This window comes from Rhineura floridana, chromosome 3 (genome assembly GCF_030035675.1).
Source record: "Rhineura floridana isolate rRhiFlo1 chromosome 3, rRhiFlo1.hap2, whole genome shotgun sequence".
Taxonomy (NCBI): domain Eukaryota; kingdom Metazoa; phylum Chordata; class Lepidosauria; order Squamata; family Rhineuridae; genus Rhineura; species Rhineura floridana.
Window position 1 is genome coordinate 160764199 of NC_084482.1, and position 243393 is coordinate 161007591.

Below are 243393 nucleotides of genomic sequence, written 5' to 3' on the forward strand. Positions count from 1 at the left end.
AACATGAGCATCGAGAACTGGGAAGTCTTGGCCCATGAACGTCTCAATTGGAGGTCGGCTATTATCAAAGGTCCTGTGGACATCAAAGAAGCATGAATACAGGGAGAACGGGACAAACGAGCTAAGCGGAAGGCACATCAAACAAATTCTCATCGCAACCATCTTCCATCTGGAAACCTATGACCTCACTGTGAGAGGCTGTGTGGATCCAGAATTGGCCTCCACAGTCACTTACGGACTCACTGTTAAAGACCTTATCTTGGAAGACAATCTTACTCGGCCACGAGTGATCGCCAATGAATGAGATGGACCAATAGTTTGATTCAGTATAAGGCATCTTCCTAGGTGTATGACACCCAAAATCAGATGCCTAACAGAAGGGCCGACTCTGATAACTTTTGAGCAGATATTCTCACCTTCACCAATTACCCTGTAGAAGCAAGCTCAATGTATGAGCTGCTCAAACCTGTACAAGGAGTGGAGCTTCTCAAGAACACATGTGCCAACCAGATTCATCCTTACTGGAATATTTTCTGTAGAATATCAGGGAATGCTACACAAAGGCTTCAACTGTTATAGTGGTAGATATACAGGGTAACACAGAAGCAGAGGTTTTTTAAATCAACCAATTGACCAACTAGCAAACTGGGAATTAAAGTTTGGGCACAGATGAATGCTTTCTTCTTTCTAAAGTAGCTGTGTGCCAGAACAGAGTGGAATCCATGTAACAGTCCATAAGAACATAAGAACATAAGAAGAGCCTGCTGGATCAGGCCAGTGGCCCATCTAGTCCAGCATCCTGTTCTCACAGTGGCCAACCAGGTGCCTGGGGGAAGCCCGCAAGCAGGACCCGAGTGCAAGAACACTCTCCCCTCCTGAGGCTTCCGGCAACTGGTTTTCAGAAGCATGCTGCCTCTGACTAGGGTGGCACAGCACAGCCATCACGGCTAGTAGCCGTTGATAGCCCTGTCCTCCATGAATTTGTCTAATCTTCTTTTAAAGCCGTCCAAGCTGGTGGCCATTACTGCATCTTGTGGGAGCAAATTCCATAGTTTAACTATGCGCTGAGTAAAGAAGTACTTCCTTTTGACTGTCCTGAATCTTCCAACATTCAGCTTCTTTGAATGTCCACGAGTTCTAGTATTATGAGAGAGGGAGAAGAACTTTTCTCTATCCACTTTCTCAATGCCATGCATAATTTTATACACTTCTATCATGTCTCCTCTGACCCGCCTTTTCTCTAAACTAAAAAGCCCCAAATGCTGCAACCTTTCCTCGTAAGGGAGTCGCTCCATCCCCTTGATCATTCTGGTTGCCCTCTTCTGAACCTTTTCCAACTCTATAATATCCTTTTTGAGATGAGGCGACCAGAACTGTACACAGTATTCCAAATGCGGCCGCACCATAGATTTATACAACGGCATGATGATATCGGCTGTTTTATTTTCAATACCTTTCCTAATTATCGCTAGCATGGAATTTGCCTTTTTCACAGCTGCCGCACACTGGGTCGACATTTTCATCGTGCTGTCCACTACAACCGCGAGGTCTCTCTCCTGGTCGGTCACTGCCAGTTCAGACCCCATGAGCGTATATGTGAAATTCAGATTTTTTGCTCCAATATGCATAATTTTACACTTGTTTATATTGAATTGCATGTGCCATTTTTCCGCCCATTCACTCAGTTTGGAGAGATCTTTTTGGAGCTCTTCACAATCCCTTTTTGTTTTAACAACCCTGAACAATTTAGTGTCGTCAGCAAACTTGGCCACTTCACGGCTCACTCCTAATTCTAGGTCATTAATGAACAAGTTGAAAAGTACAGGTCCCAATACCGATCCTTGAGGGACTCCACTTTCTACAGCCCTCCATTGGGAGAACAATTGGGAGAACAGCCTTTGACTCTTACATTCAACAGGTTTCTTTCTGTCTGTGGTATGTATAATCACTCTTCTTGAAATCTTTTTCAGTTGCAACAGGGTTGGAATCTTACCCTCCTGCCTGGCTTTCAGTCCCAAGGCTTTAATAAACCTGGAGGCTGTGATATGAAAGATATTGAATTTCAGCTCCTGTGAGCCCTAGACAGCATGGCTAATGGTCAGAGATGATGAGGGCTATAGTTCAAAACATCTAGAGGGCCACAAGGTCCTCACACCTGCTTTAAAGGAATAATAACTGTGCTGTGTATATGTTCTGATACTAAGCTTGATCCAGTCTCACTTCTACTTTTCTAAAGATCAGATGTGGAGCCCAAAATAGACATGATTCTTAGAAAAAATATTGTCACTTTAAAAAAAATCAGCTATGGATTTCCCTCCCCTTAAATATTAGACAGGCACTATCTCTGTTATCTTTTCAGCGCATACTGAAGACCTTCCTCTTTCAACAAGCCTTTTAAGTAGATACCTTATCCCAGTCTGCATCTATGTTGGAATTGCTTTTTAAGATGTTTTTAAAGTTTTTTTTTTAAAAGTTGTTTTTAAGATATTTTATTTTTAAGATTTTAAAGATGTTTTTAGTGTTTTGTTCTGTTTGCCACCCTGGTCTCTTTCTGGGAGGAAGGGCAGGATAGAAATTTAATAAATTATAATAAGAACCCAATTTAGAGGGTGAAAATCAGAGACTCTCTGTTGTCTGAAGACTTCTACACATGAAACAACTAATTCGTAAATTCTTAATTCTCTTTTTTAAAACCTTCCTTTTCTCTCTCTTTTTTAAAATCTTCCTGAAGACTCTATTTAAATAAAAGAGCAAAGGTCCCTCTCAGGAATGAACATAGTAGTAGCCAAATTCAGGTAAATGGTTCTTAAGGAACTGTGTCAGAAATTCAAGGGCTCTCAAATATATGTCATGGGGCCCAATGATATAATGTATGTCTGTATACAGGACAGATAGTTTATGCCAGCATATTTGCATATAAGATGGCTGTTTGCCATTTTAAGTAATTTGTGTTTCCCACCACTTAGAGCACCATTTTTTAATATATATACTTCTTTACATACGCTACAGAGGTGTGTCTGGCATCTTCATTGTGTGCTGTATACTGAAGACTTACCTCTTTATCCTGGCCTTTGACAGTTAAGGTATTTTGTTTTTGGGGACACACCTCCTTTGCTGAATGTATGCTGTTCAGTTCATTTGGAATGGTTTTACTTGTTTTATAATTGTAACAGTTTTTATAATTGTATATTACATTGTTGTACGTTGCCCTTGGATCTTATGGTGAAGGATGGAGAAATCTTCTAAGCCAATAAATAAATGACATTTATGTACATTTCTGCTTTTCTTCATTAAGTGAATTTAACAAACTAAGATGTTGTAATGCCAGAGATTAATGTGAAGTTTTCTCCTTTGTCATTGGTAAGCTTAATCTGATGTAAATGAATGGACTTTCAGAAAGTTCAGAAACTGTTTCTTAGGGTAGAGACACATTTGCAGTTTTGCTGGCTTCCATGTGTCTCCATCCCCATTTTCTGAATGCTGGAGACATGTTACTAGTAAAACTCCATCCCCTTTTATTCCAAAACCTTGGAAGTTGCAGCTCCAAGGCGTTTTTTGCACAGACTTCCAAACTGATTGGCCATCAACCCCATTGCCACTCCAGGTGCGTCCAATGAAAATGCTTTGCTGTAGGCTCAGGCAGACAGTGATTGGCCCAACGCTTTGCTGTGGGCGGTCCTAATCAGCAGTGGGAAAGGAGATGTGTCTCGCCATGGGCAGATTCATTTTGAAATGCAGCCAGAGAAAACGGTCTGGCTGCTTTTGAAGCAACTAGTGTATCTGCAGCAATAGTAAGGATTCAATTGAATAAGAAACACTTGAAAGGATGAAGCCAGGATGGGGGTGGGGGGAGGAAGGGCTACTCTATGTGCTCTTTTGCCAGCCATGAACTCCCACAGGTGATTAGGAGGAGCAGGAATAAAGCAAGAAGCAGGGCATGCACATTGTCTTGTAAGCAGGAGCCTGGAGAAGAAGCCATGTTGAGAATGAAGATGCCACTCCATTGACAGTGGCTGGCAGGAGGCCCACCTAACTAGAAGAACTGGACAGAGGGGCACATATGCTCAGTCCAGTCCCCGCCCCCCATTTCTTTATAATCCACAAACAACTAAAAACATGACACTAAAATCAGATAACAGTAGATAAAAATGGCAGCTAGTTAAACATATAATTAAATTAGAAACACAGATTAAAAGCCCTAGCAGCAGAGTAAAACAAACCAAATCAGCTCAGTGTACTGTGTCTGTATATGAAATCTGTTTTTTCAAAAGAGGTTTTTACCTGTTGGTAGACGAGTATCAGTGTGTAGGCTAGACAAGCCTACCTGTGCATAGGGAGCTCCAAGATCTGAATGCAGCCACTGAAATATCATTACCAGGAACATCATTAGAGGTGCAGTGCCTGAGATGAAGGATAGATTCTTATCTGTATCCGATACTGTGGCCTCATCACTTTGCCCCATGGAGTTCATGAAGGAGCACTGAAAACTCCCATGCCCCTGATATGCCCAGTTATTTATTATTGCATTTATTATCCCCCTTTCCCCCCAGGACCTCAAAGTGGCACACAGTTCATCACACATGCCCAATTTTATCCTCACAACAACCTTGTGTGGTAGGTTGGGCTGAGAGAGAGTAACTGGCCCAACCTCACCCAGTGAGCTTCAGGGCTGAGTGGGGATTCAAACGCTGCTCTCCCTGGTCCTAGCATGAAACAATATTTGAGCCCCACTTATGGATCTCCATAAACCATCTTTGATTTCATTACTGTGATACTACAGTGCAATAGAAACCTAGGAACTGGCTTTTAAATACATCCTGTAAAGAAAATTCAGCTATTTGAAGATGTTTACCACCCCCAAATTATTGATGCCCAGCATATGGGAAAATAAAATACACTGCACTTCCTCTGAATGAATGGCTCAATAAGCTGTAGCATGCAGCCCAAATGATCAGGATCTCCATTTTCATACAAATGAGACAGAATATAATGAGAGCTAATATAGTTTATTTACTATTGAACCCCTTTAACACATTCAGACTGGAGAGACATAATTAAAATCATTTTTATTTATGTTTATTATGCTCCACGAATCTTCTATTCTAATGTTCTTATGTTATTTTCTTATAATTTTACATTATTATTATTATTATTTGTATACTGTGTCTGTATATCAAAATGGGGAAGGGAAAACTAACATTAGCATTTGGTGTGCATAATGAATGCAAAATGAGCTCCACTGAAGTCCTATGAAAAGTTTAGATGGGCTTTGAAGCAGAATAATTTGCAGCCAAACAAAAAGCATCAGCAAGTCAAGAGCTTTAAGTTACTTCTTTGGGTGACAGGCATAGGCAACCAATTTATTTGGTTACTGATGCAGAGAGACTAGAATATATGGTTGGGTGGAAAGCATCACAAAAAAGCAAAAAAAAAATAGGGGAGATCAAACGTATATTAGATATTCTCTGTGGACAAAAGCCATTGGAAACAGAATTAATTTTGTTTCTTTTATGAAACAAATGCATTTAGGAGGCAGCTTCAAAGCTAAGTAATCAGGGTGAAATGTAATCATAAGAGAGACCTGCTTCTTATGATTCTGCAGGGACTGATACATTTGGAGATTATAGATGAAAGGCAGGGAGAGGGAACGTGTGGCATACTCCATTTGTTTTTAGAGGGAAGTTGTCCTTGAAGCTCAAAGATGAAGTAAAGATAGGGTGAATAGAGATGGTAAAGGTTTTGGAGAACTTATCTATTCAGGGGCAGTCCAAGACATTTTTTTTTGTCTGAGATGAAAGTCAAGATGGAGCCCTCCTTCACACTAACTGACTTGGTAGCTGAATCTTACTTCAACACCTTCCGTCACACCTGAGGGCAGCATCCAACGACCACTTCACATCCCATAATGAAATGACCATATAGAAAGAGTTTCCACAAAGGAATTTGTGGGAAATGTGAGCACATACTGTTAACATTAAGTGATTATACACTGAGTTTACAGAAAATGGAAAAGTGTACCATAAGAAGTCACAGTGGGAGATCACTGACTGGTTCTCCTGCTGGTTTTTGGTTTAATAACAGCTCTGTGGGTTAAATGTGATTGGGACAGCAGCACTGAGGAGGTGGGTTTAGACCATCCTAAGACAAAGTGTAATATGAGACCCCTCCTATTCAACATACAGAAGACAACTGGATTGGCAGTGACTCTTCAGCACCAGTGTTGGGACAGCATTCCCCATTGTCAAGTTTAGTTTGGCTCTTAGCTCATGCACAATCACCATACATTACATTCTACCCATTTAACCCACATCTTAAGAACAGAAGACTGAGGAGACACAATAGCACTCTTCAAGCACTTGAAAGGCTGTCACACACAGAAGGGCCAGGATCTGCATCATCCCAGAGTGCAGGATGTGGAATAATGGGCTCCAGTTACAGAAAGCCAGATTTTGGTTGAACAACAGGAAAAATGTCATAACTATTAGAGAAGTATGACAATGGAACCAATTACCTAGGAAGGTGGTGGGCTCTCCAATACTGGAGGCATTCAAGAGGCAGCTGGATGGCCACCTGTCAGGTATGCTTTAATTTGGATTCCTGCATTGAGCAGGGGATTGGACTCTATGGCCATATAGGCCCCTTTCAACTCTACTATTCTATTATTCTATGATCCTTCATCTGGTAAATACTCCACATGAATGACATTGTCAGAATCACAGAATGACAGGAACTACTGGAGGAATCGCATGTCCCTGTGGTCATGGCAAGTTGACATATAGTAATGTGGCAAAATGTTGAAACATGGGCAAGTTAATGCTGTAGAGGAAGGAATGGCATGACCACTTCATTGCACATATAAACTCCATAATCAACCCACATGGAGTCATCAGCAAAAAACATGACAAACAGCCTTAACCCACATAAATAATTGCTGTTCCATTTCTCAAGGTTACCTGTTTCAGAACATTGTCATGGGGTATATGCAATGCTGTTCTCCCAGCTATGGTCATCAGATGAATCACTTATTCTGAAAATTGTCCTGGACTTGAGCAGCTCTGTTGATTTTTATTGGTACTTTATGGAGAATACTGTGGTGTCAATGGCCTGAGCACTGACTTGCAGCTTGATTACTGAAAGTATTTCGATTAAAGCTGATTGCCATCTCTTTGATCAAAAGGACTGTGATGGGCTGGATTTTCTATCTTCTTTTTGTCATGTCTTTAAACTTGGGTAAGAGAAGCTTTCCAATGACTTTTTCTGGCCAAATTATGAACTTCTTCTCCATTCTCTTTCTGTTTGACCTGTGTGCTGATTTTGGCACTGCAAATCACATCTCTTTCCTTGATTCCTTCTCCTCTCTGGGCTTCTGAGATGCTTAATTCTCTACAATTGTCTACAATGAGCTGGTTTATAAGTGGCTTACATAACAGGGGCCATGTTGAACAACCTATTAAAAAGAAAGAAAGGAGAACATCAGTGTTCAGCAAACAATTTCTTCATTACAGCCCATATTCCAGTTGTAAAATAGAAGCTAAATTAACTGTGAACCACTGGCTTTGAGGTGCTTCACAAATCTTAGTGACTGACAATAAAAATCACTTATTATAAAAGACTCTTGGAAAATAAATAATCTATACTGCTGGTAAACTAGGAACCCTTCTTGATGCAGTAAACCTAAACTGACTCTCCCACTAGCTAGATCTGTATGATGTGGAGCCATATATATTAGTGGGTTTTTTTAAACCCTGTCTCCAAAAATGGAGTTTAGTCTAGTTTGCTGTGGTTCCTCAAGCTTTCCTGCTAGGGTAGGGCTGAAAACATGGTTTCTACAGGCTTAGCACCACTACAATTTAGCTCCTGAGTTATAGGTTATTACAGGATTTGGCTCTTAGCACACAGTGCCCTTACTGTGCCCTTATTAGTTTGATCTGATGTTTCAATTAAATAATGAAATAAATGAGTGTTACTTACCCTCTCATCGCTCAGGTGCTTAACTTACCTTGAAACATTGTCACTGAGGCAGAGCTGTTTTGCCACCTGGGGCTCCCTGTAGTTCATGCAGCATGGCAGCATATGACAAGTTTATAGCTCACATGACTGTGTAGAAAATTATGAGAATATTTGGTTAGCATTTGCTAAAAAAAACCCTCAAAAAACAGAGGGGAATTTTTGAGACTATTATGAAGATAGCCCTTTGTACTCTCTATAGTTATTTTGCCTCTCTTCCTATGGCCTGTAGACATTCTCCCTAGCCCCTACACCCCTAATTTCCATTGGCCTTTTCTATTGCAAAGTTCAAATTATGCAACTCCCTCCCTAGAGAACTGTGGCTGGCTCCCTCTCTTCTAAGCTTCACGCAATCTGCTAAGACCTTTTTATTCCACCCACCTTCTAATATAGTTTACTTGTTTTTATCTTTCTGCTGTTCACTTGATACTTGTGCTCTTATTATCTTTTTATCTTATCTTTTTCTTTCTCTTCTTCTTCTTCTCCTCCTCCTCTTATTATTACTTATCTTAATATTATTATCTTATCATGTCATATTAATAGTAATATGATACTATTAGTAATTTTTGGAATGTTAAAATTATTATATACATATTGTTTGAAGGTGTTCAGGAATTCTGTACGCCACTTTTAAATGGTTCATTTTCTAAAAAAAGCAGGGTAGATTTTTTTAAAAAGAGTAAAAATGAAGAATGAACAAACTATTGTCCCTTTCCATCTGATTCTTCTCCAGTGGTCCTTGACAAAATAATTTACATCAGGCAAATTCCCAGATTTTACAACTGGAATAAATTAGAAAAATATAGTAAATGTATGCAGATGTGAGATACTGGCTTTCTTCAGCTTTTGCTGTCTCTCAAAGATGGTGCAATGCTGAATTTGCTTCAAGTGTGGGTGCTAAAAAATCCAGTTTTCCCCTTCTCTGTTTTCCATGATTATGTTATTGTTCATTTCTACTTTGTGGACAGAACAGAGAGAGTTTCATTTTGGGCATTTTATTCTCCAAATCTTTATCAAGCTTTCAAGTTGCAGCCATTAGGGATGGCTTTCAAAGAACTGACAGGGAAAATCTGAAATGGCGAAACCATGTCAAGACTGATGTAGTGTGTTTTTATCTCTTTTCCTTTCGCCATGTGCAGCGGTTGCCTTTAATGCTTTGCTTTGTGCTTTGTCAGCACTGTGACATTTTAGTTCTCCCACATAATCAGTATCCCCAGGGTCTTTGCTCTGGCTCCAATTTTCACACTCTATAAGTGCAGCATAATTACAGCAGAATCAACAGAGGGCAACACAATCAAAATACCAATATGGCATTTTGCCTCCTTTCTTTCTACCTCTTCCCATACCGAAATCAAAGCACTACTGTTATTTGTCACTCACCATGGAACACCAGTGTGTTCTATATGTTTTCTATCCCCTTACAATTGTGCATAGTAGTAGAGACATTCTGAAACCCTCCTTCCAGCTAGCCAGACAAAAGAGGCTATGCTAGGTATTTAGACTGTTGAGTTCCACTGAATTCCCCTGGGATTTCATTCTGTCAGCTATGATGACAGCACAAGCGCTGTTCTATTAATACCCAGTGCAGCAGAGATTGCACAGAAAACCTACTTTTGTCTTCAGTGATGTTCCTTGGGTCTCTGTTCACCAAGTCTGTTTCTTTGGGGTGAAAACCCTTTATTGTCTTCTTTTCAAATCCTCTTTGCTTTTCTGACACATTTCCTACTAGTGGAGCTTTACAAATGGCTTCAAAAACTCCAGATTTTTCACAGTTTAAGGGATTTTTTAAAAAAAAAATAGAGCTCTGTGGTCTTTTTTAGCACCAACTTTGGATACAGCTGCCTCATCTAAGTCCATCAAGACCATCTGTCAAATTTGCCTGTATAGCAAATCTCCTAGCTAAAGGATGCAATCTAAACCCCGACTGTACATATCAGCCAGGTTGGGAGATGTGGGCAGGGAAATTGCTGTGCCAGCCTGAAGCTGACATAGCAATCAGGCCTGAAGTCATCTGATGGTGGTAAGACCAGCTTGGGATCCCACTGATCCTGGGCTGGCTCAACCCCTCCATTCTCCAACCCCATCCCATTTTGGGGCTTTCCGCTGGCTACTGCCAGCAGGGATCCTAACAGCAACACTTCCGCCAAGCAGCCTGTTCAGCAGTCACTCCAGAGACAGGCAGAGACCAAAAGGACACCTCTGCCCAATCCACAATGTCTCCCTCCAGTCCAGCACAAAGGGGTTTGGATTGTACCCTCAGCTAAGATTTCTGGAGGCAGTATGCTTCTGAATGCCAGTTGCTGGATGCCACAAAAGGGGAGTGTAATCTTGCACTCAGGTCCTGTTTGTGGACTTCCCATAGGCATCTGGTTGGCCACTGTGACAACAGGATGCTGAACTAGATGGGCCACTGGCCTGATCCAGCAGACTCTTTATATGTTCTTATTACTGATGCAGTGGCCTAGGAGAAAAAAATCCTGCTTTTTCATCGTTTTCTTTCATATATTTTGTACTATTTTATTACTTTGAACCGATCTGTTAGGACAGGATTCAGAACGGGTGCAGCACTGGGGGACTGGAGAAGACCTGCCCTGGGAGTGAGTACTTGAGCATCTGGGTGCTTGCTTGGTCACTCCTTTGGGTTGCTGTCTCTCGAGACAGCTGAGGTTCCTGGTAAATGCTGCAAAGACTGGGACTGCCTGCCTGGCCCCGAATCCAGAGAGAGGCTGCAGTCCATCTTGCAGCTTCTTGCATTAGCTCCTGGCTGGGTCAGGGAGCATAAAAGCGTATCTGCCCTTGGATGGCAGGTCTGCCTCCAGCGGAGTTGCCACTGAAGGGTGTCATCCTTTGGGGAGCCCCTTAGGGAGTCCTGAGGGCGAGGGTGCTATCCCCTGCTATGTTTTTTTTAAAAAAGAGGAGATTTGTAGTGGGAAGGGCATATGGCATATGCATAGTTCCTGTGCAGGGTGAGAGCCTGTGCAGTGAACTGAATGATAGGAGAAAGTTGCCAGATGCCTTCAGAGTGAGAGTCTGCAACTGGCAGAAGGCTGGCCCTCCCTGGCTGTGAGACAAGGGGGGGGTAGATGTGCCCCGTGTGAAAGATTTTGAGTGGGTATGACTGTTCTCAGTGGCGTCACTAGGGTTGGTGTCACCCAGTGTGGTAACTCATGGTGTCACCCCCATGGACCTCCTCCTGTACCAGACCATACAGAATCCTTAGTAATGAGACCCTGGACGACTAAGCCCCTGCAGGGGAGTAACCCCTGCTGAAGTCAAGAGGACTTGAGCCTATGTTTACGGTACACGGTTTTTAGGCGTTAGTAGGGAGGTATAAGAGTATCCAAAATACCTCACCTACTGAACAGGGCAGTTCACCACAGATGCTCTTGGAGGTCACTGATTCATAGGGTCGCCTTAAGTCATAATCGACTTGAAGGTAGACTTCCGGGAAGGGTGACTTCGCTTGTGCCTGCTTTTGGGACGGGCTCCCGCCTCAAAAGAAGCTTATTCAGATATAAATCAGTCAGAACATTTTTTTTTTTTGACTGATGAAATTTCTCCCGGGCAGGGAGAAACGTAGAGATCAACCTCAAAAGCCTGTTTTTGTTGGGAGGACTGGATTTCATTAATTTATGAGATAAGGTCCAGCCAACAATGCCGGACGGACTTTCTAACAAGCTCTATCTGCTTAAGCGATACGTTTATCTTTTCTTTAAAGAGAGAACGGACTAACAGGCAAGCACCCTTCTTTCTATTATTTTTTTTTACTTGGTTTAAATTGTTACAGCAAAAGGAGATTTGTCAGATTGATCGGCTTTGGACAACTTCTGGGTGAGATATAACTCTTTTCTGTTATTCACGAAATTAACAGCTTATCTCTGTTTCTGTCGCAAAAAGCTGTCCTGGAAGTGCATTCTAAAGATAATAAACAGAAGAGGGATTTCTATTCCTGATTTCTACTCCGAGGAATATTATGTTGTCTGGGACTATTCTCTTTTTGGTCTATTTTATTTTGACGAATCTGCTTCTTCACAACACCACTAACTGTTTTGATGCTGGGAACTAAATTTGTTTTGCATTCTTGAACATAGAGAGATAAGGCAGGTTGCTCTGTTTATACTGTGATGTCATCAAGCCTGGAATATTAACCCAATTGTTGCTGAAATAAGAAGTGGTTCTTCTTTATTTTTGTTTTGCTTTGTTTTCGTGGTTTTAAAAATGGCAATCAAGAAAGTGGCTGAGAATCTGGAAGTAACTATGTTTCAGAAAATAATGGATGAGATTGAGATAACGAAACAAACCCTGCGACAGGGCAGTAAGGAGCTGAAAATTGAACTGAGCAAAATGACGCAGGAGCTTAAAGAAATAGGGGATCCTGTGAGAGAGGAGAATGAGATCAGAGATGAGAAAAGAAAAAATAAAGGGAAGATACAAGCCCTGGAGATTGGAACAAATGTGGAATTGGAAAAAGATCTGGAGTTTATGGATTTTAGAAATAAAATCTACTGTTTGGAATTTAACGTTATCTCTGAAGAAATTAATGAAGATATTAGAGATAAAGTTATCAATGGCTTGGATAATCTTCTGGACTGGAATGACGTGATGGAGCTTCATATAGAGAAAATCTATGGAATTAACTGCAGCCATGTGACAATGGAAAAACTCTTAAGAGATGAGCCAGTGCATTTTGTAAAAAAGAAGAACACAGATATGACTTTACAACAGTATTTCAGCAACTTATTTAGAATGGATGGCAAGAAAATATTTGGGATAGAGGAAATTCCCATCAGACTCTTATTATATGACTATGGTTACAACAGCAAGATTATTATGGAATACTGATAATGGAAGATTGGACACTGAAATTACTGGACTTAACAGGACTATTGAAGATGGAAGATGGAACTAATAGGGATAATGGAATAATGGCTATTGAAATTATTGGACCTAACAGATTCTGATGAGATGGATTAACCGAAATGTTTATTTGGACTATGGTTATGACAATAAGATTATTATAATTATTAACGAGATGGATTAATTGACATGTTTATTTGGAGAAAAATTGATAGATATATTTCTTAAAGAATTGAAACCTCTCTTTGACTTTTTGTGGAAAGAATAAAGTAATGTTTATGAGATTTGATGATTAATTAAGATAACTACTGGAGGAAAGTGATTTTATAATATGATTTAAGAGACAGGATTGTTATATATTGTAGACCTATAACTGATTTGATATGTGACAAATGGGAAGTCAACATTTTATTTTTTTTGTTTAATCATTTTTGTTTTGTTTTGTTTTTTGTCTTTGAATGTTTTATGATTTTGTTTTCTATGTTTTATGAAAATTTGAATAAAAATTATTGTAAAAAAAAAATAATCGACTTGAAGGTACATAACAACAAGGTGAGGTATCCGATCAAATTTGGCCCACCAGGGCTTCCGTCGCAGCTGCCAGGAAAGGCATGGCGGGACCGGCTGTGGCGCATAGATTGAATGGTTGAGTAGATCGACGCACGTGGCCAACTTCCGGGTTCTGTACGCCCTTCTCCCTTTCTCCGGATGGAAATGAGAATTGGCCCTAAGTGAAGGGAAACCCCCCCCATGGTTTTACGGTCGCTTTTCGGGCTCCACCCAGAAAGATAAAGGGCAGCTGCAAGGACGAGCCCATGCTCTTCCAAAAGGCGTTTATTTATTTATTAAATTTATTAGTCGCCCATCTGGCTGGTTGTCCAGCCACTCTGGGCGTACAAGATAAAAAACAATACATTAAAACGTTAAAATTTAAAACCATAACAGTAAAAACCTAACCCACCCCAAAAGCCTGCCTGAACAGCCAGGTCTTCAAGGCCCGGCGGAAGCTCATCATAGAAGGGGCATGGCGGAGATCATTTGGGAGAGAGTTCCACAGGGTGGGGGCCACTATTGAAAAAGCCCTCTCTCTAGTCCTCACCAGTCTAACTGTTTTAACCGGTGGGATCAAGAGAAGGTCTTCTGAGGCTGATCTTGTTGAGCGGCATCCCTGACGATGCTGGAGGCGCTCCTTCAGATAGACTGGGCTAAAACCGTGTAGGGTTTTAAAGGTCAAAACCAACACCTTGAATTGGGCCCGGTAAACAACCGGTAGCCAGTGCAACTCCTTCAGCACTGGAGTGATGTGATCTTGCCGGCGGCTGCCTTTAATCAGACAAGCCGCCGCATTCTGTACCAGTTGCAGCTTCCAGACCGTTTTCAAGGGTAACCCCACGTAGAGCGCATTACAGTAGTAGGGTTAATAATGCAAGCAAAGAAATGCATTCTGAGCAGCAAGCGAGTATGTGAAACACGTTTTAATGGAAGCCACACAGACTTTGCATGCAACTGGGCACCTGCTGTGGCCTGGGAGAGGCTCTGAGGGGGCAATTCAAGGCGATCAGCGTCTGCTACAATCTGAGGGGTGTGTTTTGCATGGGCAGAGTGGAGCTTGAACCTCTTACCCACCTTCCCTTGCGCACGATTGGGGCGAGGAGGGGGCGCGAGCCGAGGCAGGGTCAGCTTGGCCCTTTTAAAGGTCCGCGAGGGGGGCAAAGGCAAAGCTCCTCATCAGGATGCAGTGGGGGGCAGGTAAGGCGGCGGGGGCCCGTGTCCCCCCACGCTAACTGCCTCTCCATTCCCCACACACATCGAGTCCCGCTTAGTTGCCGCAGCACAGAGTTTCTCCTAGTGGATGGCTGCCTGCCATTTGGCAAGCATGGCAGCCCGGCTAAGGCCTGGCATGGCTTCTCTCCCCCACGCCGCCTGCCCCCTTCCTTACCTCCTCGCTGCAGGTTCTCTGGGTGCTGTCGGCGGTCAGCCCTTGCCGGAGAGCCTGGAAGAGAGGAGCCGACGCCCCTGCCTCAACTGTCGAGCCAGACTCAGACTCGCCCGCCTGCCCTCCTCTCCCCGCCCCCCTCAGCCACATGTCGGCTGCATGACCTCCTCGGGGGGCCCCCACAAAAAGGGGGCGGGGACTAGCCCCCCAGGCCCAGGGGATGTCTTCCCTAGTGGGTGGGGGGCTCGCTTCCCAGTGCCTAGGGGCGGCTCTGGGTGTCATCCCCCTCTGATGGTGTCACCCGGTGCGGTCCGCACCCCCCTAGTGACGCCACTGACTGTTCCCAGTTCTCTCAGAGGCCTACTGGGATAATTGGCTCAGGTAGGTTTTGTTGGTGGGCTTTTGTTGTATCCATATCAGGTGTTTAGGAGAAGTCATAGTAAGGAAGGACAAGGTTGATGCTACCCCAATTTCAGTGATCACGGGTAGAGGGAGGTATAGCCATGGGGAGGTGGTGAACTACCATAGAAGATGAGGGCAAGTCTATGCCTTGCTCCTTGCTCCTCGCTCCCACTCATCTCATGGATGGATTCCTCATTGCTCATCTGCTGTTCCCACTGGCCTGTGTGTGCTGTTGTTTAACACCAGTTCAGTACACAGTAAGACCACACTCATCCATGATTTAATCATGGATGAAGGTGCCAATTTGGTGTGCATTACCAAGACCTGAGTAGGTGAGCTGGGAGGAGTTGATCTGACCCAGCTTTGCCCACCTGGATACTTGGTGCAACACCAGCACAGGCTTCAGGGATGAGGAGGAGGGTTGCTGTGGTCTATAGAACTTCCATCTCTGTCACCAGGAAACCACTCTGTCTTGGAGCTGGCTGTGAGGGCCTGAACCTGGTGTTGGGCCAAGGAGACAGTAAACTAGGGTTGCTGCTAGTGTACCATCTACCTTGCTGCCCAGCAGATTCTCTGATGGAGCTGGCGGAGGTATTAGAAGAGCCCACAACAATAGTCCTGTGTGATATCAATGTCCATGCTGAGGCTGCATCTAGTGTTCTGGCTTGGTACTTTATGGCCTCCATGACGACCATGGGGCTGTCTCAAGTTGTCACTGGCTCAATGTATAGGGCAGGGCACACCCTTGACTTGGGAATTGCTCCAGATGGAGGGAGGGGTGTTCTGGAGATGGGAGGTGGATGTCATCCCATTATTATCACTTCCTGGTGAAGTTTAGACTTACAGCTCTGATCTCCCCTGCAGGAGGGATTAAGATCCTCTGCCCCCAGAGACTAATGGAATCCACTGGATTCCTGAATGCCCTGGGGGAGTTCCCAGTAGATAGAGCAGGTGACCCTGTTGAAGCCTTTGTCACACTGTGGAATAATGAGACACATTGGGCTCTTAACATGGTTACCCCTCAGCGCCCTCTTTGGCACTGTGAAGCCCAGTTTTCCACCTTGGTGTACTACCAGTGAACTAAGGACAATGAAACAGGCTGGATGATTGCTAGAGTGCAAGTAGTGAAAGAAGTGCTATGAGGCTGATTGGGCACAATTAAAACATCATAATCGTGCTTACTGTGTAGTGGTGAGGGCAGCGAAGAAGGTCCACTTCTCTGCCACTATTGCATCCTCAATTAGCCATCCAGTAGAGCGTTTCCATATTGTCTGGGGTCTGTTGACATCAACTCCAGGAAATGGAGTTTTAGACCCTTGACACCCACTGTGGCTTGTTCAGAGCTTGGAAAAGTTACTTTTTTGAACTACAACTTCCATCAGCCCCAGCCAGCATGGCCACTGGATTGGGCTGATGGGAGTTGTAGTTCAAAAAAGTAACTTTTCAAAGCTCTGGGCTTGTTTGCAAGGCACTTTGAGGGTAAATTTGCTCGCCTCCATAGCAATCTTGATGCCCCATCCACATCTACTGTAGTCCCCAGTGAGGTGTCCAGTGCTGATCTTAGGATCAGTTTCAGTTGATGCAGCCTGATGGCATGGACGGGTTGCTTGCAATGATACCCTGAAAGACATGGTGATCCGACCACTCCTGAAAAATTCCACCCTGGACCCACTGGTTTGTGACAACTACTGCCCGGGCACAAATACCCTCTTTTTAGGAAGGTGATTGAGAGGGTTATGGTGCAGCAATTGCAAGTACTCTTGGATGCAACAGATTATCTTGACACATTCCAGTCTGAGTTCAGGCCTGGTTATGGGACTGAATTGTCCTTGGTCGCCCTGATCAATGACCTTTATCGGGAGAAGGACAGGGGGAGTGCGACTCTGTTATTCTTACTTGATCTCTCAGCAGCTTTTGATACCATTGACCATGGTAGCCTTCTGGGTCGACTGGGTGAGATGGGTATTGGAGGCCCTGTTTTATAGTGGTTCTCATCCTATCTCCAGGGTTGTTTTCAGAGAATAGCATTGGGTGATTGTCTTTCAGCCCCCTGGCAGTTGTGCTGTGGGGTGCTGTAGGATAGTATCTTGTCCCCAATGCTGTTTAAATCTATATGAAGCCCTTGGGAGCAGTCATCAGGAGATTTGCGGGTGAGGTGTCAGCAGAATGCTGATGATACCCAGCTGTATTGCTCTGTAACATCTGAAGTGGAATAGGCTATGCAAGCCCTGGACCGCTGCCTGGGTTTGGTGGTGAGCTGGATGAAGACCAATAAATTGAGTCTGAATCCCAGCAAGATGGAAGCGCTGTGGGTTGATAGTTCCATCTCTGTTATCTTTTTGGTGCCTATTGAAGACCTTCCTCTTTCAACAAGCCTTTTAATTTGAGACCTTATCCCAGTCTGTGTCTGTGTTGGAACTGCTTTTTAAGATGTTCTAAAAGATTTTTTTTAAATATGTTTTGTTTTAAAGTTTTTAAAGTTGTTTTGTTTTAATATGTTTTTAAAGATGTTTTGTTTTAATATATTTTAAAGTCTGTTTTTATGATGTTTTAGAGTGTTTTTAAGTGTTTTTGTTTACCGCCCTGGGCTCTTACTGGGAGGAAGGGTGGGATAAAAAATTACTAAATAAATAAACAAACAAACAAATAAATACTAAAATAAACAAATAGATATGAGTCACATTCTTTAAGGCACTGTTATATATTGAAGATCTATTAATGAAAAACCTTTTGTTTTAACATGTGTTAAAGACTTTCCATGTGCAGTCAAGCTCCAAAATGCCAGGATATTGAGGCTGTTAAGAACCGCACCCAAATCAGACACATTATTCAGACAATTATGCTATGTTTAGTACAAGCTTCACCAGTACATTGGAGCTGGATGGCTGTCGGTGGCAGAAAGGAAAAATATAGTTATTAGAGAGCAATGCTGTGCACACAGGGCCGGAGGCAGGGGACGGCCAGGTTGGACCCTGGCTGAAGGCCACTATGGACCAGAGGGGCCCCTGAGAGGCCTCTCCTTAGCGTGGGAGGGTTGTACTCCCGTTCTGTGATCTGCATCAGTGTCAGGTCCCGACACTGCTGCGGATCGCAGAGAGGGAGCTCCCAAGCATCTCCCCCCTAATACACTCAGTGTGGGGCACACATGCCTCACCAACCTCTATTGCTCCTGTAAATGACATCTGCTCTGTGTGCGCACGCCTGCCATCAACCAAGATGGTGGCGGAGGCTTCCCTAAGGGGCTGATGCCCCCACCACCATCTTGGTTGATGGCAGGCATGTGCGCGCAGTGCACACATGCCTGCTATCAACTAAGGTGGAAGCAGAGGCTTTCCTAAGGGGCTCATGCCATCGCCATCTTGGTTGATGACAAGCATGCTCGCATAGTGCGCACATCATTTACAGGAGTGATAGAGGTAAATGGGACATGTGGGGGGGGGTTGTTAGCCCTGAACAGCCTGTATGGAGGGGTTGCCCTCGGGTGTTGTGGGCCTGGGGTAGGCTGGTTCCCAAGGGCCCTGGCATGCCTGGTGCCAGCCCTGTGTGTACACACCATACATTTAAAGCACTCCCCCCAAGAATCCTGGGAACTGTAGTTTACCCTTCACAGAGCCACAATTCCCAGCACCCTTAACAAACTACAGTTCCCAGAGATCTTTGGGGGCAGGAAAACTAGCTTTAAATGTATGGTGTGTATATAGCCTTAGCACCTAAGCACCTTCTCACATATCATCCATCCCGGGTCCTGAGGTTGGCAGGGTGGGGCTCTTCTTGCTACCCCACTGGTAAACTGCCGGCTGGATAGTGATGCTGCTGTGCCCCCTCTTGACGGTGGAATACCCGGATAGAGACCCTGATGGGTTTTCACCATCATGTAAAACCATTCTTATTCTCTCAGGTATTTGGGTCAATTAGCAAAGGCATTCTTTGTTTTAAGAATTCTCAGACTCTGTTGTTTTCTGATTCGCTTTTAATTATTGTTTTGATAGGTGCATATATTTTTGTCATTGTTTTATGATACTTTCAAAACCACCCCGAGGATCAATATGTGTGATGAAGGGCAGTCTATAAATATGGAAAATTAATAAAAATAAATAAATAATTGGTGCTGAAGAAAAGTAGGTTATCTGAAGGCAAGGGCAGAATCCATAAATAGTCCCAGGTTTGGTTTTGTTTTTAAACCACACACATGAAATAGCAGAACATATTCTGTAAAGACTTGGTAGAAAATCAAAGAGGTAGGCTTCTTGATTTTTATCACTAGGTTTCCCAGTAAATAAAAGCTTAGGCAAAGAAAACTGTAATAGAAGGAAGTCCCAAATCAGTAGGCCTGCACTTATTTCACAACAGTCCTTAGAAAACTAGCCACAGCAAGCATTCTACCTAATTAAACACCAAATAAAGATTATTCTAATTGTTCTCTTTGCTGCTTGATGTAAACTGCCATCATGGCAGGTTTTTGAACATCAAGGAAGGAGATGGGGGGAGGAAGCAACAATTGGTTCTAATGTTAAATTGAATAATCAGCACCCTTTTGAGAGAAAACACTTTATAAGCTAAGACATGGGCAAAAGTTTCTGACTTCACACATGCTTTCAGCTTATCTTATGAAGAGCCATTTTGTCATGTGAATTTATGGCATGACTTCTCTGAGTGGAGAAATGCAATGGTTCACTTGGTTGCCATGGTTCCAAATGTACAGAGGCAGGTCCTTGGGAAAATGGGAGCTCCTCCTCGATACTCAGTATCAAAGAAATGTACTCTTCTGTTTGTTATGGTTATACTATACTATTCCTCATGCTATGTAATGCTCTGGGCCCATGTGGGGCTCCCTCCTTTAGCTTCCGCTCAGCATACATACAGGGTGAGATGTGCAAGCCATAGAAAGACAGAAGGACAAAAGGAGAGAAAGACCTCAAAGGGTTACTTCTGCTTCAGCAGCAACAATGGTCCCATCTGCACTACACATTTAAAGCAGTGTCATACCACTATAGACAGTCATGGTTTCCAGGGCCAGTACTAGAGGGTGGCAAGAATGGGCCCTGGCCGAGGGCCCCTGTGGCCCAGAGGGGCCCCAAGGGTATCCTGAAGGGCCTCTCCTTAGGATGGTAGGGTAGCATTCCCATTCCACAATCCATGGCAATGTCAGCTCCCAACCCTGCCACAGATTACAGAGAGGGAGCTCCCAGGCACCGCCCATACAACCGCACAGACCTGCAACACCCATCTGCATGTCCCATCTACCACTCCCGTTGCTGTGAATGCTGTGCACGCTGCATGAGCATACCTGCCATCAACCAAGATAGCAACGGAGGCTTCCCTAAGGGACTGATCCTCCTGCCACCATCTTGGGTGATGGCAGGCATTGCATGCACACAGCTCACATGCATGCTATCAGCGAAGATGGCAGCAGATGCATCAGCCCCTTAGGAAAGTCCCTGCTGCCATCTTGGTTGATGGCACACGTGTGTGCAGCTCATCCAGTGTTCACAGCAGTGGGAGAGGTAGGTGGTTCATGCGGGCGGGCATCATGGACCCGGGGCAGGCTGGTGCCCAAGAGCCCAGTCATGCCTGGTGCTGGCCCTGATGGTTTCCCCCAAAGACTCTTGGGAACTGTAATTTGTTAAGGATGCTGAAAGTGGTTAGGAGACCCCTATTCCCTTCACAGAGCTATGATGCCCAGAGTGGTTTAACAGTCCAACCCTTTCCCCAGGGAACTCTGGGAACTGTAGATCTTTCAGGGGAATACGGTTAACAAACTAGAGTTCCCAGGATTCTTTGGAGGGGGGAGCCATGACTATTTAAAGTAGCCTGATTCTGCTTCAAATGTATAGTGCAGATGGCGCTTTCAAATGGCAGCTTAATATTCTAAATGAATAATTCCGTTATTTCAAACAGGTCATTGACAATATGTTTTGTTTTTTTAAAAAAACAATGTTATCACATTTAAATACAGAAAAACATGGGCTGGTATTTTGATGCTATAATGTGGTGTCGGATGCTGCAAAAAAACTTGCATGCATAAACAGCACTGGTCCCACGAAAAACACCTCTCAGGAATCACTCTGAGTCAAATTAACACATGACATTAAGTCTGTAGCAGACAGCTTTATCTGTTTGTCCCCACACTTAGTATTAATTTAAGTGTGGGGGCAACTATAATCAGGAATGCAGCACACATGGAGAGATGGAATAACTCTTCCCCTGTTGCGATCCTGAATAAAGATGTTCCCTGTGCAGCAGTTATCTTTAGGAAATAATTTCCATTGGCCCCATATTGTGCATACCTATTTTGCCTACTGGGGCCTCACAAAGACATGAATGGCTTGAGAATGTGATGCACTGCATACGTGATCTGGGTCACACTGAAGCATGTAGTGTGTTTACATCTGAACAAATACTAGGCAAATGTGAGGGAAGCAGTTGCAGATATGGGTCAGGCTGCTAATGTTGTAGAGATAATATTCAGAATTGGTGCATCTGCAGTTTGAAAGTCCACAATGGTTGCATTTTGATGGCAGCACTTGTGGTGTCATGAGTTATTAGTATTTACACTTTTGGTTTCAGCAGCTCATGGGGTCATAGCATAACTGTTACTTAGAAACAACTATGCAACTGTATTAATGCAACCAAACATTTTATTTAGAATTCCATCTAAGGAGATATCTTAGGTTACTGGAACAGCAAGTTTCTGCCTCGGATGGAGAAGGGAATCACTTGGAAAGGGTAATCTAGTCCTATATGGCAGGCAATAATTTTGGCTCCAGTAATCCATGAGGGTGGCTGGTTAGGATGAATAGCTTTAATAATTTGTTGTCCCAGAAGGAAGATTAGCTGCTTTGGGGGGACTGCTTTTGGGTATCTTTTTCCCCTGGGTTGTTCTTTCCACAGTGTCAAAGGTGCTGAGAACAGACAGGCTGCATTCAGACAACACTTTATTCTGTTTTCAGAACATTTCCTTACCTGTTAATTTTTGCATTTTATGTAATCTTTCACATGACATAAAAGCAACTTCCGGAAATCTAGTGGAATCAAGTTCGGCATTCATTTCCATGTTAATTGCTTCCAGAAAAAAACCCATTTGCAACTCCATTAACCTGGAAAATCATCGGTTTGGCGCTTTATTTTTCCTGTGATTTTCTTGAGATCACACCACTACTGCTCACGTAATGAAATTTGGAGCAGTATTCCAGCATACAGAGGTGTACATGAGCATAAAGGGTGGGTGGGGCAGCATGTCCAATGATGTCCATTGCTATGTCACACCATACCCACAGGTATGAATGAAATTTAGTGCGATATGGCAGTATATTGATGGGGGGGGGGAAGCACAGTTCGACAACACAACAGGTCCTGCAGTGTGAAAGAAACATTAGAAATCAGGACAGAAACACTAGCATGATAATCAGGAAAAATAACACAATAAACATGCTCCAGATGCAGCTACTCAACAGGACCAAATTGTTGGGTTGCGCAAGTGACCCACAGCGAGAGAGGGGGCTGGCTCCAGCCTGATCTCATGAAAGCGCCATGGCTCTCGTGAGGTCCCACAGGATCTTGTGAGGGGGCAGTACTACAGCCTTGTAAAAGGCCTGGTGCTGCACCATCTCACCCTCTTTTTCGACTCACTTGCTGAGTCAGAAATGCTAACATTATATCAGGAAAAATAATGCAATAAACGTCATGGCTCAGTGCAGCCACAGTAGTTTCATTCCAGTATTCTCTTTCTCCTGGTCCTATTAATTGAGATGTCAACTGAATGAGCCAGTAATGATTTCTTTGGTTTAATCAAAGATCTGGCAATTTTTGATGTAACAGCAGATTAGAGGGGGGTGAGAAAAAGAAATGTTAGAGAAACAGCTTTTGCTTGGAGCTGCTATGTTCACATGCTGCGTTGGGTGCCTTTGGCTGTGTTTGTTTTGCCTCAGAGGAATCATCTGCTGAAAGGAGCAACCTCATGTGTAAGGTAGGTCAGTACTCACAAATTGGATTGGAAGAACTGTTGAGATCCCCAGTGCTAATATATAACTGACACTGTGAAGTTGTCACAGTTAACATCTTTTTGAGTTAGTGCTTCACATGTTAGATTGCTTGGGAAGAACATGAAAGCTCCTCTGAGTGAAATTGTGGTCCAGTGGCATGCGTGAACCACTTCTCAGTTAGTAGGCAAAAGATTATCACTTCATCATGCATAGACTATAAAGCTGGCTTCCTCTTTGAGTGCCAGTTTGACATACTGATTGAGCCGGCCCTTGACACATTTGTTCCCTGTGTTGGTCACAACATCCTCAGTGAAACCACAGTAGGGACTGATGATAGGGATTTATTGATTGGTGATGGAGAAGGAGGAAAAATAACTATGCTTTTCAGTGTACCTCTAGTGATGCTTGGATTGCTCAAAGTACAGCCTTTAGTAGTCTAGCAAATATCTGGCTTTTTGTAACAACTAGGGATGGGTGCATCTGTCATTTTATGTTTCCATCAGTTTCTCATTTTTCCTAGTCTAAAGTTCAGTTCTCCACATTTTCCCATCAGTTTATGATTTTTAAAAAAAGGTTCTTACAATTCATCAGCATTTCAGTGTGCATTTCTCCTAATATACATGTTTATAGTTAATCTTCCCTATTATAATGCATTTTGTATGTTATTGTCACTAATGTATGTATTTTTATGCACACTTTCCCCTAACATATGTATTTTTTGTACACGTTATTTATATGGAGAACTGTATTGCAAAATTCAGAGAGGTCCAAATTTTGAAGGATAGCTATATTTCAATTTGTGAATTGTTCTGGGAAGTGGGGATGAATTGAATTTCTCTTCCATCCCTTGGAACACATTTTTTTTACATCACAATGCTCAGGAGTTTGATTACGGATCTAAAGTCTGCTGAAATTCAGTTCTAAACACCAACCTCCCCCTTTCATGGTGGTTATCTAGCCTTTTCACTTTCTTCAGTATAAAGCATGTATCTCTTGGAAATAATCTATCTATCTATCTATCTGTCTATCTATCTATCTATCATCTATCTATCTATCTATCTATCTATCTATCTATCTATCTATCTATCTATCTATCTATCTATCTATCTATCGGGGGTTAATCTACTGGGGTTACTGTACATACATACATACATACAGTAACCCTAGAGGGAAGAAGGGCCATAGCCCAGTGATATAGTATCTGCCTTGCATGCAGAAGGTTCCAGGTTCAATCCCCAGCATCTTCAGGGAGAGCTTATAGAGATTCCTGTATGAAACACCAGAGAGCCACTGCTAGTCAGGGTAGACTATTCTGAGCTAGGTGGGCCGATGATCTGATTCAGGATAAGGCAGCTTCCTATGTTCCTATACATTGTGATGTATGAGCTCAGAGTGTAAGGCTTCCAAATGAAATGGAAAACTGTGTAAGAGCCTCATCTGTGACAGCATCAGCCATCTGCAGGTTTGTGCTCTTCGACTCACTTGAAAACTTGCCATCTGAAATCTCCCAAGTTCCTACACTGGTCTCTATTTGCTATTTTGTTTCACAAATCAGAGCTCCTGCTTCCAGCTTTAAGGCCGCAATCCTAAACACAAGTACCACAAGAGTAAGCCCCATTGAACATAGTGTGGGCCACTTCTGAGTAAACATGCACATGATTTCACAGTAAATCAAAATCAAGACTTTTGTAATTCTATCCATAGTTACTCATGAGTTTCCATGGGGTGATTAAATCTGAATTATTTTGACAACCTTTTTCTTTATGACATCCTGAGAGTGTTGTGTTTGGGCTAAGATTAGTCAAGCATGTGAGGGGCCAAAGGAGCCAAATACGAAACTGGTGGTGATTAATGGGGGTGGGGGAAGATTCCCTAAGGATATTCTATACATACCCACTGAACGCAACGGGTGGTATTCAATGCTACTCCTACTCAGAGGAGACCCATTGAAGTTGATAGACATACCTAACTTAGATTAATTAATTTCAACAGGTTTACTCTGAGTAAGACTAAGTTGAACAAAACCCAGTAGTATTTACTTCCAAGTTGACATGCATAAGGCTGTGCTGTGAGCCATCTAGTCAGCAGCTGAAGATTCATTTGTAATTAGAAATTCTGCTTTAGACACCTACCAGTGCAACCCTATATATGTCCTATATATAACTCAGATATAAGTCCCATTGACTTCATTGGGGTATACATGCAGGTAAGCGGGTACAGGATTGCAACCAATGGTGAGTTGTATTTTGTTATGATTGCACAAACAGTGGCTAACAATATGAAAGATCCACTAGAATAGAAAGAGCCTAAGTGTGTTGTGTTCCCTGGGAGGAACCAGGAACTAGTTAAGGGAAACACGCACTTCCTCTGGCCCAAAGGAAGAGACCACTGATGGATTGAGGAAGCATTGTAAAACCTTTATTTGAATACAACTGTAGTTACTTTATGAAGCAGAGTTTATTTGATGCTCTAAGCAATCTCATAGTTTTGGCAGTATCACAAAATATGCATAAGGTGATAATGACTGTTACCTATCCCACTGTTTATTTCCTTCAAACAAGGCTAATATTGTGGAAATTGCACATGTAGCTAGCTACCTACTGGCTCATGTTTCCCCAGTGACCTTGGTGTTGAACGAGTTACCAACTCCTGGTGAGGTGTCTCCCCACCTCTGGAGATGGCTTTGGAGCACATACCGTACATCTGCAATCTGTAGTCACCTCATGAATTAATTACTTAGCTACCATCGATTAGCTTGATGAACTATGATAAAAAAACACAGGCATGTTATTTGCTAACAGCACATTCTCAAAACATGTGGCCATCCAGATAATGTGATACTTTATTTGCAGAGTTGTAGCAGAGACATTCTGCTAAAATGACCCTGTGTATAATGTACTTCCTGAATTTTATTATTTTCTTTATGACACTTGCTACAATAAAAAAGCATGGTAAATACACTTGTGCTTCGCATTAATATTTACACTAGCCCAGGATAAGGAAAAGATAATGTGAAGTCAACATACACTACCTATTGCATTGAAAACATTGGCTAGGTGTTGGGTAACTGTCAAATTAATGGCACAATATTCAACAGAAGATGAGAATATATATTCAAAGGGCTGCTTTATTTGATATGGCCCCGAACCGTAAGATGCTGCTGCTATTTATTGCCTGCCCTTCTCCAGTAGGTCTCTGGATGGGTTACAGATATTTAAAATACAGTATTACAGTACAGAACGCAAAACACATTACATTCACAGAAATACGGTGGGCTCTGAAAACATACATATCAAGTGCAAAGGCTAGTGTAAAGAGGTGCATCTTTAGCATTTGCCCAAAACTGTACAGTGAAGGTGCCAGAAACGATACACCTCAGTAGGTGTATAACACCTGTTCTGGCTCACCTGCACTGGCTACCAATATGCTTCCGGGCCAGATTCAAAGTGTTGGTATTAACCTATAAAGCCCTATACGACGCGGGACCACGATACCTGTCGGAACGCCTCTCCTGATACGAACCGGCCCGTACACTACGTTCTACTCCGAAGGCCCTCCTCCGGGTTCCGACTCACAGAGAGGCCCAGAGGGTGATGACAAGATCTAGGGCCTTCTCAGTGGTGGCCCCCGAACTCTGGAACAGTCTCCCTGAGGAGGTGCGCTTGGCGCCGACATTGTTATCCTTTCGGCGCCAAGTTAAAACCTTCCTCTTTTCTGAGGCATTCTCATTTTAATTTTAATTTTAATTTAATTTTAATTTAAGCTAACTTAATTTTAAATTTGTTGTAATTGATTTTAGATTGTTTTATTTTTATATGTCCTTGTTGTATCATACTGTGTATTTTATTGCATTTCTTTTGTTCACAGCCCAGAGGGCTATTGCTAGTCGGGCGGTATAAAAGTCTAATAAATAAATAAATAAATAAATAAATAAATAAATAAATAATAATAGGGAGGGAATTCCACAACTGCCACAGAGAATGCCCTCTGCAGGTCCACCATCCCCCAAACTTCTGAATGTGGCGGAACTACCAAGAAGGCCCTCGCTGCCGATCATAACACCCAAAAGGGTCTGTATGGAAGGAGACAATCTCTCAGATATTTGGGGCTTAAATTGTTTAGGCCTGTAAACACTAACATGAGCACCTTGAATTGGGCCTGGAAATGAAGTGGCAACTAATGCAGTAGGGATTATATGAATTCTAAAAGCAACCTCAGCCAGTAATCTGACTGCTATTTTTTGGACCAGCTGAAGTTTCCGAGACATCTTCAACAGCAGGCCCACATAGAGCGCATTGCAATATACACCTTACTTGACTGCAGAACTACATTGCAAAATTCAGAGACGTGTAAATATTGATGGAAGGCTGGGTTTCAGTTGTCATACTGTTTTGGAAAGTGAGAATTATGTAGCTTCATCTTTAAATGTGATCTGAATCAAATTTCTCCCCTATCCCTACTCACGGGTCAGATATGGCCCTCTGCCTTATTGTATAGCCCCCTACATCCCCACATCATCAGACACATCTTCTCAGTCTGCTGAATTGACTGTATTTCTTACATTTCCTCTCTGCCAATCTTCACCAATCAGAGCTTACTCCCCCTTCCCTCTCAAATCAGAGCTGAATCCTTCGCTCAGCTTCCTTCCCCATGGCATCATCAGATTTGTCATCATGTAATGGAGAGTGAGTGGGACAGAAAGGGCCACTGTGTCCCAATCTGACATTTCCTCCTCAGTCTTGCTGGCTTCTTCATCTTGCTTTGGGTGGGTGCATGGGTGGGAGTCTTTGCATGGCCATGTGCAGCAGCCTGGGTTTCTCTGACCCCCTCCCCCCCAGCCATCTGCACGTCCTATATTCCAGATTTTCTAGGATTAAGGGGAGTGCAATCTGGGATGCTACATGGGAGAGCCCCCCACCTCTGTGAATGATTGCGTAAGGCACTTTTCCCAATGCACTGCTCCATCTAATCAGTCCTGAAAAAGGGCCTTCTTTGTCGGCCCCAGCTGGGCTAATTTCTCTGATTTCCTTCCAGAAACATCTCTCCACCATCCCTGTTTGGGCTTCCCAGGGAACATTTTGTGAGTACAACAATATGCAAGAAGGTCCCCTCCCTTTACACATTCATTTGGTGTGTGCAGATGTCAAGGAGAAGGAGTGTGCAACATCAGGGGCAGAAATATTTGGTGTGGCCCTGCTCCTTGTTTGCATGTGAACTATTGTTCCTTGCTCCCATGTGAACATGGGAATCTTTAATGCCCAAATAGGGCAAAAGGGGGGGGGAAGGGTGTGGTCAAAGAGAAAGAGAAAGAAAAGGATCTCCTTCCAGTCTTTTGGCTCTGGTTCCACCAGCAGAATGTAGCCTCCAACTACTTTCCCTCAAGGGAATGCACCTCCCTTGACTTGCAAAAGGTAGCTCATCCCTTCCCTATATTTTCTTTGCCTGCTGTCATTCTGTTATGGTTGCCTGATTGCTGCATTCTTCACTGAATGTTAGTGGGAACTTCAGCTCAGGGAGATAAACAGTGAGTGGTATTCTGATACGTTTGGACTTGTCAGGTCAAGTCAAAATCCAGCCCGCATTTGGTTCAACAAATTGAAAGAAACATCAATGAGGAATATGGCTGACCTTTGTAACACCAGGCCTTCTCAGGTTCATCTGAATCTGAGTATCCCAGCAAGCACCTCTGGTGCTCCCCACTTGCCAAGACTGACTAAGCCAAACCATCCTTGTGAGGGAGCTGGTAGACTGCCACCACCCTTTAGTCAATTCCCACCGTGAGTCAAGGAAAAAATCCAAAGTGTCACTAGACTTGCAGGGAGTCCAAGGGACAACAGCCAAACTGCACACTCACTGCTTTGGTGCCCCAAACCAAACCCAATTCAGTAGCTAGTAGCTTTGTTGTCAAGGTACAGGATTGAGAGTCACACTGTTTCCAAGGAACACATACCAAGTAAATACGAGGTAGTTTATTAATAAAAATAAGTGCACATAAGAACGAGCAGCAAAACAATTCCTTTAAGCCAAACACTCCAATAAGCCTTAGGCATGGGCAACGCCCATATAAGAAAATAGTGAGAAAGTTCAAACACATACATAAAACAACAAAATGTAGCTAACCTAAGCTGCATATGTATGTTTTGTATTTTTAAATCTATGTAATCCGCCTCGGGACCCACATTCCAAGTGAGTGGCAGACAATAAAAATATTTTTTTTATTATTTATTATTATACAGTTGGAATTTTATACAGACTGGTACAATGGCTCAGGCAAAGGCTGGCCCTAAAACAAATGGTTGTAGATGGCTTTAAAAGAGGGTTAGACAATTTTTGGAGGATATGCCTATCAACGGCTACTAGCCAAGATGGCTAGGTTCTACATCCATTGTAGGAGGCAATATGCCTTCGAATGCCAATTGCTGGGAATTACGAGTGGAGAAAGTGCTGCTGCCCTCAGGTCCCACTTGTGGGCTTCCCATAGGCATTTGGCTGGTCACTGTGAGAACAGGATGCTGGACTAAATGGACCATTGGTCTGATCCAGCAGACCCTTCTTATGTTCTTTTGGCTATTAAAGCAGACTGAAAAGGCTTTCCTTGTTCACTGGGCATCTGCTTCATAGCTACAGCACAGGATTTAATAAGGAAGGAGGACCCTAATGGTAAAAGGAAGCAAGAAATGGCCAGAGCCGACAAAAAGAAAGTATGTCCCCACCCAACAGACAAAAAAATCAGTCAGATTGGGAACTGAACATAGAATTTCACAAAATAGGACATTATAAACTTGCTGTATAAAACAACTTGATATCATAACGAGTATGAACAAATTAAAACTGACGTAACTTTTAAATACCCATTTTTTTAAAAATCAAATCAACCTGCCCCTGTCTAACTCCCTGCCCCTGCAACTGCCATCCCATGAGCTGCCAATTCACTCTGCCTAATGTTAGGGCCAGCCCTGAGAACAGGCAAAGATCGTGACTAGGCATGGACCCAGATTTGAGAAGCAAATGGTTCAAGGGCAATGACAGAAACCTGGAGGCCAGGGCTCCTTGGCCAGTAAGATGGAAGGGCCATCGCTCAGTGGTAGACCATTTACTTTGCATGCAGAAGAGCCCAGGTTTGATCCCTGGCATCTCCAGGTAGCACTGGGAAATGACCCCGTCTGCTGCCAGTCAGTATAGGCAATACTGATTTAGATGAACTAATGATCTGAGTCATTATGAGGTGGTTTCCTATGTTCATATGGCTGTGAAGGGGCTGAGAAGTCCAGATGGTCAAGATCCAATAATCTTTGTAACCGTTTCTATTTGTGTATCTTTGTACAGTTGCCACCTTCAAATATGTAAAATGCATGATTAGTTAGATCCCACTTTCTTTGTCAAAATTCTGCTTTCTCTCATTTTCCTTCTGCAGCAGCCCCAGAAAGAGACAGGTTATTTTATTATATCTATGGTCTATGCTGAAACAATCTCTGCTATCTTTTTGGCGCCTTTTGAAGACTTTCCTCTTCCAACAAGCCTTTTAAGTTGAGACCTATCCCAGTCTGCGTCTGTGTTAGAATTGCTTTTAATGTCTTTTAATATCTTTAACCCTTTTTTAAAAAGATGTTTTTAAAGTTTTTTTAAAATGTTTTTAACGTTGTTTCATTTTAATGTATTTTAAGGTCTTTTTATGATGTTTTAAGATGTTTTTGGTGTTTCTGTTTACCACCCTGGGCTCCTGCTGGAAGGAAGGGCGGGGTATAAATCAAATTATGAATAAATAAAACAATAAGAATACTTTTGTCTTGCAATAGGAAAACTGATTTTGTTTGTATTCTCCAATTCATAGTCATAGTACCTTCATTAAGGTTGCAACTATATGCACTTTACTATATGCAAGAAGCCTTGCTGAAGTCAGCGGCACTTACTTCTTTAAAAGTGTATGTAGGATTCAGGCTGCAGAGCTAACTGGTCACACTAGTTATAACATGAAAAGCATTCTGTCTCCTCAACCTGATGAGATGCTGATTTGGAGGTATAAAAATCTTTATATTGTTAAATGAGGTTATTTCACCTCATTTGTTTCACCTGTAGTTGTTTCTGGCATGGTAAATTGATTGTGTGAATACATTTATATCCCATATCTCCAAAACTACCCAAGGCAGCTTACAAGACAGCTTACAAATAAGCGTACAATATATAGTAAGTTAAATACTATATGACTGTATGTTTGGATGTAGAGGATCCTGTTGGTGCATACGGAGTGACTAATTTAGAATTGTTAGGTTTCGAAATTCTTAGAGACATAAGTAAGGTTCCACCGTTGTCATATTTAATTGATCTGGAATAATTACCACCACCTGGTTCCACAATCAGAAGACCTACTAATGCAGATTTGAACCCTAAATTTACCCTTGAACCCTACATTCAGATCTCGCCACAGTAACACATGCCTTAGTTACATCCAGTTTGGATTATTACAGTGCACTCTACGTACAGCTACCTTTGCAAGTAAATTCAAATGGTCCAGAATGTTGCAGCAAAGATGTTAGTGGGCACACTTGCCCAGTGGATCATATTACATCTAATCTGCAACAGTTCACTGGTTGCCAGTTTGTTTCAGGCAAAATTAAAAGTGTTGTTGATCGCCTTTAAAGTTATAAATGGGAGAAAACCATCTCTTTCAGTCCTAGCTTGCCCGCTGCCTGATCGGTATGGGAGGGCTGTCTCCATGTTGGTTGAGATGAGAAATAGGATCTTCTCAATCAGTTGCCGTGCTTAGATTGTGAAATACCTTACCCCATGATGTTCATTTGCTCCCTCTCATCTTTAATGCTGAGGAGTTTAAAACTGTCCTGTTCCGGCAAAGGCAAGCAAAGAGCCTCCTTTTATAATATTTTTATCTGTTGAGCCTTCTTTCTTTTGTGGGATGGTTTTTGGTTTTTAATTGTTGTAGGACACCCTAAGCAAGGGCTGGGGAACCTCAGACACAGGGGCCGAAAGTGGCCCTCTAGGCCTCCCTGTCTGGCCCTACAACTCTCCCAAGGCCATATGCCTTTCTGTCTCTGCTTCAGCCCAAACGGTTTTTGCCTGGCTGGAATGTGCCCTTGCACTTGAATAATGCTTCTTGCTTGTGTGGATGGCGGCTAGAGAGGAGTGTTCTGAGTGTGTGTAGAAATTCACCTGCTGCACAAAGGGAACATTTGCATTTGTTGCTCTGCCGATTTATGCCTCTTGCCCTGGCCACTACTGGAATGTGGCCCTTGGAAGGTTGCCCAGAAGGGGATGCAGCCCTTGTGCTGAAAAGGTTCCTTACGCCTGCCCCAAGAAGTACAAAAACTTTGGAAGGGTAGGGAATATATTTTCTAAACAAGTCAATAAATAATGGCTTTGGCAGTGCCAGTTGCTTCTGTTTTCTTTTATCATTGTTACATTTCTCTCTCTCTCTCTTTCTTTCTCTCTCTCTTTGGGTAAAGAAAAGGGGGATAGAATTGTTTTAATAAACAAATTCATGAAATATACTGGATAGGCTAACACATGGAAGCCTCAGCAAGCGAGAGTGACACACAATGGTTGCAATTCCCATGCCAACAGCCCAATACGAAACATGTCTATGTGGAAAAAAGGGGCACTGGGTTCATTGTGACTTATTTCCTAGTAAAATATGGTTGCTAGGAAATGCCTACATCTTGGTTTTATTTATTTATTCAGATCTTCTTGTACTAATATTCTAATTTTCTATCATGCTTTAGACATCTGCATTATCCCATAAAACATACTTGGTATAAAAACCTCCTATAAATCCCCCATTTTGCGCAAACTTCTTCGAATCAGGAACATATTTCAGAGGCAACAATTAACCGCAGGTGGCATATTTGTTGATACAGGCAGAAGCTGATTAGCTGGCTGCTTATTCTATAAAGGCAAATAATGACAGACTTTATTTAGCAAATCATAATGAACAGAATAATGAAGCTCAAATATCTAGTTATAAAATAGTTTTCTAACACATGCTGAGATGACAGCTAGCTGGTATTTAAAACCACAACATTTAATCACAAAGGCAGCTATATTTTCAGACACTAGCAGTACAGGGCTTTTGCCACTTGGTGGTACTTTCATCATGATTTTCTTTTAAATCAAATCAAAATATTTCACTAGGTCTCCAGGGACCAATCACATCTTTACAAAGTTCTAAAGCACTTTTTTCCTTTTCTTTTGTCCCCCCCAAGATATTTTTATTTCATTTTTGCTGTACAATTTTATTATTATTATTATTGCTATTACTACGACTACCACTACTACTACTTATATACAGCTTATAACAAGTGACCTCAAAGTGGTTTACATACAAATAAGTCACATTATTACAAATTGGCCACATTATTACAAAATACAAATCAGACCACAGTTAACATAATTAAATATTGACAAACATCTAAAATATAAAACCATAATGTATCAATATCAATAACAAAACTATGAATCAATACTCCAAAACAATCTAACCCAAACCATAAAGAGCTAGAGGAAGTGCTACATTTCCATCGAACAGTAAACTCCCAACAACTATGACGTCATTCATGCCTCCAGAAGGCCGTACCAAAAACTGAAGCACCCCTAACATACCAGAGCCATTTAGGTCATCTTCTCCTCTGTCTCCATATGCCTCCTGCCTGGAGTGACAAAACACTACTATCCTCTCTGTCTTCTGCTCCAGCTGCTCACCTTCTGCTGAGAGCTGCTCACGCCTTTGTCAGGCACAAACTTAAGTACTACACCTGGGTAGGCAAAAAACATAGTCTTCAGCCAAGGAGTCCAGCTGCACCTTCTTTCATCCAAGCACAAACCAGTCCCACCTTCCAGAAGCTTTTCTCAGGCACAATATAGAATGGTATACAACACAGAACAAAACAACAAAAATAGGGGCATTGGCCATATTGTACTGTTCAAGGAAGCAAAGTTTTGTTAATGATTCTTATTCAATAATTGCTCTCTTTTTCTTTTTTTAGGGTTATCTTATACAGTCTTTCCAGAGACATGTGTGTGGAGAGTCATTGCCAGTTATGTTCTTTTTGTTCCCCATATGCAATAAAGCTGAACCAAGTTGCCTGGAATTTATTCACAGTAGTGCCATATACCATATTTGTTGTACCATTCTGATTTCAGAGTGTCACCTAACTTCTTCCACCTTCTGGCAACTGTCACTCTGATTGCGACTGACACATTTTTTCCCAAGATCCTTCTTATGTTCTTTTGGCTATTAAAGCAGACTGAAAAGGCTTTCCTTGTTCACTGGGCATCTGCTTCATAGCTACAGCACAGGATTTAATAAGGAAGGAGGACCCTAATGGTAAAAGGTACATATGGGTGTAAGTGGTCCCTCGGGTACATTGGTCCAAGGCCGTTTAGGGCTTTAAAGGTCAGAACCAGCACTTTGAATTGGGCCTGGAAACAAATTGGGAGCCAGTGGAGTCCATAAAGCACAGGGGTGATATGCTCCCTGTGCCATGCCTCCAGTTAACATTTTGGCTGCTGTATTTTGAACCAAATGTAATTTCTGAACCTTTTTCAAAGGCAGCCCCACATAGAGTGTGCTACAGTAATCAAGCCTCAATGTCACCAATGCATGTGTCACTGTGGCCAAGTCAACTGCTTCCAGGGACGGATGCAGCTGGTAGACCAGTTTGAGTTGGCAAAAGCACTCCTGGCTACCGCAGCCACCTGATATTCAAGCAGCAGGGCAGGATCCAGGAGGACTCCCAAACTGCGGACCTGTTCCTTGAAGGTGAGTGCAACCCCATCCAGAATAGGTTGCAACCCCGTCCCTGAAGCAGTTTTCCCCTTGACCAGTAACACTTCTGTCTTGTCTGGATTAAGTATATATATATATATATATATATATATATACACACATACAAACAAAATTGTGATTAACCAAACAGAGGTTTTTATTATATTAACAAAACGTTTCAGCTTCCGCCTTCATCTGTTTGTTGCTTTCAAAACTGTCTTATATATATATATCTAAAGCTATATATGTAACTCCCTGAACAACTTAGGACCAGGTTGCCAAAAATACTTACTGTCCAGGTACAGACTTGTAAGATCACTTAGATCATTCTGGAAAATTTTATTTGTTGTACTGCACCAGACAGAATATCATAGGGTGGTGACCAAAAAAGAGGTATTTTCTGCTGTTTCATCTTTACTGTAGAATGCCCGTCCCTCTGCCATATGTGAAGCAGCAACCATCAATTGCTTCAGATGTCTTGTAAAGACCTTTCTCCTCCCCTCCCCCGGCTTTTTCTGACCTGTGTGACTGGATCAGACAAAAAAATCAGTCAGATTGGGAACTGAACATAGAATTTCACAAAATAGGACAATATAAACTTGCTATATAAAACAACTTGATATCATAACGAGTATGAACAAATTAAAACTGATGTAACTTTTAAATAACCATTTTTAACCCACTTTTGCTTATTCCTCTCCCTCACCTTCTTTCTTTTCTACAGTATTTATATTCCTGCCATTTCTGAAGATATCACCCTTTCTAAAAAAGGAAATTCTAAATGCGCAATGGCAAGCAATTCCAACAAGGAAAAAAGGGGAGAAACAGCAGAAGAAGCCAATGTGGATTCACAAAAAGCTTAGAGATAACCTGAAAACAAAAAAGGACACATACAGGAAGTGGAAAGAAGGCCAGGCCACAAAGGAAGAGTACAGGCATGTATCACGGAATTGCAGGGATGGTGTCAGGAAGGCTAAAGCTGAGAATGAGCTGAGGCTAGCGAGGGATGCTAAAAGCAACAAAAAAGCTTTCTTCAGGTATGTCCATAGTAAAAGACAGAGAAAAGAAATGGTGGCACAGCTACTCAATGAGGATAGCAAAATGATAACAGATGACAAAGAAAAGGCAGAAGTGCTCAGTTCCTACTTTGGCTTGGTCTTCTCCCCAAAAAGGGTCTATGACCCTCCCAGGAAACATGAAGTAGAAGGGGCAGGATTGGAGTTGAGATTGATAGACAAATGGTCAAGGAATACCAAATCACTTTGAATGAGTTCAAATCGGCAGGGCCTGATAAACTGCATCCTAGAGTATTGAAGGAACTGGCTGAAGAACTCTCAGAACCGCTGTCTATTATCTTTGCAAAATCATGGAGGACCGGTGAAGTGCCAGATGACTGGAGGAGAGCTAATGTTGTCCCTATCTTCAGAAAGGGCAAGAAGGAGGAACCGGGGAACTACAGACCAGTCAGCCTAACATCAAACCCTGGAAAAACTCTGGAGCAGATTATAAAGCAGTCAATCTGTAAGCACCTTGAAAGCAATGCAGTGATTACTAGGAGCCAACAGATTTATGAAGAACAAATCCTGCTAAACTAATCTTATCTCATTTTTTTATTGGGTAACCTCCCTTGTAGACTGTGGGAATGCTGTGGACATAATATATCTCGACTTCAGCAAAGCTTTTGACAAAGTGCCCCATGACATTCTGATTAGCAAGCTAGCTAAATGTGGGCTGGATGGAACAGCTATTGGGTGGATCCACAGTTGGCTCCAGAATCGTACTCAGAGAGTGCTTATCAATGGTTCTGTCTCAAACTGGGCAGAAGTAACGAGTGGGATACCACAGGGCTCGGTCCTGGGCCCAGTGCTCTTCAACATTTTTATTAACGACTTGGATGAGGAGGTACAGAGCATGCTTAGCAAATTTGCAGATGATACAAAATTGGGGTCATAGCTAATACCATGGAAGACAGAAACAAAATTCAAAGGGACCTTGATAGGCTGGAGCATTGGGCTGAAAACAACAGAATGAAATTCAACAGGGATAAATGCAAAGTTCTACACTTAGGAAAAAGAAACCAAAAGCACAGTTATAAGATGGGGGATACTTGGCTCAGCAGTACCACATGTGAGAAGGATCTTGGAATTGTCATTGATCACAAGCTGAATATGAGTCAACAGTGGGATGTGGCTGCAAAAAAGGTAAATGCTATATTAGGCTGCATTAACAGAAGTATAGTTTCCAAATCGGGTGAAGTACTAGTTCCCCTCCATTCAGCACTGGTTAGGCCTCATCTTGAATATTGCGTCCAGTTCTGGTCTCCGCACTTCAAGAAGGATGCAGACAAATTGGAACAGGTTCAGAGGAGGGCAACAAAGATGATCAGGGGACTGGAAACAAAGCCCTATGAGGAGAGACTGAAAGAACTGGGCATGTTTAGCCTGGAGAAGAGAAGAGTGAGGGGAGATATGATAGCACTCTTCAAGTACATGAAAGGTTGTCACATAAAGGAGGGCCGGGATCTCTTCTCGATCGTCCCAGAGTGCAGGACACGGAATAATGGGCTCAAGTTGCAGGAAGCCAGATTTCGACTGGACATCAGGAAAAACTTCCTAACTGTTAGAACCATACAACAATGGAACCAATTACCTAGAAAGGTAGTGGGCTCTCTGACACTGGAGGCATTCAAGAGGCAGCTGGACAGCCATCTGTCGGGAATGCTATGATTTGGGTTCCTGCATTGAGCAGGGGGTTGGATTTGATGGCCTTATAGGCCCCTTCCAACTCTACTATTCTATGATTCTATGATTCTAAGAGGGAAAAGTGTTTCTTCCAATCCAAATGAACACTTATCAAAGTTCTATTTAAGCTGCAAAGTGGGCACCCCAATACAGTGCAGGGAAGTCGGTATGGTTGGTTGCTGCTGCCCCCAAACTGGGTTTATTGAGGTATTAGCGTGGGAAGTCTCCATCATTGTGCCTTTTTAAACAAAACAACAAGGTTGCATTTTACATTGTCATACAATATCCAGTTTCTTTCTCACAAAAACCCCTGCATAGAATCAGGGTTGGGGCCAGATTTTTATTTTCCCACACTCCTGTGCCCCAACTTTGACAGGTGGGAGAGACCACCCACCTGCCAACCATCTGACACCATAATCATGACAGGTGGGTTGTCTTGCCCACCCGACAAAGTTGGCTCAGTGGGATGGGGGAGATAGTGACTGACCCAGCAGGAATGAATCAACTGATGCGCAGATAATTCAACCCTACTTTCTGCAGGGATTGGATGCTTGAGCAGCCGATCCTGCCACTTCTGTGCCTGCTATACACCTGACATCACAAGTGGGATAGGTGGCATGGTTTGGGGGAAACAGCCTTGCAAGCCAAATGGGGAGGCAGGGCAAGCCAAATTTGGTCCAGAGGCTGGGGGTTCCCCACTCCTCTCTCTATGCTTTATATTGGGTGGGAAACCTCTGTCCCTCCTGATGTTGGACTTCCAATGCTCAATCCACCATATCCAGCATGATCAATGGCCAAGTATGATGGGAGCTGGGGTCTAGCAGCATCTGGATGGATACGGGTTTCCCATTCCTGTATTACTGAATGTGTATATGGACCTCTGTGGATTCTAAGGTTTCCCTGTTTTTCTGTCATGATGAGGACGATGTTCAGTTCACACAACTGGATGTGTATCTATATAGATGGAAAATTTCCATCTATAGGAAGATATTGCACACAATGTGCACAGGATGAATTTGAAATAAATAGTGAAAACTGACTAGAAGCCATCTTTGTATGTGTGCTTCTGTCACACACCACGTTCTTCAACTACTTGATTTAATTCAGGGCTTAGGTCTGACAAGCTCTTTTAAAAAGGCCTTTTTTCCCTGAGGTCAAAAAGATGCACACAAAATAGGCTGTTGTAGGTTTCTTGGGTTGTAAACTGCCATCTAGTGGTGCGAAGGAGTTGTTCTCCCTGCACTACTTGGCAAAGCTACATTTAAAACGGGAATTAACTGGAGCATAAAGTTTATAAACTTTTTTTCTCTGCTTGAAAAGGTGATATTCAAGATGAGAAGAGGAGGCTTGGCATAAAAGGTTTAAAATACTGTGTGACTGAGATTCAAAGCTCTCTAGGTTTGAGTGGATGTGGCTGCTTCTACTCATAGGGAGCTGCTTGGAGGAGTGCAAATTAATTACTCTTGTCATCCTCAGGTTTTCTCTGCCTTTCAGATAATAACATTTGCCCTAATCCAGTTAAAGCTACTTATGGCAAAGTCTACAATCCTGCATAAAATCCCATAGAACCAAGTGGAAGTTTTATGTAAGAATGCATGGGACTGAGCCATCCATTTCACTGGAAGAAAAACTGATTTGGAGTATGTATCAATGGGATTTGTTAGCAGTGGCAAATGTAGGTCTCATTGTATTCAGTCAGATTTAGACTGCAATCCTTTACCCATGTATCTGGGAATAAGCCCTACTGGGCTCAATGACTCTTATTTTTGAGAAGACAATTGTGCATTGTGCTGTAAGTCTTGATTCAGGAAAGCCGATTTTAGCAAGCTCAGGGAAATAATGGGTAGGATCCCGTGGCTAGATAGACTAAAGAAAAAAGGAGCCCAAGAAGCATGGGAGTTCATGAAGAACGTATTACAAAAAGCGCAATCGCAAACAATTCCAAAGAGGAAGAAAAAAGGAAGACATCAGAAAAAGCCAATGTGGCTACACGGAAGACTGGTGGAGGAGGTAAAAATAAAAAAGAGCATGTATAAAGAATGGAAGGAAGGACGTATCACCAAGGAAGAGTACCGACAAGCGGCTCGGGCTTGCAGGAATAGCGTAAGGAAAGCTAAAACCCAGAATGAGCTGAGGCTGGCGAGGGAAGCGAGGAACAACAAAAAGGGGTTTTTCAGATATGTTCAAAGCAAGAGAAAGACCAAGGAAACGGTGGGACTGCTGCTCAATGAGGATGGCAAAATGTTGACAGATAACAAGGAAAAGGCAGAACTGCTCAACACCTATTTTGCCTCCGTTTTCTCCCAAAAACGGAACAGTGTGCAACCTTGCATCAGTAGCAATCTCAGTAAGGGGTCGGGACTGCAGTTCGAGATTGATAAGGAGATAGTCAGGAAATACCTAGTTAACCTAAATGAGTTCAAATCTCCAGGGCCTGATGAACTGCATCCCAGAGTATTGAAGGAACTTGCGGATGTACTCTCGGAACCTCTTGCCATCATCTTTGAGAAATCCTGGAGAACGGGAGAGGTGCCGGAGGATTGGAGACGGGCAAATGTCGTCCCGCTCTTTTAAAAGGGTAAAAAAGAGGATCCGGGGAATTACAGGCCGGTCAGTCTGACTTCAATACCGGGAAAGATATTAGAACGGATACTAAAAGAGTCCATTGGCAACTATCTAGATGACAATGCTGTGATTAGAAGGAGCCAGCATGGGTTTGTCAAGAAAAAATCCTGTCAAACTAATCTCATCTCTTTTTTTGATCGGGTCACTAGCTTAGTAGATGGTGGAAATGCTGTAGATGTCATCTATCTAGATTTCAGCAAAGCGTTTGACAAAGTACCCCACGACCTTTTGATTAGCAAACTAGTCAAATGCGGACTAGATGGAAATACTGTCAGGTGGATTCACAACTGGCTGGGAAACCGTACTCAAAGAGTGGTCGTCGGTGGCTCTGCTTCGGACTGGAAGGAGGTTTCGAGTGGAGTGCCACAGGGTTCTGTCCTGGGGCCGATACTCTTCAACTTTTTTATCAATGACTTAGATGATGGGGTGGAGGGAAGCCTTATGAAGTTTGCGGATGATACGAAACTGGGAGGGATAGCTAACACAATGGAAGACAGGAATAAAATCCAAAGGGACCTGGATAGACTAGAAAATTGGGCTGAAATTAATAAAATGACATTCAATAAAGACAAATGCAGGATTCTGCATTTAGGCCACAAAAACAAAATGCACGGGTACAGGATGGGAAATACCCGGCTTAGCAGTAGTGCGTGTGAGAAGGACCTTGGAATTGTAGTGGATCGCAAGTTGAACATGACCCAGCAGTGTGATGCTGCGGCAAAAAAGGCAAATGCGGTTTTGGGCTGCATAAACAGAGCTATAGTTTCCAGGTCGAGGGAAGTAATAGTCTCACTATATTCTGTCAGGCCTCATCTGGAATACTGCGTTCAGTTCTGGGCACCTCATTTTAAGAAAGATATAGACAAGTTAGAGCGGGTTCAGAAGAGGGCGACGAGGATGATAGCCAGTATGGAGAACAAGTCTTATGAGGAAAGGTTGAAGGCACTTCCGGGAAGGGTTGCTTTGCCTGTGCTGCCTCTGAGTCGAGCTCTCGTCTCAGAAGAAGCTTTTTCAGCTTTAAAATCAGTCAGAACGCTCTTTTTGACTGGTAAAGATTTTCTCCCGGGCAGGGAGAAACGTAGAGATTAACCACAAAGCCTGTTTTTGTGGGGAGGACTGGATTTCATTTATTTATGAGAGAAGGTTCAAACTGCAATGCCGGACGGACTTTCATCAAGCTCTAGCTGATTACAGTGACACGTTTATCTTTTCTTTAAAGAAAAATGGACTCTAACAGGCAAACAAGCATCCTTCTTTCTATTTTCTTTTTTCACTTGGTTTAAATTGGTGCAGCAAAAAAGAGATTTGTCAATGAATCAGCTGTGAAGAACTTCTAGGTGAGTTATGGCTTTTCTCTTTCACTCACGAAATTAAGGAGGAAAGAAATCGAAAAAGCTTATCTTTGTTTTTATCGCAAAAAGCTGTCCTGGAGGTGCATTCTAAAGATACCAATGGAAGAGGGATTTCTATTTCGAGGAGGGGGAAAAAAATTTTTTTTAGTCTATTTCATTTTGACGAATCTGCTTGTTCACGACGCCACTAATTGTTTTGATGTTGGGAACTAAGTTTGTTTTGTATTCCTGAACACATAGAGATAAGGCAGGCTGTACTGTCTACACCGATATCAGCAAGCCTGGAATATTAACCCAATTGTGGCTGAAATAATTTTTGTTTCTGTGGTTTTAAGAATGGCAACCAGGAAAGTGATTGAGACCATGGAAGAAATTATGTTTCAGAAAATAATGGGTGAGATTGAGATAACGAAACAAACCCTGAGACAGGGTAGACAGGAGATGAAAATTGAATTTAACAAAATGACGCAGGAGCTTAAAGAAATAGTGGATTCTGTGAGAGAGGAGTTTGATGGGACTAGAGATGAGAAAAGAAAAATTAAAGGGAAGCTACAAGCCCTGGAGATTGGAACAAATGTGAAATTGGAAAAAGATTTGGAGTTTATGGATGTTAGAAATAAAGTTTACTGTTTGGAATTCAACGTCTCTGAAGAAATTAATGAAGATTTTGGTGGTAAAGTTATCAATGTCTTGGATAATTTTCTGGACTGGAATGATGTGATGGAGCTTGACATAGAAAAAATCTATGGAGTTGGCTACAGATATGTGACAGTGGAGAAACTCTTAAGAGATGAGCCAGTGCATTTTGTAAAAAAGAAGAACAGAGATATGACTTTGCAGCAATATTTCAGCAACATATTCAGAATTCTTGACTGGAATGATGTGATGGGGCTTGACATAGAAAAAATTTATGGAATTAACTACAAATATGTGACAGAGCAGAGATGCACCCAGAGCAGAGATGTGACTTTACAACAATATTTCAGCAACATATTCAGAATTGATGGCAAGGACATATTTGTGATGGGGGAAATTCCCATCAGACTCTTGTTATATGACTATGGCTATGACAGCAAGATCATCATAGGATACTGATAATGGATGAATGGATACTGAAACCACTGGATTTAACAGGACTGTTGAAGATGGAAGATGGAATTAATATTGATAATGGAAGAATGGTTATGGAAATTATTGGACCTAACAGATTTGACGAGATGGATTAATTGATATGTTTATTTGGACTATGGCTATGACAACAAGATTATTATGGGATACTGATAATGGAAGAATGGCTACTGAAATTACTGGACTTAACAGGATTATTGAAGATGGAAGATGGAATTAATATAGATAATGGAAGAATGGCTATTGAAATTATTGGGCCTAACAGATTTGAATCAGATGGATTAAGTGACATGTTTATTTGGAGAAAAATTGAAAGATATATCTCTCAAGGAATTGAAACCTCTCTTTGACTTTTTGTGGAAAGAATAAAGTAATGTTTCTGAGATTTGATGATTAATTAAGATAACTACTGGAGGAAAGTGATTTTATAATATAATTTTAGAGATAGGATTGTTATATATTGTAGACCTATAACTGATCTGCGACAAATCGGAAGTCAACATTTTATTTTATTGTTTAATTGTTTTTGTTTTGTTTTGTTTTTTGTCTTTGAAAATTTGAATAAAAATTAATGATAAAAAAAAAGGAAAGGTTGAAGGAACTTGGCATGTTCAGTCTGGTGAAGAGAAGGCTGAGGGGTGACATGATTACACTCTTTAAGTACCTGAAGGGCTGTCACATAGAGGAGGGTACAGATTTGTTCTCTGCTGCCCCAGAGGGTAGGACTAGGTCTAATGGTTTTAAGTTGCAGGAGCGTAGATTCAGATTGGACATTAGAAGGAACTTCTTGACAGTAAGGGCAGTTCAGCAGTGGAACTGACTGCCTAGGGAGGTGGTGGGATCCCCTTCACTGGATGTCTTCAAGCAGAGGCTGGACAGCTATCTGCAGGAGATGCTCTAGCTGTGGATTTCCTGCTGTGAGCAGGGGGTTGGACTCGATGGCCTACAAGGCCCCTTCCAACTCTATGATTCTATGATTCTATGATTTAACTTTTCCTAGACTGAGGCCATTCTCAGTAGTAGAATAATCAGCCTGGAGGTTAAACCTGCCTTTGCAGCAGGAAAACCAAAGTGACCACCATTAGCAAGTAATGCTGGTGTAAAGAAATAACACATTAATGTCAGAATTATTAGTACATCATCTTCTACTAACATAATACTATATATTCAGAGCATTTTTCTGCATATAAACTGATCACACAGCAATATCCATATGATATTTACAGTGTGGAAACAAAATATATTACATGTTTAATTTTTATGTACTACAGTTGCAGAACACAGTCCCAGTTATGAAAATGCAACCTGCATTTAAACTCATGACAAGATCGTCAATACCAACAAAGCAGAGTGAATGAGACATGCAAGGCGATAGACTCTGGCTACAGGGCTATATGCCCTTATCTGGGAGTAAGACCAGGTGAACTGAGTGGGACTTATGTCTGAGGACATATGAAGAGGACTAAGCTGTCAGCGTGTCCCACACCAAAATGCCGCTATTCTTGGAAGAATGCAGCTATCAGCTGGCAAGTTCCACTGATTCAGCTATGGGCTATTGAATATTGTAAGCTATGGGGAATCATGCTGCACTTCGTAATATTTTTTGCAATGCTTCAGGCAAACAGGTGATAATGGGCGACAGCATAAGCAGTCTAAAACTGGGCAAATGTGATTTGTACTCCATTTCATTGTAGACCTTATCCTTGTGCAGCAATATTCATATGATCAAAATACAGTGTGAAAACAAGATATATCACTAATAGGCAAAAAAACTTGCAGTTTAAGAACGTACCTATAGCCCACAGATATTTCTATCAAACTTTAAAAAGCAGGGAAATGGGGCAGCTATAGTGAATGCACCAGAGGAGTAGGAGACCTGACCTCTCTGAGATATTGTACTGCCCTACAAATTTGTCAAAATGCAAACACCATTTGGGTTGGTCTTTCACAGTCCAATCCACTTCCTGTGTAGCTTGCAAGAATTTGGGGACACCTTGTTCATTGCATGGCTGTTTGTTTCTTGCCCAATAGTGGTAGAAGGGAATTCACATACTGGGAAGTGTCACTGCAATTGTTCTTCTCAAGCTGCTTTCTGTGAAGGTAGATAAAGCCATGCGTGTTCTCTCTAAATTATTATTCAATGTAATTGGGTTGGCTGTCAAAGTGAGTTTATAGCAGCCCACAGGGTAGACAGAAAAGGGTAGAGAACCTTCTTACATTTAATTTAACTTCAATTTAACAGGGCAGAATGTGAAAAATCCATGCTGGCTATAGTATACAGCCACTATTGTGGCTGTATAATTATGTAGGTGTTGTTAGTTACACTTGCTAGGGTGAAGTGAAACAAATGATCCTCATTCCCATGCTCAAAATGATGATCCACACAAGCCCTGTGGCATAAAATCCTAGCTCGGTCCTATATATCAGCTCTATCTCTCGTTTAAGTCCTCACCAAAGTTGGCTGTGGATACCATGTCCAAGTGCCTGGAATCCATAAGTGGATGGATGGGAAGGAATAGGCTGAAGCTGAACCCCGATAAGACCGAGGTGTTGCTCGTGGGAGACAAGAGAAGATTAGGAGATATAGACCTGGTGTTTGATGGTGTAAGATTACCCCTGAAAGACCAGGTCCGCAGCCTTGGGGTCATTTTAGACTCCCAGCTGTCCATGGAGGCTCAGATTTCGGCAGTGAGCCGGGCGGCTTGGTACCAACTACATCTGATACGAAGGCTGCAACCCTACCTTCCTGTTCATCTGCTCCCACGGGTGATACATGCCCTGGTCTCCTCTCGCTTAGACTACTGTAATGCGCTCTACGTGGGGCTACCCTTGAAAACGGTCCAGAAATTACAATTGGTACAAAATGCGGCGGTACGGCTGATTAAGAACAGCTGTCGTCGTGATCACATCACTCCGGTGTTAGTAGATCTACACTGGTTGCCAATTGTTTACCGGGCCCAATTCAAGGTGTTGGTCTTGACCTTTAAAGCCCTATATGGTTTCGGCCCAGTTTATCTGAAGGAGCGCCTCCAGCATCACCAATTATGCCGCCTGACAAGATCAGCCACACAAGACCTTCTCTCAGTTCCACCAACTAAAACAGCAAGGTTGGTACGGACCAGAGAGAGGGCATTTTCAGTTGTGGCCCCCACACTCTGGAATTCCCTCCCGTTTGATCTTCGTCATGCCCCCTCCTTAATTGGTTTCCGCCGGGCCTTGAAGACCTGGGTATTCAGGCAGGCCTATGGGATTTCTGGGATGGGTTAGTTGTTAACGTGTTATTAACTGGAAGAGTGGGTTAGATGATGATGGTCTTATCTATTTTATATTGTATTTTATTGTATTAATGTACGTTGCGTAGAGTGGCCGTTAACTCGGCCAGATAGGCGACTCAGAAATAAAATTTTATTTATTTTTTATTATTATACATGTCTACTCAGAAGCAGAGCTTGGAAAAGTTACTTTTTTGAACTACAACTCCCATCAGCCCAATCCAGTGGCCATGGTAGCTGGGGCTGATGGGAGCTGTAGTTCAAAAAAGTAACTTTTCCAAGCTCTGCTCAGAAGTAAGTTCTATTGAGTGCAGTGGGACTTAAATGAGGTTAGGATTGCAGCCTATACAAGTGAACAGAGAAACCCTTCAGGGGCATCCATAGTTAATCCTGAGCGCTCCCATCTAACATCTCCATAACACTAGGCTCCTTTCTTCCTACAATGGCCTTCTGGTGATGGGCTAGCCTGAGGGCACTTAAACCCTTCTTGCCAGAAGGGTTCTTGCCCTACCTAGGCTCTATCTTTTAATTAATTTATCTTAATTTCCAGTCAGAGAAATGATTTTATTTGAATTGTATGCTCCAAGCAACTGTGGTTGATGCTTAGTGTATCATGCTCAATGACATCACTAGGGCCCACCCCTGTGACATCACTATGACCTGCCCCCATAACATCACTAGGGCCCATCCCTGAAATCTCAGGGTTTGGGATGCAACCAAAATTAGGAGGAAGAAAAACTTACCTCAACTTTCTCCATACTATGCATAGTTTCATAAATCTTGCTCACTCTGTTTATATATTAAAAAGCCCCAATGCTATCACCTTTCCTTGCAGAGAGTTGCTCCAGTTGCCTGATCACTTTAGCTACCCTTTCCTACATCCTTTCCAGTTCGATAGTATCCTTTCTGAGGTGTGGTGACCAGAAATGGACACACTATCCAAGTGCAGTTCCACCATAGATTTATTTTATTTTATTTAACCAATAATTGTTAGAAATTGTGAGAAACCTCAGAGAAGTTTACAAAAAAAATTAAAATTATCAATAAAAAGTTAAAAACAAGTGATTTTTAAAAAATGATTAAAATAACAGTTGACTAACAAGATATTAAAATGCATCAGCATCTATGTGTCTAGATATGCTTGCCTAAACAAAAACGTTTGAAGCAGGTGCTGAAAAGAGGACAGCAAAGGTGCCTGCCTGATGTCAACAGATTTGCTAATGGCATTGTGCTATTGGCCCTTTTACTTCTGATCCTTTTACTAATGATCCCTAAGAGGGCAAGAAACTGTCGGCACAATCCTATACATATCTACTTAGAAGTTCCATGTAGTTCAAAAAGGTATGTCATGCATACCTTTTTTCTAAACTAAAAGGCACAAAATGCTGCAACCTTTCCTCACACAGGAGTTGCGCCATCCCTTTTCTGAATCTTTTCCAAATCTACAATATCTTTTCTGAGATAGACCAGAACTGTACACAGTATTTCAAATGCGGTCATATTATAGATTGGTTTAAAGGGATTTATTCTCAGTTTAGCAGTAGTGTAGTTGCAAATTCAGCGCAGGGTCCCTTCATGATAGTCACAGCCACACCCCCTCCCCATCCCCTTTTGCTGCTGGGTTGAGAATGAGATCCTTGTTAATGCCTTTTCACATAACAACAGACATCTCTTGGAGCCAATCAACATGACAAGGGAGAGTGTTAGCTACTGAAAAGAGTCTTCTCAGAGGCTGACTCACTTTCTTTCACTCTGATTGGTTCCAATGAGCAGGAAAGGACAAGGAAGCATGTTAGAAGATAATCCTCTTTCATGTTGATTGGCTTGAAGGATGCTGAAGGCATAGGGACCCTTCTGGGACCCTGCACCCAAAGAAGTAAGGCGTCTAAGATCCCCTGAGACCCTGGACGACTACATCCCTGCAGTCTAGTCAACAGTATTTATTTATTATTTATTTATTAGATTTGTTAGTCGCCCAACTGGCTGGTTGCCCAGTTACTCTCAGCAACATATGGAAAAAGCATATAAATACATTAAAACAGTAAAATCTCAACCAAGAATAATAAAAACCTAACCCTCCCCAAAGGCCTGCCTAAAAAGCCAGGTCTTCAAGGCCCGGCGGAAGTTCATCATAGCGGGGGCATGGCGGAGATAATTTGGGAGGGAATTCCACAAAGTGGGGGCCACAATTGAAAAGGCTCTCTCCGTAGTCCTCACCAGTCTAGCTGTTTAAATTGGTGGGATAGAGAGAAGGCCTTTTCAGGCTGACTGGTTAAACCGCATCCCTGATAAGGCTGGAGGCATTCCCTCAGATAGACTGGGCCGAAACCGTGTAGGGTTTTAAAAGTCAGAACCAATACCTTGAATTGGGCCCGGTAAACAACCGGCAACCAGTGCAACTCCTTTAATACTGGAGTGATGTGATCTCGCTGGCGGCTGCCCTTAATTAGGCGAGCCGCCGCATTCTGTACCAGTTGCAGCCTCCGGACCGTTCTCCTGGGTAACCCCACGTAGAGCACATTACAGTAGTCTAGGCGAGAGAAGACAAGGGCATGTACTACCGATGGGAGCAGATGGTTGGGAAGGTAGGGGCGCAGCCTCCGTATCAGATGGAGTTGATACAGCGCCGCCCAGCTCACCACTGAGACCTGAGCCTCCATGGACAGCTGGGAGTCAAGAATGACCCCCAGGATGCGGACCTGGTCTTTCAGGGGCAACCAAACCCCATTGAGCACCAGGTCAACATCGCCCAACCTTCCTTTGTCACCCATGAGCAGTACCTCAGTTTTGTCATGATTCAGCTTCAGCCTGTTCCTTCCCATCCAGTCAGTCACTGATTCCAGGCAATTGGACATGGTTTCTACCGCCAACCTCGGTGAAGACTTAAATGAAAGATAGAGCTGTGTGTCATCCACATATTGGTGACACCACAGCCCAAATCTTCTGATGATAGCCCCCAGCAGCTTTAGATAGATGTTAAACAGCATCAGGGCAAGAATAGAGCCCTGTGGCACCCCACAAGTGAGAGGCCAAGGGTCCAACATCTCATCCCCCAATGCCACTCTCTGGTGCCTGCCAGAGAGGAAAGAACGGAACCACTGCAATACAGTGCCCCCTATACCTAACCTCTCCAGGGGGTCCAGAAGGATATCGTGATCAACTGTATCAAAGGCCGCAGAGAGATCAAGGAGGACAAGGAAGGTGCATTCACCCCTATCCAATGTCCTCCTCATATCATCCACAAAGGCGACCAAGGCCGTTTCGGTCCCATGTCCAGGTCTAAAGCCTGATTGAAATGGTTCTAAATAAGCCATTTCCTCCAAATGCGCTTGTAACTGCTTCACCACCACCCACTAAACCGCCTTGCCAGGAATGGCAGATTCGAGACTGGGCAAAAGTTGTTCAAATCTTGGGGATCCAAAGAGGGCTTTTTAAAAAATTGGTTTAATTACTGCCTTCTTGAGGGCTGAAGGCATTACTCCCTCTTCCTGGGACGTATTTACCACTATCTTGATCCCCTCGCCCAATCTATCCTTGCAGCTCAGAATGAGCCACGATGGGCAGGGATCAAGTGAGCAAGTGGTTGGTTTTAAGGTTGAAAGCATCTTGTCCACTTCGTTAGAAGGAAGAAGCTGGAACCAATCCCACACCACTAGGGCACCATTGGCCATCTCTTGCTCGCTCACTGCGATCATGTTACACAAAATGGCATTCTTGATACGATCGATTTTATCCACAAAGTGCTTCGCAAATTCATCACAGGAGGCCTTAACCTGTTCCATTGGTCCCAGAACAACCGGACCGATCAAACTAAGTACCACTTGGAACAGCCTCCTGGGACAGCACTCTGCAGATGCAATACAGGCAGCATAAAAATCCCTTTTTGCTGCCTTTATCGCCGCATGGTAGATTGCTGCCACCACTCTAACCCGTGTCCGATCGTCATCAGAGTGAGATTTCCGCCACCAGTGCTCTAGCCATCTCATCTCCTGCCTCAGAATTCGCAGACGTGGGGTATACCATGGTTCTGTCTGAGCTCTATTCAGGGGGAGAGGGCGTTTCAGAGCCACCCCATCCAATGCCCTGGTAACTGCAGCATTCCACCCCTCCACCAAGGTCTCAATCGAGTGGCCATGTACATGCTCTAAAGAATCCCCAAGTGCCCTCAGGAATCCATCTGGATTCATGAGACGCCTGGGGCAAATCATCCTAATGGATTCTCTACCCCCACAGAGGGCCTGTGTCAGCAAAAGGTACACCCTCACTAAATAATGATCTGATCATGATACGGGGGTGAAGGATGTATCCCCAATTTTCAGACCATTCCCCTCCTCTCCCGAGACAAACACAAGGTCGAGTGCATGGCCAGCTACATGAGTGGGCCCCATTGAAATAGGATGTAACTCCCAGGAAGCCATGGTTTCCATAAAATCCCGAGGCGCCCCTGTGAGGATGGCCTCTGAATGTACATTAAAGTCCCCCACTACCAATAAGTTTGGGGGCTGTACCCAAATATCTGAGGCCACCTCTAGCACCTCAGCCAGGGAGTCCATCTTGCAGCGGGGTGGCCGGTACACAAGCAGAATTCCCAGACTGCCCTGAGGGCCCAACCTCCAGTACATGCAATCAGCAACGTTGGTCTCACGGAGAGGGGGCCTAGTGAAAACCAGGGACCTATGGTAAATAACTGCCACTCCCCCTCCCCGACTGACAACCCTCGGCTGGTGTGCATACAAGAACCCAGCCGGACACATCGCTGCGAGGATAGGGGCAGCAGCCTCATCCAGCCAGGTTTCCGTAATACATGCCAGATCCACACTCTCATCCAGTATCATGTCATGGATGAGAGATATTTTTTGGGCAACAGATCTAGCATTGCACAGCAGCAATCTAAGGTCAGAATGTGGAGTCAAGCATCCCCCAGCCGTCTTACAGTTCTGGACAGGCCCGGAATAGGCAACAGATGTAATGCATCTCTCCCTCGTTTCTCTTACCTGACAAGGTCAAAATGTAGTCAAAATGGTGCCCTCCAGATGTTGTTGGACTAACTCCCATCCTGACCATTGGCATTACTGGGTGGAGCTGATGAGAATTTGTTTTATTATTATTATTTTATTTATGTCCCACCCTTCTTCACAGCAGGAGCCCAGGGAGGCAAACAAAAGCAGTAAAAACATTTTAAAACATTATAAAAACAGACCTTAAAATACATTAAAACATTCTTTAAAAAAGCTTTAAAAACATATTAAATAAAAAGGGTTAAAAACATATTGTTTAGAAAAAAATGTTTTTAAAAAAAACATATTAAAAGCAAGAGTTGTAGGCCAACATCACCTGGAGGGCACCATGTTGGCTATCCCTTAGTTTGTATAGAACTGCAGCCTGAATGGCCCATGCAGAATCAGTTTAGAAGCACAGCAGAACTTTACAGCACACAAACTTGCATCACAAGCAGCCGTGGAAGCCAAAATGAAGGGAGGCAAATGCAGTGAGCACCACCTCTGTGGATGTTGCTTTGGTTTCGCAGGGAACTTTCATTAATGTATTTCTCACAGGGCACCTGTGCAATTCTGTCACATCAGCCAGTTTGACAATGACTGAAATCCACCCTTTCTTTCTCCTGAAATTGCTGGTTCACTTTCTATTGTTGTGCCCCCAATCTCCAAGCAGTGAGATTTCAGGGGGCCCTGCGCCCCTCCAGGGTTTGGTTGACTTTGGGAAGAAGGTCAGCGGAGACTGCAGTGTCTTTATGAAATATGGTTTATTTAGTTACACACGTTCCAACCTGAGCTCAAGGATGGAGGGGGTTCAATGTATCAGCAGTCCAATACCCAGCTCTTCTATCTGGGTTGCAGGAGGCACCCCAAAGGCCATGGTGCAGAGAGCCAGTCTCTCTCTGCCTTCCAGTTCCCAGCAATTCTCTAGACACACTCGCACACAAAAACTCTCCTGGGCTCCAGGAGGGGGGGGAAGGAGGTTCTCCTGAACAGTTTCAATGACAAAAGGATCTCCCTGGCCCATTCACCGTTGCTAGGCAACTGATTGGCCCATTATCTTACCTTTGGTTAACAAAGCAGATTAATCTGGCTAGCAGAGCCAGCCCCCAGGATTAGGACTCCAAATCAGAGGCTGGAAAGATGACCCACAGGAATCATCCATCCCAACCCCCATGCTCATAACACTATTTAGAACAAATTTCTAGGCCACATTCTCTACAACCCACTCCTCACATTGCCACATTGCCCTCTTTCTGCACAAGGTCATTAGAAATTATATGCTTAAATCAGGTGTGGGAAAACTCTGGTCCTCCAGCTATTGAACTACAACAACCATCATCCCTGGCCATTGGTCATGCTTGCAGGGGCTGATGGGAGTTGTAGATCAGCAACATCTGGGGAGCAAAATATTCCTCACAACTATTCAATTATTGATAAAGTGACAGAGAAACAAAAAAGAGGTAACCCTAGAGTCTCATCAGTTGTCTGTGATATCTACATAAAAATCCTTTCCGTACATAGGGAAACAAATGGGTGTTCAAAACACTTCCTAAGTTCTATGTTCAAAACCTATGGGGAGGATAAGATGGGGATCCATAAAGCAGAACCATTTGCCCACTCCTCTCCTTTGAATTAAGAGCTCAAAACTTCAACACTCCCAAGAACGATGGCTAACAATCATAGGCTGCATCCTTAAGGCATTATTACCATCTTGGAGGAAGCCCCATTGAACAGTGGGACTAAGCTTCCCAAAACTCATGCCCGTGATTGGACTGTAAACAATGATGTGGTATTTCAGCGTTGCTAGGTTGTTGCAGAGGCAGGAATGCAAATACAAATGTTTATTCACTAATAGGCAAAAAAACCCTTGCAGTTTAAGAACGTACCTATAGCCAACAGATATTTCTATCAAACTTTAAAAAGCAGGGAAATTGGGCAGCTATAGTGAACGCACCAGGGGAGTAGGAGACCTGACCTCCTCTCTGAGATATTGCACTGCTGTACAAATTTGTCAAAATGCAAACACTATTTGGGTTGGTCTTTCACAGTCCAATCCACTTCCATTATTAGCCAAGCCAAACAGCTGTTAGTCTGGCTTTTAGAAAGCTGGGAGTTGGTTCTTATACCAATGTTACATTTCTTAAATTAATTAAAAATCAGCCAGGCATTTTTTAAACCTTTAAACTGCAGAAGATGAAGGTCAGAGTATGGGGCAAGGTCAGTAATAGGATTACAGGTGAGCTGTGAACATGGCTGATTTTAAATTAATTTCAACAAATTATGAGACAGAAAAATGTCCAGCAGGGGTCTGGATTTTTTCTCTCAATTTTTACACTTTGAACGATAGATTATCTCCAAGTGTTTTGCATATCACCATGAAGACTTAACAGGGTTGTTAAGCAAGTGTTTCTTAGTTCAGGACTATAAGTGTTGTAAGATTTTGTTTTGAAATTAGCATATGAGAAGCAGCAGAATGGCATGGGGGTATTTTCAGTTTAACAGGGCAGAATGTAAAAATTCCATGCTTGCTATAGTGGACTGCCTTCAAGTTGATTCCAAGTTATGGCAACCCTATGAAGAGGATTTTCATAGAATCATAGAGTTGGAAGGGGCCTTGTAGGCCATCGAGTCCAACCCCCTGCTCTGAATCCACGCTTCTGCAACTTAAAACCATTAGACCTAGTCCTACCCTCTGGGGCAGCAGAGAATAAATCTGTACCCTCCTCTATGTGACAGCCCTTCAGGTACTTAAACAGTGCAATCATGTCACCCCTCAGCCTCCTCTTCACCAGACTGAACATGCCAAGTTCCTTCAACCTTTCCTCATAAGACTTGTTCTCCATACCGGCTATCATCCTTGTCACCCTCTCCTGAACCCGCTCTAACTTGTCTATATCTTTCTTAAAATGAGGCACCCAGAACTGAATGCAGTATTCCAGATGAGGCCTGACCAATGCAGAATATAGTGGGACTATTACTTCCCTCAACCTGGAAACTATAGCTCTGTTTATGCAGCCCAAAACCGCATTTGCCTTTTTTGCCGCAGCATCACACTGCTGGGTCATGTTCAACTTGCGATCCACTACAATTCCAAGGTCCTTCTCACACGCACTACTGCTAAGCCGGGTATTTCCCATCCTGTACCCGTGCATTTTGTTTTTGTGGCCTAAATGCAGAATCCTGCATTTGTCTTTATTGAATGTCATTTTATTAATTTCAGCCCAATTTTCTAGTCTATCCAGGTCCCTTTGGATTTTATTCCTGTCTTCCATTGTGTTAGCTATCCCTCCCAGTTTCGTATCATCCGCAAACTTCATAAGGCTTCCCTCCACCCCATCATCTAAGTCATTGATAAAAATGTTGAAGAGTATCGGCCCCAGGACAGAACCCTGTGGCACTCCACTCGAAACCTCCTTCCAGTCCGAAGCAGAGCCACCGACGACCACTCTTTGAGTACGGTTTCCCAACCAGTTGTGAATCCACCTGACAGTATTTCCATCTAGTCCGCATTTGACTAGTTTGCTAATCAAAAGGTCGTGGGGTACTTTGTCAAACGCTTTGCTGAAATCTAGATAGATGACATCTACAGCATTTCCACCATCTACTAAGCTAGTGACCCGATCAAAAAAAGAGATGAGATTAGTTTGACAGGATTTTTTCTTGACAAACCCATGCTGGCTCCTTCTAATCACAGCATTGTCATCTAGATAGTTGCCAATGGACTCTTTTAGTATCCGTTCTAATATCTTTCCCGGTATTGAAATCAGACTGACCGGCCTGTAATTCCCCGGATCTTCTTTTTTACCCTTTTAAAAGAGCGGGACGACGTTTGCCCGTCTCCAATCCTCCGGCACCTCTCCCGTTCTCCAGGATTTCTCAAAGATGATGGCAAGAGGTTCCGAGAGTACATCCGCAAGTTCCTTCAATACTCTGGGATGCAGTTCATCAGGTCCTGGAGATTTGAACTCACTTTAGGTTAACTAGGTATTTCCTGACTATCTCCTTATCAATCTCGAACTGCAGTCCCGACCCCTTACTGAGATTGCTACTGATGCAAGGTTGCACACTGTTCTGTTTTGGGGAGAAAACGAAGGCAAAATAGGTGTTGAGCAGTTCTGCTTTTTCCTCGTTATCTGTCAACATTTTGCCATCCTCATTGAGCAGCAGTCCCACCGTTTCCTTGGTCTTTCTCTTGCTTTGAACATATCTGAAAAACCCCTTTTTGTTGTTCCTCGCTTCCCTCGCCAGCCTCAGCTCATTCTGGGTTTTAGCTTTCCTTACGCTATTCCTGCAAGCCCGAGCCGCTTGTCGGTACTCTTCCTTGGTGATACGTCCTTCCTTCCATTCTTTATACATGCTCTTTTTTACTTTTACCTCCTCCACCAGTCTTCCGTGTAGCCACATTGGCTTTTTCCGATGTCTTCCATTTTTCTTCCTCTTTGGAATTGTTTGCGATTGCGCCTTTTGTAATACGTTCTTCATGAACTCCCACGCTTCTTGGGCTCCTTTTTTCTTTAGTCTATCTAGCCACGGGATCCTACCCATCATTTCCCTGAGCTTGCTAAAATCGGCTTTCCTGAAATCCAAGGTCCATGTTTGACTATATTCTTCTTTGGCTTTCCCCAGAATCCCGAATTCCAGCATTACGTGGTCACTTTCCCCCAAGGTCCCGACCGCTTTAATTCCTGTGACCAATTCGTCCATGTTAGTTAAGATCAGGTCCAGGATTGGCTATATTCCAATCATGGGAGTCATCCCACCAAGTTTCTGTTATCCCTATGAAGTCATATTTGCCTTGATGCACTAAGACTTCAAGCTCCCTTGCTTGTTTCCCAAGGAAGCAGTGTTCAGAGGGGGTTTACCACTGCCTTCCTTTGAGGCTGAGAGGTGGTGACTGGCCCAAGGTCACCCAGTGAGCTTCATGGCTGTGTGGGGATTTGAACCCTAGTCTCCCAGGCCCTAGTCCAACACCTTAACCACTACACCACACTGGCTACAGCCACTATTGTGGCTGTTATTTACACTTGGTGGGGTGAAACAAATGATCCCCATTCCCATGCTCAAAACGATGATCCACCAAGCTCTGTGACATAAATCCTAGCCCAGTCCGATAATGTCTACTCAGAAGTAAGCTCCACTGAGTGCAATGGGATTTAAGATTGCAGCCTATACAAGTAAACAGAGAAAACTCTGCTGTACAATCGGGCAGTGATTCCGGCTAGTTTTGCAGAAGCAAAGTAACAGATTATGCCCCAGACCTTTGCCTTTTTTTGCTCTGTGTTTGACTTCCAAACGTCATATGCATGCCTACTCAGAAAAACGCCCCACTGAGTTCAATGGGACTTACTCCCTGTAAGCGTGCGCAGGATTGCACTCTAAGGGAAGCCTTCGCAAGCCAGGAAGTTCTGGGAGGGGCCTTGAAGCCTTGCAGGGGCTGGATATTGCGTAATCGAAAGAGAAAGTAGACCGAGAGAGAAAATCGAAGGTTGCCTTTAGAGCAGCGTTTGTTAGCACCGTCGAGGAGATTTTTCGCAGCAGCCATGGCGGAAGGGAGTCGGTGAGAGTCTTGTTAATCATTTCTTTGTCTTGGCAGGATCGTATCTCTCGCTATCTCACTGCGCTCCCCCACCCCTTTGCAGAGGGGCTGCCGCCTGCATCTCAGTGCCAAGGAGAACGGAGTCCCGACTCCCTTCGTCTTTCCAGGCTGAGCGCTGTGATCTCGCCACGCGGCCCCTAGGCCAAGCCGGTCAGGCGGGCTCCCTTCTCCAACGCTTGGGAGGTGTGCGGGGGAGGAGACCGGATGACCCTCTCCTAGGAACCCCGCCAGGGGGAGAAACCGGCCAGAACGGGCTGAAGACCCCCTGGCCCTGATGCTAGCTCATTGGCCACGCTGCCTGGAAGAGGTTCGCCAGGGTTTCGGAGAGGGCAAGATGGTCTCCGAGACTTGCCTGGGAATCCCGGGATTGGCCCTGGAACCTTTTGTATGGGAATGGTGCGCTCTGCCTTCCACTGAGCCTCTCAACTCGGAGATGGAGAGTCTGTGGTCTTTCAAGTGTCCAACGTGAGAATAGAGGAAGAGCCCCTTTGCCTGCAAGAGGAGTCCTGCTGGGTCAGAGCAAAGGCCAGCCAGATGCCCCTGGGAAGCCCGTTAGCAGGACCCGAGGGCCATCGCAGTCTCCCCGCTTGAGAGTGTTCTGAAAAACTCACAAGCGTGCTGCTACTTTGTGACATTTTGGTTAGCCACAATCAGTGCTTTTGGGTGTGCGTGTAAAAAATGAGGAACATATCTTGATAAAAGTGCCCTGGGTGCCAATGCAAAATAGCTGCCATGGGCAGCAAACAAAAGAGGTGCCAATACTCCATACCCGGGAATCCCTGTCCCACAAAAAAGCCGGGTCATAATAATGGCATTACTGTTAGACTGACAGGCTGTGGCCCCCAAGCTTTGGAATACCCTACCGCAAGAAGCCCGCTCCGCTCCCTCCCTGATGGTTTTCCTCAGACTTCTGAAAACGATCTTGTTCTAGACAGCCTTTGGGAGGGACTGAAGTAGAGCCTGACACTGATTTTATGCCTTCTGTGTTAATTTTTACCTCAGTAGTCCCTTCAGTACCACTCCTTATATAGGCATGTATGTGTGTGTATATGTATATATATTATTTTATGTAATAGCATTTTATGTATTTTAATTTATTTTAATGTTTTTGTGATTTTTATTGTGTACAATTTTATTATGTACATGCTCGATTTTATTGTAAGCTGCCCTGAGTGCCCTATTATAGGGTAGAAGGGTGGGATAGAAATATTTTAAATAAATAAATAAAATACTGTGCTATAGCTTTTGATTTTTTTCAAATAGTCAAAAATGGCTATCTGCATTTTTTTAAAAATTACTTTGTGGTTACAAAAATGGTCATTTGAAGCCAGCCTTGATAACATAGAAAATGTTGAGCATCTGCTTCTTTAGATCACCTTCTGAGAATGTTAAATTCATGTCCACAGCTGCCCAGTCTTAGGTCCCTAGTTTGTAAAGCCATAGATTTGTCCTGCCCTTCTACTGTATGTAAACTCATCTTCTCATTTGGTTGAAGGGCCGGTAATAAATCTAAATAATTATAATTATAATAAATGTGTATCAGTTAATGTGCTTAACATTCTTTTTCACTTTCTCCTGTCAGAGAACCAACTCATCAGCCATATGGAACTGTTGATCAGATACCTTCTCAGTGGACATCTGGTATGAAAATCAAGTCATTATTGGCAATAATTATCTCTAGATTGAGCGTGATAACATTACTTAACATTGGTTCAATGCAGATGTTACACTAAACCATAGTTTAGCAGAGGTTGCTAATGTGAGTGGGGGTGCCAGTATGTCCACCAGTACCTCCTATGGTACCCACAAAAGGGGTTTTGATAAATGTCCACAATGGATTAGAACCTTTTGCTCTTACTGCTTAGTTCTTGTTTGCATTGGCTCTGCCTCTTCTACACCCCCCCCCCGGGTGGGAACCATTTTGTGATTGGTGCCCATGACACTTTCTCAAAATTCCAAATGTACCCACTGGCCCAAAAAGGTTGCCAATCCCTGAGCATGATGTGAACAACCTGGTCTGAGGATGTGGACAAGGTGCTTGCAGCCTGTTTTTTCCACAGTATGGTTCCTTGACCCCGTTCATCATGACTAAATTGGACTAGCTGAGCGGGGTTGGCCAGGTTGTTTCAGGGAATGATTAATGTGTTTTTGTATGGGATCGGGGTTGGGTAACTGGCCCCTTGAAGGAGGTGGCAGTGTGGATGCTCCTAAGGAGGTTTGCTAGCTTTGGCCCCTTTTGGACAGAGATGACTTGGCCGTGGTACTCCATGCTTTGATAACTTCCAGATTGGATTATTGCACTGCTCTGTATGTGGGGCTTCTCTTGAAGATGAGTCGGAAACTTCAGTTGGTCCACAATGCAGCGGCCAGATTACTGGTGGGGATACCCTGTAGATCTCATATAACCCCTATTCTAAAACAGCTGTATTGGTTGCCAGTTCGTATCTGAATTTAATTTAAGATGTTTATGCTAGTGTTTAAAATGCTAAATATCTGAAAGACTACCTTATATGAGATGAGCAGAGGGGGCCCTTTTGGTAGTTCCACCACCTTCAGCTCAGGGGGTGGTTGCCCAGGAGAGGGCATTCTTTGGTGGCTCCTAAGTTATGAAACTCCTCTCCGAGGTGCATCAGGCAATTTCACTGTACAGCTTTAAGCAAATGCTGAAGAGGCATCTCTGGCCTTTGAGAAGTATATTTTTAGGACTCACTATATTTTGTTATTAACTGTTTTTAACGGTGTATTTTACAATTGTAACCCACTCTGGGACTTGTTGACTAGTTGAAAGGTGGGCTGCTAACAACAACAACAACAATAATAGTAATGCCCTCCCTGGACTCTCTGGGCAGAGTTAATAAGTCTTATTCGTCTCTCCTTATTTATATCACTTGTGTAATAAAGAGAAGATCCTATGTGTAGGATTCATTATTCCATATGACTCACGAGATGTTTGAAAGACAACTGTATTTTGCATTCTCCCATTGCTCAACTTTGTGTTGTAGGTTTCAGCCCTCCTAAGGACATAACTCAAACCCCAGGACCTTCTGCTCCTCCTGTCTATAACATAGGCAACGTCTCTGGCTATGAAGGCACAACAATGGGAGATGGTGGCAAGTACTATACAGAAGTGATACACTTGATGATGTAGGCTCTAATCCACAAACATTTATGCTGTAATAAAGGCGTTAGTCTTTAAGATGCTAAAAGATGCCTTATTCATTTTGCTGCAACAAGGAATTAACTTGGCGGTCCCTCTGGAATAGATAAGTTTTATTTCTTTGAGACAAAGCAGAGCTCAGTAGAAAACACTTTTGCTTCCATTTTAGAGTGACCACAATTTAGTGTAGTCAGAAACCTACAGTGTGGTTACTCCTAAGCATGGTTAGTGAAAACAAGACCACTTAATAAATGGTGGTTTGAGGTTGGCCTATTTCAATTAACCACAGTTTGCCTGGGTTTGGACAGCATGGCAAGCTTAAAATGGAAGTGAAAGATTCTGAACTTCTCATGGCTGCGTTGAAGGAGAAGTACATAGTGCATGAAATGGAGGGCTGCTGCTATTCATTCTCTTTCTTAACCATGTTTTAGCATGATGTCTTCAACATTACACCAGTGTAAACCATGGTTTCATGTCATGTGTTCATTTGTGTTTCTATCCAATTTTTCCCATCTCTTTGTGGACCTCTTAAAATATCTGTTGCTGTATTATCAAACAAAATGGATAATGCAAGTTGATCAAACTGCGGGTATTTTCCTTTCCGCTATTGCCAAGAGATAATAGAAAGAGAACTTTCTTCAAGCATGTTGCTCCTCAGACCACAGAACGTTCACAACTGTTTATCCTATTTTTATATCATCTCATTCCATTACAGAAGGGAAATATTTCCCACCTCCACCTGACTTGGTTCCTGGTCGTGAAAGTGAGCCACAGCCAGCCCAGACAAACTGGAAGTAAGATGGATACTGTTCTTTCACACGTGCTGATGATAGATAAGTCCATTTTTAGATAGGCCATTTTTGTTTTGTCCTTGCCACAAACTCATGGAAGTATGCAGCTCTCCTCAGGAAAGGAAAGCTAAAACACATTGGTAAATACATGAGGAAAGTATAGAATACAAATGTTGCTGCTTGTGTTAAAAAGCGCTTCTGTTAGCCCAAGTGACATATCCTTTCTGCAAAACTTTCTGAGGGCCGTGTTCCAGTGGTGGGCATGGCCAGAGTCAAAAGTGGACAGAGCAACAAATGTACATTTTATCTTTCTTCAGTAGGGTAGTTTCTACATACACTTGCACACCCCTTTCTAGTCTCCATGCAGACAAGCAAGTTGAAAAATACATTCCAGTCAGGCAAAACTATTTGGGGTGCAAGTCCAAGCCAGTGAAGGCTGCGGCCTGGAGAGAGTTCTGAGGGCCAGATAGAGAGGCCTAGAGGCCCGCATTTGGCCACCAGGCCTCAGGTCCCTCTCCCCTGCCCTAGAGGAGTGTACAACATTTGTGTTGTCACTTTTGCTTATCCTCTCCCTCACCTTCTTTTCTACAGTATTCCTGCCATTTCCGAAGATCTAGCCCAAGAAGCTTTTCTAGAGTACGTTGCAAGCAAGTGCTGCTACAGCAAAGCCCCGGCCAGAGACATGGTGTTTGAGGATCTACAGTCATTCAATACCTACAGAGTAAGCGGTTTATATGGTAGTATAGTCATGCAATAGCACCTGGTATGCTGGGGCAGAACACTGGCGTTGCCAATCCAATGCTCCCACTGGGGCATACACATAGCCCCAGCCTTGCCGCCGCCTGCCCCAGTGCCATCCAGGTAAGCTGCAGTGATGTCAGTCTCAGGAGGTAGATGAGTGGCTCTTCACCATCACGCCAGCCACTACTGTTCTTATGCATTTGTTTTTATTACTTCGCTTACATTCTTAATTGTTAGTTGCCTTGAGTGTGGGATGCCACTTCAAACAAACAAACAATAAATGGTCTCATTCACTTCTAACTCTCCCAGATCTTGATATGCAGTAAATGCAGGAAGCATAAGTAAATGTATTGGTAAAAATTAGGGACGCTTCTCAAATTGCATTTTTCTTAGAATGGATATCACATGGCCACATTGCAACTTGACCTATTGGTACAAAGTAATGGCAGTTCTCTTTTTGCTAAAGTGATGAGGTGTCCACTTGGATTAAAGAGATCATTTCTTGCTGGGTGTCATGTTGCTCTGCTGCTGTACAGCAGAAGTTTGTATTTGTTTAAGGGACATGAAGGGAAAAAAAGGTGAAATGGAAAGAATGTTGCAGACTGAGTTTTCTCATTTATTTCCTGTATTTGTACCCCACTTTTCAGGCAAAATGACTTCCCGAATGGCTAATATACAATCAGTTAATACAAGACAGTCCCTGTATGCAGGCTTGCAATCTAAAAACACAGCACTCAATGGGGAAGGGACAGGCATGGAAGAGGAAAAAAGCAAATTCAGGCACCAATTCTTAAATATTTGTTCTTATAATGACCTGCTGTCATTGAAACAGTTCAGGGGTCGGAGGTGCCTGATGGAACGAGCCCTGATCTCTCCCACTGGTAAAATGGCGGCTGCCAGATGAAGGAGAGGAGGCCTGATGGAGACCTTCAACAGCCACTGCAACTTTTAAATTAGTACAGGCATACCCCGCTTAATGTTGCTTCACTTAACGTCACCTCGCTGTAACATACATGCTTCATATGCCTGTATTTCTCCAGAAACACTGCGATCGCACCACCGCAAATCAGCTGGGAGGTGCGATCGCGATCAGCTGAGAGGCGCGGTAGCGCAGCAGCAGAGGCTTTAGAGCGGGGCTTTGAGGCTTCGCATGAAGGAGAAGGAAAAATGTTTTAAAAGGTAGTGCTTCACTTTAAGGACATTTTCGGTTTACGTACTCGCTCTGGTCCCATTGAGTATGTTAATGCGAGGTATTACTGTATTACTTATGGTAGATTATGTTTGTAATCTGTCACCATAGCACAGATTGTAAACCAGGGCTGAAGAACCTGTGACCCTCCAGATGTTGTTGGACTTCAGCTTCCATTATGCTTGACCATTTGTCGTGCTGGCTGGGGCTGATCTACATTTGGAGGGCCACAGGTTCCTCAACTCTGGCTTAATGTGTACAGAAAAACTGAATTTATATAAAGTTTATTAGGCATTGGGTCAAGTCCTTTTCCCAGCCAAATAATGCTTACAGGCATCTCTTAAGCATAATGTGGATTTCTAACAGTTTTTGTTGCCTGGTCCATATTTATATTGGGGATACAGTTGGAATGGGTACTTCTTGCGATCATTGCCTTCATGAACGCTTCTGATATCTTTATCAGCATTCCTTGACACCTTATCTGTCAAGAGCTACTGCATAGACATTAATATGAGCTTTTCAAGATTGATAAGTATTTCTGGATTTCTTTTCATTAGTCTTCACAATGTATGGTTTCACTATTTACCATTTTTGTTGATCAGCATGAATACTGAACACTTACATGGGCACATGCTATATTATTGCCATTGTGAATTATTGCATGTGATACGCTTTTTACTTGCATAGTTTTGTGGTTTTCTGATAGTAGTGTTGTGATGGGTCTACCCAGGGACATGATAAGATGTTATGTAAAAAGGGAGATTGGTCTTCTTTAATCTCCATTTCCTGCAGATATTTTTAATAATCCACTGACTATATCTTAATTGGTACTGAAGTGTTTCTTGCTTAATTCTTGAAAATGATTTCCTAGTATCGCTTGGAGACTTTCACTGAATCAAGGTCCACTTTATGGAAAACAGAACCTTACGGGGGTAAGTAATGCTATGCTACACAAGAATGAGTATTCGTATGTAATTTGCGCTGGTAAATACTTGTCTGAGGCTACAATCCAACTGGCCAGTCAGTGGGGTGTAATCAGTTATGACTTATGTCACCCTCTGAATCAGTGACCTCCAACTGCATCTGTCGTGAACCACCCCGTTCAGATCTTGTAAGTTCAGGTCTGTGGCTCCCTTTATGGGATCAATCCATCTCTTGTTTGGCCTTCCTCTTTTTCTACTCCCTTCTGTTTTTCCCAGCATTATTGTGTTTTCTAGTGAATTATGTCTTCTCATGACGTGTCCAAACTATGATAACCTCAGTTTCATCATTTTAGCTTCTAGTGATAGTTCTGGTTTAATTTGTTCTAACACCCAATTATTTGTCTTTTTCGCAGTCTGAGGTATGCGTAAAGCGCTCCTCCAACACCACATTTCAAATGAGTTGATTTTTCTCTTTTCTGCTTTTTTCACTGTCCAACGTTCACATCCATACATAGAGATCGAGAATACCATGGGCTGAATGATCCTGACTTTAGTGTTCAGTGGTACATCTTTGCATTTGAGGACCTTTTTTAGTTCTCTGATAGCTGCCCTCCCCAGTCCTAGCCTCCTTGACTATTGTCTCCATTTTGGTTAATGACTGTGCCAAGATATTGATAATCCTTGACAACCTTTTGCTACATCGCTTCTCATCATAGTTCTATAGAAATGTAAAATACCCAGTGCTGTTTTTGCAACCTTCTCTTCCACTCTTCATATTGTACTTAGTTTCCTTTTTCACCCTGCAAAATAGCTGATAAAGTGTACTGTCCAGTCTCACCTACAAAGATGTTTGTGAGGGTTTTTTTTCTGAAAAATGACTGCATTGGTTTTTTAATAGTTAGGCTGCAAGCCTTCATTCTTACAGTAATTGCCAAAAGACTGAAGAAAGCTGCATAGCCCTGTCAAAGTTAGACATCAAGACTGTGTCATTGCATATAGAAGTGATGCAACATTTTTATCGCTCTGTGTGCGTGTGATATTAAGAGCTAGACAGCTGTGTAACCATATCATGTATATACAAGCTGAAAAGGAGAGGTGCCACGTAGTTTTGATAGAATTGGACAGTCCCCCATGGACACCCACCATGGTTTAAAGTGTTGGTATAGTGCGCCTGTATAAAGTAAAGAAGGCATTTTTTAATTTGGAGCTCCTAAAGTTTATTCCAAATCACTGTCTCAATAGAGTATCAAAAGCAGTCCGGAGATCAGTGAAGGCTACATACAAAGTTAGAGCGCAATTTACACTGTATTGCAGTTTTCTCTATATGATTATGTAAAAAGAAGCAGTGATCAATTGTAGATCTTGTTCATAAGGCAGTATATTATTGGTTACTACCTAGACCTGTTGGCTAAGAAATCCCTAGCATGGATTTTCCTAATGGGATCAAGTAGACTAACAAGTCTATTCTAATTGTTCTTGAGAAGTTGGGAAAATGGGAACATGGCAAATTTGAACTGGCAGAATTTTTTTAAATGTTTTTGTTTGTTAAACAAAAGAGGTTTTGTTAAACCTAGGCCATTTTTGCAACACAGCACTGGCTCCTGCCAAATGATAATTTGAAAATGGGAAGCCACACAACTATTTAAAAACATAGTTTACACTGGCATTCATGCAATGTCAAACCATGGATGGGAGCATCATTCTATTAAAAGAGGAGAAGAGGGGACAGGACTCTTACGAAGTAGGCACCCACTTGCAAAGTGTGGTTTTGTGGGGGCCACCATTATGCCTGCATTGGGCCACAGAGTTCTTACTTGGCTTGCATTATATGATAGAAAACTTAACCTTTTCTAAGTTCAGCCAAGATGATAATGTGATATAAGTGCAGCTGTCAGAAAATAGTCCAATCCAGCTTTCTTCTGCCTCAGGTGAAGCGATAGATTCCTACCTGTGCGGGACACCTGCTTTGCCTTGGGATATAAGAGTAGAAATTCCTGTCATGTTCAAAAATGAGATCAGGAGGATCAAAGTGCCTCACACATCATCACTAAAGGTAAACAGTTAATATATTAATGATTATGTTGATTTACATAAGTCTGCACATTTTGGCTGGTTAGGACCCTGCCTTCCCCTTCAGCACAGTCTTAGGCATTTTTTGTTTCCAAAGTAAGTGTCATTCAATGGGGATTGCTTCCAGGTAAGTAAAGGATTTTTTTTAAAAAAGATGTGTTTTTTAACGGTGTTTTGACTTGGGTTTGTAGATGTTTTTAGAGTTTTGTTGTTTGCTGCCCTGGAGGAAGGGCAGGATATAAATTTAATAAATATTGTTATCATCATCACCAAAAACAGTACTGTAGCTTTAGTCCCTGATTTATGCTGTGTTTCTGGGGTGTGTAAGGGATAGCCCCCTTCTCTAGTGTAAGATTTTTGCAGCTGGGTGATGGAGATTAGGGATTTTATTTTGGTGCCATCTGACCAAGGCATTCAAAGTGTTATGGCTACCTGCCACTAAACCAGCCAGCGCCATCCTTTCCCTCCAGAATCAGAAAGAAAAGCTGGTGTTAGTGATTTCTGGATGCCCCAAAACTGTAGGTGTTAAGGATTGCAATACATTAGGTGCTCTTCTAATCTACCACCCCACTCAGTCATGGCATGCATAGGTGCCCTCCCTTCTTGCCCTTACTGGGTCCTCTGCTGATTGTTCCAGAGAATAGTGCTTTATTTAAGAGAGAATAAAGATACTATAGATATATAAGCATGAACTCGCTCTCACAGCAAGCAGGGAATATAATTTACAAACACTGAAGCAGCCCAGATAAGAAAGATCATCATTACTCTGCCAGCTGAGTAACTCATGTCGCAAAAGCTTCTGGGCCTGTGTTAGCCTCAGATGACACAGGGTTCACCTCTAGATGGTCAATCATTTTGTGTCTCTTGCTTTTATGCCCTCTCTGTCCCTGTTCCAGTAACTCATTATATATTAATTTTATGTTGATTCTCCCAAGCAGTTTGGTCTGTATCCCCAGAAGGATGGGTTTTACCCTAAAGTCCATCCTCTGACCTAAGTTGTTTATCACCTGCTATTCCCTAATCTTAACCACAAAGACTCCGGATACATAGCCTGCATTTTTTTATTCTTGATCTGTGGCTACAAGCTATCCCCTTTTATGTCAGTAGCAGATTTTAGGATGAATGCTCAACTTAGAATGAATCTCTAACCAGCTTAGTTATACTTCCTCTTTTGGCTTCCTTGTTTTCCTTTCTTAGAACATTGGTGGTTGGCTAAATCCTGCCCACAAAATGTTCCTTCTTGTTTGTCCCTTTCTGTCACCGAGTTGTTTGTTTGCTTGTTTATTAGATTTATATTCTGCCGTTTCTCCCAATAGGAGCCCAGGGCGGTTTAGACACCGCTGGACCTTCATTCAAGGTCGCTCGGAGTGAAGAAGAGAAAAGCAGAATATAGTTTAAGGCAAATTAAATAGAAAATCATTAAATGCTCTTAATATCAGTTGCCTGCTCTGATTATGAGCAGCTTAGTATTTCCAGACAACTAGACCCAAATACAAGCAGTTGGCTCCATTTTAATGCTCTTCCTTTTTTTTTATTTTGAAGGGATGCCCAACGTGTGGGTGTTGTGGCAGACGTCCCTGCAATAAATGTAATGGCCGCACCAGGGTGAGTAGTTGTGAATAAGGGGGATGTTTTGGTAACCACAGTTTGAGAAAAGGTGATAAAATAGATGATAAAATAAAGGGTAGTGGAGGTGGAGGAAGAAAGTCGCAGTGCTGTTGTCTGTCCCAGTATTGTCCAAACAGCTGTTGTAAATCTTTATTAGTAGCACCGAAGTGAAATCCCAGAGATACAAGCTAGAAAGTCATTTTAATATTGATACAGTCATTGTGTTGGATAAGGGCTATCTGTTTTTCCTTCTTTACATTTATACGCTGATCTTTTTTTCCATACTTGGAAGCTTGAAAGAAACTTCAATTAATTATTACTATACAGTTGTGGACATTACAAATGTAAGTCACAACTATAAAAGCAAAAGTTAACAACCCATTCATTGGACAGTTAATAATTGTTGGTCCTTCCATTCAGAAAAATCTTGGTTAAGTAATTGCATTTTTACACGCATCATAAAAGTAGACAGGGATAATTTCTAATGGAATAGGTTATAAAATCAGTGGCATTACTGAGACCAGCATGTTCCATTCAATTTTGCTTTTTAAAAATTATTTTGAAACTTGAGAAATGTCAAATAAACCATATAAAAGAATTAAGGGTTACAAATGAAGAGATGCCATTCCCTAAAGGGCTATTTGAAACAACCCTGCCCCCAGGAAATCTTGGACAAGTAACTTCAAGCTGACACTGATAGGTAAAGTAGGGAAGTGATGCCTCATTAAAGACATCATGGAGGTCTGCTTTTGCCTAATGAAAGTTTGTTTGGAAATACCTGCTTATTTCTGACTCTTCTGTCTGTAATTAAACCCCAACAGGAACAGTGCTGGGTATGTCATGGAAGAGGATTCGGGAGCAGTGATCAGAGATGCTCCCACTGTTTTGGAACTGGAACTGTTATGTGCGTGAGTCAGTATGCAAAGAAATGCCAGAGACGTTCATTTTTATATGTCCTGTGGGTTTTGAATGTTGCATGAAGTGAGACAATTACCATGCTTGCCGGGCCTCTAAAGGTGAGATACCATGAATAGTCTGAGGGTAGCTGCTCATACTATTGAGGATCATTTTTTGCACAAGCATCAGATACTAGGATTCACAGTACATGTATACTATGTCAATGGGAATGGGAGAGAAATTTGATTCAGGTCACATTTAAAGGTGAGTCTATCAAATTCTCACTTTGAGAATTGAAACTCAGCCATCCTTCAAAATTCATGCTTATGTGAAATTTGTCATGTAGTTCTCCAACCAACCAATGTTTATAGAAATACATTATATTAGAGAACAGTGCATAGAAATTGACATATTAGCAAAAATAGAATACAAAAATGCATTTTATTAGGGGAAGTTTCTTGTAAAAATGTATACATTAGTCAGAACGGCATACAAAAATGAGTTTATCAGGAGAAATTTGAATGAGTTTATTAGGAGTAATTCAAATTTTCATGCGTTTTTTTTAAATTGCAAATTGCTGAAGCCATGTGGAGAACCATATTTAAAGTTAGAAAAATGGGAAGCTGAGAGAACCAAAACTGACAGGTCATTCCATCGCTACCCCCTTGCTGCAGAAATACCCAATAGCAGCACACTGAAATGAGGGCTGTAGTGTAACTTTCTGAGAACATATAAAAGTGAATGGAAGTCTCTTGTTTCATGTTTTTTTGCATTCAAAGAAGTATACAGTTGTGTCATAAAATTTGAATTAGTGTGAAAATTTAGGCATCTCTTGAGTAAATCAAGAATAGATCTTTGACTAGACTGTAGGCCTCAGTAATATTTGGCTGGTGATCTATAATTTTAAGCTTTTATGTATTTTGGTGTGTGTATATAATTGTTGTAAGCCACTATGATAGTTGTGAAATTACAGTATATAAGTATTTTTATAACTAAAATCATATAGCAGCCTTCCTGAAGCTAAATCTGGCCACTGCCATGATGGAGGAAGTGTGGGGAACCCTATTTAAAACTCCTTGAGTTCCATGATGAAAGAATATGTATGAATGAAATATATAGGGATATGTAGGAAATGGAAGCATATATATGAAGTAAATTCAAAAAAATTACCAACTCCTATCCCAATGATTCTCAAACTTTGGGGCATGCCACACTGCATATGTCTGTGTTTCTGTATCTGTTAAGCATATGCAACGGGACAGCATTTGTCTGATATTGGCCATGCTAGAAAATATTGAGAAAGAAGCCCTGCTTGTTGTGTGCCCTTAGGTCCAGCAGATGGTGCCATTACCGAACAGAAAAGTTGAACAAGAGTGCCAAGATTACTGTATTCTAATTTTTATCCTTTCCATTTTATGGACGTCACACAGGATAGCATGCTTTATGCCAAGGAGCAAATGCTATATAGAATTGTTAGTGTTAAATGTTAAACAACTATTTCCCAGTGGCAAATATCCCCTTTAGTTGGGAGAGAGATAGGGAGAATATGACCCTGCTTGTTCTTCTTGGTCTCTCAGAGGCTTTGATACTGTTGACCATGGTATCCTTCTGGAATGTCTTGAGGAGGTGGGGGTTGGGGGCACTGTGCTTAGTGGTTCAGCTCATGCTTCCAGAGCTGCTTCCAAAAATCAGCTGTGGGAAGCTACTGTTCAGCACCATGGGAATGATCCTGTGGTGTTCCGCAGGATTCCATCTTGTCCCCCGTGCTATTTAACATCTGTATGAAGCCACTGGGAGCTGTCATCAGGAGATCTGGAGTGAGGTGCCATCAATATGCAGATTATGCCTAGCTCTACCTCTCTATCCCATCTGAATCAAGAGGCAATAGAGGTGTTTAACCAGTGCTTGGAGGCAGTGATGGATTGGATATGGGCAGGGCCAGATTATCCATTAGGCTTAGTAGGCTGAAGCCTAGGGGCCCGGAGCTCTTGGGGGCCCGCAATCCGCGGAAGCAGGACAGGAGCCGCGGATTGTGGGACAAGAGCTTCCGAACTGCCCGCTATCCCCCCGCTTCACTTACCTTTTTCTCTGCTGTTTCTTGCAGTTTGCCATCAATCAAGATGGCGGCTGAGGTTTCCCTAAGGGGCTGAAGCCTCTGCCGCCATCTTGGTTGATGGCATGCATGCATGCTACACACTCGCATTGCTGCCATCAACCAAGATGGTGGCAGAGGCTTCAGCCCCTTAGGGAAACCTCGGCCGCCATCTTGATTGATGGCAAACCTGCATGTGCAGTGCGCGTAGCCGCAAAAAAAAAACGGAAAGGTAGGTGAAGCGGGAGATGGGATGGGACGACGGGCGGCTCAGAATCAGCCTAGGGGCCCTCCTCAGCCTAATCTGGCCCTGGATATGGGCCTATAAATTGAGGCTGAATCCTGAAAATACAGAGGTGTTGCGTGTCTGGAGTTCTCATGTCTGGGAGGTGGGAAAGTGGCCTGTTTTGGATAGGGTTGCTCCTTGAAGGAGTAAGTCCGCAGCCTGGGGGTACTCCTTCTTCTAACACTGTCAGTGGAGGTTCAGGTGGCCTGAGTGGCTAGGAATGCCTTTTTCCAGCTCCAGCTGGTTCACCAGGTTCTGCCCCTTTTGAACAGAGAAGACTTGGCCACAGTGCTCCATGCTTTGGTAACTTCCAGAATGGATTATTGCAATGTGCTCTACGTGGGGCTGCCTTGAAGATGACTTGGAAACATCAACTGGTCCAAAATGCAGCTGCCAGATTGCTGACAGGGGTTCATTATAGATCTCATATAACCCCTGTTTTAAAACAGCTGCATTGGTTGCCAGTTTGTTGCCAGGCCCAGTTCAAGGGGCTTGTGTTAGTGTTTAAAGCCCTAAACAACTTAGATCCCAAATATCTGAAAGACTGCCTCCTTCCCACAGACCCTCTCAGGTGTTGAGATCAGCAGAGGGGATCATTTTGGTAGTTCAGCCACCCTTGGAAGCTCGGGTGGTGGCGGCCCAGGAGAGGGCATTCTCTGTGGCAGCCTCTAAGCTGTGGAACTCCCTTCCCACCAAGGTGTGTCTGGCAACATTACAACTTTTGGCGAAAGCTAAAGATGCACCTCTTTACCCTGGCTCTCAACAACTGAGATGTATATTTTTAGGACCCACCCTGTTTTCTTTGATGTTTTTAACTGTTTTAATTATGGGTTTTAAAATTGTTATAACCTGCCCAGGGAATCAATATTGTTGTTGTTGTTATGTCCAAATACATATTGGGTATCATATTCTGTTTTCCTCTCTATGAAAAACTTTTCTTTTATCACATTTTCTTCACAGTTGCCAGGATTGTACTGGTATGGGAACAACAGCGTGCTCCGATTGTAAAGGAAAAGGACAATTGCTGATGTTCATTGAGCTGCAAGTTGAATGGCAAGTCAAGTCTTGTTGAAATAAAATGTGATGGAAAGAGGCCACTTCTAACTGTGTGAAAAGTTGGTTTTGTCTATGTGCTTTGAAAGTATAGCTGCTTGGGTTTGATGTTCGTCATCACAAATCAAAGGATCCAGTGTAGATGCTATGAATGGTTGCTCAACTGATCTTGAAACACTGGGCTTTCAGACCTATTGTCATTTAAGCTGTATAGGGCTAGATGAGGCATTGGCCTGACTGATAATATCACCACTGAAGATTATCTTCAGACATTGTGCCAGTTTTGTGACTTCATTCATGACCAGCTGCTGATGTGACACACTCCTCACATGTGACTGCACTATCTTTGATATATATTGGAGGTTGGGGCAGGCTGGTTGACCCCATGTTGTATCCTACACAAAAAGCTTGCATAACAGGGGGAACCTTTGGAGAGGGCTTGGTTTGGGATAGTTGTTGATTTGCTGTGTAAATAAGAAAGGTAATTTTGTGCGTTTTGCCTTCATAGGAAAAATAACATTTTTGAATATGTGGCAGATCAAAGATCTGAGTTTCCAGCTGAACTCTTCAAAACGGTTACTGGAGAGAAGTTGTTTGTTGATGAGCAGCATATGGTAATGAAACATTTCCAACAAAAGCAAAATACAAAGAGGAGCAGGACTGAAAAGGAACTAGCTTGCGTATTGATACATATTAATTAATGAACTTTTATGTCCAATATTCATAGGCTGCATTTCATAGACTGGTAATTTCCCAGATTACAAAAGCAAGTAGATGTCCTCTCCCATTAGCATTTTATAAATCTTATTTTTCCTTCACCTCTACTACTCCCCCCAAATAATGAAAACGATTATATTGATACAAAATTATGTGTTCCAACATGACATTTTCGTAAAGTCACCCAGAGCCTTTTAAAGATTTGGTGGTACAGATACATTAATATAGTATTACTACTTATACTGAGAGACTTTCAGCAAAGGTACTTGGTGGCTTACACCCACATCATATAGTAACTGCTCTTTTAGAAGTAGACATTCTCACAACCATTCAATATATTCAACCATTCAGAAGAATGACCATTTCTTCATCTATGCCTAGCGATCTGTTTGATGTTGGTTAAGACATAATTCCAAGATTTTGGATCATGTGGAATTTACCGAAAATGTGTATATAGTTTGGGAGAGGCTGAGGTATGCATTTTCTAAAGCGTCATCACAGGCCACAAATTATTGCTGGCCTTGGTAGTTAAGGCAAGGCTTGTGAACACCAGGAGCCCACCCTCCCTGTTGCCTCTGACCTCATGCAAACTCTCTGTGCAAGGTCAAGGGCAATCCCCTGCTCTCCTTCCTAGGTACAAGTTCATTGCTGGAGAGGGTATGAGGTTGTCCTTTCAGTTGTGGAAGCCCAGGACCTAGGGATATTCCCTGCCCCCCCCCCCCAAACTTGGAACTGGATAAATAATTTTGGCACTGAGTGACGGGTTCTTGGCCCACCTTGGCTGGGCAGTGCCCAAATGCTAACATCTGTCTGTGGAGTAGAATGTTAGGGCTTCCAGAACATAATTGTAGCCCCAACCCTCTTCTGTTTAACTTGAAGAACATCCCAAGTTGGAGAGGCTGGACTCTTGGTGTGGCGAAGGTGTTGACTGGAATTTTGGACTGCTCATTTGGATGGAACAGATTTACTAAGAGAGATCAAATTTGTAACAGGATTAAACTATCGGCAACAGAATGCAAGATTTCTCTAATAAGGTTTTTGCTGAAAACTACTCAGCCAGTAAACATTTCATAATTTTCCATATAAAACCACTGCTGATAATAGGAAGCTTACTTCTCCTCTTGATCATTTTTACTTTTGAGTCAAGGAAAGTGAGTGGAAGACTTGATCACTCATGGCCGAGTAAGATTGTCTTCCAAGATACAGTATTTAACAGTGGGTCCATACGTGACTGTGGAGCCAATTCTAGATCCACACAGCCTCCCACAGTGAGGACATAGGTTTCCAGATGGAAGATGGTTGCGATGAGGTTTTGTTTGACATGACTTCTGCATAGCTTGTTTGTCCCATTCTCCCTGTATTCGTGCTTCCAAGTTCATAGCACCTTTGATAATAGCTGACCTCCATTTGGGACGTTCATGGGCCAAGACTTTCCAGTTCTCGATGTTCATGTTACATTTTTTTAGATTTGCTTTAAGAACATCTTAAAACCTCTTTTGCTGTCCACCGATATTCCGTTTTCCATCCTTAAGTTGGGAGTAAAGTAGCTGCTTTGGAAGATTGTGATTAGGCATTCGAACAACATGGCAAGTCCAGCGAAGTTGATGTTGAAGGATAATTGTTTTAACACTGGTAGCCTTTGCTTCTTCCAAAATGCTAACATTAGTCCGTCTGTCTTCCCAAGTAATTTGCAGAATTTTCCAGAGGCAGCGTTGATGCAATCTTTCAAGAAGTTGGGAGTGGCGTTTATAAATGGTCCATGTTTCACAGGTGTACAGTAAGGTCGATAGTACAATGGCTTTGTAAATAAGCATTTGGGCTTCCCTGCAAATATCCCAGTCCTTGAACACTCTACACTTCATTCGGGAGAATGTAGCACTCGCAGAGCTCAGAGGATGTTGAATTTCAGCATCGATGTCAGCTTTTACAGAGAGATGACTGCCAAGATAGAGGAAGTGATCAATGTTCTCTAGCGTCACACCATTAAGCTGGATTGATGGTGCTATGAGGGACTAGTTCACACCTGTTGATGAAGCACTTTGGTTTTTTTTTAATATTAAGTGAGAGCCCAAGCTTTCCTTATGCTTCTGCAAAGACATTTAGGATAGTTTGAAGATCTTTCTCTGAATGTGCGGAGACTACATTGTTATCGGCATATTGAAATTCTATAACAGAGGTTGACATTACTTTTTGCTTTCAGCCTACTGAGATTAAAAAGCTTTCCATCTGTTTGATATATGATTTCCACACCAGTAGGAAGTTTCCCCTCAATAAGGTGTAGAATCATAGCAATGAAGATAGCAAATAAGGTAGGAGCAATGACACATCCCTGTTTTACGCCTGATCCAACTCTGAATGGATCACTCTGAAAGCCATTGTTATCCAAAATTGTCGCTGTCATGTTGTCATGAAGGAGTTGCAAAATATTTACAAATTTATCAGGGCAACCAGTTTTCAGAAGGATGGTCCAGAGAGCAGTTCGATTCACAGTATCAAAGGCCTTCGTCAGATCAATAAATGCCATATGTAAAGGTTGATTCTGCTCCTGGCATTTTTCTTGAACCTGTTGTGCAGTGAAGATCATGTCCACTGTCCCCCTGGAAGGGCGGAAACTTTTGAGATTCAGGGAGGACATCCGCTGAGATTGGGAGGAGATTTCCAAGGATCCTTGCAAGGATTTTACCTGTGGTAGCAAGAAGAGATTGGTGGACTGGGATACACCTGGTAGGCCAGAAGCAGTCTAGCTTGCATCATCCCATATTGGCATCAGGGCTTTTGTCTACATTTTACTGGCCTTGCTGTAGTGTATGCAGAGGCCCTTCTTGGGTAGTGTGTAGCTTGCATTTTAAGGATCAGCCATGGTTTGTGTCTACATAAGGTGATGAAATAATTGCCAGACCATTTTTGCACATTGGTGTGGATTTTCTGTTCATATGTCAATTTCATAGGTAAATCCAGTGATTAGTTTCCCTGACAGTGCCATCAATCAAGCCTCTCGCAATGCCACTGAACAACATCAGGCTCAGTTTGCATCCGCAGCACGGATACTGAGGCAGGCAAGTGGAATGAATTTTAACAAAAATGTCACTGAAGTGGTAGCTCTCAGTGTTTGTGTGTTAAGGGATTTCTGTTGTGTGAGAAAGGAAAGGTTCTGTGTGCTTTGGAGGGTATCTCCTGTTGCATGCCTGGAGCACCTCTTTCCCAATGAAGGTCATAATGAAACTTCTGCATGTGCTGGTCTATACAGCCCTATTTATTTGTTCCTCCATGTATCCACTGAATGTGTGGCATATAATTTGCCCCAAACCCCTTTGGGAAACTGGCTCCCTGACTCATGTTCTTCTGATGATTTAGGCATATAAGTTGCCATAAATGTTCCCTGAACCGAAGAACTAAGGCTGCACTGCCCCTGTGGCCCAAATTCATCATTCCTACTAGTGAGACCAAGGAAGGTTTACAGTGACTGGCAGGTTAACCTGAAATCATCAGATCCGCCAGGACCTGTTTCTGATGCTATTTGACAATCCAATATAAATTATGTGTATGTTTGTTGTGTAAAAATCACACCAACCTCCTAGTTCTGCATGAAGCATATGATTTCACATACTGGCTTCTTAAGAATTTGGAGCCCAACAGCACAGATATGCTCTTTATTCCTACTGGCTAGCTCTTGTAGTTGCATTCAGAATGATTTGCCTTCTTTGTCACAATAAACAGCAGTCAGTTTGCGCTTGTTTTCCCCAGTCCACTGAAGGGCAGTGAAGAAGAGATGGAATGCTGCTGCTATTTTGTGGCTGCCGCTTGTTCCTAGAAAATGTCACATTCCATTTACTGTCCCTTATTTGTGCCCATCATGCCAAAGAATGTATACTCAGTCCAAAGGCTGCCGTAGTTCAGCATCTTCTACTAGCACATAATTCTTATAAATCATTCAGGGCCTTGTATGTTTTTCCAGTTTAGGAATCAAGAGCATTGTGGGGCCTAGTTCTAATACTGCCAGCACCCTAGGCCAAGTGATAGTTGGGCCATACAGTAGGTTTGGGGAAACTGTGGCCCTCCAGATGATATTAGACTCCAGCTTGCATCACCCCAGCCGGCACAGTGTTATGGGCTGTTCAAGGTTCATTCACAAGATAGAGATGGTTTGAGGCCATTTCAACGGCCAATGGGTTGGGACAACATCTGGAGGGTTATAGATATCCTGTGACTTGTCATGCGGTGATACAGGAGAATGCAGTGCCTTTGTATGCAGGATATACCTGAGTCTTGCATTCCTTCTATATATTAAAAGATGTAGAAGGATTTAGAAGCCTAACTGGAAATAGGCCTTAGTTGGTTTGCTGAACTTAAACAATAGGTCTGAAAATAAAATTAATTTAGGTTTGAATGTTTCTGTAAATAGTACATTGCTGTTTAGACTGTAAAAGTATTTTCTTTGTTTTACAGAGGCAAACTATTGAGCTGCTATTTCTTACTAGGGTGGAATATCGGTGGCATGGAAAATCCCACTCCTATTACGTTTATGGAAATGAACACCAGGTGTATGCAGAGGATTATCCAAGAAAGTGTTGCTGCACTATCCTGTGATGTAACGGACCATTGCAACCACCGTAAAAACAACAACAGTTGATTAAATCTTGTGGATTATTAGTGTTCCCTTCCTCTACCATTGCAAAGATGTATCACTGAATACTAAAGTCAGGATCATTCAGACCATGGTATTCCTGATCTCTATGAATAGATGTGACAGTTGGACAGTGAAAAAAGCAGAAATGTGGTGCTGGAGGAGAGCTTTGCACATACCATTGTTGCTTTTGTTATGTGCCTTCAGGTCTATTACGATTTATGGCGACCCTATGAATCAGTGACCTCCAAGAGCATCTGTAGTGAACCACCCTGTTCAGATCTTGTAAGTTCAGGTCTGTGGCTTCCTTTATGGAATCAATCCATCTCTTGTTTGGCCGCCTTTTTCTACTCACTTCTGTTTTTCCTAGCATTAATGTCTTCTCTAGTGAATCATGTCTTCTCATGATGTGTCCAAAGTATGATAACCTCAGTTTCATCATTTTAGCTTCTAGTGACAGTTCTGGTTTAATTTGTTCTAACACCTGATTATTCTCAGTCCATGGTATCCGCAAAGCTCTCCTCCAACACCGCATTTCAAATGAGCAAAGGTGGTTCACGACAGATGCTGTTGGAGGTCGCTGATTCATAAGGTGACATAAGTCATAATTGACTTGAAGGCACATAATAACAATATATAGAACTGTGGGTGGACATATAATAGCACCAGCTCTGGAGCTGTATAATAATAATAAACTCATTCCATAACTCTGTGGGGCCCAGGTCTGGGCCTCTGGTGATTTAAATGCCTTAGAGATAGTCCAAAACAGGATTATACCCCATTGACTGACCAGTTGGATTGTAGCCTCAGACAAGTATACACCAGCGCAAATTACATACGAGTACTCATGTAGCATAGCATTACTTACCCCATAAGGTTCTGTTTTCCATAAAGTCAACCTTGATTCACTGATTTGTAGGGTCACCATAAGTCGTAATCAACTTGAAGGCACATAACAACCACCATTGTTGTTTTAAAGACATTCATTGACACAAGAATTATGGAGGAGGTTGTCCTTTTTTTAAAAAAGGCATAAGGACTGACAACTTGCCAAACTTTAGGATTATAAATTCAAAGTGTGCTGTAACTTTTTGCATGAATGTTGGAGGAATAGATTTGTAGTTTACTGTTTAGCTTTAAGGTTTCAAAGCATAACAAAGTGGGACCCTGCAACAAAATGTTGCTGTGTAGAGTGCTTCTATTCAGCTGTCCAACCACTCTATTCCTTTCCCTGCCTCCTCCTCTCTCACCTCCCTCTGTCATTTCACAATTCCATGGCCATTGACTATGCTTATTACACTGTTTTTCTTGGTACCTAATATTTTACAACCCCCCCAAATCCTGATTATATAATTCAACTATAATCTATAGTATTGTGTATGAGTAATATTAACTAGCTTTACCTCCAGTTTAACAAACATAAATGAGAGGTTTTTCAGATTCATACTTTACTGCATCCATTGCTTCCTTGGGTAGTCAGCCAACAGTTCCATATGGTCCAGATACTGGTTAAGGTTATCCCAGATATGGGGGACAGACTTCCAGTTGATGCAGCCTAATGATGTAGAGAGGATACGTGTAGTACTGCATCTGACCACATGCCCTCTGGACCTCTGGTCTTCCTGTCTGGTCAAAGCTAGGCAGAATGGAGTGGTTCTAAGGTGGTGTGAATGCACAAGAGTCAACCAGAAGTTGGGCATTTAGTGTTGCTGGTCCCACGTTGTGGAACACTCTTCCAGCAGAAAATTGGAAGGAGGCATCTTCACTTTTTACTTTCAGGAGTCTCTTGATGACTTTTTTATATGTATAGTGACAGACCTATGCAGTTCAAAATGTTCTTGTTTGGCCCCTCATTTTACTGATAGTTTTGTATTGCCTATAATGGGTTTTTTTCACATTTTTCTGTTGCTGTACACTACCTTTAAATTTTATGAGAGGGTAGTATACAAATACTTTTATAAATAAATGAATTCTAATGACAATTTTTCTTGTACTGTCAGTTATCTGAAAATTGAACCCAGTGAAATGTGCCCTGATTCTAAGCCCATTGATGGAAGTTCTTGGCAGAGGGGTCTACGAGTCTGATATAGTTAATTGTTAAGGTGAACCATTTCCTCCAACAGCAAAGGTGGTGGGCTCTAGACCAAGGAGTATGCCCCCCCAAAGGTCCTGTTTCCCTGCTCACAGAAAACACCCCATTTATGCAAAAAAATATTAGGGGGGGAGAGAAAAGATGGGAAAGACAGTGGATTCCTGTTCTCTGATTCCAATTTCTGTGGCCAGGATCATTTAAGGTCAAGGGTTGGGAAACCTGTGGCCCTCTGGGTCTTTTGGATTACCACTCCCATCATCCTTGACCGTTAGCATGCTGACTGGGACTGATGGGAGTTGCGTGTCCAGCAGTGTATGGAAGGCCACAGGTTCCTCATCTCTGCTCTGAACTGTTACACGGACTGCCATCTTAAGAAGGGCCATTTGGAGGAAGCTAATTGGGATAAGAGGGGAAAGTGTGTTGTCCAATCCAAATGAACACTTCTCAAAGTTCTATTTAAGCTGCAAAGGGGGCACCCCAATACACTGCAGGGAAGTCGGTATATTCCTTTCAGTGCATAGTATTGGGGAGTTCATGGTTAGTTGCTGCTGCCCCCAAACTGCTTTGTTGAGGTATTGGAGGGGGAAGACTCCATCATTGTGCCTTTTTAAACAAAACAACAAGGTTGCATTTTATATTGTCATACAATATCCAGTGTCTTTCACAAAAACACCCTGCATAGAATCAGGGTTGGGGAAACTTTTTGGCCCAGTGGGCCAGATTTTTATTTTCCCACACTCCTGTGCCTCAACTTTGACAGGTGGGAGAGACCACCCACCTGACAGCCATCTGACAGCATAATCATGACAGGTGGGTTGTCTTGCCCACCTGACAAAGTTGGCTCAGCGGGATGGGGGAGATAGTGACTAACCCAGCAGGAATGAATCAACTGATGCGCAGGTAATTCAGTCCTACTTTCTGCAGGGACTGGATGCTTGAGCAGCCGATCCTGCCACTTCCCTGCCTGCCGTACACCTGACATCACGAGTGGGATAGGTGGCGTGGTTTGGGGAAACAGCCTTGCAAGCCAAATGGGGAGGCAGGGCAAGCCAAATCTGGTCCAGAGGCTGGGGGTTCCCCACTCCTCTGTGCTTTATATCGGGTGGGGAACCTCCGTCTCTCCTAATGTTGGACTTCCAATGCTCAATCCATCATATCCAGCATGATCAATGGCCAAGCATGATGGGAGCTGGAGTCCAGCAGCATCCGGAGGGATATAGAATGTGTACATGGGGCTGTGTTGGTGCTGAGGCTTACCTGTTTTTCTTTCATGATGAGGATGAAGGTTCACACAATTGGATGTATCTCTATATAGATGGAAAATTTCCATATATAGGAAGGCATTGTACACAATGTCCTCTGTATGGATATGAATGGACAAATTACACTGCAGAAATAAATAGTGAATACTGACTAGAGGACATCTTTAGAAGCAAAGCAGCTCCCCCACAAAAATAAAACCCTAATGGAGTTTTAGGAGCACCATGATGTCACTGGTTGTGGAGGTAACTATTCCTATATGAGAGGGACTTAGGGTTACCAGGTCAGAAGCATCCCAAACCCTGAGATTTTGGGGGCAGGCTTGAGTGATGTCATAAGGCAGGACCAAGTGATATACTGGGGCAGGTCCAAGTGATGTCATTAAGCATGATACATTAAACAACCACAGTTGCTTGGCACATACAATTCATACAAAAACATTTATCTGCTTGGAATTCAAGATATAAATCTTAGCTAAAAGATGGAGCCTGGGTAGGGAACATTTAATCTAGCCAATTCGCTTCTGACAAAAAGGGTTCAAGTGCCCTCAGGCCAGGCTAGGCCAGTCACCAGAAGGCCATTGTAGGAAGAAAGGAGCCTAGTGTTGTGGAGCTGTTAGATGGGAGCACTCAGGAGTAAACATGGATGCCCCCGAAGAGCTGCAATTCTAAACACTAAGGGACTAAGCCCCATAGTCCTCAATAGGATTTACTTCTCAGTAGATATGGTTTGGATTGTGTTGTTGGTAAATCTTGTCTAGGGATCCTCTGCAAAGATATCCATATCCAAGTAGGGTTGGCAACCCCCTGCCTGGAATGCTCTGCCTCTACCTTTTAACATCCAAATTTCTTTACAGATTTGACCCTTCACTTCAGAAAGAGGTCTGAGTAATGGGTAAGAAGATTCTCTACCCATTTCTGTCTCGCCTGTGGGGTGCTATAAACTCACTTTATCAGCCAACCCAATTCCAGTGAATATAATTGACAGAGAGAACGCACACATGATTTGGTCTACCTTCATAGGCAGCAGCTTGGGAACAACAAAAATTGCAGCCACGCTGCCCAGTATGTGAATTCTCTTTTACCATTATTGGACAAGAAACAAACAAGGTGCATCATCAGTGGGTTTAAGAAGGTTGAGTGGAGCGCTCTAAACCACTGTTGTTGCTTCTATGGATGAAAAGGAGTGAGGATAAAGGTAAATGAAATGCAAATAGAAAAAGAATAAAAGACAGTGATGATTTCTTAAATGCAGTACCATATCATTCCTACGAGTAAGGCAGAAAACTAAGCATCTCACAACCAATCAGGATTCCTAACCAAAAACAGGAAAAATGAAGAAATATTTGTATAAGCATGACTATCATATATTATTTACACAACCTGTAAAAGATATTTATAGTGCAATCCTACATTTTTTTATTCAGAAGCAAGTCCCAATGTACTCAGTGGGGCTTACTCAAATAGGGACAGTACTGCACCCTCAAGTGATAAGCAACTTCATTCACACAACACAAAATTCAGACTCATGCCACTTTAAGCTGTTTTGCAACTGTTTATACTTGTTATTATGGTGATTGGATTTTAAAGGGATTTATTCTTGTGAGCTGCCTTGGTTTCCAGACTGCAACCCTACCTCACAGGGTTGTTGGAAAGATTCCCATACACACACACACACACACACTTTGGAGATATAAAAATACATACACCCCATATAATAGTTTATTGACAAAACCAGTTGATCATTGCAGAACATAAAAAAAAATCAGTATTCATTTCCTACTTGAAACGTAAGCCTCAAAAGTAAAAACCGTTCCTATGTATGCCTTTAAGTAACTCTCTTGATGTTTGTACCATGTGTGAAGATTGTTAATGTAGGAATGAACATGGGAAAGAATAAGTATTATTGATTGAATTTTCATATTATTTTTAAAATACGGTGTTGATTTATCTATTGTATGCATTGTATTTTTGCTGTATATTTCTTATGTAATTTGTTTGGTAATATGTTTTATTATATGTTGTTCACCACTCTGGGGGCCTTTTGGCCAAAAAGTGGTATATAAATAAAATATAATAATAATAATAAAAAGCAGTGATTCCTAAGTAAGCCCTGCCTAATTGCTTTAAAAATAGGATTGGAGAGGGAGAGAAAGATATACAACGCAAATACAATTATTTCCTATGTTCATTCAAACATCCCATCAATTTACAGCACAATCCTAACAATGTCTACTCAAAAGGAAGTCCTATTAAATTCAATGAGGTTTACTCTGGGTATGTTTACTCTGGGAAAGCAAGTTCTGGATTAAAGCTTCAATTTGGGAAGTTTGCACAACACTGCCCTCTTCAAAATTTAAACCTGACTCTTACACACAAGAGAGAAAAAGACTGAAAGCTTACTTACACAGTCTGAGATGTTCAGAAAAGCAGGAAAAAGCATGCTTCTGAGCCTTGGGGCAGTCAGTGCCTCTCGGCCTCAGAGGGAGGCAATGGTAAACCCCCTCTGAATACCGGTTACCATGAAAATGCTGTTCATAGGGTCGCCATAAGACGGAATTGACTTGAAGGCAGACAATTCAGTTTGACTCTACATTTTTGGCTCTATAATTCCTAGTCAATCACAACCCTGATTTCTTATTGGCTAAAAACCTGAAAGAGCAGGGATTAGAGCAGAACTTAAAGCAACTAAGAAGTTTCAGGGGGTGTGGCTGATGTTTTGGTGTATATCTCTGGAACCAGATGCCACCTAGAAACTTAATTTTTTTTAAGTGAAAGCTGAAAGTCCGGAGATTAAGGTGAGTCACCCGGAGACCCGGAGGGGACCCCCAAAAACTGGAGTCTCCGGCTGAAAAACGGATTCTAAAGGGTTTAGAAGGAAGAACCTGACATACTGAGATGTCAGAGATGAGCAAAACTGATGTTAAGGTTTATCTTATTAGCAGCAAGGTTCTAAGACAGCCTTTCCCAACTGATGTGCCTCCAGTTGTTGTTGGACCACAACTCCCATCTTCCTGACCATTGGCAATGCTGGCTGAGGCTGATGGGAGTTGTGGTCCAACAACATCTGGAGGCACACTGGTTGGGAAAGGCTGTTCTAAGGATTTCTTGGCAGTTCAGAATTCTCCACATTGTATGTGTGCTTCTGTAATTCACATTCTTCAACTACTTGGTTTAATTCAGGGCTTAGGTCTGACAATCTCTTTTAATAAGGCCTTTTTTCTCTGAGGTCAAAAATATGCACACAAAAAATACTGTTGTAGGTTTCTTGGGTTGTGAACTGCCATCTAGTGGCGCAAAGAAGTTTCTCTCCCTGCACTTCTTGGCAAAGCTACATTTAAAATGGAAATTAACTGGAGCATAAAGTTTATAAACTTTTTTCTCTGCTTGAAAAGGTGATATTCAAGATGAGAAGAGGAGGCTTGGCATAAAAGGTTTAAAATACTGTGTGACTGAGATTCAAAGCTCTCTAGGTTTGAGTGGATGTGGCTGGTGCTTCTCATATGGAGCTGCTTGGAGGAGTGCAAATTAATTACTCTTGTCATCCTCAGGTTTTCTCTGCCTTTCAGATAATAACATTTGCCCTAATCCAGTTAATGCAATCCTGCATAAAATCCCATAGAACCAAGTGGGAGGTTTTTGTAAGAATGCATGGGACTGAGCCATCCATTTCACTGAAAGAAAAACTGATTTGGAGTATGTTCCATTGGGATTTGTTAGCAGTGCCAAATGTAGGTCTCATTGTCTTTAGTCAGATTTAGGCTGCAATCCTTTACCCATGTATCTGGGAATAAGCCTCACTGGACTCAATGACTCTTACTTTTGAGAAGACAATTGTGCATTGTGCTGTAAGTCTTGATTTAACTTTTCCTAGACTGAGGCCATTCTCAGTAGTAGAATAATCAGCCTGGAGGTTAAACCTGCCTTTGCAGCAGGAAAACCAAAGTGACCACCATTAGCAAGTAATGCTGGTGTAAAGAAATAACACATTAATGTCAGAATTATTAGTACATCATCTTCTACTAACATAACACCATATATTCAGAGCATTTTTCTGCATATAAACTGATCACGCAACAATATCCATATGATATTTACAGTGTGGAAACAAAATATATTACATGTTTAATTTTTATGTACTACAGTTGCAGAACACAGCCCGTTATGAAAATGCAACCTGCATCTAAACTCATGACAAGATCGTCAATACCAACAAAGCAGAGTGAATGAGACATGCAAGGCGATAGACTCTGGCTACAGGGCTATATGCCCTTATCTGGGAGTAAGGCCAGGTGAACAGAGTGGGACTTATGTCTGAGGAGATATGAAGAGGACTAAGCTGTCAGCGTGTCCCACACCAAAATGCCGCTATTCTTGGAAGAATGCAGCTATCAGCTGGCAAGTTCCACTGATTCAGCTATGGGCTATTGAATATTGTAAGCTATGGGAATCATGCTGCACTTTGTAATGTTTTTTGCAATGCTTAAGGCACACAGGTGATAACGGGCAACAGCATAAGCAGTCTAAAACTGGGCAAATGTGATTTCACATTTCAGTACAGCCCTTGTACTTGTGCTGCTTTTGGTTAGCCTTTTTCCAGTTCTATATTGTCACCTAGTGGTCACAATATATATATTTTCTCTATCCATCATGGCAATGCCAACAAAGCAAAAACAGATGTAACATTGTCACTGCACTAAAAACCCACATACAGGGAATTGGGCAGCTATAGTGAATGCACCAGGGGAGCAGGAGACCTGACCTCCTCTCTGAGATATTTTACTGCCCTACAAATTGGTCAAAATGCAAACACAATTTGGGTTGGTCTTTCACAGTCCAATCCACTTTCTATGTCGCTTGGAAGAATGTGGTAACATGTGCCTGTGAGGGGAGGGGAGAAGAGGAGGGGAGGGGACAGGGGATTTTTCACATTTTGCCATGTTAAATTAAAAATACCCTCCCCTACCATTCTGCCACTTCTCATAAACTCATTTGAAAATAAAATCTTACAAAACCTGTAGTCCTGTACACAGAAATGCTTGTTTAACAACCTTCTAAGTTTTCATGGTGATACACAAAACAGTCAGAGAGAATCTATAGTTGAAAGTCTAAAACACAAGGAAAGCAATCAACAAACAATCAACCAACTGTTGGACTTTTTTCTGTCAGTGGTCTCATAATTTGTTGAAATTAATTAAAACTCAGCCATGTTCACAGAGTACCGGTAATCCTATTGCTGACCTTGCCCCATACTCTGACCTTCATCTTCTGCAGTTTAAAAGTTTTCAAAAAATGTCCCTGATGTGAAGTCATTGCTCAAATCCCTGCTTGCTTCCATGAATTTTGACCCCTGTCTGGTTGTGACTACACATGAGCCTCTGATCGGACTGATCTTTGTTTGCTGCTCTGGACGTCAAAACCTGCCTGTCATAGACCATTCAGACATGGGGTTTATTATGTTAGTTTTACTGATTATAATGGTAGCACTTATGTCCTGATTTCTAATGCTGCTTTCATTAGACATAGTAGTACCTGTAGCATTATGGAATGGTGGCTTTTTGACCAATATACCGCCTTGTCATGCTTAGTGTCATTCATACCAGTGGACGTGGTCTGGGGTGGGTGAGAAATTTGATTCAATTTGCATTTCAAGCTGAATCTAACAAATTCACACTTTCTGAAACAATTTGAAAACCAAAACACAGCCATCCTTTGAAATCCGCACTTTTTCAAGTTTGGCAATGCACTTTGCCAACCAATGTGTACAAAAATCCATTTATTAGGGAAAGTGTGTGTAAAAATGAATATATGAACAAAAATAACATACAAAAATGCATTATATTATGAGAAATTGTTTGCAAAAATGTGTACATTAGCCAAAAGTGCGTACAAAAATGTGTTTATTAGGAGAAATTTGCACTAAAACGCTGGAGAAATTTCATGAGCTTTTTAAAGAAATTGTAAATTGCTGCAGAAATGTGGAGAACTGAAGTGAAGATTGGAAAGATGAGAAACTAAGAGAACTGAAATTGACAGATCTTTCCTTCCCTAGCATGGTGTGACACAAGAATAAACATCATTGGACATGTTGTTACTCTCCCACCCTTTCAGCAGATACACATTTCTGTTCCCCCATGTTTTCCCCCCTGAAAATGATTGGAAAGAACTGTATGCTGGCATGCCACACAAAATTTCATCTTTACTCCCACAATATTCTGGGTTAATGGGGCTGCAAACAGATTTTTTCTGGAAGCAATTAAAGGAGCACTGAACCAAGTTCCACTAGATTTCCAGAAGTGACTTTTAAGTCATGTGGAAGATCAAATAAAATGTGGAGATTATCAGATAAACATTGAGAAAACAGAATAAACTGCTGTCGAAACGCAGCCTCACTTGGACTGACAGTCAGCTCCCCCAGAAAGGTCTCAGAGCCTGGTTTATTTATTTATTTATTGCACTTGTATACCGCCCCATAGCCGAAGCTCTCTGGGCGGTTTACAGCAATCAAAAACATTAAAACAAATATACAATTTAAAACACATATTTTAAAATCAATTAAAAACACAATTTAAAATTTTTAAACAATATAAAAACAATTTAGTCCTTTAGCAATAGCCTCTGTACCTCTGAGGTTTTGAACAGCCACAAAATTAATCTGGGATTAATGTGCTTTGGAACATTCATAAGAGTGCGGAAGCCATCTGTCTACTCACATTGCTTTCACTGGGGTGAATTCAGAGGGACTTCTACAGCTTTGATAATGCATCTGGCATCCAGACCCTCTTATCCTTGTTTGCTTCTCTTGAATTCAACACGTGTTTATTTTGGACCACACACTTGCTTCTGGCCCACTTGGACTGACAGCCAGCTCGCATGGGGGTAGGGGTGGAAGCTCCTCTGGATCTGGCTCAGATAAACATTCAGAAGTTTATTTGAATTAATCACCCAATCCATATTCTAACACAATTATGAACCAATACATCATAAAGCATGACTGGTGTTTGACTGCACGGTGAAATTCATATTGCTCTTGCATGCTGCTGTTCTGTTAATTTTGTGATTAATTGGTTTTGTGGTTGTGATTTTATTATATTAATGATAGTGTATTTTCTTTTAAATATTTTGGTAACCTGCCCTGGGACCATTTGGGGAAGGGCAGGCTATTAATAATTTGAGAATCGGGTGATTACATGAACTGGAACTAATCTGGTGTGAAACCACTCTAAGTAATCTTTGGTTTGTAAAAAGAACTTCTTTGTGGTTAATTCTTGTTTGTTTTATATATAGTTCTCCATTTCCTGCAGTGGCTAATGAGATGCCATCAGGAAGGCCACAAGCAGGCATGAGTGAAATGGTCATTCTCTGCTCTTATTCCCCAGCGGTTGGTACTCAGAGGCATGCTGACTCTGGTATGTAACATTGAAAACCATTAAGATTTCTTTTAAAAATAAATATGTATTAACATTTAGGGGAACCCCTGCTTTCTCTTTTCTTTCAAAACTGGATATTTGTGTTTCCTACAAGCATTTAGTCAGCACTTCTGTGTGGTAAACCCTGAATGTGCACAAATGGTATTTTTCAGAGCCGACAACCACCTGGAATTAACTGTAAGACCAGTTAACTTGACCCTGCAGCTGTCGAAGTCAGTGATAACAAGGAACTGTTACACAATCAACACCCTGCTTACAGGAGGCACAAGCTAAGAAAAAGCCTTCTCAACCTTGTGTACCAATTGAGTAGGAAGCTGCAATCCGACAGGGTCTGTGCGCGGTGTCCTTGTATACTTCCTCCAAACATACCAACTTCCTCAGACAGCAGGAGCTTTCTCTCTCCCCACCAGGAAAGACGACAAGTGCTGCCTTTCAGTAGCAATGGAGAAAGAACTGCTTATTGGGTGAGTTATTTAAAACAAATGATTTTGTTCTGCTAAGTAAGCTCAACGTGATACATTTAGAAAAATGTTGGAAACTAACATGACAGTTATGGCTACAGATTAGGAGGAAAGGAGGACTCATCTTTATCCGTATATTAGTGGCATTGGTAAAATACCATTCACAGTGCATTTTCATAGTGTTTCAAATGGAATCCCCTGCCAGATTTTGTATTCCCCCCCCCATGCTGGGAATGTTTTTGTTCCCAGTATAACAGTCTGTTCAGTTTTCAATGTTTATTGTTTTGGTTTTTCACCGTATGTCCCCATTATTTTCATAAGATCGTTACTTAGGACAGGGCAAATCTGTGGATGCTGCAACAAGATTCTATGGCGTGGAGTGCTGTTGTTCAGGATTCTTGACACTTCATACGGTCAGTCAGCATTCTGTGGCCACTGAGCATGCTCAGTAGCAGTCAGTGGGACAGCAAAGGTGAGGCGGTGTTGCATACCTGGCATCCAAACACCAAGCATTGCTGCCATTTACTGAGAGGGGGATGAGCAAGGTGCAGTGCAGATGAGACAGTGGAGCCAATCCGATGCTCCTGTTGCTGGGCCACCACCATGCCCACACCGTGTTGTGTTCTCTGTGACACCCCTCCCCCTCTCCCTCTTGGTAAGAAGCAGTGATGCTTGGTGTCCAGAAGCCAGATAGGCGACAACACTCTGCCACTGACCACTACTGAGCATGTTCAGTCCTTATTGGACTGTGGCTTCACCTCCTCCCCTTAGAGTTTTTTGTCTAAAGATTTTTTTGTACTTCTGCAAACGCTGGGTTTCCCCAAGGCTGCTGACACCCCCCTCTTGTGTGTGGATGGTATGGTTTTGGCTACATAAGGATTGACGCTGAGGAAACTTGATTACCGTCAGTATATATGATGGTATTCAAGCCAAGAATTGTAACTGGATTGTAACATATGTACAGGAGACTGTTTGTGTGTTCATATATCCCAATACATATTTGGCTTCTCCAGGGTAAAGATCACATTAAGAGCTGGTATGCTTTTGGATGCAGATGCATACTCCTCTGTTTAGAAGTTGCAATCTATGTGAGAAGGTTGGGGTGGGTAGATAGGACTACAGATGAAATTCCACATACCGCCCCCCTGGCCAGGCGTCTGCCCAGACTGACCATCTGCACAGGCTAAGGAAGTCAGTAATACTTTGTTATACAATGAACAATTGTGTTTCTTCACTGTGGAAAAACCCATGCCTCCTTATCTCTGCAATCAAGACTTACAGCCCAGAAAGTCACAAGACAGGAATATCCCAAACGTGCATTGTCAGTCTGGCCTAGCCCATGCTTAAGTGTCCTTACCTTTTGGCCTCAGGGAATAGCAAACCACCACATTGAATAATGAATGTCCAAAGTTTTTTTCAAAATAAGTTCTGTGACATTCTTTTGTCTGCCTTCTTCCAATCAGAGACAAAAACTATGCAACCTATGGAAGTAACCGTGTTCTCTCCCCAAGGATTGCACAAGGTATGACAAGAGTTAGTCAGCCTCATGCTGACATAAGATAGAGTTAGTCAGCCTCATGCTGACATAAGATCTTAATGCTGTTTTCAAGGAAAATTAGCCAGAAGGGCAGAGTCTTCACAGTCTCCTGGTTGTTTGATGACTCAGTGTCAAAATAAATGACAATGCAACTGTCACACACATGCACATTCACTTGTATAGGAAAAGTACTGAGTGTTGTTTTTCTTAGGGCATACATGGCCATTAATCGCTTCTTGTGCTTGTTTAATTTCACCAGGACTTCAGACATTCCCAGCCCTTACTGGAGATGCCGGGGATTGAACCTAGAACCTTCCAAATGCAAAACAGATGCTCTACCACTGAGCTGTGACCCTTTCCCAAATATAAAGAATATTTATTTATTTATATTATTCATTTTGTTTATATGTCAATAGTTCACTTTTATATTTTTAATATTATTATTTTATATTATTAGTTGGCACTTTTGAGAGCTTTCTCCTTTAGGCATTTTTTTCCTGGTTTGTGTGCTTCCTAGATTTTTTCTTAACCACATATGATATCAAAATATCCAGGATAAAAATAAAAGCCAGGCAATTACGATATCTCTAATATTGTTTAATTGGATTTAGTGATTTTAAAGTTTGAAGCCAAATACTATTTTCTGAGAAATCACTCCCCCCCTCCCCCAGATGGAATCCATATGTATTCTGACTGGTGTATTTTTTCTCTCCATTGTAATATTGGGATGGGCTCATTAGTGTGATGCTGGTTTGCTTGAATTTAACCACAGCTAGAATAAGCCACACTTTCCTGAGTTTGGTCATCACAAAAGTGTAGTGTATTCGAAACCAAAAGTGGACATTTTCAATCTCCACTCCTAATGCATAATGGAGCATAGGTTTGCCGTGGCATGTTCTCGTAGCAGAAAACTGTGGTTTCCTGACCGTGGTTTCCTGTTACATGTGAATCGGGAACAGACTGTCCTTGTGAAAATGTGGCAGAATGTAAGCACACTTTCTCCCAGAGTTTAAACCTTTTAGAGAACGTTGATCCCTTCAAAATAAGATTTTCAACATTTTGTCAAGTGCCTGTCTGTTCTCTGAACAAAGTTCTTGGATACATGTCCTATTGCAAAAATACTACCTATGTGCTACAGATGACAAATGAAACGCCCCACCTAGACCTGTGCACTTGCCCAGGCACACCCTCTCATGCAAGTACAATGTGAGTTGTGAAACGCCACATACGTCATTGGTTTCCCTTCAAAAAGTTCCACTAGCACATTCCTCTCCTTCAAGCATTACACCTTACAGAGCTGTTCAAGGGAGGCGGAGTTATGCTCAAATATTTACTCATCCTTTGATCCAGGGAAAAATACTTTGCCCATACCAGCTGGCCTACTCGTACTGTCTGGGCTAATACATTAGATGCCTTTGGAAACAGAGTTTTGTTTGAGGAATTTTCCGTACACTGAACAGAGCATTTGAGAGGCAGCTGGGACAGAACAGGCATGCCAGGTATGTGAGAGATGAGATGATCTTTTCTTTAGGAATTGTTTAGAGTAAAATTCAACAGTAGTGTCTATGGTGCTGGAAAGAGACTTCAGTTGTTCTGGAGTGGTGTTGCTAAATTGTTCTCACAAATAGGCTGAGGGACTCAGAACAGACTGAATCAAAATGCCAAACCAAGAGAGCTGGGGATATTCACACAGCTCTTCTTCTAATCACCACCACCAATGCAAAGCCCAGACAGGAATGCAGTAGACTAGACTCTGAAATAAAGGAAACAAGCATCCATTCCATAAAACAGGCAGGAACTTGTGTAAGTAAGAATAACATTGTGTTGCAGACTTCCTTCTCTTGGTTTTTGTTCCTGCAGAGACTTGATATATCTATATGTAAAGTGTGTTTGTGTGTGAGAGAGATGCTTTGCTTACTAGCAACACAATCTTATACATGGCTACTCAGAAGTAAGTCCCTTTCAGCTCAGTGTGTATAAGATTGCAGCCTAAGCAAACTAAGGGTAAGAACTGAGCGTTTGTCATGAGCTAGAAGTGCATGACTTCAATTTAGGGAGTTGACAGTGTAGTCCATTTGTTTGGAATGGGAAATCCTCACATCACAGCAATATGCGTATATTATTTTCCCAAAATGAGTGGTACCAGGACGTATGCCTGGAATGAAACAGTCTCTGATTTGCCCCTTAATCTGAAATAGATAGGTTCCACTGTAGTTAGCTAGTGGTAGATTGAATGTACTCTGCCCATGCTCAGAGATACATCAAATACCCAGCAGGGCTCATCTCCTTTATTGCTGCTGCTGCAGCAGCAACAATAGGATGATCCATACTTGGCTTCATTTAGCATAGGATGCATTAAATTGTGTTTTAGCTTCTCCCATTCAGCTCCAGTATGTTCTGTCTTACCAACATCTATCTTTCTATCCATCTGTTGATTGTCCTTTGGCGCAGCATTTTATTTAATGTTTTGATGGACGGGACCAATCAGGTATACTGTTACCTGTGAATGATTTTCAAGGGGATTGTAGGCTTTCCCAAGATTGCACAAATTAACCGTGTTGAACAAACTTTAGTAATCTAATTGGCAGGCTATTAATATTTTTCCATTACAATAGCACTGTTTGTTTGGAAACAATTTTAAACTTCTAATTGGGATTCCCCCCCCGAACTTTTTCATCTTTACATTATTTCCACCATTTTATAAATTGGGAACTTATGAATAACAAGTGCTTTTTTTGTAGCTTGTTGATTTGACAGTCTGTTTTCCTGATCCACATCCAACACACCATCTGCTGGAAAGCAGTGGATCTCAGACTCACCAAGCCAGCAGTATTCTGTTTATATTAAACATGATACATTTACTGTAAGACCAAATCTGGGAACTAGGAGAGTCTGTTAGCAGACTGAGTAGAATGAAGCAGATGAAGTCCAGAGAGAAAAGAAACTGATAATCCTTACTGAGGTAAAAACTGAACAAAATAGTATATGAGGAGAAATAAAACAGAGAGGTTTGTCTTTCTTAGGTCAGGCCAACATATTGGAAATCTCCTTCTGAGAGAGAAATCTTTCCCTCCAACTCCTCCATCTGGAAAAGTTACTTTTTTGAACTACAACTCCCATCAGCCCATTCCAGTGGCTATGCTGGCTGGGGCTGATGGGAGTTGTAGTTCAAAAAAGTAACTTTTCCAAGCTCTGCATCTGTCAAATCTAAACTGTCCTCCTCATTGACAGCTAACTCCCAACTGGTTCTAGCCAATCAGAGCCTGCTGTTAGCCAGACCAATAACAGGATTAACCTCTTAAGTCACACACTAAATGGTCCCTGCTGTTGTACTTCCAACAGAGTCACCTTTGCACTCAGCGCTTAAGAAGGGAGATCAGTTCCTGAGGTTTGGGTTACTCAGTTCTCTAACACCGTTCTGTGCTGTAGGTGCATCTACCTATTTATCTCCCTTTGAAGGAGCCTCTGCACCCCCTTATGAGCTGATGGACAACAGCCCTCTGGATGAAAAGACAAGCACAGAAGATTCTGGTAGGTAGCCACTTACATGGGTCCATTTGCTGCTTTTGTGGGGTTCAGGAGAACGACTATATCTCTATTTGCTCCACAAACATGGAATTACAGTGTTCAGCCTTTCAACCCCTCTGCTCTATCCGGGAGATTTCACAGACATTTGGTCATTATTTCCACAGTTTACAGGAATATAATGGTGCTCATTACATATATATATTATATATGCCTACATATATAATATATATATGTAATGAGCACCATTATATTTTATATATTTTTTACTTTTTTAAAAAAAGGTATATCCTGCTTTTCCCCTCTTCAAAGGAGTTCCTGAAAGCGACATACAAACATGAAAAGAATAGGGTTTCAGTCAACCATTAAGACAATTAAACTAAAAACAGCAGCAAAAAAAGAAGCAAGGGAGCAGTACTCAAAATCAATACATTTAGCAGCAAGATAATCAACAGTTGGTTTACAAAGGAGAGAGCCTGCTGTCGCACGTAAAACTCTTCATCTGTGCGAAGAGGAGCAGCACTCCAGTGAACCACAGCAAGATGGCAGGGCACAAAGAAAGAGGAAATGGCCTGTCCTCTTGGGGCAGGGCGTTCTACATTTTGAAAGCCACCACCAAATGCCCTCTTGCGTACTGCCACCAACTGTGCCTTGAAAGGCAATGGCACATGAAACAGGGTCACTGATCTTACTGGACTGGCAGATTCACATGAGAAGAGATGGTCCTTCAAGTAGGTTGGCCCAAGCTGTTTGGACCTTTTTTTGATAATAACCAGCACCTTGAGTTATACTCAGACATGGAATGAATGAGAAAGGCAAATATTACAAATGTAAGGTGTTGTGGTTTTTTTGCATTGCAGAAAACAAGTCCTTTTCTGACATACCTGACCAGCTGAACCATAAAGAACATGAGGAACTCCCTCCACATCTACGAGAGGAGAAGTAAGACATTTCTTTAATAATGGCTTCTGTGTTTTGACTCATACCAACAAGATAACCTTCCTAGTGATAGTTAAAACTACTGAATCTTGACCTAGCTGACATTCATCTGAATGCATTTCTTTCTCACGTGTTCTCTTTTTCTTCTGACAGAAGTTCTGCACCTTTAAGAGTTGTATGATAGGTAGGCATTCAACAGACGTAGCTTTCCCTATCACAGGAAAATGGTGACAACTCTAGAGTTGATGTATACCTCCAAAGCCTTCAAATGCAGACTTCCTGGATCCATTATTCTTGGTCACATTTACCTGTCAGAAAAGGTCAACCAAAATTGTCAAGGAGCTAGAGTGATCCCTATGAGGAAAGGTTGCAATGTTTGGGGCCTTTTAGTCCAGGGTGGGAAAAGCATGACAGAGGTGTATAAAATTAGAAATTATGGAGAAAATGGATAGAAAGACCCCCCCCCAATACTAGAATCTGGGGTCATCCAGTGCAGCTGAATGGTGGGAGATTCAGGACAGATGAAAGGAAACATTCACACAGCACCTAGTTAACAATGAAATTGACTAGCACAAGCCGTAGCGATAAATGGCTTTAAAAGGGGATTAGACAAAATCATGGAGAAGATGGATATCAATGGCTATTTGTCCTGATGGCAGATGAGTCCATCAGTGTCTACTAGCCATGATGGCTATGCTCTGCTTCCGTGGTGAGAGGCAGTATGCCACTGAATACCAGTTGCTGGGGATCCCGAGTGGGAGAGTGCGCGTGACCTGCTTATGGGCTTCCCAAAGGCATCTGACTGCCCACTGTGACAATAGAATGCTGGCCTAGACAGGTCTTTGATCTAATCCAGCAGGAATTATTACACCTTAAATATATCTTCATTTCCTTTCTCAGCATCCTCTTTGTTTCTGAGCAAGATGTTAAAGAAGCCTTTCTACAGTATGCAGCCAGGAAGCGTTTCTATAGGACCGCCCCTGCAAAGCATATGAAAGTCCAGAATCTCACATGTCTCAACACATACAAAGTATGTACCATAGCTGTATAAAGTATACTGGCCTTTCCTGAAAATCAAGCTCTGTGATGTTTGACCGAAAGGTTTAGCTACTCTCAGGCTTTGCCCTGGGAGTCACTCAGTCAAGATACACAATGTCCAGGATCCATAACATCATGCCACATTGCATTTCCTCATGTTTCTGGTTTGCCCTATACCTGTCAGGTATGGGAATTGTTCCTGGAAAAGGCAGGTACTTGTTCAGTTGGGAACCAATCCATTTGTAAAGTAAGATTTGCCAGCATCAAAGTCTGCACAATGGTTGTGTTCTGTCTCCATTGTTAGAAGCAGCATGCCTCTGAATCGCAAGCGAGAAGAGCGCTGAGGTCCTGCTTTTGGGCTTCCTATAGGCATCTGGTTAGCCACTGCGAGACTAGAATGCTGGACTGGGTGGGCCACTGGCCTGATCCAATAGGCTCTTTTTAGGTTGTTATACACTCTTGAAACACTTCACTCTTTCTGGTGAAAATATCTGGTATAAAGGTTAGTGGTGTTATGGGAGTACTGCCATAAGATGTGGTTATTACTTTTTAAAAGAGAAAGCCAAACATTTGCCTTTGTTGTTAGGTTGAAGTTGTACAGAATGTGGGCTAGGAAGATGCGAGTAGGATTTAAATCAGAGTGTCAGAGTAGAGAACTCAGGACAGCCATGACACGTGTTCCGGAATCCCTCCTCCTTAATTCTGTGGGTAGAAATTACAGTAGCGTCCTGTGTTATGGCCTGTTTTCTAAATGAGACTTCAAGTTTGGAAGTCAAGTTGAGGAGAGACTAGAGATGGATAAATCTGTCGGTTTTGGTTTCTCTCAGTTTCTCATTTTTCTAATCTTAAATTCAGTTTGCCATATTTTCCACATCAGTTTGCAAGTTGTTTATTTTTAGAAAATCCTCATGGGAATTCATCAGCATTTTGGTACACATTTCACCAGACCCATTTTTGTAAGCTATTTTACCTGATATAATGCATGTATGTATGTTATTTTCACCTCTATATGCATTTTTTAAATGCACACATTCCCCTAGTATCTGCATTTTTGTGCACTTTTTTTTTTGGTTGGCATTGCAAAATTTGGATAAGTGCAAATTTCGAAGAATAGCTGTCTTTCCGTTTGCATATTGTTTCAGGAAGTGTAAATTAGGTAGGTTCACGTTAAAATGTGAACCAAACCAAGTTTCTCTCAATTCGTAGGAAGGCCTGGAGAGGGACTATAACATAGTGGCATTGGTTCAATCCCTGGCAGCTCCAGTTAAAAGGATCAGATAACAGATGATGCATAAGACCCAGGAGAGGTCCTGTCAGTAGGAATATTTGGGGAGCATTTTTTAAAATTGAAAATTCATGCAGAAATGGAATGGAAGAGATTCATGGATAAATAATGCAAAAGACCAGAAATAAAGAGTTCCATGCATTTCTAGCTGCCAGTGGACAACATGGGCTAGGACTTAGGTTGACCTCTTTCAATCTGTGCATGTTCAGAGGCACTTTTGTGTATTATTTCACAAAGTCCTGGGCTCAGGCTTGGTGCTGAAAATATATTCTGGCAGTAAGTATGTGTAGAATTTAAGTACCAGGCAAGTACCATCTACAGCTGGGGTTAGGTATAATTACCTTTTGGGGGGGCATGGTATAAAACTGTTATGACTTCAGTTGTATCAACTGCTGTATATATGGGCCTGTGATCAGATAATTGAATGGGTGGTGAGGGAACTTAACCAGAGAACATAAACATTCATTCATGGCTGGAAATCTCTCCCCACTGCCTTTGGAAGGTGATACCCTTCCTCTAGTGAAAAGAACAGAGAAACAGCTTGTAGCAGTTTGAATTGAGAGACAGAAAAGTTGAGGCTTTTTAACTGAAGTGTACTGATCTGAAGAAAGTCCAGGATGCTGAGGGACTCCTCACTGTTGTTTTCTGGGAATCTGATGCAGGATTAGTGGCATAGGAGCCTATTTGTTTCTACATTTGCACATTTTTATAAATTACTTTTCATACCAAGTGGAACTAGGGCGGTATATAAATAAAATAAAATAAATAAATAAATAAATACTGCCTTTGGATATTTTTAATTGCTCAGGGAAGTAGGGAACACTTAAGAATACAATAAACTGTGATGATGATGAATGTACTGCCTTCAAGTCGATTCTGACTTATGGCGACCCTACGAATAGGGTTTCCATGAGGCTGAGAGGCAGTGACTAGCCCAAGTTCACCCAGTGAGCTTCATGGCTATGTGGGGATTTGAACCCTGGTCTCCCAGGTCGTAGACCAACATCTTAACCACTACACCACACTGGCTTTATTGGAGTTAAATCACCTGTTTCTTTAAAGATGCGCTATAGCTGCAACAGGCTTTGTTAAAAGAGGAGGTGTGGGTCTACAAGGTGAAGTTCAATAATTTACACCATTATTATTATTTCCAGATGTGTGTAGGGTGGTTGTCATTATATAGCGGTGAAGGAAAGTATTTGCACAAGCTGAAGCGTACTCATATCACTCCACATTCTCTAGGGTTGAATCTTTAAAACATTTAAAAACAGAGTTCAGGGCTGTACCCTAGTGAGCACTAGCCCAGCTCTCAGTGTGGCACTTCTCATTTTCAGGAGTAGTGAGTTTTATTTTTTCAAAAACACCCTTCAGATCCACTTCCACATCACCTTACATTGTAATTTTAATATATTTGCTTTTTTCTGTTCTCAGTATCGTCTGGAGACTTTCACTGAAATGAGATACACACACTTGGCCAGTGAGCTTTATAATGGTGAGTCACACATGAATGAGAAGATAGTGAGATCAAGCTTTCTTCTGTCTGAGAGACTGACACCTTGTACCTTTCCAACTACCAAATAAAAGGGGATGTTCTGGTTAGCATGTTAGAGTCACTGAAAAAACTTCTGTTCAAATTTCCCTCGGCAATGTAGCTCACTGGGTGACCTTGGCCCATCATTCTTTCTCTCAGCCTAAATTGAGGATTGCTTTATGTTTTGTGTCCTGAGCTCCTTAAAGGAAGAGTGGGATAAAAGTGCAATTAAGTACAGCTAACATAATTCTCACATATCTTCCAATTCAAAATGAAGGATAGACTTTTCCTTCTGTTTCCAGTAGCAGATGTGAGCTGGTGGGCAGCTGTTGACAGGAGTCCTATTTCCTCATATACAATTAGTTACAATGAAATGAGTTTATTTTGAGATCAGAACATGAGAGTTTAGACATCCTTCCTTTTAGGAAAAGAAAGACGGTTTGTATTTCTCTTTGGAGGAGAGTGGATTTATTTCATACAGCAGAAAATTAATTAACATTGTACCATTGCATGCTATTCATAGGAAACTGAAAATGGCAGGCCCCTTTGTCCCCATGATAATTCTCGATCTCTTCATAGGTTTTCCCCAGAATGGGACTTATATGCAGCTATTCTCTGTTCTCTAAAGACAGAGAAGAAAATCCAAAGGCCCTGCACACTTCTCCAAATATTTATTTGGTTATTATGTTCTAAAGTTAGAAAAGATTCAGAAAAGTGCAGCCAAAATGATCAAGGGAGAAGAGCAAGTGTGAGGAAAGGCTACAGCATTGGGGGCTTTTTTATTTTGGAGAAAAGGTGAGCAAGAGGTGACATGATAGTAATGTACAAAATTATGCATGGGATAGAGAAAGTGGATCGAGAAAAGTTTTTCTCCCTCTCTCATAATGCTAGAACTCATGGACACCCAATCAAGCTGAATGTTGGAAGTACTTCTTCACGCAATACATACATAAACTGTGGAATTTGCTCCCACAAGAGGCAGTGATGGAGGCCAACTCGAATGGCTTTGAAAGAGGATTAGACTAATTCATGGAGGATGAGGCTATCAATGGCTACTAGCCGTGATGGCTATGCTCTGCCTCCACGGTCAGAGGCAACATGTTTCTGAATATCAGTTGCTGGAAACCATAGGAGGGGCTCGGGCCCTCAGGTCCTGCTTGCAGGCTACCCATTGGCAGCTGGTTGGCTGCTGTGAGAACAGGATGCTGGACTCGATGAGCCATTGGCCGGATCCAGCAGGCTCTTCTTATGTGCTTATTTCAGTTTCTACACATAGGCTGCTAACGACAATGATAGTAAAAATACAAGAAAACATTTGAAAAACAACAGAAACAGTAAAATTAAAAAATAGCTAATAAAACCATTCGAGAATAGAAATAGTCAACCCTAAAATGCCAAACACATGAAAAAATGAGCATGAAAAAAACATATTAAGAAAAAAGAATAGGAATTTTTTTGGTTACCTTTAACCAAACCTCTTATTCAGATCCATTGACTCAAATCCCTGAAGGGCAGGGATGGAAGGAAGGATCTGTCAGTTGAGGTTCTCTCCATTTCTCAGTTTTCCAATTTTCAGTTCTCCATATTTCTGCAGCAATCTTCATGGAAATTCTTCAGCATTTCAATGCCAATTTCCTCCTCCAGCTGTTTTGTCCAATGTACACATTTTTGCAAGGAATTTCTCCTAATACAATACATTTTATATGTTATTTTCATTAATCCTTTCTATGCACACTTTCCCCTCATATGTGCATTTTTGTAAACATTGCTTGCTTGGAGAACTGCATTGCAAAATTTGGATAAGTGCCAATTTCAAAGGATGGCTGTTTTTCGATTCTCATGTTGTTTTGAAAGTGCGAATTTGATAACTTTGGCTTTAAATGGAAACTGATCAAATTTCTCCCCCGTCCCTACTGAAGGAATGCCAACCCCTGCCCATATCTTTAGTTCTTCAGAGGAGGGTCTGCTCTGTGTTCTGTCACCAGTGGAGTTTGTTATGTGGCAGCAAGGGAGAGAGCCTTCTTCATGGTGGCATCATCCTGTCCCTAGGGAGAACAACTGATGCTAACACTGTAATCATTTCAGTGCCAGATCACCACTTATCTAGTTACCTAGGCATTTGCAAGTTTTCAGCTGGTGATTATTAGTCTGCTGTTGTTACTGTGTCATTTGGTTTATATGTTGTTTGTGTTATTTTTTTGTTTCATTGTACTGCTGTGACATGACCAGTTTTGTTTTATGCCTCTGTGTACCATTCTGCTATTTGTATAGATCAGCCTTCCTCTTCTTGGTGTCCTCTGGGTGTTTTGGACACCAATTCCTATCATCCTTGATCACTGGGCATGCTAACTGGGTGTGATGGGACCTGGAGTCCAACATCTGGAGGGCACTAGGTTGGGGAAGGCCAGTATAGATTAAAGGTGGGTTAAAATATTTTAAATAAATACATAAATTAAATATTGGCAATTGTTATATCCGTTTTTTAAAAAATGATATTTTTCCCCCATACCATGAATCTGTTGAGCCTGTTGCCATACATAGGCCAGTTGCATATTATTAAGCAAGTTTTCAACATGGATTTTTAAAAATCATAATCTAAATCACCATAATCTAAAATCATAAGGTTGTATCCAATGAAGTCATCCTGTTAGTGCAAAGACTTATGCCTGTGCAACAAAACTTCTTCCCTCCATGTGCTCCCCCAATCTGTTCTGGGTTTTCCCCCAACCCCCGAGAGCAGATTTGGGGGGGGGATGGTGAATGGAGAAGGAAAGGAAGTTCCACTGCACAGGTAGGTGGTCTTTCACTAATGGAACAACTTTGTTGGAGATAATTCATAGTCTCAATGAGGTATGTGGAACTTTGGCCCTCCAGAAGTTGCTGAACTGCCATATTCATCATTCCTGGCCACGCTTGCTAGGGCTGATGCAGTTTGACAGCACCTGGAGGGCCAAAGTTTCCCACTCCTGGCTTAAAGAAATTAGTTCTAAACAATCACATTGTTTTATTTATTATTGTTGTTAATGATTGTAGCCTGTTTTATGACAGAAAGACAAGATGGGATTTGTATTTTATTAACTTGAATAAATAAATAAAACAAACATTAACATCTAAAGAATCAACCTAGAAGGCCTGAAAGCTTGTAAAACTTCTTAGCAACTGAATAATCAGTCAGTAATTGTTCGGACACTTCTGTATCTAAAGTTAGCCATTTTTCTTTTATGTTGCTGCGAGGTACTAGATATCTTTGGGTTCGATCTAGAATTAAGTTAGTAACTCTTAGGTTCCATTAATGGCAATTAAGTTCATAATCATGACAAACTTTTCTCATTGGGTTCGGTGGATGACATAATAGTGTCTGTCCACTAGCAGAATGGAAACAGATGTCAGAATTGACTTCCATTACCCCTGCAGTGACTTGAACAGCCCACAAAATCTGCTTGAAAGGTCTACAGGTCCTCTAGAGCACATTTGTTTTTTTGGGGGGGAGGGGTTGGCATACTGTAGAGCACTTGTCAATCAAATAGTTTGACAATTACTAGTGATTCAAGGGTCACTCTGTGGCAGGGATAGCCAACATGGTGCCCTCCAGATGAAATACAACTCCCATTAGCCTTGTCAAGCTTGGCCAATGGTCAAGGACGATGGGAGTTGTAATTCAACACCATCTGGAAGGGACCATGTTGGTTTCTCCTGCTCTATGGTCACAGCAATGATAACATTTGCTTTGTATTATTCTGTTGAAAAACATTTAACTGACATCTATGGTGTGGGGAAAGCTGCTGTTCTGGTTGAAGGATCCAAGAATATTTGTGCACTCTGAGGCAAAAATTAGTAATGTCAGGTAATGTATGAACCTGCTATTTTGCCATTTAGCTTGGAACATATAACACTTCTGACTTATTTTGTGGTGTGTTTTTTTTCCTTCCAGGTGGATTTGTAGACTCTCCTGATGTTTCACCCCCACCTGCCCCATGGGAAATAATAGTGGATCCACCTCCTCTGTTTACAGACTGTGAAATGAATATCCCAGTACCCCACTCTTATTCAGTAGAGGTAAAAAAAAAGCAACCCCCCCCAAAAGCAATGGGATTTTAGTAGGGGTTTACAGTTCAGCCCTATGCATGGTTTCACAGAAATAAGATCCACCAAGGGAGCTGAAGTCTACTTTGGGAGGATAGTCATCCTAAAAGGCAGGCAACAGATCCCTGAAGAAAAAATATTATGATGAAGATGCGTGCATGGGTCTCAGCCTTATTGATATTTTTACTCTTTCTTTACCCCTTGCAATTTCTTGAAGGCCAGATCCATGTATGAAATCAGTGGGTGAACTGAATTAAGGTCTTCTGATCTATTTGTCTTGAACTGATGAGTCAGGACCTGCTACTGGGTCACAGCCTAGTGGACCCACAGCAGCAGTAGCACCATACATAATACTGTATATAGTAAAAAAAAAAAGTAAGAAGTTGGTCCCAAAATATATGTTTGGCCTTAAATGGGTCCTGGGTCTGAAAAGGTATTAATATGGTTATTCTGCAGAATGACCCTTCGTCTGATGAATGGAACAGTTCCCATTGTCAGTTAAACAGCCTATGAAAGAAAGAGCTCCCTCAAGAGCATCATCCTATCCTAAAACATAAAGACAGGTGGCATGCTATTAGTTGCTGCTGCTCTTACTGAAATTCAAAGTGTATGGTGTTTTTGGCTCAGCTTAGCACATATTGCACGTCTTCTGAAACCAGTTGCTTTAAGTACTCTGAAACAACAATGTTCCTCAGCCTGGTATTAATTGTTTCATTCCGTTTTCTGATCTTGGCAGAGAGCATTGTTTTTATGGTTTGAAACCGTGAGGCAATGTTTTAGTAGATATATATATATATTTAAAAATAGTATGGGGATTTATTTGGCAAGGAGTTGTTTTAGTTGCTTTATATAGTCTGCTGTGTGCATTTCAAAGAAAATTGGCAAGTTGCCATGAAAAAGAGATTGGCATCCATCCAATAGAACAAAACAAGGCTATTTTTTACACAGGGTGTGTGGTTTCTTTTAAAGTAGGTGGAAAAATTGATTTAAGTAGCCTCTGTGTACTAAAATGCAGCATTTGAAATATATCCTGCATGTGGAACCTAAGGCAGACAAAGTTAAGTCCAGTCGAAATCAATGAATTTTAAGTTCCTATTGAAGTGTGAATCCACAATTAATTTCAATGGAAAGTAAATAAGGAAGTGCATAACAGCATTATCCTTATGCCTCCGTCCAACACGTTTCTCTGTGTTGTAGAGACTGGAAATCTTTGAGTACCTAATTCAGTATGAACCTTGGTTTATCATTCTCATTGATCCTAATATTCCTTGGGCTCCTAATAACTGATGTTATTATAGTATTTGTGGGACATGCCATTTCTTCTAATGTGGAAAGTGGAACTCAAAGGTTGATATTAGAGACAGAGTTGCCTGTTTTAAGTGAGAACAGACCACAGCAATCTGCTTTTGAGGGAGGATTTGTTTCTTCTCCTTTTGGCCCCATCTGCACTATACATTTAAAGCAATATCATGCCGCTTTAAACAGCCATGGCTTTCCCCAAAGCATCCTGGGAACTGTAGATTGTTACAAGTGCTGAGAGTTGTTAAGAGACCCCTATTCCACTCAGAGAGCTGCAGGTCCCAGAGTTTAACATAACAATCCATCTCTCATCCCCAGAAATTCTTATGAAAAAGGGGGAAAAAACCCTATCCACTTTCTCCACACCCTGTATAATTTGATACACTTCTATCATGCCCCTCCTTATTTGCCTTTTTTCTTCAAAACTAAAAAGCTCCAAATGTTATAACCTTCATCATTTTGTTCATCCTTCTCTGCACCTTTTCCATCTCAACAATAATTTTTGGGGTGTGTGGTCGCTGACCAGAAATGTACACCAAATTCCATGTGGGATTGCCTTGTAATAAATACTGGAGTCATAATTAGGAATGTTGGCTTCTGTAACGGTTTGCTTTGCTGTTTGTGTCTGAATAATTCTCATCCTTCTGCACTACAGAGGTTTCCCAAATCCTTGTCAAACTGCTCATTTATACATTCTTTGCTTTGATTTCAGAACTGTCCAAACTGTAAAGGACGCGGGGCAATCATGTGCCAATCTTGTAAAGGAACTGGCAAGGTATTGTACGATAGAAACATTACAGAATTCCTCTTCAGGAATTTTTATTAATTATAATTAATTTTTACTTTCATTTTTAATTGAATTTTGTTAATAAACAAAAACAATAAACAAACACTACATATCTGCTTACACAAATAAGAAGCAGTACTGTCCACACCAGGACAGCACGGACATTTCATTTTTTCCCTTAATATTCATCTGGTAGGACATTTCATTTTTCAGAAGCTCCATCATACATGACAAGACCAACAGACTGAGGTCCCATCTGCAGGTTTAAGGCAGTATCATATCACTTTCAACACTCATGGCTTCCCTCAAAGAATCCTGGGAACGGTAGCTTGTGAAAGGCTCTGAGAGCTGCTAGGAAACCCCTATTCCCATCACAGAGCTACAGTTTCCAGAGTGGTTTAACAATTGATTTCTCTTCCCAGGAAACTCTGGGAATTGTAGTTCCCAAGTGGTTAACTATATAAAATATTTATTAGAAAGCCAAGTTTAATAATGGTGGTTCACAAACAAAATAAGTTGAGATGTATCAAAGCAAGATACATTAATGGCACTATATGGTTTTTATATGAAGGTCATCGGCATCCACAAATCCTATATATGGGGGCTCATGTTGCCCTTAATTCACACACTCACACTCACTCACACACACACAGAGAGAGAGAGAGAGAGAGAGAGAACTTGCCATATAGCTGGCAAGTTATTTTATTTATTTATTTATTTGATTTGATTTATATACCGCCCACAGCCCGAAGGCTCTCAGAGCGGTGCACAACATAGGATAAAATACAATAAAATCACAAAAACAGTAAAGCATAAATATTAAACAATAAACAACCTAATATACGTTAAAGCTTAAAAGATAGATTAAAATGCCTGGGAGAATAAAAAGGTTTTCACCTGGCGCCAAAAAGATAGAAGTGTAGGCGCCAGGCGGACCTCATCGGGGAGACTGTTCCATAATTCGGGGGCAGTTGTTTACAGTTGTGTTTTTCCATTCATGTAGTTCGCTTGCTTCTGTAAATGGGAGGTGAGACAATTTTCTCTCTTCCTCTGCAATGTCCTGTGCTTTCCCCACATCTGCTTCAAATGGTCCTCCAGCACAGGAGGCTGCAGGAAAAAGGTGGAATTTGTGAAAATCACCTCCCTGTTCCATTTACAATAAAGAGCAGCCTTCTGTGAGCAGAGGGACATAACTGTATACAACCCAGTGTGTTTTCTTCTAACCTATATTATGCAATATATAGAAATATGAGTATAGTAATGTACCACCTGTAATTTACTTACGCAAGATTACCATCAGTAATCCTTTTTTTAAAAACAACAACAACCCTATAACATTGTTGTGGTTAATTTGCCTGCAATGCCAGTATAACATCCTAATTTGTGATATTCAACCAGGATGGCTGTTAGTTACAGCCCTTTGTAAGCACTGGGATAGCAAGTATCATTACTCCATCAGGGTTGTAGTCAATACAGGGCTACTAAGAAAAAAAAGGGAGTTTCAGCATGCATGGGGGAACCTCTTCTCCCCCAAAATAAAATACAGCCCAGTGAGGACTGCTCATTAGCCATGGAATGTAGAGTGACTATTGGAAAAAAAGAATGGAACATGTCCAGCTTGGTGAGAATAGAACCCTAAACAGAAGCACACATTTCAGGAGAAAGGATACACTGCAACGTTTAGTTGCAGGCACCACTTGCTGGATTTCGTTTATAAGTAAATTTACAAACTATTTCACTTAGCCATTCAAAACATACAAATATGTACCCAGTTCTCTCAATGGAAAGAGTGAGTTTCATATGCATATACCTGCCTACTTATCTTGTGTGTCTTTTTAAAATTTTTTAGAAAAAGTGTTCGGCTTGTCTTGGGACTGGGACTAGTACACTGGAAGATAACAATATATGCACATGGTGTTCAGGTACAGGAGACAATCGGTACGTGAATAAGTGGTAAATTATGCTGCCAACAAAAACTGCTTCTATGCTTGTAGTTTGCATGAAAATGAGCTTACTGAATTTCACATCTTTTCTGGATCTTTCAGCAAAGGGGTTTATGATCAATTCTGTTATCTATTAGGACATCTGCAGCATCTGGCATGCATTCTTCCCTGCACTCTTTGCCTCATTCATCTCCTGTAAGAGGGTAGACTATCTGTATCAACATCCCCATTTTACAAGGGATACTGAAGCCCGTAAACTGTACTGACAATCTTAGATTGTTCCATTGTGTTGGTGAAATTATGAAAACTAATAAACTTAGAAAAATCTAGGCATATGCAAAGTAAAGAATTATAGTGCTTTGGAAATAATAGTATTGAGCATAAACGGTTCACTTTTTTGCATGTGTTTTCTTTCACCTCCTCTTCCATAGTTGCTTCAGCTGTCGTAGCAATGGGTGGCTGAAGTGTTACCGTTGCAATGGGGATGGTGTCTTGCTGTTTCATACTCAGCTTACGATAACTTGGTAAGTAGAAAATCCAAAGGAAGAAGACTTCCATGACAGTGTGCTGTTGGTGCAAATCTTGAACATTTTTTAAGGGATATCTTGGCATAATATTGGCAGAGATTATCACTGAATACTAACCTGTGCAGTTTTTGCTGTTATATTTATGCCATCCTGGGCTCCTTCTGAGAGGAAGGTGGGATATAAATTTAATAAATAAATAATGCTAGGACCGCTCACTGTACCACCCATCAATCAATAGAGAATCTGACCTGGCACTTCTCTCATTTTTCCCCACGCTTGTTCTAGTGCACACTTCTGGACTTGAAGTCCAGAAAACTCACTGGACTTTTTTTTAATTAACCTGTGAAAATTGCCAAGTGGACTTACATAGAAGGGATAGGGACATAAGAAGCTGCCTTATACCAAGTGAGACCATTGGTCTATCTAGCCCAGTGATGTCTACACTGACTGGCAGTGGCTCTCCAGGATTTCAAGCTGGATTCTCCTAGCCCAACCTGGAGATGGTGAGGACAGAACCTAGGACCTTCTGTATACAAGGCAGATGCTCTACCACTCAGCTATGGCCCTTGTGCACCATCCCACTTGATTTTCCCTGCTGGTCTTTCTTTGTAGCCAGCAGGGAAGCACAGTGGGCTGGTGCATGAAGAACAGGGATCTCCATCCCTCTTCTGCCAGTACTGCTGTGTTTCCTTGTTGGCTGCAGAGGAAGATGCTGCACTTCATCTGCAACCAGCATTGAAACAAAGTGTGCTGGCAGAAGAGGGACAAAGTGATCCATCCCTCCTCCTTCATCCAGCACCTGCAGGCCCTCTCAGAGGTCCAGAGAACCCTGGGCCACTTCCAGCTTTTGAAGTACTAGCCATAATACAAACCAATCGTTGTTTGTTATATATCATCAGCTGATCTGAGACAGCATACCCCTCAACATGTCAGTTCTGCTGGCACAAGATTATATTTTTATTAATATTCATGAACATTTGTAACTCTTTAATATGGCAACATCTTTATCACAGAACAAAAACATGTTTTTTTTTACCAAATCACATTTATTTGCTGAGATGTGCAGCGCTAAGATGGAGTGTGTCACATTTTGGTTTGATGCACATAAGAACACTTTGTGAAATTTATCAAATCCTAAAAAATTAACATGTGTTTAAATTTGAGCCCCAATTGGCCCTGTTCATCTGCATCAGATTTCTTGTTGCCTATGGAGATCAGGAAAATAATTAAATACAAGGCTGTTCTAGACGTTCAGGGGCTTTCCTCATAGCAATGCTGATCAGGGCAGTTCCAGGTTTCTGCAGACCCTTGGGCAGAGTGGACCCCTTGTCCCCTCCCAAAGGGGTCACCAGCTCACCTCCTCCTTTTGCCCATCTTCATTGCTGCAGGGGCCTGGAGCTACTGCTACCTCTACCTCCTCCTCCTCCTCCTCTGTGCTCACTCACCCACCCCTTCAGCAGCTGGAGGCTCCAAGGGCTCTGCTGCAAGCCCTTCCAGAGCCATGAGCACCAGAAACACGTTGGGCCCCACACCCTCAGAAGCAGGAAACTTCTCGCTCTGCCATGATGTCTCGCATGGCAGATACGGTGTCCTTGAGGTGAAGTTTCCCACATCATGGAAGCTGCTTCTGAGGGGGCAAGGCCTGATGTGTGGCAGCGGCTGTGGAAAGGCTTGCAGTGGAGCAGCTGGAGCCTCCAGCCACTGATGGGTGAGCAAGCACAGAGGAGATGGAGGTGATAGTGGCACCAGCAGGCCCCCGCAGCAATGAAGATGGGTGGCAGGAGGAGTGCCAGGCACGGCACTGTGGGTGGTGGGCCTCTGTGAGCTCCTGGGCCCTCAGACTTGTACCTGACCTGGCCACCCACTGGTCCTGGGCCTGATGCTAGTAGATCAAAAAACTATCCATCCAAATGATCGGACCAATCAAGACTTGCACTTAAAGGGACAGACAAATCTCCTCACCCCAACCCCTCCATATGCTCTCTCCCATTTTACCTCACCCTAAATCACTAGGGCCATAATTCCTTTCTGAACAAAACACGTTTTCTGAGTCATCCAAAGGCAATGTGGAGAATTGTTGATTCAGGATACAAACTGAGCCTTCATTATCAGAAACTAAATTTCACTGAAATCAATGGGGCTTACTTCTGGGAAGGCACATATAGGTTTGCACAGTTAATGTCTCTTTTCAGTGCTGTCTGGGGGCTGTTGTGAGGTCAGCACTGTTACACTTTGCTCGCTTGCTTTGTGCTCGGATATGCATTGTAAACGGAAAGCAAATGTTGCTTCATTTCCATTTTCTCAACAGGAAGAACAATGTTTTAGAACATGTAGCAGACAAGAATTCTGGTCTCCCTCTTCACCATTTGCAGGAAGTGACAGGGAAAAAAATACTCAGTGATGAACACAACTCGGTAAAACACTTACAACCAAGCAGCCTGATGTTTGTGTGTACCAAGTTCACTGGAAGAATATATGCACACTATCTTGTAGAAACTGTAGGGTGTATTCAACTAAGTCCTACACAGAGCAGAGTAGAGCCATTGAAATTAATGAATTTAAATTAGTCATGTCTATTAACTTCAGTGGGTTTGCTCTTAGTAGGACTAGCACTGAATACCACCCATTAGGCTTGGTCACTGATGCAAAAAAGCAAAATACCACAACCACATTTTCTGTCAATCTGGTACAATTAGCTATTCAGCAGTTTTTGAAAATCAGATACTGGGACATTTTTGGAAGTTAGGCCATTCCAGTTACAGAGGCACTTTCAATAGGAGCTTAAATAAAAGCTTCAGGTAAGCAATTGAAAGTCTCTCTATCAAAACTACAAGGTGGGAAGGATTTTTTGAATAGTGAAATCTGAATGGGAATTTCTCAGGCTGATGGGAAGATCCACATTACGAAATTCTATATAGTGCTCAAAGGTATGCATGTCCTGTCCTCTAGAGCATATGGCATATAAAGACCAAAATCAACCACTACATCATGCAAAGGAAGACTATGTCAGTTGATTTTGGTCTTTATATGCCATTTCATAACGTGCATTTTCCTTGGCACACTATGGCAGGAGAAGCAGCATCTGTCCAAATTCCCTCTTCTACAGAAGTATAAACAGTTCAGAAGGCCGAGGGCCACATTCCTTCCAAGGCAACCTTCTGGGCCCACATGCCAGCGGTGGGTGGGACGAGAAGCAAAAATGGGTAGAACTATGACTGCTCATGTTGCCTTTGCACAGTAGTCTTGCACACACTCACCGATCCCTCTCTAGGCAAGCAAGAAGCATTCAAGGGGTCAAGGGCATATTCTAGCCACTCATAAACACTCAAGGAAGGTGCAAATTATATTATTTATTCAGCTTATATCCCGCCCGACTAGCAAACAGCTCTCTGGGCGGCAAACATAGCAACATATACAATAATAAAATTACAAAGTCAGTATAACAAATATAAAAATACACCATCTAAAATAAAAATTACAGCATTTACATAAATAACTTAAATTAAAATGCCTCAGAGAAGAGAAAGGTTTTAACCTGGCGCCGAAAGGATAATAGTGTCGGCGCCAGGCGTACTTCCTCGGGGAGACTATTCCACAATTCGGGGGCCACCACTGAGAAGGCCCTAGATCTTGTTACTGCCCTCCGGGCCTCCCTATGGGTCGGTACCCGGAGGAGGGCCTTCGTAGTAGACCGTAGTGTACGAGCCGGTTCGTAACGGGAGAGGCGTTCCTGCAGGTATAGTGGTCCTGCGCCATATAAGGCTTTATAGGTTAAAACCAACACTTTGAATCTGGCCCAGTAGCATATTGGAAGCCAGTGCAAGCGAGCCAGGACAGGTGTTATATGCTCAGACCGCTTAGTTCTTGTTAGCAGTCTGGCCGCCGTATTTTGCACTAGCTGTAGCTTCCGAACCGTCTTCAAAGGTAGCCCTACGTAGAGCGCGTTGCAGTAGTCCAAATGTGAGGTTACCAGAGCATGAACCACTGATGTAAGGTCCTCCTTACTCAGATAGGGACGTAGCTGGGCTACCAACCGAAGTTGGTAGAACGCATTCCGTGCCACCGAGGCTACATGGGCCTCAAGTGACAGGGAAGAGTCTAAAACGACTCCCAATCTACGAACCTGATCCTTTAGGGGGAGTGTAACCCCGTCCAGGACAGGGTATGTATCCACCATCTGACCAGAGAAACCATCCACCAGCAGCATCTCAGTCTTATCAGGATTGAGTTTCAGTTTGTTAGTTCTCATCCAGTCCATTGTCGCATCCAGACAACGGTTCAGCACATCGACCGCCTCACCTGAAGAAGATGAAAAGGAGAAGTAGAGCTGCGTGTCATCAGCGTACTGATGACAACGCACTCCAAAACTCTGGATGACCGCACCCAATGGCTTCATATAGATGTTAAAAAGCATGGGAGACAAGACCGAACCCTGCGGGACCCCATATTGGAGAACCCACGGGGTCGAGCAATGTTCCCCAAGTATTATCTTCTGGAGACGGCCCGACAAGTAGGAGCGGAACCACTGCCAAGCAGTGCCTCCAACACCCAACTCCGCAAGCCTCTCCAGAAGGATACCATGGTTGATGGTATCAAAAGCCGCTGAGAGATCAAGGAGAATCAACAGAGTTACACTCCCTCTGTCTCTCTCCCGACATAGGTCATCACACAGGGCGACCAAGGCCGTCTCAGTGCCGAAACCGGGTCTGAAACCCAACTGAAATGGATCTAGATAATCGGTTTCATCCAATAGCGCCTGGAACTGGTCAGCAACTACTCGTTCCAGGACTTTGCCCAAGAATGGAACATTTGCCACTGGTCTATAGTTGTTAAAGTCCTCTGGGTCCAAGGAAGGTTTTTTCAGGAGTGGTCTCACCGCCGCTTCTTTCAGACAGCCAGGGACCACTCCCTCTCGTAAAGAGGCATTTATCACTTCCTTGGCCCAGCTGGCTGTTCCATCCTTGCTAGTTTTTATAACCCAAGAGGGGCAAGGATCAAGTACCGAAGTGGTTGCACGTACCTGTCCAAGCACCTTGTCCACGTCCTCAAACTGAACCGACAGAAACTCATCCAACAAAACATGACTAGACTGTGCTCCAGACACCTCATTAGGACTAACTGTCATAAAATAGGAATCTAGGTCCCGACGAATGCATAAGATCTTATGCTGGAAGTGCTCAGCAAACTCATTACAGTGGGCTACCGATGTATCTGCCATGTCCTGTGGGCCAGGATGGAGTAGACCTCGGACAACTCTAAAAAGCTCCGCTGGGCAGGAGAGAGATGCCTTAATAGTGGCGGCGAAATGTTGTTTCTTCGCCGCCCTCACCGCTCCTACATACCGTTTGGTAGAAGGACAAACCAGCGCATAATTGCATTCGTCGGGAGTTCGTCTCCAACTCCGCTCAAGCCGTCTCCTATCTTGCTTCATCGCTCTTAGCTCCAGAGTATACCAAGGAGCTGTATGAGCTCTACAAAGGAGAGGGCGCGCAGGAGCGATCGTGTCCACTGCCCGGGTCATCTCTGCATTCCACAGATTAGCCAGGGCTTCGACAGGAGCACCAGTCCTATCAGCCGGAAAATCCCCCAGAGCCCTTTGAAAACCATCAGGATTCATTAGTCTCCGGGGGCGGACCATTTTAATAGGCAAAGCAGGGCCTGTGAGGAGTATTTATTTATTTATTTATTTATTTATTTATTTATTGTGCTTTTATACCGCCCTTTAGCAATAAGCTCTCAGGGTATGGCCTGGGGAGAGTCCCAAGGGGCAGATAGAGAGGCCTGGAGGGCCACATTTGACCCCTGGGCCTCAGGTTCCCCATTTCTGTCCTAAAACGACAGGGTTTGGGGTACTCTCAGGAGTGTGAAACTATTTTGCAAATGGGAATATAACAGTGCCTTTTCTTTGTACTCCAGGTATTTCCCATCGTTGATTTCCCAGAGCCATCCATTGATGAGTATTCACAAGCATGCATTGCACAACACAGAATGCAGTTTACCTCAGAAGGTTTGCACAGAATCCTCAGGCAGGTAGGTGCAAAACGGAACGACAGAGCTCGGAAAAGTTACTTTTTTGAACTACAATTCCCATCACCTCCAGCCAGCATAGCCACTGGATTGGGCTGATGGGAGTTGTAGTTCAAAAAAGTAACTTTTCCGAGCTCTGCAAATGGATGCTTAGAATAAAGGATTGGTGTTTGTTTCAAGCTTTGCATATCCTTGTATTAGTTTCCAAAGCCCTGAACAACTTAGGTCCAGGGTATCTTAGGGACTGCCTGAGCCCTTATATCCTTGCTCAGTCATTGAGATCATCTGCAGGAGCAGCTTTGGTCGTCCTCCAAGTTGGTGAGGCTCATTGAACATCATTGCCCGGTTCTCTGGAATGCTCTGCCAGCAGAGATTCATCAGGCACCTTCTGTTTTAACTTTTAAAAGCCTGCTGCAAACTTTTTTGTTCTGCTAGGCTTATGCAGATAGGGTTACCATCATTTTGTCATTTCAAAAAGAGTACATTTGGCTTCGATAAGTGAAAAGTAAGAGTATGCTGTTGCACCATCTCAAAAAGAGTACATGTACTCTTAAAAGAGTACGGTTGGTAACCCTATATGCAGGCAATTAAGAAGATGTCTTTTTGCAATAGCTGACCACTGCTTTCATTGTATTTTTAATGGTTTTATTGTACATTGTTTTTTAAAAACGTGCTGTAAACTGCTTTGTTTTTAATAAAATAGTGGTATAGAAATATATTTATAAATAAATAAATATTCCTGCCTTGTGTAGAATATTTTGCAATCAAGTCCATTTTAAGGCCTGTGCTAGGGATAGGAACCTACTAATCAACAGGCTGGATGCAGCCCACTAGATCCCCTCATCCGACCCACAACAACTACTCTTCACCCTGCCCCTATGCAGGCTTGAAAAAAGCTTCCTGTTGTGGCAAAGATCCGAAGGACTGTGTGCTATCTGTTCACATGCAGAGGCATTAGGTCTCAGTCCTCTGCTCCTGTTCCCAGTCTCCTCTCAAGCTAAGGGGCTGTCTTTTGCCACATCCTGATTACCCCCCCCCCAATCTGTCTGCATGCAGGCTGAAGCACTTCTCACTTGTGCATTGTGATAGATCCTAGTCATTGAGTGACCTAAAGTCACTAGTGTGTCTCATGGTTGAGAAGGGATTTGTGGAAACTAAACTCCTGCCTGCCTGAGACTCTGCCCACTACAGCATGCTGGCTCTCCTACCTTCTATCTCCCATAGCAGGTGTTGTGTTCGTGTTAAACAGGATTACTGACAGGAGGAATAAAACATCTGTCACAGGAGTTTTATATATAATACTAAGTATCTAGGAAAATGGAATACTGGGTCCAGATGTTAATTTAAAACTGGGACAAGGTAATTGAAAATCATAACTTTGAAATATGGCCTATAATTTTATATGCTTGTCTACATGCACTGTGAAGCATAGCATGCGACACTAACAACAGACAAGAAGTAAAACTTTTGTTGCAATGCATGTGTGACCTTGAATTTTTATGAGAGTTCTTCTCTCAGGAAGTTCTTCTCCCCACTGTTCATACCCCCCCCCCAAATGCTCTCTTTAAACTCTTCAACTCACAAAGCAGCTTCTTAAAAGACAAATGATGTCAGCAATGCATGCATATGCCATTTTTATTTCCTTTCACCAAATCCCCCAAACTGCTTTTTTATTATTTCAGGAAAATGTTAAGGGATGTTAGGCAACTTCTGAAAGCAGCATGCGATCAAAAATACCCAGGCATGTTCCCCCACTCTATCAGTGACTTTTTGGGGGCATTATAAGAGATGTTATATACAGTATTTGTGAATGTTATGGTGACTGGAAAAAGAGAACTTTTTTTACTCTGTCTTTTGAAAGGAAAGGAAAGGAAAGGAGGGGACCTTCCCCTCAGGGGGTCACCTCATTCTGCCAAATGATAGAACCGGTCCAGATTGCTCATTGGAACAGGCATCTGATATACATTTTAGTAAATTATGTCTCTTTTTCAGAAACAAACAATTGTGTTGGTGCCACTCACAAAAGCTGAATATGAATGGAAAGGGAAGGTCTATTCCTTCTACATCTTTGGCAATGAGAAAAAAGTATATACCAAAGACTATCCAGGAAAGTGCTGTTGCTCCATCATGTGACACAAGAGCTGTTTCAGTGGCATTCAGCAACACAACTACTTCCAGTTATTTGTTCTTCACAGCATCTTGCAAGATTTCTCTATGCTTGAAGGCATTATTCCCAGAGCAATATTTAGAAGTTGAAGTTGTTCCTGGATGCTATTTGTGTCAGTTGGACTTTTGTTTTGAATGCATGGCTGTGTTGGCTGTGCTTTTTGATTGGGGAGATGAAGGAAATCATTTGCTCTCACGCACCTTAAGAAACTGGGCTAATACATTATACCACAGAGGTTTGATACTTTCCCTTCTGTGGTTGTAAATTAGGATACATCAGGCTAAGTATCCTGTATGCTTCCTGCGGAAGTATAAGCAGATCAGAATGAAATTTATTCTGACCTTGGGCATCATCTTGTACAAATCTTTGCAGTGATTTACTTTCCTCTTTGGCAAAAGGTTAAGATATCTTCCATCTTAAAGAACAGGGCCTTCCTAAACAAGTCAAGTAAGCAAGGGATTCAGAGAGAGAGAGAGAGAGAGAACTTTTTCACGTGTCTCATACTATAAAAGATGTTCTTCTCTCCCCCCCATGCCCTTTTAGCATCTGATTGTACAAATGCCACATTTAGCAGCATTTATCTAGAGCAGGGATGGAGAAGCTGTGGCCCTTAGATATTGCCGGATTACAACTCCCATCATTCCTGGCCATTGGCCAACCTGGCAATGGATGACCCAACAACACCTGGCAGACCACAGATTCCCCATTCCTGATATGAAAGATCATAGCTGCAGCTGCCATGGAGCTTACTCTGATGTTATGTAACTGAAGAATTCAAGGAGAAAATGTTTGGAGAACTGAGTCTTAGCTGCCAGTTCTTGTGATCAAATGCCCAGGCACTAGGTGCTCAGCAATTTCTGTGTTCAAATGCCAGTATTAAGCCAACAAGCATCTTGCCAATATTGCCAGTATTAAGCCAACAAGAAGTATATTGATCACTCCAGAGGAGAGTGAGTTGGCAGAATGAGTTACTCTTCCATTGTGAAACTTTTTTTGAGACTGTGTCTCTAGTGGTGGTATACTCTTAAGCAACTCTGTGGGTTAAATTCCCACTCATCCATGACATTTCCTGGGTGACCATGTGCCAATTACCTTCCCTCAACCTATCCTATCTTACAAGGTTGTTGGGAGATAAAGGGAGCAGGACATTATATTCACCACCCTTTGCTCCTTGAAAGGAGGGTGGGATTAAAGAAAAAAATATTAATAAATGAATAAATATATGACTATAAAATTATTCATGTGGCCTAATCCCATGTGTTGAAATCAATGGGTTATATGTACTCTTAGGAATTCATAATTCAAGATCCCCACAGAATGCATTGTCTAGGACTCCAATTTTACAATGTGAGGTAATTGGATTAGAAACTATTTAGGCAAGTGCACATTAGACCTTAGAAACATGAAGAGAGGCACACCTGTCCCAGCTTGAACAAGTGCTTTGTCTTATACCTAAGTATATACCTAAGTTTGCCAACTTTTTGTATAACTACTGCTCTCATGCATTTAAAGACAATACGACATGCTGAAATTAGGCAAGTGAAGCATGATGTGAAACTAAGTGATGCAGGAAAGCCCTTAACCACAGGGGATCAGGATATTCTAGAGCATCCACCTCCTCCTTCTGTATGAACCAGCCAGGAAAGGCCTTCCTCTGTCTCTTGCCACTGAGGTGTGGTAATTGAGCATAATAGAGAGAGGGCCTTCTTAGCTGTGGCACCCAGACTGGGGAAGACCCTCCTCAGAGAGATTCATCTAGGCTCATCACTGTCCATCTTTTGGCAGGCAGTAAAGACTTATTTATTTCAATGTGCTTTTGAGTAAAATAGTGTTGTGGCTGGTCTCATAGGCAGCAGCCTTATATCGAGGCTTGCCATCAGTCCTTTCAGCTCTGTATTGTCTTTACACTGACTGCCAGGTTTTCAGACAGAAGTCTTTAGCAGCCCTACATGGAGATGCCAGGAACTGAACCTGGGACTTTCTGCAGGAAAAGTGTGCACTCTGCTGCCTCTCTTCAAAACATTTTAACTGCTGCTGTTTTAATAATTTTACTGTTTGTCTTATTTGCAGTTTTAACTTTAAACTGTGAGTTGCCTTGAATACAGTTTCTGTAGAAAGGCAGTACAGTATATATAAATTATTGTAATAAATAAAAGTTTTGCTTACTTAATTTCGGTGTTGGGATGCTATTAATGGCATAAAAGCCAGGCCAACAACAACGCCTTTTAAGTTGAGACCTATCCCAGTCTGCATCTGTGTTAGAATTGCTTGTTAATATGTGTGTTTTTTAAATATGTTTTTAACCCTTTTTTGAAAGATGTTTTTAAAGCTTTTTAAAAAATGTTTATAACATTTTGTTTTAGTGTATTTTAATGTCTGTTTTTATAATGTTTTAAAGTGTTTTTAGCGTTTCTGTTTGCTGCCCTGGGCTCCTGCTGGGAAGAAGGGTGGGACATAAATAAAATAATAAATAAATAAATAAATATTAACAACAAAAGGTTGCTTTAATTGTAACCTACTGGGATTTGATAAATTTTGGTGTCGATGAGATGTTTTGGCTTCCTGAACGTGCCCTAGGACCCCTTAATCCTGTCTTAAACACTCACAGAGGAGTGTGTCTGCATGAAGAGTTGTGTGCTGCCGCAGTGATATCACACAAAATAAGGACAGGAAAGAAGCAGGGCTACAAATAACCTGTGTAAAGTACATACAGTTGTGCAGCAATCTGGCTCATTTGCACAGCAGTGTTTTTTTTTAGTTGACAGGGAAAATGGACGTAGAGATGGAATGTTGCGCTGGGAGGGACAGAATGATATGGCAGCTGTAGCAATGCAAATGTATGGTTGTACCAAGTACCTAGTATGGATGTGGGGGAAATCCGCAAAATTCAGACTTAATACCAGATTTCGACTCAGTCTAACAGTCCGCTGTCTTTTTGGACCTTCCTGCAGCAGCCGTGGCTATCATTGGCAAGGTTTTCTCCCCCCGCCCTTTTCTCCTTATTTTACGTAATTATCTTCGTAATTATTTCCTTTTATGTAATGCATTCTTAACAGCAGTCTAGGTGATAACGATTGCCATTAACCTCCCTCCAATTTTCTATTTGTTTTGTTAATTCTCAAAAATGGTCATTAACATTATTCTAATTTTTTTTCTTAGTCTGTGTCTATTTTCTAATTCTTCTGTTCCTTAAATAATGTTTAGGTTAAGTAATCATTTTGGTCATTATTCAATCAAATTAAATCACAGAACAAAATGTAGTTTTCTCAATCTATCCAATGGGATTAATGCAATGAAATGTTTTTCATTTTCAAAAAGAATGCCCAGCTTAGAGGGAATGGAATCCTGAACAGGAGCACATATTTTAGGAGGGAGGATACACTACAACATTTGGTTGCAGGCACCACTTGTTGGATTCTATTTATAAGTATATTCACAAGCTGCTTCTCTTAGCTTGGGACCACAATACCTGAAAGACTGTCTTACCCCTTATATACCCAGTCAATTTCTACCCTTTGCAGGTGAGGGCCTCCTGCAGATACCATCTTGTCAGGAGGTCTGTTCTGCACAACATAGGAAATGGACCTTTAGTGTGGCGGCACCTTTTAAACTAAATTTAAAATAATTTGTTTTCATGAGACATGGCTATTGGAGAGTTTCCCCCAGGTTCATGGCTATAGATCCTTTTTCTATCCTGCCACCAAGAAATACAATTTCGGACGAGGCATGGGTGGGCTAGCTACTTTGTGATCTCTGTTGACATCAGAGTTTCTATATCAGTATTACCTGGCTCCTATTGTAGAGATGCCTTTCTTCCAGTCCTGATAGAACTTCCCAATAGGACAATTTTAGTCTGTCTTAATACATATTTTCCTCCCTCCAATTTACCTAACTCTTTAGATCTGTGGGCTCAGTTTGGTAATCTCTTGAGCTTCATTAGCTTCAGTCACCCTACAGCAAGCCTTCTTATCGTGGGTGATCTGAATGCTAGGATTGGGAATGCTTCTATTAAGTTTCCATTACCAGGACAGATGGATTGGGAAGATTTTTTTCCCTTTGGGACATCTCTGTAGGGATAGGCATCTCAATCATCGTGGGAAGCATCTACTTAAGCTTATTTTAAATCATAATCTTGTTATAATTAATGGCAGTTTTGGGGACAAATATAGAGGCAGTTTTACTTATGTCAGTAACTTGGGGGCAAGCACTATTGATTATTTTATTGTTAGCCCTTCTTTCCTTGACTCTATAAAAGAAATGGATATTCTAGACCGCACAGAAAGTAACCATGGTCCCCTTATACTTTCGTTAGATTTTAACATTGCTGGTCTTCAGTCAGCTACCCATCATAATTGGAATGGAAAAGTTCTGGGGTCTAGAAGACTGAGATGGTCTCAGTGTCTCTCTCAGTCTTTGACTAATCTTTTGACAGCCAAAGAGCTATCATTTTGTTCTTATTGCCTCTTGGGAGAATACACTCCCTTAAGTATGTATCAACAGATTGCAGACTACCTAAAACCTTTTTTAACTTTATCTTGCATGTCATACCAGAATTTCAAATCATTCTCCTCATGGTTTGATAAGGACTGTCAGAGTGTTAAGAGAACTTTGTCTAAACTCTCCACGCGACACCTAAAATTGAAAACAGAAGTAGCTACCCAACAACTTATTGAATTTAGATAATTTTACAAACAACTCATACGTTCAAAAAGCATGAACACAATGGGAGGCCTTGGGCCAAGCTGCTATAGAAAACAACAAGCGTAAATTCTGGGATGTTGTTGCACATGGCCTGGATGAAGCAAGAGGGATTACTGAGGCTCAGATTCCAGTCAATGACTGGACCAAATATTTTACTAAATTATATAACTCTTTATCAGTTTCTTCCCCTTTTGTAGATCATAGAAGTCTACCTGATTGGGACCCAGTAACACCTTATACAGTTAAATCCCTGATTGATTTGATTAAGTTCAATAAGGCCCTGTGTGAAGATTTTTTACCACCAAAACTTTTAAAATCATTTCCTAACTGGTGGGCCCCTGTGCTTGCTAAATTGTTTACTGAGATTAATCTGACTGGTCTAATTCCTCCTGGTTGGAAACTATCTATAGTTTATTCTATTTTCAAAAAGGGTAACCCTTCTCTTCCCCAGAATTACAGACCGATTAGTCTGCTGGATATCTCTTCTACTTGAGGTCAGTTGGGCCTCTGTAACACATGGGACAACTGTGATCCTCAGTGACTGGCCTGGGATAGAAGGGCTCAGGTGGACTTTAAGGTATGCTGGACCCAATTTGTTCAGGATTTGTATATCAAAACAAGAACCTTCAGCCTGGCCAGATAGCATATGGCTAGTAGGTGTAGATGTTTAGCAGAGGTGTCTCATGTTGTCAATGGTCTGCTCCCATCAGCAGTCTAGCAGCTGCATTCTGCACCAGCTGGAGCTTCTGGACCAGGCCAAAGGGCAGCCCCCATAGAGTGCATTGCAGTAATCCAGTCTTAGTGTTCAGACCTAATATATTAATTAGTTATGAGAGTTAAACATGCTGAAGTTGAAACATGGAAATCTAGATCTCCTGCTAGATAGCAAATTCCACAAGGAATTTTGCAGGGAAAATGAACTGATCCCTGGGACATTGCACTGACGTCACTGAGCAGACATAGCCTTTCACATGAGAGATTAGAACAATAAGTCTTAACAAGGCTTTGGGTCATTCAGACTGCTCCTGCAATGAGATACGTAGCTAAGGTAGTAGCCAGAGACGTATAGTGGATGAATGCCAGTGTTAAAGGTCAGTAGATCACTAGCAATGATTATTCTCTCAAGTCATTGTAGTCTGAATTGGTTTATGTAACAGTTGGACACAGTTATGAATGCAAATCATGGACACAAACAACTCCATCTACCATTTGGAATATCATTTGGAGCACCACTTTATCCGAACCTCAGTGCTCAATAAATTTGTACCCCATATTATCATTCATATTAGACTATATACTGGTAGTAAGCCTAACATTTGCCACTGTTTGTTATCTCAGTTTACTCCCAAAGAAAATATTTCAACATTATTTTGATAAAGCTCTGAATCTAATGTTTCCGAGAAACATGGTTCTTTCACTGGTTATTTTTATTTATGCTGTATTATCTTATTGTGCAACTGTAGTGTTTCCCTTTGCAAGTATTAAAGATTGCAATATGCCATTCCCTCTCAGTGGCTGATAAATTGATAACAATGTTATCAGAGTGTAGCAGGTTGTTTTGTTTTGTTCTGTTTATATGGCACTATTAGTACATATTTAAGGATAGGAGCATAATTGGGGAGACAGGGTTTGAAAGGACAGCGGACCTGAAAGGACAGGAATTACTCCTAGAAAAGTATATGAAGGTGCTAACAATTTGAAGTAGCATCCCCCCACTCTCCAAAAGCACTGTACAAATAGTGAATAATTCCTCTGTGATTTTTTTGGTCATTCTTCAAATGTTTTCTAAACGAGCAAACGTTTTTTAAAAAAAATTAAAAAAGTTTTGCAGTGGCAATCATCACTGTGTAGCAATAAATATTTGACACTCTGCCCAAACTGACATGCAATAGGTATCAACATAGGAGTATCAATTTTATTATTTTTGTTATTATTTATTAAAATATCAATATCACATCTTTCTTTACAGAAGTGCAGTGTGGCAGTAATTAATGTTTCACAGTATCTGAGTGCTAACATGCAGTGGCACTCAGTATGTGACAGTTTCTTACAAATTTTGACAGTCTCTGATGTTCAGTAGAATTATGATTATGATTATTAAAACTCACGTGTATATCCTGCCCTTTCTTCCAAGGGGAGCTCAGGGTGGCAAACAGGTGACAAAGCACTAAAAATCTTAAAAATAAAACATCTTCAAGGGGCTTTTCCCCTGTGCTGTGCATGCCAATCCCCCCCAGACTCCCAAACATACACACAACCAGGGGCTTCCAAACATACAAACACAGGGACTCCCCCTTGGGTCTCTCTCTCTCTCTCTCTCTCTCTCACACACACACACACACACACACACACACACACACACACACACACACACACACGAGAGAGAGAGAGAGAGAGAGAGAGAGAGGGAGAGAGAATGACATTCCCAAATACACATAACTCCCAAAACATCCCCCCACCCTCAGGCAGTTCCCCAAAGCCCTCACCCTCAGGCAATTCCCAAAATGGACTCCAAGGCACTTGCTGCCACCCATTTAGGCAGCTTACCAGCCTCTGCCTGGCCAGGCTGCCACTGCCACTGCCCTACCTCAAGTGCTTACCTGCCTCCCACATTGTTGGCACTGCCCTTCCTGAAGCTCAGTCACCTGCTCACTTACTTGCCTGCCTCCAACAGTGGCTCACCCGCTTGCTGCCCACTGACTCTACACATGTTTGCTTACTCACCCACCTGCCATCTTTGCTTCCCTCACTCACTCACCTCCATTGCCTGCCACCCCCTTGTGTGACGGTGGGATGAGTTACAAAAATATAATATAGTTAGACATCTTAAAAACAATTCCAGTACAGATCCAGACTGGGATAAGGTATCTGTTCAAAAGGCTTGTTGAAAGAGGAAGGTCTTCAGCAGGTGTTGAAAAGGTAACAGAGACGCTGCCTGTCTAAAATTTAAGGGGAGTGAATTCAAATTCTGAGAGTTTGTTATTGAATTTGTTTTTTTAACTAACCAGGACATATGCACTTAAATGGGTGGATGGATGAAATGGGCCAAGAACAATGAAAGATTAATATAAACAATTTCATTCCAGAACATATGGTGCTTTTTAAAAAAAAAAAAGATGTCCAATTATGACAACAAAATCCACAATACATATATGAAAATTACCAACATTTGGATTGTAGAAATGTTTGTCTCTGTTCAACTCTGTTTTCAATGCTTAAGAATAATTAACCCTTGCTTTGAGTCTGACTTAAAGCTAGACCCTTGTTGAGTTTAGGGGATTTATAGCACAATCCTATACATGTCCAATTAGACATAAATCTCAATGAGTTTAGTGGTGCTTGCTTCCATGTGGGCAGGCAAAGAATTATAGTGATAGCTAATATTTGATACTATGCCTCAGAATCAAGAGGACAATTGGAACAGATAAGAAGGCACAGTATGATTGGACATTGTGACCACAGAGTACCTAAATGGTAAAGACTTATCATCAAGCTCTTGCAAGGGTTTTATTTTTAAAACAATTGTTTCCATAAAGGATGTGACTGAGATTACAGCTGTGTCCACACCATATATTTAAAGCATATTATTTTCCCCAAGAATCCTGGGAACTGTAGTTTTTAAGAGTGATGGAAATTGTAAGTCTGTGAGGGGTAAACTACAGTTCCCAGGATTCTTTGAGGAATGCATGCAGCCTTGGATACTCACACTGTGAAGAGAACTGTACCTGTGCTCTGTTATATTTTGATCCCGAGTACTGATCTTGGTCTGAACCTTCTGGCATGTGTCTGATAGCTGAAGACTTTGTGGGTTCAAGGTGCTTCCTTGTGGGTGACACTTGGCTGCCTAATTTTATTTCATCCCAACTACACTCTGTCACTTCCAGCTTGACTCCAAGGTAGTGAGTGACTGTGTATAAAATGTGGAGAAAGCAGACAGGGAGACCCAGGATTATCCCAATGAAGCTGAATTGTGGGAGATTCCATAGTTATTTGCTGTCCCAAGATGTAGCGATGGTCACCAACTTGGACAACTTTAAAATGTGATTTTCATTCATGGCTGCTTGACCTGATGGCTGTGTACTGACACCACTATCAGAGGCAGTATGCCTCTGAATACGTTACTGGGGAATCACAAGTGGGAAAGTGGTATGGTGCTTTTGTTCTACTTGCAGGCTTCCCACAGGCATCTGGTTGGCCACTGTGAGAACAGGATGCTGGACTAGATCGGACTTTGGTCTGATTCAACGGAGCTCTTATGTTCAACAATTCTTTGGCTGCAGCAGTCAACAGTCAATTTACTCCATCTTTGTCCAACTCAAGACAATGTTAAGAACATAAGAAGAGCCTGCTGGATCAGGCCAGTGGCCCATCTAGTCCAGCATCCTGTTCTCACAGTGGCCAACCAGGTGCCTGGGGGAAGCCCGCAAGCAGGACCCGAGTGCAAGAACACTCTCCCCTCCTGAGGCTTCCAGCAACTGGTTTTCAGAAGCATGCTGCCTCTGACTAGGGTGGCAGAGCACAGCCATCACAGCTAGTAGCCATTGATAGCCCTGTCCTCCATGAATTTGTCTAATCTTCTTTTAAAGCCATCCAAGCTGGTGGCCATTACTGCATCTTGTGGGAGCAAATTCCATAGTTTAACTATGCGCTGAGTAAAGAAGTACTTCCTTTTGTCTGTCCTGAATCTTCCAACATTCAGCTTCTTTGAATGTCCACGAGTTCTAGTATTATGAGAGAGGGAGAAGAACTTTTCTCTATCCACTTTCTCAATGCCATGCATAATTTTATACACTTCTATCATGTCTCCTCTGACCCGCCTTTTCTCTAAACTAAAAAGCCCCAAATGCTGCAACCTTTCCTCGTAAGGGAGTCGCTCCATCCCCTTGATCATTCTGGTTGCCCTCTTCTGAACCTTTTCCAACTCTATAATATCCTTTTTGAGATGAGGCGACCAGAACTGTACACAGTATTCCAAATGCGGCCGCACCATAGATTTATACAACAGCATTATGATATCAGCTGTTTTATTTTCAATACCTTTCCTAATTATTGCTAGCATGGAATTTGCCTTTTTCACAGCTGCCGCACACTGGGTCGACATTTTCATCGTGCTGTCCACTACAACCCCGAGGTCTCTCTCCTGGTCGGTCACCGCCAGTTCAGACCCCATGAGCATATATGTGAAATTCAGATTTTTTGCTCCAATATGCATAATTTTACACTTGTTTATATTGAATTGCATTTGCCATTTTTCCGCCCATTCACTCAGTTTGGAGAGGTCTTTTTGGAGCTCTTCACAATCCCTTTTTGTTTTAACAACCCTGAACAATTTAGTGTCATCAGCAAACTTGGCCACTTCACTGCTCACTCCTAATTCTAGGTCATTAATGAACAAGTTGAAAAGTACAGGTCCCAATACCGATCCTTGAGGGACTCCACTTTCTACAGCCCTCCATTGGGAGAACTGTCCGTTTATTCCTACTCTCTGCTTTCTGCTTCTTAACCAATTCCTTATCCACAAGAGGACCTCTCCTCTTATTCCATGACTGCTAAGCTTCCTTAGAAGCCTTTGGTGAGGTACCTTGTACACTATGTCCACTGGATCACCTCTATCTATATGCTTGTTGACACTCTCAAAGAATTCTAATAGGTTACTGAGACAGGACTTTCCCTTGCAGAAGCCATGCTGGCTCTGCTTCAACAAGGCTTGTTCTTCTATGTGCTTAGTTAATCTAGCTTTAATAATACTTTCTACCAGTTTTCCAGGGAGAGAAGTTAAGCTAACTGGCCTGTAATTTCCGGGATCCCCTCTGGATCCCTTTTTGAAGATTGGTGTTACATTTGCCACTTTCCAGTCCTCAGGCACGGAGGAGGACCCGAGGGACAAGTTACATATTTTAGTTAGCAGATCAGCAATTTCACCTTTGAGTTCTTTGAGAACTCTCGGGTGGATGCCATCCGGGCCCGGTGATTTGTCAGTTTTTATATTGTCCATTAAGCTTAGAACTTCCTCTCTCATTACCACTATTTGCCTTAGTTCCTCAGAATCCCTTCCTGCAAATGTTAGTTCAGGTTCAGGGATCTGCCCTATATCTTCCACTGTGAAGACAGATGCAAAGAATTCATTTAGCTTCTCTGCAATCTCCTTATCGTTCTTTAGTACACCTTTGACTCCCTTATCATCCAAGGGTCCAATTGTCTCCCTAGATGGTCTCCTGCTTTGAATGTATTTATAGAATTTTTTGTTGTTGGTTTTTATGTTCTTAGCAATGTGCTCCTCAAATTCTTTTTTAGCATCCCTTATTGTCTTCTTGCATTTCTTTTGCCAGAGTTTGTGTTCTTTTTTATTTTCTTCATTCGGACAAGACTTCCATTTTCTGAAGGAAGACTTTTTGCCTCTAAGAGCTTCCTTGACTTTGCTTGTTAACCATGCTGGCATCTTCTTGGCCCTGGCGGTACCTTTTCTGATCTGCGGTATGCACTCCAGTTGAGCTTCTAATATAGTGTTTTTAAACAACTTCCAAGCATTTTCGAGTGATGTGACCCTCTGGACTTTGTTTTTCAGCTTTCTTTTTACCAATCCCCTCATTTTTGTGAAGTTTCCTCTTTTGAAGTCAAATGTGACCATGTTGGATTTTCTTGGCAATTGGCCATTTACATGTATGTTTAATTTAATAGCACTGTGGTCACTGCTCCCAATCGGTTCAACAACACTTACATCTCGCACCAGGTCCCGGTCCCCACTGAGGATTAAGTCCAGGGTTGCCGTCCCTCTGGTTGGTTCCATGACCAACTGATCTAGGGAATAGTCATTTAGAATATCTAGAAACTTTGCTTCTTTGTCATGACTGGAACACATATGCAGCCAGTCTATGTCCGGGTAGTTGAAGTCACCCATTACTACCACATTTCCTAGTTTGGATGCTTCCTCAATTTCATATCTCATCTCAAGGTCTCCCTGAGCATTTTGATCAGGGGGACGATAGATCGTTCCCAGTATTAAGTCCCTCCTGGGGCATGGTATCACCACCCACAACGATTCTGTGGAGGAGTCTGCCTCTTTTGGGGTTTCGAGCTTGCTGGATTCAATGCCTTCTTTCACGTATAGAGTGACTCCGCCACCAATACGTCCTTCCCTGTCCTTCCGATATAGTTTATATCCAGGGATAACCGTATCCCACTGGTTTTCTCCATTCCACCAGGTCTCCGTTATGCTCACTATATCAATGCTCTCCTCTAAGACCAAGCACTCCAGTTCTCCCATCTTGGTTCGGAGGCTCCTAGCATTAGCGTACAGGCACTTGTAAGCAGTGTCTCTCTTCAAGTGTCTTTGGCACTTGTGGTTAGGCCTGTGGTAATTTTGCTCTTCTGAATTTATATCCTGTGCCCCTGCTCTCACAATGCCTACTTCTAGGCCTACCCCTTTTAAAATTTCATCATTTCTTTGGTTTTTATCCCAGGGGGGAGGTTTATTCCGAACCGGACCTTTCTCAGCTCCTGTCGGGTTTCTCCCCTCAGTCAGTTTAAAAGCTGCTCTGCTACCTTTTTAATTTTAAGTGCCAGCAGTCTGGTTCCATTCTGGTTCAAGTGGAGCCCGTCCCTTTTGTACAGGCCCGGCTTGTCCCAAAATGTTCCCCAGTGCCTAACAAATCCGAACCCTTCCACCCGACACCATCGTCTCATCCACGCATTGAGACTGCGAAGCTGGGCCTGTCTGGCTGGTCCTGCGCGTGGAACCGGTAGCATTTCAGAGAAAGCCACCTTGGAGGTCCTGGCTTTCAGCATCCTACCTAGCAACCTAAATTTTGCTTCCAGGACCTCACGGCTGCATTTCCCCATGTCGTTGGTGCCAACGTGCACCACGACCACTGACTCCTTCCCAGCACTGTCTACCAAACTATCTAAACGACGAGCGATATCCGCAACCTTCGCACCAGGCAGGCAAAACACCTTGCGGTCTACACACCCATCACACAACCCACTGTCTATGTTCCTAATGATCGAATCACCCACTACAAGGATCCCTCCACCCCCTGGAGATATATCCTCGGCATGAGAGGATAGCTGCTCATCCCCCAAGGAATGGGTCCCTTCTAAGGGATCGTTTCCCCCTTCCTCAGCTGGATGCTCTCCTTCCCCGAGACCATCGTTCTCCATGATAGCAGGAGAGCTATCATTGTTGGAGTGGGACACAGCTATAACGTCCCTGACGGCCTCCTCCACACACCTCTCTGCCTCTCTCCGCTTTTCCAGGTCCGCCACCTTGGCCTCAAGGAAATGAAGTCGTTCCCGGAGAGCCAGGAGCTCATTGCACCGAGAGCACACCCACGACTTCTGTCCAACAGGCAGATAGTCGTACATGCTGCAGGCGGTGCAAAACACTGGAAAGCCCCCACACCCCTGCTGGCTTCCTACCTGCATAGTTTTGTTTAAGGTTTATTACGTCAATGGGTTGGAGACTGCGGTTTAGTTGAGGTCAGGGAACAGACGGGCAGAGTGGGGGGCCCTGGCCTCCTCGCCCTGCTGCCGAACTCGCCCTGCTGCCGAACTCGCTCTGCTGCTTCGCTCAGCTGGGGCCTTGACGCTTTGTCAGCTGGGGCCTTGACGCTTTGTCAGCTGGGGCTCCCTCTAGCTCGTGGAGCAGGCTCCCTCGCTAGGGTGCTCTGACTTTATATGTGTGGCTGGTTCCTCCCAGCTACTGCTGCCAGCCAATGATGTGTTACTTGAGGCTGATGGCTATCAGCTGGGGCTTAACACTTTAGTATTCTCTCAGGCTTCCTTCCTTCCTGAGCGAGGGGCGGGGCTGTTTAAGCTTTTGGCTGCTTTTAATCTAATCAAGGGGCTGCGCCTTCCAGGCAAGTCTTTTGTGTTTGTTGTTTGTTGTTTTCCCACCTAGAACAGCCTGACCTTTCTTTAACCTAGGGAAACAGAGCTTGTGGTTGTGTTTCAGGAAGGCTGAAGCTGCCCTTTTTAGCAAGGACTGAGCTGACTCTCTCCCTGTATGTGTCGGTGGAGTTTCCTTTTTCCCCTTCTCTCCGACTGGAATTTAGCCTTGTTTACAGTGTCCCCTGAAGCTTTCCTGCTAGGGTGGTGTTGAAAACTAGCTTTCTATGGGCTTCCTTCTCCTAGGATCTGTCTCCTAAGATATATATGTTCTTTGTTCTTCAATCCGGCTCCGTGCCACAGGCACAATTTGTCCAATGGAGAGGCTTGAACTGCTTCTCCTGTCCCCTTACAACATTTCTGCACAACCCGCACATAGTAGCACTTCTCATAACTCTTGAGGTGACTTTTCACTGCTACGGAAACAAAATGTAGTATACATAAACAGAGTGCTAAATCATTTTAATGCATAGCTCCAAAGTGCTAATTTTATACAATTTTCTCCAACAGATGTTAATCACAGTTCTGTGGGGGGAAATTTAAGCAAAATGGATTTTCATGGCACATATCTGATAAACACCAAGATGAATTGTAGTGTCAGATCACTCCCCTGTGAGCGCTATATTAGTCATGCATATTAATAGTGATGAATAGTTCAGGCTGCGCCACTGCAAAGCGCAACTGCAACAAGGACCAGATGCCATTGTTTACTGAAATGCTATTGGCTGTTGTGATTTTTCTGGTGCAATTTCAGCGTGAGAAATTGCATCTCATTTGCCAGTTTGAATTTACTGCCATTAACAAGCCAGCTGGGATTTCTAATCTCTCCTCATTTTATGTATTTTGGGGTGACGGTGATGTTTAATTTATTGATTCTTGCACTGAATTTTTTATCTTCTCGGAATTGATCAGAATAAGCCTACCTTAACAAAAAGACAATCCAAATGCAAACTAAAATTTGCTTGAGCAAAGTGTGTCTGAACTATAGAAGATGGAGAATATTTTTTCTTTGGCTGATTCATACGTATGATCCAACCACTTCCCCCCCCACACATCATCCCTATATGGGACAAGGTGCAGAAACTACAGTGCAACCCAGGCAGTGCATGGATGTAGCCCATTCCACCTAAAGGCTGTTGCTACAATTGTGGCTTCACTTTTCTCCTGCTTCCACAGTCACGCAAATGGCTGTTTGTTGATTTGTATTGAGAAAATAACGATTGTACAGGAGCCATGAAGTCTTGCTTTCCCTCCATAGCAAATGTTTGGAAGAACCAGTTTGGAAGGACCTTGTTCATTGACTGTCCCTTTCGCAACTCATGAACTGCTTGTGGGATTCTAATAGGCACCAGGTTGGTTCCTGCGGGGAACAGGATGCTGAACTAGATCAGCCTTTGGTCTGATCCAGCAGAGCTCTTCTTTGTATGTATGTCCTTAACTCATAATATAACATGGGACAGAGACTTAGGTAAAGAGAAGGGAATGGATAACTTTATTATTTATTTGTTTAGCGCCATCCGTGTGCTCAGTGCTTTACAGAGCCCAAGAGGACAGGTCCCTGCCAAAGGAGCTTACAATCTAAAATTTGTCAGAGGGGAAAGTGAGGAAGAGTAAGTGGAGGTAAACAGGGAAGAAATAAATGGTTTTGTCTGTTGCACATGCATTTATTTATTTATCCATCTATTTATCGCCTGCTTTTCCAGGGAAATAGACTACACAAAGCAGCTTGCAATAGATCCAAACTAGTACAAATCCTGACACTTCTTGTCCAATTATTATTATTATTATTATTATTATTATTATTATTATTATTATTATTATTATTATTATTATTATTGTTGTTGTTGTTGTTGTTGTTGTTGTTGTTGTTGTTGTTGTTGTTGTTATTGTTATTATCCCGCCCTTCCTCCCGGCAGGAGCACAGGGCAGCAAACAAACGCACTAAAAACATTAAAACATCATAAAAACAAACTTTAAAACACATTAAAACAAAACATCTTCAAAAATGTTGCTTAAAAAAGCTATGAAAACATCTTCTGAGATTAAAAACATTTTTAAAAAGAAAGTTTAAGAACATATTAAAAAAACAATTCCAACACAGACGTAGACTGGGATGGGTCTCAACTTAAAAGGCTTGTTGAAAGAGGAAGGTCTTCAATAGGCGCCCAAAAGATAACAGCAATGGTGCCTGTCTAATATTTAAGGGGAGGGAATTCCACAGGGTAGGTGCCACCACACTAAAGGTCCGTTTCCTATGTTGTGTGGAACAGACCTCCTGATAACATGTTACCTGCAGGAGGCCCTCACCTGCAGAGTGCAGTGATCAACTAGGTATATAAGGGATAACACAGTCTTTCAGGTATCCTGGTCCCAAGCTATACAGGGCTTTGTACACCAATACTAGAACCTTGAACTTGGCCTGGTAGCAAATGGGCAGCCAGTGCAATTCTTTCAGCAGTGGGGTGACATGTTGGCGATACCCTGCCCCAGTGAGCAGTCTCGCTACTGCATTTTGCACCAGTTGCAACTTCCAGACCAACCTTAAGGGCAGCCCCACATGGAGCACATTACAGTAATCCAGTCTCGACGTTATCAGTGCATGGAGAACAGTGGTCAGGCTATCCCGGTCCAGAAACGGCTGCAGCTGTCTTACCAGCCAAACCTGATAAAAGGCACTCCTAGCCACTGAGGTCACCTGGGCCTCTAATGACAAATACAACAGCAGAAGATCTGCCATTGCCCAACAAATTATGTTAAGTGTGGGCAGGCGGGCATTGAATTAAGATATATGAGAGAAGCATCCTTCCACTCTTCTGGGCATGTAAACAGCCACATTCTGTGGCTCCCCAGCCAAGGACCAAGAGAAAATTCTCCCTCCCTGCTAAGGGAGCTGTGGGTATATGAACCCAGCATGCTCACCTGGGCCCTGCTGTCCAGCATTCACCAAGGTGCGCACACCAGATCTAAAGGGCAGCCCCAAGAACCCCCCCAAGTACATACATCAAAAGCAAATCCAATAATCCTACAGTGTGATGTAGGTGAAAAAGACGAGTCCCAAGGGCCAAAGGGGCTCCCCCAAAATTTCTTCTCAGTCCCCGGAAAGAGGAAGGGAGGGAGAGAAGGTGGGCATTGCAAAAGAGAAGAAAAGAGAAGAAGGATGTGGAGGGGTCAAAGCAGGCTTAAATAGCAGCCTGATTGCCCTTTCCTACTGAGCACTCCAGCCCATGAGATTCCCAAGATTCTGTCCCTCTGAGAGAGACCAACATGCATCTTCTCCCCAAAAGGGGTGTGTGTGGATGTGGCAAATTCATCCCTGCTAAAGGGCAGAAGTGGCATTGGAGCTAGAAAGCAAGGATGGGGGGGGAATCTAATGCCATGTAGTAATATGTAATAAATTAAATTTTGTTTTGGAGGTCTAGGGGAAGAGGAGAGAATTAGCTTGCTTTTAACTTTGGGGATTCCCATATACTCCATGCATTGCTTGAATTCTTCATCAGACCCCCCCCCCTTTCCCCTAGTCTCCATAATCTGGAGTGGTCCAGTATCTATATAAGTCCCTGCCTTCCTACATAGTGGTCTTGCCCCCCTTAATAAACAGGCAGCCCTAAAGGCCAACAGGGAGATATTACTGGAATGAGAGAGCCAGTCAGAGTGCAAGAAGGCATCTCTATGCACTTTTCCTGCATATAAGAGACTAGGTTTGAGTCCATAGCTGAGAAGCCTAAGAGAGGCATGCATAATGCCAAATGCTAAAAGAAATGCAAAAAGAAAGCCCACAGAAAAGCAACAGGCTTCCATGAAATGTTTTATACCAACAATTCTTTTTGCCAAGCACTCTTCAGCTGTTACTATTGCCACCACCATTGTGATTGTGTTGTAGCAGCTTAATTACAAGCTGTTTTGTAATTAAAAAGCGAGAGGGATGGTATTCCCCAAACAAAGCAGGCAATACCTGAATTTTAAAAATGAGGAAAATCATTTCCCTCCAACAAGAATTAGAAGAACAGCATTAGAAGAAAGATGTACCTAAGACCAGCAGCACAGTATGAAAGAGACAACAAATGAAAATGAAGCAGGTATTATCAAGGCACAAGGCTTGATGTAAGGCTTATGCTATCTATCTATCTATCTATCTATCTATCTATCTATCTATCTATCTATCTATCTATCTATCTATCTATCTATCTATCTATCTATCTGTATCCAAGAATTGAAAGAATGGGGAAAACACATGCATGTTGCTCATAAATAGTGGCCAGAATTTAGAGGAAGCAAAAACTAGCCAGAGAATGTGACTGTTCCAATCACTCAGATTATAATACCTGAACTGAGAAGTTTGTTTTTAAACGTGAGACCTAAATTTCTTTAAGGATAATTTCAGACAGGTATCTAATGTGAGATGGGTGCTCCTCATACACGTTTTGCAATTCCATATGACATTGTTGACATCAAAACATCTGCCTGTATTTCTCCCTATTTAACCAGGATTTACATTATCCAGGAATAATCTGTTCAATTAAAAAGCAAACAAACCCTGTGGCCACCCATAGCCTGATTAAATAACCGGTTTACAGTATTGAGTTCCCATCTGGAATCACCCTAAATCACATTTAATGTTAAAATGCATTTATGATTGTAGTATTGCTTTTTGATGTAATTTGTATTTTTAGGAAAGAAGTGCTTTTTTACATGGTGTTGATTCCTCACTTGTGAAAATTCCTTTAGGAAAGCACTGAGAGAGCGTCAGGCTTCCTTTGGCAGCAGTGAATTTCTACAACACATTGATTTAAACCATGTTTTGGGCAAAATGAATAGGTGTAAAGTACAAAGATATACTCTTACACCCATAATCACATCCAACAGACAATGAAAGGATGTCTTTGTAGGACTGGAGGCAGGGATCAATGCAGTTCTTAGCCTGCTACATCATGGAACTTGGACTCACTAGAGATTGATGAGTCATTTTATTTTTCTACAAATTGTTTTATGTGGTGGGAGTGGCTGCAGGGGCGGGCCTGGAGTTTTTAACTGCTCTGCACAGAATCCTCAGTAAACAATACATGTGCAAATTCTTGCAGTTGGGACTTAGACATAATTAACTTCATCCTGCACCATGAGAATGGATCAGGGACAGAATGGGGACGAAGCCAGTAAGTAAAGCTGAGAGCCTGTTCAGTATGTTTTGCAAAGCAGGCAATTTCTGTAAAAGTATGCTTTGTTACAAGAAGTTGTTCATCAGAATGCTGAATCCTAGACTCAGCACTGAGGTTCAGTGTGTGGTTTGTAGTAAATAAATGCAGGTTTTCTATTACAGTCTGATGGAAAGTTGGCTGGTTCCAATGCATTTCTCTGAGTAACTGGGGAGCAGTTAGAATAATATTGCCATCTGATTGAAAGCCCAGTGCACAATTTCCGGGGACTTCCATATAAGTTGGATCCATTCATCGGACTTTCACTACTATTCTTGTAATTCTGTATTGTGTTTGCTTTGCACTTTCTAATGACATGAATCCAGAGAAAGGGATTTCAGCTTGACGGTCATTTATGTATCTCATAAAGAAACTGTGCGCTTTACACAAACATCATCAAAAGCTTTTGATGTCACGCTGCTTGGATGAGTCCTGCCCACGAGCTTTTTCCATAAAGCAAGCTCAATGACTGAATCCTGTTGCTAGTAAATGAATGCTTTGATTGTTTTGATGCCACATTAAATCATTGTTTAACCAAGAGCTGATAGTTCTCTCCAAGATGAAGGCATTCAGTAATTTCAACCATATAGTTAAGATCTAGTTCAGAACTGGGTTTAAAGGCTAATAAAGCAATACTCCAATTTCCTTCCTCTTCAGCAATTTCTTAGTGTACCTAAAGAGGTATAAAATGTTTTATTCTCTTCAATTTTCAACTGATCTGCCTGTCTAGGGGAAATCTTCGGTTTCATCTTGTACCCTTACACATCTATGTATGCATAAAAGACTGTATTTACGAGGGACACCTAATTACCTGTTTTCTGGTACCTGCCCCTGGTAAAAACATTGTCCCTGTTTTGCCTCTTGGGGGATGGTGGAGGCCCCTTTTAAAGATTTTGTTAGTGTAAGTTGATTAAGTCGCCAGTCCTTCCCAAGGGGTTCTAGAATTTAAATATCTGAGTGGGAAGTGACAGATTAATTCTGACTCTAGTGCCAGTGCATATGTATGGATACAAAGTGACAAGGCACTGTTTTCCTTCCATCTGCCACCTCTGAATCTATTCAGGTGCAAGTGCTCCTCAAAGGCCAGTGTAGTCTAGTGATTAGTGCTGAACCCAAGCTCCCCACTGAGGCTCCATCTGCACCATACATTTAAAGCATCACTATCATACTACTTTAAACAGCCCAGATTCTCCGAAAGAATCCTGGGAACTGCAGTTTGTTAAGGGTGCTTAGGAGACCCTTCTTCCTTCACAGAGCTACAATGCTCAGGATGGGATCCTTCTTCCCAGGGAACTTTGGAGATTGTAGTTCTGTGGGGATTGCCTAACAACTCTCAGCACTTTTAACAAACCACAATTTCCAGAAATCTTTGGGGGAAGGCATGGCTGTTTAAAGTAGTATGATACTGCTTTAAATGTATAGTGCAAATGGGGCCTCAGCCATGAAGTTCACTGAGTGACTTTGGCTCAGTCACAATGGGTTGTGTTCATGTTAGTCGTACTCAGAGTAGACCCAATAAAATTACTGGGCATAAACAACTTAGGTCCATCAACTTCAATGGGTCTGCTCTGAGTAAGACTAATATTGTCTCAGCCTACCCTATAAGGTTATTGTGAGAATAGAATTGGGGAAGACCATTGGGTAAAATTATATAAAACTGGGGAAGACCTTGAACTCTGAGGAAAGGTGGGGTATAAATGTAAAGAAATACATAATTACATCTATTTTTTAATAAGTACAAAGATCCTTGATGCCACTGAGCATTATATTAAACACTCTTAAATATACAAATCACAAGAAAATAGACCTCAGCTATTGTCTGTTACTAAAATGACCTATTTCAAAAGCCTGTGCTGGACTGACTGTTGCAGAGTAAATTAAGTACACAAGAGTGTTCCTGTTTTCATCTCTGAAATGTTGAAGAATATGAAAGAGGATGCGCAATTTGGGACTGAGCTGCATTTGTCAAAGATGATCTATCATAGACACAGAAAAGCTATTGCAAGATTACAGTTATTACAGATGAAATCAGTAGTCCTAAGTGGGAAATGGGGAGGTATTTTTCTTGCGGAGAAGGAATGGCTTGTGTGACATGACTATTATAGATCGAGACAATTTATGCGATTTGCCTTTTTATATGCAGTACCCAGAAAATAAATGCCCTTAATCTCATGAGCTAGTGTACAAGATGGCAATGGACAGCACATACACAGTCTTGTTTCCTGAGCTGTTTTTCCCTTCAGCAACAATCTGCTTTTTAAAACAATCTGCTTTTTAATGACAACTTGGAGTTTTGACAGGGAAAAATAATAATACAGTGCAGACATGGCAGATGCATCATATGGGCAATGTGCTTTCATTTCTGAATTACAGTTTTATTTATTCTTTTGAAGTAGCTCACCCCATTCCTTAAATGTTGGGAGATGTAAAGGAATAGATGGTATTGGGGTCATTTACTGAATTGCACTTAGGCACCTTCTTCTACAGCTTTGGGCCTGCTGAAACAGTTAGTCAGCTGCAGAAGCTCCGGCAGTCAATTTCCCAGGCAATGTCCCTCTTTTCTGATTGTTCCTGGTAAATCAGTGTCCCTGCTTTCCCTATAGTCTGCCTTTTGAAGAGATGTTGAGGATGGCATTGAAATATTGTGAGCGAGCACACATATGTCTTGAAAACATTGTGAATGAGCACACATTTGTTCACTCCAATGAAGTTCATCCAATGAAGCTGAATGAAAGATTCAGGACAGATAAAAGAAAATACTTCTTCACACAGCGTATAATTAAGCTATGGAGTTTGCTCCCACAAGAGGCAGTGATGGCCACCAACTTGGATGGCTTTAAAAGAGGATTAGAGAAATTTATAGAGGATAAGGCTATCAATGGCTAGTAGCCATGATGGCTATGTTCAGTCTCCAAGTTGAAAGCGGCATACTTCCGAATACCAGTTGCTGGAAACCACAGGAGGGGAGAGTACTCTTACATTCATGGCCTGCTTGCAGGCTTCCCATGGGCATCTGGTTGGCCATTGTGAGAACAGGATGCTGGACTAGATGGGCCATTGGCCTGATCCAGAAAGGCTCTTCTTAAGTTCTTATGTAACAGAGAGATTATGCTAGGTTGCAGTCCTTTCCCCATGGTCTCTAGAAGCATTTATTTATTAAATTTATATCCTGCCCTTCCTCGCAAAGGAGCCCAAGGCAGCAAACATATCAACAAAAACAAGTGAACAACAAGGAAAAGAAAAGAAAAGTTAAAAACATTATAAAGCACAGTTACAGTTAAAAACATTTTAGAATAAAGTCACAGTTAAAAACGTTTGTTCATCAGTCACCATGAACAATCCCCTTCAGCTACCAAATGCCTGGGTAAACAGGAATGTGTTCAAATTCCTCCAGAAAGTCAATAGTAATGTAAACAAAAGCACTGCACCACGGAGGATATTCCACAAATGGGGAGCCACTACTGAAAAGGCCTTGACACTGGTCAGTGCCAACAGGGCAGCCACCAGTGGCAGCACTACCAACAAGGCCTCATTTACCAATTGTAGGCTCCAAGATGGTTGATACTGGGGAAGGAGCTAAGAACTATGAAGCAGCAGGAGGACTGGCAGAATGTAAGAGTGTAAAACTGTGCCCAGATCTGACTGAATGTGAGTAGAGCCCATTTGAAGGTTGGTGCCAGGACAGTGATGGCAGCCCAGAGTGCCAACCATTTCTTGTGGTTATGAGACTCCTATAACCTAGGGTTGACATATTGCCTGGTTAGCCAGGTTTTACCCAGATTATAGCCCTGCTACCTGGCACCTGCTTAACCTATTAGGTGGCCCGGATTTTCTGGACGGGTGCCGAGCCGCAGAGAGGGAGCTACTGTGCCTTTAAGTCTGTATCAACCCAATTCTCTGATAATGCGAAAAACTCATCCAAGTTCTGTTTGCCTCTAATCAGTTTTGTGTCAGTTACACCCACAAGAAACAATGAAACTGACCAAAACACCCCCTTCTCCCCTACCTTTAGCCATAAACACCCTTCCCAGTGTGTGTATGTGCACATGCACATGTACATGCGCACTGAGCTCAGTGCCTTGGCAGACCGCAGCCCCCAACCAAGCAACCAGGAATGGGGGAGTCACCTCCATAGCAAAGCAGCAGCAGTAGCAGCAACCTTTGCTTTAATGTGTCTGCAGCTTCCACCCACTTTCCTTCTCCTCTGGCCTGCCCAGCAAGTTGGAGGTATGGTTTCCCTTCTTCTCCTCTTCCCCCCCCCCACCTGATTCGAGCTCCTCGCTCTTCCCAGGAGGCTGGTGGTGGTAATAAAGTCTCTCTTTGTGTCTTGGGTGAAAGCAGCCTTTGGAATCGTGGGGGGGGGGATTGGCCAGCTCAGACCTGTAAACAGATCACCTATTGTCTGCCGGTCTTGCTTTCTTTGAAATTGGGTGTGTGAGAGAGTTTTCAAAGTTGAGAACCAGTGTGGCATATTGGTTAGAGTGTTGGACAAAGACCTGGGAGACCGTGGTTTGAATCCCTACTCAGCCATGAAGCTTGCTGCGTGATCCTGGGCCAGTTGCTGCCCTTCTGCCTAACCGGTCATACGGTTGTTGTGGCAATTAAATGAGAAGGGCTAGAACTGTGTACTCCACCTTGAGCTCCTTGGAGAAAAGGTGGGATTTAATGCTAATGCTAATGCTAATAATAATAATAAAAGACTTTCCCAAGGAAGAGCTTCCTCCTCAGAAAACAAAACCACATTTTTGCTTTGTTTTGAGTGCCCTGTTGTCTGTGTCTTGGTTAAGGTGTGTATCCAACCTTGATGTGCTTATGGAAGGGGTGTGCAAGTAGTGCCCCCCCTGAGTGTGATGTTTTTGACAAACTCTGTGTTATAGAAAACCAAAGTCTGTGTGAAAATACATATTTGGAAATGCCATTGGTGTGATCCTAAGCACATTTACTAAATGATGTCATATAGAATTTGAACTTCACAAAATATTTTACGGTCACGCCCATAAACACCTATGCAACCTTGCATCTGGAGACCTAGATCAGATAACACATTATTAAGATTCACTTTCCATAACTGTAAAGAAGTATGTCCAAATGCGTGCGACCCAGGCACCTAAATGAGGGGTAAGAGCAGCATAGGAACATAGGCAGATGCCTTACACCTAGGGTTCCCAAACTTTTCTTGAAAAGTTACACATTTATTGTTTTTATTATGTTTGTAAGCTGCCCTGAGCTCTGTTTTTAACAGTGAAAGGGCAGGATATAAATCTCCTTAATACATAGATAAATATTCCATAGTGTTGGAAACTAGAGCCTAGGCATTTAAGGCTGAAAATGTACATTAAAATAAAAAGATTCCTCACATATTCTTTCAGTTTTTGTTGTTGGTAATTACTAGATAAAAAAAAAAACACCTGGATAATGCAACGATTAATATGCTTCATTTGCCTAATTGACAGATAATTTGCATAACATGCAAATTAGCCTGCCCAGATTTGTGGGACTGGAATATGGCAACCCTATTACAACCTAGCTCCCAAACCCTGAATGTTTGGCTATCTTCTATAGTGGGTTTCCAAAGCAATCCTGCATTTGAACACTTCTGTTATAGTGGAATTCAAGTAGGCATGGCTCCAAATTTCAGAAATGGGGGGTGGGGGATTTGGAAGTGAAAAACCTTACTTTGGAAAAGCTGCACCAGTTGCAAGCTGATCCAAACTCCAAATTCTACTCTTAGCTCATGATTAGCTCGTATAGGCACGAGCTCTCCTCCACCCTTTCCCAAACTTGCCTTGCAAATGGGAAGAGAGCAACCAGCAGCAGGAAAGATTGGAAAAGCTGTTGTTGTTATGTGCCTCCAAGTCGACTATGACTTATGGTGACCCTATAAATCAGTGACCTCCAAGAGCATCTGTCATGAACCACCTCATTCAGATCTTGTAAATTCAGGTCTGTGGCTTCCTTTATGGAATCAATCCATCTCTTGTTTGGCCTTCCTCTTTTTCTACTCCCTTCTGTTTTGCCAAGCATTATTATCTTTTCTAATGAATGATGTCTTCTCATTATGTGTCCAAAGTATGATAACCTCAGTTTCATCATATTAGCTTCTAGTGATAGTTCTGGTTTAATTTGTTCTAACACCCAATTATTTGTCTTTTTTGCAGTCCATGGTATCCGCAAAGCTCTTCTCCAACACCACATTTCAAATGCATTGATTTTTCTCTTATCAGCTTTTTTCACTGTCCAACTTTCACATCCATACATAGAGATTGGGAATACCATGGTCTGAATGATGCTGACTTTAGTGTTCAGTGATACATCTTTACATTTGAGGACCTTTTCTAGTTCTCTCACAGCTGCCCTCCCCAGTCCTAGCCTTCTTCTGATTTCTTGACTATTTCTCCATTTTGGTTAATGATTGTGCCAAGGTATTGATAATCCTTGACAAGTTTAATGTCCTCATTGTCAACTTTAAAGTTGCATAAATCTTCTCTTGTCATTACTTTAGTCTTTTTGACGTTCAGCTGCAGTCCTGCTTTTGTGCTTTCTTCTTTAACTTTCATCAGCATTCTTTTCAAACCATTACTGGTTTCTGCTAGTAGTATGGTATCATTTGCATATCTTAAATTATTGATATTTCTCCCTCCAATTTTCACACCTCCTTCATCTTGGTCCAATCCTGCTTTCCGTATGATATGTTCTGCGTATAGATTAAATAAATAGAGTGATAAAATACACCCCTGTCTCACACCCTTTCCGATGGGGAACCAATCGGTTTCTCCATATTCTGTCCTTACAATAGCCTCTTGTGCAGATTATAGGTTGCGCATCAGGACAATCAGATGCTGTGGCACCCCCATTTCTTTTAAAGCATTCCATAGTTTTTCATGATCTACACAATCAAAGGCTTTGCTGTAATCTATAAAGCACAGGGTGATTTTCTTCTGAGGTTCCTTGGTCCGTTCCATTATCCAACATATGTTTGCAATATGATCTCTGGTACCTCTTCCCTTTCTAAATCCAGGTTGGACGTCTGGCATTTCTTGCTCCATATACGGCAAGAGCCTTTGTTGTAGATCTTGAGCATTACTTTATTTGCATGGGATATTAAGGCAATAGTTCGATAATTACTGCATTCCCTGGGATCCCCTTTCTTTGGAATTGGGATGTATATGGAACGCTTCCAGTCTGTGGGCCATTGCTTAGTTTTCCATATTTCTTGACAGATTTTACTCAAATTTGGACTGATTCAGTCTCAGTACCTTGTAGCAACTCTATTGGTATGCCATCTATGCCTGGTGATTTGTTTCTTCCAAGTATTTTAAGAGCAGCTTTCACCTCGCATTCTAAAATTTCTGGTTCTTTATCATATGGTTCCTCCGTGAATGAATCTGTCATCCTGGCATCTCTTTTATAGAGTTCTTCAGTGTATTGCTTCCATCTTCCTTTTATTTCATCTCGGTCAGTCAGTGTGTTCCCCTGTTGATTATTCAACATCCCTACTCTTGATTTAAATTTCCCTTTCATTTCTCTAATCTTTTGGAATAGGGCTCTTGTTCTTCCCTTTTTGTTGTCCTCTTCTATTTCTATACAATAACTATTGTAATAGTTCTCTTTGTCCCTATGTACTCGTCGCTGTATTGTTGCATTTAGGGTTCTGACCATATTTCTGTCTCCTTTTGCTTTTGCTTTCCTTCTCTCTTTAACCATTTTAAGAGTTTCTTCAGTCATCCATTGGGGTCTTTCTCTTTTTTTAACTAGGGGTATTGTCTTTTGCATTCTTCCCTGATAACGTCTTCTCTGATAACGTGGAAAACCTAGAGGATCATTTTTTCTGCTTTGTGTACCCCAGTTTTCATTCATCATGGTTTAACCCAAAGGAATGTACCCAAACAAGAAATGGTATATTCTGCCACATATGCATGCTGGTATATCCAGAGAGTATGCAGTAGTAATGTCACTGGGAATTTGGTTAATAACTTCATAGCAACTATCCAGCATGGTTACATGTGTTTAAATCTCACTGATTTCACTGTAAAATAAAGTGTGTGCAAGTATGTGCTACTGGGTGTGGGGAACCTTTGGCTGTCCAGATGTTGCTGAACTACAACTCCCAACATCCCTGGCCATTGGCCATGCCTGCTGAGTCTCATCTGGAGGGTCAAAGGTTCTCCACACCTGTGCTGAAAGCTTTAGTGAGATTTAATGGGTCTGAGGCTGGGCTCACAAGTACCTCTGCTGAGTACCTCATTTTCATTTTGCTCCGGATGACACCACACCTCTCAATATCTACATGCATTTCACCTAAAGTTACTGGAAATAAATCCTTCCTTCCTACTATGCTTGATAGAAGTGTCATAAGACTTCAGTTAAATGCATGGTACAAGTACATATGAATACACCCTAACAAAATTTCTTTTACTTTCATGGTCAAATCACATCTAGCTTCTCTGTTCCACTAACCTAGAACAATGAGGTTGTATTTACATAGTATGGTAACTTCCAGCTGGATTGCTATAGCAACAGTCTGTCTGCAAGCTGCAGACTCCAAACAAGAACTATTTATAACTTTTGTTATTTCTAGTTATTTACTATATAATTATTTTCACAGAGCTGATATTTGGCTCCCATACTTACACAGTGTCCTTTTAATTAACCTTTACTGCCGCAGCATTTAGAAACCATAGTAAACTTTTAAGACAATTTGAATAGATTTGTGAAGTCTGTTGTACAACCAGCTTAAAACCAGATAAACCAGAGTAAAACTAGAGTAAGAAAAAAAGGAGCAGGGGTTAAAAGAAAGATATTGAATTTATCCTTTTCTGTTGAAATGTCAGAAATGGCACCCATTACACTTGGAGTTAATGAAGGCTTGGGCTACAGAGCTGGCTCACTGATAGGAAATCAGCTCTGTACAGTGTGGTTTTAACATTCACTGGCTGTTCTGCCGTTTTAAGGTTGTTGGGTTTTTCCCCAGTATTAGCCACTGTAGGAACCCTTCAGGGCTGAAGAATGGCTTACTTATTAAAGAAATGTATATACTGCTAAACAAAAGAAACATAAGTGGTATACAAAACACAAAGACACAAAGGAGGAAGATTTAGGAGGGTTCTTTAGCAAGGGCGATTATGCCCATGTGAGGCTGGGAAGTGGAAACAGTAGGACATGTTTTATGATATTGTTTCTTTTATCATGACATCCGATTCAGTTTTATCACTCCAGTTTTATAGAAAATGCCTGGCAGATCTGACAAGTTCTATTTATTGTATATTTTGTCTGATTAGAGCTCCTAGGTTATAGTTACAGTGGTCAGTTTCTGTGCAGCTGCCGTCTCCTGCTGCAGATTGTTGATAAATAATATTATTTTAATATTTAGCATGGAGTCTGAGCATTTTTACACTTTAATAGTGTACTCAGGGCCAGTACCAGAGGGTGGCTAGGTTGGGCCCCGGCCGAGGGCCCCCTGAAGGGCCCCTCCCTAGGGTGGGTGGGTAGCACTCCCTTCCGTAAAACACAGCAGTGTTGGCTCTCGACCCTGCTGCGGATCATGAGAGGGAGCTCCCAGGTACCTCCCTACTGCCACGCAGGTCCACAACACCCACGTGCATGGCCCACCTACCTCTCCCTTGACTTAAATGCTGGTAAATGCATCAACCCCTTAGGGAAACCTTGGCCCTTATCTTGGTTGATGGCAGGCTTGTGCTCACAGCGCAACCAGCATTCACCAAGGGAAAGATAGGTAGGTGGGGTGTACATGCGTGTGCCAGGGCTCGGGGCAGGCTGAGTACTGTATTTTATACTTTTTGGGTTGTATTTTGTATGTTCCAGTCTTTGACCAAAATAAAGAAATTCACAATGTAATAAAATTTATTTTATTTATGTATTTGACAAAATGAATATACTGCTTGAATGTAAAGATCTCTAAGTGGTTTACAAAAAAACCCACATTAAAAGTATCAATAAAACAGTTAAGAACAAGTAACTAAAACATTTAAAACAATTACCACAGCTACTGACTAAAATAATTAAAACAGATCACCATCTATGTGTCTGGATAGGCTTGCCTAAATAAAAAAATATTAAGCAGGTGCCAAAAGGAATACAGTGAAGCCTACTGCATGTCAGTAGATGCTGCCTATTGACATAGGTCTGCCACACTAAAATAACAATTTCTTACACATGTAGAACAGATATTATGTGGCACCTATAACAGTGCCTGTTCTGCAGAACGAAGTGCTTGAGTACCTACAGATGGTGTAAGGTGGTCTTGCAAGTAAACTGTCCCCAAGCTGTTAAGGGCTTCATATACCAATAGTAACACCTTGAACTTGGCCCGGTAACAAATTGGCAACCAGGTCAGATCTCTGAGCAGAGGTGTTATATGCTGACAGCTTACTCTTGTCAGCAATCTGGCTGCAGCATTCTGCACTGATTGCAGTTTCCAGGTCAAGTGCAAGGGGAGCCCCACAAATAAAATCAATATAGAACACAATATCACTCATTTACATTCACAGTGTCCAGCAATAGGTTTGTTCAATAAAATTAATCAGAGAAACCATGGGTGGGAGAGGGGAAAAGGCTTGGAGGAAACTGTCAGTACATACCTAATTTCCAGGGAACGAGTGTTCCAGAGAACAGGTGTCACCATAATAAAGATGGATTGCAGAAGCATGTGGCACCGCCAGGGGAGATCATTAGAGGACTATGGTAATCAGGCAGGGGTGTAGAGGTGGTTTCTCAAATAAATTCCTGTACACACTCATGACGACCATTCCCACCAAAGACTTATAAATCTTGCTATCTGTGTGGGTCTGTGAAACTATAAATGGGCCCTTGATGAGCCCTTGGCATGCCAAAATTCATGGTTAGTGTACTGCTAGGTATATTCAGTATCAGAATATGCTGCAGAAGTTGGGCAGGCCTGTTCTAAACAGATTCTGAAAATGAGACTAGGATGGCCCACTAACACCTCTTGCCTTACTGGGCTCAGAAAACCTGGAAGTAGTTCTGAGGCCACATTTTTAGGGAAGGACAAATTGATTTGACTTAAGGCTTTGGAGTTTTTAAAGCCCTCAAAATATCCGGCAGAGTAACCCACTTGCATATTCAACTATAGTCTAGTGCAGGGGTAGCCAACATGGTGCCCTCCGGATGTTCTTGGACTCCATCGACCCTAGCCAACATGGCCAACACCAGGGATGATGGGAGCTGGTGTACAACAACATCTGGAGGGTACCACGCTGGTTACAACTGGTTTAGTAAGACTGTCTGTAAGAAAGTAAGGCTGTGGACACAGTAGTGGCCTATAGCAAAGAGTTTCCCTTGGCCACACCCAGAGGTACAACTATTTGAAGCTGATTTTTTTTAAAAAAATGCATTGAAGATGATCTGACATGGGTTTTAGAGTGAAAATGGGCAGGGTTTGCCTAGCGTTGTCTGCTCCCTTTTTCAGAAAAGAGCTGGAAACGCACTGGAACCAGCAGCACAGTAAGCGCGTCTCTACCCTAACATACAATTTGCTCCTGTCACAATCAAATCTTTTTTGGACTCTGCATCTAAACCATAATATTAAATTTAGGCAACCTCTGTGAGAAATGTATTAGTGTATTGTTTATTTTTTTCATTGGTAGAAGAACAGAGAGATTACTTTTGTCGTAGTGAAGAACTGTGAATTCTTGCAGCAGAAAGGTCTACTTAATCAAATTGATAGATGATAGCATCAAGTCACTTTTTCTAATGTTAGGATTGTACATTGTTAGCAAATAGTGTTTCCTGGAGCTTCGAAATGCATATATTTTTCTTGAATGGACCTTCAAAATGGCACAAAGCACTCTGGTGTGACGGTGAAGAAGAAGTACATTGTTTCTGTATTAAGAACCAGGAGCACCTATTGTTATAGCTTAGCAAGGGGCATATTTTTAGAAGAGCATATAAATAAAGGAACATCTGGAGTCTCAAGATTAGTTTCAGGCTACTCCTAAACTTTTATATTAAAAAGGCAATGTTAATTACTACAATGGTTGTTGCTAAAAATAAAGTCTGAGACCATAGAATTCAGGATTTAAGAAATGTGAAGTTTTCTTTTCTTTTAAAAAAGAACATTCAAATTATTTGGGAAAATTAATATCTCAGTGAAAGCTTCATTTGCAATTGCTAGACATTCGGGTCCCAGTTTGTAGAATTGAGCTGTATAATCAAAATTCCCAGTGACCTAAACTCTAGACAAACATTTTACTTTTAAATCCATGTGATCTGCCTTGGGACCTGCATTCCGGGTGAGAAGCAGATAACAAAAAATTGTTGTTGTTGTTGTTGTTGTTGTTATTATTATTATTGGCCCACATAACAAGAACCATGCTGGGTGACAGCAAAGCCTTATCTAGTCCAGCTCTGTAAATAAAACAAATACAGTGCCAGGCAAACCTCCCTGGGGAGGGGATTCCAAAGATGGGAGGCCACAATAGAAAAGGCTTTGTTTACTGTCACTATTAGGTGGATGGACCTGAAGCAGGGTCCCAGAGCTTTATTTTAACACGTGAACCTATAAACATCAATCTTAGCCCTTTTAAAAACAACCACCACATATCTCTTACAATACAAACTCTCTTCTTGTTAGCCTATTTCCACTGTGATTATACCAAAAGCAGAAAACAAAACACATGAAAATGAAACCCAGAAAACACATTGGCTTGACTAAATATTCCACTCATCTTTATGTCTCAAACAGCTACCCTAGAACTGGAATCAGAGCCTGAAAGTCCTTTAGTGCCCCCTGCAGATCTGTTAGAGCCACTGAGTCACTACGAGTGGACTTTTCGAGATCATGGTAAGTATGCATTGCCATCATGGCCCTCATAGATTCTCAGCCTAGAGACTTTTGGGATGTGTCCACATTTGCCCTCTTGTGCATGGAAATGCTCCCTTTCCCAGTACCAGGACATCATTGAAAATGAAGACTAATTCTTTAAATGCTCCAATTTAGGCAGGAAAAAATTAATTCCACCTCCGGAGGTGATGGAAAAGTTTTGCGAACAGAGAAACAACCCTGTATTTCTGGAATGCAGGTAAGAGATTTTTGTTTGTTTGTTTTCCTAGTCATGGAAAGCGGTCTTAATGAGATCCTAGCCAGTAACATAGTGGCAAGTTCATAAGTACAGGGTCCCTTCATGATAGTCGACAGTCATGCCCCCTCACAGCTACACCTCCTTCTAAGATTATAAAACCTTCTAAGATTATAAAATAATCTGGCAAGTCTTGATTATTGCTTTCTGCTTCTCTGTCATTGTCATCATTTGACTGTCCTTTCTCCCAGTCAGAGATATTGCTTGAATTACTGAATTCAATGTCTAAATGTTTATCTCCTGCTGCTACCAAACTGCTTGATGATGTAGATGGGATGCTATCATCGGGATTCACTGTCTCTTCTGCAGTTACAGAATTCACATTCTCCACAACTTTTCTTGGCTTTTTGAAGTAGGAACTAACAAAGGCTTGCTTGCAATCGACACTCATTGGGGTCTACATAACTGACTCAGAAAGCCCTACAGCAATAAAGAAAAACACAAACTTTTTTTTAAAAAACTGCTGTGTGCACAGGCTCCCCCCCCACTCCCTTTCTTTGCCGGCTTTTTTGCTGGTGAGTTAAGACAAAGCCAGTTTTTCCTAAATGAAGGAATTCACACTCTGTAAGCAGGTCAGGCACTCATTTTGCATGGAAATTTGTAACCTTTTGTACTTTGCCATCTTCTGTAAGGTAGGAAGTGATTTTCCTGCCCCTTCTCCTTCCTCCCTGTCACCCGCTCTTCCTTCCACAACATACCTAGAATGTTAGAAAAAGAGAGAGGTTTCAGGCAGTTTTTCTTCCTCCTCCTCCTCCTCCTCCTCTAAGGTAAGGACCTTCCTTTGCTAGGTTTCCCTTCTTGGTTACCATACTAAGACTCAGAGTACCTCCATTTGGGCAGAGCTTACGAGCTTTTGGAGGAAACTTAAGCATGGACAGTCCTGATCCTAACCTTTGGTGTTGGCTGCACCACACACACATTCTTAGATATATTCATTTGCATTTCACTTTACCATGCATCACACACACACACACAAAGCTGAAACACCATCATACATCCATAGTCCTTGGAATGTATTTTTTTTCTCTTTTCCTACTCCTCCCCTGCTTCTGGCTTTGGGCTGGAACAAAACCACACATCTTCCCCTCTAGGGCTGGTGCCAGAGGGTGGCCAGGTTGAGCCCTGGCTGAGGCCCTCCTGACCCTGCTGCCAATTGTGGAGAGGGAGCTCCCCCCCCCTATACAGACTGCACAGGCTTCAATAACCCTGCATGCATGCCCCACCTACCTCTCCTGTTGCTCTGAATGCTGTGCACTGAGTGTGCATGCCTGCCATCAATCAAGATGGTGGTGGAAGATTCCCTAAGGGGCTGATACCTCTGCCGCCATCTTCTGCAGTGTAGCATGCATGCATGCCATCAACCAAGATGGCAGTGGAGCACCAGCCCCTTAGGTAAGCTCCCACTATCATCTTGGTTGATGGCAGGCATGTGCAAGCAGTGTGCCCGGCATTCATATGAGGTGACAGGAGAGGTAGGTGGGGCGTCTGGGCGATTGCCATGGGCCTGGGGCAGGCTGGTGTCCAAGGGCCCAGTCATGCTTGCCACTGGGCTGTTCCCCCCCTTTTTGCTCCAGAGTTGAGAATGTGATCCTTGTTAATGCCTTCTCCCACAACAACAGACATCTTTAGGAGCCAATCAGCAGGAAAGGACAAGGAGGCACATTAGAAGACTCTTCTCAATGGCTAACACATTCCCCTTTAAAACTAGTCCAGTCTAGTTCAGCATCTCACAGTGGCCAACCAGATTTTATTTATTTATTTTATTTATTATTTTATTTATTTATTTATTTTATACCCTGCCCTTCCTTCCAGCAGGAGCCCAGGGCGGCAAACAGAAACACTAAAAACACTTCAAATCATCATAAAAATACCTTAAAATACATTAAAACAAAACAATGTTAATGCCTATGAGAAGCCTGCAAGCAGGACCTGAGTGCAACAGGACTCTCCCCTCCTGCAATTTCCAGCAACTGGCATTCAGAAGCATGCTGCCTCCAACCATGGAGGCAGAGCATAACAGTTTATAGCCCTTTCCTGTATGTATTTGTCTAATCCTCTTTTAAACCCATCCAAGTTGGTGATCATCAACCTCCTGGGGGAGCAAATTCCACAGTTTAACTATGGTCTGTGTTGAGCATTCATCCTGTTTAGTTGCACAAAAATTATGTAGGGGTTATATGACATCACTATCTAGTGGGAAGTTTATATGATGTTGCCTGATGTCACCATTATCCCACACTTTTCAGTGCTTTTCTGTTACTTTTCTTACCCCAAAAATTTGCTTGGTTTGAAACCCACTTTAACTGCATACATCCTAAATTTGCTATCATATGATTGAATCACACCTACAAAATAGTGACAGTCTGGGTATCTAGTAGAACTTAACCACTGGAAAGACATCTTGTAACTCCTGTCCTTTGCTGGGATCTCATAACTATGTCTTTGATAACTCTATTTTATAATATCGTGTTTTAATATAACATAACATAATTTGATTCTACAATGTTTGTTTTTAACAACTTCATTTGTTTTTATTCTATCCTTTATTGTATTCTACCTTTGTATATATTGGGATAATTCCCCCCCCGCGATAGTTTTATGTTTTATACGTTTTGTTTCCCTCTTTCCCTTTTGCCTTATGCTGGTCACTGACCGTAACTATATATATATATATATATATATATATATAACCACTGGAAAGACAGAACTGGCTATACTTTTAAAGCAGTATGATAACACTTTGAATAGTCATGACTTTCCCCCTGAGAGCTGTAGTCAAGAGGGATGAGAGCTATTAAGAGACCCCCTATTCCTCTCACCGAGCTACAATTTCTAGAGGTTTCTGGGAAGAGAGATTGACTGTTAAACTGCCCTGGAAATTGTAGCTCTGTGAGAGGAATAGGGGTTTCCAAACAACTCTCAGTACTCTTAACTGACTTCTTTGGGGAAGACAAAGTGTGCCAACTGGGTATAGGGCTGTGGTCTGAAGGTACATAAGAACATAAGAAGAGCCTGCTGGATCAGGCCAGTGGCCCATCTAGTCCAGCATCCTGTTCTCACAGTGGCCAACCAGGTGCCTGGGGGAAGCCCGCAAGCAGGACCCGAGTGCAAGAACACTCTCCCCTCCTGAGGCTTCCAGCAACTGGTTTTCAGAAGCATGCTGCCTCTGACTAGGGTGGCAGAGCACAGCCATCACAGCTAGTAGCCATTGATAGCCCTGTCCTCCATGAATTTGTCTAATCTTCTTTTAAAGCCATCCAAGCTGGTGGCCATTACTGTTGGCGTGTGCGTGTATAGATCATACAAGGATGGAATCCAAGAGTCGCATAGAACAGGAATAAGCCAGGCCAGGCAAGTTTCTTGTAAGAGTCTTTACTAGGCAAAGACATTAGACGCAGTTCTCTTCACAGACAGCTTTTCCCCCACACTGAGCTTTTCCAAGCCTCCCACCTTATCAGGCTTCCCAGCCAGCTACTGACCTTGGCAAACCTGGCACTCTGTTCTCACGGCTTAACCCTTCTGCTTCAGGTTTCACTTTCTTTGCTAAAAATCCTGTCTGTGAGTCTCACAGCATGCTTCACTGACCAACAGCCCCCATCTGAGACTCACAGATTACAAAACTTCATTGTTCATCATTACATTTCTACAATATTAACTTTTTCATTACAATACATATCAGTACATGGTTTGTTTTCTTACAGTTTCTATTTACATTTTCAGTTCAGTTCTTGTTTCTTTATTTCTTTATTCACACAAGTTTCACAGAGTCATTTTGTTCACTTTTATTTGATAACACATTTATATTTCATTCCTCAACACAAAACTTCCACATGAGATCCATTGTTTCTTTATCTATTGGTCCTTCTTTTTCCCATTCTACTGGATATTTATCTGTTTCATTATTCTGTTGTGTTACATTAAATGTGAATCTCTGAGGTGGTTGACCTTTCGTTTTTCTTTCTGATCTTCTAACATTATCTATTTCCATTTCTTCCTCACTCTCTATTTTACTTGGACCTGCACCTTTGTCTGCACTTGTACTTGGCATTTCTGTATCTTGCATTGCCATGTCTTCACTTCTCAGCCTTTTTACAGTACGTTTGCCACCGTGTATTAGATCAGTCAATGCAGTTCTTAATGGAATTTGCTGCCCAAAAGGAACATCTGCTGCTTCCTGCTTGCTTGCACTATCTAGGATAACTGTTTGACTGTCTCTCCAAGGTTTATCTATCACCTTTATGCTTCTGCTTAACACTACTTGTTGTTTCTCAGGCAACCAAACTCTATAATATGAATTCTGAAATCCCAAAATGCGTCCTGCCTGAGCTCTTGAGCCTAATTTACCATGCCTTTTCTGTTTTGCAACATGTACCCAGCATTTTGCCCCAAAACGTTCTATGTGTTTCACCCTGGGCTTTCTTCCAGTCAGTTTCTCATAGGGAGACATGCCTATTGTTCTGTGCATGAGACGGTTCTGAATATAAACAGTGTACAGAATACATTCACCCCAATAAGTGTTATTCATATCTGCATCTGCTAGCATGGCTTTCATTGAATCCTGCAATGACCGGTTCCTCCTCTCTGCAGTTCCGTTGGAGGATGGGCTGAAGGGAGCAGTGAGACTCTGTATTATTCCCTTCTTTTCCAAATATGTTTTGAATGAATTACTGGTAAATTCCCCACCTTGATCTGATTTGATATTTTTGATAACAACCCCATATTGTGTCTCTGTCCTCTGTATAAATGCCTTTAATTTCTCTTCTGCTTCACTTTTCTTTTTCAATAAGAACACATGTGTAAATCTGGAGAAATCATCCACAATCACTAAATAAAACCTTGCTCCACCTTTTGAGCACTGGAAAGGTCCAGCCAAATCCACATGTATGAGCTGATAGGGTTCAGTGGTCGTGCTTTCACAGCTCTTATTTACCGGAGTCACAGTCATTTTTGTTTTATAGCATACTTCACACTCATCCACATGCTCACAATGTGTTAATTTCAAATCTTGACTATGCTTTGGGGTGTTTTATACCTTTTCAAAATGTGCGTGTGCTAATTTTCTGTGCCATTCATGTAAACAATTATCATGTTTATTTTTATTAACTCCTATCCAGGCACACATGGGTTTATCAAGATTGCACTCAACCATAAACATCTGGTTCTGTAATTTCCCTTGCATGCATATTTCACCATCTTTTCTCAGAAAACATCTATCCCCTTCAAATGTAACTTTACAACCTATTTGAGCCAATTTTCTTACTGATAGAATGTTATATTTTAAACCAGAAACCAATAACACATCTGTTAATATAGTTCCCAAATTACTCAACCTGAGCGTGCCTTTTGCAATCGTGTCCTGAGTCGATCCGTCAGCCAGATAAATCTTCTCCTGCGCCGGCTTTGAAGTGTAAAATAAACTAGAGTCTGTGATTAGGCAATTAGACACTCCACTGTCGAGAAGCCACTTAGAGTTAATGAGTTTATTGTCCTTCTTAGTAACAAAGTTCACGCTTGTTCTCTGACTTCCAAAGTCTCTGTTATTTCTCTTCTTTAAACAATGTCTCTGTATATGTCCACGGGACCCACAAAAGTAACATATTTTATTCTCTTGCCTGCTTCTTTGATTTTGTTGTTGCTGTACAGCCACAGTCTCTTTTAACTCTGTTTTCTTATTCTCTTGTCTTCTATTCCACTCTTGTTGAAGTTTCTGTTCTACAAAGTCCAAATTCAGATGTCCGTCGGGTAAAGTTTCCAGACTAGAGACCATGACATCCCATTTTTGATCAAATGAAGATAACAGTATATAGACCATCTGAATGTCACTATGATGCACTCCTCTATCTTGCAGCTCAGCATTTAATCTACGGAATTCAGCCAGATGCTCTGTCATAGTCACTTCATCTGTAAAACGCATCTGATAAAGTTTCCGTGCTAAACACAGCCTGCTCCCAGCAGTTTGCTGCACATGAGTGGCTCTTAGCTTCTCCCACATCCGATTAGCTGTCGGCTCATTACTCACCAGCAACAGTTGAGAATCAGACAGCCCCAGAGTAATAAAAGCCTTCGCTTTCTCATCTTTCTTCAACCACGCTGCTGAAGGAGCTGCCGGAGGGGGGTTTTCTACGACATCATTCAAATCTTCTTTAATCAGAACTGCTCTCATTCTCCATTTCCAGCTGGAGTAGTTTACAGCATTCAGCCTCTCCATCGGCATCCCGGATGACAGGTTTACAGCCATGTTGCCCACTCTTACTTGCCTCTTACTTGCACTTTGTTTCTCTCTGCACCAACGTCACGTCAACTGCTCTCGAACCCGCTACCTTGTATGATAAGCTGGGCCCATAACCCTTGTTGGCGTGTGCGTGTATAGATCATACAAGGATGGAATCCAAGAGTCGCATAGAACAGGAATAAGCCAGGCCAGGCAAGTTTCTTGTAAGAGTCTTTACTAGGCAAAGACATTAGACACAGTTCTCTTCACAGACAGCTTTTCCCCCACACTGAGCTTTTCCAAGCCTCCCACCTTATCAGGCTTCCCAGCCAGCTACTGACCTTGGCAAACCTGGCACTCTGTTCTCACGGCTTAACCCTTCTGCTTCAGGTTTCACTCTCTTTGCTAAAAACCCTGTCTGTGAGTCTCACAGCATGCTTCACTGACCAACAATTACTGCATCTTGTGGGAGCAAATTCCATAGTTTAACTATGCGCTGAGTAAAGAAGTACTTCCTTTTGTCTGTCCTGAATCTTCCAACATTCAGCTTCTTTGAATGTCCACGAGTTCTAGTATTATGAGAGAGGAAGAAGAACTTATCTCTATCCACTTTCTCAATGCCATGCATAATTTTATACACTTCTATCATGTCTCCTCTGACCCGCCTTTTCTCTAAACTAAAAAGCCCCAAATGCTGCAACCTTTCCTCGTAAGGGAGTCGCTCCATCCCCTTGATCATTCTGGTTGCCCTCTTCTGAACCTTTTCCAACTCTATAATATCCTTTTTGAGATGAGGCGACCAGAACTGTACACAGTATTCCAAATGCGGCCGCACCATAGATTTATACAACGGCATTATGATATCAGCTGTTTTATTTTCAATACTTTTCTTAATTATCGCTAGCATGGAAATTGCCTTTTTCACAGCTGCCGCACACTGGGTCGACATTTTCATCGTGCTGTCCACTACAACCCCGAGGTCTCTCTCCTGGTCGGTCACCGCCAGTTCAGACCCCATGAGCGTATATGTGAAATTCAGATTTTTTGCTCCAATATGCATAATTTTACACTTGTTTATATTGAATTACATTTGCCATTTTTCTGCCCATTCACTCAGTTTGGAGAGGTCTTTTTGGAGCTCTTCGCAATCCCTTTTTGTTTTAACAACCCTGAACAATTTAGTGTCATCAGCAAACTTGGCCACTTCACTGCTCACTCCTAATTCTAGGTCATTAATAAACAAGTTGAAAAGTACAGGTCCCAATACCGATCCTTGAGGGACTCCACTTTCTACAGCCCTCCATTGGGAGAACTGTCCATTTATTCCTACTCTCTACTTTCTGCTTCTTAACCAATTCCTTATCCACAAGAGGACCTCTCCTCTTATTCCATGACTGCTAAGCTTCCTCAGAAGCCTTTGGTGAGGTACCTTGTCAAACGCTTTTTGAAAGTCTAAGTACACTATGTCCACTGGATCACCTCTATCTATATGCTTGTTGACACTCTCAAAGAATTCTAATAGGTTACTGAGACAGGACTTTCCCTTGCAGAAGCCATGCTGGCTCTGCTTCAGCAAGGCTTGTTCTTCTATGTGCTTAGTTAATCTAGCTTTAATAATACTTTCTACCAGTTTTCCAGGGACAGAAGTTAAGCTAACTGGCCTGTAATTTCCGGGATCCCCTCTGGATCCCTTTTTGAAGATTGGCGTTACATTTGCCACTTTCCAGTCCTCAGGCACGGAGGAGGACCCAAGGGACAAGTTACATATTTTAGCAGATCAGCAATTTCACCTTTGAGTTCTTTGAGAACTCTCGGGTGGATGCCATCCGGGCCCGGTGATTTGTCAGTTTTTATATTGTCCATTAAGCTTAGAACTTCCTCTCTCGTTACCACTATTTGTCTCAGTTCCTCAGAATCCCTTCCTGCAAATGTTAGTTCAGGTTCAGGGATCTGCCCTATATCTTCAACTGTGAAGACAGATGCAAAGAATTCATTTAGCTTCTCTGCAATCTCCTTATTCTTCTTTAGTACACCTTTGACTCCCTTATCATCCAAGGGTCCAATCGTCTCCCTAGATGGTCTCCTGCTTTGAATGTATTTATAGAATTTTTTGTTGTTGGTTTTTATGTTCTTAGCAATGTGCTCCTCAAATTCTTTTTTAGCATCCCTTATTGTCTTCTTGGATTTCTTTTGCCAGAGTTTGTGTTCTTTTTTATTTTCTTCATTTGGACAAGACTTCCATTTTTTGAAGGAAGACTTTTGCCTCTAAGAGCTTCCTTGACTTTGCTCGTTAACCATGCTGGCATCTTCTTGGCCCTGGCGGTACCTTTTCTGATCTGCGGTATGCACTCCAGTTGAGCTTCTAATATAGTGTTTTTAAACAACTTCCAAGCATTTTCGAGTGATGTGACCCTCTGGACTTTGTTTTTCAGCTTTCTTTTTACCAATCCCCTCATTTTTGTGAAGTTTCCTCTTTTGAAGTCAAATGTGACCATGTTGGATTTTCTTGGCAATTGGCCATTTACATGTATGTTTAATTTAATAGCACTGTGGTCACTGCTCCCAATCGGTTCAACAACACTTACATCTCGCACCAGGTCCCGGTCCCCACTGAGGATTAAGTCCAGGGTTGCCGTCCCTCTGGTCGGTTCCATGACCAACTGGTCTAGGGAATAGTCATTTAGAATATCTAGAAACTTTGCTTCTTTGTCATGACTGGAACACATATGCAGCCAGTCTATGTCCGGGTAGTTGAAGTCACCCATTACTACCACATTTCCTAGTTTGGATGCTTCCTCAATTTCATATCTCATCTCAAGGTCTCCCTGAGCATTTTGATCAGGGGGACGATAGATCGTTCCCAGTATTAAGTCCCTCCTGGGGCATGGTATCACCACCCACAACAATTCTGTGGAGGAGTCTGCCTCTTTTGGGGTTTCGAGCTTGCTGGATTCAATGCCTTCTTTCACATATATAGCGACTCCGCCACCAATACGTCCTTCCCTGTCCTTCCGATATAGTTTATATCCAGGGATAACCGTATCCCACTGGTTTTCTCCATTCCACCAGGTCTCCGTTATGCTCACTATATCAATGCTCTCCTCTAAGACCAAGCACTCCAGTTCTCCCATCTTGGTTTGGAGGCTCCTAGCATTAGCGTACAGGCACTTGTAAGCAGTGTCTCTCTTCAAGTGTCTTTGGCACTTGTGGTTAGGCCTGTGGTAATTTTGCTCTTCTGAATTTTTATCCTGTGCCCCTGCTCTCACAATGCCTACTTCTAGGCCTACCCCTTTTAAAATTTCATCATTTCTTTGGTTTTTATCCCAGGGGGGAGGTTTATTCCGAACTGGACCTTTCTCAGCTCCTGTCGGGTTTCTCCCCTCAGTCAGTTTAAAAGCTGCTCTGCTACCTTTTTAATTTTAAGTGCCAGCAGTCTGGTTCCATTCTGGTTCAAGTGGAGCCTGTCCCTTTTGTACAGGCCCGGCTTGTCCCAAAATGTTCCCCAGTGCCTAACAAATCCAAACCCTTCCACGCGACACCATCGTCTCATCCACGCTTTGAGACTGCGAAGCTGGGCCTGTCTGGCTGGTCCTGCGCGTGGAACTGGTAGCATTTCAGAGAAAGCCACCTTGGAGGTCCTGGCTTTCAGCATCCTACCTAGCAACCTAAATTTTGCTTCCAGGACCTCACGGCTGCATTTCCCCATGTCGTTGGTGCCAACGTGCACCACGACCACTGACTCCTTCCCAGCACTGTCTACCAAACTATCTAAACGACGGGCGATATCCGCAACCTTCGCACCAGGCAGGCAAAACACCTTGCGGTCTACACACCCATCACACACCCCACTGTCTATGTTCCTAATGATCGAATCACCCACTACAAGGATCCCTCCACCCCCTGGAGATATATCCTCGGCACGAGAGGATAGCTGCTCATCCCCCAAGGAATGGGTCCCTTCTAAGGGATTGTTTCCCTCTTCCTCAGCTGGATGCTCTCCTTCCCCGAGACCATCGTTCTCCATGATAGCAGGAGAGCTATCATCGTTGGAGTGGGACACAGCTATAACGTCCCTGAAGGCCTCCTCCACACACCTCTCTGCCTCTCTCAGCTTTTCCAGATCCTCCACCTTGGCCTCAAGGAAATGAAGTCGTTCCCGGAGAGCCAGGAGCTCATTGCACCGAGAGCACACCCACGACTTCTGTCCAACAGGCAGATAGTCGTACATGCTGCAGGCGGTGCAAAACACTGGAAAGCCCCCACACCCCTGCTGGCTTCTTACCTGCATAGTTTTGTTTAAGGTTTATTATGTCATTGGGTTGGAGACTGCGGTTTAGTTGAGGTCAGGGAACAGACGGGCAGAGTGGGTGGCCCTGGCCTCCTCGCCCTGCTGCCGAACTCGCTCTGCTGCTTAACTCGCCTTGATGCTTTGTTATCTGGGGCTCCCTCTAGCTCATGGAGCAGGCTCCCTCGCTAGGGTGCTCTGACTTTATATGTGTGGCTGGTTCCTCCCAGCTACTGCTGCCAGCCAATGATGTGTTACTTGAGGCTGATGGCTATCAGCTGGGGCTTAACTCTTTAGTATTCTCTCAGGCTTCCTTCCTTCCTGAGTGAGGGGCGGGGCTGTTTAAGCTTTTGGCTGCTTTTAATCTCAGCAAGGGGCTGCGCCTTCCAGGCAAGTCTTTTGTGTTTGTTGTTTTCCCACCTAGAACAGCCTGACCTTTCTTTAACCTAGGGAAACAGAGCTTGTGGTTGTGTTTCAGGAAGGCTGAAGCTGCCCTTTTTAGCAAGGACTGAGCTGACTCTCTCCCTGTATGTGTCGGTGGAGTTTCCTTTTCCCCCTTCTCTCCGACTGGAATTTAGCCTTGTTTACAGTGTCCCCTGAAGCTTTCCTGCTAGGGTGGTGTTGAAAACTAGCTTTCTATAGGCTTCCTTCTCCTAGGATCTGTCTCCTAAGATATAGGTTCTTTCAGGATTTGGCTCCTAGCTCAGGGTGGCCTTGGGCTGCCCTTATTACTTATTGCTCTGAGCTGTTTTACTTCAATTAAATAATGGAATAAATGGGAGCTACTTACCCTCTTTTCGCTCTGCTGCTTAACTTGCCTTGACGCTTTGTCAGCTGGGGCTCCCTCTAGCTCGTGGAGCAGGCTCCCTCGCTAGGGTGCTCTGACTTTATAAGGTACATGAGGCCAGTACCCTGCTGAAGCTAAGCAGGGTCAGGTGTGGTCAGTGCCTGGATGGGAGACTGTCTGGAAACCATATGTAACCTGCCTTGGGTTTCTATCATGGAAATAAAGGCAGGGTATAAATGTAATAAATAAATAAATATAGTTTGAATAGACTTGAATGACAAACGATGCTGGTAGGTGACTGCTCCAGCAGCACTGCCTTGACTGCGCCATACATGAATCAAGCATATAAAGAACGAAAATAGGAAACTATGGGTGTATCCAACTAGGGCTCCATCTGTACTGTACATTTAAAGCATTCCACTTTTAATAGTCATGGTCTTCCCCAAAGAATCCTAGGAACTGTAGTCGGTTAAGAGTACTGAGAGTAGTTAGGAAACCCCTATTCCTCTCACAGAGCTACAATTCCCAGGGCAGTTTAACAGTCAATCTCTCTTCCCAGAAACCTCTAGAACAGCCTTTCCCAACCAGTGTGCCTCCAGATGTTGTTGGACCACAATTCCCATCTTTCCTGACCATTGGCAATGCTGGCTGAGGCTGATGGGAGTTGTGGTCCAACAACATCTGGAGGCACACTGGTTGGGAAAGGCTGCTCTAGAAATTATAGCTCGATGAGAGGAATAGGTATCTCTTAATAGCTCTCAGCCCCCTTCACAAACTACAGCTCTCAGGGGGAAAGCCATGACTATTCAAAGTGTTATTGTATTGCTTTAAATGCATAGCACAGACAGGGCCCAAATCATTGTGCAAATGGAGCAATTTGTGTGAGTGTGATGGAACTTCCCCTCCCTATCCTCCCCTCGCATGCCCCCTAATCTGCTCTGGGAGCCCACCCAACCTCCAGAGCAGACTTGGGGTGGGGGTGGAGAGGTGAGGGGTAGGGAGTTCTGTTGTGCTAACAGACGTTATTCTGTGCATACAATGGTTTAGCAGAATGCAACCCTATTTGTCCATTTATCCAGTAGCACCGTCTACTCTGGCTGGCAGTGACTGGCTTCGATCTCAGCCATAGGTCTTTTCCATCACCTGCCTGTTCCCTTTTAACTGGAGATGCTGCTAGGGATTATAGCTGGGACTGTCTGCAAGCAAAGCATGTGCTATGCCACTGAGCCCCATCCTCCCCATCTCCGGACATACTAAGGCCACAAACAAACATTTTCCAGGACCTGCTGTACAGTTATGGATTGCCTTCCCCTTAGGGTATCTTTATCAGTGGTTGCCTTAAAAGGGACCGTAAGAGTTTTATATTTGAGTTGTTTCTGAAGGATGTAGGTGAAATCAGCTGGGCTGGGCAATGTGGGTCTTAATAAACCATATTTTCAGGGCCTGGCATCATAGACTTAAACAGTGCTGTCTCTTGTGGCTAATAGTAATTATACCATTTATATTGCACTTTAGAATTGTACAAGTGCACAACTCACTGTCTGAACTAGTGCTAGAGTTGGTATTGATGCAATGGGTTCTCCTCTCGTTCCCCTGTGCATGCCCTGCACTGTCCCTAAAACTGCTCTGGAGGATTGGGAGAACCCCCAAAACAAATTTAGGGGATGCGCAGTGGGAGGAGAGAATGAGATCATTCCACTGGGTAAGGAGAAATCCTTGTGCTGAAGGAGCAATTGCCCGAGTGCTACACTGAATACAACCCTCAATCCTGATGTAATTCTTTAAGGAAAGATTAGCATTATTATACTCTAGCGCAAAGCTCACGAACCTTTTGGGCCAGTGCAGGAGATCGTATCCTGATGAAGTGCTATAGGCACCAGTCATAACATGGCTGTTACAGGATGTGTCACCTAACATACAGTGGGTGCCATGTAGAGATGTGGCATAATCAGTAGTGTAGTGGCAAATTCAGAAGTGCAGGGGCCCTTCATTATAGTCACAGCCATGCCCCTCCCCCCTTTTTTGCTGAATAAGATCCTTGCTAATGCCTTCTGCTACAATAACAAACGTCCCTAGGAGCCAATAAGCATGAAAGGAAATAGTGTTAGCTACTGAAAAGAGTCTTCGCAGTGGCTAACTCACTTCTGTTCACTCTGATTGGCTCCAATCAGCAAGAATGGACCAGGAAGCATGTTAGAAGACTCTTCTCAGTGGCTAACACACTCCCTTTTTGCACTGATTTGCTTGTAGGACTCTGGAAATATAGGGACCCTGCTGGGGCCCTGCTTCCAAAAACATAAAGATCTAATATCCCCCCGAGACCCTGGATGACTACATCCCTGGGTGTAACATAAAATGGTTACCACATATAAAAGAAGAGAAAAAGACAGCAATATAAAATGTTGTATACAGGTCCCTTCATTAGGGGTAAAAAGGCACCTACATCAGCCACCATTGCATTTGCTCACAAAAATAAGCTCTTTGTACATCTCCTCTATTCAGAATGGAAGGGAGGTGGGCATCCAATCCTGGCATTCAAAGAAATATGTAGATATTTAAGGGTGTGTATTCAATATAAGAGAAGCCCAGCCAGCATAAACAGGAACTGAGCAGGAGTAGCAAACAGTCTCTCATGCTTTGTGGATGTTTGAGCAGATAGTTTTGAGCCAAACTTTTCATGGACTCCATAGCTGGTACTGGTGGGCACACTGGTGCCCAGCCACATTGGTGATCCCTGTGAGTCCACAGCAGTGGGGAAGTTTGAACCAGGAACATCCTGCTTTGTACAGGTCAGTTTCCTAGCCACTATTCTACCCTTTCCACTACATTAAACTGTTGGCATTAGGCCGTACTGCCTAAGGATGTTTTCATCAGGTCTGGAAAGTTACAAGCATGTGTCTTGAGAAAAAGTCTTATCTGCCATGTCTGGCCTGAGAGAGCAGACTTTCAAGGTCAGACAGGTTGTCATGGTAACGGGAGATAACAGCTGGGAAAGTTGTTACAGCCTGCTGTTGGTTCTTCTGTCTTCTGCATCATGCCTCTGAACTGAGAGGCTGTCTTTACTTTTGCTTTTGGAGAGAGATGTGCTGTAGAGCTAGAGGGGGGGAAACTGCTGAAAAGCCTTAATGTCTTAATAAAGACTCTTACATGTTTTAAATACTCTGAAGAAGTTTCTTGCTCAACTTAACTCCAACGTAATGTATGCTGTTTCACGCAACAACGCACACACGCCAACAGGGGTTATGGGCCCAGATCCACAGTGCATTACACGGGAGTAAGTTGCTGGTCTGAACGGCAGACGGAGTTCCAGAGAGGGCAGCGTGATTGTGCCAGACAAAGGTGAGCAGGATGGCTACTATAAACATGTCTGGAGGCTTGCCGATGGAACGACTTAATGAGAAGAATTATGGCAGCTGGAAGCCGAGAATGCGGGCTTTGCTGATAAAAGAAGATTTATGGGAAGCTATTGAAGGTACACCCCCTGCACCCCTTACAGCGGCTTGGACTAGAAACAATGAGAGAGCTCAAGCTTTTATACTTCTGGCTCTATCAGACTCTCAACTGCTACACGTGAGGGATGTTACAAACGCCAAACAGATGTGGGACCGGTTGGAAGGCATTCATGTGCAACAGACCGCGGGATCTAGATTGTGTTTGGCATGGAAGCTTTATCAAATGCGCTTCACGGGTGAGTGCGACATGTGTGAGCATCTCACGGAATTCAGACGCCTGTTTGCTGAGCTGACAGACCGAGGCGTCAAACACTCTGAACTTCAGAAGACCTATCTGATCCTGGCTTCACTCGATGGGACTTGGAATAATATGGTCATGGCTTTCGAAGCCTTGCCTGATGGAGGTTTGAATGTGGCGTTTATTGAGGAAAAGCTGACCCAAGAATGGCAGCGGAGACAGGAGGTGAAAAGAGCCGAGCTGATGGAAGCTGTCAGAAGCAAAGAGGTGAAAAATGCCGTGCCGAAGGATAATAAACAGGAGCAGCAACAAAGGCTGAAGGCTTGTTTTGTTTGCGGAGATCGACGGCATCTCCAGCGGGATTGTCCAGTCAAGTGAAACTCCAGGCACGGAGGCTTGAAGCAAGGCAGTGTGAACTTTGTTTGTAAACAGAAGTCTCAAGATTTAGGTTCTATTAACTGGATTCTTGACAGTGGAGCAAGCCATATATTAATTAAAGACAGACGTTTGTTTTACGTTTCAGAAGAAGTGAAAGACTTTGTGCACCTGGCTGATGGATCGCGTAAGAGGGTGGAAGCCCGTGGACTGGTGAGATTTGATAAGCTTGGGATAATGTCAGAATGTTTGTTTGTTCCAGAATTGGCTCATAATATTTTATCAGTTCAAAAACTGATGAATGCTGGGTATTGTTTAACATTTGATAGAGGGAAATGCTTTGTACAGAGAAGAGGCAAAGTTGTCTGTCAGGGTTTTATGACACAAGGGATGTTTAGAATGACCGTGGGTGTGAAGTGTGCTGATGCCTTGAGTTTAATGGGGCGGAAAGGGAATGACAGTCAGGGCTGTAAACAGACTGCTGTTGTGACACCGTCAGCATTAACCATTCAAATGAAGCCCATGGAATGTGCGGAACCAACCTCATTTAATGAAATTAGGCTGGTGCCTGAGGCAGAGAAAAATAAGTGGCAACAGGCCATGCAGGAAGAATTGAAAGCCATGGAACAGAATGGCACGTGGACATTAGTAAATTTACCTATGGGGAAAAAGGCCATAGGTTGCAGATGGGTGTTTAAGAAGAAGAAAGCAAGTTCCGGGGAAGTACAGAGGTACAGGGCACGTTTGGTTGCCAAGGGATTCACCCAGCAGCATGGGACAGATTATGATGCTGTTTTTGCCCTGGTTGTGAAACATGAGTCCATTCGTGTGCTGCTGAAGCTGGCAGCGATGCAGAACATGAGTGTAAATCACTACGATATAGGGACGGCATTCCTACATGGTGATTTAAGAGAGGAGATATATATGGAACTGCCTCCAGGTTCTGTGTCAAAGGAAGGGTTCGTGTGTAAACTGCATAAATCAATATATGGACTGCGGCAAAGTGCACGCTGCTGGAATGAGAAATTGGACAGAGTGTTGCATGGAATGGGATTCCAAAGATGCAAGGCAGATCCATGTGTGTATATAAAGAGACAGGGGATGAAAACCACGTTCTGTGCAGTTTACGTTGATGACATCATGTATTTTTATCATGAGCAGCAAGAGGAACGAGAATTTAATGAGCAACTGGGCAGGCAGGTGGACACAAAGAATTTGGGGCCTGTCACACACTATTTAGGCACAGATATTGTGCGTGCAGAAGACGGAAGCATAACATTGAGTCAGGAAAGTAAAATAAATCAGATCATAGAAGAATGCAACATGACAGAATGCAATGTTGTGAAGACTCCAATGGTTGTGGCTTTCCGACAGAATGTGCAGGAGACACCTTGTACAGAACCTGAGAAGTACAGGCGCATAATAGGGAAATTGCAATATTTGGTGAAGGTGTCTCGCCCAGACATATGTAATGCAGTCAGTATTTTAAGCCGGAAGGTAGAGCATCCTTCAGAGGCTGACTGGCAAGGGATTAAAAGGATAGTGCGTTATCTGAAAGGCACGAAGACAAAGAGTCTGGTTTTGTCAGGAGCAAAGACAGGAGGTCTTGAATGTTTTGTGGATGCAGATCATGCAGGGGAACTGAGCAGTCGTAAGTCAACCTCTGGCATAGTTGTGATGTGGCACGGGTCATGCATTGACTGGAGTAGCAAGAAACAAAATGTGGTGGCAACCTCAAGTGCAGAAGCAGAATATGTGGCTCTATCACAGGCCTGTAATGAGCTACAATGGTTCGCAATGCTCATGCAGGAGATAGGCACTGATATGCAATTTCCGATTACTGTATATGAAGACAATCAGACCTGCATCAAGATAGCCGCATCAGAAGCTCATACCAAAAGAACAAAACATATTAGTGTCAGATACTTTCACGTAAGGGATTGTGTGCAGCAGGGGTTTGTTAACCTAACATTTTGTGACACTAAAAACATGGTGGCTGACATAATGACCAAGCCTTTATGTGAGGAGAAATTTGGCAAACTGGTGACAAGGCTTGGAATGAGCCAAAGTTTGATTGAATAAAGTTTTAGCTAAATGTACAGAGATGTTCTGAAATGTACTGCAATGTACTGAGATGTAATTTTGAACTGTACTGTAATGTAAACTGAATCTGTATGATGCAATGTACTGAAATGTATTGTAGAAATGTGTTATTGTTGTAATGGATTTACAGACATGATGAACAAGGGGGACTGTTGGCATTAGGCCGTACTGCCTAAGGATGTTTTCATCAGGTCTGGAAAGTTACAAGCATGTGTCTTGAGAAGCAGTCTTATCTGCCATGTCTGGCCTGAGAGAGCAGACTTTCAAGGTCAGACAGGTTGTCATGGTAACGGGAGATAACAGCTGGGAAAGTTGTTACAGCCTGCTGTTGGTTCTTCTGTCTTCTGCATCATGCCTCTGAACTGAGAGGCTGTCTTTACTTTTGCTTTTGGAGAGAGATGTGCTGTAGAGCTAGAGGGGGGGGGAAACTGCTGAAAAGCCTTAATGTCTTAATAAAGACTCTTACATGATTTAAATACTCTGAAGAAGTTTCTTGCTCAACTTAACTCCAACGTAATGTATGCTGTTTCACGCAACAACGCACACATGCCAACATAAACTTATGCTGTCCTATGACGTTGCCTCCAGTCATTTTGTGGTAAGGTAGTTTGTGTGATGGCACTATTTTGAGCAAAGTGTACAGACCAACTGCTGAAAAGGGATGGTGCTTTCAAAACTCATGGTGGATACAATCATTAGGATCCATTTGCCTCTACATAAAAGAGCAAGATTATATGTGTCTGTGTATTTCTGATGTTTTTTGCTGCCTGTAATCTTTACAACGTGGCTGTAAAAACACACACCACCCCTCAAATAAATATAATTTGACAAACTGAGGGAAGAAAACAACAACCCTAGAGCACAGGAGTTTTAGATAAGAACAGACACATTATCTGTTTTTTGTTGTTAACTTGAGCCTGGCAATTATTTTTATATCTCATCAATTCATTGTTGTGTTATGGACACTGTGATAGCACTGACTGCAATGTTATTATAAGGGTTATGTAACGTACAAAGAGTAATGTAGATGGGTATTCATTGCCATTCACTTTTGCATTTCACATTTGCATTTTTTGAGTTCCTGATTGACCACTACAGGTTTTAATTCATTTATTTATGGTTTATAAATGAGTGTGCACTGTGCTGTTAATCCTCAGGATCCCAATAATGACAGATGACATGGCCAGAAATGCGCTCCTCAGCTTTGTCAATTCCAAATGTTGCTATGGCAACAGAGCTGCAGGAGAGCTTGTCATTCAGGAACTGAAGCCGCAAACATTGTACAGGGTGAGTATCTCGAGATGTGTTTCCAGCAGGTGTAGATTAGACAGAGTTAGATATATGATGTGGATTGATGCAGATTGATGCAAATCCATCTGACTGATTTCAGTGGGAGTTTTTCAATATATAGTATCTAAAAAGACTTATTGGGGCTCAAGCATGCTTGGAAGGCACACATTGTACACTGAAATCCCATCCCTCTGTTCTTTGCTGTGCAGTACCTGCACTCAGTACTGAAGAATAGGCAGTATGCATTTTTTCAGAAGCGTTCCTCCAGTTGCAGATGTGGGGGGTGGGTTGGTAGTGGTTACCTGACCTCCAGATAGCAGAGTCTTTGCTGCTTACCGGGAGGAAGAGTGGAAGGGGCAAGGTGGCAGAGAGGTCAGTGCTGTGCAAATGCCCTGGCAGAAATGACGTATAGGCTCTGCTAGTGCATTCACACAGTGCCAGCATCTCCACCACCTTGCCCCTCCCACTTTCCCTCCCTGTAAGTAGCAGTGATTCTGCTACCAGGAAATGAAGAAAAGGGCTGCGCCCCCCGCCACCTGCTATTGCAACTCTATTTACTTCACATACTCAACGACCAAGTCCCAGTAATGAAAACAGTTAATGAAATTGAGTCATTGTGACCAGTGGCACAAGTTGAGCAAGCCAAGTTCTTCTCTGGGTTTCTCTGTCCATGCTCTGAATGGTCATGAGTGTTTAAAGCAGACAACTATGGGTAACAGAAACACTAATAACAGGAAAATCATGAATTTCCAAACAAATTACTATTCATGCAGACAGTGTTACTCAGGGCATGTATATAAATGGCAAAAATAAATAAATAAAATAAAAACATACCTGGCACTCATGCAAACTATTGTGAAAGGCTAGCATTGGGATGCAATGCATAATAGCAAGCCTAGAGGGTTGCTTGGTGAAAACATTTATTTTGCTGCAAATATTTGCCCATGGAGTTTTTAGAGACAAAGGTTCCAGTCTCCAAATGACATTGTAAGAGCTGGTTTATGCATTCATTTTTTAAGAGTATTTCTAAAAGAATCCAGGGCAGAGTACAAACGTGTGAAAACAGTTTGCACAACATAGTCATAGTATTTAAAAAACCACAATAAAGCGCAAAAAACCCCTCAAAAGAATAAAAAGCAAGCTAAAAAATATAAAACATAAAACTAAGGAAGGAGTTCTGATTAAATTTTAATTAAAATATCTGGGCAAATAGGAAAGTCTTAACCTGGAGCCAATATGACTGGTTCCCTGGGAGAGTGACTTAAGCAGAAATATGCTATAAAAATGGGGATGGGGAGAGGCTTGCTTCTTGTCTGGTTAGTTTCACAAGATGTGGGATGATATGCTAGGCTACTGGTCCATGACATATTACCATCTCAAAATGGCCCCAGGTAATTTGATTTGCTGAGTGGGCTGAAAGTGAAAAAATATTTCCTATTTATTTTCCATACTAGAGACACTTTCTAGTAATAGAATCTGATGTCAAGATTTATTTCTCCACAGTATCGACTGGAAACGTTTACTGAAACAAGATTATGTGAATGGAATTTTGAACCTTATACCAGTAAGTAATTTTCTTGAATAGTGAGTCATTAATTTTGATTGCAACTGAGTCATTGTAAACCAAAAAGGGAAGGTCTATTTTAGTTTAATTCAGTTCAAAATGTGATTTGGTTCTCAGCAGAGAATACAAGCTAAAAGTGAGAGGAAAATATGTTGTTCAGTGGTTAGTTTTTAGCTAAATGTATATACAGTAAATGCAAGGACATTTATATCCCTCATATCTGTATGTGTGGAACTTTGCAGAGAATTTGTCAACTAGCAATACTTTGCTAGAATCCTAAGAATTCTAGCTTTTGTTTTACTTAACAACCGTTTATCATGGTGCTTATGATAGTGAGGGCTGATGGAAGCATTGGTCCATGTAGTGAGGAAATGAATCTCTGAAATTCACACTTGCAGAACCAATATGTGAACCAAAACAACCTCTTCTTCAAAAAGTGCACCTCTCCAACTTTTGTGATGTAGTTCTCCAACTAAAGAATGTGTACAAAAATGGTATAATGGTAAAAAGTGATTGGAAAAATTCATGTATTAATGAACATAACATATAAAAATGCATACTATTGGGGAGAATTCCTTGCCGAAAAACATATACTAGGCAAAAGTGCATACAAAAATAATGTGCATGTTAGGAGGAATGTGCATGAATATGCATACATGTAGGCTTTTTTATGCACGTGCAAAAATGCAATAAACCAAATTTAAGATTGTAGAAACCAGAAACTGAGAGAAACATAGGTTCATTCATCCCTAACTCTAACAATTCAAATGCAAGAAATTCAACAAGTTTGATATCTGCTTTGATGACCGTGCAAGTATGTGGCTTCCCTGGAGAGAAAATCACAGCTGCTTGCTTCTTGAGTCCTGCTGCTGCACTGCTATGAGTCAAGCCATGGTTTGGCTTACTGTGTTGTACAAAGCTGGACTTGTGGTTTGTCTGAAGGAGACAAACCATGAGCCTGGGTTCAGGCAATATGCTAAGCTGAACCATGGCTTTGCTCACAGCAATACTAGGACTGGGAAAGGAGCACAGCATCTGTGTTATCCTCTTGGGAAGCCTAATCCGTGCACGCTGGCACAAAACCACAGGTTGTCTTAGTGTTACTTATGAATATAAATGGAAGAAGCTGTCAATTTCAGTTATGTCAGTTTGTCATGTTTCCAATTTTAAATTCAGTTTTCCAGGTTTCTGTAGGAATTTATTTTTTTTAAAAAAATTCTCATGAAAATTCTTCAGCATTTTAGTGGGAATTTATCCTAATAAACACATTTGTGTCTGCAGTTTTGTCTGATGTACATTTTTGCAAACAATTTCTCCTAGTATAATGCATTTTGTATGTTATTTCCAGTAATATATACATCTTTAAACATATTTTCCCTTAATATATGCATTTTTGTAAACATTGATTGGAGAACTGCACTGGGAAAGTCAGAGAAGTGCAAATTTTGAAGGATGTCTGTGTTTTGGTTCTCATATTGTTTCGGAAAGGGCAAATTTGATAAATTTGGCTTTAAATGCAAAGTGAATCAAATCCCCCCTCCTCATTCCTACTTGGGAGCCAGCTCTACATGTAACGTGCTGCCTTAGAGTGCTATAGCGCTCTAAGAACATAAGAACATAAGAAGAGCCTGCTGGATCAGGCCAGTGGCCCATCTAGTCCAGCATCTTGTTCTCACAGTGGCCAACCAGGCGCCTGGGGGAAGCCTGCAAGCAGGACCTGAGTGCAAGAACACTCTCCCCTCCTGAGGCTTCTGGCAACTGGTTTTCAGAAGCATACTGCCTCTGACTAGGGTGGCAGAGCACAGCCATCATGGCTAGTAGCCATTGATAGCCCTGTCCTCCATGAATTTGTCTAATCTTCTTTTAAAGCCATCCAAGCTGGTGACCATTACTGCATCTTGTGGGAGCAAATTCCATAGTTTAACTATGCGCTGAGTAAAGAAGTACTTCCTTTTGTCTGTCCTGAATCTTCCAACATTCAGCTTCTTTGAATGTCCACGAGTTCTAGTATTATGAGAGAGGGAGAAAAACCTTTCTCTATCCACTTTCTCAATGCCATGTATAATTTTATACACTTCTATCATGTCTCCTCTGACCCGCCTTTTCTCTAAACTAAAAAGCCCCAAATGCTGCAACCTTTCCTCATAAGGGAGTCCTCCATCCCCTTGATCATTCTGGTTGCCCTCTTCTGAACCTTTTCCAACTCTATAATATCCGTTTTGGGATGAGGCAACCAGAACTGTACACAGTATTCCAAATGCGGCCGCACCATAGATTTATACAACGACATTATATCAGCTGTTTAATTTTCAATACCTTTCCTAATTATCCCTAGCATGGAATTTGCCTTTTTCACAGCTGCCGCACACTGGGTCGACATTTTCATCGTGCTGTCCATTACAATCCCGAGGTCTCTCTCCTGGTCGGTCACCGCCAGTTCAGACCTCATGAGCGTATTTGTGAAATTAAGATTTTTTGCTCCAATATGCATAATTTTACACTTGTTTATATTGAATTGCATTTGCCATTTTTCCGCCCATTCACTCAGTTTGGAGAGGTCTTTTTGGAGCTCTTCGCAATCCCTTTTTGTTTTAACAACCCTGAACAATTTAGTATCATCACCAAACTTGGCCACTTCAGTGCTCACTCCTAATTCTAGGTCATTAATGAACAAGTTGATCCATTTGATCTATAGGATCTATTGTTGATTATTGCATCAGCTCTTATCAGATGCATAAAATGGCCTAAGAAGGCATCTGAGGTGCTGTTTTGGAAAAAAAAACTATGTTAATCTGGTGGCAGAGGCGGCTATATGTGCAGTAGACCCTCGTTGTAATATAAAATTCTATGCACTGATGACACGAAAATAAAAGAATATACTTCATGAAACTTACTTTTGAATGAATATATTTTCATTTATGTAATAATGGAGTTTAAAAGCGTTTCCATCTAAACTTGTGTGCTGTATAGATTAATTGCCATTAAAGTTAAGAACTAAAGAAAACTGGCACACAACAGATTATGAGCAAGTTCTATGGAGAGGGAAGTGTCTATATATTGTACAGGGTTCCCTCCCCCCACTACATTTTGAATATATTATCTGGTTGGGATCCTCATGCAATTGTATTGGTGATATGATTTTCACTGTCATGACATCAGATTCATGTAAAGTATGGACAAAGAAGTACAGGTCACTTTTATATGGATTGACCAAGCCCTTATTCAAGTTGGTTGTGTCAGCGTACCCACCAATCAGATCATGATGAGTTTTACAAAGTCCTGTCTGTTGAGAGGTGAAGTGAGGCCCAAAGGACACTAATTACATGTTCACAAGTACAAAATAAGGAGTTGGTAGGAGGTGTCTTGCTTTAACAATAAATAAATAATTTATTTATGTATTAAAATATGTTTAGGTAGCTTTTCTGGGCAAAAATATGTTTAAGCAGCTTTTCTGGGCAAATGCCTATTCAAAGTAGCTTAGAAGCAAAACAAAACGTAAAAGCCACACAAGAATTAAAACATTTAATTTAAGTTCACTAGGATTAAACCCACAACTGAAGAACCCAATGAGTTGTTAGCTGCTACCACCAACTCAATATAAGCAGTAACAGTAAAGGGATGTGGGTGAGATGCTGTAGGTTATTCAGAATCTCCTTGGGTCAAACCAGTCTAACTTTAACCAAACAATTTGATTTATTAATATGACATACAGAGCATGGTATTGCAGGTGAGTTAAATAAAAGCTAAACGTTGATCTAACTTCTGAACTTGTCCAAACTATTAACACACAAGCAATCCAACTGCTGGGAAGCCGGCGGAGGGGGATCCGGTAGAGGAGGACCAGCCAGCCCGGCTGAACACGGGCTCCATTGGGAGCCATGCCCACAAGCCAGCCGGGAAGTGCCAGCTCTGGCAAACAGGCCTCCCAGGGAGTAAGCGCTCCTCATAGGCCAGAATGGAAATTTTAAATTATTTTTAACTCCACTGTCCTTTTGGTCAGGGATCGGGACCCAAGGGAAGGGTCTGAACATGAGAAGGATCTCGGTGTAAGTCCCCACACAACACTAAGCCTCCAGAATGCCCCAGTTTCAGGGCTTTTGCTGGCTTCCACCAGCCCCCCATCCATGGTTGTGAACTTTTCAACTCCATGAAGATAGTGGTCGGAGTGAAACAAAGGTCAACCCTGATTGTCTATTTAGGAAGGAAGAAAGATGAGGCAGGAAGGCAGGCATGAACATTAGGGCCGTGGGGTGATCATACTTAAACTTTTTAGGCATTTTCTTTAATTTATCCCTAAACCTTCCAACTCTATTTGACACCAGAATTTTAGCAGACAGGCCAAATGTTGTAGCACTTCCAAAATCAAAAACAGAGGGCAAAAGGACAGCAGTATCTCCACAGGCTATTCCATATATCTCTAAATATTGCAGAAACAGCCATTCTTACCTCTGAAATAGATTGCATACATGTCACTGTTGGAGAGTTTTGTATTTCTCCTGTGGGTTCTTTGCTGGGGGCCCTTTAAATAATCTATGACACAGGCTTAAAGCAAAAAGGTAGGCCTTTATTAAAAAAAACAAGCATATGCAAGGTCAGTCCCCCAGAACACATCCAGGAAGGACTGCAATGAGATATGATGTGCACAGATCCTTTATACCTTAAAATTACAGCATGTGACAATAATTAACCAACCCCCCAAATTCTTTTCTATGTAACATAACAGTTTCTTCCCTCTTGAAATATTTCCAATCAACCAGATAACTTTATTAAAATGAATACATGTATATTCATAATCAAGCATCCCCATTGTATTCATTGATGTCAATCTGTCCCCTTGGCTGATATTACCACTATTATACTGTCATATATTACTGATGATCTTGTACTGTTCTGAAACCAATATGTACCATTGCATTCCTTTCTATCATGGCTTCTGATCAGCCAAGCTGGTCAAGGAATATCTCTTAGGACATAACAGCATGTTCCTTGGGTGAAGCCATGATTACAAGCCAAATCTGGCTCTCCTTAGAGTGACTGGCAGTTTCTATGTGAAATTCTGCTTATTACTACTTTGCTATAGAGAAAGATTAATTTAAATCACCATGTTATAACCAAAAGCCACATAATATAAATAATATAATATAAAGAATGATTAGGGAACACAGAAAAGGGAAAAGGGTAACTCTGAGCCAGCCACTTCTCCATAAAACACAGAGGGATACAGGCTTTATAGTATGCGAGATCAAAACCTTGTTTTCCAAGATCACATAGTAAAAATATATTAATCTGAAACAATACTAAATTAATGATCTTCAGTCACGCTTTTTTGCCCTTCTTGGCATGGAAGGGTGCTCAGGAATTTTTCAGCTAGGTAAGCTTAACCTCTCTGCTTTTCCCTACACACAGGGTTTGCTTTTAATGCCTACTGTGTGTGAATAAGGGAAAATAAATCAATTTTTCCTTCATTAATTTTCAAGGGCCCATATTGCCTGGGGCCAGGACCCCTTAGGGGTTCTCCATCATCACTAACATTTAATAAAGCATTCAATTTTTGTTCTTCTTGCCCATAATGTGTTCCTTCAAATAAGCTTTGAACCTTGACTCAATACAGAAAAGTTCCCAGTAACTTTAGAAAAAAGCCTTTCCTTCCAGTTATCCTTGGCATAATCACAAAAGATCCTAAAGTGAAGGAAAAAGGGTTGCTTGCACTATCAGTATTATAATGGTGAACTGTAATGGTTTCCCCAGAAAAGTAATAAACTCCTACTAAAGTGATTGGCATGACCTATTGTATGAAGCAGCTGAGAGCTGCTGAAGAGAGCATAGTGGCTGAAACATTCTCTTTTATAGTAGTAGATTCATTCCCCCCTCACGATTTTGTGAAGGCTTTCGTGATGTGTTTTGGTAGCTGGAGGCAGACATTATTATTATTTGAAAAAAGCAACTCTCCTCCAGGACAAGAACTTCTTGCAATATGTGAAATACCTGAGTGCGTGTTGAAGAGTTCAGACTGACAGCCCTGGAAAGAGTGAATTCACCTATTGATCCAGTGATGAGGAGCAGTGTGGGCAAAGGAACAGCACAGATAATATACACAACTTGAACATTTTGTCTGAATCTTGGGTCAACAAAATTAATTCAGTAGGGTAAAAGACAGGTATTAAATAGGTAGGTACCTGTCTATTTCAGTTTAGGAATCTTGCATAAAGATAATTTGATAGATGAATGAACATAGTAATGAAGGATCTAAAAAGTGGAACTATGGTATTCAACTCTGATTCACTGTAAGCAAAGTTTTTGAAAAATAATCCTAGAATTCCCTCTGATAATAATTAAAAGGTGAACATCTCTGTGCTTATCAGTGTGAAGCAAAACAGGACCATCTGTAAACATAATAGAGGTTTCTGTGTATGCAGCGGAAACTGTGCATGTGTAGCCTTGTGCAAGAAGGGAAGGCATCAGGCTTGGAAGGCTTTTAGCAGAAGGAAGGAAATGTTCACTCTTAGGATCCAGTGCCTTTTGCCACCCCCATCCCCTCCATGCACACTTTCAAAAAAAAAAAGGAAGCATTTTCCCAGCTCCCAAATATCTCCAGTAGAATTCAGTTGAAAAAGAGTGAACACATTCTCCTTTCAGTCCTTCTGTCAGACCTCCCTCTTTCCATTTCCCTTGTTCATCCTCCCCTGCCACCTGCAAATGGAACCACCTCATCTCTTCCTATTTATGTTTTTCCAGACTTGAATAAGTCCACAAACACTTAGTAGAACAGGGCTCGAGAACTTTACTAGAGCCAAGGCAAGACTTCTTATGGCTTCTGCCTGAGCATAACTAACAACTACTATTATCTGGTTGGCCATGGTGAGAACAGGATACTGGAATAGCTGGGCCACTGCCCTAATCCAGAAGGGCTTCTCTTATGTTCCTAACACAAGCCAAATCAGTCACCATACCACATGTTATCAATGTATTTTACGGCTGGTTTTGATTGTTGATGGATAGGCATCAGAAGGGTGCAAAGTTGGCTGGTGGCTCCATGCCAGTGGAGCAATGGAATCCATTCCGGCTTTTAGTCTGAACTTTCAAGGAACTGTCCAAGGTGCTGAACCTATGTTTCAGGACCTTCGACAGCTGCTTGAAAATTCAGATGAAAACCTGGAGTGCCTTGGACAGCTTCTTGCAAGTTTGGACTAAATCCTGGAGTAGATTCCACTGCCCCACCGGCATGGAGACACCAGTCCCCACTGGAAGGGTGGGATATACATTTATTTATATCCTGCCCTTCCTCCCAGTAGGAGCCCAGGGCAGCAAACAAAGCACTAAAAACACTTTAAACCATCATACATCTTTCGTAAAAGGCAAAAGGTTTATACAATCTGAAAAGAAACCAGAGTATATCTGTACATACATTTATAAAAATACATTTGTACATAAATAAAATAAAAGTCAGCAGGGGAAAAAATTGCCACAAAATCGAGGGGATTGACTGATCCTGCCCCCATCTTGAAGGGCATCAGAAGTGGAGAGGGAGACAGGGAACATTCCTGTCATTATTTTTAAATTGGACAAGACAGGTGAGAATGTCCTCACTACATGATGGAGAGGGCCATTAGCCTCCCCTCCCTCAGTTTCCCTTGCATGGGGTGTCAAGAAAAGCTAGTGCCTGCAAAGGCAGATGTCACACATTAAGACACGGAACTGCAGCCAGTGACATGTGATGAGGGCAACCTGAGCCACCAAAATAGCATCCCATTCATGTCCAGGCTAAGGAAACATATTTCCATAGAATACACTGCAGTATTCTGTTGCAGGCCTCACTCGCATGGTTCAAAATGCCATATACGCAAGAAGAGAATGTAATAGTGCCTGGTGCCTATGAGTACCAGTGTGCCTGCCAATACCTCCACAGAAATCCTGCTCGCTTCCTGTTTTACATTGGATTGGCCTGTTCTATGTTGTACACACCCTGTAAACAAGCCCACATTTAATTGAATGCTGAGATTGGACACCTGCCCTCCCTTCCATTCTGAACAGAGAGGTGCAAAGAACTTCTCCTTGTGAGTGAGTATGGCAGTGACTGGTAGAGGTGCCTTTTCCCCCATTGATGGAGGGTTGCATGCCCACACAATTCTGTGTTCCTGTCTCTTTTTCTGTTCTTTTAGAAGTGGCAGCCATTTTGAGTTATACCATACCATTTTGTGCTATGCAATATACCCACAATAAATTTCTCAGGAAAAGATGCAACAACATGAAACCTGCAATTGTAGTTCATGGTAGAGCTGGTCCCACCTTTAAAGAAATGGAAGATGGATGTCGTTCTGGTGTCACCAGAGCAGCCCTGAAAGATTACACACTCCATGGCCTTATCGCCATACATCCTTGCCCATGATCTTCACTCCTCCAACTCCACTGTCTGAAGATCCACTGCTCCTTTCTCTCTTCCTGCCCCATATCCTCATTATTGCCTCCCACAACACCTGTGTGATGCCTGTGCCACCTCTCGTACTTTCTTCAAGTCCATTCTCAAAAACTTGCCTCCTCAGTGAAGGCTTTGGCACAACCCCTTAGTTCCCATGCCCTAATGGAACTCAGCCTCTAAGTAAGCCCAAGTATGTATTACTGTATAATGTGTTACTTCCCTTTTCACCCCTTCCTTGATTTCCCTCCCCGTTTTTGTTTCACCCATGTAAAATTTTACATTTCAAGCTCCTCAAGGCAGGGAATGGTCATCATATTCTCTGTAAAGCACTATACTTCTATATGTTGTTGTTGTTATGTGCCTTCAAGTTGATTACAGCTTATGGCGACCCTATGAATCAGTGACCTCCAAGAGCATCTGTCATGAACCACCCTGTTCAGATCTTGCAAGTTCAGGTCTGTGGCTTCCTTTATGGAATCAATCCATCTCTTGTTTGGCCTTCCTCTTTTTCTACTCCCTTCTGTTTTTCCAAGCATTATTGTCTTTTCTAGTGAACCATGTCTTCTCATGATGTGTCCAAAGTATGATAACCCCAGTTTCATCATTTTAGTTTCTAATGATAGTTCTGGTTTAATTTGTTCTAACACCCAATTATTTGTCTTTTTTGCAGTCCATGGTATGTGCAAAGCTCTCCTCCAACACCACATTTCAAATGAGTTGATTTTTCTCTTATCAGCTTTTTTCACTGTCCAACTTTCACATCCATACATAGATATCGGGAATACCATGGTCTGAATGATCCTGACTTTAGTGTTCAATGATACATCTTTGCATTTGAGGACCTTCTCTAGTTGTCTCACAGCTGCCCTCCCCAGTCCTAGCCTTCTTCTGATTTCTTGACTATTTCTCCATTTTGGTTAATGACTGTGCCAAGGTATTGATAATCCTTGACAAGTTCAATGTCCTCATTGTCAACTGTAAAGTTACATAAATCTTCTCTTGTCATTACTTTAGTCGTCTTGACGTTCAGCTGTAGTCCTGCTTTTGTGCTTTCCTCTTTAACTTTCATCAGCATTCATTTCAAATCATTACTGGTTTCTGCTAGTAGTATGGTATTTATTGTCTTCATATCTTAAATTGTTGATATTTGTCCCTCCAGTTTTCACACCTCCTTCATCTTGGTCCAATCCCACATTCCGTATGATATGTTCAGCATATAGATTCAACAAATAGGGTGATAAAATACACCCCTGTCTCACACCCTTTCTGATTGGGAACCAATCGGTTTCTCCATATTCTGTCCTTACAATAGCGTCTTGTCCAGAATATAGATTGCGCATCAGGACAATCAGATGCTGTGGCACCCCCATTTCTTTTAAAGCATTCCATAGTTTTTCATGATCTACACCAGCCTTTCCCAACCAGTGTCCCTCTAGATGTTGTTGGACCACAATTCCCATCTTTCCTGACCATTGGCAATGCTGGCTGAGGTTGATGGGAGTTGTGGTCCAGCAACATCTGGAGGCACACTGGTTGGGAAAGGCTGATCTACACAATCAAAGGCTTTGCTGTAATCTATAAAGCACAGTGTGATTTCCTTCTGAAATTCCTTAGTCCATTCCATTATCTAATGATTGTTTGCAATATGATCTCTGGTGCCTCTTCCCTTTCTAAATCCAGCTTGGGCATCTGGCATTTCTCACTCCATATATGGTAAGAGCCTTTGTTGTAGAATCCTGAGCATTACTTTACTTGCATGGGATATTAAGGCAATAGTTCGATAATTACTGAATTCCCTGGGATCTCCTTTCTTTGGAATTGGGATGTATATTGAATGCTTCCAGTCTGTTTGGTTTTCCATATTTCTTGACAGATTTTTGTCAAAATTTGACAGATTCAGTCTCAGTAGCTTATAGCTACTCTATTGGTATGCCATCTGTTCCTTGTGATTTGTTTCTTCCAAGTTTTTTAAGAGCAGCTTTCACCTCACATTCTAAAATTACTGGTTCTTCATCATATGGTTCCTCCATGAGTAAATCTGTCATCCTGGTATCTCTTTTATAGAGTTCTTCAGTGTATTGCTTCCATCTTCCTGAGAGTTCTCAAAGAACTCAAATGTGAAATTGCTGATCTGCTAACTAAAATATGTAACTTGTCCCTTGGGTCCTCCTCCGTGCCTGAGGACTGGAAAGTGGCAAATGTAACGCCAATCTTCAAAAAGGGATCCAGAGGGGATCCCGGAAATTACAGGCCAGTTAGCTTAACTTCTGTCCCTGGAAAACTGGTAGAAAGTATGATTAAAGCTAGATTAACTAAGCACATAGAAGAACAAGCCTTGCTGAAGCAGAGCCAGCATGGCTTCTGCAAGGGAAAGTCCTGTCTCAGTAACCTATTAGAATTCTTTGAGAGTGTCAACAAGCATATAGATAGAGGTGATCCAGTGGACATAGTGTACTTAGACTTTCAAAAAGCGTTTGACAAGGTACCTCACCAAAGGCTTCTGAGGAAGCTTAGCAGTCATGGAATAAGAGGAGAGGTTCTCTTGTGGATAAGGAATTGGTTAAGAAGCAGAAAGCAGAGAGTAGGAATAAATGGACAGTTCTCCCAATGGAGGGCTGTAGAAAGTGGAGTCCCTCAAGGATCGGTATTGGGACCTGTACTTTTCAACTTGTTCATTAATGACCTAGAATTAGGAGTGAGCAGTGAAGTGGCCAAGTTTGCTGATGACACTAAATTGTTCAGGGTTGTTAAAACAAAAAGGATTGCGAAGAGCTCCAAAAAGACCTCTCCAAACTGAGTGAACGGGCGGAAAAATGGCAAATGCAATTCAATATAAACAAGTGTAAAATTATGCCTATTGGAGCAAAAAATCTGAATTTCACATATACGCTCATGGGGTCTGAACTGGCGGTGACCGACCAGGAGAGAGACCTCGGGGTTGTAGTGGACAGCACGATGAAAATGTCGACCCAGTGTGCGGCAGCTGTGAAAAAGGCAAATTCCATGCTAGGGATAATTAGGAAAGGTATTGAAAATAAAACAGCTGATATCATAATGCCATTGTATAAATCTATGGTGCGGCCGCATTTGGAATACTGTGTACAGTTCTGGTCGCCTCATCTCAAAAAGGATATTATAGAGTTGGAAAAGGTTCAGAAGAGGGCAACCAGAATGATCAAGGGGATGGAGCGACTCCCTTACGAGGAAAGGTTGCAGCATTTGGGGCTTTTTAGTTTAGAGAAAAGGCGGGTCAGAGGAGACATGATAGAAGTGTATAAAATTATGCATGGCATTGAGAAAGTGGATAGAGAAAAGTTCTTCTCCCTCTCTCATAATACTAGAACTCGTGGACATTCAAAGAAGCTGAATGTTGGAAGATTCAGGACAGACAAAAGGAAGTACTTCTTTACTCAGCGCATACTTAAACTATGGAATTTGCTCCCACAAGATGCAGTAATGGCCACCAGCTTGGACGGCTTTAAAAGAAGATTAGACAAATTCATGGAGGACAGGGCTATCAATGGCTACTAGCCATGATGGCTGTGCTCTGCCACCCTAGTCAGAGGCAGCATGCTTCTGAAAACCAGTTGCCGGAAGCCTCAGGAGGGGAGAGTGTTCTTGCACTCGGGTCCTGCTTGCGGGCTTCCCCCAGGCACCTGGTTGGCCACTGTGAGAACAGGATGCTGGACTAGATGGGTCACTGGCCTGATCCAGCAGGCTCTTCTTATGTTCTTATGTTCCTTTTATTTCATCTCGGCCAGTCAGTGAATTTTCCTGTTGATTATTTAACATCCCTACTCTTGGTTTAAATTTCACTTTAAGTTCTCTAATCTTTTTCCAGAGCTTGGAAAAGTTACTTTTTTGAACTACAACTCCCATCAGTCCCAGCCAGCATGGCCACTAGATTGGGTAGTTCAAAAAAGTAACTTTTCCAAGCTCTGTCTATTTCTATACAATATCTATTGTAATAGTTCTCTTTGTCCCTATGTGCTAGTCACTGTATTGTTGTATTTAGGGTTCTAACCGTGTTTCTGTCTCCTTTTGCCATTGCTTTCCTTCTCTCTTTAACCATTTTATCAACAGTGGCACCTGAATTATGGAATTCACTCTTTATGGGAAGTGTGTCTGGTGTCTGCATTGCTGCCTTTTAGATGCCAGTTTCAGGCATTTGTATTCTTGCAGGCATTTTAAAATACATTTTTAGATCTGATGAAACAAGAAGATATATTTTGACACTGGAACTGAGTCATCCATTCATCTGGTTTTGAAGTGAATTGGAAAGTGATTTTGTTTTCATTGTGGGGCATTGGTGGGCTTGGTGGTATTTTAATTGTGCCATGCTGGGATGTATTTGCAGGAAGGGCAGCTTTCTTCTTGAGATGCAACAGGTACCCACTATCTGTACTTTCTGGAAACAATTGAAGATATTTTTCTTTTGACAATATTTTCCAGCTAAATGAAAAGGTCCTGCCTTAGGTTTAAAAAATATACAAAATGAACACACATCTTCACTTGTACTTTGTACTGTTTTAAAACTGTTTACATTTGTTTTTATGGTATGTTTGTAAATTTTCTTGAGGCATATGTAAAAGGAGATTCATAAATTAATAATTAAAATATCACTCTAAAACAGCATAAAATGGACTTTAAAACATATAACAACAAAACATCCTTAAAAGCATATTAAAACAAAACATCTTTAAAAACATCTTAAAAAAAAAAAAAAAGCTTTAAAACCATCCCATTTAAAAAAGCTTTAAGAACATATTAAAAAGCAATTCTAACACAGATACAGACTGGGATAATGTCCCTACTCAAAAGGCTTCTTGAAAGAGGAAGGTCTTCAGCTGGCACCAAAAAGATAACAGAGATGGCACCTGTCTAATATTTAAGGGGAGGGAATTCCAAAGGGTAGGTGCCACAACACTAAAGGTCCGGTTCCTATGTTGTGCAGAATGGACCTCCTGATAAGATGGTATTATCACTATTAGTCATTTTGCAGAGCTTGGAAAAGTTACTTTTTTAAACTACAACTCCCATCAGCCCCAGCCAGCATGGCCACTGGATTGGGCTGATGGGAGTTGTAGTTCAAAAAAGTAACTTTGCCAAGCTCTGTCATTTTGTGACTGGTGCCTACAGCACTTTCTAAAACTTCCAAATGTACCCACTGACTAAAAAATCTTGACGTGTGCTATATTAGATTTTTAAAATGCAGTGTTATGAGCATGCTTCAGTGGATATGATACATATATGGTGAGAGTGATAATACTACAAATTAAATTGTATTGTTATTTTTATTGTTACTGAGATCTGTTAGTCACTTGTTACCCAAAGGAATCGAAGTGACTTACAATACATTAAAAACATAAATACATGCAGAGCTTGGAAAAGTTACTTTTTTAAAACTACAACTCCCATCAGCCCCAGCCAGCATGGCCCTGGATTGGGCTGATGGGAGTTGTAGTTCAAAAAAAGTAACTTTTTGTAGCTCTGTGATAGCATAAAACCATAAGACAGAACAAACAGCCAGAATAGCCATAGGAAGCTTAGCAGCACGCTAATAACAAAAACAATATCATCTCCATGTTGAACTCAAAGGAAGAAAGAAAAGTGATTTCTAAGACAATAGGATGCGAATTCCCTTTACGGTTTTGATTTCAATGAGCTTAATTTTGAGGGGGGGTGATCTCCATGTAGTAGTTAGGCTTGCTAATGGATTTTGTTTATGTTGTTTTTCTTTATCAGATGCTTTGGTAGATGGACCACAAAATGGTACATCTCCTCAACCATGGGATATTAGAGTTCAAGTTCCACAGATGTTTAAGGAAGATACAAAAAAGTTTCGTGTACCTCACTCTTCTTTAGTAAAGGTAATCCATCAATCATGGCTTGAAAACCAACCTTAGTTTTTAGATGGTGTTAGATGCTAGAAATAAAGGGCTTTTAAAACCCTAGGCATCCTGGCTCTAAGGTATTATTATCAGTTATTAGATTTCTTGCCCACAGTTCACCATAAGGTCCCAGGGTGAATTACAGAAATGTAAAAATACAATATTAAATAAGTTTAAATAATTTACAGTCAAAAGAATAGGGTGGGTCCTAAAAATGTATATATCAGGTGTCAATGGCCAGGGTAAAGAAGTGCATCATCAGCACATGATGAAACGAACACAAAGATGTTGCTAGACGCACCTCTGTGAGGAGAGAATTCCACAGCTAAGGGGCTGCCATAAAGAATACCTTCGCTTAGGCTACCACCACCCAAACTTCTGAACGCCGCCTCTGCCAGTGTTGACACTCAAGAGGGTCTGTAGGGAAGGAAACCATTTTTCAGATATTTGAGGCCTGCCCCAGTCCTCACTGGGGATCAGAGGATTGTTGGGCTGAGTGGAAGGTGCTAGAAAGCTAAGCCACTATTTCTCTTTTAGTGGTCTTGTTACATGCTTAGGCTTTAACCAATCACCAGCAAATATTTTAGTGATTAGGACTACAGTACTCTAAGGATGGGGGGGGGAGAGTGTTGGCCCCTCTTAACACCTACCTTGATTTGCTGGCTTGAACTCTTTCTTACTCAAGTATACTTTGAATTGTATAGCAACTCTGGAATTTTTGGTCCATTGAATTATAGATGTAACTTTATCTGTAATGTAATAAATATATAAAAATTGTTTTAAATATGTTTTTATTGTTTTACCATTTATTGTTTGCCACCCTGGGCTCCTTTGGGAGAAAGGGTGGAATATAAATTTAATGAATAAGATAAAAATAAATAATGTGTAATATGTGGAAGAAGAAAATTAAAAGGCTGGACTTTATTAAATTAGTTCAGCTTTCCTGCAGTCTTATTATTATAATACTTTAATTTCATTATTTTCTTAATCTGCTTTATTATGCATCTCTGTGGTTGTTAATGATTTGTAGGCAACTTTCAGGTACAGAGACTTTGCTTTTATTTGCCTTAGCTAACACATACTGTTACCCTTGGTAGTTTGGTAGGACTGCAGTCCTATACATAAATTCCATTGAACTCTTTAATACTTACATCTGAGTAGACATGCCTAGGATTGCACTGTTAAACAGTTATATATGCAATTGCATGTAACTGCTGAAAATCCTTGGCAGAAGCCTACATGAGCATCATTTATGTTTCAGGAATGCCATAAGTGTCATGGCCGTGGCCGATACAAATGTAGTGGGTGCCATGGTGCAGGCAGAGTGAGTACTGGCTGTGTCTTCTTCAGTTCAGTTCCTTATTGCTTTTGTGTTCACAATGATATCACATCTGCCTACTGTTCAACAATACTTTTTAGCCATTTGATGCTGTTACCTATATTGAAAAATTGTATCTAAGACATTGTTCTTATTGAGCTGTTGGAGCTGAGTCTTGGCCATATGACCTCAGATTACAGGCCTCACATCTCCCACAAAAAAGATTCACATAGAAAGCTACAATGTAAAGGAGACACCTAAGCTGGAACCATGCTTCCTGACACCCATCTATTCAACCACGTGAGCCCTGCCCAGATCCAAGTTTACTACCAAAGATTGCATTATGGACAAAAAAGTGCCACTTAAGAACACAAGAAAAGGCCTTCTGGGTCAGAACAAAGGCCCATTCATTATATTATGCATGAGAGTGGCTGTATACTATAGCCAGCATGGATTTTTCACATTCCACAATGTTAAATTGAAAATATCCCCCATGCCATTCTGATGCTTCCCGTAAGCTCATTTTAAAACAAAACGTATAGTCCTGAACTCAGAAACGCTTGCTTAACAACCCTCTACATTTTCATGGCAATACACAAAACAGTGAGAAAGAATCAAGAGTTCAAAGTGTAAAAACAGAGGGGAAAAACACAGACCCCTTTTGGACTTTTTTCTTTCAGAGTTCTCATAATTTTTTGAAATTAATTTAAAATCAGCCATGTTCACTGAGTACCTGTAATCCTGTTACTGACCTTACCCTTCATCTTCTGCAGTTAAAAAGTTTAAAAAAGCCCTGGCTGATTTTTAATTATTTAAGAAATTTTATATTGAACTCAATGATAAGCTCAGGCATGCTCAGTAAGAACCAACTGTCAGTATTCTAAAAGCAGCTTGGCTTGGTTAATCAGGGGGCCACACCCACACTAGACCTTTATTTCACTTGAGACAGTCATGGCTTCCCCCAAAGAATCTTGGGAAGTGTAGTTTGTGAAGGGGGCTCAGAGGAGACTCTTATTCCCCTGACAAAGCTCCAGTGGCTAATTAACAGTCAGCCATTCTGATTGAAGCTCTGTGAGGGGAACAGGGTGTCTCCTAGCAACTCTCAGCACCCTTCACTAACTACACTTCCCAGAATTCTTTGAGAGAAGCTGTCTAAAGAGAATTAAAGGCCTGGTGTGAATGTGGCCAGGGACAGCTTTGGTTTAAATTTGGGCAGGAGGCTACATGTGCATGCTGTAGAATAAAAAGGTGGGGGAAACCCTGAAAAGCAATGATACTGTTCACAATGTTTTCCTTTTGGAAAGGAAAAGGGCTTCCTCTCTGCCCAGTGCCCACACACCCAAACTCCTCTCCTCTCCGCCCCTCCCTGAGGTCAGGTTTCTATTCTGCAGAATAGTTAGTGCTATTATTCCACAATTGTTTTTGGAGTTTTTTAGTGTATATTTTGCAGTGTTGCCGTGCTTTACATATTCACAAAAACAGAAGCAAAAGAAAACGATTTACTATAGGAAACTTCAATAAATTGCAAAGTAAATCAAACATATTTAAAGTGACTATATCACTTTATCATATTTATATCATATTTAAAGTGACCATATCAACTGTACCTTAATATTGTTGCTTTGTCCCTGCTGAAACAAGATCAGCACAGCACATGTCTTATTTCTATTATTTGGGCTGATTGAAGGTGTTGCCACCACTCACCATATGCTCAGAGGCACATGTTACCAAATTCTTCCAAGCTACACAGGAAGCGGATTGGACTGTGAAAGACCAACCCAAATTATGTTTGCATTTTTACCAATTTGTAGGGCAGTACAATATCTCAGAGAGGAGGTCAGGTCTTATGCTCCTCTTGTGCTTTCACTATAGCTGCCAAATTTCCCTGCTTTTTAAAGTTTGATAGAAATATATATGGGCTATAGTTATATTCTTAAACAGTAAGGTTTTTTGCCTATTAGTGAATACTATGTTGAAATGCCTATAACCTGAAGAAAGGTAATTTTTTTGTTAAACATATGCTGAAGTAGTGATACCTGAAGTACAGAGAAACTCTGATATTCAAAGGAGCCCATGTGCTCAGACAAAGCACTGATGAACTCATGGGGAAGTGAACTCCCCCATTGTCTGTTTGGGGCTGAGAAAAGCTGCCATTTTGGAAAAGTTGTTATTTCTGTTCTGTTCATTTTTGTGCACCTTTAGATGAGGTGTGTTACATGCAGTGGAGCCAGACATAAAGCAAAAGCAAAACATCTGAAACATCAGAAGCGGTGTCAGATGTGTTCAGGTAGTGGCCGCAAGAGGTAAGTTTTTAAGGTGGGTTTTTAACTTTTTTTTTCTAAACCAGCTTTATAGATATTACTTTATTAGAAATTATTTAGGATCATTAGCTGCCAGCACCAAAGTGGATTTTTTTTTTAATCTAGAGACTCCTATTATATAAACCACAATTGCCACCCTGGGCTCCTGCTGTGAGGAAGGGTGGGATATAAATCAAATAATAAATAAATAAATAAAATAGTATCTTTATCACAGCTCTTAGAGGCTTGTTCTTCAGTGATTAGCCCATTAGTGGAGCTACAGATTAGCTGAGAGGAAGGGCAGAGACATACTTACTGTTGTGTCAATTCCAGTGTGTCTCCACCTCTGTTTTTTTAAAATGGGGGCACACAATGCTAGTCAAACTCTCCCCCTTTTTACTCTAAAACCTGGGTGGAGCAGCTCAAGTGGGTTTTTTAAAAAATCAGCTTCAGAGAGATTTCACTACTGATTGGTAGATCAGCCTGTTGCCTCTCCAGGTGCGGCCAATGGAAATGCTTTGCTGCAGGCTCAGGCAGAGTGATTGGCCCACTTTGCAGTCTTTAAAGATCTGAAGTCAGCAGTGGGAAAGGGAGGTGTGTCTAGCTCAGGACAGAATTGTGTCAAAATACACCCAGAAAAACCATTCTTGCTGCTTTTGAAGCGACTAGTGTGTGCAGAGCTGAAGAGCTGACAAGAAAGGGAGGCTTGGCTGCACGGCCATAGTGATAAAGATGCTTCATTGCATGCCAGGAAGACTGGCTGTATTAGGGTGAAGTATACATCTTCTATCAAGCTTGTAGCTAGCTGTTTGCAAGCCATCACCCAGACATGAGCCAGCAAGGATCAGCCACAGAAGCTCTCTAACCCAGAAAGAGAGGGGAAGGACTCAGGATGATGTAATGCCCTGTGCTTGACTGAGGCCAGAAGGCAGAGTGATCCTTAGAGGAAGGCAGATTAGCTGCTCATCTCTCTCCACATAGGGAAGTTCAGAAACGGTGAGCAACTTGCACATGAGCCTCTGTGTAGTGACCATGTTCTGATTTGGGAGCAGGGGGTGTAGGAAAGAGCTCCATAGGCTCAACAGAACCCTTTAGCTCTTCTGGCCCTCTTCTCCCATCAAATGCACTGCAACACATCCAGGCACTGCATGTAAGGGATGGTCTATGGGTGCCTCCTGGATGTGAGTTCAGCAGTCCCATTGTTCTCCATTGCTATGTGCATAGGCTTCTAATGCTGAGAGTCTGAGTGGCCTGCTTGCCCAGCCCTGGGGAAGGCCAAGGTAGCTGGATTGCTTTATGGAAGGCGTACATGGGCTGACCATTCTAGGTAATGGCTATGAACATTATAGCCTACTTGGCAGGCATTATGTCCTTCCAGATAAGGGCTGGCAGGGGCAACGGTGGAGTTAATGGGCTCCACTGAGCTCTTTGTTAAATGGAGTAAAAATAGTTTAAATATGCACATTATCATTTGGCATGCAGAATACAAGGATCTTTTGCTGAATTGGGACAACTGCCTTCAGTATGAATCAAAGTGATTTCTATAATTTGCAGCAGTTGCAGGAGTTTCCCTTCATGCTGGCACCAGTCAAGGGCCTACTGCCTCAACAGAGTCCTTGACATTCCCATCAAGGCTGTAGCAACCGGGGGGTGGAGGTGGGGATAACTATGGTATGTGATTCCTTAAAAATACTCCTGGTCTCCTCCCTGAATGTTTAGCATTTCTTTTTTAAGTCTCTAGCCCTTTTTACTGGGGAGATGTAAGAAAAACATGCAGGCAGATTTTGGCCCTGTTGCTCCCTAAAAGGTAAACTTGTTCTTGCCTTCTAATATTCTCTAATGGCTAATGAATGAAGACGCACCGAGATAACTGACAAATACTCTTGCTTTGAAATGTTATACATTTTAATTTTATTAATATTTGGCAATGGTAAACCCCCTCTGAATACCGCTTACCATGAAAACCCTATTAATAGGGTAGCCATAAGTTGGGGTCGACTTGAAGGCAGTCCATTTCATTTTAACACAATTAAACAAAATAAATTTATTTGGCTGCTCCTATTTTCTGGCTGTCCTGCAGCGACCCCCCACAGAATGTGCCTGGCTACACTCAGGCATGACTGACTTGGCATAGAGAACTCAGGCAAGTCAGATAGTGGGGGAGAATTACATGCCCCATCTCTTCCAGGTTGGTTCTGTGGAGGATGCTTTGTCTAAGAGCCCCCCCCAAATCCTGTTGCTGGGTTTATCTTTTAAACCAGGGATGGGCAGTCATCAACTCTCATCAACAAGGCCAATGGGCAGGGTTCCATCCGTTCTCTGGAATACCCTGCCATGTGCTGTTTGTGAGGCAGAAACAGTGGCAAGTTTTACACACCTCCTGAAGACCCATCTATTTAAGCTAGCTTTCCCTGGCTCCTAAGATCAATCACACTGATGTTTTATTATTTATTGATATTTAACAATGCTTTATAGATACATTCTCTGTTTTTACTGGCATGTTGCTTTGTATAATATTGTATATATATTCTTTTTTATGATGTGGTATTTTATGTAAACTGCTTAGGGATTTTGCATATTAAGCAGTATATAAATATTATTATTGAATAATTAATAATGCAAGTAACAGGGAGAAGACCAAGAAAGGGGAGAAGAAAAGGTCATAGAAATCCAGTCCATTTCTTCCTATGAAATTCCACCCTGGTTTTCATCCATCTATTTCCTAATAATAATAAAACAATGCTACCGAACCACACAAACCAGCCAAACATCAATGATTAAATATTGAATTAACCAATTTCCATTCAAAATAAGCCTGTCACCCTCAGTTGCAGATGGGCTGTGACTTCCTAAAATACATTTATATTGGCATAGTCATAATCTTCAATAATAATTACCTTTTATAAAAAGTAAATGTTGGGCTCCACCTAATGGCACTTCCACAGGTTTTTCTGTGTCCACTTTTACTGAGAGAAATAAGGCTCCTGGTTGAGTGATCCAGATCTCACCAAAGGTGGCAGACAGACTTCTGGTCTTCCATTTCCCATCTTTCTTTTTTTTTTTTCAATAATTTTTATTCAGATTTTCATAAAACATACAAGACAAAATCATAAAACATTCAAAGACAAAAAACAAAATCAAAAATAGTTAAACAAAAAGAAAAAAAGAAAAAAAAAAACAAAAATAAAAAATAAAGAGTAAAATATTGACTTCCCATTTGTCAAAGATCAAATCAGTTATAAGTCTATAATATATAGCAATCCTGTCTCTTAAGTCATATTATAAAATCACTTTCCTCCAGTAGTTATCTTACTTAATCATCAAATCTCATAAACATTACTTTATTCTTTCCACAAAAAGTCAAAGAGAGGTTTCAATTCTTTAAGAAATATATCTATCAATTTTTTTTTCCAGATAAGCATATCGATTAATCCATCTCATTACTAATTATGATAATCTTATTGTCATAACCATAGTCAAAATAAACATTTCAATTAATCCATCACATCAGAATCTGTTAGGTTCAGTAATTTCAGTAGCCATTGTTCTATTATCTCTATTAGTTCCATTTTCCATCTTCCATCTTCAGTAGTCTTGTTAAGTCCAGTAATTTCAATATCCAATCTTCCATTATCAGTATTCCATAATAATCTTGCTGTCAAAGCCATAGTCATATAGTAAGAGTCTGATGGGAATTACCTCTATCCCAAATATTTTCTTGCCATCCATTCTGAATAGGTTGCTGAAATACTGCTGTAAAATCATATCTCTGTTCTTTTTTTCAAAATACACTGGGTCATCTCTTAAAAGTTTTTCCATTGTCACATGGCTGCAGTTAATTCCATAGATTTTCTCTATATTGGGCTCCATCACATCATTCCAGTCCAGAAGATAATCCATGCCATTGATAACTTTATCTCTAGAATCTTCATTAATTTCTTCAGAGATAACATTGAGTTCCAAACAATAGATTTTATTTCTAAAGTCCATAGACTCCAAATCTTGTTCCTGTTCCACGTTTGTTCCAATCTCCGGGATCTCCTCTCTCACAGGGACCCCTATTCCAGTCTCCAGGGTCTCCTCTCTCACAGGGACCCCTGTTCCAATCTCCGGGGTCTCCTCTCTCACAGGGACCCCTTCCAGGGTCACCTCTCTCACAGGGACCCTTATATCTTTAATCTCCTGCTTCATTTTACTCAATTCAATTTTCGTTATCTCAATCTCATCCATTATTTTCTGAAACATAGTTATTTCCAGATTCTCAGCCACTTTCTTAATTGCCATTTTAAAAGAAAAATATAGGAAAACCACTTCTTATTTCAGCAACAATTGGGTTAATACTCCAAACTTGGTGACATCACAGTATAAACAGAGCAGACAGTCTTATCTCTCCAATAGTTAAGTAAACAAAATGCAGTTCCCAGGATCGAAACAATTAATGGCAGTCGTCAAGAAACAGATTCGTCAAAATAAAATAGACCAAAAAGAGAGTAGTCTCAAAACAGTATAATATTTTTCAAAATAAAAATCTGGAATAGAAATCCCTCTTCTGTGTGTATCTTTAGAATGCAAATCCAGGACAGCTTTTTGCAACAAAAACAGAGATAAGCTATTAATTAGTGCGTAGCAGAGAGAAGTTACGGCTCCCCAGTGAGATGTCAAAAACCGATCAATCTGGCAAATCTCTTTTAAACAGCAACAATTTAAGTCAAGTAAAAGAAAAATATAGAAAGAAGGGTGCTTGCCTGTTAGTGCGTTCTCTCTTAGAAGATAAGATGAACGTTCGCTTTAACAGATAGAGCTTGCTGTTGAAAATCCGTCCCACCTTCGTCGGCTGGACCTCGTCCCATAAATTAATGAGATCTGGTCGTCCCAACAAAAATAGGCTTTGAGGTTAATCTCTTCGTTTCTCCCTACCCGGGAGAAGTTTAATCAGTCAAAAAAAAAGAAAAAACTGACTGATATATCTGAATAAGCTTCTTTTGAGGCAGGAGCCCGTCTCAAAAGCAGGCACAGGCTAAGTCACCCTTCCCGGAAGTCCCCATTTCCCATCTTTCAATGACCCTTGTTTTTTTCTGACATCGTCTTTTTTCAGGTTGTGTGTAGCTTACAGTACTGTTGCCCTTTTGTTTCTCCAGCTGCTGAACTAATTGGCTTTACAATGATCTTTAAGTGATGCAAAATACCCCACCATTCTTTTAAACTGTTTTATTAGGCTCCATTAAGCTTAAAACAGGAGATAGCATTGTGTGATAATCATGACAATAATTTAAAAAGGGGAATCCATTGGGGATAACAATGTCTTAAAGTGCTTTAATAAATCAGCTGTTAACTGCTGGTAATCTGCATCATGTTGATGAAATCTAAATTTGCCAAGAATAAACATATGCCTTCTACATCTGTTGTAAGCAGAATGATATATTCCTTGAAATGGTCACAAAGGGCTTATCTACATGGGAGCATATCATTGTACTAAAGATGCTCCATTTACTGTCGTGATAGATTTGCAAGGTCCACACTTTGTTCTCAATGGTAGCTTCAAATACGCTGTTTTCCATTCACACTATTAGGCATGCCTCTGGGAAGAATTAGTTTTACTGTTTCCTTGTGGCCCTGCCCTCTAAATTTACATGTTTACTCCCTCTGGTTCAAGGCTGAAGCCAGGAGAGTGCAGTGGTGTGCAACTGACAAGAAAAAATGAAACTGACTAGACCCCCTCCCCTTCTCCATTGTCCAAGCCTGAGTGAAAGGCAGAGGGAGGGGGAGTGAGTGAAAGGCTGTGGCAGCTTTTGCAGGCGGCAGAGAGAGAGGGAGCGGGCAATGGGACATAAGAGAGCCCACCCACTAAAAAAACACTGAAACAAAGCGCCTACAAGGAGGAGCGCAGTGCAGTTGAGACAGTTTTTTCTTTCCATTTTGGATATATATCTGATTGGGTTAATATTAATTTAAAGGGGGAAATTGCGTGATAGCTTCTGCTTGCCTGCAACATCATGTGAACTATGAGAATTACAAGGGGATGCAAGTAGCACCAGACACTAAATCACCGTGTGGATGAGCCCCTAATATTCTCGAGTTGTGTAGGGAAATAACCATTATGTACAGATGTGCTTTTCATTTCCTTCAGTGACATCTTTGTTTCCAAATGATCTCTGTGTGGGCACAAATAATGCAGTTCAGCCAACTTGCTGTTGAGTCACACAGTTAATTAAGAAGTAAACACACTTCCCCCTTTTTAGCTCCTAAACATTTATTTGGTTAGTTAGGGTGGCACATAATGGAACTGTATCAAAATAAAACCCTAACACTGCCAGCCCTCTCTCTCCCTTTTCTAACTACTGATCTTCTATTCTCTCTTTCTCAATTTACCATCATTTTAAAGATGGGTAAGTTTATATAAACCATGTTGTTGTTATGTGCCTTCAAGTTGATTGCGACTTATGGCGACCCTATGAATCAGCAACCTCCAACAGCATCTGTCGTGAACCACCCTGTTCAGATCTTGTGGCTTCCTTTATGGAATCAATCCATCGCTTGTTTGGTCTTCCTCTTTTCCTACTCCCTTCTGTTTTCCCCAGCATTATGGTCTTTTCTAGTGAATCATGACTTCACCATGTTAGCTTCAATTGATAGTTCTGGTTTAATTTGTTCTAATACCCAATTATTTGTCTTTATCGCAGTCCATGGTATTTGCAAAGCTCTCCTCCAACACCACATTTCAAATTAGTTGATTTTTCCTTATCCACTTTTTTCACTGTCCAACTTTCACATCCATACACAGAGATAGGGAATACCATGGTCTGAATGATCCTGACTTTAGTGTTCAATGATACATCTTTGCATTTGAGGACCTTTTCTAGTTCTCTCATGCCTGCCCTCCCCAGTCCTAGCCTTCTTCTGATTTCTTGACTATTGTCTCCATTCTGGTTAATGACTGTGCTAAAGTATTCATAATCCTTGACAAGTTCAATGTCCTTGTTGTCAGCTTTAAAGTTACGTAAATCTTCTGTTGTCATTATTTAGTCTTCTTGACATTCAGCTGTAGTCCTGCTTTTGTGCTTTCCTCTTTAACTTTCATCAGCATTCATTTCAAATCATTACTGGTTTCTGCTAGTAGTGTGATATCATCTGCATATCTTGAATCATTGATATTTGTCCCTCCAATTTTCATACCTCCTTCATCTTGGTCCAATCCCAATTTCTGTATGATATGTTCTGCTTATAGATGAAACAAATAGGGTGATAAGATATACCCCTGTCTCACACCCTTTCTAGTGGGGAACCAATTGGTTTCTCCATATTCTGTCCTTCCAGTAGCCTTTTGTCCAGAGTATAGGTTGCGCATCAGGACAATCAGATGCTATGGCACCCCCATTTCTTTTAAAACATTCCGTAGCTTTTCATGATCTACACAATCAAAGGCTTTGCTGTAATCTATAAAGCACAGGGTGATTTTCTTGGGAGAACCAGGTGACACTCATAGCACACCTGCCCTGATGGATTAAATGGGTCCAAAGAAGACATATACAAAAACTCTGTGAGAGATGTTACTAGTTTGGGGGCCAATCTAGATGAGGCAGAGCAGAACTATGATAGAATCTCCTGTTTCCTTATTTAAAACAACTGCTTGTTGTTGCCCCTCCCCATTTGACTGGGCGTATGATGGTGTAACCCTTTCTCCTGTCCCATTTTCCTGCCTTGCAAATAGCAACTTCAGGGGGAGAGGGGAATTCAGATCAGAAAAATGGCACCTCCGCAAAAGTGGAAATTCCCCTTCTTAACATCAGAGCCCTGACTCAATTTGGGCTCACCATCTGCCTTTTTTTTTAAGGAGACGTTTTGACATCAGATCACAAAGTTCCTATATTGCTTTTCATCTTTTCATTTTTACTCACTCTTCCTACTTAGGATGGGGTGGGTCACATTTGCAATAAATCAATACATACACCAACTTATTTTTTAAAATTTTATGTTCCATACAGAGCATACAAGAAATTTACTAGAAGAAAAATGAAAAAGAGAAACAATTAACAGCAAGCCAGAATTATATGACGTATACATAAAATTAGAACCAGAGGGATACATCTATATATGAAATAAGTTTCTGCACCTAGACATACAAATTTACAACTTAATATTTTTATTTGATTGCTTTTACGAAATCCATAAATTTTGAAAGGCTTATTGTCTGCTTCATTAGTATATGTGATAAAACTTCACCATACTGACGCCCTTTGCACACTTCAACTTCTGTGTCAATTTTTATGTCAGTGCAATTTGCCAAAATTTACTGTACCACAGAGAGATGGAGATACCTTTCAGATCTTTCCAGAACCTTGCAATTAATGCCCAAGCTACTACCAATAAGAAGCCAATTAACTGTTTGAGGGCCTGGTTTTCATTCAAAGATAAATTTAATAAAGCCAATTCTGGAGTTTTATAAACCACCCATTTTGTGATTTTTTCTATTTCTATAAACACCAAGTCCCAACTTCAATTTTACATCTAAAAGGTGCAGTACTTGTTCTGGAAGAGGCAGCAAAACCTGTACAACCTGCCAAGGAGAGAAAAAGTTGCTACACTTCATCCAGCTAATAATAATGTGGTACGTGGCCTTGCTGATGATGTTGCTCTTTTTGACATCTTTCTCTGAAATGAACTGCCTTGACTGCTAAAGGCTCTTAAATTGCTATGTGCTAAATATTTAATAATAGTAAGATTCTGTGGGTGGTTTCGAATATTAGTTGGATTAGATTAATTGAAGTCAGTATGAAGTCTGAGTATGACTAATGTTGGATACAGGGAGGGAGATTCAGCTTGCATATAAAGGTGAACCTACATCATTTGCAGTTTCTGAAACAACACACAAACCGAAACACAGCCATTCCTCAAAATTTGCAAAATTCTAACAATTTTTGCAGTGTTGTTCTCCAGCCAAGTAATGTATTCAAAAATGTATATTCGAGGATAAAGTGTGCATAAAAATACATATATTAATGAAAATCACATTAAAATACATTAAATTGGGGAATTTTGCTTTGCAAATATGTATATATTAGGCAAAATTGCATATAACATGTCTATGAGAAATTTGCTTATGAATTTTCATGAGGACACAAATTGATGTGGAAATGTGGAGAATTGAACTCAAGCATGGAAAAATGACAACCTGAGAGAAAGCGAAATTGACAGATTCACCCATCAGGTTATCACTCAAATTCCATCTCTCTGTCTGTTTCAGATAGATAGATAAAAAAGAAGCTCTCTTCTCAGATTCCCCTCCACATGTCCCAACCAACATGTTCAAATGTTTGGACCTCTTTGCTTTGAAATGATAAGGCAGGGATAGGAAAGCTTCCCCCCCCCATAAAGTGACATTAACCCATATAAAAAAATTAATTGGGGGCAACACATGAGTAATAAGATTACTGACAGCCAGAATGGTGGGATAATGCTTTTTAATGTTTACAAACTAAGAAAAAACAACATTTTTTGCATGAAATGAAACCTCAGTTAGACAGAACATGGATTTTTTGCTGCTGCCTTTTGCTTCTGTGTAAACACACTTCTGCCTTGTCCCGGCTACACTAAAATCCTTGATTTCTCAGTGTTTTTCTTTGGGCATCAGGAGTTTCTCCATCAAGAGAAGCCCCCCAAAATGGCTTTAAAATGAACCAAAATGGTGCATGTATGAAAATAGCTCTTTCCTGCTTGGGTTTCCCAGAAACTGGTATTTAGAGCCTCTGAAACCCTAAGTAAAACCATTGTCATGTTTAGTAGCCATTGACAGTCTCATTCATACATTGATTAATATAGACTGATATGGTGCTCTATATCCTTCTTACTTTATAGGAAAAACAATGTATATGAATTCATTTATGATAATCAGTTAAACTTTCCAAGAGAACTACTCAATAAAGTCACAGGAGATAACATATTTAAAGATGAAAACATGGTGGTGAGTACAATACATCCCCTCAGAAGCATGGCTCCCAATATCTTTAGTTTCATCCTTCCAGGTTCCCCCTCCCCCCCCCTCATTCACTCACTTTCTCTTTTAAAAAACCCTTTAAAATTACTGGGAGCAGCTGGACTACTTAACAATGTAATTCATTTGTTATATCTTGCAGCTTCCTAGTTTCATGATTAATAGAAATGTGCTCAGATATCTCATGAGATTTTAGACCACCTACTCAGAACAGAGCCATAGATTAGTCATCAACTACTACTGTTTCTGTTTTCATTTAGGAACTTTGGTAGCTGTCTTTTACTGAGTCAGGCCATTGTTCCATCTAGCTTAGTATTCCCTGTTTAGCAGCAGGTCTCCATGATTCCAGGCAGGGGTTTCTCCCAGACATCTGCAGATGTCTGAGATTGAATCTGGGACCTATTGCATGCAAAGCATTTGCTCGACCACTGAGCCACACTCCTTCCCCAATTTGATGTTGATACATCAAACATGTCACTAAGTATTTAGTCAATGTATTTATTCTGTATGGATAACATTCATGCCCTATCTTTTGCCTGATCCCATGGCATCCTGTTAACATTCAAATAATATCATATTCCATTTTTACATGCATATTTTTGTTCCACATGCTGGTAGAGGTAAATCTGAAAACATAATGGCAATATTATATACCAAAGACTCAGACACTGGAAAAGTGGAGCCCAATTATTATGTGATCATCTATTATGATTTCTGTGTCTGTCTTAGGAGAGCAGCTGATGATGATTCAATATTTTTCACATCCACCATGTTTGCCTAATTTATATTCAGATTATGTACATGATATTACTTTGCCTCTATAGCTCCTGATATGCTACTGTCACAGACCTTGATGTTGAACAAATCCCCTGCAACTGATAAAAGTGATGGACAGGCGTAGAATGGGAAAATGACTGTAATAACAGTGTGCTTGTTCTTATTTCATCTTGCTGAACAGTGCATTACACACAATGCTTCAGCAGAATAAGCAAAATAACCATTACTTTAACTCATGTGCCTAGTGTGTTAGTAAAACCAAGGTGGGTGGATAGGTGGAGATGATCAGAAAGAAGAGGGCTGAAGGAGAGTGAGAATGACTCTGATTGTCTTTAAAAGTTCCTTTTAAATTTCAGGTGTATCCCCTTCCTGATTTCCCTTATCCTGAGATCTCTCTGGCATCACAAAGAGCTATTGCAGAGCATAATGCCACGTTCACCAGCACATCCCGCATTCTACAACAGGTATATTACATGGGCATGTGTTTGTCTGGTTTTTAATATCAGGGATGGGGAACCTCTAGCCCACAGGCCAATCTTTGTCAGGGAGTCCAGTTTAGCCCATGAGGCTCTTTTCCCCAAACCGCACCCATCTGTCAATCAGCTGATGTCTCTGTGATGGATGTGAGGGTGGGGTTCAGTTCCACCTAGGCTGTGCATCAAAGCACCAGGATTTAATTTACTCACTTCAGCAAAGGCTCCTGCTAGAGGAAGAAGAGGGAGGTGATTTTCATTAGCTCTCCCTGCAGTCCTCCATTCTACCTCCCACACTCTTCTGAGCAGTTTTTCAGGGGGTTCTGGGGGAGGAGGAGGAACTGGCGGAAATTGCCTCCCCCCTTCTTTTTCCAGTGGGAGTATCCTGTGAGCAGAGTTCCACTCACAAGAATTCTGAATACAAGCCAATTTCAAGAAGTTAATCAGAGCTGAAATACTTCATAATGAAAGGGCAATTCTTAACTGATAATCATACTAATAACATTTTAAATGTACTAAGGTTGCTGCCACACAATAGACCTTTATTGTCTCACTTTTCCATGCTTTAGTGCTTTAGAGGCATTGCTTTCCCACAATTCCAGAGAAAAGGGCTAGTGTGGTAATGTTAAACCTATTGTAATGTATTGTATTGCAATAGGATGCGGCAGTGTTTCATTTTAGCACCAGGTGGCAAAGAGACAATGTATTATCTGTACAGTTTGCTCACTTCTGCAATCCCTCATGATGGCTTCATTCTGAGCCTCAATTTTAAAAGAATTCTATAGTAAAATATTGTGACTAAATGTTTGATTTTTAAGCATATTTTAAATTGGTGAATAATAATAATAATAATAATAATTTAATTTTTGTGTCGCCTATCTGGCCAAGGCCACTCTAGGCGACGTACACAATTAAATTCCAGTAAAATACAATTTAAAATACGATTTAAAATACATAGCAATACAATACAGTCGACAATAAAGGATTAAATTACAGCATAAAACAGTATGTAAACAACAGGCATTCAGTAATAGTGATAAAAGCTTAGCCCACCCCGGAGGTCCCGAAGGCCTGTCCAAAGAGCCAGGTTTTTAATGCTCGGCGGAATGCATCCAGGGAAGGGGCATGTCGAAGATCGAACGGGAGGGAGTTTCAGAGAGTGGGGGCCGCCACTGAAAATGCCCTCTCCCTAGTTCCCACCAACCTAGCTGTTTTCGTTGGTGGTACTGAGAGAAGGCCCTGCGTGGCTGATCTAGTCAGGCGGCTAAGTTGGTGGTACTGGAGGTGCTCCTTCAGGTAAACTGGGCCAAGACCGTATAGGGCTTTAAAGGTTAATACCAACACCTTGAATTGCGCCCGGAAAGCAACTGGAAGCCAGTGTAGATGAACTAACACCGGCGTAATGTGATCACGGTGGCGGCTATTTGTAAGTAAACGGGCCGCCGCATTTTGTACCAGCTGTAGTTTCCGGGTCGTTTTCAAGGGTAGCCCCACGTAGAGCGCATTGCAGTAGTCCAGTCGAGAGGTGACCAGTGCATGCACTACCAGTGGGAGATGATGAGCAGGGAGGTAGGGTTGCAGCCTCCGTATCAGGTGTAACTGATACCAAGCTGCCCGGCTCACTGCCGAAATCTGAGCCTCCATGGACAGCTTGGAGTCAAGAATAACCCCGAGGCTGCGGACCTGATCCTTCAGGGGCAATCTTACCCCATTGAGTTCCAGGTCAACAATACCCAACTTTCCCCTGTCACCCACAAGCAGTACCTCGGTTTTATCAGGATTGAGCTTCAGCCTGTTTCTTCCCATCCATCCACTCACAGATTCCAGGCACTTGGACAAGGTCTCTACAGCCAACTCCGGTGAAGATTTAAACGAGAGATAGAGCTGCGTGTCATCAGCATATTGGTGACACCGCAGCCCAAATCTCCTGATGATACCACCCAGCGGTTTTAAATAGATGTTAAATAGCATGGGAGAGAGAATAGAACCCTGTGGCACTCTACAAGTGAGAGGCCAAGGGTCTGAAATCTCATCCCCCAATGCTACCTGTTGATGCCTGTCAGAGAGAAAGGAACGGAACCACTGTAAAACAGTGCCTCCTATTCCCAACCCTCCCAGGCGATCTAACAGGATACCGTGGTCAACGGTATCAAAAGCCGCTGAGAGATCCAGGAGGACAAGGAAGGTGAATTCTCCCCTATCCATAGCCCTCCTCATATCATCAACCAAAGCGACCAAGGCTGTTTCAGTACCATGTCCAGTCCTGAAACCCGATTGGTATGGATCCAAATAATCCGCTTCCTCCAAGTGTGCTGACAGCTGATTTGCCACCACTCGCTCAATGATCTTGCCCAAGAATGGTAAATTTGAAATAGGGTGAAAGTTGTTCAAAACTTGGGGATCCAAGGAGGACTTTTTCAAGATAGGTCTTACAATTGCCTCCTTGAGGGCCGGTGGCATTACACCCTCCTTCAAGGATGCATTTACCACCGCCCTAATCCCTTCGCCCAATCTTTCTTTACAGTTCACAAGGAACCATGATGGGCCAGGATCAGTCAGACAGGTGGTAGTCTTTACAGTTGAAAGTACCTTGTCCACATCCTCAGAAGGAAGAGGCCGAAACAGATCCCATGAAACCGGCCATGCAGCTGGCCAACTCAGGATCATCTACCGCATCCATGGCGTACGGAATCGAGTTCTTTAGATGTTTGACTTTATCCGCAAAGTGCTTTGCCAATTTGTCACAGGAAGCCTTAGAATGTTCCAGGGGTTCCTGAGCGACTGGACCGACCAGGCTTCGGACCACCTGGAACAGCTTCCTGGGACAGCACTCTGCGGATGCAATAGAGGCAGCAAAGAAATCCTTCTTTGTTGCCTTTATTGCCACCTGGTAGGCAGCTATTGCTGCTCTAACCTGTGTTCGGACATCTTCAGAACGGGATTTCCGCCACTGGCGTTCTAGTCGTCTCACCTCCTGTCTCAGACTACGCAACCGGGGTGTGTACCACGGTGCTGTCTGAGTTCTATTCAGGGGGAGAGGACGTTTCGGAGCCACCTGGTCTAATGCACTGGTGATTCCCTCATTCCATTCCGTCACCAGTGTTTCGACCAGGCGACCTTCAGCAGGTTCCCATTCCCCAAGGGCAGTCAGGAATCCATCAGGCGGACCATTTTAATAGGTCCTTTGCCCCTGCGGAGGGTGTGTGGCATTGAGAGAACAAAGTTCACCAGATAGTGGTCTGACCATGACATGGGGGTCGAAGAAATAGCCCCCAACTTCAGACCACTCCCCTCCACTCCCAGGAGAAATAGACTTGTCCCTGAAACTCTCTCATTGCTAAAATATAACCAGCATACTATGTCTGAGAGATCTTAAATACCATAATAAACCTTTGGATGTCATCACATATGTTCAGGAGCTTGGCATACCTTGTCTCAGGGATCCTTGCAAGAACCCTGTATTGTAGGCCACCAAGAATTCTAGAGTTTAGACATGAAGATCATATGCAGCATGAAGAGACTCATTGTCAACCTCTTGGAAGACCTAGGGCTAGGCAGAGCTAATTTGGACAAAAAAAGCAGTCTAGTATGTACAAAATGTGCAGAAATGTGGGGAATATATGTGGGTCTAGAAGCAGTCATTTTAGGACGTTTTGCAAATGCTCATCAATTACCTAAGATTATAATCATACATATTACAGTTCAGTTCAGTTCAGTTTATTAGATTTATATCCCGCCCTTTCTCCCAGTAGGAGCCCTTGTAGCAAATTGAGAAGAGGCTATAGGTATTCTTACTATACAGTGCCAATGTATATGATGCTAAATTTTACCATACAGGCTAGGGCTAGCAACAGCTATAGTCCTTTAACACAAACATAATGTGGCTTCCACCTTTAGTGGTGGTGGTGGTGGTGCAGCATCTACATCTCATCCATCTCTGAATATTTAATTGCAGCCCTTGGTTGTAATCCAATAAAGTAATTGTACACGTGGAATGACTTCTGCTCACACAGTGGAACTTCCCCCCACTCTCCCCCCTCCTGCACCTGCCAAATCTGCTCCTCCAGTCCCTTGGAACAGATGCGTGGGGGCGTGCAGAGGGTGGAGAGGGAGAGTAAATTCTACCAATGAAATGACTTCTCTGAATGCAATCCCTTGATTGTTACTCTTTAATGTTCAGGAACCCTGAGGCTTCTTCCAAGCAATCAGGTGTAATGCTTGAATGGTGCAATACCTAGCCCTCTCTACCCTTCCTCCTTTTCTCAAGGGATGGGGATGTACTGGGAACGGGAGTAGCAAGAGCTCCAGTGAAGATGAGAGAAGCTATTTGAGCATTTCCCCCCATCAGGAATAATGGGGTTATCTCTGGAAGGAACTTCTGCTCTGAATAGCTTTTTTCATCTGATGTGATGGGGCTTGTAATACTGCCCCATGATCCTTGTATAACCTAGCATCCTTGTATTCAGTGTTTGCCCAATCCCAGAAGTGCATAAGAGACGATTTAACTTCCTAGATTAATTTATGAATTAATTGATAAATTTGCTACTGGCCACCAGGTGGTGCTCCGGACACTTTAAAGGAGCATACAGCTCAGTTATTCTGCAAGCAACTTTCAAATTCTGTTTCTAATTCACGTCTCTAATATTGAAGTAATAGATAGCTCCAGATAATGCAATACTTCAAAAATCCCAGCTATCTAGGTAGTGGGATTAACACCACTTCTTAATTAGCCTAGCATACCAGGCATGGAGTGTTTGGGAGAAAAGGGTGGGATATATATATAATAAATAAATAGTATTCATATATAGTGGAATGGCATTTCAGCCTTTCCTTTTCCCTTAAGTGTGGGAATTACGGTGGCCAGTTGAAAATGAGAGAACTCCTGCACCTTTAATAGTTGCATAGAAAAGGGAATTTCAGCTTGGCTTGAAAGACAAGCAACATCTACTGAAATTATCTCTTCTACATTAAAGGTGCAGGAGCTCCTCTGCCTGCTTTTCCAGCAGGCCACCCTAAGGCAATGCAATGTATCTTAATACTAGAATGTTCAATGTTTGTTATGCTGTTAGGAATAGGATCCTAATGAACACATGTGTTTTTATCCTGGTCCTTACTTCCATCCCCTGCCAAATATTGAGGACTAGAGGAAGTGGGTACTTCATAATTAGAGGAAGGAGCCCTTGGAAGCACTCCTGAAGAGACCCTCCCTGGACCCAGAAAATCTTAATAACTATAGGCTGGTAGCAAATGATTCATTCCTGGGCAAGGTCCTTGAACAAGTAGTGGCAGGCCACCTCCAGACACTCTTGGATGAGACCGATTATCTGGATCCATTTCAGTCGGGTTTCAGGCCTGGTTTTGGCACAGAAACATCCTTGGTCGCCCTGTATGATGACCTTTGTCGGGAGAGAGACAGGGGGAGTGTGACTCTGCTGATTCTCCTTGATCTTTCAGCGGCTTTCGATACCATCGACCATGGTATCCTTCTGGGGAGACTGGCTGAGTTGGGAGTGGGAGGTACTGCATGGTGGTGGTTCCACTCCTACTTGGCAGGTTGCCTCCAGAAGGTGGTGCTTGGGGAACATTGCTCGGCACCCTGGACTCTCCAGTATGGGGTTCCGCAGGGGTCAGTTCTGTCCCCCATGCTGTTCAACATCTACATAAAACCGTTGGATGCGGTCATCCAGAGCTTTGGAGTGTGTTGCCATCAGTATGCTGATGACACGCAGCTCTATTTCTCTGTTTCATCTTCTTCTGGTGAGGCTCTCAATGTGTTGAACCAGTGTCTGGCTGCGACAATGGACTGGATGAGGGCTAATAAACTGAGGCTCAATCCAGACAAGACTGAGATACTGCTAGTGGGTGGTTCTTCTGACCGGATGGTGGATGTTCAACCTGTCCTGGATGGGGTTGCACTCCCCCTGAAGGAGCAGGTTCGTAGCTTGGGGGTTCTCCTAGAACCATCTCTGTCACTTGAGGCTCAGGTAGCTTCAGTGGCACGGAGTGCCTTCTACCAACTTTGGTTGGTGGCCCAACTACGTCCTTATCTGGACAGGGATTACCTGGCTTCAGTTGTCCATGCTCTGGTAACCTCCAAATTAGATTACTGCAATGCACTCTACATGGGGCTGCCTTTGAAGATGGTTTGGAAACTGCAGCTTGTGCAAAATGCAGCGGCCAGATTGGTAACAGGGACCAGACGGTCCGAACATATAAAACCGACTCTGGCCTGCTTGCATTGGGTGCCTGTATGTTTCTGAGCTCGATTCAATGTGCCTGTTTTGACCTATAAAGCCTTACACGACTTGGGACCATGATACCTGATGGAATGCCTCTCCTGATACGAACTCACCCGTACACTATGTTCAAGATCAAAGGTCCTCCTCCATGTGTCTACTCCAAGGGAAGCTGGGAGTCTGGCAACAAGGGAGAGGGCCTTCTCAGTGGTGGCCCCCAAATTATGAAATGATCTCCCTGACGAGGTGTGCCTGGTGCCAACACTGTTATCTTTTCAGCACCAGGTCAAGACTTTCCTCTTCTCCCAGGCATTTTAGCGTGTTTTTTAAATTGATTTAAATTTTTAAATTGTGTTTTAAATTGTTTTTAAAAGATGTGTTTTTAAATTTGTATATTTGTTTCAATGTTTTTAGTTACTGTAAACTGCCCAGAATGCTTCGGCTATGGGACGATATATAAGTACAATCAATCAATAAAACCACACTTGCAATACTGTGGTAGGCTCTTCAAAAAAGGAATTGTAGGGCTGGAAAAGGGCAACCAATATCATGGGGTTGGAACTTTGGGGGCTTTTTAGTACAGAAATAAGACATGCAAGGGGTCTTTACAATTATTCATAGTGTGGAGAAAGTGGATACAGATAAGTTGTTATCCCTGCCTCATGATACTAGAACCCAGGGTCATCCAGTTATGCTGACTGTTGGAAAATTCAGGACAGATTTAAAAAAAAGTGTTTCTTCATACAACACATAGTTAAACTATGGCCTTTGCTACCACAAGATGTTGTGACAGCCACCCATCTGGGCAGCTTTGAAAGGGTTTTAGAAAAATTCATGGAGGAGAAGACTACCAATGGCTACTAGCCTCGATGGCTGTGTACTCTCTTCAGTGTCAGAGGCAGGATACCTCTGAATATCAGTTGCTGGGAATCACAATAAGGGGGAGTGTTTTTGTGCTCCAGTCCTGCTTGCAAGCTTCCCACAGTCATCTGGTTGACTGCTGTGAAAACAGAATGCTCATTAGATGGGTCTTTGGTCTGATCCAGCTGGGATCTTTTTATGTTCTTATGAGTTTAATTTTTAATTTTTATTACTATACTAATATCCTACCTTTCCTCCAAGTAGCTCAAGGTGGTGTACATGGTTCTATCCTCCCTCCCCATTTTATCCTCACTATCGGTAAGGTAGGTTAGGCTGAGATGCTCTGACTAGTTCAAGGTCACCTAATTAGATTCATAGGTGTATGTGGATTTGAACCCTGGTCTCCCAAGTCGTAGTCCAACACTCTAACCATTACACCACTTTGCTCTTTTTCCTCTCTAGTCCTGCCCCTGCTGTTGGGCTTACCTCCGCATATACGCGCATAGGATCAAGTTTTCTGGAAGCTAAATGAAACTTGCTTGCCTGCCATCCTATATCCACTTACCTGGCAGTGAGCACCATTGAACTCAATGGGATTTATTTCTGATTAGAGGTAAACAGGATTGCCCTGCCCATTTTCAAAATGCTAAGGGAACAGGTACCATTTGCCCACAAATTATTTTAGGATTTTGCTTGAATAAAATGGGAGAGGAGAAAAGCCCTTCAACTAGTCATAAATTGACACTCAGGTAATAAAAGGAGACATAGTTGTAGTTATCTAGTTATATGATAGTGTAGATGGCAAATTCTGACAATGTTAATACAGAATTATCTTTTTGCTTTTGCAGTTTTGTTTGATTTGAGAAAGATAATATTCATTGCAGAAAAATGGAGTGAAACTGAGTTTTCCTGTATGTATTCATTTTGTCCTTAATACACAGGGTCTGCTTGCATCAAATATGGCGTAAATAAAAGCAGAGCTTCAAAAAAAGCCTCTGACATCAGCCTTTTCAAGTCAGAAGCATTCTGCCTTTTAAACACATGGAGTTCCATCTGTTTCTTCAGGAGGTACATAAAAATGAGAGAAAAACTTGAATGTACTGCTTTCTAAACACAGGAAGCGAAATGAAAGGCATAAGAACATAAGAAGAGCCTGCTGGATTTATTTATTTATTCATTTTATTACATTTCTAGACCGCCCTATAGCAATAAGCTCCCAGGGCGGTGAACAGCCAGTGGCCCATCTAGTCCAGCATCCTGTTCTCACAGTGGCCAACCAGGTGCCTGGGGGAAGCCCACAAGCAGGACCCGAGTGCAAGAACACTCTCCTGAGGCTTCCAGCAACTGGTTTTCAGAAGCATGCTGCCTCTGACTAGGGTGGCACAGCACAGCCATCACAGCTAGTAGCCATTGATAGCCCTGTCCTCCATGAATTTGTCTAATCTTCTTTTAAAGCCATCCAAGCTGGTGGCCATTACTGCATTTTGTGGGAGCAAATTCCATAGTTTAACTATGCGCTGAGTAAAGAAGTACTTCCTTTTGTCTGTCCTGAATCTTCCAACATTCAGCTTCTTTGAATGTCCACGAGTTCTAGTATTATGAGAGAGGGAGAAGAACTTTTCTCTATCCACTTTCTCAATGCCATGCATAATTTTATACACTTCTATCATGTCTCCTCTGACCCGCCTTTTCTCTAAACTAAAAAGCCCCAAATGCTGCAACCTTTCCTCGTAAGGGAGTCGCTCCATCCCCTTGATCATTCTGGTTGCCCTCTTCTGAACCTTTTCCAACTCTATAGTATCCTTTTTGAGATGAGGCAACCAGAACTGTACACAGTATTCCAAAAGCGGCCGCACCATAGATTTATACAACGGCATTATGATATCAGCTGTTTTATTTTCAAGGCAATGCAGTCTGCTGATTTCTCCATCCCTCTCAACATTCCAGGCACCTGTAGCTGGAGATGCCAGCACCTCTGCTTGCCTTGTAAAGGTTTCTCTGTGTGCCAAAACTCTAATGCTATTTACGATCACTGAGCCTACATTCCAGATACTGATACATCAGCTGGAGTTTTTTTAAAAGTAACACATACATCATTAATAATACAGTAATGCTGTAACAGTGAGGTCATCGTGATCTCCTTATCTAACCTGGTCTGTCCAACCAAAATAATGTTTTATTAAAACTTTCATAGCACAGTCCTATGTGGGTGGGTTTACACATTGGCATGCTGTTATGAACGTAGGAAGCTGCCTTCAGCTGAGTCAGGCCATTGGTCTGTCCAGCTCAGTTTTGTCTGCACATTAGGGTTTCAAACAGAAGTCTGCCCAGACCTGCCCAGAGATCCCAGGGATTGAACCTGGAACCTTTTGTATGCAAAGCATGTGCTCAGCTACTGAACTACAGTTTTCTTGCTTTTGGGTATCTTGATTAATGCAAATGGGCAATTTGGATTGCTTTGATTATTGTGCCACAGACTTCTATAAGAGAACTTTTGTGTTCCTTGATAGCTAATATCTCTACAGCGTTGGGAAGGCAATACCCATCAGAATTTGGGAAGGTTCTCATGATCAATCTCTTTTATATGGCATCATTCATAGAAACATGGAATTGGAAGGGACATTAGAGGTTGTCTAGTTTTGCACACACCCACCCTCAATGCAGGATGCACAATGCATGGTGCAACTACAGAATACATCATACAGATGGCCATTTAGTCTCTGCTTAAATATATCTCCCTCCAGGCAGTCTTTTGTTTTTTGAAACAGTGGCAGTATGCTGTGCACAGATGTAAATTTATCCCTCTTGCTTCAACTCCCTCTACGATCAAGACATTGATATTGTGACTGCACATGGATACTCTATGCATGCAGTGCAAAATACATGCCAGCTGGGACAAACATTTATTCCACACATAAGAGATCTCTTCTGGCCAGACCTGACCTGTAGCTGAGACTGAGGGATTGAGGACCAGAGCTTTGTAATTCATTTCTCCTGTATGTGGCTACTGAGACATGCACAATTTACAGTACTGATCCTTCCCAAGTATCACAGGCTCTATCCTCCTCAAAGCCCTAGAAAGCATTTCCCTTTTGCTGCTGCTGGTCTCCTGTGGAGGAGAGAAGAAGGAGTCAGCTGCAAGTCATCTGGGCTGGTGAGAAGACTCCCTCTTTCTCAAGGCTCCTTGGAGTACAACAAGATGCACTCTTGGAGCTCTATTGGCTTTCTTCTTTGTGCTCATGTATTTAAGTCTAGGTTATTTCTTTTGTAATATTGAATTTATTTTATGTTTGCTAAATTGTTTATTGTTGTCCTATTTGCATTTATTGCTATGTTTTGTAAACTGACTTCTCTCCTCTACCCCAGTGCTTTATATTTTCAGTGTTTGTTGTAAGCCACTTTGGGCACAGGTCGCTGTGGAAAGGTGGCAAATCAATTAATCAACATCTATGTTCATAGGGAAAAATAAATAAAACTAACTGCCTATGTTGACGTTATGAAAACAGACTTGTAGAGGTCAGGTGCATGCATATTGTATGACATTGGCAGTAATTCTTAGCATCTGGCCTTGTATAGCTGAAATGGGCAACAGGCATTAGAGCCATTCTGATCATATTTATATAGCCTTGTCCCACTTGCACTGAGAGACTCGGCCACTTCTGTGTGTCAGTCAAATAGGTTTTCCTCCTGTCCATCCAGATCCAGCATTTTCATTCCCCACTCTTTGTCTCAGAAAAAACACATGACTTCCAACCTTACAAAATATCTCTGTTGCCATACTACTATTTTAGACTACAGGCCCAGGAATCAAATGTTTCAGAGAGAGTGTGTGTATGTATATTCTTATAGCTATATTTTTCTTCGGCTGCCATCACGCAGCATGATGTCAGCCATTGTGGCAGGCAGGCTAGGCATGGCTGGGGGTGAACAGGGGATGGGTGAGTGAGGTGGTGGTGGCGAGTGGGTGAGTGAGGAGGCAGCAGCAATGGAGCAAGCGAGACAGTAAGCCAAACGAGGCAGCAGGGAGAGGGAGATGAGCGATCAAGGCAGGGCAGTGGCAACGCTGTTGGGCCAGGGCAGGCAGCAGGCAAGTGACTGAGGTGGCAGCAGCTGAGTGAGCCATGGAGAAACAGTCAAGACACCCCAGGATAGCTGTTCCTGTATGACTCGCCTGAGCTGGCTGCCTCCCTCCTCTGCTTCCTTCCTCCTCATGGGAGAAGATCTAAAGGGAGGGAGGAGGCTTGGTGACCTGTGGGGGGGGGGAGGCTGAGCTAGGTCTAAGGGAAGGGGGAGTTTGGCCAGGCCTGGGGGCATTGATGGGGGTTGGGATTGGTTCTTGGGGTTAGGTGCTGGTGTTGGTGCAGGAAGCACGCAGAGGCAGAAGCCCCTGCCTGTACTGGCAATATCAGCATGTCAGAAAGCTAGACCCGTATCGCTGCTGGGGATGGGAGAGAAATTCAATTCAGCTCACATTTAAAGGTGAACTTACAGTAGGGCCCTGCTTTATGGCGTTTCACTTTACAGCGATTCGCTAATACAGTGGTCTCAATTAGACACAATTAGACTAAAGCCCCACTCATACGGCGGTTTTCGGGCATTGTGTGCCATTCTATTCAATGAGTTCCACTTTACAGTGCTTTTCGCTTTACAGCGGGGGTCCGGAATGTAACCCGCTGTATGAGTGGGGCCCTACTGTACTGCATTCATGCTTTTTGAAACAATATGCAAACCAAAACACAGCCATCCTTTGAAATTCACACTTCTCCAAATTTTGCAATGCAGCTCTCCAGCCAAGTCATGTGTACAAAAAATGCATATTTTAGTGGAAATTGGACCTTTAGTGTTGTGGCACCTGCCCTTTGGAATTCCCTCCCCTTAAATATTAAACAGGTGCCGTCTCTGTTGTCTTTTTGGTGCCTGTTGAAGACCTTCCTTTTTCAACAAACCTTTTAAGTAGAGACTTTCTCCCAGTCTGCATCAGTATTGGAATTGTTTTTAAAGATGTTTTTAAAAAGAATTTTTAAAGATGTTTTGTTTTTAAATTTTATACATGTTCTTAGTGTTTTGTTGTTTACTGCCCTGGGCTCCTTCTGAAAGGAAGGGAGGGATATAAATTAAATAAATAATAACATACACAAAATGCATTACATCAGGGAAAATTGCTTTGCAAAAATTTGTATATTAGGATAATTGCCTACAGAAATGTATAAGAAGAAATTCACACTAAAATGCTGATGGTCTGAAGGCACATAAGGCCAGCTAGGGTCAGGTGTGGTCAGTGCCTGGAAGGGAGAGCACCGGGGAACCATATGTAAGCCGCCTTGGGTTTCTATCATAGAAAGAAAGGCAGGGTATAAATGTAATAAATAATAATAATAATAATAATAAATGAATTTTCATGAGGACTTTTTTTTAAAAAATCAAAAACTGATGTGTAAATGTGGAGAACCAAACTTAAATTTGAAAAAAATGAGAAACTCAGAGAAACCAAGACAGCCCATCCCTAACTGCTGACATGCTAGTTTGGTAGACACAAACTATCCCCACCTACCCATTTCTAAGTCAGTATGAAACAAGAGAAATGGTTGCAGAGGGTGGCATGGTTCTGTTCTGTGGGAAAGAACTGCAGCATTCAGATTCCATCATATGTGATATTTTGTATTGTTCTGTACCAGTTGGAATGGTTTTATGTGTTTTAGAATTGTAACGGTTTTAGCTCTTTTTATAATTGTATATTCTATTGTTGTAACCTTATGGCAAAGGGCAGGCTAGAAAGTTAATAAATAAATAAATGTTCTGGTTTTGTCCCCTCAGCGACAGACCCTAGAGCTAATTCCGGTCACTGAAGTCTACTACCAATATGCAGAGGAGACATACGTTTATTATGTCTATGGAATGGAGAACAAGGCACATGTCCTGGACTACCCAGAGAGGTACTGCTGTGGCTGTACCATCATCTGACAGTGGGACATTTTGCAAGGATGATTCCTAGTACAAAGCAAGCTATTATTCTGGCTAAATTATCCATGGGTATCTGTGGGTAGAAATGAATCTACCCATTTACCATGTCTAGCCCTATGTTATTTTGCTTGCTCACAGTGGGCATCAGAAGACAGTAGTGATCATAGCCTTCCCATTGTACTTACACTGCAGTTTCAGCCATTCTTATTGTACCTCTTTGGATCTAAGCATCTAATAAATCTATTGTCTAGGAAGAGCTGTTGTAGAGGAAAAAGTGATGGAACAGGAAAAACTCCAGAAACATTTGCAGTAAACTAAGGAGATGAAAAAGCACTTACATTGAATACAGTGGGTAAGAACATAAGAAGAGCCTGCTGGATCAGGCCAATGGCCCATCTTGCCTTTGACATATTGCCTTTGACGGTGGAATCATCATAGCTAGTAGCCATTGACAGCCTTATAGTATTGGTGGCATCCAATTAATTCATACTTGGAGCAGATCTATTGAAAACAATGGACTTAAGTTAGCCAAAACTAAGTTAAGTCCATTGATTTCAATGAATCTCTTCAGACTTAGTTGGATGCCACTCTATAAGATGTTAGTAGAGTGTAGTACACTGGGTACAATATATTTTTGTATAAGATTATTGTGTCTAATCACTATTTGTCAGCTTTCCTTTTGCTATGTTTTAAGCCCCACTAGATTAAGGGATGGGCCACAGTATTAGGCAGAATGGAAGCATCATGAGATCTACATGCATGTAGTTTCAAACAGTTTTCATGGAAAGTGGGATCTAGGTAGATAACAGTATGTTTTTCAGGAAACACTATGTTCAGCAGGCTGGATCTTGGAAATCCTGTTTAAGCGCTGTTCGCTCATATACTTATGCATAAAAATGGTTTCCACTTAGTAAGCACATGGACAATGAGGAGCAATTCAAGAAATCACCAAAGTAATCCATATGCACTGAGAAGTTCCTTTCATGGGTCACAAAGTTGCTTCACAACACTCCCTTCTTGTATTTTGTATACATTTGTAATGTGTGAATCCATCTTATCTTGCTTACCCACCTTATCTTGTTTATGATATACAGGAAAATAATAAATAGGATGCTTTATTGCTATGTTTATTGCTTATTATTTTCATATATACACGATTGCGAATGTTTGCTAATTTTTATGCAGGATTGCTTCTATTAATGATAATTTTAGGAAAGGGCTGAAGACTGACCACTAGATGGGAGCAGTGGCAAAAAAAACCCTACATTATTTTTGTTTGGCAGAGAGAAAACACCAGTGAGAGTAGTGGCTGTTCAGAATGCCTCTTAGTCTGTGTTATGAATCTTGCATTTATTGTTATATTTATTATTGTAACTCTTGCATTTATTATTATCTTTATTATTTTAACAATTCATTCCACCATTTCCCCCTCCACCAAGGAGTTGCTCAGAGTGATTTACAAATAAAAAGCAAACAAATTCAACAATGGTCCAAACTTTTGAAATTAAGCAACTGCACACATAACATATAATACACCATTTATTTAGTTAGTTAGTTTTAAAACTTGCATCTTGCCCCTTGTCACAAGTCCTCATGGTGGGTTGCAAGTACACACATAAAACAAATATTTAAATACCACATTACCATATACTATTCTTCTTTCTGTCCTGGGTGTTATTGTGAGCCACAGATTCCAGGACCCAAGAGATGATGTCAGAATACAATGTGGCAGATCCAGAATTTGATTTCAAATTAAATGGAAGCCTTGGAGACTTCAAGCTAACAGTGGACAGTTCAAAGGTGTCTTGGTGTTTCCATTTCGAATACTGGTGAATGATTCTTTGAAATTGTCCATACACACACACCCTCCCCTGAAGAACCACACTGTTTGAAACAGTGCACAAACAGATTGGTTTAATATTGCATATCCTCCAACATTTCACAAGTAAGAATAGGATCACCCTTATTCTCATACCATATTATCACCCTCCAGTATTATACGTCACTGAATGCCCATTTTGACTGGTGCTGAACTAGAAAGACCCTTGGTCTGAAGATCAAGCTGGCATATTTTGTTCCTAATGTGTTGGCAGGACTTTCTAAGGACTATAGCGCAACCTATACTCTGCACAAGAGGCTACTGTAAGGACAGAATATGGAGAAACCAATTGGTTTCCCATCGGAAAGGGTGTGAGACTGGTGTATTTTATCACCTTATTTATTTAATCTATACACAGAATATATCATATGGAAAGTAGGATTGGACCAAGATGAAGGAGGTGTGAAAACTGGAGGGAGAAATATCAATAATTTAAGATATGCAGACAATACCATACTACTAGCAGAAACCAGTAATGATTTGAAACAAATGCTGATGAAAGTTCAAGAGGAAAGCACAAAAGTAGGACTACAGCTGAACGTCCAAAAGACTAAAATAATGACAACAGAAGATTTATGTAACTTTACAGTTGACAATGAGGACATTGAACTTGTCAAGGATTATCAATACCTTGGCACAATCATTAACCAAAATGGAGACAATAGTCAAGAAATCAGAAGAAGGCTAGGACTGGGGAGGGCAGCTGTGAGAGAACTAGAAAAGGTCCTCAAATGTAAACATGTATCACTGAACACTAAAGTCAGGATCATTCATACCATGGTATTTCCGATCTCTATGTATGGATGTGAAAGTTGAACAGTGAAAAAAGCGGATAAGAGAAAAATCAACTAATTTGAAATGTGGTGTTGGAGAAGAGCTTTGCGGATACCATGGACTGCGAAAAAGAATTGGGTGTTAGAACAAATTAAACCAGAATTATAACTAGAAGCTAAAATGATGAAACTGAGGTTATCATACTTTGGACACATAATGAGAAGACATGATTCATTAGAAAAGATAATAATGCTGGGAAAAACAGAAGGGAGTAGAAAAAGAGGAAGGCCAAACAAGAGATGGATTGATTCCATAAAGGAAGCCCAGACCTGAACTTACAAGATCTGAACAAGGTGGTTCATGACAGATGCTCTTGGACGTCACTGATTCATAGGGTCGCCATAAGTAGTAGTCGACTTGGAGGCACATAACAACAACAAATGTATTAAATATTTGCTTGCAGATTATACCTTCCTTTTTTCTTAGACACAAGGCAGTGACCGCGTTTGCACATCACTGTGAATCACAGTAATGATTTACCATTTGAATGTGCCATTCTGGCTTACTTTGGTCCTCCCTGCTAGTGCATGGGAGAAATACACTATAATTCCTGCCATAGCAATACATCCGAACCTGGGATTGTGGTTTGCTTGTTTGTTTGTTCATTCAACTTTTAAACCATGTTTCTTCAAATAGAGATATAGGCATACCCCGCTTTAACATACGCAATGGGACCGGAGAGTGTATGTGAAGTGAAAATGTACTTAAAGTGAAGCAATTATCTATGCATGACTAGAAGATTCAGGACAGACAAAAGGAAGTACTTCTTTACTCAGTGCATAGTTAAACTATGGAATTTGCTCCCACAAGATGCAGTAATGGCCACCAGCTTGGATGGCTTTAAAAGAAGATTAGACAAATTCATGGAGGACAGGGCTATCAATGGCTACTAGCTGTGATGGCTGTGCTCTGCCACCCTAGTCAGAGGCAGCATGCTTCTGAAAACCAGTTGCCGGAAGCCTCAGGAGGGGAGAGTGTTCTTGCACTCGGGTCCTGCTTGCGGGCTTCCCCCAGGCACCTGGTTGGCCACTGTGAGAACAGGATGCTGGACTAGATGGGCCACTGGCCTGATCCAGCAGGCTCTTCTTATGTTCTTATGTTCTTATGTACTGCACTGCAATCGCCACTAGATGGCAGTGGCATCATGCCATTAAGTGTCCATAATTGCGAAGCGTGCGTACGTTAAGCGGGGTATGGTGGCGTATGGAGCTTGTACGTTATAGTGAGGCGACGTTAAGTGAAGCGATGTTAAGTGGGGTATGCCTGTACCAAGGTTTGTTCTTGGCTTATTGATCAGATCTGTTTGAATGAAGTGACCAGGAGTCCTAGTTTGGAAACAACAGCAAGCCAGGACTTGTTCCTGGTAATTTGTTTCTTCCAAGTTTATTAAGAGCAGCTTTTCCCTCACATTCTAAAATTTCTGGTTCTTCATCATATGGTTCCTCCGTGAATGAATCTGTCATCCTGGCATCTCTTTTATAGAGTTCTTCGGTGTACTGCTTCCATCTTCCTTTTATTTCATCTCGGTCAGTCAGTGTGTTCCCTTGTTGATTATTCAACATCCCTACTCTTGGTTTAAATTTTACTTTATTTTCTCTAATCTTTTGGAATAGGGCTCTTGTTCTTCCCTTTTTGTTGTCCTCTTCTATTTCTATACAATAACTATTGTAATAGTTCTTTTTGTCCTACGTACTAGTCACTGTATTGTTGCATTTAGGTTCTTACCGTGTTTCTATCTCCTTTTGCTTTTGCTTTCCTTCTTTCTTTAACCGTTTTAAGAGTTTCATCAGTCATCCATTAAGGTCTTTCTCTCTTTTTAACGAAAGGTATTGCCTTTTGGCATTGTTCTCTGATAATGTCTCTGACTTCACTCCATAGTTCTTCTGGTTCTCTGTCAACTATGTTTAAAGCCTCCAATCTGTTCCTTATTTGATCTTTATATTCTTATGGGATGTTATTTAAATTGTATTTTGGCATTATGATTGCTTTGTTGTTCTTCTTTAGCTTTACTCTGATTTTTGATATGACCAGTTCATGATCTGTACTGCAGTCTGTTCCTGGTCTTGTTTTTGCAGAAAGTATGGAACTTCTCCATCTTCTGCTACCAATTATGTAATCAATTTGATTCCTATATTGACCGTTTGGTGATGTCCACGTGTAGATTCATCTTTTCAGTTGCTCAAAAAATGTGTTCACAAGAAACAAATTATTGGCTTTACAGAATTCAATAAGTCTTTCTCCTGCTTCATTTCTGTATTCTAAGCCCCATTTTCCCACAGTTCCTAGTTCTTCTCTGTTCCCTACTTTTGCATTCCAGTCCCCCATGATTATTAGCAAATCTTGTTTTGGTGTGTGATCAATTTCCTCCTGTACTTCTGCGTAAAATCTCTCCAGTTCTTCTACTGTGTTTGCTGTTGGAGCATAGACTTGGATGATGGTTACGTTAATAGGTTTCCCGTTTAATCTCATTGGTATCACTCGCTCAGACCTTGCGTTGTAGCTCCTAATTGCTTTTGCTACATCACTTCTCACTATTAAAGTAACCCTGTTTCTTCTTAATTTCTCATTTCCTGCATAAAATATTTTGTAGTTGCCTGACTGAAAATGTCCCATTCCCATCCATTTTAATTCACTCATGCCAAGTATTGTAATGTTGATACGTTCAATTTCTTGCTTGACAATTTCTAACTTTCCCTGGTTCATGCTTCTCACATTCCATGTTCCCATTTTGTGCGTCCTACAACTCCGGACTCTCCTTTCGCATCTGTGCGCATGAGCCTCTGGGCTTCCTTTCGGCTTTGACCCAGCTGCGTCATTAGTCACAGTGCTACTTGTACTTGTCCTTTGTCCTTCCCCAGTAGCTTGTTGAGTGCCTTCTGACCTGGGGGTCTCATCTTCCAGCACTATCTCGTGTTGCATTTTGCATGTTAAATTTTGATATATATTGTTATTTTCTGTGTTGTAAACCACCCTCGGGTCTCTTGATGAAGGGTGGTATATAAATTCTTCTTCTTCTTCAATATTCATTGTGAATTAGTTTGCACCAGAAGAAATTTGCATATGTTAAACTTTTCTTTCATTTTTGTGTGTAAAACTAAATATGGAAGACTTGTTCTTGAAACAGCAAGTTAATATTAGTGTACAGTACTAGTGTACAGTACTCGCAGGAAATTTAGGACTACCATGAGTTTTCTGTACCTCGGTTGTATGTCCTGTACTAAGTTAAAAAAAAGAAGTAAAACTATTTACACCATTGGAAACAGCATAAAATTAGCCAGAACTAATATAAAGTATATGTCTCAAAATAATGTCGAATATATTCTTAAAAAATTGCCATGCAAAAATTATGCATTTTTAAGGTTATTTTGAACAAGATTATAATTAATAAACATATTCACTATCCAGTTCTGATCAATGTTTTTCATTAGTTTTCAATTTTTCTCACCCTAAATTCAACCTAAGTACTTAAAAGCTTGTTTAAAGAAAGTAGTAAGTTTTGGTTTGCAGGAAGATTTAGGGAAAATTGTAATAATTATCAGATAGTTATCAGCCCTGATCTTACATCTTGCCCCAGGCCCAGTGCCAGCTCTGAGTGGCTCTGCAGAGAAATGGGGTGTGAAGGATTATGGACATGATTGAGGCAAGCACTTGGCATCTACTGAGGGTTTCTGTGAAGACAATGAAACTGCAGTTCATGTCTACAGAGGCCTTATCCGGGAAGGAACTTGCTCTTTGAGGAGAACTCTAGCAAAACCAGAACTCCAAGGGTGGAGACTTGTCAGCTCCATGTACTTGCCATCCTTAGTCAGCCACAATGCTGAAGTTGGTTCCTAGTTCCCAGTTCCTTATTTGCTTGAAAATTCAAAACACTAAAAGAGAAGAAAGGTTGACAGCTACAGCAACTTCAAGCCAAAGTTAACATGTCTCTGAGCCCCAAAATATATGTTGGGATACCCTGTATGATATATTGCTGTGATCGGGGGTCTCTCCTCTTCAAGATTATCAATAAATTTATTCAATCAAAATATCAGGCTTCTGATATTATCATAAATGCATAATGATGTCATAAAATCATAAAAAATAAGTAACTGAGGGTGCCCACCCCAAACTCTGCTCTGGGCCAGGACAAATTATACACTCCAGGAAAGGGGAGGGTGTCCTCTATGAGATGCCACTGCTTTCTGCCTGGCCCAGAGCTTCTTCTGGGCGCAGGTCATGCATGAGGGCATCAATGCAAAACCAAAACAGACAAAAACATACAGGAAAAAATAAGTAACTGGGGGTGACCACCCCAAACTCTGCTCTGGGCCAGGACAAATCATACACCCCAGGAAAGGGGAGGGTGTCCTCTATGAGATGCCACTGCTTCCCGCCTGGCCCAGAGCTTCTGCAGGGCATGGATGAGGGTATCTACGCAAAACCAAAATAGATGAAAACAGGAAAAAATAAGTAACTGGGGTTGCCCACCGCAAAATCTGCTCTGGGCCAAGACAAGTCATACACCCCAGGAAAGGGGAGGGTGTCCTCTATAACATACCAGTGTGTCCCACCTGGTTTAGAGCTTCTGCTGGGCACAGGACATGGATAATGGCATCTATGCAAATCCAAAATGTACAAAAAGAGGCAGAGAAATATGTAACTGGGGGCACCCACCCCCAAACCTGCTCTGGATCAGGACAAATCATACACCCCAGGAAAGGGAAGGGTGTCCTCTATAACATACCAGTGCATCCAGCCTGGCCCAGAGCTTCTGCTGGGCACAGGGCATGAATAATGGCATCTATGCAAATCCAAAATGTACAAAAAGAGGCAGAAAAAATAAGTAACTGGGGGTGCCCACCCCACAATCTGCTGTGGGCCAGGACAAATCATACACCCCAGGAAAGGGGAAGGTGTCCTCTATGAGATGCCAGTGTGTCCCACCTGGCTCAGCGTTTCTGCTGGGTGCAGGGCACGCATAAGGGCATCTACACAAAACCAAAATGGACAAAAAGCATGCAGAAAAAAATAAGTAATTGGGGGTACCCACCCCAAAACATGCTCTGGGTCAGTACAAATCATACACCCCAGGAAAGGGGAGGATGTCCTCTATGAGACATCACTGCATCCCATCTGACCCAGAGCTTCTGCTGGGCGCAGGGTACGGATGAGGACATCTATGCAAAACCAAAACAGACCAAAACATACAGGAAAAAAATAAGTAACTGGGGGTGTCCACCACAAAATCTGCTCTGGGCCAGGACAAATCATACACCCCAGGAAAAGTGAGGGTGTATTTTATGAGATGCCAGTTTTTCCCAGCTAAAATAATGAAGAGTAAATAGGGGGAAATATGTAATTTGTGGTGACCACTCCAAAATCTGCTGTGGGCTATGAAAAATCATTCACTTGAAAGTGGATAGTGTCCTCTGCGAGACACCAATGCATACTGTCTGACATGGTTTTTCTTGTGGACATATGGAACAAATATGGGCATCTATGCACAACAACAATAATCAAGCTATGTAGAAAATACAAAACTACAGTTGTGATGAAATATTATGTCAGGATTATGAAGTGCATGGTATTGCCACATCTGAACAAACCACAAGGTAAAAATCTCTACCTATTCTAGAATTTAATTACTATTTTAGCAAAATGCTTTCTGTGATAATTACAACTAAGATATTTTTATCACTTGTAGTGTAAAAGTGAGAAGGTGCAATGGGACACGTACCCTGAGTAGGAGGACTTTTATTAATGGAGACCCGTGCTTCCTGTTCATCACAGTGGCAAGCAAGACAAAACCAACAAATAAGGAACAATTTGATCCTCTTAATTTTCCAGCACAGATTAGTAGTAATGAGATTAGGTAAGTGTACTTTATGATTTACAGTTCTTTCCTGCCAACCTTCAGGTTGAATATGCCAAAGGGGACATACAAATTCAAATTAATACTAAAATAATGTACAACAATTTACAAATAGAAGAAGGTGCTGTTTGTCTTTATTTTGGTTATCTCCAACTTTGAGAGCAAACCTAAAGTACCAGGCACTATAAATTGCCTTGTTATGAAATGTTCAGTTAGCACACGTGTACAGTTCCCACATGCAACTCTGACACCTTTTTTTATAATTGTTGGTCATTAACACTTGAATACATTCCAGAATTTTGGCACCCAAGAGTTAGCTAGGAAAGCAAAGGAAAATCCAATGTACATTTAATTGTATGAAGAGGGAATTAGCATACTTATATCTGAACATATGTTAATTGACAGACACAGAACTTAATAAGTAGTGTTGTGCATGCCCTTAATTTTGGGACTGTGAGAGACTTTCAGGGGTTCAAGCACTTACCCTGAGTTTGTTTTTGCTTTGTATGAAGGTCAGTGGAGACTGTGTTGTCTTTAGGAGATATGGTTTTATTTACCATAAAATGGAAAGACTCACAGAATTAACAACCCAACATATCTTGCTACCACATTAGGTGTCTTGGGGAGACCTGCAAAGCCATTGCCTTGGGATTCAGTATACAGAGCAGGGCAAGCCTTTGTTTCTCTCCAGTTCGCAGCTACAGTTCAGACTAAAACAAAAATCTGCCTCCAGGGTGGTGAGATCACTCATCTGCCAGAGTCTATATAGCAACAGTACTGCTGTGGACCACATCTGTAGACATCTACATCAGCCACTCAACAGTCCCATTAACTCACAAAGAAAGTGGTTTGGCCAAAACTATTAACTTATTAAAGGAACTGGTGTAACCTGTTCAGCAGGTAACTCTAATACAAACTGCATCACTACAGATTCAAAATCACAGGCTGAAGGGGAGAAAAAATAATTAATCAGTACCAAGAATAGTATACTAGCAAGAGGCAAATTTTATGGAGTTAAAGTTAAGCATACGGGCTACCAGTTTTAAAAATCATGCATGAAAACCCATAGAAACTCTAGGATGCAGTCAGGGAAAGAGATTGGGGTAGGGGGAAGGATGTTGGTTGAGATGAAGTGAATGGGGGGATTTGCATTAAGAGGCTAAGGTGGTATCAGAAGGGAAAAGAATGCTGGCTAGGGCTAGTTACTTTAGAAACAGAAGAGGGGCTTGTCAGTAGAGTAATGGAGATTGGGTCATGGTTTTCTGGGGCTTTCTGAAAGTTTCAAGACAAGATTCAGAATAAAGCATTTTCTGGGTCTGAGCTGTCAGTGAGAAAGTGGAAAACCCCAGCACCACTGTGGATCCTTCCTTGGCCATGTTAAATCCTACCCAGGACCCATATCTTGGGTAAGTCAGTTGGCTTTGGACCACTGGATACAAAGTCATTTTATTCCACAGTGTCAAGAATAGCTAAGTTTGAGCTAAGGTTGGTCAAAGTAAAATGGTTCAACCAGAGGGAATTGTGGGAGCTTTTTGATCCCTGGGATACTCTGTGCTGGAGAAGTCAAAGTGCTTTAGTGCCAGACAGGCAATTTGCTAATGTCAGGAAGATGCAACTGAACCTTATCTGTTACCTCTTATCTGCTTCCTGAGATCAAAGTCAGGGAGAGTGGGTATTGCAGATCAGGACCGCTGGGTGGGACTGTCTAGCCCTCCTTATCTTCAAAGAAGGTGATCATGGAAGGGGCCCCTAGGATGGCTAACTGGCCCCCTCCCTGTTGCCAGCTAAACCCATAAAAATGAAGGGTGATCCTTATTCCATCTACCTTGACTGGCCTGAAGATGCTGATACGCTATTGGGAACCAGGCGTTCAACTTGAAGTGAGTATAGCTAGATTAGATCAGGTTTGTTATGTTCTTCTTTTGTCTGCTTGAATCTCTCACAAATGTATCTCTTGTTTAGCCCAGTTGAGGGCAATCAGCTTTAAAGGAAATATATGCTGCTCTCCTTTTGTATGTACCTTTCTTTTCTTTTAAATAAACTGCCCTTTTATAAATGGTGTGTATTGCTTGGAGCTTATGACTCTAAATCTAGTCCTTGATCACTGATTGCTACTGACTACCGTTGGTTAATGTTGGTTAATGCTCTAGAGCAGAGAGTTTAAGAATAGGTCTGCTCTAGGATTTCAGTTAGTGTTCTGAGTTCCCCTTACTCAGAGTGGGAGCTAGTAAAAGGGTGGTGGCAGTGTACCCCTTCCAGGGTTGGTATTGGGTGTAACCTGGCCCTGAGAAGGTGAGAGTTTGCCTGGGAAGCAGTGACCCAAGGAAATTGGGACTTTTCTCAGAAGCAAAGAACCCCCTTGGGGTGCTGAGGTCAAAGGGCCCCAGGGGGGCAATCTTTGATACACAGTTGGAGGAAAACTACATTAGCACAGCAATGGAGCTGGATTATTTCTTTTTCCTCACAATGGAGGTAAAGGGAGAGATTGTATTTATTCTTTAAAGAAAGAAGTACTGGCAGGGAAAAAGGTGGGCAGGGGGAAGAAAGAGTCTCACTTTCCTGTCCAGTGCAAACCCAGCAGGGCTTTGGAAGTGGTGGTTCTTCCACCACAGTCTCTCCTCCAACCTTTACTACTGTTTCCAATCCACATGTGCAACATAAACAGGAAAATTGCAGACCTTCTAATGGTATGTAAACTAACTACAGATTGATCCACAACATCTCAACTGTCTCTATATAGGTTGCTATTGAACATATTTATGTGTATTTTTTAAATACCAGCTGATGGAAAACACATGTGAGGAAAGTGATGTTGCGCTCATAAACTTCTTTGGGATTCCAATAGGCATCTAGTTGGTCACTGGGAGAACAGGATGCTGGGTTATATGTGATTTTGTGAACTGCAAAAATGTACTTAATTTTTAAAATGTTTACTATTTTTTCCAGGTACAAAGTGGTAGGGACAACTTTCAACACTGGAAATCACTTTGTTTCTTTCCATGATCTGGGAAATGCAAATGATTGGAACTTCTACGATACAATTAGGGAGCTTCAAAACACAGGATGTGGCCATGTTTGTGCAACAGATGAGTTGTTCCAAGACTTCACAAAGAAAAATAGTAGTCCAAGTCATATTGTAGCAATGAAGCTATAAAGGACCAAACAATAACTATCAGAAGATGATATGCAATGTGCAATGTGCAATTTAGAAGGTGCTCTTCTAAATCTCCTATTATTGAAGAGATGACTGAAAACCAGGAGATTTTTTCGAATGGGTGAAATTGTTTAATTCCGGCCAATGTGAAATGGTTTTGATTTTGTTAACTGCAAAAATGTTCTCATATTTTTCTAAGAAAAGTGTTTTACTGTTTTACCAGTTCCAATAATGACTTGCTTATTTCTTTTTAAAAAAAATTAAGTCTGTACTTGTTTATATGTTCATTTGTATACATGGTTGTTACCTGTTGGAGAAATATATATGTAATAAGTTATTTAGAGATATAATAAATCAAATGTACAAAAATTCTTCTCAAATAATAATAATAATAATAATTTAATTTGTGGGTCGCCTATCTGGCCAATGGCCACTCTAGGCGACGTACAATTTAACAACAATACATTACATCATAATAAAATATATCATAAAATACAATATAACAATAAAACAATAAAACAGTTCCAGTACAGAGTAGTAGGCTATTGGTCGTAAAAATTTAACCCTCCCCGTAAGTCCCAAAGGCCTGTCTGAAGAGCCAGGTCTTCAAAGCTTGGCGGAATACGTTCAGGGAAGGGGCATGTCGAAGGTCATACGGGAGGGAGTTCCAGAGAGTGGGGGCCACCACTGAAAATGCCCTCTCTCTTGTCCCCGCCAACCTAGCTGTTTTAGTTGGCGGGATTGAGAGAAGGTCCTGTGTGGCTGATCTTGTTGGGCGGCATGGTAGGTGGCGCTGGAGGCGCTCCATCAGATAAACTGGGCCGAGACCGTATAGGGATTTAAAGGTTAATACCAACACCTTGAATTGGGCCCGGAAAATAACTGGGAGCCAGTGTAGGTCGAACAACACTGGGGTGATGTGTTCCCGGCGGCGACAGTTTGTAAGTAGTCGAGCCGCAGCATTTTGTATAAGTTGTAATTTCCGGACCGTTTTCAAGGGTAACCCCACGTAGAGCGCATTACAGTAATCCAACCGAGAGGTGACCAGGGCATGTACCACCAGTGGGAGCTGATGAGCAGGAAGGTAGGGCTGCAGTCTACGAATGAGGTGTAATTGATACCAAGCTGCCCGGCTCACTGCCGAAATCTGAGCCTCCATGGACAGCTTGGAATCAAGAACAACCCCAAGGCTGCGGACCTGGTCCTTCAGGGGCAATTTAACCCCGTCGAACACCAGGTCAACATCTCCCAGCCTTCCCTTGTCTCCCACGAGTAGCACCTCAGTCTTATCAGGATTCAACTTCAGCCTGTTCCTTCCCATCCATCCACTCACGGATTCCAGGCACTTGGACATGGTCTCCACAGCAGACTCTGGTGAAGATTTAAACGACAGATAGAGCTGAGTGTCATCCGCATATTGGTGACACTGCAGCCCAAATCTCCTAATGATTGTCCCCAGCGGCTTCATATAGATATTAAATAGCATGGGAGAGAGGATAGAGCCCTGTGGCACACCACAATTGAGAGGCCAAGGGTCTGAAACCTCCTCCCCCAATGCTACCTGTTGATGCCTGTCGGAAAGAAAGGGATGGAACCACCGTAGTACAGTGCCTCCTATTCCGGATTCCTCCAGGCGATGTAAAAGGATACTGTGGTCAACAGTATCAAAAGCCGCTGAGAGATTGAGGAGGACAAGAAAGGTGAATTCTCCCCTATCTAATGCCCTCCTCATATCATCAACTAGAGCGACCAATGCTGTTTCAGTTCCATGTCCAGTCCTGAAACCCGATTGGTATGGATCCAAATAATCCGTTTCATCCAAGTGTGTCGACAACTGATTAGCCACCACTTGCTCAATGAACTTGCCCAGGAATGGTAGGTTCGAAATTGGGCGAAAGTTATTCAAAACTTGGGGATCCAAGGAGGACTTCTTTAAGATGGGCTTTACAATTGCCTCCTTGAGTGCTAATGGCATTACACCCTCCTCCAAGGATGCATTGACCACCGCCTTAATCCCCTCGCCCAATTTCTCTTTGCAGCTCACAAGGAGCCACGATGGGCAAGAATCAGTTAGACAGGTGGTAGGCTTCACAGTCGAGAGCACCTTGTCCACATCCTCAGAAGGAAGAGGTCGAAACCGATCCCATTTGACCGGATTGCAACTGGCCAACTCTGTTTCATTTACTGTGTCCACGGCGTACGGAATTGAGCTCCGTAAATGTTTGATTTTGTCGGCAAAGTGCTTTGCTAATTTGTCACAGGAGGCCTTAGACTGTTCCAAGGGTTCCTGAGCAACTGGACCGACCAGGCTTTGGACCACTTGGAACAACCTCCTGGGACAGCACTCTCAAAGTATCACTGTATGTTATCTGGTGCCATGGCAAAGGAAACTTGGCTGGATCACCAGACAATGATGACGCAAGAAGCATAAAGATGTAATTTCATAGATGAGACTCTAAACGATGCATGGACGGCATCTAATAGAAGACAGTTTCCCTGGTGTGTGGAACTACGATTTGTGGTGTCCCAATTCCTATTTTGGAATAGGCATCCCAGTTCCTTATAATTTTTCATATATATTTTGGCTATTCTTCTTATACATAAATTAATGTTCTTGGTGTTTAGGTTTATTCCTTGCCCTTAACCAAAAGGTTCCCAGGCAGATCACAAAAAATTTAACAAGTTAAAAACAATCTAAAATCAGAAATGATAAACGAATGTCTCTGTGACATGACTGAACAAAAAGCTCTGACCTGGGTTGAAACCAATGCCATCTTGTAGAAGACCCTGTCCTGTATGCATATGTGTATGATTTCTAGTACCTCAAATAAAGTTTTGGGGTGGGCACCACCAGTTCCTTTTCCCTCCTACCTTATTTAAATATTTTGATGTGTATAATTGCTCAGATCTCCTGCCCACACGAAACTCTGGGCCAATCAGGAAGCTGTGGCATCTCATAGAGGACACCCTCCCATTTCCTCAGGTGTATGATTTGTCCTGGCCCAGAGCAGATTTTGTGGTGGGCACCCCCACTTATTTATTTTATCCTGTGTGTTTTTGTCTATTTTGGTTTTGCATAGATGCCATTATTTGTGCCCTGCACCCAGCAGAAACTCTAGGCCAGGCAGGACACACTGGTATCTCGTTTTAATGTATTTTAAGATCTGTTTTTATGATGTTTTAAAGTGTTTTTAGCGCTTTGTTTGCCGCCCTGGGCTCCTGCTGGGAGGAAGGGTGGGATACAAATTAAATAATAAATAAAATAAAAATAAAGAAGTGTGCACTCGAATACACACTTGCCTGGGAGTAGGTCCCATTAAACCCAATAGAACTTACTTCTGAGTAGACATGTATTGGATTTCAGGTTAGTCCTTGTCTCATAGGCATCAAATTTTACTTGCCTTAACTAGATTGATGCGTCTTTGCATAATAAAGTGTCATATTTTCTCTCCCCCCCCCCGCAAATTAGTACAGCTTCAAGGCTTCAACCAGTCCTTATCTTGCCTAATTAGTGCAATACTATACCCAATTTGATTTACCTGGGAGTAAGCTCCATTAAACATAAAGAGACTTACTTCTGAGTAGACTTGTATATATTGTACTATAAGTTAACTATACAATCATGCTTAACAAGTGCCTGGACAAATGCTTGTTTGGAAGAAAGGAAGGGCAGGAAAGAAAACTGGAAGCAGCAGCTCTTTAGGACCCTGGCTGCTTGCTGCTGCAACTTCTGCCTGCCCCTTACTCACCCCAAAGCTGCTGCTGTAAGGAGGCTTTTGGATCTTGTATCTCAGCTGGTAAGAGAGGGGAAGTGGGGAGGGAGGCAGGCAGTGGCCACCACTCAGAGTTTTGCGTGCCAAACACACCCACCCACCATCGTTTCTCACCTCCACAGTTCTTCATGTCCATTCTGCCACTGCCTTTTTGCCCTCCAGCTCCTTTCACCCTCCACTCCATTCTTCTCCACCACTGTCCATTTTCAAACCATTTTTTTCAACTCATCTGGAATACTGCGTTCAGTTCTGGGCGCCTCATTTTAAGAAAGATATAGACAAGTTGGAGCGGGTTCAGAAGAGGGCGACGAGGATGATAGCCGGTATGGAGAACAAGTCTTATGAGGAAAGGTTGAAGGAACTTGGCATGTTCAGTCTGGTGAAGAGAAGGCTGAGGGGCGACATGATTGCACTCTTTAAGTACCTGAAGGGCTGTCACATAGAGGAGGGTACAGATTTGTTCACTGCTGCCCCAGAGGGTAGGACTAGGTCTAATGGTTTTAAGTTGCAGGAGCGTAGATTCAGATTGGACATTAGAAGGAACTTCTTGACAGTAAGGGCAGTTCGGCAATGGAACCGACTGCCTAGGGAGGTGGTGGGATCCCCTTCACTGGATGTCGTCAAGCAGAGGCTGGACAGCTATCTGCGGGAGATGCTCTAGCTGTGGATTTCCTGCTGTGAGCAGGGGGTTGGACTCGATGGCCTACAAGGCCCCTTCCAACTCTATGATTCTATATTCTATGATGACACTTAATGCATCTGAGGAAGAAGATTGCAGTCTGTGAAAGCTTATGCCATAAGCAATGTGTTCTACAAGAAGTCTTATAGTTTTTGCTGAACAGGAATCAGAAATGTGAAATGAGAATATGGTGATTTCTGAAGCAAAAGGGAACCAGATGAAAATTGCATGGAGAGGGAAGGGATGGTTTGTGAAGAGGGAAATATTTTCCCTGCCCTACATTCTTTGCCACTAAGTAGCATCTGGATTTACCTCATTTTTCTTGGTGACCCTAGGGCTTTACTAGTAAGAACACCCTAATTCAAGGCTGCTTCACACATGCAGAGAAATAATCTCTGTAGACAACAACACACCGTCATGTCTGAAGATCACAGGATTGCTTATCTTATTGGTGTAGAGCAGCTTTTACACAACTGCTCACATACTGAACTAAAAAAACTCCCACCTCACTTATGTAGAATGGCCCCTTCGATCAATGTTAAGAGAAATCCTTCTTCCAGTGCTGAAATGTCAGATATAAAAAAGGGCCATATAAAACATCTCCAGTATTAGCCTATCTACCCATCTAGCTCTGAAATTCTTTACATTCTGACCTCCTGACATAGCTCATTTTTGTGGGGAAAATTTCCTTGAATTGGACTGTTTTTTCTCCATTTCCAAAGCCTCGTGGTTCCCTCCCACTTCCAACTGTCCATTAGTAAATACATTTAAGGGATTTTACATTTACAATGTGGTCTACCCTGTCTGGATTGTCCTCATTAATCTCAATTCAAAATCCCATTTTAGGGCACAACTTCAGTCTAGTTTATTGCCATATTTGGCTTTTTCCTTTCGGAGATGCACATTTTCTTCCTAGTGAAACAAAACATGGTTGCATCATCCATAAAGCAGCTGATTCAAAAAGCTACTATACCCAGGCTGGTTGTTAGATGGAACAGTAAGCATCTCATTTATTATAGTGACAGTCTCAAATTGCACAGATTCATATCAGATGTCACCTCTCCAACAAAAATCCGGAAACTATACTGATAAAACACATCATTGCACCTTTTACTTTCTGGGTATAACAAAGAGAAAGAGTAGAGATGTTTTGAGGCAGAATCTTTATTATGAAAGGGTCAGCCAAGGTGTTGAAGCCTCTTTAAGTAGAAATCAATTATCAGTTTCTCAATTAATTGAATGCTAGGATTTAGGCATTCATATACACATGTTCTTATTTTTTGGATTGTTTTGAGGATTGTTATCACAACTTTTTGTTGTGATTTTAAATTGTATATTGTGAGCTACCTTGAAAACCTTTCAAAGTGGAAAGGCAGGATACAGATATTAAAAATAAATAAATGACTCAATGCTTTCCCCATAGAGGCATAACTGGTGCCATCATTATCTATCTTTAGGTGCCAGGCAAAAGCGTTACTCTTATCACCGGCATTTGGCTCTTAATTTTTTGCAGGGTTTTTGGAGGGCTTTTGACATTGTAGCCTCTTTTAGGGGGTGAGTTGTTTCACTATCTTATCCATGTATTGTGGGTTTTTTTAAAAAAACTTTTTGTTTGTGTTAGTTTTATATTGGTTTTAATCTTTTTATTGTAAGTTGATTTGGGTTCATTTTTATGAAGAATAGCAATCAATAAATGTAATAAATGAATAAATAAATACAATATGTGATTTCAATCAGTTGCATGGGTCTTTTCCATGGGATCAGCACCTTGCAAGGAGGGCAGAGCCAGTTCAATGGGAAAGAGCCCTACCATTGTTCCCACAGACATTTAGATCATCTAGGCTGCAATCCTATATTCATTAACCTGAGAGTAAGTCCCATTGAACTCAATGGAACTTGCAGAGTGGACACATATAGGATTGCACTGTTAGACTTTTTCCCATCTGTGTGAAGTCTCCTCAATGCTAAGCTGTTCCTTGGTAGTTGGGAGGATTTATGTTGAGAGTTAATAACATGTTATTCTATAAAGAATTTTAAGCTCTATTACTATTTTCTGGCAAAAAAGAACTATCCTGTTCATGAAATTATATATTTGTTTCTCCCACTTTATCACACTCTCAAAGCATGGTACTGTAATATTTTCAGGGCTGGCTCACTCACTGGGTAAAGGGGATGCCCTCTCAGTTCAACTCCCACTCTTATTTTCTTGCTTTTTCTTTGGGTTACTGTGCCTGACTCTTCTACTCTTGTTGGGTCAAGGAAAGAGTGCACAGAGGGTGCATGATGGTTGCTAAGTAACCGTACCAAGCCTTTCTTACTTAACTAATAGTGATGGCAGGAAGGTGTAATTGCTGGACCAAAAAGATTCTGATGAGGCTGCCAACATTTTTGTGGTTTGATGGACTAGTTAATTTATTAAATTTCTAAAATGCTTGTTTTTTTAAAAAAAAAGATGGGACCAAATGCATAAGCCTCCTCACCTAGTGCGCCAACCCACATGTACACTTGAAAAAGAAACATGTGAGTGCCGCATATGTGCATGCAGTTCAAAGTGTAGGCGAAAATCCTATTGTTGATTTCCTGATCAAGCTTCATCCTCAGAGGAAGCCCTCCTCAGGGTGCCATCAGCAAAAGAAATGAGAACAAGAGTGGGATAGAACTTTATCTGCAGTGCTCCAAAGCTACAGACCACCCTGTTAAGGGTGCTGTAATAGTGTTCATCACTGTTAGGTTTTCATAACAGTATAAAAGGTGTATTTGTCCTGCTAGATATTTGGATATTTGGTTCAAGTTTTATATGGCGTATGTTTTATGTGCCATGCTGTCTGCTATTGTTACCATTATGGTTTTATGATTGGATTATTGTTTTAAGGTGTTATTTTAATGTTTTATGCAGTTAGTCATTTTCAACCTGGAAAGGGCAAACAAAAGAAGTAAATTATCTCCTCCCATCCCTTCCCAGTTCACATTTTGATTGTTAGAATGCCTTGTCTTCAGCATCCACAGTATAATTTAATCTTAGTAGTTCCACCTCTGCCTTCCTGGAAGCTGTGTGCCTCAGAAATCTCTTTTCTTTGCTGCAATGAAATCAAAATAACTTATTTATGGTAGCAGCATTTACAACCTTCCCAACTTAGACCAAGGTTTAGCTATCAAAATATTTGTTTTAGTTCTGTCTTTCTGGTAGATGCCTCCATGCCTGAAACTGGCATATCTGTGGAAATAGGAAACGGAGAGGATCAAGGGAATGTGGTAAATCAAAAAGCTTTCCCCCCCTTCCATGCATGTGCTGGTTCAAAAAAGGGCCACTAAGTGAATGTAAGCTTCTTCTTTTTTTGCAAGGAAAGCACATTTCAGATGTTTTCGAAACAATGTGTGTTCTGGCTTAATTTCTTTACTTTATTTCTTTCTACTGGCCTTTTTAGTTTCCCAGGACAGAAAACATTTTCTGTGTATTTGAGCTGCTGCTGGAAACTTGTATCTTCTTATCAGTGTTAAGAGACACAAGAGCAGGGGAGAGATTTTATCAGGCAGTGCAGTGCTTGTAATGGAGAAACTATTTTCAAATAAGCAAAATCCAGAAGAGAGGCTTTGCACTTATAGGCACAATTTTGGGTTTTACCAGGCTACTTAAATCAATATTGCTGTGATATCATTTCACTTAATTCTGCATGGTTAGTAATTTTGAATTCTAAGTATTATGTACCCATCTTCATCCCTTTGGCTGAGCAGAGGATGAGAAGAGAGGGAGGAACTGGAAAAGGATACAGGAGGAAGGAAAGTTGTTGGGGTCCACGGGAAAGGACCACACTACTGCCTGACAGGATGTGCCTTGGATTCCATTATATATTGCATTAGTATGAAACATTTCTGTAGCTGAGTGGTAGAGCATCTGCTTTGCATACAGAAAGTCCTGGGTTCAACCCTTGGCATCTCCCAGGCACAGCTGAGAGAGATCCCTGTCTGAAATCCTAGAGAGCTTCTACCAGTCAGTGAGCTGAGCTAGGTGGATCAACACTGAGCTAGATGGATCAATGGTCCGACTTAATATAAGGTAACTTCCTGTGTTCCTATGTAAATTAAAAACTGCTTCTCAATATTATGACAATGATTCTTAATAATTTCTAAAGTGCCTGAAGTTTTCTAGATGCTGTATAGAGATGGGAAATAATAATAATAATACAGTCCATCCTACAGGAATGCAATACCAGAGACACAAGTTACAGAAATTGCATACCGGTTCTTCTAGTGACTGGCTGGAATAGCGGCCTTGGAAACAGGTTCTGGGACAGTAGCAGCCAAATAGCAATAGGTTTCAGTCAGCGTGATGGAGCAGACCTCAGTGTGTCACTCCTCCCTCAGATGCCCTAGAAGTCCTGTCTCAGGCCTTTTTGGGAGTTTCTGTGCTCTGGGCTGATAACTACTTTCCCCCCCACCTCTCCAAAACCACAGAGGCTGGGAAGACCTCAAACGATCATTCATTGTAAAGTTACTTGTATAATATAAAGAACCACTCTGTCAGTAGGAATAGGGGAGGCTGCCTTATACTGTGTCAGTCTGTTGGTCCATCTAGCTCAGCAGTCTACACCGACTAGCAGTGGTTCTCCAGGATTTCAGACAGGGAGTCTCTCTGAGCCCTACCTGGAGATGCTGGGGATTTGAGACTAGGGTTGCCAGGCTAAGGGCCTGAGAATGATCCTGTATCTTTAGGAGAAGAGAAAGTCAGCCAAGTGCAGGTTTTCTTGCAACACTCTAATGGGAAAAACCACAAGGTGAAATTCTCCCTTCCCCCGGCACAACTTTTAAAGACACAGAAGACCTTTTGGTTCCCAGGCCCAGCCTCCAAGAGGTCTTCTGAATCTTTAAAAGTTGTGCAGGGGGAAGGGAGAATTCCATCTTGTGGTTTTTCCCATTACAGTGTTGCAAGAACACCTGCACTTGGCTGAATTTTCTCTTCTCTTAAAGGTACAGAATCATTCTCAGGCACTCCCTGAGTGTCGGGAGGCAGAGTTGGGGTCCCGGGGGGTTGGAAGAGGGGGATTCAGACGGATGGCAGGGAGGAGGGGGAGCAACTTCACCCGAGTGCAGCGAAGACGAAGCAGAGGAAATGCCAGAGATAGGGTTGCTTAGCAACGGAGAGTCTGACAGCTTTGGAGCTTCAGACATTCCCATGCCTCCCCTTCTCCGAAGCTCAGAACAGGAGGGAGAAGAGCGAGGCAGTTTACCATCAGCTCCTCCCCTATCCCCCATACTGGAATCGGAGACTTCAGAAGAGGAGGGGCCGATGCTTCCCCCTTCACCGCGCACAAGAAGACATCTGAAAAGACAAGAGAGAAGGGGGGGAAGGCGGGTAGTACCTGAGGGGCAGTTAAGGAGGAGCGAAAGGTTGCGCGCCCGTTTGGCCCCTTCTTAAAGAACAGGCGGGAAGCAGCTCCTTGCTCTGTCAACTTTCTCTCAATGCCGCAGGACCTGTATTTCTGTACTGCTTCATGAGAAGACGCAGTCTTTGCTTGGACATTACTCTAATAAAAACTGAATTACTTACAACCCCTGGTCTGGTTCCTGAGTCTCATCCTGGGCCTGACAGCTTGACAGAGCCCCCTCAATCACCCTCAACGCTCTCTTCACTTGACTGGGACAAGATGTCAAAGGGAGCAGGGGGGGGATGAACCCCACTTCCGAGATGGAAGAAGTGAAACTCTTGAGGACTAAGGTAGCTGATTTGCAGACGGATGTCCAAGCCCTGCTAGCAGCCGTCAAGGCATTGAAAACGGATAATCAAGCCTTGAAGACCACGATAGACCAGATGCAACAGCCCCTCCAGTTGCCGCAGTAAAGGTTCCCATTGGATTGCCCCCAAAATATGCGGGACAGAGTGATCAGTTGGCAACTTTCGTGGCTCAATGTGAATTATATCTGGATGTCAGGCACACAGAATTTCCAGACGATGGGGCTAAAGTCGCCTTTGTGATTAGCCTTCTGGAGGGAGAAGCGGCAAAATGGGTGACTCCATATCTGGTGAGAAAGAACACTGTCTTAAGAAGATACAGAGGATTTATACAGGAGATGACCAAGATGTTTCAAGACCCGCAAAGAGCTGAAACAGTAGTGCGGCAGCTAGGCGCTCTGAAGCAAGCTAAAGGGACTGTTTCTGAGTACACTAACGCTTTTAAAATTTTGTCCCAGGAAATGGGTTATAATGATGCCGCTTTAATGTTTATGTACCGGAGTGGATTAAATGCTGAAATCCTGGATGTGCTGGCCAGGACCAGCCCCCCCCACTGACCTGCCAGGGCTAATCCGGCTATGCCTACAGATAGATCACTGGATGGAAGGAAGACGCCTGGAAAAGAAGCAGGAGGTCCCGAGATACTCAGCCTCGGCATCCCGCAGCAAGGCCCTTTCCACTGCAGGGGCGGCAGGTAATGCAACTGAGGGACAAGGAGGGGCTAGGCCAAGATTGTCAGAAGAAGAAAAGGAAAGATGACGTCGAGAACGTTTATGCTTTTATTGTTCAAGACCGGGCCATGTGGCCAGAGACTGTGGACTGAAAGGGGGGAAAGCTGAGCCGTCGGGAAACTAGAACACCCAGTCCACGTGCAGGCCGGTGGACTGGGGGCCGCGTTGTATAAAGGCCCTCCAACGATCCAACCTCCCTCAAAAGGGGTGTTGGTCTTACCTATTCGGATTACAACTTCCAGAGGAGTGGTGTTTAATTCTACTGCCTTGATTGACAGTGGAGCCTCCACAAATTTTATTGATGCAAAGCTAGCCAAGCGTCATGGAATTTCCCGGTGGAAACTGGACGCTCCCCTATCTGTGGAGACCATCGATGGGAGACCCCTGAAGTCAGGAGGGGTGGCACAAGCCACGGAGGAAGTGAAACTTCAAATCCCTGGGCATGAAGAGTTCATTTTGCTATATGTGTCAGATCTCTCGAACTTTGAGGTGATTCTGGGAATGCCCTGGCTAGCAAAGCACAAACCCAAGATAAGCTGGAAGGAGGCGGTGGTGTGGTTCACCTCACAGTATTGTCAGGAGAACTGTCAACCCGAAGGAATCAAGAACACCTTGGCGGCGGCAGTGCAGGAGAGCGAGCAAGTGACCCTGCCGCTGAAGTATGAGGAATTCAAAGATGTATTTGATGAAAAAGAGGCAGAGACTCTACCCCCCCACCGCCCTTACGACTGTGCGATTGATGTCATGCCAGGAGCCAGCATCCCATCGGGGAAAATTTACTTGCTCACAGAGACTGAGAGGGAGGCCCTGAAGGAATTTCTGGATAAAAACCTGAGGCGAGGATTCATACGTCCCTCACAGTCCCCTGCTGGAGTGCCGCTATTGTTTGTGAAAAAGAAAGGGGGGGAACTCAGACCTTGTAACGACTATCGCGCATTGAACCAGATCACCATCCCTAACAGCTACCCGCTGCCCCTGATTTCAGAGCTGCTAGACCGACTGCGCTCCGCAAAAGTCTTCATGAAGCTGGATTTGAGGGGAGCGTACAATCTGATCAGAATGAAGGAGGGAGATGAATGGAAAACGGGATTCTTTTTTTTTTTTTTACAATAATTTTTATTCAAATTTTCATAAAACATAGAAAACAAAATCATAAAACATTCAAAGACAAAAAACAAAACAAAACAAAAATGATTAAACAAAAAAAATAAAATGTTGACTTCCCATTTGTCACATATCAAATCAGTTATAGGTCTACAATATATAACAATCCTGTCTCTTAAATCATATTATAAAATCACTTTCCTCCAGTAGTTATCTTAATTAATCATCAAATCTCATAAACATTACTTTATTCTTTCCACAAAAAGTCAAAGAGAGGTTTCAATTCTTTAAGAAATATATCTATCAATTTTTCTCCAAATAAACATGTCAATTAATCCATCTCGTTAATAATTATAATAATCTTATTGTCATAACCATAGTCCAAATAAACATTTCGATTAATCCATCTCATCAGAATCTGTTAGGTCCAATAATTTCAATAGCCATTATTCCATTATCCCTATTAGTTCCATCTTCCATCTTCAATAGTCCTGTTAAGTCCAGTAATTTCAGTGTCCAATCTTCCATTATCAGTATTCCATAATAATCTTGCTGTTGTAACCATAGTCATATAATAAGAGTCTGATGGGAATTTCCTCTATCCCAAATATTTTCTTGCCATCCATTCTGAATAAGTTGCTGAAATACTGTTGTAAAGTCATATCTGTGTTCTTCTTTTTTACAAAATGCACTGGCTCATCTCTTAAGAGTTTTTCCATTGTCACATGGCTGCAGTTAATTCCATAGATTTTCTCTATATCAAGCTCCATCACATCATTCCAGTCCAGAAGATTATCCAAGCCATTGATAACTTTATCTCTAATATCTTCATTAATTTCTTCAGAGATAACGTTAAATTCCAAACAGTAGATTTTATTTCTAATATCCATAAACTCCAGATCTTTTTCCAATTCCACATTTGTTCCAATCTCCAGGGCTTGTATCTTCCCTTTATTTTTTCTTTTCTCATCTCTGATCTCATTCTCCTCTCTCACAGGATCCCCTATTTCTTTAAGCTGCGTCATTTTGCTCAGTTCAATTTTCAGCTCCTTACTGCCCTGTCGCAGGGTTTGTTTCGTTATCTCAATCTCATCCATTATTTTCTGAAACATAGTTACTTCCAGATTCTCAGCCACTTTCTTGATTGCCATTTTTAAAACCACGAAAACAAAGCAAAACAAAAATAAAGAAGAACCACTTCTTATTTCAGCAACAATTGGGTTAATATTCCAGGCTTCATGACATCACAGTATAAACAGAGCAACCTGCCTTATCTCTCTATGTTCAAGAATGCAAAACAAATTTAGTTCCCAGCATCAAAACAGTTAGTGGCATCGTGAAGAAGCAGATTCGTCAAAATAAAATAGACCAAAAAGAGAATAGTCCCAGACAATATAATATTCCTCGGAGTAGAAATCAGGAATAGAAATCCCTCTTCTGTTTATTATCTTTAGAATGCACTTCCAGGACAGCTTTTTGCGACAGAAACAGAGATAAGCTGTTAATTTCGTGAATAACAGAGAAGAGTTATATCTCACCCAGAAGTTGTCCAAAGCCGATCAATCTGACAAATCTCCTTTTGCTGTAACAATTTAAACCAAGTAAAAAAAAATAATAGAAAGAAGGGTGCTTGCCTGTTAGTCTGTTCTCTCTTTAAAGAAAAGATAAACGTATCGCTTAAGCAGATAGAGCTTGTTAGGAAGTCCGTCCGGCATTGTTGGCTGGACCTTATCTCATAAATTAATGAAATCCAGTCCTCCCAACAAAAACAGGCTTTTGAGGTTGATCTCTACGTTTCTCCCTGCCCGGGAGAAATTTCATCAGTCAAAAAAAAAAATGTTCTGACTGATTTATATCTGAATAAGCTTCTTTTGAGGCGGGAGCCCGTCCCAAAAGCAGGCACAAGCGAAGTCACCCTTCCCGGAAGTCCGGAAAACGGGATTCTTGACCGCTTATGGTCAGTTTGAGTACCTGGTCATGCCGTTCGGGCTTTGTGGAAGTCCAGGAGTTTTTCAAAAATTCATGAACGACGTGTTTAGAGACCTGTTGGACACGTATGTAATCTGTTACTTAGATGATATCCTGGTGTTCTCAAAGAACCAGGAAGACCATGATCAGCATGTGAAAACAGTGCTGAAGAGACTGAGAGAGAATCACTTGTATGCCAAGTTAGAGAAATGTGGATTTGACCTCCAGTCTTTGGACTTCCTTGGGTACCGAATCTCAGCGGAAGGAGTGGAGATGGACCCAGGGAAAGTAAGTTGTATATTGGACTGGGGCCTGCCTACTACCAAAAAGGATGTACAACGGTTTCTAGGGTTTGCCAACTATTACAGAAAGTTCATTCCAGGGTTTTCCAAATTAACAGCTCCTCTGACTGACTGTTTAAGGGGAAAGAAGAAGTTTCAATGGACAGAGAATGCCACCAAGGCCTTTGAGGAGCTAAAGAGAAGGTACGCTTCCGAGCCCATTCTGTGCTTTGCTGACCCGACCCGCCCTTTTGTCGTGGAAGCAGATGCTTCAGATTTTGCCATCGGGGGGGTCCTTCTGCAATTAGACCAAGGGGGAAAGGAGCTGCACCCCTGCGCGTACTTCTCTAGGAAGTTAAAGCCAGTAGAGAAGAACTACACAGTATGGGAGAAGGAGCTGCTGGCCATCAAGGATTCTTTTGAGAACTGGAGACAATACCTAGAGGGGGCCTCTCATCAGATTGAAGTGCGCTCCGACCACAAGAATCTGGAAAGCCTCCAAACAGCCAGAAAGATGAACCAGAGACAGATAAGATGGTCCCAGTTCTTCACTAGATTCAACTTCAAGATTATTTATCATGCCCAAGCCAAAAACCAGAGAGCAGATGCCTTATCCAGACAGCCACAATTCAAAGAAAGTGAATCAGATGACCAGCCTCAGTACGTGATCCCACCAGAGAAATTAACGTTGGGATCGTGTCAGCCTTCATGGGAAGAGGAACTCAAAAAGGCACAACAAGAAGATGTAGACATGCTAAGATATAGGCAGGAGACGGGACAAGATCAAAACTCAGAAGTGACTTTCCACTGGAGGGATGGACTGTTATGGTTCAAAACAGCCAGATATGTGCCAGAAGGGGAATTAAGGCTCAGAATCCTACGCCAGTGCCATGATTCCTTTACAGCGGGACACTTTGGGATTTACAAAACTATTCAGAACGTGGCCAAGGACTTCTGGTGGCCTAAAATGCGTCGGGATATTGAGAACTATGTAAAGTCCTGCTCTGTCTGTATGCAGACAAAAACACAAACAGGAAAACCAGCAGGAATGTTACAACCATTACCTGTCCCACACGAACCCTGGAAGGACCTATCCATGGATTTTATAACTGATTTACCCAAGTCCCAAGGAATGACAGCCATTCTAGTAGTGGTAGATTTACTCACCAAAATGGCACATTTTCTTCCTTGTGCAGGGGCCTTAGAGGCTAAAGAGACGGCCAAGTTATTCATCAAAGAAGTCTACCGGCTGCATGGGTTGCCAAACAGTGTAGTCTCGGACCGAGGAACTCAGTTCACAGCCAAATTTTGGAGAGCCATGTGGACACAGCTGCAGACGGAGTTAAAACTCTCCTCCGCCCATCACCCCCAGACAGACGGCCAGACGGAACGCTTGAACGCCGTTTTGGAAAGATATTTACGTAGTTATGTGTCCTATCAACAGACTGATTGGGTATCATATTTGCACTTTGCAGAGTTTGCCTACAACAACTCCCTTCATTCCAGCACTCAACAAACCCCATTTTTTGCTAATTATGGATTCCATCCTAAAGTCTTTCCAAGCAGTTCAGAGGGTATGCTGGTACCAGCGGCAGAGAACTTTCTTAGGGAATTGCAGGCGGCGCAGCAGACGTTGAAACAACAGTTAAATGAAGCCAAAACGGAGTACAAGCGAGTTGCTGACCTGCACAGGAAGGAGGGACACCCCCTGCAGCCGGGAGACCAGGTCTGGCTGTCCACCCGCTTCCTCCAAATGCCAGGTAAATGTAGAAAATTACAAGACAAGAGGGTGGGTCCTTTTGAAATAGAAACTCAAATTAATCCCGTGGCGTACCGACTGAAGCTGCCTGACACGTTTAAAATACATCCCGTGTTTCATCAATCCCTGTTAACAAAAGATTAAGTGAGTTATGGCCGGAGGAGCCTCCCGGAGCTCCGCTCCTGGTAAATGAGCAAATTGAGTTTGAAGTTGGGGAAATACTAGACTCCAGAATAAGATGACGCAAGTTGCAGTACTTGATTCACTGGAAAGGCTATGGCCCGGCTGATAGATCATGGGAAGATGAAGTTGACGTGCATGCTCCAGACTTGGTAAAACTTTTCCATCAACGTTTTCCCCTCCGCCCCAAGTCAGCAAAAGGGGGGGTCAGCTTGGGAGAGGGGATGATGTCGGGAGGCAGAGTTGGGGTCCCGGGGGGTTGGAAGAGGGGGATTCAGATGGATGGCAGGGAGGAGGGGGAGCAACTTCGCCCGAGTGCAGCGAAGACGAAGCAGAGGAAATGCCAGAGATAGGGTTGCTTAGCAACGGAGAGTCTGAGAGCTTTGGAGCTTCAGACATTCCCACGCCTCCCCTTCTCCGAAGCTCAGAACAGGAGGGAGAAGAGCGAGGCAGTTTACCATCAGCTCCTCCCCTATCCCCCATACTGGAATCGGAGACTTCAGAAGAGGAGGGGCCGATGCTTCCCCCTTCGCCGCGCACAAGAAGACATCTGAAAAGACAAGAGAGAAGGGGGGGAGGCGGGTAGTACCTGAGGGGCAGTTAAGGAGGAGCAAAAGGTTGCGCGCCCGTTTGGCCCCTTCTTAAAGAACAGGCGGGAAGCAGCTCCTTGCTCTGTCAACTTTCTCTCAATGCTGCAGGACCTGTATTTCTGTACTGCTTCATGAGAAGACGCAGTCTTTGCTTGGACATTACTCTAATAAAAACTGAATTACTTACAACCCCTGGTCTGGTTCCTGAGTCTCATCCTGGGCCTGACACTGAGCCTGGCAACCCTATCTGAGACCTTCTGCATGAAAAGCAGGTGCTCTGCCACTCAGAAATGTTGAATGCTAATGCAATATATGTTATGGAATCCAAGGCAAATTCTGTCACATATTAATGTGGTCAACCACTACAGTAGGGATGCTGTGAAACTTCTAATCTTATAAATTTAGCAGTTTTGTGTCATGTAAAACGCCCCATGATTCTCCCCCCCCGGAAGAAAACATGAAAATATCTGGGTTTTGTAGCACAGCTATAAACGAAGGATGATTCTTCAAACTTTATGGAAAAGAAACTTTTGAAAAAATATGAGTCAGTACAATCTCCATTGGTGAAATATTAGTAATATGTAAAAATGTATTGTGCATTTACTTTATTTAGAATATAAGTTTTGGGGTGGTTTTTTTTAGCACTCACCCTTCCCTAGCAGTGGTGTTTTTTGGTGCCATGTGAAGATTACCATGTGCCATGTGAAGATATTATTGTATTGTATGCCTTAATACCTGAAGGAGGGGCTTACATTAAAAAAATCACCAGCTGGCTATAAGGAAAAGGTAGCAACTTGGATAGGAAGTATTTCAGAGCTACCTCTGGATAGCAAGATGTATGTGGCAACGCCTGTGAATGGGCTCAAGAGTGCTCAGAAAACTTGAATCAGGCAGTTTACCTTTACCTCATTTTGATATCCTCTGTAGCAGTCTTCCCCAACCAGGTGACCTCTGGATGTTACGAACCTAAGCAGGGCCTGCTGGATCAGGCCAATGGCCCATCTAATCCAGCATCTTGTTCTTACAGTGGCCAACCGGATGCCTATGGGAAGCCTGCTAGGAGGACCTGAGTGCAACAGCACTTTCCCCACTTGTGATTCCCAGCATCTGGCATTCAGAGGCATACTTCCTCTGACAGTAGATGTAGAACATAGACATTGAAGCTGTATCCTCCACGAATTTGTCTAATCCTCTTTTAAAGTCATCCGAGTAGGTGGCCATCACTGTCAAGAAATCCTGTGGAGGGTTTGCTTAACAACATGGCTCTGCCATGAAGAATTATGGGCAACATCTTGCTGCTGGGAAGCAGTCTGTTCTTACTGGTTGAGACATAATCTCATAATTGAAGCCACCTGCATTATTGGATGAGACCTAGAGATCACTGGCTCCAGCTAGCTGCGAGATCACACATCTGCCAAAGCATGAAAAGGCCCTGGAATAGGAGACTTTGATTGGCCTTACCAGTTGCAATGCCTCATGTCCCCATGAATTTGTCTAATCTTCTTTTATCCTCCATTTTAGATTGCCTGTTGATTAATATTGGTGATTTATAACTGTACTTTCATTGATGTTCTGGGTTTATTTTGGATGCTGCTATTTTTATTCACTTATATTTTTAATAAAGCTACTCCCTATTTACTGGTGTGTATTCTTTCAGGCAAGCCTTGGTACTAAGTCCAACATCTTGGCCTCTTTGGCTAACTGCTACTGAGTAGTCCATTTGGTCTGGGGCTCCAGGAAGCATAGAGTCTGGTTGTTAGCTCTGGATTTTTTGGAATCCATTTACTTTAAGGTTTGGGAGTCTCCTGGCCCAAACTGATAAGCGGAAGGAATGGTGGCAGCATACCACTTTACAGAGTTGGTTTTGGTCTGATTTTCCAACTCTGGTAAGGTTGGCAACTGCAGAGTGCCGTATAACACCTTGTTTCTAGGATTTTGGGACCCACCCAGTGATCTTGGCAATATCTATTTCTTGGATGTACTCCCATCATCATTGTTAACCATGAGTCTAGGGCTGATGGGAGTTGTAGTCCAACAGCATCTGGAGGGCATCAGGTTGAGGAAGGTTGCTCTATACAATGTCTGTATTAAATGCTGGATCAATCACTATACTTCATAAAAGTGGGCAAAAGAACAAACTCATTCCTCCATCTTTGTGAGGGTAGGAAGGTCTTTGCATGTGCCAATGCTCTCTGTATCATGATTGTATTAGTTCATGTGTATACCATTAGATATCAGATTGTTTGAATGTAATCCATTTTGAATAGCTGGGTCCATCACGTCCCTGATTAAAAGAAACATTCTTGTCTTCATTTCTTTTAAATTGAGAACTGTACAGTAATGATATCCAGATGTTCTGAGGAAGGCGAGTGCACCAGGTCATTTAATATATTCCACCCTAGTATACTTGACTGAATTGAAGGAAAGATCCCAATGGGAGTGACCAAAAGTTAGTATAGTACCGTGAAGGCTGACTTAAGAATTTGAGATCAAGAGTGCTTTGAGGATAAGGGGTGCATGCTAATTGCCATAATGTGAGACTGATGCAAGCCAACTGGGTTAATGCCCAGAGCTTGTTAATTATCTGCCTATATTATGGAACCTAAGCAAGGATATTCAGTCTGTTAACGCACTGCTATCAGGCTTTTGTAATTCTGAAGAAGAAGAAGAAAATAATAGTAGCATTTATATTATATACCTCGATTTTATTAGTCTCAGAGTGCTTCTATACACAGTGCCAATAACCCCTACAGCAATTCTACAAAAGTCAATATTATTTTTATTATTGCCTTGCTATAGATTGGGAAGTGAAGCTAAAGCCACCCATTGAGTTCATGGCTATGGTGAGATTTCAACTGGAACCTTCCCATTCATCACTCACCTCCTGCTCCTAAGTGCTGCACCAACAATTATAAAGGCGATTGTGGGATAGAACCTTGAGTTGCATTCTTGAATTCTTCCTTTGCTGTCACATGCGGGAAGCCAACCACTTGCCTTCAGGGAATTATTGCATAGCAACATAGGAAGCTGCCTTGAACTGAGTCAGTTCATTGTCTACAATGAATGGAAGTGGCTCTCCAGGCCTTCAGGTAGCGGTATCTTCCAGTCCTACCTGCCAATGCTGGGGATTGAACCTGGGACCTTCTGTATGCATAGCAGATGTTCTACCACTGACCAGGCCCAAACGGAAATGGAATTATTCTAATCTAGGAGACTATAGCTTCTCATCACTGTGAGCATCAGAGGAAGTGGCAAATAGTTCTAGCAAAAAATTATGGATTGTATCCAACAAAGTTGTCTCGTCAACACAAAGACTTCCACCTACACAATGGGACTTCCTCTCCCACTCCTCTCCCCGCACTTCCCCAAAATCTGTTCCAAAAGGCTTTCCCTGTCTCTTAAGATGTTACAACTGTGCTACCATTGTCAAGAATGGCTAGCTAACTTTGGTCAAGCCAAAATGGTTCAACCAGAGGGAATTCTGGGAGCTTGTTAATCCCTGGGACACTCTGTTGAGAAGGCTCAGTGCAAACAGGCAATTTGCAAAAGTCAAGAAGATGCAACTGAACCTTATCTGTTATCTCTTGCTTGCTTCCTGAGATCAAAAGTCAGGAAAAGGGGTTATTGCACATCAGGACCCCTGGGTGGCACTGTCTAGCGCCCCTTATCTTCAAATGAGGTGATCACAGAAGGGGTGCCCAGGATGGCTAATTGGCCTCTCTCCCTGTTGACCACTAAACTGCATAAAAATGAAGGATGATCCTTCAGTTGGTTGTTCCCTATTACCATCTACCGTGACTCGTCTAAGAATTCCAGTGAAAGCCATTGGCAACCAGGCTACTGTACTGTGAGTAGGAAATCTTAGGCTAGAAAGCTTTTGTTATGTTCTTTTGTCTGTATTGAATCTCTCACCTTTGTTATTCCAATGTATCTCCTGTAGCCCGACTGAGGGCGACTGACTTTAAGGAACCAAATGCTGCTCTCTTTTTATATATACTTTTTCTTTTCTTTTAAATAAACTACCCTTTTATAACTGGTGTGTATTGCTTGAGAGCTAATGATTCTAAATCCAGTCTTTGATCGCTGGACGCTACTGACTACTGTTGATTAGGAGGATTAATGCTCCAGAGCAGAGGCTGTAACTATAAGTTTGTTCTAGGAACTCTGTTGGCGCTCTGAGGTCCCCTTACTCAGAGTTGGGAGCTAGAAAGGGGTGGTGGCAGTTTCTACCGGAAACCTAATCCTGAAGGAGGGAGAGTTTGCCTGGGAAGCAGAGACCCAAAGGAGTTGGGACTGTTCTCAGTAGTAAAGAACCCCCTTGGAGTGTTGAGGTCAAGGGACCTCAGGGGGGCAATCTTTGACAACCATGTTTTTGCCTTTCTAAGAATTTATTGTCTTACATAGCTGTGTTGTATTTTAGATAAGATACGCTTATGGTTTATTGTTTGTTTTGGTTATATTTTATAAGTGGCTTAGACACTGTTTTGATATTAAGCAATATATAACAAACAAAAGTGTGAGCTGGTATAGCACAGTGGGGAGGAGAGCCTGGCTGGGAGTCCAGAGTCTGTGAGTTCAAATCCTCACTTGTGTCTCCTGGGTGTCAAGGGACAGCTCAAGATCACCCCCACAGGGAGTGGCTCAGGGATTACGTGCCCTGCCACCTGTGCAGCCGTGGGCAAGCTGCATAGTCCCAAGGAGCCCAGTTGCCCCCCAGCTGGCAGTTGCGGACAAGGAAGGGGCTGGCTTGTGCAGCTGCGGCAAGCTGAGCAGGCCCTGGCCAGCTGGGGAGGACTAGCCTCAGAGGGAGGCAATGGTAACCCCCCTCTGAATACCACTTGCCATGAAAACCCTATTCAAAGGGTAGCCGTAAGCAGGAATTGACTTGAAGGCAGTCCATTTCCATTTTCAACAAACAAAAGTGAAGGTGGAAAGTGAAACTTCCATTGTGGTAGGGCCTATGACAGCTGTGGGGAATCTTTGGCCCTCTAGATGTTGCAGAACTAGAACTCCCATCAGCCCCAGCAAGCATGGCAAACGGCCAGGGATGATGGGAGCAACTTCTGGAGAGCCAAAGTTTCCCCACACCTGATCTATGAGATTGGATCTCTCTCTCCAAAGGTGCACCTCCTTTTCTCTCTCTGCCCTTGAAGAGGGAGTTGCTATGGCCCCTTGGGATACCAGAGATTATAGGATTGCGTAGCCAATAACTTTATTTGCAGTGGATGACTTCATAAATGTGACCAGATGGCAGGCTGGCACACCTAACTGACCCATTTTTCATTTTAATTCATTATTTATTATTATTATTTATTAATGATATTTATTAGTTGCTTTTTTTCCAAAATGAAACTCAAAGCGACTTACAAAAAAAATCTCAAAAACTTATACAGAATAAAGATAACAATACAAAAGCATACCAAGCAAAACTCAATACAATAAATAGAACAATACGATAAAAATCGCAACACACAATACAACTCAAATATAGGTTTTCTGCTACCCCTCCTGTCCCCCAAACTCAGAACCTACTAGTTCAGCCACCGTAGCCAAGAACCCACCCCCCAGGCTTAGGTTACAGGAAGCCCCACTGCAGGTATGTTTGCTTAATTAATGGAAAGCATGCTTTTCCCTCCCACGTTAGGGCATCTAAGTTTTTACACACACACACACATACACTTTTGTTCCTGGAAACTACTCAAGAGATGTGGTTTGAAGT

The 243393-nt window shown here is 42.1% G+C and overlaps 3 protein-coding genes across 16 annotated transcripts; all 3 read left to right on the forward strand.

Moving 5' to 3' along the window:
* The first annotated feature begins 56407 nt into the window (after positions 1–56407).
* Positions 56408–78801, forward strand: LOC133380710 (protein SSUH2 homolog). 2 transcript variants are annotated; one of them, XM_061618530.1, is made up of 13 exons: positions 56408–56632; positions 58254–58312; positions 59674–59781; positions 60544–60622; positions 61211–61340; positions 63421–63481; positions 65401–65525; positions 67085–67147; positions 67972–68054; positions 71386–71478; positions 71987–72092; positions 75144–75251; positions 76674–78801. In XM_061618530.1, the coding sequence occupies exons 1-13, from the start codon at positions 56616–56618 to the stop codon at positions 76725–76727; spliced, it is 1086 nt and encodes a 361-aa protein (XP_061474514.1). In that variant the 5' UTR covers positions 56408–56615; the 3' UTR covers positions 76728–78801. The 2 variants fall into 2 exon arrangements, with proteins under 2 accessions (XP_061474514.1, XP_061474513.1); XM_061618529.1 differs by having other exon boundaries at positions 56410–56632; positions 76642–78801.
* An 8713-nt stretch (positions 78802–87514) lies between these two features.
* Positions 87515–116919, forward strand: LOC133380711 (protein SSUH2 homolog). Of its 9 annotated transcripts, none has more exons than XM_061618531.1 (14): positions 87515–87579; positions 87753–88064; positions 89525–89583; positions 92941–93129; positions 93984–94065; positions 94963–95092; positions 97817–97877; positions 101848–101972; positions 104011–104073; positions 105935–106023; positions 106460–106552; positions 108864–108969; positions 112472–112585; positions 114575–116919. In XM_061618531.1, exons 2-14 carry the CDS (start codon positions 88042–88044, stop codon positions 114713–114715), a joined length of 1275 nt encoding a protein of 424 aa, XP_061474515.1. In that variant the 5' UTR covers positions 87515–87579; positions 87753–88041; the 3' UTR covers positions 114716–116919. The 9 variants fall into 9 exon arrangements, with proteins under 9 accessions (XP_061474515.1, XP_061474518.1, XP_061474519.1 ...); XM_061618534.1 differs by having other exon boundaries at positions 87517–87579; positions 93028–93129; XM_061618535.1 differs by having other exon boundaries at positions 87517–87579; positions 93058–93129.
* A 1106-nt stretch (positions 116920–118025) lies between these two features.
* SSUH2 (ssu-2 homolog) lies at positions 118026–210266 on the forward strand. 5 transcript variants are annotated; one of them, XM_061622047.1, is made up of 12 exons: positions 118026–120027; positions 146244–146342; positions 146499–146580; positions 165246–165375; positions 166882–166942; positions 181104–181228; positions 182511–182573; positions 184770–184870; positions 193353–193472; positions 194720–194825; positions 195989–196096; positions 209017–210266. In XM_061622047.1, exons 3-12 carry the CDS (start codon positions 146531–146533, stop codon positions 209161–209163), a joined length of 1011 nt encoding a protein of 336 aa, XP_061478031.1. In that variant the 5' UTR covers positions 118026–120027; positions 146244–146342; positions 146499–146530; the 3' UTR covers positions 209164–210266. The 5 variants fall into 5 exon arrangements, with proteins under 5 accessions (XP_061478031.1, XP_061478027.1, XP_061478028.1 ...); XM_061622043.1 differs by lacking the exon at positions 118026–120027 and adding an exon at positions 133101–133483; XM_061622044.1 differs by lacking the exon at positions 118026–120027 and adding an exon at positions 133101–133483 and having other exon boundaries at positions 193380–193472.
* The last annotated feature ends 33127 nt before the right edge of the window (positions 210267–243393 follow it).

What these genes read in the sequence shown, in the direction of transcription:
- LOC133380710 (XM_061618529.1), top strand. An exon ending in CCAGCCCAGACAAACTGGAA is followed by an intron (nt 60,623 to 61,210) that starts GTAAGATGGATA and finishes TCTTTTCTACAG; the next exon opens with TATTCCTGCCATTTCCGAAG. An exon ending in AGTCATTCAATACCTACAGA is followed by an intron (nt 61,341 to 63,420) that starts GTAAGCGGTTTA and finishes ATGATTTCCTAG; the next exon opens with TATCGCTTGGAGACTTTCAC.
- SSUH2 (XM_061622043.1), top strand. Translation starts at nt 133,447, where the DNA reads ATGAGAATGGATCAGGGACAGAATGGGGACGAAGCCA. An exon ending in CCTGTATTTCTGGAATGCAG is followed by an intron (nt 146,581 to 165,245) that starts GTAAGAGATTTT and finishes GTTAATCCTCAG; the next exon opens with GATCCCAATAATGACAGATG. An exon ending in ATCCAGCTAATAATAATGTG is followed by an intron (nt 193,473 to 194,719) that starts GTACGTGGCCTT and finishes CTTACTTTATAG; the next exon opens with GAAAAACAATGTATATGAAT.
- LOC133380711 (XM_061618531.1), top strand. Translation starts at nt 88,042, where the DNA reads ATGGAGAAAGAACTGCTTATTGG. An exon ending in CTTGTAAAGGAACTGGCAAG is followed by an intron (nt 104,074 to 105,934) that starts GTATTGTACGAT and finishes AAAATTTTTTAG; the next exon opens with AAAAAGTGTTCGGCTTGTCT. An exon ending in TGCACAGAATCCTCAGGCAG is followed by an intron (nt 112,586 to 114,574) that starts GTAGGTGCAAAA and finishes TCTCTTTTTCAG; the next exon opens with AAACAAACAATTGTGTTGGT.